Genomic DNA, 288,358 nt, shown 5'->3' with positions numbered 1-288,358 from the left:
CACTGAGTACCTGGGTAGATGCTGAGGGCTGTACTGGACTTTGCAACAATGAGACACAGTGTCCAAAACTGCAATGAAGAGCACTGTGGACTGGTTCCCAGGGGACCTGAATTCCAACTCCCTAACCCTGTCACCAACTCACTGTGGCACCTTGAAAAGACATTTCCATCCTCTGAACCTCAGTTTTCAAATCTGTGAAATAAGGCTGCACTCCTTCCTGATTGCAGGTCTAGGAGGTAAATTGGGATTCTTGATGACCACCTGACAAGAGCAGGATGTTGCATTCAGATTTAACTCAGGGGTCATCCTTAACTCAGGCTGGTGGCACATGATAGGGTGGGGCCAGGGACTGTTCCTTAAAATATCTGAGCAAGGGCCGGCCCAGTGGCTCAGGAGGTTAGAGCTCCATGCTCCTAACTCCGAAGGCTGCCGGTTCGATTCCCACATGGGCTCTCAACCAGAAGGTTGCCAGTTCTATTCCTCAAGCCCGCAAGGGATGGTGCAACTAAGATTGAACATGGCACCTTGAGCTGAGCTGCCTCTGAGCTCCTGGATGGCTCAGTTTGTTGGAGCGCGTCCTCTCAACCACAAAGTTGCCAGTTCAATTCTTCGACTCCCGCAAGGGATGGTGGGCTGCGCCCCCTGCAACTAGCAACGGCAAATGGACCTGGAGCTGAGCTGCGCCCTCCACAACTAAGACTAAAAGGACAACAACTTGAAGCTGAACGGCACCCTCCACAACTAAGATTGAAAGGACAACAACTTGACTTGGAAAAAAGTCCTGGAAGTACACACTGTTCCCCAATAAAGTCCTGTACCCCTTCCCCAATAAAAAATCTTTAAAAAAAGTAATTGTTAATAGATATGTAGTTATCGCCATTAAAAAAAAATATCTGAGCAATATATTAGGCAAAAACAGCAATGTCAGCTGGGAACCAATGCTGGCTAGCTATTCTGCTCTCCTGTCTTGTCTGTCTTGCCCTCTAGGATGCTGGGGGATAAGAACCCTTGGCCTTATCCTCAGTTACAATTTTTGTATTTGTTTAATGTTGCTTCATTATTAATTATCTCCCCTTTCAGCTGATGTTCTTGACTTTGTTATCCCTTTCTCCCCTGGTCACTCATCAATACCCACAGTTTCAACTATCACCTAGATGCTGAGAATTCTCGTACTGTTCTGCTGGTCCAGGGCAGAACCATATACTCTTTCCCTTGGATGTTGTCTCTGAGTGTCAGGCATATATTCAATGTCTCCTCCTGAGTGTCCTGCAGTCCTATCACATTCAACATCTCCTCCCCACCCCTGTTGCTTCTCTCCCAGTCTTTCCCATCTCAGTAATGATTCCACATTCAACCAGTTGACCAAGCAGAACCCTGGAACTCATCCTTGATGTCCCTCTTGTCCTGCCTATCTCCTTCCTTAACCCAGCTCATATCCTTTCTTTCCTATTTTCAACACTTTTGCTCTGGTTCCTGCCTTATCATCTCTCACTGAAACCACTGTATCAGCCTCATAACCTACCTTCTTGCCTCTTCCTTAGTGTCCCTCCTTCCAGTCTATCGTCCATATTGAAACTATGAGCAGTGGTTCTCATAATTGATGCAACTGGGGTCACCAGGGAAGTTTTAACCCACTGATGCCTGGGTTCAAGCCCTGAAGATGCTAATGTAATTGGTCTTGGAGAGTCTTAAATGTTCCTAAGCTGATTCCAATGTAAAGTCAAGCTTGAGGGTTACTGTGCTAAAGTAATCTTTCTGAAACTACTTACAGGATAAAATCTAAATCCTATACCTGACCATTCCCAATCAGGCCACAGATTCCTTCATCCATTACCTTAACTTCCCAGGTGATTCCCGTATGTGGGCAAGGATGAGAGCACTTCACTTAGCCATAGCTTGAAGGATGGATTGGATGGAGAGAAGTACAAAGACCATTTAAAGGTCTGATGCCATGTTCCAGGTGAGAGATGATGAGCAAAAATGGAATGGTGGGTTCCACTGAGCTTTTTGTCCTCCCTCAAGCCCGGAGGTATAATTAGTAAAAATGTTCTGGGATATAAAATCTGATATGCCTTTCCCCAATTTCATTTTTTGTACATCCTTCTAGCAAGGGAGTGAGTTTGGCTAAGCAAGCATAACACCAAAGCTATTCTCCCAGTAAAGCGAAGGTGGGAAGGGACAGATTGATACCAGACAGGCCGTTAGCCAACTATTGTGTACTCATACCATGTCCCAAAGAAGGTGTAAAACGGTTCTTTACGTTCCGTGCCCTTCTAAACCTATTGAAGCCAGGCATCGAGTTTGTCTCTCAGTTTGAGCCTCTTTTCTTTATATCAAATAAGACTCTTTGGTTTTTGTTTCTTTGTTTGTTTGTTTTTTAGCGTCTTTATTTCCCCCCAGGTTCTGCTCCTCCTTCTCTTGGCGCTGATTCATGCTCAGTCAATTGGGTGCATGTGGTTTTCCCTTGGCTGAGCTGGTGGAGGTGAGGTTTGGGGACTCTGGGAACCCAGGGCTGTATGTATGACTCCACAGTCCTTGTTCTTTTGGCCAAATCTTTTGTTTTTCTGATTTATCAAGGCTTTTCTGAGAGCAATCTAATCTGAATAGTATGAAGTCAGAAAGCAGATGTGACTGAGGAGTTAGAATTTCCAAAGCTTTGTTTTCTAGATCAGCGTCTTGCAATGAGGAGTCATTGTCATGCAGGATATCAGGCAGTGTCTCAGCTCCCGCTCCCCACATAAGAACGCAGGATATGGTGAGACCAAAAAGGAACACCCACGGAGCCATAGGTAGGGGAGTCATACCACTATAGTCTCGCTGGGGGCTGGGTTGGAAACACAGGAAGCAGAAGCCACACTATCCGCAACCTGCTGTCCACTTCTCTGCAATCCGCAACCCACACTCCACCGCTTGCCAGCCCAGCCACCATCTCCTTGCTAGCCCCCTTTGCTGCTAGGGTAGCCAAGGCAGTTATATTAGTGGCCAATGGCTCACTGGTTACAGCTGACGGCCAACTAGCCACAGCTGATGGCCATCCAATCACAGTTGTTGGCCATTTATTACCTGAGCCAGCCCCTTTCCACATGAGGCCGAGGGCCTGGAAACTGCACTCCTGGCTCTGTCCCTATAGTCATTCATTGCAAGTTCTCGAGGGATTTCTTAGAGGGACATTTTCTTAGAGGAGCATTCTTTAGAGGCAGCATGGGGAGGGAGGGAGTTGAAACTGCAGGGTTAGAAATCAGTAAAACTTCAAGAGTCCTGCATCACAGGCCAGGTCAGCTTGCGAAAGTCACACCCTCTTTGAGCCGCCTCTTTCTTGTCAATCACTTGGATAATATATTTGCTTTTGTTCAGTTTACTGTGGAGAGCCTATGAAAGAATGTCTGGGGAAGCGTTTCTTAAACTGTGCAGCCCTCTGAAGACAAAAGGTATTGCTAGTTTATGTGCAAATGTAAATAGTTGATGCCTGGAAATGAATGGCGAGATAGATGCATTCATCTGAAATGCCAAACTGACCAGTCACTGGATTCATCAAGTGGTTCTTATGAATTTCTAACAAGGGTTCATCATTTGTCTTGGGTCATTCAAAAACTATAAAACAATACTGCGCGAGATGTAACACACTGAGGATGAAGATGTATGGGCACGATACCCAGGTTTACAGCACACTGGCTGTTTTGCAATTTGGAAATCTAAAGCCAGATTTTGGAAAGAAACGTTTCTCTCCCAGCCAAGCAGCACAGCCAAAGACCGAATCCAAGGGAGAAGGTGCAGTGGGTGCCTGTAGCATCCAGCCTGGGTTGGCAAAGCCTGTTTGTCCACAAGATGAGGCAGGAGGGGTAAGCCCATCGCGGGGAGTGAGGTGGACGGGCCTTCTAAAGGACCATTAGCGGAGGTAACAGCTACCTAAGAGCCGCCCAGCGTGGCCACGTAGGAATCGTGCTGAGTGTACCAGATTTTCTGATTTTTCAGGAAAAGCTAGAAATATAGGTTTTTGTTTGTACGTGTATGTGAAATTTCCACTTTTAAATGTTGGCAGTGGAATAAATTTAAAACACGGAATGGGCCAAACCAAACAAACAATTGCACTGATTAGATTGGGCCCTAAGTCCACCCACCTATAATTTCTGCAAACTGCCCACCCATTAGAACTACCTGGGGGAGAGTTTAGAAATCTCAGTGCTCAGGCTGAACCAAGGAAATCAGAATTTCTGAGGGTGAGACTTGGACACATATATAAGTTAAAGCCGGCCATGTGATTCCAGTGTTTTGCCAAGTTTGAAAACCAGTGTTTAAGAGCCTTGCTACTACAAATCTAGTCCTCAACCTGAAAACTATATGACACTGATGAAAGCAAGTGAAGGGGACACAAATAAATAAAAAGATATCTCATGTTCCTGGGTCAGAATCATTAAGGTTAAGATGTCCATATTACCCAAATCTATAGATTCGATGCAATCACAATAAAAATTCCAATGACATTTTTCACAGAAATAGAATGAACCATCCTATAGGTTGGTGCAAACGTAATTGTGGTTTAAAAGGTTAAAAATAATTGCAAAAACCACAATTACGTTTGCACCAACCTAATAAAATCCATAGGGAAGCACAAAACACCCTGAGTAGCCAGAACAGTCTTGAGGAAAAAGTACAAAGCTGAAGGTATCCCACTTCCTGATTTCAAACTATACTACAAAGCTAAAGTAATGCAAATATGATAGCACTGGCATCAAATAGACATGTAGACCAATGGCACACAATTGAGAGCCCAGAAAAAACCCCACTCACATTCAGTCAATTAATCTTCAACAATGAAGCCAAGATGACTCATGGGGAAAAGACCGTCTCTTCCATAAATGATGTTGGGAGAACTGAATATCCACAAGCAAAAGAATGAAACTGCAGCCTGATCTTACACCATTCACAAAAATTACCTTAAAATGGGTTAAAGACTTAAATATAAGGCTTGAACCATAAAACTCCTAAGAGAAAACGTAGGGAAACACTTCTTGACATAGGTCTTGACAATGATTTTCCGGATGTGCCATGAAAAGCAGTGACTGAAGCCTGAGGATTGCTCCACCACCCAAGACCTGAGTAGGACTGAGAAGTCGGCATCCATCCTAAGCGCCCTTCACCAGCTCAGTGGCCTCAGAAACCTCCACAGGAGGTACAAGAACCCATCCATTTGCACAAGTGCCTTCCCAAACTTCAGGAGTTAGGAACCCAACATTCCCTGGGAGAAGGAAGACAGGAAAACATGAGTTCCAAGGAGCTTTAGTCACTACAGGCTCTGCAGTCCCCCTATAAGACTGAAAAAAGCAACAACACAGATCTCAAAGGCTGCTAATGTCGTAAAAAGAGACATCAGACAGGACGTGCCTCTGATAGTCTGAACAAATACTGCCGATAATCTTGCCAAAAGGATTAAACCTGATCCCATGTCTGGATCCAGCTGTGAATTTCCAGGAAATACAAAGGAAAAGGGAACATGAAGAACTACACCAAAGTGTACAATCAGCAAAATCCACTGTGGAAACTCTATGGGTCCAAAAGCCTGGCTTCATCGGCTGATGAGTTGTAATGAAACAAAAAAGATAAAGGAGAAACACATAGATTAATAAACATTTTAAAATATCAAACGTTTAAAGTGAGCTAGACTAAACTAAATCTTGGGATGTACATGTAGGTGGTAACACTATTTTAGAAAAATACTTGGCAGTGATATAAACAAAGCATGGGATTTTTATGGGCAGAGGAAGGGTGTTGTGACAACATTTTTCTTTTCTTGACGCAGGCAAGGTTTATCTTATTATAATTCATTAGACCATAATTTGATTTGTGTGCATTCCTGTATCTGTGTTTTGTGCTACCATAAAGATATTTTTGAAAAATAAAGAGTCAAAAAGCAGGGAGGGAACTCATTTTAGAGAGGGGACATGCTGCAGGTGAAAGAACAGTGCACCAGAGAGGGAGTCCTGGGTGGAGAGACCACCCATCACTGTCTCTGCAAACGCCCCACAGATGCCCTGATCCTCCATTCCTCAACTCTATAGTAATAGACCCACATGGCTGACTCCAAAAGCCCCTGTCACCCTTTCAATATTCTGTGGATTCTGTGGCCAGAAGCTTTTGACAGGTTGAGCCCATGGATTGCCTCAGTATTCAAGCGGATGTGACCCTGGACTAAAGTTCAAAAACTATTTTGTAAACAAATATGCTGCAAAGATGGCAGACACTGCTAGGAGCCTACCCAATATCCAGCTAGTCTCCCTGTGTCCTTCCCCACATACCACGCTACCTATTAGGGTAGCAATACGCCAGCTAAGACAAGCTCTATATCCCAGGTGCTTGTGTGCAAGGGCTGGCCAGTGAGGCCAGAGGGTGGGGCTTCCAAGGAATCTATTCTTTTTGTTTGTTTGTTTTCCTGATAAAAATAGCAGGCTTAACTGACTTCCAGCTGCTCCAGGGAGAGCTGTTGTTCACAATCTTAGCTGTAGTGGGCGCAGCTCACTGAGCCATGTGGGAATTGAACTGGCGACCTGGGCATTAGAGCATAGCGCTCCAACCGCCTGAGCCACTGGGCGGGCCCCAAGTGTGCATGTCTACAATACATCATCTATATATCGATCTTCATTTCCATATGCCAAGAGTTGGTGGGAGCTGAGTAGAGACTACCCCAGACACAGAGACATGGTGTTCTGCTGTCCACCATGCTCCCAGCTCTCCTAACTGTCTTACACACAATTGGCTCACCCCATTTATATTTAATAGCTGGCTTGCCACGTGTGCTCTGTTCAGCTGAGCCCTCCTTGTGTGCACACAGTTCATTTTTCAGCCAGGACCAAGGTAAACCACACCCCCAACAGGCAACTTGACTTTCTAGAAAATTCCGTCACCATTTTTGTATACCATCTCTGAACATTCGTCCTAAAGAAACACTTTCATATGTGTCCCACGTAGCATGATTAAATATTTCATTGCATCATTGCTTATAATAATGAATAGCTGAAAATAATTTAAATACCTATCTACTGGGGAGTGGCTAAGTCAACCACTGTATTTCCATGTCATAGAGCACTATGCAGCCATAAAATGAAACACCAGGAATAATAAGATAGCGCTAGATGTTCAGACTTTGAAAAATCTCTAACATGCATTAAGTGAAAATAGTAAGCTGAAAGATAATATAAAAATATGATGCAATTGATAACATATATGTTATATATGTTATAAAATATATAAAAGAACATGTTTGCAAATAGATATGTATGTAAATGAATAGAAAAAGCTCAAGAAGGCAACACACCAAACACAGCGGTAGTTACTGCTGAAATGGGACTATAATTGGAGACAATAGTCAAGGAAGGTTGGCTTTATTATTATTGTTTTATTTTTTATTTTTCAGTGAAAGTGTATTAATGTGTGGTTTGAGTTATTGGAATCAAGTTAAAAAGTTAAGCCCTGCTCTGTGCAGCTCTAAGATCAGGACTGTGAATGTGGAGAAATCAGTCTCCACCAACCCCGTCCTGTTGGTGAGTTTGGTTATTGTGCCGTGACTTTCTAGGGAGTCCATACCTTGGGGTTTTTCTGGTAGAGTTTCCAGTTTTAAGTGTCCTGTGTCCCCATAAATACATTCATCTTGCCAGACTTAGTCTTCTGATTTTAGGTTTGGAAACTGTAATCACCGTATACCTTATACACATCGCCGTTCCTAAGCAACTGCCTATTAAGGATTCATCGAATTTACCGAAAATATACCTGTGAAGCCTCCGTGTTCTCAAACAGGCCACCATGATGTAGCACTTCTGACCAATATAAATTCTGGTGGGCTCAGAGCACCAGAGAAATTCGTCCAAGCGTTCCACATCGGCTCCAAATGGCTTAATGACAGCCCAGCTGAAAACAGCCCTTGGAGGGCATGGCTTTGCAGGGCTGTGCTGCCTGCTGGTCCTCACGTTTCTTCAGAGGCTGAGAACTGAACCCTGGGCTGCTGCCAGCCCTCCTTCACCTTCAGTCAGATGCCTGGCTTCATGTGAGGCAGGCGCAGGGAGGGGCTGGCTGGGCTATCTCCACATTAGCAGGCGCCTTCAATCCAAGCTGTCCAAGAAAAGATTGGTATTTGGTCTCCTGTAGAGGAGGGAAGCATGGCTCATAAAAATCACAGACTCTCTGCCCCTAAGGCTCACCTGATGTCTAAAGGATGGCCTGGACCCCAAGATAAGCCCAGTGGGCATACTGCCCCACAGAAGGGGCTCAGCCAAAGCAGAGGAGCCAGATTTTGACTGGGCCAAGAGGAGTGACACAATTACAAATCAAAAACCCCAACAAGATACAATGTCACACCCATTAGGATAGCTATTATAAACAACAACAACGAAATAAAAACAGAACAAACAAAACCCCCAGAAAATAACAAGTGTTGACGAGGATGTGGAGAAATTAGAACCCTTTATGCATTGCTGGTGGGGATGTAAAATGGTGCAGCGTCTGTGGAAAAACAGTATGGTAGTTTCTCAAAAAAGTTAAACATAGAATTATCATATGACCCAGCAATTCCACTTCTAGGCATATTTCCAAAAGAATTGAAAGCAGAGATTTAAACAGATATCTGTATACCCATGTTCATAGCAATTGTCAAAGGGTGAAGCAGCACAAATATCCATTGACAGATGAGTGGATCAACAAAATTTGTTATGTACATATAATGGAATGCTAGAGAACCTTAAAAATGAATAAATTTGACACATGCTAAAACATGCATGAACCTCGCAGACATTATGCTAACTGAAAGAAGCCAGTGACAAAAGGACAAGTATCATATAATTCCACATATATGAGGTACCTTGAATTGTCAAATTTATAGAGACAGGAAGCAAAATAGTGAATATCAGAGATTGGACAGAGAGAGTAATGGGGAGTTATTTTTTAATGAGTACAAAATTTCACTTTGGGAAGATGAAAAATTTCTGGAGATAGACATTGTGATAGTTGCACAAAAATATGAATTGTATTAAATGCCACTGAACTGTACACTTACAAATGATTAAAAGAGTACATATAAAAATGATTAAAACAGCCCACTGTGCTGGCAAAGTGATGTGGCAGAGGAAGCTAGAATCACCCCAAAAGGCCCTGGGCTTTCATTGGCTGCCATCCAGGCTTCAGCCCCCTTTTAATGGACGGGCTCATGTGAACAGTTTTACAACAGGCGTTAAAGCTGGTACTGGGCCACTCCAGACCAAATGTCATTGTAAATCCAGACAGAGTGAAAGCTAATGATACCTTTAGTCAGATTGAGTGCAGCTCTTTGTTCTTGCTTTGGTGGCTGCCAAGAGGGTAGGAATTCACATTCAACTTGACAGGTGTGTGCTGTGCTTATTTTCCCTTAGAAGGTCACGCTTTTCTTCTTTGCTTTCTTTCCTCCTCCTTGGGGGACAGACATATGTTAACTCCACATGCCTATGTTAATGCAAAGGTGGAATCGAATATACCTGGCATGCCCACTACACAGGGATGGTTAAGGCCTGCTGGGTGGCAGGGATGTGAGAGCCAAGATGGGTGGCTTTGAGGGGTAGGGTGTGGGTGCAGAGGCCTGTAGTGTGTCTCTGTGAGACAAACATGCAAATGGAGACTGCTGTGTGGCTAGCAAGGATAAGCTGTGAGTGCCGAAGTGGTGGGGAGTTGGTGGTATATGCTTAAAGAGTGCTCATCCAGAAGTTCTCACACCAACTATGCAAGGTGGGCATGACGATCAACCATCCCAAAAAGTTGGATAAGAAAGTGAGGCTTGGAGAAAGGAAGGAAGTCATCCAAACTGCTGCAATGAGTTAGCAGTGGAGCTGGGGCCAGAAACATGTTTCTGTGTGGCCCAGGTCCAAGGTGCTAAGTACCTGTTCTCAAGTATATAAAAAGTGAGGGTCCTAAGCAGCTTATTGGTCTTCATTGACACATTACATTGTAAATGTGCAAGTATAGAAATTCTGACCCAGGCTGACCCAGGCTGGCCCCGTGGCTCAGGTGGTTGGAGCGCCATGCTCCTAACACCGAGGTCGCTGGTTTGATTCCCACATGGGCCAGTGAGCTGTGCCCTCTACAGCTAAGATTGTGAACAACGGCTCTCCCTGGAGCTGAGCTGCCATGATCAGCCATGGGCTGCTGTGCTGCCATGGGCTACTGTGTAGGCCAGCGTGAGTGGCCAGCTGCTGTGAGCTGCCTTCCGGTGACAGCCAGGGGTAGTGCAAGGCTCGTAATACCAGCATGGGCCAGGGAACTGTGTCCTACACAACTAGACTGAGAAACAATGGCTTGAACCAGAGTGGGGAGAAAAAAAAAGAAATTTTGACCAAAGGCAAAATTATCATTAATAAGATGAGTGTGGTTATAATTCTAAGATGGCCCCTCTGCTGTTCTGCCCAACATAATCCCCACCCCTTGAGTGTGTGCAGGACCTGTGATCTGCTTCCAACCAATGGAATATGGTAAAGATGGGATAGCACTCCTGTGATTACATTGTATTACATTGCAAGAGTGACAAGATTTTTGCAGATGTAATTAAGGTCCCTAATCATCTGGCTTTGAGTTCATCAAAAAGGGGAATGTTCTGGGTGGGCCTGACCTAACGATGAGCCCTTTAAAAGGGGCTCTTGACATCAGAGATGCAGAGTCAGCTTTCTCTCTCTCTCTCTCTCTCTCTCTCTCTCTCTCTCTCTCTCTCTCTCTCTCTCTCTCTCTCACTTTGAAGAAGCAAAGCTGCCATGAAGCCAACAGTCACTGACATGAATTCTGCTAACAACTTGAAGTTGCTTAGAATCAGAGCCTCTCTCAGTCCAGCCTTCAGACAAGAGCGCAACTCAGCCAACATCTTTTTTTTTCTTTTCTGTATTAGTTTCAGGTGTACAAAACAATGTGATACTTAGACATTTACACCCCTCACAAAGTGATAACCCCCTCCCCCAATCTACTACCCCTCTGACATCGTATATAGCTGTTACAATTCCATTGACTCTATTCCCTATGCTGTACTCCATATCCTGTGACTATATATGTATATGTATACGTATATATACACATATATATACATATATATTGAATTATAGTTGACATTCATTATTATTCAGCTTCAGTTTCAGGTGTACACTGCAGTAGTCAGGCATCTATGCTGTCCATGAAGTGGTCTCCCTAATAAGACATGTGCCCGTCTGACACCCTACAAAATGTTCACAACATTATTGATTATATTCTCCAAACTGTCTTTCATATCCCCATGGCAATACTGGGGTTACTAATTTGTACATCCTAATCCCTTTACTTTCTCCCCCTATCCCCACGTCCCTCCCATCAGCCAGCATCTTGATTTTAGCCTATGTTCTTCTCACAGCCATGAGCGAAAGGGAGCTCGTAGCAGGAGTTCCTGGCTGGGTGACAGAAAGCTTCTCAGAGGAAGTGGCTCCTGAGGTGTCTGTTGAGGAATCACAGGCAAGGTAGAGAGGGTGAGAGGTGGAGGGGGAAGAAAAAAGGCATTAAAAGCAGGAGAACTACAGGTGCAAAGGCCTGAATCTGGGGAAATTGAGCCTGTAGGAGTAGCGTGTTTCAGAGCAGCTACAGCAGAGGGTGTGAAGGGCAGGAATGGCTTTCAACCTTGGAGGCCACTGGCACTGTTATTTTCCGAGGCCTCACCCTCACATCATATCAGACATATTAAAATTCACCCACATTGCATATTAAATATGAGTTATATATAGCTTTATAACAGTTGAGGCCAGCTGCAAAGACAGTTGACACAATTTACTATAGACATTTAATTACACATGTATTAAACTTGGCAGCCTTCTTGTTTTATAATTTTTGGAGAATATACATGCACGTAGGAAGAGAGGCTCTGGAAAGAAATCTTTTTGTAGTTACATCAGCAATCACTATCTGATAAATCAGTCCTGGAGAATGGGTTGCTGGGCAAATGAGCCTAGAAATGCCCACGAGCTGCCATCCCACTGGGCTTTGGGTATCCTGGGGAGCTTGGCAGAGAAGCTTTGAAGGGTTTTTAGCAGGGACTGGGTGGCCAGCCTAGGAGGGAATTAGTGAGAGTCTGGAGTCAGGGAGCTCAGAGAGGAGGCACAAGCAAGGCCTGAGATATAAGAAAGAACAGTCTACCTCTGCTACCAGTAGGCATTTGCAGGCTTAACGCTTTTTTCTGTTTTCTTCAGTCCAGCCTGGGTCTAATCCCTGGGGCCCAAAATTGGAGGCTGAGCACCTGACTGCAGGGGGACATAAGCACTGTGTCCTCCAGAGGGCGTCACAGGACAGCTTTTCCCTGTGGGGGCTGGTGAACTTGTGGTTGCAGCAAACAGACACTTGGGTTGACAACAGCAGTTGGGCTGGGCTGGAAGCCAGCACATGGGAGGGTCCCTGGAAGGATCCAGTCCGGCCAGGAGAGGAGAACTAGGCCTTCCAGAGCCAGGCTGAGACTCAAGCTTGACAGAAAGCCCCAATGCATCTAGAGCCCAGCTGCTTCCAGCACCTGCTTGAAAATCGGAGACTAACTGGACCGCCTCATCTTCCTTAAGAGGAAACCTCGGCTAGGAAGTGGTGGCTGTCGCCCAACACCCCAGAGTAATTTAGAGGCAGGCCAGGATGGGAGGCCAGCTCTGTCCTGGCACTTGCCTTCCTTTAATTAAATGTGTGGCTCAGTGCATTGCAGTGGTCAGAGACATTGCAAAACCAATAATGAATATTGAGCACTTGCTTCGCACCAGACACTGTGTTAAGCACATTATTTGTGTTACCTACTTCATCCTCACAGCTTCCCTGGAAGCTGGGTAATATCACCCTCATTTCCCCCACAAGAAAGTGCATACACTGGAGGTTAAGGCCATGCCTTGTCTGAAGTCACACCGCTGTGCTTAACAGAGCCAAGGGTCCCAAACGGGTCTCTCTGACTTGGCCCCAGCACTCAGGTTTAATTTTGAGAGGAAAACAGCAATGCCACCTTACTACGTATACTTTCTAAGAATATGTAATTATGTTCAATGAAGTGACTTTCTAGAGCTGGAAAATGGATTCATATGCATTCTGTTTTCAATACGAATGTTCTAGTTAGTTGCCCCTTAGCCAGGAAGTTAAACTAACTAGGACACCTCTTGTCCCAAGCACTTTGGCTAGTTGGTTACTGGAGACTTTGTCATGCCAGCTAAGCGGCTTTGGAATACAAAGCAGGGGAAAGTGCCCTTAGTCCAAACACACAAAGCCTCACATCTGGGCAGGAAGGACCCTCAGAGAGCAGCACTTAGAGGACACGGAGAGGGACAGTGACTTGTCCAGAGTCACAGAACTGACTGGCAGAATCAAGAATAGAACCCCTTGTAGATAAAGCCTGAACTCTTCACCTTGAAGCTCAATTACAAACCAACAAAAGAAAGGGCTGTTACATAATGCAAATTCACATTTGCTTTTCCATTTCCCAGGACAAGTAAGCAGAAAAGGCAAAACAAAGGATCCCTGAGAATGTCTGTTGAAGGCACACAGACTAGAATTTTGGCTTTGGCCTTCTTGAAAGCAAACAAAGGCACTTGAAGGATCTCCCCCATCCCTAACCCCTACCCCCACCGTCAGAGGAACCTCTCAACAGTCATTCAACAAATATTTACTGTGGGCACCAAGGAGTCCACAGTGACCAGGAAGTTCAAGGTCTCAGCTCTCTAAGGATGACGAGAGACTGGGGCAGGATCGGGAAGGGGGGCAGCAAACATGATATGGAAAAGAGAGTGAAGTGCTACAAAGACTATAAAACTGATAATGGGATGAAAGGGGTGGAATGGACTGTTTAGTAGTCAGGTATGAGAAACTTGTATTGAAATCCAAATAACAAGACACAAGAAAGCCAGGCTGAAAGAAAAGCACTCTAGGCAGAGAGAAGAGCAGGTACATGGCCCTGAGGCCAGGAAGAAGCTTGGCTTGTTGGGCTAGCAATAGAAATACAACGTGAGCCTCGCGTATAATTTTAAATTTTCTAGTAGCCACATTTGTTTCTAAAAAATGAAAAGAAACAGTTAAAGTTAATTTTAATGTGTTCTATTAAACTCAATATACAAAAAAAAATTATTAAGATATTTACATCCTTTGTTTTCATACTAGGTTTTGAAATCTGGTATGGCTCAGGAACACACTTCAAGTGCTCGATAGCCGCAGGCACCTAGTGGCTAGTATTGGGCAGGACAGCCAGGGGTGATGGGAGTCCTGGGAAGGCTTTAAACCAGGGGTCTGAACTGAGGGGTTCTCATTGTTCTGAATACGCAGGACTAATCCTTAGAATCCCCGCCAAAGCCCCATGTGGGCTCTTTGGAGAAGCTGCCTCCTGGCGCAGGTCGGTGCACACAAAGGGGAAAGGCCCCAGTTTTCCTTTCCCGGGGAGTCTTCTTCCCTCCTCCTCTCTGGAGTCTGGTTTTGGGGAAGCCAATGCCTGCACACGTGGGAAAGCAGCGTCGCTGGCCTTAGGCCTGGAGCCACCTATGCCAGGGCCTCATTCCAGATGCCAGTATCTGCCCAAGTGAGGTGGGGCTTCTCCTCCAGCCACCCAACCACGCCCCTTGGACTTGGTTTTGGTTTTCGGGTGCAGACAGGTCTGCATTCCTCTGAAGAAGCCGGCTCCCGCCTCATCAAAGCTGGCGAAATCAACAATAACAGTAACTCAGGACCTTGGCCTGCAGTTCCTGCGAGCGCCACGAGGGGCGCAAGCAGACAAGGCTGGTGCTGGCTGCCACTCAGCCCCCTGTCAGCCTTCCTTTCCCCACTTCCCTAGGTAGAGGCCAGGCTGGCTAGCCCTCCTTAGCGCCCAGCTTAGCCCCCACCTCCACTATGATGTTCCAGCAGGATTATGTCCTCAGCGATTGCCTAGATTCCTTAATTTTCTAGGCTTTGGGCCTCTGCCAAGATGGCAGCTAGAGTGCCAGCTGTGAACAGGCCAAAGACACAGGAAGAAAGAGAGTAGATGTGCCTCAGGAGGCCCTTCTGCTTGGTTAGTGATAGGTAGAGACAAACAACGGTGAATCCAAAGTCTGCATTCCAAGCTGGAGCCAGGGACAAAAAAGATTCCACTGTTCAATGTTTTCACCCCTGAGGCTGAAATAACAGCAGAGGCCTGACTACTCACGTGACATCTGTGGCCAGAATAGGACCCACATAATAATGGCTTAGATCAGGGAAGAGCCTTTCCCATTCCATGGTGCAATATCGTCATAACAGCAACAACAGCACCCTACAAGCGGACGTAGTACACAATGGATGCCTGGCCTCCGCCCTCACCTCATTTCTGTGCACTGCGGTGTCATTCCTAAAACACGGTGTGGTAATCCCCTGACGAGTGGGAAGTGCTAGACCCTAGCAGGACCCAGACTTGATTGATCCCTAGAAGACTAAGAGGTTAGTCCAGCTGGTTCATCACTTATGGTTCACCCTCCCTCAGCCATTTGTCAGCAAGAAAAAGCCGTTTGGGGTGGGCTTTTTGGCGTGTGTGTGTGTGTGTGTGTGTGTGTGTGTGTGTGTGCACGGGGGGGATGTGCTCATCTTTCTAGAAAAACTTGGGTTGCATGTGACTGTGCTTTTGTAAGAAAGCATCAACTTTAGGGGTAGCTTGCCTCAAACAGCCCTAGTAAAATGGCAAAGTCCAGCTCACAGAGGAGCATATAATTTGACATTCCCAAGCTGGAGGATGAGATCCAATGACTGCATGTATCTTGAGAGAGTCCAGTTAGGAGGATGTGAAGAAAGCAAGTCTTGGTCTGGGAAGAGCACGTTGAGGAGGTGGGTTATGAACAAGAAAGTAAAAAAGGCAGTTTGGAAAGGGCCTGAGCAAAGTGTAGGATTTGGAAAGGGCCAGAGCCCAAAAGTACACGCACGTGCTTTGAGTGTGTGTAGTCCTCCTGTGGAACCCTCGGAGGCAGATACAAATCCAAAATCTCATTTTAAATTCCAGAAAGTTCTAAAAATGAAAACACTTTTGTAACTTATCTGGTCTTAAAACCTAATTTGAAATAACTCAAGTCTTTATCCCACTCAGTGTGAATACTTATACGTCTGTAGCAAAAATAGTAATATGTTTGATTTTGGGGGTGCTGTCAGACTCTGGTGGGGTGTTATACAATGCACAATGTGTGTGCTTGTTATCTTTCTAAAATCTGAAACATGCTGACCTCTAAGACACAGCTGTCCTGGAGGGTTTTAGGAGAGATTATAGCCCCGGGTTATTCCCATTTTCAGGTGAGAAAGCTGAGGCTCAACAAAAGAGGCAAATTGTCTCAGGCCACAGAGGTTCCAAATGGCAGATTGAGGACTCCAGCCTTAGTCCAGTGTCAAATGAGGGACTGTGATTCGTGAGACTGAGAAAAGGCTAAGCCTGGCTGACGGTGAAATAGCCTGATTGGAGAGAAGGTTGCCTAGGTCATTTATGGCCCACGGATGCAAAGACCAGCTATCTGAGAATGGATCTGGAAGGCAAAAGGGAGATCAGGGACCTGGGCTTTGGGCAGCCCCAGAGGCTTCAGCACAGCGGCTCTGAGATCTGAATCCAGACATGCACAGCTCCTTCGCAAGGTACTCTGTCTAGGCATTAGTTTCTTCTTCTGTAATACGAAAGTAGCAATAATACTCTGTGTCATAGAGTAGGTGTAAATATTAAATAGGGTAGGTTTGAGAGCACTTAGCATGGTGCCTTGAATCTAGTAAGCATTTAATAAATGTTAGCAGTGACCATTCTCAAAGTAGGGCACACGTACCTCTTGGAGAGTTCCAAATCTCAGTATGGAAGTGAGGAATATTTTTGGATTGCCAATTTTGCTTGTTTTCAAGTAATTGGAATCATTTTTCCTTGTTAAAACTAGCATAGAATGAATATACTTAGCACTACTAGTCTGTACACTTAAAAATGGTTATGATGGTAAATGTCATGTTATGTATATTTTACCACAATAAAAAGTTAAAATAAAAAACTAGCACAGCTATAGTAGAGAATAGAATGCATAAGTGCATGAGATTTCAAGGAATTTCTAGCATTTGAGGAGTGGGGGAAGGGAGGCTAGGAATTGAAAGTGGGAAAGGGAAAGAGGCAAAGTTCATGAATCACAGTTGATCTTCCAGGAGAAACTCTCCCAGAGGCCTTGTCAGCCCATGCTCCTGAACTTGGTCCAGGATTATAGAGTTGGAGATGCTTTGTAAACACAGGCAAATCTAAGTTCTACAAATCTTCAGGACATGAATATTCATTGGCACATTCGTCTCACATTTCAGGTCCTACCCTGGGCACTGGGGCAGACACAGACTAAGTGTGACAGGGTCCCTGACCTCAAGGCTCTCCTGGCTGATGGTGGAAACATAAATGTGAAGAAATAATGGTAGCGACCACTGAATATGAGGAGGGCCGTGAGGTGTGTTCAGAGTTCTCTGAACACTTTGAGGAGCTTTGAAGAAGGAAGTGCTCCCTCTGCCAGGGCGGCAGGCAGTTGGGAAGGACATTGTAAAAACGCCACACTTGAGTTTGGTTGAGCCCATTTTCTCTAGACAGTGGTTCTCCGACTTAAGCAGGCATCAAAATCTCTCGGAGGACTTATTAAAACTCAGATTGCTGGTTCTCATACCCAGTGTTTCTGATTCAGTTAGTCTGGGGTAAGACCCAAGGATTTGCCTTTCTAGCAAGCTCCGTGGTGGTGCAGCTGCTGTGGTCCAGGGACCGCACTTTGAGAACCATTGAAGTAGATCAAGAAGAGGAGGAAAGGCATGTCAGGAGGCAGGGGAAGTGTGTGCAAAGACCTGAGGGGTGAAAAAGCAACAGGTGTTGAGAGAGCGATGAGCAAATTCGGGAGGCTTGAACATGGTGGGTTGCCAGGTACAGATGATGACGGACTCGTGTGCCAAGCCTCAGAGTTTGGACTTGATCCTGGAAGTGAAGGGCAGCCAAAGGAGCTTCTTGTGGAGGGAAGAACATGAACAGATTGGCACTTGAGCAAGATCACCTTGGAGGGCAGGTGGAGTGGGGAGGAGAGAATGGAGGCAGAGAGACTAGTTAGGAGGCTGTCACACTAGTCTTTCAGATCCCACTAGCCTCAGTCTTTCTTATTGGTACCCAGAGTCCTGGCAGGCGGAAGTCATCAGGAACCCAGATGAGCAGCAGTTCATATGAAAACAGCAACACGACCAACCACCTGTCTGGCAGTGGCAGTAAGCACAGGAGCAAAGCCTCATCAAAGCCTCCCAACGGCCTGTGCGCAGATGCTGATATGGAAGCTCAGAGAAGTTCAGGAACCTGCCCAAGGTGAAGACAGAGCCAGATTCAAGCCCAGGGGTGGACCCATTCTCCACCCCTCCACATTTCCCCATACCAGTTCTGTAAGCAATTGGCTTGCTTTGTGGCTCTGCGTGTTGTGAGCGCTCAGTGTGTTCTGTGGCATGTGCTGGATGCTGTGACGTAGTTGTCCCCACCCCTCCTGTCCCACTAGTCACAGGGTGAAGGGTTTCCTTAGAAGTCTTCATGGGGATGGAGAGAGCGATGGAAAGAGGATTTTGTCAGGCACTCCGTTTTCCCGATGGGGCAATAAACCAAGGTCTGGGGGAGAAGTCTGTCATTCTGCCTGTCAGCTCCACGGACGTAACTTGGAATCATTCTCAGACACTCCCAGGTCAGTGGGAAAGAGCATAAAACCAGCCTTGCAGAAATCCCAGAGATGGCAAGAGCAGTGAGGAGAGTTCACTTCCCGGGTAGAAAGTGAGTTTTTTCATGCACTCAACTCAACCAGGCACAGAGAGAGATGCGGAAGAATGAAAGCAGAAAGGATGTCACAGAGGGAAGGATGCATTGACTTGGAGTCAGAAAAGCTGGCTTCAGACGTCCCAGCAGCCACTGGCCGGCTGTGTGACCCAGGGCAGGTCCCATTCCCTCTCTGGGTTTCAGTTTCTACAACCAGTAAAATCGCATTATCTCTAAGCTCCCTTCCTGCTTTGACATTTTACACTTTTCCTTTTCAATGTACCTGAGTGTGACTTTTCCAGGAAAATGTCAAACATTTCAAAGGGCAAGCCTCTATGTTTGCCAGACATCTTTTGTCACTCTTCAGCTGGTCTTGCCTGCATTCATGTCCAGGGGATTTTCTACAGTGTATGCATTTTCTAATTTTTCTAGCTATATTTCCTTGTTTGCCCTGGTAGACTGTTGCAGAAATAGGGCACTGTTTTTTTAAGCAAATACGCAGTTCCATGCCAACAGGAATATCCTGTTTACAAGAGCCTCCTTTTACAAGGTACCAGCTGTTTGAAAACATTTGTGTATTGCCACATCAGAATAATCTCCTGATAAGCAACTATTTTTTTTTCTAGTAACATTTTCTTTACTGTAATCATAGAGTGGGGTAGACGATCCTTAAAAAGTAAATATCCAATGTGATTATCATGATAACCTGGCATCTTCCTCTCCTTCTAAGTTAGTTTGTTAGAGTTGCTTGCTGTCAAAAAAAAAAAAAAAAAAAAAGAATACCACAAGCTAAGAGGCTTAACCAACAGAAATTTTTGTGTCATAGTTCTGAAGACTTGAAGTGCAAGATGAAAGCATCGGCAGGGTTGGTTCCTTCTGACGGCTGTGAGGGAGAATCTGTTCGTGTCTCTGAACTGGCTTCTGGTAGTTTGCTGGCAACCTCCGACATTCTTTGGCTTGTAGAAGCATCACTCATCTCTGCCTTCATCTTCACATGGCGTTTTCTCTGTATGCATCTCTGTATCTAAATCCCCCCTTTTTATAAGGACGTCGGTCCTATTGATTAGGGACCCACCCTACTCCAGTATGACCTCATTTAACTTAGACTTCCAACTACAGAGTCATCGACCGTAGTTGACCCAGAGCTGCTCTGAAATCCGTCACTGTGTTTGTACTGGCCACACTTCCCACGGGCTGTTCCCAGTCACTGACTGAGTGCAGCAGGCATCCCAGGGCAGCCCTGTTCCTGGGAGATACCAGACGCCTCTGAGAGGTGACATTGGTTCAAGGACTCCCCCACAACCTTGCTGAACCTCCCTTTGATTGCATGGCAATCTAGGATGCTTCTACTCAAGCGTCCTTCCTTGTCTCCTTCACTCGGGGTCAGACTTGCATCCACCCTCGTTTTGCCTCTTGAGAGAACTCTACAGACAACTCTGTCTTCTCTCCCACACCTGGAGCTCTCCCAGCCTTGCACAGCTCCCCCTGGTTTTCCCACACAAGTGCTTCTCCTAATAAAACCCCTCCATATCTAATTCCATTGTAGCACCCACTTCATGGAGGACCTGCACTAATACAAGAAGTGTATTGAGGAGTTAAATTATAAGAGTAGTCAAACTTATAAGACATGGTGTCTTCAAAACCACAGTGAGATACTGCTTCACACCCATCAGGATGGCCACTATAGAAAAACCAGAAAATGTTTTTGGCGAGAAGAGAGAAAGTACACTCTTAGTGGGAATGTAAATTGGTACAACCACCATGGGAAAGAGTATGATGTTTCTTAAAAAAAAAAAAATTAAACATAGACCTACCATAGAATTGATTTAGCAATTCCACTTCTGGATATATACCAAAAAGAATTGAAATCAGGGTATGAAACAGATATTTCTATAAATCATGTTCATAGCAGCATTATTCATGGTAGCCAAAAGATGGAAACCACCTAAATGTCAATCAGCGAATGAACAGATAAACATGTGGTATATACATGCAATAGAATATTATTCAACCTTTAAAAAGGAAGAAATTCTGACACATGGTACAACACAGATGCATTTATGGAATTATTCTAAGTGAAATAAGCCAGTCACAAAAAGACAAGTAGTGTGTGACTACACCTATATGAGGTGTCTAGAGAAGTCAAATTCATCGAGACAGGAAGTAGAGTGGTGGTTATGAGGGGCTAGGAGGAAAGGGGCATGGAAAGTTATGGTTTAATGGGGAGAGAGTTTCAGTACGAGGAGACGAGGAAGTTCTAGAGATGGACGGTGGTGATGGTTGCACAACAGTGAATGTACTTAGCACCAGCAAACTGTACATGTAAAAATGGTTAAGGTGGAAAATTTTGCATTACATGTATTTTGTCACAATTAAAAGTAAAATGTAATGAAATCCTTGCCTCTTAGAGAGTGCAAGGTTGGAAGAACACCCAATCCTGTTGACGGATGCGTGGGGTACCTGGATGAAAAAGCCAGGGAAGCATAGGGCAAGGGCTTCATTCTTCACAAGAGGTAATGGTGTGTAGGCTTCTGGTTACAAGTGTATCACTTTAAAACCCAAAGTCGAATCTTTTCCTGTTGAGATGGTCCTCATTCATACCTCATTTCAAGGAGCTTTATGATTCACCAGACGGCCGGTCGTGAATTGGAAAACAGGTTTATAGTGTTGGCTTATTACTTCATAAACTTCGTGTATTTTTTTGTTTGTTTTTTGTTTTTGTTCATTTTTGGCAAGAGAAACACAGAGAGAGGCAATGGCTCCTAGCAAGGAGATTCCCCCTAAATGAACTATTTTGATCATTTAAATGCATCCTGTTGCCCTGGTGATACCAGGAAGATACCAAATGCAAAAATGGCCAGGCTTTTCCATCTAAAAGTTTTTATTTTCAAAGAGAGAAAATGTAGATTCAGGCATAAGTCAAAGCGTTTAGCCAAATATCTAGCAGGCAGAAAAGGAGAAAATATGTGTACTTTCTGATGTTAATACTTTCTTTTTAGCTTCTTGTCTTCAAACTGATGTTATGGGCAGTGAATAGGGGTTTGGGCTTGTTAAGTTTCAAATCCTAATTCAACTACATACCTACGGCAAGGTATATAATTTCTCTGTGCCTCAGTTTTCTTATCTGTAAGTTGGGAATGGAAATAATGACTCCGTTTTCTGGGAGACGGGAGCAGAAAGGCAGTGAGTTGTTCATAATGGCAGCAGAGGAAATTAATAAAAACTACCCAACAGAAATTCATGAGTATTTATCAACATTTGAGAATTCTGTTGGTGCCGTAGATGAGATGGTGAAGACCATGATGTCTGTTTCTAGAAATGAGCTGTTGCAGAAGTTGGACCCACTTGAACAAGGAAAAGTGGAGTTAGTTTCTGCTTACACATTAAATTCAATGTTCTGGGTTTATTTGGCAACTCGGGGAGTTAATCCTAAGGAACATCCAGTAAAGCAGGAATTGGAAAGAATCAGAGTATACATGAACAGAGTCAAGGGAATCACAGACAAGAAAAAGGCTGGCAAGCTGGACAAAGATGCGGCTTCAAAATTTGTAAAAAATGCCCTCTGGGAACCAAAACTTAAATATGCATCCAAAGTTGCCAATAAAGGAAAAAGTAAAAATTAAAAAAAAGAAAAGAAAAGGAATAATGACTCCTTCATAAGAGTGTGCATATCAACAACAACTAGAAATTACTGCACACTTTCTATGTGCCAGGCATTGTGTTAAGTCTTTTATATACTTGACTCATTTAATCCTCCAGCACAGGATGATCTAATTCCAAAGTGAACGATCCTACCATGACGCAACACCACACTGTATTAATTGCAGAACGCATGTAAAAAATATAAGCCTGGCCTCAGTAAACTTTCAGTAGCTGTAGCATTGTCCCTGTTTTAGGGATGTGAGTCTGAGGTTCAGAGAGATGAAAGAACTCTCTAAAATCACAGCAGGAGGCTGTTGAGCAGGGGCTTGGTGTTGGTTATTTCCTCCTCAACCCCAGACAAAGTGTGCAGAGGTGCCAAGGAAACTGGTCATCCATCAGGGAGAGGGGGCTTTGAGCTGGACTTTGAGAGATGACAGATGGAAGAGGAGCAGGGAAGGACGTGTAGGATAAGTCAGCATTCTGGGAATGGCACACAGAGGGGTGGGCTTGGCGAGAGTCGTGGGAGCCAGTCTGCAGAGTATTATAGACCTGGTTACAGAGAGCTCTGAATTCCAGGCCAAGAACATACTTTACCAGCTCCGGAGAATTCACAAAGCTTGCAATCCAGCAATCCACTTCTTGGTATATACCCTAGATGAAGCCCTACTCGTGCGCACCAGAAAATACACACGGAATTCCACAGCAGCATTGCAAGTAATGGCAAACCACTGGAAACGAATGTAATGTCCATTGACAGGTGAATGGATACAAGGATGATGTGGTCACACAATGGAGCACTATACAGAGATGAGCATGAGTGAATCACAGGCACAAGCAATAATATGGAGTTAATGAGTAAAATTTAGTAGAGTATGACACCTTTTTATGAAGTGCAAAACAAAGTAAGCTAACAATGGATTGTTTTCTTATATACACATTTGGAGTGAAACCACTAAAAAGTAAAGAGAATAATGAACAGAAAATTCAGGGTAGTGGCATGAGGGGTGGCCTGGAGGGTCTGCAAGGGGATGAGTTAGGAAAAGCTCACCCTGATGGATGCAGCAGTGCTAGAAATGTTCTAGTTCCTCAGTTGGGTGGTGGTTTATGGGTATTCATTTTTTAACTATATTTCAACATTTTCATATGGAGTATACATCTCTTTTGTATGCGTCATATGTTGCCTCCTAACACTAGTAATAATTTTAACAAAAAATGCGGAGGGGTCTAATAGAAGTACTGCAATAAATTAAATGAGTGCGATCTAAGTGAGAGCCATGTGTAACTCTTGAGAACGCAAGGTTCCAGGGCCTGTGCTCTTCTCCCCTCACAGCTCTTCTATAAATATGGAATACTGTTTCAATCTTTCCTTCATTCAGCAACCATTCTCTGAGTCCCTGCCCCATGCCAGAGATTTGGAGACAAAGAAGAATTGGTTCTTGGTCTAGAGGAGCTCAAATTGTTGGGAGGATGTGAAAAGTAGGGACACACAAAGTCAAGGAATTGGGCCTTGGCTCTTCCAGGCCACAGATGGTGGCCCTGAAGATGTGCCTCAGAGGAGACCATAGTTGGCAGGAACAGAGCTGGTTTCATCACTGGCGTAGATGTCCTCCTCCGTGCATGTCCCCCCTGTTGCTCCCCACCCAGGCAGAGGCAGTCCTGGCATCAGGCGTCATCGCATTGTTTACCCCGTTTCAGTCTCACTTCCTGACCCTTAGCCAGCATGCCTCCTTCCATCCTCCTCCGACCCCAGGCCCTGCACAGGACTTGGCCAGGCAGCGCTGGCTAGTGGTCCGAGTGTGCTGATGTTGACCTTGCATTTATCAGACTCTTCGATCATTATGCAGAGCTCTGCTCAATACTAGGGTGATCTGGGAAGGACTAGACACAACCCCAGCCCTCACAAGGGCCCATGATGTAGCTGCACCTCTCAATGCCAAGTTATTGATCTCCCCAAACACTTACGCAATTTTAAAACACCTCTGGGAAATAAAGATATTATATTTTTCTTGTGAATCATGTATGAGATGATTAGTAAATTAGTATTTCATTTCTTTTATCTTAAAATGACTTCTTTCTCATCTGCCTTGCAGGGAGCTTTGGCTCCCCAGGATTGGGGGGTATATCTGGCAATACCTGTGGCATGAGTCCTACCCTCATTGCTTGGCATGGAGCAACTTAGTCACATGGAGGTCTCCCCTGCTAGAATAGATGCTTGTTGAGAGCAGAGACACAGCCTTTATCTCCATGTTGTCAGGGCTTGGCTCAGAGGAGCTGCTCAAGCAAGCGCTGTCGAATGTCTGAAGGGAAGAAACGGTTTCTGGATTCTGATTATGTATCTCTCCTCGCAGGCTCTGCCCTTCTAAGCGGGAGAGTCCTCACTGTCCTCGGAGCTGCCGGCATGCCCTGGCCCTCAGAGAGGCCTCAAAGCCACATTCTGCAATCAGGGTGTGTGCACCCATGTATGTAGAGATGCACGAACATGCAATCCGGTTATTCTAGTTACACAGCATCACACTGAACACCCCAGAGCACCAGGCTGTCCTCATTTATGAGCGTAGAAGTAACAACCCCCTCCATTCATTCAGAAGTGTTTTATGGTTTACAAAGTGCTTCCACAGCTGTTCACTCACATCAAAACTCAGAGACACGTTGGTGGGGGGGGGGGGGGAGGTGTTACTCGCCTCTCGCATTTTACAGCTGAGGAAACTGAAGCTCAGAGAGGGAAATCTGATTTGGCCCAATGCAAACAGAGGGAGGTCTCCCAGTCCTGAGTGCAGAGGCTTTCGGGCCCATAGCAACAGCTTGTGTAGACGAGATTGGGGTGCAGTGTCCCACGGTGCTTGGTGCCCATCAGTCAGCAGAGATGAAATGGAATTGCTCTGAAGCCCTGGCTGTGGCTGAGGTTCTGTTCTGGCCAGGAGCTCATTTCTCAGGATAGGCTCAACTGGAGATCGTGACCTCACAGTGAAAAGAGGTGCTTTGTGCCTGCTAGTCAACCATGAGCTCCCCAGGGCCCCCACTCCGTCTCCGCTGTGCTAGGCAGCTCTACTGCAGAGTTAACTTAGCCGTGTGCCCTGCCTCCTGGAATCCAGAGGAAACACTTGACGTGGCTGCGTTAGAAGTAGGGGTGGGAGTCAGAAAAGCTTCTGGAGGAATGAAAGCCTCAGCTGGGTCTTCAAGCATGAGTAGGCATTAGCTGGGCTAAGGGTGTGATGAGGAGACAGGGAGACCGGGCAGGGAAAAGGCATTAAGACAAGGAAAGAGCCACCTTTGAAATAAGCTGTAACCACCCTCGAGAGAGCACATAGTCTTGTTAACTGTCCTGTAATCCAATCGCCACCTTGCTTTCCCTCACCTCTATGTCTTCCTTACGTTCCCACCTTAATTTCACAGACATAAAAGAAGTTGAAAAACTCTTTACTCTGGAGCATTTGAGATCTTGCTCCCTGGCATATGTCAGTTTGGCTAAAATAAACTTAGGGGAAAAAAAAGACAGAGAAAGAACTTGAGAAAAGACATATATCAGGTCTATTCCTATACTTAAATGCATTCGTTTTAAAAGGACACACTAAAGCATGGGGGTCGCTTGCTAGTTTTTGTTTTTTTCCCCCCTGAATACACATTAAAACATGGGTGGTTGGTTAGCTCAGTTGGTTAGAGCGTGGTGCTAATAACACCAAGGTTGCCGGTTCGATCCCCGCATGGGCCACTGTGAGCTGTGCCCTCTTTAGGGAAATAAATAAATATATACCCAAGCATTCAAGTGAAAAACGCTCATCCTTTTACCCCCCTGAAATCATCAGGTACACTCAGTATCACATTTGGCACACAGTGAACAAGGCGTAGCTATGAGTAAGAACGTGGGGTGTGGAGGAAATGCTGAGAGAGCAAGCGTGAGGTGAGAGAGTTGTGATGTGAGGTTGGAGAACTGAATGGGGCCTGAACTTGAAAGGACTTGTGTGCCTGGTTAAGGAGCCAGGCTACAGCGTCTCAGAGTCGGGAATGGGGAACCACTGTGAGCAATTTATAAAACAGGGAAAAACCATCACCTCCTTCTTATGGCTCAAGTGGTCCTTTGAAGGTCTTATTTTAACGCATTACCATAAACCTCAGTTACTACGAAATCTTGAGGAGGCATATCTCTCACAGAGAATGAGCCTTAGAGTCACAAAACCATCTCCCTGACAGCTCAATGGCTTTGGGCGAGGTATATACTCTCTCATAGTCTCAAGTATTCTGTCTATAAAATGGGCACATGCTAAGGTGCCCGGGGCAGGACCAAGAGGTTGTAGGTCACAAGCCTCCTTGCCTGCTTCCCTCTAGATCAGGTTTCCTCAGCCTTGCCACTATGGACATTTTGGGCCCTATAATTCTTTGCTGTGAGGAGCTATCCTATGTGATATAGAACATTTAGCAGCATCCCTACTCCCTACCCATAGGAAGCCAGTAGCTTCTTCCTAGTTAGGACAACCAAAAAGTCTCCAGACATTACCAAATGCCCCCTGGAGGAGAATGCTGTCACCCAGACTTGTCTTTAGAGAGCTGGTGTATCAGACAGGCCCTGGTGGCCTCAGCGGTGTTGGCTAAAGATAGACCCAGAGGAACAGAAGGCCTCCTGCAGAAGAGCTCAGACCTCCCAAGTTCAGAATCCCAGATGGGGAAGGAATAGTGGATGAAAGAGTTTTTGTCATTGACTATCACTGAAAGGGTGACTCGTCGATTCTCTACGTGGTGTCCCCAGGGAAGAACACCCCAAAGAGGATCACATGCTTCCAGCGTTCAAAGATAGGACCCAGTGCCTCCCTGCTCGGACCTGTCCTCCACAATAAGTCAGACAGCAGAGAGAAAAGACCACTGTGCTTAGAGCAATTTATGGGAACAATTGGAATGACTATCCAACATGGTGTTGGACTCACACACACTTTTCAGGTCCTAGAACCTGACCAACCTGTTCTTTGATTCATGAAAATAATTATAGTAATAGCATCACTTGAGCATCTACTGTATACTATTGCACACACTTATCTAATCCTCACAATACATTATCCCTATTTGATACATAAGGAAACTGAAGCTCTGCGGGATTGGGGAATTTCCACACCATTACACGACCATGAAGTAGAAAGCGACAATAAAGTGTGGGCAGCAGGCTATCGTCTAGGTCTCTCTAATTCCAAATCCTGTGTTATTTCTCTTGTGTTGGGCCACCAGTTCTCTTTCCTGATGGTACATTGACAAGTGAAGACAGTGGCAAAATTGTGAGAGTTTTGAAGAACCGCAGCCATTGACTCCTTATCTGTTGCTTTGGGTTTCAGAACTTAAAGCCACGTGCACATAAAATTAGAGACTGCTGGCCAGCCTGGTGGCTCAGGCGGTTGGAGCTCCATGCTCCTAACTCCAAAGGCTGCCGGTTCGATTCCCACATGGGCCTGTGGGCTCTCAACCACAAGGTTGCCAGCAACGGCAACTGGACCTGGAGCTGAGCTGCGCCCTCCACAACTAAGACTGAAAGGACAACAACTTGAAGCTGAACGGCACCCTCCACAACTAAGATTGAAAAGGACAACAACTTGACTTGGAAAAAAGTCCTGGAAGTACACACTGTTCCCCAATAAAGTACTGTTCCCCTTCCCCAATAAAAACAAACAAACAAACAAACAAACAAACAAAAAACTGGAGACTGCTGCCTTTGATATTTTCAACCTTGGAAAATAAAGCTCAGGTACAAAAAAAACCACACAGGTATAGTTTAGCTATTATACATTATTATAATTAGTATAAGGCACACATCTTTTTTAACTCCCGTGTATACCTATCTATACTTATAAGCACATATGGGTTTGCAAATATAAATACAAATAAGGGTATATAATGGGGAGAATGCACTAACATTTTTCATTGGTTGGGGAGCAATGAGGAAAGGATGGAGATTTCTGCTTTGAGCCAATCACAATGTAGATCCTGTTTTCAGAAAGGTGCTTGTTACTTTTTCAGGCTGCTCATCTGAAAAGATCATGGGCAATGCAAGGTCCTGTAGGGGTTACTGCGTACAGGCCTACCTCTTTTTATTGCACTTTGCTTTACTGCCCTTTGCAGATATTGCATTTTTTACAAATTGAAGGTAAGACCCTTGACCAGCAGAAAGATTACAACTCACTAAAGGCTCAGATGATAGTTAACATTTTTCATCAAAAAAACAAACAATTTTTTAATTAAGGTATGTACATTGGTTTGTTTGTTTTTTAGACACAATGCTAATGCACACTTAATAGACTACAGTATAGTATAAACATAACTTTTATATGCACTTGGAAATCAACTACGTTGTGTGACTTGCTTTATTGCAGTGGTCTGGAACAGAACCTGCAGTATCTCTGCGGTCTGCCTGTAACAAAATGCAATGATAATGGGCCTGGAGGTGTGCAATATGGTGGCCTGCTGAGGTGGTTAACAATGTGCAAGAATATTGGAGTTGGCCAGTCTTGAGGTCAAGTTCGAGCTCTGTGGAAGACTAGCCATGAAACTCTGGGCAGACACTCGGTCTCCCTGACCCTCAGCTCTCTCATCTGTAAATGACAGCAATAACATCCCTAGCCTCCAAAAGTTGCTGGGATGGTTGAATGAGTTAACAGTAGCAAACAACACCCACACTCTTATAAAGTACCTGACACTAAAGTACTAAGTACTTTACACGGGTCACTCAACAATCCTGCTCAGGAGGTACTGTTATTATCCCCATTTTATAGACAGGAAGCCAAGGCAGAGGTAGGTTAAATGTTTTACTCCAGATCACAGTAAGTGGCCGAACACCAGGATTACAAACCAGGCTAATTCCAGAAGCCATATTCAGCCATGCTTGTCTATAGAATCTCCCGAATACTGTGTCAAATGCTCTGCACAGTGCCTGCCACAGAGTAAGTGTTCAAGAAATGGGTATCATTGCTAGTAGTATTACTCTCGTACCATGGCTACTATTGCCAATGCCTGCTATATTCCAGTGTGAGGTTTCTTTCATATACATTGCCTCATTGAGTCTTTGCAAAGAAACTGGCCCTGTGAACCCCATCTTACAGGTGAGGAAACTGAGGCTAAGAGAAAGCAATTTGCCCATAAGAACATACTTAGAAGCTTTTTTATTTCCTTTTGTTCCAGAGGTTTATTCTTATGAGACACCAGACACCAGCTATACTGTTTAAAAGCTTCTGGTTAAGGGACCTGAATGGACAGTGTCATTTCTCTTATGGTCTCTAGAAATCAGCTTCACCCTCACCTCAGCTGGATGGTCCTTTCTGAGCCAAACAGGAATAAGATGGCCCATCCATCATTTGTCAAGGGGTATTCTGAATTCCTAGGCAAGAGGAACTTGGACTCAATCTTCGGTTAACACTTCTACAAATCATCTAAAAATGCCCAGAGACATTGTTGGAAGCCTAGGAGCAGACAAAACAATTAGATGCAGCAATGTAATAGTGTTTGGGAAGATAAGATATAAAATGGTAAATGTGGTAATAAATGCCAGCATATTTCTTTCCTCATGTGTATATTGTTTTGAAACACATCGCTAATAAAACATCTTTTAATTGTAGATATAGTCCATGGAGTTCCTGCTAAAGGCTTACAAAGCCTGTTCTGTGGCTGAAATGGACTCCATTTTAATCCTTCTGTAATGATGCCATTACTTTTATAGCTCTTTCTACAACCCTGTACATGAGTTACAGGCAAAATCTGGTCTCTTTTTTATATAGGTATGTACTGTCCCCTGGAAATTGCAAATTCCCTCTTGCATGATAAAAACACTCAACAAACTAAGTATAGAAGGAATGTATCTCAACATAATAAAGGCCATACATGACAGGCCTACAGCCAGCATCATACTCAACACTGAAAAACTGAAAGGTTTTCCTCTAAGATCCGTAACAGGACAAGGCTCCCCAGTCTTCTCATTGCTATTCAGCATAGTACTGGAAGTCCTATCCAGAGCAATTAGGCAAGAAAAAGGGGTAAAAGGCATCCAAATCTGAAAAGAAGAAGTAAAATGCAGATGACATTATCTTAGAAATCCCTAAACACTCCACCAAAAAACTGTTAGAACAGCTAAACAAATTCAGGAAAGTTGCAGGTCAAAAATCAACATACAAAAATCAATTGTGTTCTGTGAAGTAACAATGAAAAAAAGTTAGGAAAACAATCCCATTTATAATAGTATCAAAAAGAAAAAAAATACTTAGAAATTAATTTAACCAAGAAGGTGAAAGACTTATACACTGAAAACTATACAACATTAATGAAAGAAATTAAAGAAGACAAAAAATGATACCCCATGTTCATGGATTGGAAAAATTAATGTTGTTAAAATGTCTTTTCTACCCAAAGTGATCTATAGATTCAATGCTATCCCCATCAAAAGCCCAATAGTATTTTCACAGAAATAGAAAAAACAATCCTAAAATTCATATGGAACTACAAAAGACCCAGAATAGTGAAAGTGATCTTGAGAAAGATGAACAAAGCTGGAGACATCATACTTCCTGTTTTCAAAATATATTACAAAGCTATAGTAATTAAAACGGTATGGTAATGGCATTACGGCAGACATATAGACCAATAGAATTGAATAGAAAGCCAAGAAATAAATCAATGCATATATGATCAACTGCTCTTTCACAAGGGTGCCAACAATACACAATGGGAAAAGGACAGTCTCCTTCAACAAATGGTGGTGGGAAAACTGCATATCCACATGTAAAAGAGTGATAACGGACCCCTATGTTACATTATACACAAAAATCAACTCAAAATGGATTAAAGACTTGAACATAAGACCTGAAACTGCAAACACCTAGAAGAAAACGTAGGGGAAAAACTTCTTGACATTGGTCTTGACAATGATTTCTCAGATATGACATCAAAAGCTCAGGCAACGGGAGGCTTGTTGGCTCAGTCGTTAGAACACAGTGCTCATAACACCAAGATCACCGGTTCAATTCCCACATGGGCCAGTGAGCTGTTCCCTCCACAATTAGATTGAAAACGATGACTTGACATGGAGCTGAGCTGTGCCCCCACAACTAGATTGGAAACAACTTGACATGGAGCTGATGGGTCCTGGAAAAACACACTGTTCCCCAATATTCACCAACAAAAATTAAAAAAAAAAAACTCAGGCAACAAAATAGACACATGGGGCTATATCATGACACATAATAAAAAATTTCTGCACAGTAAAGGGAACAATCAACAGAGTGAAAGTGGAGGAAATATTTGCAAACCATTGCAAGACAAGGGGTTAATATCCAAAATAGATAAGGAACTCATACAACTCAATAGCAAAAAACCCAAATTACCCAATTTTTAAAATGGGCAAAGGACTTGAATAAACATTTCTACAGAAAAAACACACAGTGGCTACTAGGTATATAGAAGCGCTCAACATTACTACTCATCAGATAAATACAAATCAAAAGCACAATGACATATCACCTCATACCTGTTAGCATGACTATTATCAGAACAAAACAAAACACAAAAGATAAGAAGTTTTGGTAAAGATGTGGAGAAATTGCAACCCTTGTATACTGTTGATGAAAACATAAAATGTAAAATGCTGCTACTAGGAAAACAGTAGAGAGGTTCTTCAACAACAACAAATTAAAACTAGAGCCACCACATGATTCAACAATCCCACTTCTTGGTATATATCCAAAATAATGGGAATCAGGCTCTTGAAGATACATCTTCTCTCCCATGTTCACTGCAGCATTATCCACAATAGCCAAGATATGGGAATAACCCAATGTCCACAAACAGATAAATGGATAAAGAAAATGGGTATACATACAATGGCATATTATTCAGTCTTTTAAAAAAAGAAGGAAATCCTACTATTTGTGACAACATGAATGGACCTGGAGAACATTATGCTAAATGAAATAAGCCAGACACTGGGGAAAATTGCGTGATTCTACTTGTATGAGGTGTCTAAAATAATCAAACTCATAGAAGCAGAAAATAAAATGGCAGTTGCCAGGGACCGGGGGAGAAGGAAATACAGAGTTGTTGCTAATGGGTATAAAATTTCAGTTATGCAAGATGAATAAGTTCTAGAAATCTGTTATACAACATAGTGCCTATAGTTAACAATATGATGTTGTGTGCTTCAGAGTTTGTTAAGAGGATAGATCTCATGTTAAATGTTCTTATCACAACAACAACAACGCACACACGTGGACATAAGGAAACTTTTAGAGGTGATAGATATGTTTATTACCTTTTTAATAAAAGATTATTATTAAAATTAGCTAACATACAATATTATATTAGTTTCAGGTGTACACCATAGCCATTCAACATTTATATACCCAAAGAAGTGACCACCATAAGTCCAGCAACCATCTGACATCATACGATGCTATCACAATATTAGTGACTAGACCATACAGTTCCTATACTATACATTACATCCCCATGACTTATTTTATACCTGGAAATTTGGACCTCTTATTCCCCTTCACCTTCCCCCCCTTTTTAATTTTTTCAATTACAGTTGACATTCAATAGTATTTTATATTAATTTCAGGTCTACAGCGTAGTGGTTAGACATTTATATAACTTAAGAAATGATCATCCTGGCAGGTCTAGTACTCACCTGGCACTATGCATAGTTATTACCATATTATTGACAGTGTTCCCTGTGCTTTATTTTACATCCCCATGACTATTTTGTAACTACGAGTTTATACTTCTTAATCCCTTCACCTTTTTCACCCTGCCCCCCAACCCTCCCATCTATCATCCCAACAAATCTAGTACCCATCTGACACCATACATAGTTGTAATGATATTATTGACTATATACCTTATGCTATATTCTACAGCCCCGTGATTACTGTGTAACAACCAATTTGTATTTCTTAATCCCTCCCACTTGTCACTCACTCCAATATCTTCCCATCTGGCCACCATCAATATGCTCTATGAGTTTGTTTCTTTTGTTCCTTAGGTTCCATATATATATGCAAAATCACATTGCATCTGTCTTTCTCTGTCTTACACGCCACTCAGCACAATACCCTCCAGGTCCATCCATGCCACTGCAGATAGCGAGAACCCATTCCCTTCCATGGCCGAGCAATATTCCATTGTATATTTGTACCACCTCCTCTTTATCCATTTTTCCATCAACAGAAGCCCAGGCTGCCTCCACATCGTGGCCATTGTAAACAGTGATGCAGTGAACATATGGATGCACATGTCCCATCTAAGTAGCACTTGGGTTTCTTTGAATAAATATACTGAAGTGGGACTACTGGGTCCTTCGTCTCTTGCCTTTGTTTTAAAGTCCATTTTGTCTGATATAAGTATTGCTATGCCTTTACTTTCTGTGTGTGTGTGTGTGTGTGTGTGTGTGTGTGTGTGTGTGTCTTTCAGTCTGAAGTGATTCTCCTGTAGGTAGCACAAGTAAGGATTTTTTTTTTCTTATCCATTTAGCCCTCCTATGTAGTTTGATTTGAGCATTTAATCCATTTACATTGAAATTAATTGTTAATAAACGTGTAGTTATTGCCATTTTATTATTCATAATTTTGATTTTTTTCCATCTTAAAGAAGTCCCTTTAACAATCTTTGTAATATGACACATACTGGTTTGATGGTGACAAACTCCTTTAGCTTTTTGTTGTCTGGGAAGCTCTTTATCTGTCCTTTAATTCTAAATGACAGCTTTACTGGGTAGAGTAATCTTGGTTGTATGTCCTTGCTTTTCATCACATTGAATATGTTGTGCCAATCCCTCTGGCCTGCAAAGTTTCTATTGAGAAATCAGCTGTCAATCTTATGGGCGCTCCCTTATAAGTTACTAGTTGCCTTTCTTGTGTTGCTTTTAGGATTCTCTCTTTGTCTTTAACCTTTGCCATTTTAATTATAATGTGTCTTGGTATGGGTCTGTTTGGGTTCATCTTGTTTGGGACTCTGCACTTTCTGGACTTGTATGTCAATTTCCTTCACCAGGTTAGGAAAGTTTTCAGTTATTATTCTTCAAATAAGTTCTCAATCCCTTGCTTTCTCTCTTCTCCTTGTGCTACCCCTATGATGCAAATGTTATGCTTGATGTCCCAGAGGTCTCTTAAACTATCCTCATTTTTTTGGATTTTTTTTTTTTTTTTTCCTGTTCCGATTGGGTGTTTTCCGCTACCTTGTTTTCCAAAGCATTGATTCGATCCTCTGCTTCATCTAGTCTGCTGGTAATTCCTTCTAGTGCATTCTTCATTTCAGTTATTGTATTCTTCACTTCTGACTGGTTCTTTTGTTATGGTTTCTATGTCCTTTTTTATGCTTGCTATCTCTTTGTTGAAGTCCTCACTAGGTTCCTTGAGCATCCTTATAACCATTATTTTGAACTCTGTATTTGATAGGTTGCTTACCTCCATTTTGTTTAGTTCTTTTTCTGGGGTTTTCTCCTGTTCTTTAATTTGAGATGTATTTCTTTGTTTCCTTATTTTTGGCTGCCTTTCTGCTTGTTTCTATACGTTAGGTAGATCTGCTATGGCTCCCAATCTTGGCTAGGTGGCCTTATGTAGTAGGTGCCCTGTGGGGCCCTGGCACAGTCTCCCTGGTCACCTTCTCCAGGTGTTCCAGGAGTATCCCTGTGTGGGTTGTGTGTGCCCTACAGTTATACTTGAACCTTGATTGCTATTGGCACATCAGTGGGTAGGATTTACCGTCAGGCTGATTGGCTGTGGGGTTTGGCCATGTCCACAGCTTACAGGCTGCTGTGCAGGGGGTTTACCACACTGAGTGGGATCCTGCTGCCTTTTGAGCTCACCTTTTGGGTGTGCCACTTGTGTAACTAATTGGGTGGTGCTCTACTGTGGTCTAAAGCCAGCCTCTAAGTATGTTGATTCTGGGGCCTCTTGTGAGGGACTCCAGTGCAAGCCCAGGTCACCACTGCCTGTGACTGGCCGGGGACTACCTGGTAGGACCTACTGTGTTTCCCCAAAAATAAGACCTAGCCAGACCATCAGCTCTAATGCATCTTTTGGAGCAAAAATTAACATAATATAAGGCTGGGTCTTATATTAATTTTTGTGCCAAAAGATGCATTAGAGCTGATGGTCTGGTTAGGTCTTATTTTTGGGGAAACATGGTATAAGACTGGGTATAATATAATATAATATAATATAATATAATATAATATAATACTGGGTCTTATATTAATTTTTGCTCCAAAAGATGCATTAGAGCTGATGGTCTGGCTAGGTCTTATTTCGGGGAACACGGTACAAAGCTATCCACAGTTGTTCGCTGCCTGTGCTAATCCTGGAGGCACGTGGGAAAGACCCCACTGCTAACCAAGGATGGCTGCCACCAATACTGGGCCTGGGACAGCTCCACAAAAAGCCAGGACACCCCAAGGCCTGCTGCCACCTGCCAACTCCCTTAAAGTTCAGTCCCTGATAAAGCCTCATGCAGTACACAAGTTGGGTGAGGCACGGTCTCAGGGAGTCACTAGAGTGGGAAGAGCTGTGGTCACCAGGTTAATATAGACTCTGGTTTGGTGCCAGTGCTGACCCTGGAGCTACTCAGCAAAAGTTTCAGAGCATACGAGCCCAGCTGCCACCTGCTGGGGTCCTGCTGACTCTGATAGTTTTTCAAGAAAGAGTGCCAGGTGGATGGGGCTGGCTACTCTCAGAGAAAGTGCCTCTGGAGTTGAGCGAGTTGGGTAGGGCGGGGTCTCAGGGAGTAAGCAGGGTGGAGCAACAGAGTTCACCAGGCCAATCAGATTCAGCTTTGGCCTGTGGGGGAGGGCTCAACACTGGAAAGATGGCACCTGACTGCTGGCTGCACAGGAGCAAGAACCCACACAGGGAAAATGGTAACCGTCCTCCAGCCCTTGATCTGACGCCCCCTGAGTTACTGTCCCTCGGCCAGAGCCCAAGGTAAATGCCTGCGAGTGAGTCTGTGCATGGGCTGTTTAAGAGGATGTCTGGGTTTCCTGCAGCTGTAAGTCCCACCTGTATGTTGGAATCCCCACTGTTTTTCACAGCTAGGTGTTGTGGGGGCTCTTCTTCCTGGCACCGGTACTCTGTGCTGGAGAGGGTGGTATGGGCCAGGGTTCTCTTGCTCCTCAGGGGGGAACCTCCATGACCGAGATATCCCTTCCATTTCTCAACCGCCACACGGAGGATTGGGGCTGACCCGTTTCCTGTCTCCACCCCTCCTACCAGTCTTGAAGTGGCTTCTTTATATCCTTTCTGTTCAGCTAGACTTCAGATAGTTCTCCAGGCTGATTGTCCTATAATTTAGTTGTAATTTTAATGTGTTCATGGAAGGAAGCAGGCACAGTGTTGATCTATTCCGCCATCTTGGATCTCAATATGTTTATTACCTTGATTGTGGTGATGGAATCACAGGTGTGTGGCATATGTCTGAACTCACCAAATCATATACACTAAACATGTGCAGAGTTTTTGGTGTACAATTATGCCTCAGTAAAGCTGAATAAGAAACAGATTTGTTTTATCCCCAAAGGACTTGAGATACCTGATGCATTTGTTTGCTAAATAAAATCAATTCTTTTAGGAGGGAGTGAGGGAAGCTTTTTATGTTAACTTCCAGAATAACACAGAAACTGGAAGTTATGCTTGTCTTCCAATAGAACTCTGTGGAAAACTGAAAGAGAGTAGAGGGCGGGGAATGCATTTGACATGGTCTACAAATCTAATAAGACAAAGAGCTAGCATACCCCAGGGCAACCTTTAAATCCCACTGTCCCCAGAGACCACTTAAAGAGAGGTGCTCTTCAAAGACTCTTCAATGAGTTGCCCGGACCTGGAAGAGGAAACACACAGTTGCTTTGAGTTGAACTTTTGAATTTGAATTTTGGCTATGCTGTGAACTAGCAAATCTTTTCTCCTTTCAGAGCCTCAGTTTCTTTGTCCAAACTTGGATTAATGCAACCCCTTTGTATGTGACAGCCTGCCTGGGGTTTCGCCCTTAGCAGCTGCTTCTCTGCCATTCTTTCATTGGCTTGGCCTCACAAGCCCCCATAATTATCCTCACTCTACAGATGAGGTGACTATTGGATACACTTAATATATGGATCTCCTACTAGACTGTGAAACACCAGACAACAGAAACCATATAATATCCCTTTGTGTGTTGCCAAGCACAGGAGGTGGCACACCATAATTATTCAGCAAATGCTTGAATAGATTTTTAAAAACATATATGACACACAGAAAATCTTAGATTTTGAACAGCCTGGCATTTACCAGTTTGAAAAGTGGAGCCAAGTGCCCTATCCTCAGGGATGACAAACCTTCTCATTTTTAGTTTGGCATCTAAGTATGACGATCACCTGATAGTAACTTATTTTTGCTTCCTATGAGTCAGAGAGCGAAAGGCACTGTCTCCAAGCCACTGGGACAATGTTTAAACAAATAGCCCCATAATGAATAGTTTTGGTAAAGTAGTAGCTGTTACATACCTTGTCATAATATGGGAAAACTCTCTAATTTGTTTAGTACTCTGTATTAATAAAGTTCATGTCCTATCATTTCTAACGAGTCTCTAAGAATGCTTGTTCAGATGGCCCATGAAAGGCCCCATGTTATAGCCTGGGAGAGCAGTGAGGAGATGAGGCAGAGTTGAAGAGGAAACTGTCATGGAAATGAGCACTATGGTAAGGTAGTCGCTCTGCCTCAATGAGGTTCATCAGGAAAATGGGCTGTGCTGAAGATTAAGTGGATATAACAGACACAAAAGTGCAACATGACTGCTAAGGCCCTGTATAAAGATTGGACACTGTTTTGTTTTTGTTTTTTTGTTTTTCCATTTGGAGTTTGTCATGTTTGAGAGCTAAAGAAGTTGGGACAGGACCCCGGAATTGCTGGCTTTTTATCACACATTCACAAAATGAATCACATTTGGATTGCAGGCAGAAAATATTGTTACGGAAATGCTCATATAACCCAGGATGACTTTTAAAGAACACTCTACCACCTGCCCCCATAGAAGTCACATTGGCCACCAAAAACAAAACAAAATAGATTTACATGTTGAATTTTACCTCAGTTAACTTTTGAAAGAAGTATCACAGAACAGGTTTGAAAGAAGCAATACTAGGCTTTGAAGTCTGGAAAGATCCATTACTCTTCCTATAGACAAAGTACCAACTGCTAGAAAGAAGGTGGGACTTGCACAGTGCATGGCATTTGACAAAGCCCAGGACAAGGACATGCCTGAAGGGAAGCTTCCCCATGTATAGAACACAGGAAAGAGGGAAGCTCAGTTCAGTCCAACAATATTCGCTGGGCACTTGCTTTGTGCTTGGAACAAATCATAATATATTAGTATTTACTGAACACCTGCTGTGTGCTTGGTGCCTTCATATATACATCTATTCATCCTCACAGTGGTCCATTCCAGAAGGTGTTATTGCCTCCGTTTTTAAAGATAAGGTTCAAAGAGCTTTGCAGGATAATGACAGTCAGGAACTAGCAGCACTGCCCTTGACAGCCAGGGACCCTGACTGTACATTCCATTATTCCAGGTCAGGAGTGTGTGTTTAGTATTTCTAACTCTACTAATTTCCAGAGAGAATTTGATGCATCTGTGAGAGGGAGGTTCCAGGGGAGAAGAGGGAGGGAGATTCCAGCAGTTAAAGCCTCCTGTAGCCCAAGCTTTTCTGGTCACAGGCAGGGAGGGATACAAGGGGCACCAGAGGTACATAGTAAGTACTCAATGAATGGTGTACGGATTGACTGCTGGGAGTGGGTGGGGCTGAGCACCTACTGTGTGTTATACAAAAAGGGAACCTGGGCCTGCTCACAGCCTGTGTATAGGGGAAGTGGTCTTGCACTGTACCTTCCACGTGCTACAAGTACAAGTGTTTTGGGACCTGCTGGCTGAGGAAAGAGGGAGGAGGAGGCGTGCCCTGAGCACCTACTATGTGCTAGCAGCTCTGCATTTTTTATCTTGCAGCAACTCTGTAAGTCAGGTACGATTGTTCTTATTTGGCAATGAGGGTATCAGGTTCAAAGATGGAAGCACTAAGTACACGGTTGCAGGTGGAGTTAGAGAAACAGCCTGGCTGTATCCCATCTGGGTGCTCAGGTTCACTTTAGAGATAAGACAGAAGCCATCCCTCGTTGTCCTCCCTTCAACCCTGCCATAGAAGAGCAGAGACTTCAGTGAGACCCCCATCCAAGGCCTGGCCAACTAGGAGGAGGAGGAGGAGGAGTAACAGTAATAATAAAACTAAAATAATAATAATAACAAGTAGTAGTAGTAATAGTAATAATAAAAATAAAATAATAATAATAATAATAAAACAACGCCCACCATTTATTACTTACTCTACACCAGGCATGCTCTCACTTTATTTCATTAACTTTGTAGGGGATATTATCCACATTAGCCAAAGGCAGGCAGCAGCCCAGAATTCCCGGGAGCAGGAAGCCAGGAAGTGACAGAGCCAGGATGCAAATCCCCTTCGAGCTGACTTTAAATTTCTTGACACCAACACAGGGTCAGCCTCCGCAGAGAGTAAGGGGGCGCGCGTCTCCCACGCAGAGGTGCGGAGCCCGGGACCTGCGGCCGGGAGCCGTCCTGTACCCGGCCGTCCGGTGGGGGGCACTGCAGACCGCGCGCACTGCGCTGCGCCTGCTTCCACCTCCAGGCGCCGGGGGGACGCCGCGCCTTGGTTCATCGCTCGCGTCCCGGCTCCGGCCGCCGCCACCCCCGGACTCCGAGCGCCGACTAGCCTCCGCGCGGGGAAGACGGATCCCGGCCCACGATTCCACGAGGCCTTCTGGGACAGCCGCAGGGTTGTAGGGACACGGACCCGGGTCAGCTCTCCATAAGGTGTCCCCCCCTTCCCCGAGTCCGCCCCTGCCCCCCGCCCTGCGCGCGCTTACATCTCTACTTAAACACCGAAGGGCTCCAGGGACCTGGTCTTCTGGGGTGGATGTGGCTGTACCAGTACTGGGCGCCTCTGGGAATCTGGGGACTTAGACTCGTCGGGCTCTGATCAGGGAGGAGGGCAAACCCAGCCCGAGAGCCAGGACTCCGGGAGGATCCCCGGCGCATGTGAATGTCGGTCCGCTGCTTCCTCCCACCCCACCCCCGGCCCCACGCTGTCACCTTCCTCTTCTTCTGCCCTGTGGACTCCACACCCCAGCCAGCCTGCTCACCGAATTCTGAATTTGAACCCAACCGTAGTCAGGCAAGGCGTGTTTGGGGCCTGGCCACAGCCAGCAGGCTCTCTGACCTACGCCAAAACAGCTGCAAGTGGGTATCGCTGTCCCCCGTCCTCAGGGAGGGGACCCCACCTCTGGCCAACCGAGGCGAGGTCACGCTTTCTAAAGTTGCTCCCAGGGGAAGTATGTGGTATCCACTGACCTTGACCCTTCCCCCACGGTCACCTGGGACACAGGCATTTAAGGTGGGTAGTTTAACGAGGTGATAACGAAGTGAAAATGGCCTAGTAGCCTCTTGAATTTGAATCTCCGACTGAAGCTTTTTTTAGAAAGAATTTTTATGAATAGGATACTCTCATGGATTTCTGTTACCAGTAATAACCCCTGAATGTTAATTGGTCATAATTACCTTGTTAAAAGTCTTGTAGGACCCCTCCAAGTTCTAAGAGTACAAGGGAAAGCATGTTTCAGAGATTTACAACTGGGCGGGAAACATCATATTATTTTCTGCATTAGGTTATACATTAGCATACTTGTTGAACTGAATTTTCCGCTTTGGAAAGATTTTAATCTTTCCAATTCCCAACTAGTCTCTGGAAATTTCAAAGGGGTGGTGGGAGGACTGGTGATGTGTATGCCACAGATGGAGATGGAAAAGCTGCCCAGAACATGTTGACATTCAAAAAAAAAAGTTAACATCCCCCCACACTTTAAAACTATGATATTAGGAACAGAGAATATGGCAAAAGTTACTCGTAGAACATCTGTTCCTTCCAATGGGAGGATTTCTTTCCTGCCAAGAATTTATGAATTTTATATAGGAGCTTGGTTCTGTTTGGGGAAAAAGGAAGGAAGCTCGCCAGAGCAGCCCCCTCCTCAGCATGGAATGCAGGAATACTTTTGCTCCTGACGTGTAGGTGGTTCTTGAAGCTGCGGACAGGGCCAGAGTCACCCTTCAGAAGGACCATGGCTGAGAACGAAAAACCTCAAACTGTTATCCTTGGTTTAAATTAAATAGAACAATACAAGGGAAGGTCAAGGCCATAGGACTTGAAGACAAGACTCCCATTCACAGAAGGCCTAATCCTTTTTTAGAGAATAAAGAAGAAAGTTTATTATTGGGATAAAACCTCACTAATTCGTATCTGTTCATTTCAAATGTTCCTTTCATTTTCACATTGGCCAGAGAGGCGGTCATTCATTCATCTCAAAAGCTTCAGTCAATCCCCTCATCTTCAGTCAATTATCTTTTGCTGTTGCTCAATTGAGCCTGATGACTGAAGGTTTATCTTTCTAAAACCACCGGGAGGGAGGGTGCTCAGAAAAGCAGCTGGGTGAATAGGACACTAAATGGATTAGCAGTTGAAACATTAATGAGTCTCTTTTGATTCAAAATAAGTTTATCTAAGTAGTTTTCCAATGGCCTCCTCCAAAGAACTTACAGCTCTTGAGAAGGTGTATGTCCAGCATGAAGGTCGAATTTTTGTTGACCATTTTAGGTTCTTGACCTCTAAGTGTATTTGTTTTTTTAACTCGGAGGACTTCGGATGCAACATGAAAAAAAAAAAAATCGAATTCATTTAAGTATCAAGAATTTAAATTGTTCCTGTTTGACAGCGAGAGAGAAATAAACAACCAACATTAAGAATTTGGTACATTCATTCAAGTCCACAAGTATTTATTGAGCACCTACTATTAATACGTATCAGGCACGTTTTTAGGGCGTTATCCTATCCCTCATTGTAGAGGGGAACTAGACAATAAATGGATCCAGTATGTGTTACATCTCAGGTAATGATAAGTACCATGAAAAATCAAGCCCATTAAAAAGATAAAGAATAATAAGGGTAGGGTGGGATGGCTCTTTTAGCATGGTCAGGGAAGGCTGCTCCAAGGAATTGACATTGAGTGGTCCTTCTAGAATTTTCCCAATGCAAATATACTCCCAAACACATAAACATAGATATATTTTACCAAGTTGGATCATACTATAAAGGCTTTGCCCCCTCCCGTTAACTTCCAAACATTCTTCTGTGTGTAAAGAGTATATAGCTCAAGAACCTGGGACTGGGGGAGTCAGGTTTCAATCCCATCTTCAGCACTCACTGGTTTTGTGATTCCTCATCATTAAAATGAGGATAATAATATTGCCTACCTCCTAGGGTTATTGTGGTGACAAAATGAGAAAAATGCATGTAAAATACTGAGTCTAAGGACAGCTGTAGTAAGCCTTATTAAATGTTAGCTCTTATTTATTATTGTTCACCAGATAATTTTAATAGAGGATGGCAGTCCATTCTAAGGACATACCAGGGCTTACTTAACAAATGTGCTACTATTGGATGGAAAGAATTAAATGTAAGCCTAACTCAAATTGGATATAAACCTAACCCCTGGGTCTTGCTTAGCAGATCAATCTATGGCCTCCTGTGCAGGCTGAGGATGAGGGTGTGGAAAAGTCTTAGGCTGGAATGAATTTCTGCAGTGGCATAACTGGGGGAGATTGGGGCCTCACAGCTTTCTCATTTGTGCAAAGGAACTTCCAGGTGACATGCTCTTTGGAAGTCCTTCCAGCTCTGTCATTCCTTTGTGCCTTGAGTCCTAACTGGTTCCTAGATTATGCTCCCATGTTCTGAAGAGCCTTCCCTGTTTCTGAGATCTGAGTCGTTGGCTCATGCCCGAAGGTACGTACCCAGAGCTATTTAAGGTTGAGATCCCCTTAAGGGGAAAAGGGATTCTCTTTAGATACTGGGAGCATTCGGGAGAATGATGGCAGAGCAGTTCGGAAGGTGGCAAAAAGGCAGCGTTTCCCATTGAAGGCTGAGAATGTGGGCTCAGAGCACCGCGTCTTTTGGCTAACTTTCTCTTCTGCTTCCTCCATTCAAGGGGGGGGCCTCGGATTGTGTGATCTTCAGCAAAAGATACATACTTTCTTAGGCTTCCTTCCAATTGGCCCAACTATCAAAAGGGCTGCTAGTCTTTATTCTAATTGAATACGTGTGTAAAGTGCTTTGGAATCAGTGAATGAAATACCAGGGAAGAAAAGCAATGGCTTATTTACTCTCGATGATTTTATAGAGGCTCTGGGGCTGCTATGATGCAGAAACGGATTGCCTTGAGTCATTGTGCAAACTGGGGCAGAGAGGAATGAGATGTATTTTTAATAGAATGACAGATAAGATTACTTGTTTCTATTAGAAAGAGGGTTGGTTTAGGTCACTCTTGTCCAATAGCTTCCTGTGCACCAAACAGATCTCCTGTTTAGACAAAAAAAAAATAAACACATTCCAAGGAGGTGAGGAGCAGATAATGTCCCAAATGAAGTTAGCTTTACTTTGTCTGGGAGACGATGTGATATAATAACAGAAAGACCCTGTGCTTTAGGAGTCAGGGAGATCTGGGTTCCAATCACAGCAGTGTGACCTTGGGCAAGTCACTTGACTCCTCCAGGTCTTAATCTTCTCCACTACCAAATGGGTATGATAACAAATTCCTAAACATATAGCAAAGTTGTTGGCATACCATAGGTTGCTCAGTGAATGTGAATACTTTCCATTTACCTCCAGCTTACTCAACCAACAAGTCCCAAGTTCAGGTTCCAAGTACATTCATCCTGACACACAAGAAATATTTTCCTGTGGTCAATGACAATAAAGGTGTGAGTAACTGAGGAGTTAAAAAGAAAACAAACAAACAAATAAATCACGTGTCCTAAACCCACAATCTAAAAAATTGTCTCTCCTCACGCAGTTTCTATCCCAGCTTTTATGTTGCCAATCTGGGAACGTTGTCAAAGCAAATGTTAGTTAAAAATTGTTTACCAAGGGACAGGTAATTAAATATCAGGTCCAGCTGAGAGTATTGTTATCACAAACCTGAAATAATTTTTCTCAAACCTTTTATTTATAAAGGAAGATGTTGGATAGAAGTGTTCAAGTATGCTTTGAGACAGGATTTTTTTTCTTTCGGTTCTTTTTGTAGATCCACTATCTGATCAGACCTCTGTAGTGCTTGATTTTTTTAAAAAAGTGCCAAGCATTCTAATTAAGGAAATAAATAAAACGTGTGTGTACCTATACCTATGTGTTATTTGTCAGTTGCTAAAAAGATTATTGACAGACTCAGTATTTCTGGAGCCTTAGTAGACTCCACCACTGATAGCAAAAACCAATCTATTACACTTCCTTAATCAGTGCAAACATTCGGCTAAGCAGTTCTATCAAATTTTTAACATATCCATTGTATATCAGAACAAGAAAGTGAAAATAAAGGAGAACTCTAAACCTGGAAGAGGTCATGTGTTTCCAAATGCAAATTGAGATCCAAACATTAAACAATAGCCATCTTCTAATCCTTTTACAAAGGCACAAATTGCAAATCAGACTCCCAGGCCAGACTGGCTTTGCCTAACAAAGTCTTTAATGCAAAGAATCCCTTAGGCAAAGCCTCCTCTGTTTCCAGAGCTTAGGCACCAAGACAGCCTTATGAAGTCAGTTATGCTCCCTAGCAATAAAGTTCGTTGTGCCTAAAACAAAGTCAGTTTGTTCCCCAGGTCTAGATATGCAGTCTCCAAATCATAGAAACCCAGGGTGTCTTCGTTTGCAGGTTAAGTTTCATTTAGCCAGAATCATTAATTCCAACAGAAGTTTGTAATATTTTGTTGAATAAGGCCGAAACCTTCATGCTAAACCTGAATAACGCGTTTTACATGCTTTAACATGTACCTGATAAACAAGTTAGATGTATCTAAAATAATAAGCAATCAAGAAAACTGTAGAGGGAAAAAAATGTGTATGTGGTTGTAGTTAATGTGGTTGAGTCTCTCTAAGAACTATGCCATCACTTTTCCAAAAGAGGTGAACAATTTATACTACAGTTAGGATGCTGATTTTCATTTAAGTTTTATACCCCTTGTGGAACAATTGTTCCAGGAAAAAATATCTGTAGACATGCATATCATATATATTTATTCATCTTTGGTCCCCACCCCCTTTGCACAGAGGCTGGTAAGGTAGGTCTTTGAGCAGATTATATGTTTGAATGGAATTTCATGAAAAGAGAAAGCAGAACAAAGCCAGAATTATATTTCAACATTTTTATAGAATGACTCCTATGTTCTTTTTGGAGGGCCATAGTGGTGAGTGAACAACAGTACGTGTCTTAGGTGGCTGGTTAACACATCACTACAGAAGCATTATAGAGAACAGTGAAATACGATTTTAGACACCAGAGCACAATGCTACATTGAATTTAGAATTTTTCTTTTTAAACTACCCTTTTTGCATGACATGTTTAAAATTTTTCATTCCCCTCCAAGCTTCCCTTGGGTTCTCAGGATATAGACATCAGCTATTGGCCTAAAGGCTGGTGTTCAGATCCTGACTTGATGTGACCTTGGGCCCATTTGATGTGACCGGTGGATGACCCTTCCTCATTTGGGCAGACTGGCCCACCCAGGATCCTAGGGTGGAAAGTGCGCTTTGTAAACTTTTAAAGTGTGATTTAAGGGGGGAAAAAAAAACCTTCATGGTTTGTCATATATTAACAATACACTTATATTTTTGCCTTTGAAAGAAGGCACATGGGTTATCCAAAGAGAAGGATAAATATTTCCTTTTTCCAAATTCTGGCTTCCTGAAGACCATGCCTAGTGGTTCCCTAACTGCTTCCTGAGGGTCACCTGACACCCATCTGCCTCCCCCAATATAAACACCCCCCCCCCCAAATGAACAAAATTCTTTCCAGAATCAATGCAGAGAATCATCAGGCAAGGGAGAGTCCTCTAAAAGGAGACACCAGGATTTGGGGCTAAATAAATTATTAATTTATTCCATTAAATCCAGTTACAATGGGAATCCAAAGGCAAATAAGGAAAGCTCCCAGAGCCCTCCAGGAGCTCATGTCTGTTGGAGGAGCCAGACCCATACAACCTTGTAATATACCTATAAGGATAAGAGTTTAATGAAAGATTCAGATCAAGTGGAAAGGAGGAGGCTTTTTAAGAGCTGGGCTTTGAAGGATGTAGATAGGAGCTTGTTAGGGGAATATGGGTCTTTCTAGAAGCAGCGGAGACCAACCTCTCTGCAAGCCAAAGCTCAAAGGCTGGGAGAGGCACGGTGTGTTCGGGGTCAGGAGTAGTGTAGCATGGCGCACACACTGCGGAATGACTGGATCCTTACGGAGAAGACACTGGACGAGCAGCTGGTGGGCCACACTGGAGGATTGGCCGTGCTAAATCTTTATCCACTAGGCACTGGGGACCATGGGAAGTATGGGAGGGGCTTGACCAAATCTTTCTGACCAGGAGAGCTGTGTGCTGGGCCGGAGGTGAGGGCAGAAACACGAGCTTTTTCTTCCTCATCACACTTAAAGTGCAGATCATGTTCGTGCCATAGTGACAGGATCAAGAAACATCTGAAGGAATCTCGCGCTTCCTCGTCAATCCACCTTGACAAAGGAAACAGCACACTGATTGGGAGACAGAAAGTCTGGGGCTTTTGACTCTTAAACAGGTTTACTGGAAGCACTTGGATGTTAGCAAATCCTCCTGAATTGGGGTGTATCCATTTTGCCTGTAGCTCTACCTGCCCAGCACACTGAAGACAACAGTATTAGAAAAGAAATGCTTTGAGTATGTCAACAAAGATGAGAAACAAAAACAAAACGCTAACCTGTAAAGGGAACCTCAGTTAGGTCATCTGTAAAATGGGGATGGGAGAGGGAAATCCCACCCCTACCTTTTGTTGTGAGGATTAATTGAGAGTGTAAACACTTCAGAGAACTCACAGAGGTGTGTAGAAGTAAGTGACCCAGATCTGACAAGAGACCTGCTTGTCATTGCTGAAAAAATCCCTTCCCTTTGTCATGTCTAAGAGATTCTGCTTCGTGGTTTGCAAGGTGTTTCACTTATCTCCCTGGTTTCCATCAGTGTATCTAGAGTTCTTTCAATTTCTCTGTAAAGTTATGTACCCATTTTAGCTGTTAAGTGGGTATGCAGGTATAGCATCGGAATACATTGGCTTGTGTCATGGCGATCTGGCAACTATTCAGTAATATGTTGATCCAGTGCCAGTTAGTACAGGGTCAAATAATATAGGTGAGCTAGATATTATAACCGGACTCAAACTCCAGGCCCCAGATACCCTAGACTGGACTATTTGATTGTTTGCCCTAATTGATTTTAGAAAATTGTCAAACCTCTACCTGGGGCTCCATCGGGAGATCTCTCTGTAAAGAGCTACTTCTCTTGACTCTTACTCTGTTTAGATGATAACATGTAACATAGACATGAAAAGAAACATAAAAGGATGGCAAACAATCCTCACCGTCTGAGGTATCATTATGATTATTCTGTTGTACCAGTGAAAAGTGTTCTGTTAAATACACATCAAAGGGATCCTGGAAATATGAATTTCCTTTTTGTAGTTGTTATTAGGTGAGATTTCTATTTATTTCCTCCTTTTCCTTTAAGAACAAGTGAAAAAGGACATTTGGGAGGACCAGTTGGAATATGCTGACTCATCTAAGGTGCTGAGAAGACCAAAGCAATTCGAAAAAGTAATTATATCAATAGCATTGTAGAAAACAATTAAAAAGATGGACTCCCAATGTGCATGATTCCAGAGAATCAATTTGATTGATGTTCCTACCCCATATGCCCTCTTTCCCTAAGATACGTGGCTATGGTACCCTAGATACCAGCCTGAAAGATTTTCTGTTTATGTATTTTAGCAGTTGGTTTCCTCTGTGTTTTGACTGTGACCAGGGCATTGAAGCTCTAGGTACTGCATAAGGATTTAAGAATTAGTTTTTCAGGAGATGGTGAGAAATTTACACTTATCTCCTGCTTAAGTTAAAAGCTTCCAAAGAGAGTTTGTTCTCAACTTTCATTTTAGTTTCACTTAATGTGAAGGAAAAAAAAAAAAAAAAAAGACTGCTTTCATCCAGCATTCTGATTGTAACAGTAGTTCCTTTGAGTTTTCACAGATAGACCATTCCATGATATATTCCATAGCACTTACCATGTAGAATTCTTGGTGGTGTTTTTTGTTTTTTGTTTTTTTAAGGAGGGTGCAGCTCAAAGTGGCCCATGCGGGGAACCAATCGGCAACCTTGCTGTTATGAGCACCACGCTCTAACCAACTGAGCTAACTGGCCACCCTCTTGGTGGTTTCATATGAAATATTATTGAATGACTCTGCACCTGAACAATGATAGTCTCATAAACAAACTTTCAGAAGCAGACATAGCTTCAGTTTAGCACTATAAAAACATATCACTATACAATAGCCTCTAGAAGGTGCTAAGAAAATATGAGGAAATAAAATAACTACATAAAATACATAATAAGATGATAATAGAATACATAAATAGAAAGGTTTGTGTAGATGGTGTGTATGTCTGCATAAAAGGAGGAGGGCGGAGGGAGTAGAAAGAACGTGGACTGCAAATTCACCTACGTATTGATGGTGTTGTGCTGACTGGAGCTTCAGAAGCCAAGAACACACGATAGAACAGGTGGCTGACATAGACTGCTAAATTTAGATCCTCCCATATACCAAAGTACAACAGGTATCATCACTACTTGTTTTAATATTTTTCCTGTGTACTTGCTTCCATAGCATAAGGACTGCCTCACCTGGGCTTTCTTATATGGAATAAAAATTGTAACAATTTTTGAAAGAAGAAGAATTGTTCCCCGGACCATCCTACTTGAGATGGTGATGGTTCCTGTTTTCACAAACCAGAACAGGACTTTAAGAGTCAAATAGGTTTTCAGGTAAAAAGAGTATTTTGTTGGAAAAGGCATTTTGCAGGAAAAGAGACTGAAAGTCTGTTGATATGTAGGGAACACCACTGTTAATCCTTTGTGTGCGCACAGAAGCTAAAATCTAGGACATATAAAATTAAATCTCATAAGGAAAATGTAATAAGCAGGCATCTCAATTATTAGGTACTCTTTATTATACAGTATAAATGGCTCTGTAATGCAGTAATGACAGCATACCTAAGGAGCTCAGAACTGGTAGGTACTAGACTAAATAGCTGTGTATGTTGAATAGTTCTGTCCTGTTACATTTTTAGAAAATCTTCATTCATTCATTCATTCATTCATTCATTCATTCATTCATTCAGATATTGAAGATTTCTTTTTCAGGTTAGTAAAAGTTAATGCAAATGATGTGTCCCTATATCAGAAAAACTTGAATAAATTAAAAATATCACAGTATTTTATGAATGCTCTCTTCCATTTGAGGTAAGAGGCAGTTAGCAAATATGAAGATGGCAACAACCGTCTAATAAACACTTTTTATACATCCACCGTGTTCCAGAAGGCTGTATAAGAGAAAGGTGGATTCCAAAAGCAACAATCACAATTGTATACAAAGAAAATTGTATTTGAATATAGGCTTCTTGTTTAAGTAGCTTTAATTGCTATTTTAAGAATAAAGCCTAAATATGTGGACTTCCATTATTAAAAAAATTAAAAGGTTCTCCATTTTAAATAGATACTTTAGAAAATTCAAAAACTGCAGGAAGTTTTTAAACTGAGGTTAAAACCAGTATTAATATTTTGGTGTTTCTGTCCAGACTTTTCCCTTAAACTTCTATTGCTTCTCTCTCTTTCAATGTACACACACATTTAAACTTATACAATTGGAATCATACTGTTTATAGTCTTGTATCCTGCTTTTTCCACTTAACATACCATGAGCATTTTTCCATGTCATTAAGTATGCTTTGAATATGTTCTTGGCCACATAAAATTCCATCCTATTGATGCACCTGTTTTCTTTTAAGCTAAGACACATGCTGTGTTTTCCAGTTATGCTGGGCTCTTAAAAGCCAAGGAAAATACTTTGTGTTGATCCACCATGAGCATCTTATGAATTTCTATTTCTTATTCCATTTATAAAATGCATCCATAGTGCAAACACTTCTGGACACATCTAGATATAAGGGATAGTTAATAAGCAGTCTAAAGAAAATAGCCAGCTTCCATCACTTGACAATGTTAATTAGTCACCCACATCACCATTACAAATATATAGTGTCAACAAGTGTCACAAATGCTTTTTCCATTTTGTTAGGGCCACAAATGAACTTCAGACTCGCAGGTACCCACCTGAAGTCTCAGTGCAGTTTTAAGCTTTAATTACCTCAGAAATATGCTACAAGCTTACAAAAAAAAAAATTCAAAATTTTACTTAAATTTACTTTACACTTCGTTTTGTGACCTTGAATCATTAATCCCTTGGTTTCCGTCTGTTGAAACGAGGCTAGCCATTGTTAGAGGATGGATGTTTTAAAACCTGCTACAAGCTTTGGTTCTGACCTCTTTAGGGCTCTAATATCTGTAACACCACTAAGCATGAGTCCTTCAATCCTCTGGAGGGCACTGTGGAACTATGTTCTTAGGGTTTTCCACTGTGGGACGTTCCTTTTGTTATTCAAATTGTTCTGAATGCAAGGCCAGGCCTCCGATTTTTATATTTTCATTCAATTTTAAAGAGAAACCATAAGGATTTTTTAAAATGTGAAACTGGAATGTGTATGGTTATTTTATGAGTACTTTCATATTAAACCGAGCAAATTGAATGATCGAGCTGTTTCTACCTGGAAATTCATATTCAGGTAAGGAAAATGCTTTCATGTATTTTTACGTACATTGGAAAGAGCAACCTGAATCAGGTAAACCTAATTCTGATCTACAGTCCTCAGAGCTCTCAGCCCTATCTCATCGATAGTACTCATAAAACTAAGTAGCCTTTCAAGTCTTCTTTTAATCTCTGTTGAAAGTTGGCTTTTTAAGTGTGCTTTTCACATGTCCTACCCACTGTGTTTAAACTGCCATTTCTGTTCCATATTTTTTCAGGGGGGAAAAAAACACACACACAAAACAAAAACAATGTTCAGATAAAATATTATAGGTTTATTTAAAACTTAATTCTCACCTTGAGTATGCAAAATACAAACTCCACAAAATGTTCATTTTTACTTTGTAGTTTACAAATATACAAAATAGAAGTTTGCTTAAATTTATATTACATATTTATTAAGGCAAGGAACTATATAGAAAAAAACATTTGTTCTGCTTAAGGCATACTTGGGAATAAACCATTGTACAAATTATTGCACATCTGAAACCACAGTGCATAACAGACTGTCTGCATAAAAATGTTAAAGTAAACCAGGTGTATTTACCTGACTTAGGTCAAACATGTAGATCGGAAGACAAAAATAGATTTTCCTTGTCAAAGTATGCAGCAGTTTGAGAACTTTGGCTTCCTCATTTGGTACCTTTAGAACCAAGACTCACCAAGCACCATCGTTTAGGCTATATTAAAACACATTTTCTGTACCTGAATTTCTTCCTCTTCTTCTAATATCATAATAATGGCTTTTGAAGGCAAAGAGACTACAAGGTGATCTTTATACTTATATTGCATCGAAACACAATTCAAGGGAATTCTGGTCTTCCCTCCCCCCAACTCGCGGATCTAATTTATACCCTGATATCCAGCTTCCAGTCACCCCATTGGCATTTGTAAGTCCAGGAATATTCAAGTTGGGTTTAGAATTGGAATGATAGAAGATCCAGTCACAGACCCCATCTGTTCTTTGATTTGTCTTTTGGCTTCCTTCTGTCTCCTGATTATCCATTCACAAGTTGACTTGTTGGGAACTTGACCATGATTGTAGTGCTTTCCAGTTGGGCTCCTCCCCTGACCGGGAAGACAGTGTGAAAGGTAAAAAATACTGAATTCTCTTCTGGCAGTGTGGGTCATATCCACTGTCTGGGGATTTAAAAGTGCCTCTTCATGTGTAAGGCGAGGTGGTCCGACCTGGAGAACGCTCGGTCGCACTTCTGGCACTGGAAGGGGCGGTGCCCGGTGTGTTTGCGGTAGTGCCTGGTCAGTTCATCTGAGCGGGCAAATTTCCACCCACAGCCATCCCAGTCACAGTGGTACGGTTTCTCACCTGTAACAGGAAAATAAAGCCATTGAAGCCATTGCTACAGAACGAAGAACTATTTTAAAAACTGGAGCCCAAATATTAAACCAACTCCCCAAGTACTCCACTTTGAAAGGATCCAGGAACGTCTTTATACCACTTAAGGCCATGTTAAATTTCAGATCATAAATAAGAATGCATTATGTGTACTATTTTTGCTATTTTTTGGGGGGAACATTAAATAGTTAAGCACTGAAAATACACAAATACCACCTAAACCTACACTTCTATAGGGCTAACATTTTCATTTGTTTGAGCCAGGATATCAGTGTGGACATGAATTTGGAAATTATGTCTGCTAGCGTATTTCCCCTTAGCCCAAATCAAGTAATAATATCCTATCTCACTACAATTGGGTCCAAAAGCCACAGGAGCCTACTTTTTCTGTACCTACATTTATTTTACTAAATGCTACCCCTACATGACCTTGTGTACCTACTTACGCTGATAGAAATTCTCTACAGTGACCATCTTAAACCAGAATCTCAGCAATCAGAACCATTAAATTCTTGAAATTTAAATAAAATCTCATTATTAAGACTATAAAAATAGAAAGGGTGAATCTAGGAAGGGTGCAGCCAATGAAAATATTCTAGAAAATTAAAAGGATAGAAAAAACCCCATTATGCTTTCCCACTGCAAAGTATTTCTTGATTACAAGGGCAGTGCTTTGCTTAAGCTAGGAGAGGCCCACATTCCGCCTGGAACCTCCCTGCCTTTCAAACGCCTAACAAAACTGCACATTCAAGAACTGATACCATCCATCAAGAAAAAGGCTCCTGGGCAAAAAGGTAGGCGCCGTTTGCTGTTCTTTCCTGTGATGCAGGAGATGGAGGAGATAGACTTCACCCCACATCCCAAGAGAGGCCCTGAGGAGTGTCCATAGTTAGCTGATGGGGCTGAACACCAAACCCACTCCTTTCCATGGCGTCTGATCTCCTACCTGTGTGGGTTCGCAGGTGTGCCTTGAGATGAGAACTCTTCGTGTAGGTTTTGCCACAACCCGCGTAATCACAAGTGTGAGTGGCTGTCCTTTTCCGGGGCCACGACCTTCTCCCCCTCTTAGGTTTGGGCTCCTCTGGCATGCAGGACCCGGGCGGCATGAGCTCTAGGGGTGAAGAAGGTGGGGTCAGCATCATCCCATGGGCCCCGGAGTGCCGGCAAACGCAGGGCTCCCCAGCCCTAACTATGAATCCCCAGGACTGACCTTGGTAATGGAGCGGTGCCACCTGCGGCTGCATCTGGTCGGGCAAGAAGGGTGGGTAGTTGGGCCCGGGATGGGGATGGAAGCCCGGGGGGAGCAGCAGGGCAGGATGACAGTCCCTGCTGCTCAGCAGTTCCTCTGCACCCAGGGTCGGGGTAGTCCTGCTGGGGAGCTGCCTCCCCAGGGGGAAATCATGCGCTGGCGGCCGGTGGCCATTGCTGAGAGGGGGTCCAGTGCCCAAGTGGGTCTCCAGGGGCCGACCAACCGTGCAGGAGGAGACAGCCTCCTGCTTGATCTTAGGGCACATGCGCGGCGGCCCGCTGCTGTAGGGCGCCACCACCACCGGGTGGCTGCCATCCGGGCTGCCTTTGCTAACACTGATGACCGACGGGCTGCCGTACTCGCTGCCAGGAGCATTCAGAGACGCCTTCAGCACAAACTTGCCAATCAGCCCGCCACTTGACGGCTGCGGCTGCTGCGGCGGAATGTACACTGGGTCCAATTCCGGCCGCAGGAGTTCGGCCACGAAGCCGCCCGAAGGGCTTACATCGTTGATGTCCGCCAGGTTGAAAGGAGCCGTGGAAGGAGGCGCAGACTCCCGGCCATAGAGGAGACCGCCACTCGTGCTGCCTGGGGCCACTCCCGGGTCACCCCCGGGCCGTATCGGATAGCTGAAGCTGCAGGTGGAGGGCGCACTGGCAGGACCGCTGCTCGACGGGGAGGACGAGGATGAGGCCGATGCCGACGAAGATACGGTGGCGGCCACTGACTCCTGATGGGACAGCGAGTTGGAGAGGATAAAGTCCAGGTCCAGGAGATCGTTGAACTCCTCCGTCTCTCTCCGGGGTAGGAGCGCCGGATTGCTGCTGCCGCAAGCCGCACCAACTCCACCACTCTCCAGGTCGGTGGCCACGGTCGCCGCCGCCAGGTCGTAGGGGCGGCCGGGAAGCAGAGGGGGAAGTCGCTTCATGTGGGAGATCTCCTCCCGCCAGCGCTGCGGGGACAGGGCAGGAGAGAGTCAGTGGTGGTCTCCTGCTGCCACCCGACATACTGGCTGGCCCGGCGCGCCTACACCGCCCAGACATGGGAACTGGGCAGGCAGACAGGCAGTGCCGGGGGACTCCAGTGCCGGCGCTGCAATCTCGGCCCACACCCGGGTCCGAAGAGAGGCGGTGCGTGGACATGGAGGATGTTATGTTGTGTCTGCCCGATTGCGTGTGAGCGAGCTCTGCAGCTCGCCAGCCTGTGTCCCTCCCCCGCCAGATCTCGGGGACGCTCCAGCCGTCCCCGGAATTGGGGCACAGAGGCTCTCCCGGTGTGCCCTCGCCACGGGGACGCCTACGCACGAAGCTCTCTCGGTCGGTGGACACAACCACCTCCCGCGCGCTCGCCTTGCCGCCTGCGTGCTAAGGGACGTGTGCGGAACCGGTGTGCGCCCCCGGAGGCTCCGCAGCGTCCAGACCACACGCACATACAGCAGAGCCAAGGGCGCGGAAGCCATCCCGGGAGGGCTGCGGAGCCCGTGCGGTGGCCACTCCTTCCCTAGTCCGGGTGGTTCTTGGTAACTCCGGGGCTCCGCCCGTTACCACCCTACCCACAGAAACCCACCGGACGCTTCCCATGGCGCGGGGCAACACTCACGTTATTTGGGGCACCTGCTGGACGCAGTGTCTTCTCCCTTCCCGCTGGGTTGGACGCGAACGTGGAGAAGGACGGGAGCAGTGCGTCGCTGACAGCCATGTCAGACTCGCCAGGTGGCTGCCTGTGGGCCAAGTGGTGCGCACACCGAGGCAGGAGTCAGGGGGCCACCCTTGACCACCACTCCGGCAAGTCCCACGGGCCCTCACCCCTCCCTGCGCCCTACGCTGCACCTACCTCATTAATGTGGGGGCCTAGAAGGTCCTCGGGAGTCCGAAGCAGTGGAGGTACCCGAACCCCAAAGTCAACGAAGAGAAAAAAAGACTTAGAACGAAGTCAAAACCAAAACCCCAAATTGCCCGAGATCCTTCTTCTTTGGATTAAATATAAATGAGAGATGCCTTTTTAAGAAAAGTTCCTTTGTATACAAAAGTTCTTAGAAAAGTTGTAAACTCTTATAAAAATAGACAATCAGCAAGGCGAGTAAATAGGTCCGGTGGCCGGGCTGCTCACTCTTCGACTCAGTGTCCCCCACCGCTGTCGCGGTCGCTGCGGCTGTCGCCGTGGGCGCTGGGGCTGTGGCCGGGGTGGCGGGCGGGCGGCGCCGCCAGGTGAGACTGGCCGCGGTGGCGCGGATCTGAGGACTGGGCGGCGGCACAGGGCGCGGAGTCCGGAGGGCTGCGTGAGGCGCGCGCGGCCATGGGCGCTGGCCACAGGCGGTGGGAGGGTGGGGGGCCGAGGGGCGGGGAGGGGCACTTGGCGGCTCCCGGTGCCGCCGCCGCCCGCCACCGCCTCTGCTCCCCGCGCGCCCACAGCGGCGCTCGTTCTCTCGGGCCGGGGAACTGCCGGCAGCCGCCGCGCACTCCTTACTTATAACTTTGGCTCCAGCCCTTCCCCCGCCTCCTACCCTCGGAGCGCTGCCGTCCGCCCCCAGGCCCCGCCCCTCCCTTTCTTCTCCCCTCCCTCCTGTGCCCCCCCGCGCGTTGCCATGGCAGCTAAATAAACAAACTCGGCGCACGTGGGGGCGGGGGAGGGAGGGACACCCGAGGGAGGGAGGGGCGCGGGCGGGGCCGGGCCAGGCAGTGACGCCAGCTCGGCAGCTGGCGGGCGGGAGCCGCGCTGACGCCGGCGGCGGTGGTGGCGGCGGCGGCCCTGGCGCGGGACTCGGGGTACCCGGCACAGGTCCGGTCGCCAGGCGGCCAGGGCGTCTGTATCGCCGTAGTCGGCTCCCTGGGTTCGAAGCTGACTGCTGAGAAGGCCGGTGGGGGCGGAGGGGGTGGGTAACGCCTTCGCCGCGTCTACGCACTACAGAAGAGCGCGGTTATCCGCGTGACTCATCTAGCCCTTCGTCTCTTCCGTATGAACGCGGGAGACGGGCTCTGGTTCTGGAGCTCTAGTGCGGGCGCTTGGCTTGGCCTCGCACGGTTCTTCGCGGGGTCTTCTGCCGGGTGGGGTGGGGGTCTAAAGGAGGCGGGTGCCCAGCACTGTAACAAGACCTGGGAGCCTGAGAAAACTGGAGGGTTCCTCGCCTTGGAAGGGCGGAATGAGGCCGGAACCGGGAAAGGAGTAATGGTTTTGACTTTTAAAGGAGCGAGGGAGTGAAAGATTTACTTTGGGGTGGGGTTCGGGCAGAGGGGCTGTGAGGCGCGGGGACACCTTTCAACCAGGGGGTCTCAAAGCACTTTACAAGCCACGCACTCTCCTTTCCACTTTATGGAAGAGAAAACAGTCATAAAGAGGTAACATGGCGAGGTAAAGGTCAAACGGCAACTCTGTCTTGGCCCAGGCCCTGAGCGCTCAACCCTACCGAAAGGGACTTAGCCAGGAGGTGGAGCGATGTGGGGAGACCCCAGTTGTCGAAAAGGGCACACGGAGCTCGGAGCAGCCGTCCCTGCCCACTGGGAAAAGAGGAAACGGCGATCGGTATTTGAAGTCTTACAATTTTGCCTCCCCACCCTCACTCCCCCCTTAGTTTGTGATCAGTAATTTTCCAGCCGGGAAATGTTTTCGCCCTCATCTTCCCTGCAAACAGTGCTTTAAAAAAAAAAAAAAAAAAACGTGAGTGGCGTTCGGTATCGCTTGCTAAACGTACGCCTGAGAGGTGTTTAGTTTGGATTCAGGCGCGCGGAGGGCTCCGCCGGCCCTCCTCCGATTGTCCTCACAAGTAAATGCTGCGGCTCACGCCGATGACAGTCTAGGAAACAAAAGAGAGAAGGGGGTCACGGAAAAGCTTCGAAGCCCCAGCACTGGGCAGAGTGTGCACTCACCTCCATAGAGCTCTAGCTGCTTAGCACTTTTAAGTTGTCACCTGTTTGCATCCTGCGATTCTGATACCTATTAGGTTTCCTCAGAATATGTGTTATCCCTGATTTTTCCACTCCTTGCTGACCACAGAAGCATTCTTGGAATGCATCTCGCACTGAACGAATCCACTCGGCCCTCTCTGCCAAAGCTAGGTCCGGAGAATTGGACGCCCTTGAAGATGACTTACATCCTCTAGATCGGCTTTGACCAAAGGTTGTGAGGGCCTGCAGCTGGGGGGAGGGGCGTGCTTTGGCTGGAAAACCTGACCCTCCCTCCTGTGGCCTAGAGGGGTTCAACCACACCCCACAAGAGCAGACCAGTTACTTTAACTGTGAAAATATTGTCCTTTTCAACAGGAGGAACCAAGAAAGTAAAACACCTGTTAAATCCTCCCCCGCCCTCCCCCACGCCTTTGTGATGGCAAAAATTTCTTGGGATGCTAGGACTTGAGGATTGCATGCTATAGTTATCCACTTTTCCATCAAGGCCAAGGTTCCTAAACCCCAGTGAACTTGGATGAGCCGGTGATTGGCAGCATGTAAGTCAGGAGTTGGTGTTTCCAACTTAGGTAGCCAGTACATGAAGTTTTTTTCTGCTTTGGTTTTATTTTTCTAAGGCAATAGCCCTTCCCCTTCAACAAAAGTAACCACGACAATGAAAATACAATATTACACAGATGAATTGGAAAGCCACTATTATTATGTCATACAATCAAGACAAGATTCTGAAACTCAATTTAAAAAGATGAACTTGTAGTTTCTCAATAATCTTCTAGAGGAAGAAAGCCAGTGCTGCTTTGCAGCAGGCAAGTATCTTGTTATTCCTCTGATTGCATCACAAAGGGAAATCTCTATATTCGCCCTGGATTTCTAAAAGAAGTAAGGAACTTCAAGTTCACAAATCATCTCCTTTCAAGGCAGGTGCCTGGTGTGACAACAGGGTTATGACCCTCCCTCTCTTCAGAACAGGTAGGTCCAGAAGAGTTAAATCCCTGCCCTATATAATTTATAAACATGAGGCTGAGTAAACCTTTGATGACTAAATTGCACTCTAAAATAATAATAATAGAAGACACCCTTTAAAGAAGAATTAAATACTTACTGGTGACTTTATTTCAGCAAACTGATATTACAAGTTTTGTGGTATAGAAGTTAATTATTAACGTCCTTGGAGTTATAAAATGGATTTTTTTCAGCACAAACTTCATTAGTTGGCAGAAGATGTGCTGGAAACCATTAGTGCCAGGGGATTAATGTGGAGCCATGGAGGGGTGTGATAGATTGAAGAGGCTGCATAAATGTTTCAGTGAGGGACTCTGCACCTAGAACTAGGCCCTGGATCTGGGGACCTGGCGCACCCTGGCCTGGGGTGCATGAGTGCCACCAGACTCAGAAAGAGCTGCTTTTTTAAGAAAAAGAAAGCACGAGATAATTTTCAGTATCTAAATCATTTTGAAATGAAATCCCTACTGCTAAATTACTGCAAGGGGGGCTTGCAACTTTCACAAGGTGGCAAAAGCTTCTCTCGGCCTCCACTTCCATTTTCTTATAATCTCCAGTCTCGTTTCAACCTCAGTCTTGTGTAGAGGGTGGATGTTAGCACTAGATTTCCTGGGTTTGTTTTCGGGCTTTGTTGCTTTCTAGCTTGGCAAGTTACTTGACCTCATTTTGCCTGTTTCTCCATCTATAAAATGGGGATATTCATAATATCTATTTCTTAAAGTGATGAGGATTGTAGATGGGATCTTCCAAGTATTTAGCACAGGACTCGATGATACACCATAGGTATTACTATCACCAGTATTCTCCAGTACTCACCATAAGCTTCATGAGGACAGGAGCTATTGTTTTGTTCACTGCCGTATCCCCAGGTCCTAGTACAGTGCCTCTCCAGCACATGTGTTTGTTGAATGAATAGTGTGCTTTTCCTTTTTGAATAGTCCATTAGCAGGAAGCCCGTCTTTCCTTTCAACTCTCATTAAGCCCCGTCCTTGTCAGGAACCTCAGTCCACCCAGGCCCTTCTCATAATTTTCTTCATGTTATTTCATCACTCACCCCCAGCTTCCCAAACTAGAAATCTAGATTTCCCTCAGTTCTTCCCTCATTTTCTTCGACCCGGGGGCACTCAGGTGTCCACAGAGTTCAACCATTTCCATTCCTAAATATATCTACTCTTTTTCCTACTACACGCTGGGCTGCCGAGTAGTTCAAGCTCTCCTTATTTATAGCTTTTAATTATTGCTGTAGCCTCCAAACTGTTGTGCTCCTCTTCCACCTCCCCCGTAGTCCCACTGGAATTTCCCTGCTAGATCTAATCCATTTTGCTCACAAATCACCAGGGTTTGCTTCTCACCTCCCCCCACCAGGTCTCCTTTGCCTGGAGGAGCAAGACCAAGCTCCTTCGCCTGATGTACCAGTCTCTTCCTACTCTGGCCCCAGACAAACCTAATGGGATCATCTCTAGAGACTGACCCCGCGCTCCCTAAACTTTAGCTGGATGTTCTCTCAAGTCTCTGAATACACGTGTGTTTTCGTTGGCTGTTTTTCCTATCGGAGATGCCTTTTCTCCCCTTGTGGGTCCTCATCATCCTCAAACTCCAGAGCTCCCTTCTGTACTGTCCTTTGGTCTGTTGGTTCTCATTCAAGTTGGTCCTTTTTCCTCTGAGCTCTAATAAAGCTGGATGGTGACTCTGCTATGCCATTTACCCAGTGGGCTGCTATTATATGGCAATTTGTCTGTGGCTTGCGTTCCACTGTGGCATCTTTAGGACAAATGCTCAGTGAGTATGTGTTGTAGAATAAAGGAAGTGAGCAAAACTGCCTGGGTATAACAATTCATCTGGGAGCCCTGCCCTTATCTTGTCCATAACGTTTCTTTCTGGTTGGGAGTTCACTGGCTCGGCTACTCTATTTTCCGTCCCTTCTCATCCTCCGCCCACTTTTTTTCCTTCTTTGAAAAGTTCTATGAACGAGACGGAGAATAAAGTTCTTTATAACTCTGATCTCTCAAAAACGGTTGGACAAAAAGTGAGAGAAGAGCCTGGCCAAGGCATTGTAATAAAACCAACTAGAAAACAAAAATAACCAAAAGTCAAACCAAAACCAAATGGAGAAAGAGTCAACTCTTTTCTGTAGCCAAACCCATTGCCTTTCAAAACCCAAACATTGGGTATTGAAGTTTTTAGAGCAGAAAATGAATCACAGACATTTAAAAATCAATCCTCAGAAACATAATAAAAGTCTCTTATGAACCTTTAGGTTTGATCACTTAAGTTGCATCATTAGCCTCCCAAATTTACACCTAATACATTCTTTAAGCTATTTAAAAAGAAATTCTAAATTGGATTATCTTAAAGACTTTTGAACTATTCTGACAGCAGCAGTATGTTAAATTCAACTTTTCAGTGTCCTCAGCTTGTTTTGTGATGTTAAGAAGATAAAAAAAAAGTCTTTTAGGTTATTTTTAAATGTCTGTTTAAGTACATAGTCATATCTTTTAAGAGTAAATATACAGTACTGATTTTCCTCTAACAAAGAAATTAGGGTCTAGCTTTTACCATCTTTATCTAGTCTGATTTTTTTTTAGTATGATTGTTTTAATATTCTCTAATACTATAAGCATTTGAAAATAAATATGACATTTAAAAGTAAATGAACTAGCAAAGAAGGCGAGTCAGCAGACAAAACCTGTTGCTGGAATTTTCTCCTTGACTTGGTCCACCAAATTTTCCTGGCCTAGTAAACTCTTTCCCCAGGAAAATTAGCATTGCAAGCAGAACTAAAACATTATACTCTCAAAGATTTACTCCCTTAATCTAAAGCCTCTGTCCCTCAGATTCTTAGACTATGCTCCCCTTCTGAAGAAATCACTATTCCTTTGTTTGAATGAGAATGGAGGTAAAATTTTTGCACTATGGAAAGTGTAGGGGTTTTGAGGGTTAGAAAAATGAATGCTTCACACCCTGAGAAACTCAAACAAGAAAAAAACAATTCTGTGTTTAATTTTCTTCTCAGTTTGTGGGCAGGACAAGAGGATAGGTTATTTTTGCCAATTTGACATTATATACACTGAGCCAAGGAAATGATTTTTAAAAAAATAACAATGAATTTGATTACCCTGCGGTTGACTCTTTTTTCACAAACGTTGTGTTTGTTAATCAATTTTAATGTACTGGCTTGTGGGGGAGAGTGCTGGAATTGATGGCCAGTGCCAATGTACAAAAAAAAAAAAAGGACAAAAAGCAGACCAAAATAAATTTCTGGCAGCCCTCAGATATCGCAGATTGTGCTTGATGGCTTTTCAAAGTTGATAACTCAAATCTAAATACACTCTCATATCAAGGGATGATCAGAAACTTCTTGAAAGAGGAAGCCCTAGAACAGTTACCTAATCTTAGAGGAATTCCAGCATTATAATAGAGATTCAGGAAGGTAATCTATTCAAAGAAGGCACTCAGGCTGTGTTGTCAGTTACTGATGAATTTTTCTGGTTGCTACTTTCACCCAGTGAAGCTCTCAGAGTGATGTGTTTATGGCAAACGTTAAACTGTTGAATTGTAGTGTTCTGGGTTTCATTCAGCAAACTCGGTTTTCCATTAAAATAGAAACTCATTTGGGCTTCTTTAAAGACAAGATAACTGTCTTGGGCTATCTAAGGTCATTATCTGAGTTTAATTCTTTGCACCCTCTTGCTGTAAGTCAGTGAAGGAGGAGGGGTCTTGGCAGAATTCACTGGGTTATGGGAGACGAAGGAATGGCTCGGAATGACAGTAGTACAGAGACTCTGGGCGAGATGGCCGGGACTGCCACCCCAAAGTTTGGACTCTAAGCCGCCTCTTACTAGCCAGGTGACCTTGGGCAAGTTACGTCATCCAGCTGCCCTCTACTTTCCTTGTCTATAAAATGGGACCTATGAATGTACCTACCTCCCAAAGCTTTTGTGAGGATTAAGTGAGCTAATGGATGTGAAAGCTACCATTGTTGGTTTCTCCCCTCTAGCAATGAAACCTGAGGTGGTTATCACAGTTTGATAAACTTGAACTCGGTTCTGCAGTCCCAAACATTGGGAGATGATACAATATCTTGATTTGAAGACTAAAATGCTCTTTCAGTGTTTTCTTTCCCCTCTAATACCCCAGCATCACTGCAGATACAACAACTAAGGACCAGGCTCACCTAAAACTTGGCAGAGACACTTTTAAGTAGGGCCAGCTATAAAACTGGGAATCACACCTTGTGGATTTGTGCCATGACTTGCAAAGGCCTTTTTTTTTGGCTGTGTCAGATCTAGAGAAACAGTGAGTGACCTTGACCTTTCATAAACCAGTCAAGAGTTATTGGACAGAGAGGGGCATTTCAAGTCAAGTTCACCACTGAAGAACTATATCCTGGTTGACAGTGTTGGCAACGTTCTGCTTGTCTTTCCTGGAAGAGGACGAGAAGGACCTGCTATGTGCTCCCTTCAGGAATCAGAGGAAGCATGGACATTTGAATTAATAATTAACTTCACCACTATCAGACACTGTACTGAGCACTGTGTTAAGCACTTTATATGAAGTGAGTCATTTCCCCACTGAGGTGGGTGCCGCCATTGGTGCACTAGAATACTGCCTGATTTACTCTTATTCCAGGACATAATGTGGTTTGCTGGTGTATGATAGGTAAGCAATACATATTTGTTTAATAAGTGAACCCCATGCTACAGTCAAAACCTACAGTGGAGAGCGGTTCAGCGACTAGCCCAGAGTTGTACAGCTAAGTAAGTGAGGCAGCCAGTGTTCTTGGAGCCCCCACGGGGCTGGCGGCATCACTACTGCTTATGTAGCCTGCCTTTTAGTTGTCCTTGTTTGCTCCTGTTCTCAGCTGTGCCAGGCTTCCCTGAGTCCAGAATTCTTAGATCAGGTTCCCCAGAGAGTAAACCTCTAATCTGCACCAGGCTGGGAGGAATCTTAGGGCCTAACTGCTTGGATGGATGGATGGATGCATTCAGACTGTTGTTAATTTTTCACTACTACAAAATTTTCCTGTGCACTCTGAGACATAGTCTCTATTGCCTTAGGCTCAATTTAGAGAAACTGATTTATTAGATCAGCATTATCAACCATTGGCAAGTTGTTCCTCAAAAAATTGACATTCCCATCAGCAAGGTATGAAGGTATTGGTTTCCCTACACGCTGGGCAGCACCGTATATTATGATCTTGTTCTTTGATATGGCTTTTAAATACTGGTATCTGCATATATCAGCTTTGGGGCAAATCAACCTTTTATGGCAATTAGGTTGGACCTCACCCAGCTCTGAAGATGTGAAAGTTGAACAATGTTAGAATGTAATTGGAGGCTTCCACTTTGCCCATATGGAAATAGAGGCCTCAGGAGCGGAGGTGACTTCCCCGTGCCACACACTAGCAGAGCTGGGATTATGGAATATGTGTCCTGTCCCAGCCAAGTCCAAGCCTTCCCTGCATCAAACTGCACTGACACAGGAACCCTACAACCTGCCCTTCCTGAACCCCTTTCCCTCCTGAAGCCAGAGGCGTGGACCTCTGGAGGGGAAGAGAACCCATATTTTCAGACCACCTTCTATGAGCTTCAACCTCGGTTCTTTGCATATATTATGCTCACAACAACCCTGTGAGGTAAGAATTATTAATTCAATTATTCAGAGGAGGCAATGGAAGAATGGAGATTCAATTAATCAAATTAGTAATCTGTGCTCAGTCTTGAGGAGATTTAGCATCAGGGACTAGATTAAATTTGTTTTAGAATGAATACTGTGGCAGTGTGTGAATTAGATTTAAAGGGAGGAAGAATGGTGTCAGCAAAATCCATCTGCCCTGTGTGGCTAAGGGAGATGTTTCCTGAAAAGACTGAAGACATTATGATACCTGCTCCCTGCTAATGTACTAATTCAAGCATAAGAGTGAAAACTAGCAGCACAAGCAACTTCTCAAGACAGTGTCTAGCTGTTTCAGGATCTGTGTTGCTCAGGGTTGAGCATAAGTCGAACACAATGCTTGCTGGCCGAGGCCCTGTTCTGGAATGAGTGAGCTGTCCAGCATGGCCAGTGTGTAAATGTCAAGTAAACACCAAATTCAAGTGCAATCTAACCATTGTGCTGGGACTGTTTGCTTTAGATATAATAGTCTGCAGGAAGGGAGAAGGAGAGGGAGGGGGAAAAATATATGTCACTTCTTAAGGCACATCGTGAACGTTGTGAGGCCTTCCCTGGGCCAGCTGGAATGTTGCAGAGACCAACGTCAAATAAATAAAGAGCCTGCACTCCATGTTGCAAAAATAAGCATGTCCATTTGCTTGAAAAAAAATTTTTCAGATGAGGGAACATTTTCCAGTCAATCACACTGCAGCAAAGTCATCCTGTTGAATTTGTGACTCACAGCCTCTCTGTGTCAATAGACAGAGAGTTAGCCCAGTGTTATGACTTCACTAGAAGATGGAAGCAGAAGTTGGGATGAGGCAGGGCCAGCTTTAAAACAGGGCTCTCAGCTCTGACAATAAATAGCAAAGGAACGTCTGACTGCTCACAGGCTGGGCAACTGCATTTGTTGTGCCCTTTTCTTTATTTCCTGCTTGTCTCCGAGAAAAGAACCAATTTAAACTTGGACTTACTTCATCCTTTCCTTGCATCAGCATTGATGGAGGACGTGGTCATTGTAAGGGTTCTGACGGATGGCTCATCTCGTGGGTCTGGTGCTCTGTGTGTGTTATTATCCCATCCGGTTCTATGTATAGCGATTCTATAAGGTGGTATTCGTGTTATTTTATAGGTGAGAATCTTGACGCTTGCAGAGGTTAGACCCCTTTGTAAGCTCCTGGCTAAGGATTCTAATACAGTTCTTTCTGGCTTTAATTTCAGATTCTGTGTAATTTTCGGACAGCCTCCCATTTGGCTGTCCTACTGTGAGCCAGACATGAGCCTTGGCACTAGGGCCCCACAGATAAACAAAAAGTGGTTCCTGCTTTCGAGAACCCCAGGGACCAGCCAATGACTCTTGTCTGGTATTCAAGATGACAGGGACATGATCAGGTTAGGTGGCCTGAAACCAGAAGATATTTAAGAAAAGATAGTACCCAGAGACTCCCTGCTTGTTTTCCAAGTTGGCACCATGTGTGGATGCCTCAGGAATGCCTGAGGGATAGAAAAACCACCGAGAGAGAATAGAGCATAGATGAGTTAAATGTGGCGCTAACGGGCTCATCTGAAGGCAAAGCTTACTGCCCATTGGCTTTGTTTGGTTGCTAGTTGGGGGGAGGTAGAGGCTTCCTGTTTGGTCTTGTGTAGCCACAGAGCAGGATGGCAGGGTCGTGAGCTCTTCCACGTAGCTGGAAGGCCTGGCCTCTAGTCTGGGCCCACCTGTACACACATGTGAGCTTGGGTTAGTCATTTACTCCATCTGTACATTGGGCTCTTCAGCCCTAACGTGAAGGAGGGAGTGGAGCAAGTATCTTGTGGCTCAGAAGTATCAGGATTAATCTGGATGGTTGGATCCATGCTTGACTTTGTGTGCATGGCCTCAGCCTCGATAGTCTCAACCTAAGAAATGAAAAAAGCAATGAACCTGCTAGCTCTCAAGGCTGAGACGTTTCTTTTTCATTTGCCCTGCAACTCTGCTAAAAATTGAGCTCATAAAGTAGGTTTGATCCTTTAAAAAAAGTCTGCTGTCTAGACAAAAACAGTTCTTAGAATGGCTTTGCTTGCGTTTTAATATAGCACCTATTCTTTCTTCTTTCTTTCTGTGATCTCAGTGTTCTCCCAGTTATGAGAACCTGTCAGCGTATGTAATATATTTCTTGATTGCCTTAGTCCTTTTAAAGTTCTAGTCCTTAACGTTTTTCTTCTTGATGGCTGGGAAAATTCTTGAAAGGACACGGTCAATACTCTTTTGCTGGAGTATACTTTTAAAAAATTTATTTTGGCTCTGTGTTGTTTGTCAAGCCCTCATCGAGCCCTGTTCGTGAGACTGCTCCTTTTACCATTTTGAATTTCTCTCCTTCTGGTTGGCAAGCATCATGTTTCCGCTGTAATCTGCCTGAAAAACAAACAGGAGAGTTTACACTGGTCTCTGTGTCAACCATCTGCCCACTCAATGATCTATATAACAATGTAAGTGCTAGAAGACCGTGTGTGTGTGTGTGTGTGTGTGTGTGTGTGTGTGTGTGTGTGTGTAGGGAGAAAAAGTCGTTCATTCATTCAGACAGCTAATATTTAGGGAGCACCAACTATGTGTCGGGCTCAGTGCTGGGCGTTGGGAACACCTATGGTGAACAAAGCCGGATGCCACCCACAGGGAGCTGACAGTCTGTTGGCATGCGAAAGATGTTAATCAAATAATCACACAAGCAATCACAAACTGCAAAAACTGCTGTGACACAGGATGCCCAGTATAGGAAAGCTTGTACATAACAGGTGAAGCTGGCCTTGTTGGGGTGTGCAAGGGGTGCAGTGGGGAGAAGAAAGTCATGTATTCTCTGTGACCGCTGATCTCCAGTAAATAATTAAGACAAGTATTCATTCCCTTGACTTTCTAAACCTACCACGGCCTCAATGATATTTTTAAAATTTTTTTTAAAGAGAGAATGACCAAATGTAATACATACTTGTGTATGGGAACCCTGTGACAATGTGAAAAACATCCAGACCCGTAGAGAATTTTTATAAGAGTTCATTTGAGCCCAAACTGATGACAGTTGCCAGGAGACAAGACCTCAAATGCTTCCCTCAACGATATTTTATTTTATTTTTGGGTTATAAACAATAAAAATTTATTTCTCACAGGTCTGGAGGCTGGGAAATCCAAGATCAAAGTGCCAGCAGATTCAGTGTCCGGTGAGGGCCCTCTTCCTGGTTCATAGATGGCCATCTTCTTTCTGTGTCTTCCTAGAGCAAAAGCAAATGACATTTTAGTTATTTAATTTTTTTAAAGTTATTTAATGCCCCATGCAAGGGACTCAGGGCACAGAGACAAACAAGGTATTGCCCAGGAGACATACCCCTAAAAACATTGTCATACAAGGTGCCAAGGGTCATAATAGCAAGTGGGGTGTACAAGGCGTCCAGAAGAGAGAGAGGTTGATTCTGCTTGAGGTGCACGTGGCAGGGAGGGAAGAGGAAGGCTGTGTAGGCAGAGCGAGTCATGGAGGTGGGTGAGTGCAGGGTTTGCAGGTGGACTGGTATGAAACCCTGTGGGACCAGAGTAGAGTGTATAGGTGGGATTGATGAATCTTTGGAAAAGTCATTTAGGGACCCAAATTAAGGGACCCAATGTCCTGACTCCCTTTAAGACGGAGAGTTGCTCAAGATCCATGTGTTAAAGTTGTATTTTCCACACTTGCAGTGATTCTAGAACTGTGCTTAATTTTTTGAAATCGATGCGTTCTACCAGTCCTAATATGATTGATAATTTTCTTTAAATCCACTCATTTTTAAAACACTTTAAAACACATTGAATAACATGTAATATCACAATTTGGATGTGCTAGCTCAATATTTTATAACACATAACACCATACATGCATCACAACGGAAAGAAGCCTACAGAATCACCTTGAGTCCCGCCACTGGCGCTTGCATTTCATCCTGATCAAAACCATTCTCCGGCAACTGTAGGGCAATGTAGATGTGAAAAACCAAACGTTTACTTATTTCTTCCATCATTAGTGTGTTATATTCAGAGATTGAGCAGAATCTCTTCTACCTAAACTGCTGATTTCTATGATAAGCAGGTAAGGTTTACTACATCCTTTGGAAGAAGCATTTGGACTTGGATTCTCTCTTCCTCCCTCCCTCCCTCCCTCCCTCCCTCCCTCCCTCCCTCCCTCCCTCCCTCCCTCCCTCTCTCTCTCTCACACACACACACACACACACACACACACATCTTATTTTCTCCCATTTCTGTGGTTCTGAAGAGCAAGTACTGTCCATCCAATGACAATCCACTCGCGTGTCTCCTCTTGGGCACCCCAGCAGTGCAGCTTCTCGTGGTCAGTTGCCTGTTTAAAATGTACAGTGTATTTGTTTCTGCCCATGAACACTCATAATTAAAAGGAAGGAAATGTGCCATATTAAGCATCTTACCACTGAGTTAATCCTCAAAACAACCCTAAAACAGTAGTGGTTAAAGCACCCTTTACAGGTTAAGAAATGGGGGCTCAAACAGATCCGAGTAACTGCCAGTCTCAGGGCTGTGTGGCAAGCCAGACCTGGGCTTTGAATCCAGGATTGTCTAGAGACCCAAAGCCTGGAACTTTCTCTCTGGCTTCTAAATTCACTTGGGTGAACGCTATTCCTCATCCATTTAACAGACATTTGCTGAATTCCAGTTATGTACAAAGTGCTCTGCTATATGAAGGGGGATTCAGAAGAATATCTACGATAGAAACTATGTTCCTGGAGTAGTCAGAATTGTAAAGAATTACATTTTTAACAATTGAATTTAATTAACTCATTTTTAAGTTTAAAAAATTGATTTTTGTATTAACTAATACATGCACGTAATAAAAGGTTCAATTTATGAAAAATCTAAGATAAAAGGCAAAACTTTTCCCTATTACTCCAAAACAGTAGATCTGTTGTACAGATGAAACTATCATGAATACCCAGCTTCTTATTTTTACGTTTTACTTTACTCTGCCATTCTACAAAGACTTTGCAGTGAGTGACAGTGAAGGCTGGGTTTGCTTTTGTAACGCTAATAATGTAGAAATAGAAAACCAAGTTTCTGGAAAAAAAATTGAAAAGGAAGCTAGCCTGCAATATAGTTGCTATGACTGAACATCAAACTGCTGCTTGGCTTCCCAGCAGCCAAGACAAAAGGGGAACACACTGAGTTCCATAGCTCTCATCATAGAGGAAGAAGCCTCATTGTTATTTTGGGTCCTCAAGCCTCAAGTTCACTTCTCACCTGGAAGCCCAACTAGGGACATTGATTGGCACAATAATTAATGTTTTGGGTATCAGTTTTACCACAAATGCCAATTTTTGTCTGTCATTTCTTGTGAAGGCTTTTAATTAAGGCCAAGAGCTTAACACGGAAGCAGATATCAGTGAGGGCTGGGCGAACCTGGCTCAACAACCAACTGGAACACAAAGCAGAATGGAATAAAGATGAATGAGGGCCACAGGTAAAGTATAGCAGGGACTCAGAGGATCGTGGGATTAAGAAGTCCCTCCTTATCTGTAGGGTGAGGGGGGTGAGGGGCAGAGGGGAATGCCTTCCAAGAACCCCAGGAGGTGCCCAAAACCACGGATTAGTACCAAGCCCTAATCAACTTCTTCACCTCTGTCGGAAATGTGGCATCAGCCTCTTCATCGGCCGACACAGCCTCTCCTGTAATTTTTATGTTTTTCAGTCCAAACCTATTGCTCAATCTATGTAACCATCACTTACTTGCAGTACATGGCTTGGTGTCACTTATTTCAGGGGACCCCTTGCTGAAGTCTCCGAATAGGCTCAATAGTTTCTGACGCAACAAGTTTCTGTCAATTGGAAGAAAATTTCTGTTCATGTCCTCCACCCACGAATTTAATGCCTTTTCCATCTTAATTAAGCCCTTATCACGCACTGTGGCTGTAACTTTTGCAGTTTGAGGTGTGACCGCAAAACTAGCATCGCTTTCTTTTTCTTTCTTCACAATTTCACAGGTAAAAGATTTGTTCTTACTGTAGCTCTTAGCAACCTCAGCATATGAATTCTTATTAAGTTGAGAACTGTCACCGTCACACTTGAAGGAAGCATTTTATGACTTCTCTTTGGCGTCTCCGAATTGCCAGCATCGCTACTCCTGTACCTTGGGTCATTATTAAATAAAATAAGGGTTGCATGAACATAAGCACTGTGATACCACAACCGTCAGTCTGATAACTCACCTGACAACTGTGATGGCTATTAGCTGCTGACTAATGGGTGGGGAGCACACGCAGTGTGGAGATGCTGGACAAAGGGAGGAATTATGTTCCCGGCAGGACAAAGCATGATATTGCGAGATCTCATCAACCTACTCAGAACGTGCACCATTTAAAACTTACGAATTATTTCTGGAATTTTCTGTTTAATATTTTTGGACAGAGGTTGACCACAGGTAACTGAAACAAACCGTGAGTAAAGGGGGATGACTGTATTTGCAAGTTAGGCCATGGAGAAAGCCTTCACAAAGGAGAAAAACTTCAGCCTGAACTTGGAAGAGCAGGAGTCAGTAGGCAGAGAAGAAAGTAAAAGGAAGGGGCACTCCAGGCTTTCTCTCACAAAGAAAATGAAAATGCTTGGCCTGTTTGGAGGTGGTCAAACTGTTGGGGGGTGAGAGAAAGAGATTCTAATAAGGCTTCCATTAAAGAGGCTGGATTTGCTGCTTGGACATTTTCTAGCTCTTCCGAGACAACTTTTTGTTGAGTTAAGCGAAAACGAATGAGAATCAGATGGACCACATTTCTCTTGAATACACATGGGCTTAAAAACGAAGGGGAACAAGAACTTGACAGAATGTGTGTTGGCTTTTGCCAAACCCAAAGTATTTGAAAAATCACACAAGACACATCTCGAACCCAAACACATGCCTGGACTCGCCCACCCCTAATTGCAGCTGCAGCCATTTAATGAAATGAATTGTGTACAAGAAAATGGGGTCTGAATGGAGGGGCCTCATTAAAGAGAATGACTGATGCAGGGCGGTTAGCCAGTGTGCCCCTGAGAATGTACACATCTCATTGCCCTGGTGGAGAAAGACAGAGGGCCCATGTACAGTCGCTAACCAAGCTATTGATCTAGCTCTCTTGCAGAACGATTAAAACCCCCTGTTGCTTAACTTGATTGTATCCCGTGTAGAAAGAATTAGGCATCTCTTATTTGTCTCCTCTGCCTCTCAGTTTTACACTGCAGAGTGTAAAATGGAACGGAAATATGTCTTGCGTCAGTCTCTGGTCACGTGAGTGGAGAGCAAATGAGAGATTGTGGAAAGAGAAGAACAAGATCATTAACATACTATTTGTTATGATTCTAAACTTCTGGTTTGAGGATCATGAACCTTTGAAAAGTGTAAGGAATCAGGCCTAGAGAAGTTCACTGACTTGTCCATGGTCCACAGTTGGTTAGTTGTGGAATTCAGACTCAAGCCTGGGCCTCCAATTTTCGTCTTTCATAGCAAAAACAATTTTGCCAGGCTCAGGAACTGAGAATAAAAATTAATTCTCTCATGTATTCCTTCTTTCCTTCCAAACAGATTTTTTTTTTTTCGACTGCTCAGTGATGGCTGTGGGATCCAAAGATAGTTAAAAACTCCAACTCAGTCTGGAGAAACTGCCATGTAACTGCTGTTACAGAGTTCAGAAATCAAAACAGCAGCAGCCACAGAAGTGAGGTGTAGGAGGGGTGGGGGCAGGAGAAGAGAGGAGGAAGGCTGCACGGAGGAGGAAGCATTGGGACGGGCCGTAAAGTCCAATTTTCTGGATGGACCTGTGAGGAAATGGAGGGAGGCATGAGAAGTATGGCAGGCGTGGATAGACAGGTGAGCCGTGGGGATCTGTGACACTGAGGCTCAGTGAGGCCGGGGCTCGATTTGGGAAGGGGGTGGTGGTGGTGTTGGCACTAGGTGAGGGAGAAGTGGGCAGGGGTCAACCTCCAAGTGTCTTGTATGCCATGTAAAGTGGGGTGGTTGGCTTATGGTGTAGCCATACCCAGGACTGCTCAAAGGCCATCCTCTTGAAATGAAAGTTCTTAAAGAGGAGTCTGACTTATATTTTCCTATGTTTTATTGCCATTATTGTTATTATTACATTATTATTTGTGTGTGTGTGTGTGTGTGTGTGTATTTTTAAGGTCTTTAATACAATCAAAATGGCACGGTTGTTGAACTGTACACTTAGGATTCATGTACTTTTCTGTCTGTAGGCTACACCTCAACAACAAAGGAAATAAGTGAAATGTTGGGCAGGATCCTTACCCACTTTTTAAACTACAAGGTGTTGGCTCATTAAAACAAAGGTCGGGGTAGAGTAATTGGAATCTATAGAATTAGCTTTTTTGTCCTGGGGCGCGGAGAGTGTGACCCAAACAAACCTTGGGTAAGTCAGTGGGACTATGAGAAAAACCTGCCGACTGAAGGTCTCCACTTGTGTGTTCTAGAGATTCTTCTAGCTTAACACATCCCTAAAATCTTCTGCCCAAACCTGCTCTTGTTTCGTGGTTCCTGATTTTGGTAACACTGTCATCTCTGGGTCACTCAACCCAGAAACCTGGGAGTTCCTTGTGACTATCCTTTCTCCCTTATCCCTCTATGTAGGTATTTCCCCGTCCTACTAACCTTACCTTCTAAGTATTTCTTTAGTATGTCACTTTCTCTCCAGCCCTAGGCTCACTGGTCTGGTTTGGGCCCTTTTTGTCTCTCACTCTTCTTCCACTGAAAACAAACAGAAAAAAAACGACAACACCTCATATTTTTAATTTATTCTACCAATTTATATTTTGCCACATTATAGTTACCTGGATTATTGCAGTAGCTCCCTGAAGTGGCCTCCTTGCCTCCAGTCTTTGCCCTGGAGAAGCATTCTCCACGGTGCTGCTGGAGTGATTATTTGTTTGTGAAAATCACTTGTCATTGCCCATCCTTCGCTGTCCTACATAGCAGTGCTCTGCTCGCACAAGACCGGCGGTGGGCTCCCATGAGCCCCATCTCTCGTTGCTTCCAGCCTTAAACTTGCCACTGACCACAACGATAGCTTGCAGCTTCCAGAACAAGGTAAGCTGCTTTTTGTTTGCGTGCTGGCTTGTGTTGTTTTGCTTACAGGCTTTTGCTTTCTCTTGTTTTTGCCTTTGCGCCTTTGCTCATACTGTTCTCTCCCCTGGGGATGGCCTACCTACCCATCCCTTATTACCCCAACGGGGACGCTTCGAAGAAGGGTTCCTTCTGAATCAGCCTTTTATCCTCAGCACCTGACATGAAAATTGGCACACAATCGTTGATGTTCAAGAAATATTTACTTGATGAGAGTTGTTTTTGTTTTGAATTTTTATGAGAGGTTTTTTTTTTTTGAGCCAAACTGACGACATATGCTGGGAGCAAGACCTCACTGTTCTCTGGATGAGAGTATTCTTAACTCATGAGCATAGTCTAAGATGCCCATTCACTCATTCACTTATCTGCATGATCTCGTTTAATCTTCGCAGAAAGCTCATAGGCAGGTGCCATTCATGTGATCTACACTGCTATGGTCACATTGATTTTGATTGTTCTCACATCCATAGCATGGTATTGTAGCAGTTGGTAAATAAGTGGCAACTGTTCTGAGTGCCCCCCCCCCACGCCTCCTGTGGTGTTCCCTATGATCCAGCAACTAATGAGTTAACTCCACGCACTGATGGGGGCCCCAGGAACCCATGTAGTTTCCCTGCCACGTGGGTTGTTAAATTGTGGTGCACTGTAACCCCTGCCCACAGGGGAGGTTTCACAGGCCCCAGGGTCACAGCAGGCAAGTGATGACTCTTCCTCTGAGTCCAGGGCTCTTCCCAGGACCCAGGCAAGCCTCTTGCTCCTGCCTCTTCTCGTCTGTGTGTTGTCACGTATCTGGGCTGGCTGAACCCACTTGCGTTTTGACAAACTCCTCCATGCACAGAGTGAGGCTCAGGGTAACCTAACGTCAGAGGCTTGAGAATGGCCTCCCAAATTTATCTAAGCTTAAAATATGACACCGAGCAATGGTGGTCTTTCCCCCCACGTAAAGATGGTGTGTCTCTGTGTGTGTGTGTGTGTTGTAAATTTAAGATCAGCCAAATTAAAATTAGTTCAACTCATTCAAACAAAATTACATTCACATGGAGACACAGTGGGGAGTCTCTGGCCTGAACGCGTAATTATTTTCCTTGACTTATAACTGTTTCCCTGTCTCTTGCTATCCAAAAATATAGAGTTCCTTTTTCAGCTCATACCTCCCTGAGGGAGAATGGGGCAACTGGAGACAGAGCACAGGGCACAAAATTCATTGCTGTTTCTGCACACGGGGCCCAACATTTACACATAAATAAAAACATCCTTCTAAGGGTGAAGGCTTTTTGCTCTGAAGCTCCTAGTCTCAGCCTGATTCTGCTGAACATCCTGGGATTTGAAGGACTTTCACATCTACCTCCCACCTGCCCTGCCACACCCCATCCCTGGTCCTTATGTCCACCCCGAAACCAGGACCAACTCCAATTCCCCTGCCTCCATCTCCTCCCTGAATGAGCTTCTACCGTGTTCCCCCCAAAATAAGAGCTAACTGGAAACTAAGCCCTAGCATGATTTTTCAGGATGACACCCCCTGAACATAAGCCCTAATGAACCTTTTGGAGCAAAACTTAATATAAGACCCGGTCTTATTTTTGGAGAAACATGGTACCACATGGCCTTGGTACCAGCCTGTCCACCTGGAAGCCTTGGACACATATGAGAAGTCAAGGGCAATGTAGAAATAGCTGGGCGCGTGTCACAGACCAATAGCAAGCATCTCCTGTGTGCTAGGCTCTAGTCTAGGAAAAAGGGATACTCTGTGTTTCCTCAAGTTTAGGACACTTTTTTCCCCTCCTATTTTAACATCTTTGAAACTGGGATAGGCGTTACAATCAATGGCTCTCATAACCGCTGTTGGACAGGTGCCAGTCATGACGTGTGAAGGCCGTAATCAGTTGATTCCATATATAAATGTATATAATATGCACAAGAGGGATAAATGTTGTCAAAAGCTGTTTCTAACTAAGTTCAGAAGAGCTCTTTCACTAAGTATAAAGTAGAAATTCCCAGCGATAAGAAGGCATATGTCGCAGTATAATTGGCAGCATTTTTTCTTTCTCAGTGGCTTATAAAATGTTGAAATATGGTATTTGGGTAGATGACCCCCTTTGTCCTTGAGGAGCTCGTGTTTTAGTAGGAACCCCCCCCCCCCATGTCATTAAAGACAGTGGAGCAATACGTGCTACGACAGAGGAAAGCTGGGGGTGCTGTGGACAGACAGGAGAGAGAACTGACCAGGCAGAAGGGGCTGGGGGAGGCTTTGAAAGGGAGGTGGAATTGGAGCTAGAACTTGAAGGATGCCTGGCAGTTCATCAGGCAGAGGAGAGGAAGGGCATTCTACTAACCAGGGGAGAGATGCAAAGGCGAAGATGAGCATCACATTGGGGAAAGGATGGATAGTCTGTGTCTGGGTCAGGGCTGGGGAGGGAGGGCTCCTAGACGCATGCTGGAGGAGTGTGGTTTTAATCGGGGAGGGGACACGCTCAGGCCTGTGTTTTAGAACAGTGCCTGCCTGCAGTGTGCCAGTGGCATGAGGATAATTGCTGGGAGGCTGTGGAGGTGCTGCTGGGAGGGTCCAACAAAGGAGGTGTGAGGCTCTGTGTCAGGGAAGGAAGGGCGAAATGGGAAGCCATGCTTGCCGGTTGTCAGACATTTTATCTCAGTTGGTTCCCACAGCCACCCTTGGAGGTGGGAAGTGTCATGCCTATTTTACAGTTGAGTAAACCGAGGCTGGGTGAGGCACAGTGATTTGTATCATAAGTTGAGTAGGGAAAGCAGAACAGTACCAAGGGAAGGTAGCTGACTGGCTGTTGAGCATCCTCACGCAGTGGCACAGCTGTGGAGCGGACACTGTGACCTTGGGGCCTAGTCCAGGGGCCTGGCAGGTTTAGAGACTGGGTTAGCCTGCCCACCCATGGCTGCTTCAGCTCTCGGGGCTGGAGTCACCTACACAAGTTCTGAGACATGGATGTTCATGTTATGTTATACTGGTCCATACCATTCCATGCCATATGATATTATATATTGATTTACAATGAAAAGTAGAAGTTTCACAGTGAGGGCAATACCCCTGTTTTCAGCATTCTCTCCCTCTAGATCTGTCTGTAGGAAGCCAGAATATGACCAGAAGGTTACTTTGTGGGCCTGGAAACTAAGCAAGAGGTCTTTTATGGGCCTTTACTCTTTAAAGGTATCAACTCCTGACAGGCTGGTGCACCCATCCTGCCACTGGGAGGGTACAGGCCCAAAGTCCACTGGTGAGGACCCCTGTCCCCCAATCAGTGCTGGGATCTACTTCTGTGTCTTACCAAGTCTTTGCCGTGATCTACTAGGCCCCAGACAGCCTCGCTCCCTGTTTCCTTCCTGACTCAACTCCGATTCCCCGCTTGCAGACTCCCTTCCAACACCTGACATCCTCCACCTCTGGCCCTTGGCATCTGTAATTTCCTCTTCCTCTTCTCCAGACACTCAGATGGCAGATTCTCACCATTTCAAGTTGTTGCTCAAGTACCAACTTTTCAGCATAACTGACCTTTACAATATTGTAATCCTCCCTTCCTAAACCCGGAAAGCTCCATTCCTTTAGCTGACTTTATTTTCTCTGTATCATGTATTTTTCTTAGTGATCTTTTGTTATCGCCTGACTTCCTTCCTAGAATATAAGCTACACAAGAGTAGTGCTCTGGTGTTTTGTTCATGCTACACCCTCATACCTAGAATAGTGCCTGGCACAGGGTAAAGGTTTAGTAACTATTTCTTGAGTGAATGAATGAATGAATGGATGGATGGATGCTTTTTCTGTACCTCCAGAGACTGACACTCCTTTTCTTCCTGCCTCTGGCCACTTCTGAAGGACACATTCCTTCTTTAGATACCTTGACCCTAAATTAAGTGTAGCTTTTGTTCTGGAAGAGCCGTCCTATCTTTTGTCAGATTTGCATATCTTTGCCCTAATGCTTGAGGGCATCTCACTGTCACCTCTAATTCTAGTCCCGTGACTAGCCTGGGTGAGTAGATAGCTGCCGCAGGACACTCAGGCCCTCTGACACCCCAGCAGTCCTCCCCGTCTAGAACCCTAGAAGTAGGTAAAGAAGGTCGAGGTGTCTTTAAGAGTTCTAGAGAGAAGGTAGGAGGAGGTTGGGTGAAAAGAGGAGAGCTGAGTAACAGGGAGCAGGGTCGTCTGAGTTAGAAATTCAGGAGTAGCAGTGGGTCATTTTGGGAGTGCTGCGTCCATGACATTCATTTCTGTTAAGGTCAAAGCTCACTTACCAGAAGTGAATTCCAATCGAGCAGCTGATAGCTAGCTGTGGTTTGGGAAGGCAAGTATGGTTGGACCCACAGGCCTATAAGCCTTATTTGAAGGGACTTCAAATAAGTGGGTCCCTTATTTTCAGGGTCTCACTGCGATGGCTGTGCTCAAGCTGCAGGCCTCTCCACATGGAAGAGTCTCAGTGTTTCCATAGAACCTTCTGCCCTCTGGGCTGGAGAAAGGCCAGTCTGAGACACCTGCAACTTCCAGTGTAATGAGATCTCTTAACACGTGACGTTTTAACTACTGGTTTATCTATCTGTGTCCTCAACTAGACAGGGAGATCTCTGGGGGCAGGAGAGCTTCTGTTTGCAAAGCTCCCTCCTTTTTTAAAGACTTTTTTTTTAATAGCAGTTTTAGGTTCACAGCAAAATTCAAAGGAAGGTACATGTGTTTCCCATGTAACTCCTGTCTCCACCCAGGCATGCATCCTGGGGTGGTACTGCTCAACATCCCCCCCAGAGCAGTACCTGTGTTAGCAACTGATGAACCCACATTGACACATCATTATCACCCAAAGTCCATAGTTTACCTTAGAGGTCACTCTTGGTGTTTTATACTATGTGGGTTTGGACAAATGTGTAATGACATGTCTCCATCATTATGGTATCATACAAAGTATTTTAACTGCCCTAAAAATCCTCTGTCCTCTGCCTGTTCATCCCTGTCCCCTGACTTCCAACCCCTGATCCTTTTACTGCCTCCATAGTTTTGCCTGTTCCACAGTGTCATACAGTTGGAATCATACAGTATGTAGCTTTCTCACTTTGGCTTCTTTCACTAGTAATATGCATTTAAGGCTTCCCTATGTCTTTTCATGGCTGGATAGCTTATTTCTTTTTTAGCACTGGATAATCTATTGTCTGGATGTATCAAAGTTTATTAATCCATTCACCTACTAAAGGACATAAAAATATTTCAAATTGTGATAAAATATGCATAACGTAAAACATACCATTTTAACCACTTTTAAGTGTACAGTTCAGTGGTGTTAAATATACCCACCTTGCTGTGCAACCATCACCACCATCCATCTCCAGAACTTTTTCATCTTCTCAAACTGAAACTCTGTACCCAATAAACCATTCTCCCCTCCCTCCACCCCTGGTAACCTCTATTCCATTTTCTGTCTCTGAGTTGACTACACTAAGTGCCCCATATCAGTGGAATCATATAATATTTGTCCTCTTGTGACAGGATTATTTCTCTTAGCATAATGTCTTTAAGGTTCATCCATGTTGTAGCATGTCAGAATTTTCTTCCTTTTAAAGGCTGAATACTATTCCATTATATCTATATCTGTATCTGTATATCTATATCTATATAGATATATAGATATATAGGTAGTATATATATCACATTTTGTTTATCCAGCATCCATCAATAGATACTTGGGTTGCTTTCCTATTTGCTTTTGAGTTATCTCATGTCCAGAATATTGGGTAGGTGTTATGTGAACGGTTAATGGATGAACGAAGCTTGAATGGCACCTTGAGAAGGTCTGGGGTGGAGGAGAGTTGAAGAAAGATTCCCCCTTGAAGTAGTGGGTTCTGTCTAGGGAAGGAGCAGCAGGATGCTGATGAGTGACGTTTATACAGCTTCTGAGACCTTCATCACTTCCCCTGTTGGTTTCTGTTGTCTCGTTTCTAGCAATGATTAGCAGTAGCATTGTCCACACTCAAAGGGCCTGTGGATCTGTTTTTAGGGAACACGGGAAGTGAGGACTGGGGTGAGTCCGTCCCATTCTTAGCCTACTCTAACAAGAAGAGGAGCCTCAAGGTCACGTGTAAGAATTTGACATTTATTAAACACCTGTGGGTGCCAGGCACTGTGCTGGTCCTCATCCATCTGGTATCACAGATGCCCCCTAACAAGCCTGTGAGGTCAGGATTCCCCGTCACCACACACACACACATACACACACACACACACACACACACACACACACACACACACACACAAGGTGCTCCCTGAAATCCAGCGAGGGTCAGAGCTGGTTCAAAGTCACACAGTTCTTAGAGCTAGACTTGGGCTATTGCTGCAGCCTGGGCTCTTACCTCCAAACCTCACTATCCCCAAGTGGGCTAAGCCATAGCTGTGGTTGGCGTCTGGAAAATACTTGCCAGGTTGTAGGACTGAAGTCCAAGGCCTAGCCCCACACAGCTCCTGGGACTGGTGTAAGATCAGTCAGGATGGGTTTTCCGACATTGTGGCCCCAGAGTGAGCCAGACAGCCTCTGTGGCCCTTTAGCCAGGGCCGCTTAGCTCAGTTCTTACAGTCTCTGGAAGGTCTCATAACTGGTCCAGAGGCCAGTGGGTCTGGGTCCTGACTCTTACTACCTGAGTATTCCTTGCCTACCAAGGAGGCCTCAGATGGCCAGGGAAGGGCCTGGGATCAACTGGAAGTTAACTTATCCTAGAAAAAGAGCCCATTTTCTTCTCCTCTATCCTACATCCTGGGCCCCTTTTGGATCCCTGGGTCCTCCCTCCCTCAGGTGTCAAAAACGCAGGAGTCACTCCAGCTGGCATTCTCATTCTGGAACCTGCCACTTTCCAGCTATATGTCCTTGGGCAACTCATTTATCCATTGTGTGTCTCAGTTTCCCCTGCTATGAAATGGGGATAATCATTACACCCACCTTAGAGTGCTGATGTGGGGTTTAAAGGAGTTAATATGTATAACGCATTTAGCATAGAATCCGCATGTTTATGGCTCAATAAATGTTAGCTTTCATTATTAGTAATCCCTTCTACATATGCCTTCTCAACCTCGAATGCCCTTCCTGTCATTTCTAGTGCAGACCCAGCTCTCCAGCAACCTCCTCCAAGAAGTCTTCCCTGATTCTAGCCAGGATAGAGCCCTCCAGACCCCACAGTACTTTCACCCTCTTACCCGTGGTGTTTGTTATTTATGGGCCTTAATCCTCTCTCTTCCTGATTTGCAAGCACCGTTGGCTGGGAAGATGATTTTTTCACTGTGCAGGCTGTGAAATCATGCAACACCAAGCATGATTCCCCCTCCATCTCTGGGCCTTAGCTCTTGAGGCCACATGGAGATTACAAGCCCTGAACAGGGGGAGGAGACCCAGGACTCAGTGCTTAGTCAGCTTGGGTCCATCTCGCTGTTCTGGGCTCCGGTTTCTCTCTCGAGGCTGGGTTAGATGACTTCTGAAGTCCTTCCAGTCTTGACCATTTTACAAATAAACAGAAGGCACTAAATCCTTTAGAAAGCAATCTCTCCCATCTGCTAAGTTGGACTTCCCAGCCTCCACAATTCCCACTCAGCATCCATTTGTTCATTGTTGCGTTTAGAGCTTGGATGCTGGAGACACAGAGACCCAAGGCTGAATCTTGGTCCTTGGTAATGGTGGCTTCATGCAAGGTACTTCCTCATTTCTGAGCGACTCTCTTTCCTCATCAGTACGTTGACGGTCATGTTAAGAGTGATTATAAAGGGTTTATTATATGAACTCATTTTTAAAGGGCTTAGCTCTGTGCCTATGATGGAGTCGATCAAGTGTAGCCATTATCTCACTTTCCAAAAAAATAGAAGAAGGAAACAAAGAAGGACATCTGTGGCTCCACTTTTGACCAAAGCTTTTCATAAACAAACAGTTATGTTTAAAAGCAAGGAATACAGGACATCATTAAGTAAAATGCTAATTTATTTTACTGATGGTAGTCCTTAGTTCTCAGGCTTTATTGCATACGTACACCTTAAAGAACAGAGGCCTCCTACATAAAGCATTTTCTAGACCAGTGCCTTCAACCATTTGACGTGGAATCCTTCCCCATCGCCTTGCCCTTTCCCCCTCCTCCTCTTACTGCTCTGTTTCAGGCTCAGACCTCCTCACCCATCCAAAGGTAGCACTGAAGTTGGTTCCACTGAGAAAAGCGATGGTCCAAACTTTCCTTATAAACCAACTGGTAACAATACTGACTAATTGAAATCAGTCTATGCCAGGTACCAGGATAAAAACCGCGTATGAATCCTTCAATTCTCCTTGCTGTGCTCTGCAATAGATGTTACTATGATTGCCACTTCACAGGTGGGAGAACTGAGGACCAAAAATATCAAGACATTTGCTTGAGATCACAAGGCTGGTGTATGTGGTGAAGTCAGGATTTAAATGCAGTGACCTGATTCCAGATTCTCCAAGATTAACTACTGGGCTTTATTCCCTCCCCTGACAGTATGTGAAGTTCACAGACTGGGGAAAGGCAGCTAGATGAGGTGATTGTAGGGAGCAAAGGGAGCGATGAGGATTGTCACTCCTTTCTCCTCACGTCCCCATGTGCCCGTGTAATTCAGGCATTTACCTTTTCTTCCATACCGTTGCAATAACTGAACCTCCTAGAGGTCCACACCACCACGCTGGCCACTCACGGTTAATCTGCCATCCCAGATGGCTGGGGAGATCTTTCTGATACCAAATCTCACTATTCAACTACATCATCTAAAAACACATAAGTGAGTAGGGGGCATATACACTCTTTAATAAGTGGTTATGGAACAACTGATAACCATTCAGGGAAAAAATTTACACATGTACACACACACACACACACACACACACAAAATCGGAGTCCTACCTTACACCTCATGCAAAGTGAACTCCAAGCAATTTAAATATTTAAAGATAACAAATGAAACCACGTTAGAAAAAACATGTATAACCATTTTTATAATTTTGAAATGGAAAGAGATTTCCTAAGTATTTTGCAAAAATACAGAAGTTTTAACAGATGCACAGACTTTACTATATATAAACATTAAAAATTCACATATGTAGGGGAAAAAAATCCACAAATTAAAGAGGAAATATCAAATATTGGAGACAATATTTGCAACGTCTTAACAATGAAAAGTTAATATGCTTGCCACATAGAGCCGTCTCTCAAAATTATGAGAAAACTTTAACGGCAACATGGACAAAATATGTGAATTGCCAGTTAGGGAAGAAGAAATAGAAATGACCAATAACACTTTTTAAAAGTTTAGTTTTACTAGTGATCAAAGAGATAAATAAAACAAGATACTATTTTTTTTTACCAACCATATTGACGAATGGGGCATGTGTATACCTTTGGTGGAAGTGTAAGTTGATCCAAACTTACAGGAGAATTTTATAAGTTGAACCTGAATTTTGCAACTTGAAGTCCTAGAAGTCAAGCCTAACCTTGAATTCTAGGAATTCTGTTTGGGGACATATTTAAGAATCGTGAGAAAGCTTTGGGTCTTTGGATAAGATAAGAATTACGTGGTATTTATAGCATGTGCCTGTTTGTTTCTCCGGGAGCTTGTGAGGCCAGCCTGGTCAGAAATGAGTCTTATTCCCAATGTTGGGCACAGGCTGTAGCAAAGGGACCAAGCAAATATGGCTCGGCGTGTGTTTGCTGCCTGGTGACTGAATAGCAAGAAGGAAAAGCATCAGTGGAGGTATGCGCGTGGCTGCTGTTAACAACCTAAGAACTTCCCAGTCACCGCCCTCCTAGGGCAGTCCATTCCCCTGGGATCTGGGGAGAGAAAAATTGAGGCAGTTCCTGTTTTTAAAAATCCAGTGGATGGACTAATAGTACCCCCAGCAGTGTATGAGAGCTTGGTTACTCTACATTCTTGCCAACACTGGGTATTACCTGACTTTTCCATTTTAGCCATTCTCTCGCGTGTCCAGGGTAGTTTCTAATTTGCATTTCCCTTATGCACCTTTTTATATGTTTATTGGCCATTTGGATATACTGTGTGGTGTGTGTGTGTGTGTGTGTGTGTGTGTGTGTGTGTGTGTGTGTGAAGTGCCCATTCAAGTTTCTCCTCCTCCGTCTTCTCCTGCTTCTGCACTTTTTTCTATGGGGTTTGTCTATCTTTTTGTAATTGATGTATAGGAGTTCTGTATACGTTCTATTTGTGAGTCCTTTGTTGGATATATTTTTGCAAATATCTTTTCTCAATCTGTGCTTTGTGTTTTCAGTCACTTAATGGTGACTTTTGAGGAGGAGTTCTTATGTTTAAAGTAGTCCAACTTACCAGATTTTTCCTTTACGATTACTGCTTTTTATGCACTTTTTATAAAAAAATTTTGCCTACCCTAAGCCATATATATATGTACATATATATATATATATACATATATATGTACATATATATATGTATTTACAAAGCCATGTTGTTTTACTTTTAACGTTTAGATCTATAATCCATCTGGAATTGATTGTAATGTGTGGTTAAATTTTTTTTTCATGTGTTTATCCAATTGCTCTGGCACTATTTATTGAAAACATCATTCTTTCCTCTCTGCATTGCCATTGTCACCTATATCATAAATCAAGTAACCTATATGAGTGAATCTGTTTCTGAATTCTTTCTTTCAATCTGTTGGTCTGTTTGTGCCCAAACCACACTGTCTTAATTACTATAGCTTTATAATATGTAGTGGTATAAGACCTCCAGCTTTGTTCTTCAAGATTGTCTTGAATATTTTTTTGCATTTTTTATATAAATTTTAGAATCCGCCTGTCAATTTCCACAACTGTTCTGGCAGTATACACTAGAGCGGAACAATTGCACTCCTAGGTAAATACTTAGCAGAAAGAAATATCCAAGAGTGTCCATAGCAACTCTATTTATAAGAGCCCCAAATTAGAAACCACCTAAATGTCCATCAACAGAATGGATAAATAAATAACTGCACAGTCAGAGTGGAATACTTTGCAGCAAATGGGAATAAAGCAACAAAGTGCTACATAAAACACCGTAGTTAAATCTCACAAGCATGATGTTTTATACAATAAACCAAAACCAAGAGGGTTCATACTGGGATTCCATTTATACAAAGCTCAAAAACCAAGTAAAGCTAACGTCTGGTGTCAGAAGTCAGAGAAGTCATGTCATGCGGTTTGGGGAGGAGGGGTCACTGTACAGGCCTCTTGCATTCAGTGAACATTCAAACACTTGTAATTGTGCACCTGTCTGTATGCATATTATAATTCAATTAAAAGCTTAGAATTAATTCAATGCAACAGCATATATCGAAGGCTTACTTGGAGGCAGGTAAGGGATGAAGGAACAAGCCTTTAAAATTTTGCAAAGCATAATGGGACCAAAAAGACCAGTCCGTTTGGCTTGCCTGGGGGTTGGGGAAGTTGTGTCAGTTACTGGGCGCTAAGTAGGATTTCAACTACTACAGTCTAGGAGCTATTAGTGCTTTTAAGGTCAGGAAATAGAAACACATGAATCTAATGCGACAAGTTGTACTTCTAATGTGAAACAAGGTTAAAGTTTAATTTAAGGCCTGACTAATTTCCTTGGAACTCCTGGGTAAATAGGTACGTTGTAATCTGGATGGGGATTATAAAAACTCTAAAATCTCTAATAGGAAGAAAATAGATACATGGATCCCTTTATCCTCTATCCTTGAGTACACTGAACAAGTTACTAACAAAGGTCGTTAGTTAGACGTGGCTTCACCAATGAAGTGAACTGTAGTTGTATTTGTTAAAGAAACAAAAACAAAAACCCCTAAATTTCTCAGGGTAGTAAGGAGTTGCCAAAGAGCCCAAGAAGGAACTATACTCATAGGTAAGGTCCAGGGGAAACCTTGGATACTATGAAGCAACCAGGGACAGGGAGATGGAATTTTCGGTCTAATCGTTGGCAATTTGGGGAAATCCCAAAGGACCAAATGTTCTGGAAGAAATTTTGTGTAGTAAGAATGTCCCCAAATTAGACCTCTCAGCTTAATTCAGGCCTTCTGGAACCGGCTGGCTTCATGAAGGGTAGTTTGATTGCTTCCTGAGAAATGTAAACCAACTCGATTCCACCAAGTGTGGGTGAAAGCCAGGCAGGGGGGGACTTGGTTACTTGTACAATGCGGACTGGTTCTGCACAGATGGAATGAACTGCTATTTCACAGCTACTTTGTTGCAAAGTATCTCAGCCCGGTGGAAAAAGTGTGTAATGGAAAGGACTCTGGAGGCAGACAGATAAGGATGCCAACCTTTCCTTGGCCATTTACAGGTTCTATGACCTTGCAATGCCACATCACGACTTCTCTGTGCCTCGGTTTCTGAAAAATGGGGATAATAACATACATCTCGAATCACATACACCTTGTGAGAATGAACTCAAATACAGAGTCTGGCACATACCAGGCCTTCACCCAATAATCATAATATTATTATTATTTTCGCAATGCTTTCTGGCTGACGTCATGCTGGACAATAACTGTGGCCTTGAGCATCTCCTTTTCTAGGTCAGCGTGTCCAAGTTAGAGTTCCTACTGTGATTTCATTTATACAAAGTTCAAAAAAACAAGCAAAGCTAATGTACGCTGTTAGAAGTCAGGAAAGTCGTGTCGTTTGGGGAGGAAGGGTCATAGTGCAGGTGTATGGTGCATTCTCTTTCACTTTGGATATATGTATGCCAAATCACGTGCTCACGGAGCCTGGCTCAGTCCTCAGGCAATGGGAACTTGGCAATGAAGCCGGGAGAAGTATGGAGCTATTGATTGGACTATCTGTTGCCATAAGTCTTGAAAACTCAACATAGGATGTTTTGAACTTTAAAAAACACACACAAAAAACAGTATCCCACAGTGAGAACTGCATTTTCTATTGATTTCAGTGCATATGTGTTTATAGATGAAATAATTGTATCACAAGGCAATACTTATCTATTCACTGTAATGTACCCAGATCTTTTATATGCTAAACTCTTCTATCTCTCTTAAACAAAAATGTCGGTTGCAATCCAGTATATTGATTTTAGTACCTATGAATGGATCAAAACTGGCAGTTTGAAAAACATTGCTCTCCTCCAGCTCCTCAGATTATAGACGAGGAAACTGAGGCACAGAGAATTGGAAAGGGAGTTGCTTAAGGAAAGTGGTAGGTAGCACAGGACTGAAGCCAGATGTGTGGATTTCAAAGCTCTGGCTGTTTGGCTGTTTCCACAAACCTCTGGAGGTGCACCCCAAGTGTGTAAACAGCATGACTCCTGACAGGCTGGAAGGGACTGTTTTTTGTTTTCTTTTTAATAAGAGGATCGACAAAGGCTGTTAGATACAACCTTTCAGGAACAGGCCCCTTGCTAAAAGGAGACACTAGAATACATATGTTCTTCTGGAGTTCACAGCTCCGCCTTCACCTGCAAAGTGTAAGCAGATACCTCACCTCCTTCTAGGTGGCCTCTAGGACTGCCCATGCTGTGGCCAGAAGAACTAGCTGTTCTGCTTAAGGAACTGAGTGGTTCTGATCTTGTCCTGCCTTCTGCAAACAGCCAGAAGCAGTTTGTTAATCTGCCCCCAGGCCCGCCACTGTTTGCAGAGCTAGAAAAAGGATGTCAGACCTTAAGGGGCAATGATAGTGGGGAAGGCTGGTAAGATTCTGTCCAGAGTGGTTTTTGTTGTGGATTTCTTTATGGGCGGCTCCTTCACCTCTGTAGGAATGGAATGCTGGGCCTTCACTGTAGATGGAGTTTCTGAATTCCTCCCCAGTGCTCCCGGGAAATTGAGTGCTACTCAGTACTCTTTCCTTATTCTGATTTGTCAGTTCTTCCCATTCTAGTCTCATCTACCTGAAGAGGTATGCACTCTGAGTCTTGCTCATCCTGCTACAGGACTTGGCCCTGTAAATGTGGTTTGAATCCCAGTGAGTTGTGCTATTTCCCAAGAATTTGTTTCCCTTGAGCGAGATTTTTTTTTTTTTAATTCAGGGAAGGACATGGACTTTTGGCCTTATATTCGTGGCTGCGCCAAAGCCCAGAAATCAGATCTAACTGGCTATGTCTAACCAGCAAGTTTCTGCTTGAAGACACACAAGGCTCATGTTGCTGAAGCCAAATTTACAGAAGCCTCTTCTGTCACACCTTGGCCTTGCCTGCCATCTGCTCTTTGGCTAAAATGCTTGAGATTCTGCCCAGGTGTGTGTGCAGAGCTGTAAGCTGGGAGGTGGGGCACTGCTGACCTGCCCCTTATTCATCCCCTCATCATTAGCAATTGGCATGTATTCATTGCTCCTTTATTGAATACTTACTGAGTACCTTGTCGAGGGCCTTTGCTGGAGATCTAATGGCCAAGTGAGACAGATAAGGTCCTTGGTCTGATGATGATTCTATTCCAGAGAGAGAAAGCCTCTGTCATAAACATGTAAACAAATGAGATAATGTTACATAGTGTATACGTGTTATGGAAAGAAAAAAAGGATAATGAAATAGAACGATTGGGGCTGGTCTCCGGAAGGAGATAACATTGATCAGAAATCTGACTTACAAGCATGCAAGCATCTGGCCCAGTGAAATGAGCTGGCGGGCGTGGTGAAGGGAGAGAGTCAGAATGATGGCTAAGCTGTGAGGCCGGAGGAGAGGTAAGGGGGTGGCGTGGGGGGAGAAAGGTGAGGCTGAGTCTTACCAGGTGTGCCCTCCATGTTCCAGGAGGTGTTGTTAGGTCCCAGGAAGGAATGTACATTTTATTCCAAATGCAACGGGGATGTTATCTCTTTCCTACCTTTCTGACCTTCCTCTCTGCAAGCTGCAAATTGTGACTTCTGGTCTTGCTCCACTTAAGACTTCTGGTCTTGAAGGTGTCCTCAAAGCTGATGGCTACTACCCTATAGGGTAAGGTTTGTTTTTCCTTTTTAAATTAAAAAAAAAAATTGTATATATGATATAAAAAAACTATCTTTGTGCAAACAATATTATGACAAGAGATAAAGACAGGAAAAGCAATCACTTCCCCATCTCCACCATAACTAGCAAGACAAATCTCATCGTCCATATCATGGTCCAATACTTGCCAATAGATACACTTTTTATATATTTCATCTGGTGAGAATGACCCATGGTATGGAGCAAAATATAAATCGTTTACTAGCTAAGACATTCCACTCCCTTCTGTCTTCCTTTCGGCAGCCCTACTTACTGAAACTAACATTGTTAACCAAAGCAGCCAGGCATTGTGCAAATTGTTTTAAGTGCATTATCTCCAATAATCAACATAACAACCCTGTGAGGTAAGTGCTATTATTATTCTCTTTTTACAGCGGAAAAACCGGAGGCCCAGAAAGATTACATAAATTGCTGAAGATTATGCAAATTGTCACCACTAGCAACAAAGTCAGAATTCAAATCTAAAATCCCCAAACTACTGTGCCCTTGAGCTGATCTAGGTACTGCCTCCCAGCTCCATCAGTTACAAGGAAACTTCACCAAACCAGGTTCTTTTAAAAGGAACTTCTGCTTCTGCCTAGCTGGCCTGAGAAAAGAACTGTTGTTGGGTTTTCTTCATATGTATCTCATGCTTCCTATAAATTATGCTGGTCATTAACATGCATGCAGCTTGGTAAACAGTTAAATGTTTATCAACGTCTTTCAAATATATGACCTCACTTGCTACTCACACAGTAAGGGCTCTTTCAGTATGCCCAGTTGACGGATGGGGAGAGAGGACAGTGACCAGCCCAAGGTCATCTAGACTTGCAGGAGATTTCTGTTGCCAGACCAGGAAGATGAGGATGGATGGGGAATGGTCGGGGGCTCATGTTATGGGTAGATACTGAAATTCTGTTTTCCTCGTCCGTGGATCTTCCTGTGCTGGATGTTACCGTGGGAGAGGAGGTGGGGATACATGTTCTCAATTTCCTTCTGCAGAAAGGGTTAATGCTCTTGAGTTGCCCCAACGCTTGGCCCAGATTCTTGACTTTTGGAAGCTATTTGCCATTTCACTCGTATATCACAATCTCCCAAGGAATCCTCTGAAGTAATGCAGGCATCCTGTGTCCAAAGTGATCCAGTTAGGTTAAAGCAAAGATGTCCCAGATTTTATTTTTAGCACAAAACATCCGTGTTACCGGCAAAAACAACTCTGCTGACCATTTAAGTAAGGGCTTTCACACCTACTAGCTCATCAATTCCCAGTGAGGCAGACAGGCTTGCTGTTATGTGTGCCCATTGTACAGATGAGGAAACTGAGTCCCAGTGAGTACCCAGGGCTAGTAAGTAGTATTGTCAGGACTACAGTCCAATTTGTCCAAAATGAATCCGAGTGTAGTTCATACTTTTCCCACACTATGCTTTTTTAGTTTTATTTTCTAAAAAATAGATATGAAACATTCAGCTGACCTAAAATGGTTTATTTACTGCAGTCCTGCCAACCTCCCACCCAGGATAATGCACCTTATAGATCTGTTCTCCAGGCAGCATCTGAGCATCTGGCAAATGGTAGGATCGCTCCCCACGGCAGCTGGGAACCAGTGAGTGAAACATTTACCAAGTTATTGACATAATGGCTCCTCGTGTTTGTGTAGGTATCAGGCAGTTATAGATTGCTTTTTAACACTCTGTTTAAAAATGAAAATAAATGTGACAATAAGCCCCAAATGGCCCTAATAGAATGTCAAGAATAATCAATACTGGAGTATGGTAAGTTTATAGTCCAGGGAGGGAACTCAGTGGGGGACCCATGCATGCTGCCTGATGGGGCTGAGGGTTTGCAGGATGGCAGGGAGTTCAGAGGGCTTTGAGAGCTGGAGGAGGGTGCTGGAGCAGGGGTGAGGAAGGAACAGTTCGTAGGTGATCTCATGCCAGTCCCAGGGTCCCTCTTGGTGACATCAAGAGCAATCGCATATCAATGTCGTAGCTGCATATAAATGAGGTTGCCTTCTAAAGGTGAACCATAAACTAGCAAAGCAGGGATACGACCAGAGATATGCAAATCAAAAGGAGATAGAACAGATGAGCAGAGCAAGGGTATCCAGAATTTTAACATATCTAAAGAAGGATTGTGCAGATCTGAAGGGGACCAGATCATTCCTGGAATCTTGGAAAAAAACAGGAACTGCAGAGACTGATATGGTCTGGGCACCAGACTTGGAGCCATTCTCTTTTAGGGTAAGTGGAGAGAGGTGAACGCTCCAGGACACGTTAGCTCAAACCTGCTACACTTGCAGGTTGCAGGACTGTATCTGGGACCCTCCAAGAGTCTACTGTGCCTTCCTATAGGCAGGTCCGTCTATAGAGAACATCTGCTGGTCATTCATGCCCAGAGGGCTGCTGAGGCAGGAACCTCTGGGAGCATTTGGGGGTTGGGGATGTAGTGTTAGGGATGACGATGAAGTGAGCAGTGGTTATGAGGGGAGGGGGAGAGGGAGGGGTGTTCAGACTAACAACTGGATTTGGCCAACAAAAGATCATGGTGACCTTGGTAAGAACTTTCAGTAGCAGAATGTGTCTGACGCCAGTTTGTGTGCCGTGCAGGACTGGGGAGGAAGACAGTTGAGCCGACTGCAGTGAGAGCTAAAGCAATCGCTGGAGGGGAACGCAATGAAGGGATTTCTACATTTGTTTACTTATTTTGTAGTGTGTGAGAGAGATGTAAGCATCTTTGAATGTGGAGGGGAAGAGCTGGTGGAGAGGAATGGATTACACATACTGCAGAGAGAGCAGGCGGCGACTGACAGCTTGGTGCCCCTGGGGAGATGGATGGGAGGGTCGTAGGCTCAGGGGCAAGAAGAGAGGCAGGACTGGAAGTCTTCTGTGCTGAGGCTGAGTGAGCCAGTTCAGGGTGGGCACAGCTCTTAGTGTGAGGAGTGGGTGGGTGTGGAACTTGCTGCCGAGAGAAGTGGTAGGTCATCCTCAGCAGGCGTCAAGGGAAAGGCTGCCTGACGGATCTTCAGACAGCAAGAGCCCTCGCCCCTAACCCCCAGGAACAAAACTGTGAGGGCCAGTCAGGGTAAAGGATACAGTCTCTTTCTGCCCTAGATGGATGGTGATACAACCAAAGAAAGAGTCACCAAGTCCAGCCCGTGTCCAGTGTAAAAATGAAAGTGATACGAGAAGTAGCGCCATTATGAAATCTAGACACATCATTCTTCTCCAATGTATCATCGAACACATGGCTTTGCCAGCCCTGTGTCTTTATTCCTCACCCACCCGCCCCCCACCAAGGCGGCAACTCACTGAGGACCCAAGGCCCCTCCTCAGCTCAGGCTGGGACCTCACATGTACACATTCGTTTGGGGAGGAAGCGGAAGCAGGGTGAGGATCTGAAGCCTCCATGCCAGACAGTAGGGAGCCCAGGGAGATGCCATTTCCAAGAACTCCCATCTTGGAAGTGGGAGCTGGTGGGTGCTTCTTTAAGCAAACTCGTCAGGTATAAGTGAGTTACTCTGGAGCCAGCTCTTCTCATTATAGAAGGAATCTTCCTTTACTTAATACCTGCCAGCAGATACCAAAGTTCCTAGTGCATTAAATTAGGACTTTAATGTCAGCAAGGACACTTGGGCCACACAGATGGGCCATTTCCCTCGGGTAGTGGCTTGAGATTAGATTGGGGTCCTACACCTGGAGGTATGGGGGAAGGAGTTTTTCTGAATTGGGATCTCCCTTCTCTAGCAGCTAGGGCTGTGCTCTTTCCTCCCCAGGTCTTGCTTTGGGTTTGGCTGGAAGGAGAACAGATGCTCAGATGGTCCCAGTTTATGAAAAAGAGATGAGCACAGTCCAGGAAAGAAGCCTACTGGTGGAAGCCAATTAGAAATAGCAGCTGGAGGGCGAGGCTGTTCTACCGTGTTCCCCCAAAAATAAGATCGGGTCTTATATTAATTTTTGCTCCAAAAGACGCGTCAGGGCTTATGGTCAGGGAATATCATCCTGAAAAATCATGCTAGGGCTTATTTTCTGGTTAGGTCTTATTTTCAGGGAAACATGGTAGTAAAAGTTGTACATGTTATCTAGACTGGACTTGGTGATGAACATGGCAACATGTGAAAAACTGTAAGCAGCGCAGACGTGCGAATGCCCCTCGAGGGTTGGCAGTGTGGTAGTGAGGGAAGGGCCCGAAGCCAGGACCCCAGTCCTGCCACTTCTCACGGTGTGACTTTGGGTCACTGTCACAGTTTCCTCAGCTGAGAATGAACATGACAATACCCAAATCTTAGGGCCCTTCTGAGGATCAGGGGAGGCAATATAGTTTGAAGTCCTGTGCAAATTAAGGTACCCATTACAAATGATTCTCATCAGTAGAGACTTCACACACCGGGTAGGTATACGCTTGCAAGAGCAGAGGTGTGTGCCACATTCATTTATTCAGCAAACTTCTGATGTTGCCCGCTGTGTGTGAGGCCCCATGCTAGGCACGTGGGATACAAAACAAACAAAAACAAAACAATCAGATGTAAATCTCAGACCTGAAAATTGGCCAGTGTGTTGCAGGAGCGGGGAAGCAGTGATTTCGGTAGAATCCTGCTAAGCGCTGTGAAGGAAGTGGGTGACATGTTCTAGTTTTGGGAAGGGATCCCACGTGAACTGAGTTGATTTTTGAGAGGGCACATTGCAGGCTGAGGAGGAAAGAAAGGCTTTCAAGGCAGAAGCAACAGCCTAGGGCATGGAGCAGCAGGCTGTTTGGAGAACTTGCAAGAAAAGCTTTGGCGCCAGGGCATTGAATGGCCTAAATCCTGACATGAACCTTCTGAAGGACGGCAGGAAGCTGTGAGTTCTTTTGGTTCCCTTTCCTTCTTGTCAAGGCTTTCTTGGGATGGGCATTAAGAGGAGATGGGGATACAAGGAATTTGAGGTGTTAAAGGGGAGACCTGGGAGCCTGGGAGGGAGAGAAGTGGGTCTATGTGTACATGCCGGATCCCCTACTCAATTGCTTAGGGTCAAAAATATGAGTGAGAGGAGAGTGGGCTCGGCCGTACTTGCTGTGAAAAAACTGTTTTAGTTCATTGAAAATTTAGATAAAAGGTTAATATCTTATAGATAAAAAAAAAAACAAAAAACCCTTTTGCTTGAATCCAAACACAATTGCTATTTAGGTTTAGGCCTCTTCTTCCCATGTATCTCCTTAAGATCAGTGTTCAGCCCTCATCAGCCAGCATATAAGGCCCAACTGCTTTTGGTTCATCTCTATTCTGAATTGTATCTAATCCCTCTACTTCTACCCAAAACATGTGTGTAGTTACGCTCCTTGGAATATGCATAAATACTCATTTCTCATGGTTAAAACTCCATCTCATTAGTTCTGATGGCAGCCGGCTGAGGGCGTGAGGAGGTCCCGGTCGTACAGTGAAAAAGGAACAGCGCATGTGCTCTGGGACCAGGGTGGCTTGAAGCCCTCCAGGCACCATCACTGGTGATGGTTGTATCATTTGATCACAGTAGGGCTAAGTTTCCTCACCTGGAAGGCAGAAATACTAGCACCTATCTTCTAGGCTTTTACAGTTCAATGTCATACAGGTGTGAAAAAAAATCCCTTGGTACACTTGAAGGGAGCAGGAATTTATGACTGAGGAGTTCAGTGCTTTATGCAACATATATATTCATATATACATATATAATGGTCACAAATCACATCCATATCTATCCCCCCTTCTATATTCCTCCTCCTCCTGTTATTTTGCAGTTGCAGATGGAGGAAGCTGGCTAAGGGATCAGCAGGGTGAAAAAAAAGTGTCATATTTAAATTTCCTGCCACACATTTTGTGTCCTGAATACATAACAGAGGGAGTTATAGAGTGAGTATCAAATATTAAAAAAAAACATTTGTAGAAGTACAGCATGGTGATGAAGAGCATGGATGGTAGCTTCAGACAAACCAGAGTGCAAATCCCAACACTTCCTACCTGTACCTAGCTGCTCTGAGCCTCAGCTTCTTAATCAGTGAAATGGGTATAATGATACAGGCTTCATCGATTACTAATATGCTGTTTTGCACAGTGCTTTGTACAGGGTTGGTGCCAGTAAGCCTGTGATAATTCACAGAAGCTACTAATCATCTTCATCATCATCATCTTTTTGAAAGATTTTTGTGTCAAATTTTCTATTAACTGAGGTAAAGGTTTCTATTAATTGACCTTAAAGGCTGATGTTTGTTCATGCCTTCATTTGTTCAGCAAATATTTACGGCATTCCTACTATATGTCTGGCGCGGTGCTAAGCTCTGTAAAGTTCTGAATGAGATAGTGTAGGCGATCATATCTCTAATGTGAGTAAATAACTTCTCTGGTATATCCCTTTGTCAAGTTTCAGGTGATTACGTTTAAGAAAAGGGTTGAGTACTGGTGTCTTTTATTGGTCACTAAATTATTGTGCTCTGCTTTTCTTTTTTTTTTTTTCAAAAGAGATTTGAGGCAGCATAAATAGAACTGACAAAATAAGGAAGACAGATCAAGAACCATCAAACGTAATGGGGAAGTTAGTTGATCCAGATGCGTAGCATAAGAACATTAATTGCAATCGTGCACTAAACTTAGAACTGAGCTTCCCAGTAGTCAAGGGGAAATGGAAAAGGATGAGTTAAAGGTCATCTGGGACAATAAATAAAAGCAAACCAGCTCATCAAATGTCACTTTCTTTTTCCTTCAGTGGGAAACTCGAAGAGAGGTTATGAGATAAAACTTTAAGACACATTGAAATGAAAAGTATCCCCCAAATCTGTTACCAAAGAAATAGCGTTCTTAGTGTGGCTGTCTCCTACACCAAGACATGACAGGTGCTGACACATTTAGACGATGAACGAAAGCATCACAGTCAAGTTATAAATAAGGCTTTCTGGTGCTGTGTATGATGTAGGAACTGCTCGGAGAGAGACTCCAGGGAAATAAAGTTGTTTGCATTGTCTTAGATTGTTTCCTTTCAAGTATCAATTGTTTCAGCTAGGCTTTTTGCAAGGGCTAGCAAGCAGAAAATTGTAATACAATTAGAGATCGGCTATCTTAATGTTGTTGAAATAGGCAAAAACATGGTAGAATAAAAACACACAGAACCCCCGCCCCCCCCACCAACAGACCACCAACCAATCTGTTGATTGAAGAATCTTTCATCTTCCCAATGTATGACTTTAATGGTATTAGATAGTAGCCAGAAAATTTAAAGACTTCTCTACAGCTTATTTTTATTATGTTTATTTTTATGCTTCATTGTGTGTAATGTGTCATTATTACTGTGGCTTTGTTCTGATACTAAAGCACAACTCTTAAAAATACCAAGTTGAAGCTCTAGGCACATAGTCTCCCAAAAGCTGTAAGAACTTGCACCTGGAAATCAGAGAACTGAAGAATTACGTATTATAGGAAGACTTGCGTGTGATGCTCCAGCCCCAAATTTACAGATTCTTTTCTTTTTTTTTAAATTAAAGTTTATTGGGGTGACAATTGTTAGTAAAGTTACATGGATTTCAAGTGTACAATTCTGTATTACATCATCTATAAATCTCAATGTGTGTTCACCACCCAGAGTCAGTTCTCCTTCCATCACCATATATCTGACCCGGTTTATCCTCTTCTACAAAATTTCTACCCCCGACATTTACAGATTCTAATAGGACTTTCATGAACTTGCCACATTCCAGGAATAATTAATTTAGTTAGGGAAACTTGGAAAATATTTTAAAAGATTAGGGTAAAAATTTTCCTAGAACCCTCTACTTGATCAGAAATGGTTTTCTGTAGTGAAATAATTTTCCCTTTTCCCACAAATATGCATTCAGCAAACATTACCGAGCACCAACCATCTACTATGTGCCTGGGCCAGCGTAGGGGGTGGTTGTAGTCATGGGTGCAAAGGTAAGTTAGTCTGGTGGGAGATGCAGGAGGGAAAGGAGTCATAGTTTGCTGAGAGCCGCAGTACAGAGTGGTACCAAGTGTAGTCGGAATCCAGAGGGAGAAGCTCTGTCTGACCGCATGAGCTGGAGAAGACATCCCAGAGGAAGAAGCTCAGGCTGAATCTTGAAATACGAGTAAGTGTCCCAGAAATGGATGAGAGAAAGGATATTCTGAGCCAAAGGAAAAGCATGCACCAACATGCTGCAATAGGAAAGAGGGTGAAGCAACTAGGAAACAACAAAGAGTCCACTGGTGTGAGCAGAGGGACCAGGGGTGGTGGGAAATGAGGCTGGAAGCTCCGTTTTCAAAATGCGTGGGTTTTGTGAGAGCTGTTGCTTCCACAGAGAATCAGAACTCTAGTGCAGATAGGAAGTTGGTAATGTCTCCGCTTACACCAGGGCCCCTCTTTCTAAGAATGGTGTCATCCTCGTAGGTCCAGACTCTGGCCCAATGTCTCTTGCTGGCTGTTGGACAAAGAACTTCAGTGCTGTGTATCCAGGAAAGTTGAACATACCTTGAAAGCCAGGTGAGAGGTTTGCATAATCGTCCTTTTGGAAGTCACCGGAGACAATTGTAGGAGTTTCACGACCAGAATTGCGTTTTAGAGTTATCACTCATGGCACAGAGTGGGCGAGGAGAAACTGAAGGCAACCTCTTGTGTGTGGTAAGAGGACGACGGCATGATTGGGGCAGTGATGGAGAAGAAGGAGTGAATTGGGAGAAGCTACCAGTCGGTTATGGGAGAGGAAGTAATGCATAGATTCAAAGATGACAATCATTTCTGGCTCGAACAAAGAGGTGCATAGTGGTCCAGTTCTTTGAGAGAGATGGCATATGAAGAACAAGTATGTGGGAAACATGATACATGAGTATGTTGATTTTGTGGCCCTCATAGGACCTATCCAAATGGTGGTTAGATATAAAGGGTTAGAGCTCAGGAGAGAAATATGGGCTGAAGATAAGGATTTGGAATTATGAGTGAGAGGATGGCCATGGGAGGACAGGCGGTCTCAGGGAGTGCAAAGAAAGAAGAGAGCTTAGGACAAAGTCCTGCGGAACTTGGACACTTGCTGGCCCAAGGAGTTCCTTGAAATGGCAGCCTCACCTGCTATGTGACGTTAGGTAAGGGCCCGAAATCCGTGACTTGGTTTCTTTATCTGTAAGGGAGATAATTGCAGTAACTCCTGAGTGTGATGTGGGAGATGAAACGAGTTAATACATACAAAGTGCTTACCAGAGTATTTGCTCATAGTAAGAGCTCAGTACATGTTAGTAACTGTTTTTCTCACGTCGCCATAACAGCCACAGCAGGAAGAACACTGGGAGCGATGGGTTTGAGAGTAAATGCAGGACCTGGTTTTGAATGTCACCTCCACAGGCTGTGAAACCTGGACCCAACTGATTTCCCTTCTCCCAAGTCTTGGCAACGTGGGGATAAGACCCAAAGTCCTTGTTCTTACCTGAGGTGACGTTAGAATTAACTGGGTCCTGGACCCCTTCCATCCCTAAGATTCTTACATAAGTGTCCTGGAGTCTGACCAGGGCATCAGGACTTCAAACAAACAAACAAAGCAACCCAACTCCCCAGGTAATTCTATTGTGCAGCCAAAGGAGAGAGAGAGCCTCCTTGGAGGATCTTGTGGAGATCAAAATGAAAACTGGGTGAAAGGGCTTGCTCACTGCTAACGTACTTCTGACACCTTCTCACTGTTTTCCTGTGCTAGCTCTGAATTCCCTCTCCCTTTAACTTTGAAAGAAAAGTAAGTCTGTACTTAAAAAAATAAAAAAAATCCCCTGTCCGCGTAGGCCATCATAGAAAGCAGTCTCTTGCTGCTGCTTCATCTTTGGCTCCAAAGTCAGCCCAGCCACACCCGACTAATAACACGCCAACAGGGCTTTTCCTGGGCTAAGCAACAAGGGTCTGGTCGTCAGAAGCTCTCTCCAGCCCTCTGGAAGCTCTGAAGGCACAGATTTGACAAGCCACTGAACACCCTCTACGGTGGGAGGAGGAAAGGGAGGACGTGGGCAGGGACAGTGATAGAAGCACAGGTTTCCGGGGAAGGAGCAGAGCCATGTGGACTTGACTGTCAGGACACTTTGGGGTTCAAGAACGCCCATTGTAAGGGGAGCGTGATGAGGGACCCGAGGAGGAGGCAGGCTGGGTTAGGACCTGTTGCTGTGTATGTGGAAATGACATGTCGAAGCTCTGACTCTAGGACAGGAATTTCCACCTTGTTTTAAGAGCATTTCGTACACCTCCTCCTCTCTTTCCATCTATTTCTTCCTTGTTGTCTTGTCACAGGAATCCCAGAGATGTGTTTGTCAGCTCCCATAAGCCTAAAGGTCACATTATTTTTATTATATATCTTGACCTAACTTCGATGGGCTTCCGCCAAGTTAAGTCCCGTCAGTCAGTCAGGCAACAGACCTTCATGGCTGGAACCATCCTCAGGGACTCCCCTGAGCAGCAGATTTGGATTTACTGAGGGCTTCATGCTAATGGTTATTCATCCACAAGCAGACCTCATGTCTGCTCGTGAGATTCCTGATGTTATTTTAATCCCAAGCTCTACAGTCCCAGTCTTACCAATTAGATTTCTGCTTTCTCACCGCCTTGAGACCGGGTCTCCAAATTCCTTTTGATCAAATTCATGCACGTCATTCCATTTATCCAACTATTCATTCCTGAATCCAGTGATCTATCCACCTACACTCACTCACCCATCCTCAATTCATCCATCCATCCCTCCACCCATCCACCCACTTACTCTTCAACCAAGTTTAAATCCTTCTCCAAAAGTAGTATTTGGTATTATCCCGTGGAGACAGAATATGCTCACCATATGCTAGCTATTTTATTATTATTAATCAATAATAATAATCAATTTTATTATCAATTGAATCATTCAAAAAAATTAGTCTTCTTTGGTGACTGTCATGTGCTAGTTACTACTGAGGTTACAGTAACTGCTGTGTTTCCCTGAAAATAAGACCTAGCTGGACAATCACCTTTAATGCGTCTTTTGGAGCAAAAATCAATATAAGACCCAGTATTATATTATATTATATTATATTATATTATATTATATTATATTATATTATATTATATTATATTATATTATATTATACCTGGTCGTATATTATAGTAAAATAAGACCGGGTCTTATATTAATGTTTGCTCCAAAAGATGCTTTAGAGCTGCTTGTCAGGCCAGGTCTTATTTTCAGGGAAACACGGTAACTAACTTGAGACTTGAATGTTGAGAAAGGCTTTTTCAGGGGAAGAAAGTGAAGTGAGGAGTGGGGAAAAGCCTTTCAGGAATAGAGAACAGCTAATGCAAAGTCTGGGAGATGAGGCAGGAAGTGCAGCTTATGGGGAACAATGGGGAGCAACTCGCGTCAGGGTAGCAGGGTGTGTGGGAGGCGCAGAGCCTGCCGCAGTCAAGCCTGGCCACGTAAGCTCGGGCCAGCAGATTGATGAAGGCTCTTGGGTGTCATGCTAAGACATTGGGAGCTGTTGAAGGGATTTCAGCTTTGTACTTGCATCTGAAATCGACTTGACTGTTTCTTCTAAAACCAGAAGCAGTTGCCCCTCCCATACTTTCCAAGTTCAGTCTCAGAGCCACAACTTAATAGACTGGACCTGGGAACAAGGTCACCTGACCCCAGGGCCACTGATTTCTGTCCACCACTTTACGCTGCCAGGCACCCCTTCTCCTCTGACTCATTTTCCTTCACCCCATATCTAATCTTTTTTATCTGTCAGTTTTCTAACACAAGTCTGAAAACCTAGTCAGAGCTCAATAAATGTTTGTTGAGTGAATCACTAATTCCTGTTGAAGGGGCGTGTGTGTGTGTCTCCATTCCAGGTCTACTTTAAGTTGCATTGGTAGAAAGGGACTGGATTAGCAATGAACGAATCAGGTTGCAGGCCTGGCTTTCTCAGTGATGAACTGTACCTCTTGGTCAGGTCTCCACATATTCTTGGGATTCTGCTGCCACGTCTATGAGATGGTAGCTCTGGCTTGCCTGATGTTTGTGAGCTGAGCAAGGGCTTTGCTAACTGTAGAGTGCAACACATTCATAGGGTAACGTTCCTGCTTCTCCCCTAGTTTAGGTTATCATCATATTACATCAGATAATGGACAATCACCTCCATGCCTGCTCTATCAGTCACGGTCCTTGCAGGACACAGATAGTACATTTGGGAGTATTTAATACAGCAACTTTTATAAAAGGGTATTGGGGTTTGGGGAAACCACAAAAGCATTTGGGTAGTACTTTGGGATTAGTAACACTGGCCATTTTGGCCACTCCCCCAGGCCTGAAGGGTCAAGGGGAGGCAGGCAGGGGCATCAATATACCAAGCTGTCTTCCATCTCCTCCCATCTCCTGCCAGTGCCTCCCATTGGCTGAACCCAACCGGAAGCCAGGGTCCAGGTTATCACTGATGTAGCCCGTAAAGGTCAGCTTCCTGGGGCACAGAGCAAAGTGAAGTAGGCAGAGTGGCTGTAGGGGTCACACGGGAGGTGTCGTGCATATCTATCCTACCCACATTTATTGTCTCTCCCCTGCAAAGCTGTTCCCATTGCTCTAAATGCCCAGCCCCCTCGCCCTATATCTGGCTCATTCCTATTTGTCATCTAGTCTTTTGTCCAGGCCTCATCTCCCCCAGTAAGCCTTCCTGAAACTCCTTTCTGTCACGATATGGGTCATATTGTAGGGATTGTTTGTTCTCTGGAGATAGGACCTCTGTCTTCTTTCCCTTTCCATTCTCCAACCCCAGCGCAGGGCCTGTGTGGAGCATACTCAGGAGGTGTTGCTTGCCCTGAGCTGAGTTCTGTAAACTGGAAGCACAGGGCTCCATGGGTTTCTTCTCGCCTACAAAAGCTTCAATGGCTTGCCATTTTCCGTGAGTCAGAGATATTCCAAACCTCTTTCTTTGCTCTCTGAACTGCTCCATCTGCTCTCATGCTCACCCATCTCACACCCAGCACCTACGCCAGCCGGCCTGCTAAGTTTGGGGATCCCTGACTTCTGTTGCCGTGCCTTGGGTTGTTTTGTGATTCATTCCAGTTGGGTTTGTTTTTGGAATTTGATTCTTGGTGTGCACATGAGTGTAGGATTGCTTGGGTAACTCTAGCAACCTCTAGAAAAGTTATGAGCGAGTCTGAATGTATCACACAGTAGTACTTACACACATTCTCTCTAACTCCCCATCCAAACACATTTATCTCTTCTATGTCTGGGCTGATAAGGTGCCTGTGGTACTGGGAAAGGTAGAGGAGGTCTGTGGATTTATTGGTTCCTTCTTTCATGAGCTGTGACCTTGAACGAGAACCTTTGTTTCCCATCTTTTCAAGAAGTGGGTCAGACTACTGTCTTCCTGGGCAATCCTGGAGACTCTGGAGGTTTTATATGTAAGCACTGTAAATGAAGACATCTTAAGGCAGTGTCAGCAGGTAGGATTCTGTGCTGTCCCCAAAGCAGCCCACTTGGCACTGCCATTAACTTTCTTGAAGGCGGTAGTTGTGTGTGAGTGGGTATATGTGCTGCATCTAGAAATCACAGATATTTTCATACCAAATAATAGTTGTTGCAAATTTCTCAAATATCATACTCATCACTGCTTGGAAATTAGACTCACCATCAGATCTTATTACTTAATGGATTAATAAAGAAGCCCCTATTATCATATCACAAATTTGCTTTTTAATATGTTAATAGTTGGGGTTTACACGTTTGCCTTTCTTTGTAATCACCTGTATTTTCGTGTACGTCTGTAAACACAGTATGTTGAGATGTCGAGATGGTGCCAAATAGGTCCCTAGGGCACACATGTGTACACACACATACACGCTCACACACACACACAAACTGCACAACCTCTAAAGAAGTCAGATTTGGATTCCAGGAAATACCCTCAGGGGAAACTGCCAGAACCCAGGGATACTGATTGCTGCCGTCTGCAGGTGCTCCAGGAAAACGGGTAGGGGCTTGGACACAGACAGCTAGGATGGGAGGGTTGGGAGACAGAGGGTGGGGTGTGTGGGGGGGATCAAGTGTGAAAAAACAAATTCAGAGAGGCAAGTAGAGCTTTGGGGCTTAAATCCCAGCTCTGCCATGCACTTGCTGTGTGATTTTGAACAAATTCCCTCTCTTTGCTGAATCTCAGTCTCTTCTACCTGTGAAATAGTGGTAATAGTACTGCAGGTCCTCTAATAACGTCATTTTGTTATAACATTGACGAGATACCCTAGGAACTTACCTCTTGTTTCTATCAGTGAGCCTGTGTGCTAAAATTATTTTCCTTCTACATGATTTCGCGTACAGTCACAGAACCTACCCATGACATTAAGTGAGGACTGATGTACTACCTTGCAGGGTGACAATGGTGATCTAAAAGAAATAAACCACGGGTGCCAAAAATGTATGCAGGTAGACACTTAGGTCAGCGTTGCTCAAGCAGTGGTTCGCCATAATCAGAAGTGTCTGGATGCTGATGGTAACCACTTTAAGCACCTCTTGTAATTGCAGAAGTCAAATGTGACTTGTATTCATCTTTTGTTATCGTATATATCGAGTATTACAATTTTAAGAGTTCTTTCCTTTCTTAAAAATGTGTATTCCTTTTTTGGCACCCTCTGTATATGTGGTGTGCCTTCCACTGAGCTTGACACACACAATAGGCCCCCAGCCATGGCCAGCACAAAACAAATGAAAAGAGGAAGGTCAGGGAGCAAACGTTGTGCCTTCTGAGGAGGGGTGGTGACCACCTGTCCTCATGTCCAGACAGTGCGCTGACAGTCTCCACAAGTCTGATGTAGTGCTGACCACCAGGAATCCTTAGGGCTGGCATTTGGGGTTTGGAGAACTGAGGAAATGTTGCTTGCTTGGGTGCCAAGCCTTAGATTCTTCAAAGGACCCTGGTTCCCTGGGGTGGTCACTTTGTGGGGCATGAGGTTAAAATCCGTCTGCCTCTTCCCCCTCTTAAGGGAAAACAGGCCGTTAATGGGGCTGCAGTGGTTGGGTCTGGAATTCTTAGGCTGTGAGGACACCTTGTCCTCAACTCACCTGGGCCTGCCTGTGGCTGAGGGCCCGGAGCTCGTCACATGGCAGGCTCCCGGGCTCTCATGAGGGCTGGTGTGGTGGGCCCGCGTGGCAGGCGTGGGACTCACAGAAGCACACATAGTAGGCCCAGGCGGCCTTGCTGGCGTGGTCAAGGCAGGACCAGCACTAGGTTGTGACGAGGTACCTGGGGCGTGGTTTTTAAGGAGGCCCTCTCTCCCAGGCGGCCGACCTTGGACTTATACAACCTTGAGAATGAGGACATCCTGACATTTTGCACCTGAGGACCTCTTTTACCTCACCCTGGTCTAGGTCCTGGGTCAAGGAGAGTGAGGTGAGCCTCACAGGCCAGGTGTTTTCAGATTGGGCTTCACACTGAAACCATCGGAAAAGCCTGTTAAAATGCTGAATTCCTCCCGAATCAGAATCTCTTGGGTGGGGCCTTGGTATCCTTGTGTATCACTATCCCTTCCGATCATGCTTATGGGGCCAACCCCAGGAGGGCCCCTCAGTAGTGTAGGGATGAATCCAGACCCCACAGATCTTTGTGCTTTACAAAGCACTTTTCCACACACGAAACTTATTTGATTTTCATAAAGATGGGGCCCATTTCAAAGAGGAAAATCACATCAGTGATTATGTGGCAGAGCCAGAAGCAACACTATTCATTTATTTCTTCATTTGTTTTCATTTGGCAAACATGGATTAAATATCTCCTGAGATACCCACAGGAAATTGCCACCTAGTAGGGTTTACACACACACACACACACACACACACACACCCCGCACACAGACTACTTCACATCCAAGGGCTGTGGGGATCAGAGGAAGGGGCAGTGGGGACGTGTGTGGGGAGGAGGAGTCCCGGAAGGCTTCCTGGAGGAGGTCTGGGCTTGGTTTTGAAGGTTGAGTGTGATTTCACCATTTATGGAAAGGCATTCTTGCAGAGGGAACGGCACATACAAAGTTGTGCTTTGCTGGGCTTGAGAAGGTTGAAAACGTGGTGATTCACTGAGAAGAGGCTGGGTAGGTGGACGGGGATGAGATTGCTGAGTTTGAATGGTTTCCGTGAGACCACACAGGGAGTCACCGAAAGTACTATGTCTGGGCAGGAGAGTGACATCAGCCATGTGGTTTCGCCCAGTGCTTCTCAAACATGCCACGCGTGTTGCCTGCACATCACCTGGGCATCTTGTTAAAATGCAGATTCTGACTCCATATGTCCAGGATGGGGCCTGGCCCTCTGCATTTCTGACAAGTTCCGGGGCGATGCTGATGTTGCTGGTCCCTGGAGCACACTTGAAGTGGCTGTATTTCTACTCACAGTGGACTAATGAAGAGAGAGACTGGAGGCAGGAAAATCACCAAAGCAGGCACCGGGGAGTGGAGAACGGGTTGTTCAAGAAGGCTGTTGCTTCTCCTGTGAGCTTTGGGAATGAGACTCCATCAGCCCTGGCTATGTCATCCTCTGTATTTCTCCCACGCAGAACAGGGCAGACGTAGGAAGGGTCAGCATTCGGCTTTGCTCATGTCTCTTGAGATGGTGAGTTTCGGCACCTGACATCACAGTGCTCTTGGGCGATCGTCATAACCTATCAATAGTCACTCCAGCACAGGACTTGGAACAGTTTCGCTAGCAGAAAATATGAGTGTCTTCCATCCTGGGGTAAAATAGTGTAACCACAAGTACAGGATCCATAGAATGTGCCCAGCTGTTTCAGTGGTTTCTGTTACTATTTGTGAAGTCTTCCTTCTTGTCATCTGCTAGCAGAAGAGTGGTGGCAGTTGCCAGAGGTTTGAGGAAAAAAAAAAAAAAAATCATGGGAGAATTTACATTTGAGAAAATTCCATTCATTGACTTAATTATTTCTGGGAATTCAGGAAAGACCACCATGATCCGTTAGCCGCGAAAACGCTTGGGTCGGCCTTGGAAATGCTAAAATTCTGCAGGACCAGCTTTTGGGAAATCCTGTACTGTGCAATTCTGTAGCCTGACTATTTTGCTTGTATTGAAACTTTCTGAAATATTAAATAGTGCTATAGCAACATAAGGTGAGCTTAACATAGGGAATGAAAATAATTAAATCTAGGAGGGGGCAGTGATAAATCTTGAAGTCATCACCCTGCCATTCTTATCCTTACATGTCAATGTTTCCTGTTTTTTTTTTCTAGGCTTCATCATTTTATGCAGACTTATTTTTTTCTTTAAGCAGTGGCAATTACATTCGATTTTGTTTTCTGCTTTTTCTACTTGACACTGCAGCATAACTATTTTTCCATGTTGTTATGCAAGTCTCATAACCAAGTTCATGGGCTGTATAATACACTGGTTAGATGTATGATAGTTTACTTCAACCTTGCTATTGGCCATTTAAGTCACATGGTGCTTTTAAAAATGGAATGAGCAACACTGTTAGTGGGAGTGTGAAATGGCACAACCCTTTTGGGAAAGCAATTTGGCAATATGTATCACAGGCCTGAAAAATATTCATTGCCTTAGAGCTAGTCATTCGACTTCTGGGAATCTCTCATAAGGAAATAATCTAAAGTGCAGAGCCGGATTTATGCATCTAGATAGAAACTTTATGTATAATAGAGAAAAATTTGAAACAACCTAAATGTTCACACATAGGGGAAGCATTATGTCAATGATTACATAGCTGCTCAATGGAGTATTATGCACCCATAAAAATGTTTATGAAGAGTTTATAAATGGAAAATGCTTACATTATGATTGAAATAAGCAGGATGTAAGATTGTATTTATACTATGCTCCAGCTGTGTAAAAATAGATGAACAAGTATGCATAGAAAAGGTTGGAGGGAAACACACCAAAATGTTAACAGTGGGTAGCAGGAATAGGAGGGATTTTATTTTTATTTCAACTTTTCATGTCTTAAAAAAAAGTTTATTTTGTTCTGATAAAAAATTAACCCACTTTTATTGAATAAAATTGCAAGCATTAAAGAAATATGCACTGTAGAAAGTTAACCCTTGTTCACTGTCCTCTTTGCATATATCTAAAATAAGTTTCCAAAATCAATTTAGTGTGAGACTGTCAGACCAAACTATTTTTGAAGTACTTGTACATATTTCTCTTTGGTGGAATTCTTTTGCTTTTTATTTTTTATTAAATACATGTATCCTAAGACAATTTAAGTTCTACATAATGCAATTTTTGGGGAGTCAGAATTGTAGTATCTGTGATTTTCTTTATAAGAAAGGAGGATGAGGTCAGCTGAGCACTAGTTACGCACATTATCAGACGGGCATTACTATCAAGTTCTGAATTGCTTGGATGCCTTGGACGTGGAGTAAAATCAGTTTGTTGACCTGGTCCTTGTGATTCTAGATAATCTATCCTGATGCAAAATTATTTTTATGAGAGAGTTAAACTAGAAAACCTCTACATTTCTGTATTTTCCAAGTGGTCTAGCTGACCAAATATTTATAATAATTAGAACAATCTTTAAAACCATACAGGCACATAATGAGTTCTTTAGGAAAGAATGGATTAAATAAATTATGGTAAGTACATTCAGTGGAATGCTATATAGTTGTTAAAGATAATAATATACCTCCATATTTATTGACGTTGAAAACATGTCTGCAACACGTTAGCTAAGTGATAAAACGTAAGTTCTAAAACATGTACACTGTGACTCTGGTTTGTAAATATTATGTTTAGTATAACATACATACACACACACTTACATAATATCCTAGAAAGGGATTCACCAAAGTATTAATGATAGTTATCTCTAAGGAGTACGAATGTGGGTGATTTTAATTTTCATTTTCTTTGATTGAATTTTCTAAATTTGCTAATGAAACATTCAATGTTTATTTGATTTAGAAAATAATTTTTCAAATATATGGTAATAGAAGGAGAACTGACTCTGGGTGGTAAACACACAGTGGGATTTATAGATGATGTAATACAGAATTGTACACCTGAAATCTATGTAACTTTACTAACAATTGTCACCCCAATAAACTTTAATTAAAAAAAAAAAAGAAAAGAATTTTTAAGAGTCCCCCAGCTTAAAGAAAAGAGGAAGGAAGAAGCAAGACTATCTTTTGCATGGGAGGTGAAGAATTGTTGAAAGAAATTTAACCCAATGTATTTCTACTGTGTGATTTTCCACACAGGCCCTTGGTGCTGACATGTGCTCCTGTGAAAATTAAGCTACTCACTGTTTCTCCCACCCATCCCCTTTCTCACCCCACCTGTATTTCTCTGAATCTAGGCTAAAGGCCTAGATGGAGCGTCACTTCCTCCAGGAAGTCTTCTCCCCCCCCACCAACAGAATTTTTACAGTCATGAATCTGATTCCTTGTCTCATCACTATTTGTTGCGTTAGGGATATACAAGACACTAAGATATTATTATTTAAGATATGAAGATATTATCGACACTAGAGAGTTTCGTAAATAAAGTTATAGGAGCTTTATATTTCTGCTTCTCCATATTGCAGAGTTTGGTAAGTAGTAGGTGCACAATAAAACTTTGCTATAGGACTGAGAGGTTGACACAAGGTCCTTTCTTCCCTGGGAGAAAGGGTGACTGAGAGATGATAGTCACAAATAAAAGTGCGCTAGCAAAATAAGACAGTGACATCAAAGAACCTTCTAGAATGACCCCGTGAATGCTAGGGATTGCAACAAGCACTTAATTTCCCTCAATCCTTTTAATAACCTGTGAAATAGGTATTACTAGCCCCAATTTACAAATGAAGAAACCGAGGCTGAAGTTTGCACAGCCAGTGAATGGGGCAGATAGGATTTTCACCTATCTGAATCTACAACTCCTGAGCTTTTCCATGGGGCAGGAGAGGCACCAGATGACTGGCTCGGGAGATAGGGTCGAAGGTTTCCCTCTTCCAACTCAAATATCCTTTCATGACAGGTAGCTAATAAAGGTTCCAGTTTCATTTATGATTGGATGGCTATCATATGCCAGTAAACTAGCAAATGGCATGGCATTTCTTTTCTTTTCTTTTTTTGATAGGACGTTTATACCTGTCTGCCCAATTAAGAGTTTTATTTCTAATTTCTATTTCTTAGCCCACATGCATGTGCCTGACCAACATAACCTCTCCTCTGAACAATATGCAACAAATGAGGATGTTTTCCTTCTAATGAGCATTGAGAAACGATTAGCTGCTTCTTTCCCTGTCTTTCCTGAGCATGGCTGCTGAACTGCACCGGGTTACTGTGTTTCCCCGAAAATAAGACCTAGCCAGACCATCAGCTCTAATGCGTCTTTTGGAGCAAAAATTAATATAAGACCTGGTCTTATTTTACTATAAGAGCATAATACCCTTATTTTACTATAAGACCAGGTATAATATAATATAATACAATATAATACAATATAATATAATATAATATAATATAATATAATATAATATAATATAATACCGGGTCTTATATTAATTTTTGCTCCAAAAGACGCATTAGAGCTGACGGTCCGGTTAGGTCTTATTGTCGGGGAAACACGGTATATGCTGGTGAGTGGCAATTCAAAAGACAGGAGAGGCACAAGCCAGAGAGGGTGATAGAAAGAGCATAAAAAGAGCAAGAAAAAAGCAGAACTTCTAATTGTATTTAAAAACATTTACAGTCAATTAAAAAAAAAATTTTTAGTACTGAGATGTAATTGATATATAACATCGTATTAGTTTAAGGTGTACAATATAATGATTTGATATATGTGTATATTGTAAAATGACCACCACAATAAGTTTGTTAACATCACCACACATAGTTACACACATATTCTTGTGATGAGAAGTTTTAAGATTTACCCTCTTAGCAACTTTCAAATATGCAATACAGTATTGTTAACTATAGTCATCTTGTTGTACATTACATCTTATACCTGGAAGTTTGTACCTTTGGCTACCTTTCCCCATCTTCCCCAACCCACAGCCCCACCTCTGGCAACCATCAATCTGTTTTGTTTTTATTAGTTCAGTTTTTTTAGATTTCACATATATGTGAGATCATGTGGTATTTTGTTTTTCTCTGTCTGACTTATTGCACTCAGCATAATACCCTCAAGGTCCATTCATGTTATTGCAAGTGTCAAGACTTCCTTCTTTTTTTGTGGCTGAATAATATTCCAGTGTGTGTGTGTGTGTGTGTGTGTGTGTGTGTGTGTGTATGTGTACCATATTTTCTTTATCTAGTTATCTGTTGATAGACACTTAGGTTGTTTCATATCTTGGCTTTTGTAAATAATGCTGCAATGAACGTGGGCGTGCAGATATCTTTTTGAGATAGTAATTCTGTTTCCTTCAGGTGAATACCCGGAAGTAGGATTCCTGGATCTGTTGATTTTCATTATTTGCTGCAGCTGTGGCCTGTAAAGTCACCGTGCAAATGGAATTAGTGTTCAGTGAGGAAACGCAGGGTTAGGTTCCTGTGAGCCTCCTGTCACATGTTTTCATCAACTGATCAACACATAACTTTGTTTTATGTATGTTTCTGTTTAGCGACACCTTATTTAATACATATTGTTGATTCATGAACATTGAACTGACAGCCAACAGCACCATAACTGAGGCCTGAAAGAAGCATCTCTAACATATTTTTCCGTAAGGCATATCACTGCCTACGTGCACTTCGGAATAATAGCACTTCAGCACTATGCTTGGGGGCCATGGTAAACAGTGAAATCACCAACAAAAAGCACAGACAAAAAATGAGAAAAACGTGGCATGAAATAAACCTGTGCGAAGGATACTGGTTTACAGTATGAGAGCTGAAACAGGAAGGCAGAGCATCGTCTTGTTCGACCTTAGCTGGGAATGTGTGGTGATAGTTTGCTGCATCTGTCATAACAAAACACTACCGACGATGTGGCTTAACAACAGAAATTCATTTTCTCACAGGTCTGGAGAGTGGAAGTCTGGGGTCAAGGGGTCAGCAGGTTTTGTTTCTCCTGAGGCCCTCTCCTTGGTTTGTAGATGGTCACCTTCTCTCTTTGTCCCCCATGGTCTTTCCTCCTGTCTAGCTCTGTCCTAACCTCCTCTTCTTGTAAGGACATCATCGATAGCCCCCCCCACCCCCCCGCAATGGTCTCATGTCACTTAATTACTCCTTTAAAGGCCCAATTTCCAAATAGAGCCACATGCTGAGGTACTGGGGTTTAAGACTTCAACATATGAATTTTTGGGGCAGGGGAAGTAACAGTGTATGTCTTGGGGACTCAAATTTTTTGCTGCTCTGCGCGTGTCTGTAAATGACCTCAAAAGCACTGTAAGTATTGATTTCCAGGTGACAAATTCTGGCTAGTAGGTGAATTCATAAATAAGGAGTAATGACTTGGGAATAATGAGGATTGGCTGTCACTGTGTCAATGACAACTGTGGAATTAGACATCTGGCAGGCTGCTGAATTGTTTGATCCTTGCAAGGCTGGTGTAAAATAAACTTCCAACTGCAAGAAGATAACTTTCTCTCCCGTTTCCGAGACATGGACTGAGATACATAGTCCGGGTAACTAAGAGGAAGGGAGCAGGAGCTTTCTTACTCCCCGTCACCTCCTCCCCTTCCCTCTTTCTCAAATTCTTCTCTTGGAGTGAAATCCTATGTAGTTTAAAGACAAGGAAAACAATAGTGCTTGTAAAGCTTCTGGCCTCACCCAAAATATTATAAAGTGAGCTATAAATCCCGGGAACACAATGTCTGCACACTCTGGAGCTTTCTAGAAACTCTAAGCCAAGCCAGTGGAGGGTCTGGGGCTGGGGAATGGAGAATTTCTCACACTCGTCCACTGCTCATGGTCTCTGCAACAGGCTCCTGTTTATTTTCTCCTTCAGCTCCCTGAACAATCTATGTGTGTGTGTGGGAAGGGGTGGTGGTGGTGGGGGTTGGGGGGGGCATGGCAGCAATTACTGGAGTTCAGAAGGAGATTGAGTTGCACGAAATCCTGTGGCTGAAAGGGGTCAGCATCAGAACCAAGGATTTCAGACCCCCCAGATTTATCCTCTTTTTGTGACTTTTGAGTTCGAACAAACTGAATCATGCCCAGTTGTTGATATCAGTGTATCTATATTTGGGAGGATCAATGAGTCTTTCTAGCCTTTGAGGTATTTGTGAATTCTTTTACTTTTTCATGCTTATTTCTTGAGTATCTACTACAGTTGACCCTTCAACAACATGAGGGTTAGAGGTGCCAACCCCCATGCAGTTGAAAATCCACCTATAAATTTTGACTCCCTCAAAACTTAATGGCAGTAGGCCGTTTGCATCCCTGTATTCAACCAACCGTGGATGAAAACGATTTTCTTTTCTTTCTTTCTTTTAAATTTTTATTGGGGAATTTTATTATTTTATTGGGGAATATTGGGAAACAGTGTGTTTCTCCAGGGCCCATCAGCTCCAAGTCTGTCCTTCAATCTAGTTGTGAAGGGCACAGCTCAGCTCCAAGTCCAGTCACCATTTTCAATCTTCAGTTGCAGGGGGCACAGCCCACCATCCCATGGGGGAATTGAAACCAGCAACCTTGTTCAGAGCTTGCACTCTAACCAACTGAGCCATCCGGCCACCCTGAAAACTGCTCTCTACATCTGTAGTTGGGAATCCTTGGTTGGGAAAACTGCGGTTGGGAATGTGAAAATACTGTTTTCAGTCCAAGGTTGGTTTGATCTGTGGGTGTGAAACCTAGAGATAGGAAGGGCCTACTATATTTATAGAACGCAAGCCACACAGACGGGGACCTGCGCAGTTAAAGCCCATGTTGTTAGGGGTCAGCTATATGTGCAACAGAGGGGATGGGCCTCGGGGTCCCAAGCTGTGTGAGTTCTGGCTGCCACCACGGTGGAATTCTGAGCAGATCAATAGAAGTATAATGTGAGCTACATATGCAATTTTAGTTTATCTAGTAGTCTCAACAGAAAACTGAAACGGGTCAAATTAATTTGACGACATTTTTGTTTAACCGCGTATATGCAAAGAACTATCCTGTCAACATGTCATCGATATGAAAATTGTTAATGAGGTATTTTTACACCCTTTTATTCGTACTACGTTGTTTTCAAAGTCCAATGTGAACTTTATACTCACTGCACATCTCAATTTGTACTAGCCCCATAGGTAGTGCTCAGTAGCCATATGTGGCTGTTGGCCACCATATTGGATGGCACATATCAATGGGAGATATTTCTAGATTAATTCATACACCACCTTGGGAGGCTGGCTATAATGAAAGCCTATACTGTGTACGCTGGGAGCACTGGGGAGGCCGCAGTTTACTTTGTCTGGGAATTGCTTCTGAAGGGTTTCCAGAGGAGGCGGCTTCTGAGTTGGGACTTGATTGCACCCAAAAGGAAAGGGCATCCTTGGCAAAAGCAGGAGCACGTATCTGGGGACTAGTGAAAGAAGGGGGCCTGATTCCCTGAGCTGGTGTGGTCCTGACATTCTTCATGTTGGCTTGAGTTTTGCAGTGGGATTGGAGTTACCAGAGGTGACAATAGATTTTCAGTCCTGATGAGTTTGCTCAGGGCTGTGTGTTTAGAACTGAGCAAGCCAATCCCTGCTTTCTACTGGCTCATCTCTGGACCAGTGCTTTTCAAACTCAAGCAGGCATCAAGAGTCCCTGGCGGGCTTGTGAAAGCACTGATTTCTTGGCCCTCCCCCAGAGTGTCTGATTTAGTAGTCCTGGGGTGGGGCCTGAGAACTTGCATTTCCAGCAAGCTCCAAGCTGCTACTGCTTGTAGAATCTGTCTTTGAGAACCACTGGCCTAGTAGATGAGTAAAGCTATCAGACAATCATTCAACAGACACTCCCAGCTTAGCACTTTGTGGTAGGCACTACTTCAGCACTGGGGATACAGTGGTGAGCAAGACAAGTGAAGTCCCCTTTTTCAGTGGAGCTTTGAGCATGGACTCAAATAATACATGGTGGGGACCTCAGGGATCTGGAATTGACCGGATAATAATATCCTACTTTTAGCCCTAAAATGCGGATGCTTACACAAATTACAATGTTTTTACATCGAAGATTATTTCTGCTCCCCAAGAGCACATCTGTCAGAAGGGATACACCATGTGATGAGAAATTATTGTGTGACATACTTGTGTCAGGGGCTTTACAAATATGATCGTGTTGCATTTTGAGAATGTGATAAGCATTGTTACCTGCTTTATGTAATGGAAGTGACTGAGTTTCAGAAAGGTTGGTGGAATAACAGAGCAGTGGTTTGTCTCTGGTCTGTCTATGGGCTCATGGTGTTCCCTCGGTGTGGTCCTCTTAGCAGCACTTCCCTCTCCTCCAGTTTTTCTAGTTCACTTTTCTTGCTCATCTTTCAGATCCCTGAGCAACTACCGATTCCTCAGAAAAGTTTTTCTTGACCTCTCTGATAAGTTTCCAATGGTGTATTTATTGATTGTTTAACTCACAGAGCCTGCTACATGATGGTGCTTAATAAAATGTGTTGAATGAATGAATGAGATGAATGAATTTAACGAAATCAGGGAAGGCTTCTTGGAGGAGGTGGACCTTGACTTAACTGGGCTGAAAAGAAGACATTTCAGGAGACTGGAGCAAGGAGAGGAGCAGCCTGGCAGATAAAACCGGACATAGCCTTGAACTTGGAGGGATGGAGGCCCCTGGGGGGAGGGGGAATCAAGCATTCTGCACAAACTTGGGACTTTGATAGATGGGTGGGGGTTATTTTGGGGAGAGATTGTAGAGGTAGATGTGGATTCCTGATAAATGAGTTCAGGAAATAGGGAGCCCTTGAATGTTTAGGGGTAGCTGAACCACATCTAACTTTTTTTCTGTTCTAGAGAAAAAAATTCACCTCCTCAGGGTCTTGTGATGGGCGCTTGAGGGGTTCCATAGGAAGAATCACACTTAAGATTCAAGCTCCAAAACTATACGATTAGGATCAAGTCCTAGTTCCAGCCCTTAATAGCATATGAGTGGGCAAGTCACTTAACCACTCTGAAACTCAGTTTTGTTCTCTGAAAAATAGGCACCTCTGCAAAAAAAATAAACTAACTAAATAAAATCACTGACTTCATTGTATTGTTGTGCAGACCAAATGAGATAATACAAGGTAAATGGTCTGGGATATTGTCTGGCGTGTGGCCATCACTGAAGACGTACTAGTTGTTACTAGGAAGACGATTTTTCTCTTGTCTTCCCTTTCATCCATCCCTTCTCTTTCTCTTCCTCCTCTTTTCATACTTTGCCCACAAAAAGATTTTTAAGGGTTCCTGAGTGGAACCCTAGAAACGGCTCTTGGTATCCAGGTAGGTGGGACCTCACTGAGGGGCTAAAAGGCAGGATCTGGGGGTAGCAGGGCAAAGCCCAAGGTGAAGCTTGGCCACAGCTGGTGGCATTTAATTCCCCACTTGATTCCCCGCCACTGACAAAAGGCAGATCATTCACCTTTCTGTCTCGGATTGGACACCTCCATCATGGGGACCATACTCTCAGCTGACCATTATTGCTTTTATTATTGTTTCACTGCCCTAAATTCCTAATCTCCTCCCAGGAAATGATTTGGCAACTACTGAGGCCTGTGAGTGGCTGGGGCCAAATCAGATGAATGCCACAGAACAGGCTAATCTGAAGGGAAGTCCCTGCCTGCAGTAAGACCACATTGCACTCACCTCTACAAAAAAAAACAGAAACAAATGACGCTTAACGAAGGAAAAACATACTTTCCAAGTTCACTTGGCTGCAGAGCCTTCTAGGAGGCTGAATTACAGTAAATCTAAAAATAAGGCCTGGGGTGGACCAGTGCGCTTTTCCCTTAAATGCACAAAAGATTTCTTTTCTACCTGACTAGGGAACAATATAATTCAACAGGCACGTTTTGCCTTATTTTTTTGCGTTGGACCCAGAAAAGCTCAGGGGAGAAAGAGTTCCTGAGATTGTAGCTTATTGCTTGAAGATCAAACCAGGGAAAGTTATTTTTATACCTAGTAGTTTTTTTCCCCCTTCGTTCTCCTTTCAACTGCCTGGTATTTATCCTCACAATTAGGGGGTTTGTCTTGTTAAACAAAGTATTTTTTTCTTTCTTTTCTTGATTATAAAAGAAATACATGTTCGTGGTAGAAAATTAGAAACTACTGAAAAAAAAAAAAGGGAAGGAAAAAAAGATCTGTCATTCAAAGATAACCACAGTTAACTCTTTGATACTTTTTTCTTCTTTCTTTTTTTCTATGCTTCTTTTAAATAGTTAAGTCTGTATGATACATATAGCTTTTATACCACAGTTGCCATGAAATATTTCCAACACATGGCAGAATGCACTGCATGTCCCTTTCCCATCACATTTTCCTTCTCTCCCAGAGGTAAGTTTGTTTATGATTCCATTGCTTTTCTTCATAGTTTTGCACATATTTAAGTGTCACTAAACAATAGATTGTGCAATTCTGCATGTTTTTGAACTTAGTATAGACAGCATAGTGTATGTTATAGCTCAGGAGTACCAAGGAATCTTATGGGAACTTGTGACCAGGTGACTCTAGGTTGATTACCCCAGATTCAAGTTGATCCTGGTGTGCTATGTAGACAGTAGCAGTAATAGCCTTTTCTGTGTGAGTCAAGACATAAAGGTTGGGCAGCCATTGCTTTTATTTTTGATTCCTCCTAAGTTTGTGATATTCAACTATGAGGATATGTTTATTTCTACTTCGTTCATTTTTACCATTGTGTAGTATTTCAGTATGTGAATATATCACAAGTTATAGTACTTATTCATTATCTGATAGACAGACATTTGGGTTGTTTTTGATGTTTGGCTATTTCAAACACTGCTTTTATGGGCATTCTTAGACATGTTTCTGGTTCTAATTTAGAACATACATTTATGCTGGGTTATAGGGTATGAGCGTCCTGAAATGTTCCAGAAAATGGCAAGTCGTGTTCCAAAATGATTGCACAAACAATTTAAACTCCTTTGGAAAGTGCATAAGGGTTCCTGTTGCTCCAGATCTTTGGTGATACTGGGTATTGTCAGACTTTTGCATTTTTGTCATTCTGGTGTATGAAAATGATATCACATTGTGATTTTAACTTGAATTTTCTTGATTGCGGATCAGGTTGACTGCCTTTTAATTTTTTTTCCTGAATTTTGCCATTCAAGTTTTTCTCCTTTTTTGAAAAGTCCATTAATATCTTTTGCTCATTTTCCTGTTTGTTTGTTTATTTATTTACTTATTTATTTGTAAGAGTTCTTTATATACTCTAAATACTATTCCTTGAACACTGTTATAACTATTTCCTCCCAACTTTTGCTTTTTTATGCGGTATTTTGATGAATAGAAATTGTTAAATTTATCAATTTGATAAAGGTTAACCTTTTTTTGGTGGGTCTTACTTAAGAAATCCATCCCTACCCTGAAGTCATCAATATATACCATATGTTTTCTTCAAAACATTTTAAAGTTTTACTTTTCTTTTCAATTACTAAAATATGTGGAACTGATTTTTTTGGGGGGTATGGATGAAGTAGGGGTCAAAATTTTTATTTTATCTTCCACGTGAATAGCTGATGGCTCCATAACTATTTATTGACTAGTCTATCTTTATCCACGGACATGTCACAGAAACCCTTTCCTATCTTAGGTATCTATAAATGCACCTGTTTCTGGCCTGAATTTTCTCCCAGTTGACATGTATGTCTCTACGTATTAACAGTATTCTATCTCAATTTTTATCATTTTATAATACGTTCTGATATTTGGAAGGGCAAGTTTTGCTATTTGTTTTTCTTCAGAATTATCTGAATTACTATTGGCTCTTTGCTTCATACATTTTAAATTAGATGCTCAAGTTCCCTGTATAACCCTGTTGGTATGTTTCTTTCAATTGTGTTAAATCTGCAGATCAATTTAGGGGCGATTGACCTCTGTATATTGAAACTTCCTATCCACGAATGTAGTCCCACTCTCTCTTTCCATTTCAAACTTTTAAAATGTCATCTAGCAAGTTTTATAGCTTTCTCCATAAAGGTCTTGCACATTTTATATTGCAACTATTTTTGTTACCATAATAAATCGTATTTTAAAAATTGCATTTTTAACTGACGACTGTTGGGTTATAAAAATGTAATTGAGTTATGTCTACTGATAACCATTTTGCTAGTTTTCTTATTCTTTCTTATAATTTGTAGTTGCTATTGGTATTTTCTGTAGACAATCAGATAATTTCAGAATAAAGATAATTTTTGTATCTTTCTTTTATTTGTATTGTCTAATTACATGAGGTAGGACCTCTAAAATAATACCAAATTTAAACAGCAGTTTCTTTGCTGACTGTAAAGGAAATTCTTCTAATAATTCACCATTAAGTATGATATTTACTTTGGATTTTTGTAAATACTCTTTTTTAAGTTGAGGAAATTTCTTTCTATTTCGTTTGCCAAGTTTTTTTTTTTTTTAAAGCATTTATTAGTGTTATTTTTTTAAATTCGTGTTAAATTTTTAAAAAGCTTTTTGGGGTGTCTACTCATATGCTCTTGTGATTTATCTCACTTTATATGTTACAACGATGAAGAGCAAAAATAAATATCTAATTTAAATTAATGGTGTTTCTTGGATAGACCCAATTTAATCATGTGTATTGTCTTTCTTTATAATTTCTGGATTTGATTTGCTAAAATTTTGTTTGGGAACTTTGCGTCTAGGTTCATATGGCCAGTGATTTTTATTGGCTGGTGATTTTCCTTCTTTATATTATATTTGCCTCCTTTTGATATCAAAGCTGTACTTTCCTCATCAAATGAGTGGGGAGGTCGTGCTCCTCCTTCACTTCTCGTCAAGAATTTGAGTTATCTGTTTTTGACATTTAGTTAGAACGTGCTTTTGTAACCACTGGGCCTGTGAATTCTTTATGGGCTGGTTTTATTATAAATTATAAACTTAATTTCTTTAATGGTTAAAGGAAAAACCAGGTTTTCTAATTCTTTTTAGTTAACTTTAGTAGATTATACTTATAAGAATCTTTCCGTTTTATCTAAATTTTAAAATGTGTTGGCATAGCATTGTTAATGGTATTTATCTTTGTAATCTCTGCCCTATCTGTAATTGTCGCTTTTATTATTCTTCATATTTATTTGAGCCTTCTGTCATTTCATTCTTGGTTATTCTCACCAAAAGTTTATCAATTTTATTAGACTTCATAAAGAACCAACTTTTGACTTTGTTCTCTCTCTTTTCATTTTCTGTTTTACTAATTTCTGCTCTCATTTTTATTTCTTTATATCTACTCTCCTCGGGTTTATTCTATGGTTATTTTCTAATTCCTCAAGTTGGATATTTTGCTCATGGTATTTCAGCCTTTCCTCTTTTCTAATCAAACCATGTAAGGCTACCTATCCCTCCTCAAGTGTTGATTTAGCTACATTCAATACATTGTGATATGTTGCATTTTCATTTCATCACAATTCTGTGTGTATGTTCTGATCTCTACTTTAATTCTTTCTTTGATCTTTGACTTATTTAAAAGTATGCTCATACATTTCCGAAGCCATAAGGTTTTCCTTGTTATCTTTTTGTGACTTATTCCCAACTGAATTGCTTTGCGGTTAGAGAATGCAGCATATATGCTATGCTTCTGAGTTTTGTTGGACTTACTTCGTGGTCTGGAAGAAAGATTCCATGTATTCAGGGGAAACCATATGGGAAGCATTTTATGTACATAGACTCCTCCCAACAAAGATTCCAAATACAAAATTTTTTTCAACAGATGAGGAAACTGAAACTCAGAAGTGTAAGTGGAGGAGGCAGGAATTAACTCAGGTTGGTTTAACTCAAAACAGTTTTTCTACTCAGATAATAGCACAGTTTCTTATTTGGAAAATAAGATATAATATCATTTAATGAAGAAAATAGGAATTTAAGGGCTATCTGGGTATTTCTCCTTTTTGTCTTAGCACTAGCTTGTCATTAATTTCCCTACCCATTCAGGATATCTTTTGAGACTGCCCTGGACCTATCTGTGGATCTGTGTCTTGTCCTTGAGAAGTCCAGGTTCTAGTTGGAAAGTCAAGAAAACTTAGTTACCTTCTTCTAATATGACTCTTAACACTTTGGATCATTTGTTCTTTTAGTGAAATACAAAAAAAAAAAAAAAATCTCTTAGAAAACACTCAGCAGAACATGTTGAATAAATAGAGTTGCTATTTCTGGGCAGTTTATTGTGGTGATGATTCTATAATCATTGTTGTGTATTTTAGGTCCCTGCTCTTTTCAAGTCTCTCCCCCTGCCTCCTGGTCCTAGACACACCTCTAGTTTCCATCCGCAGCTCTCTCCCTGGGAAGTTTCACCTAATCCCATCACTGGTTTCCTTGGGGGTGCTGGCTCCCCCAGATCTGTGTCTCCAGCCCCTACCGTGCTTCCATTTCCTACCTTCACTGACTGGTGCCTCTCTGCTGAGGACACCATTAGCCTTTGGCTTTAGGGAGTGAAAGCTGGGAAGGCCCCTGAGCGCAGGGTTGGAGGCAGAGGCTGCCTTCTCCTGCTCTTGCCACTTGAGATGCTTGCACACCTGCCTCTGTGCAGCCTCCTTCTCCCTCCCATCCCTTTGTTCCTCACATCCAAGGATGGGTGGTGGTTGGGCACTTCCTCCTACAGTGGGTATCTCATCTCATCTTCCCTAACCCCCTTGCAGGAAAGTCATTCCTGCCTTTACTTTGCAGATGAAGAAATTGGGAGCTTAGAGATGTGAAAATCTGCCCACGGTCTTGGCTGGGGATGCAAACTCAGGCCCACCTCCAAGTGGGTGTTCTTTCCCCCATTCTGTGGTCTTAGAAGACTTAAGATTCTATTTCTGCTGCTTCTAAGTAGTGACCTTGGGCAAGTCACTGGCCTTCTGTGGAACATAGTTTCTTCATCTTAAAACTGGACAGACTCATTCTATCTTCCGTTTTCATGGGGTTGTTGGATGTTTCAGAGCAACAGAAAGCTCTGTGGAGAAGACACATGAACTTGGAAAGGCTGGCTGCTAGTTAGCTGTCTGAGCCCCACACATGCTCTCTGCCCAAACTGGGGTACCTTCTGAGAGCCGAGCCCCTCTGGGTTTGCTGTCTGTGCATGCCTGGGGTCTGGGAGGCAATTCCTGGGAGGCAGAGAAAGCAGCCTGTGCACAGAGCTGAGGTGGAGGGAAAATGGAGCATTTGGGAAACGGCAAGGACTTTTATGGCTGGGCTAGGGAGGGTGGGGGAAGGGGTGAACATTGAGGCTGAGAGGCAAGCAGGGCCCAGGTTTCCTGGCTTTGGCTTTTAATTCAAGGACAAAAGGAAGACAGAGAAGGCATTTGAAGCAACAATGGTGATGATGACAGTAATAGTCATGCTGCTGCTAATAGCTAATGTTTACTAAGTGCTAAGCTTTCCTCCATTAACTTGTACTGCATACAACCACTGTAAGGGGAAGAGGCTATTATCATTTTTGTTTTACAGATGGGGAAATCAAGTTCAGAGATGTTAAGTAACTTACCCAAGGCCACACAGGTGGTCTGCTGTCCACCCAGAATTCGAACTCATACTGTCTGACTTGACCACCACTTGCTCCTCAGTGGTGAGAGCTGAAATGTTAACATTGCTCACTTTTTCAGGTGGACTTTTAAGAAGATATTTCTGTGTAGAGGAAGAGAGGAGGGGAGACTGGAGGCAGGGAGAATAGTGAGAGGCCCTGGTCTCGCTAAATGATGATGGTAGCCTTAACCCAAAGGGGTGACTATGGAAGTCGATACATTTGAAAGGCTTTAAGATGCTGGAGTGAATAGGACATGGATTCATTCATTCAACAGAGGTTGATTCAGTGTCTAAGATGTGTCAGGCCCAGAAATGGCTAGGCCTTGGTTGGGCTGTTGTCTGAAAGAGTCGGGGGTCTGTGAGTGAGAACTGAGAGTCGAGAGTGATTTCACCAGACACAGAGGGTTCTTCCTGAAAGTGAAAATGCAGCCCACACCACTGCCGGGGGCAGAGGAGGTGAGGGGAGATTACTAGAAGGTTCTAATAATCTCCCCTCAACTCCTGCTGAAGGGAGTTGTGGGCCACGTAGAAAAAGGCCTCCTGTGGTTCCCACCCTGATGGGACTGGCTCCCTTTTGGCTCAGGATGAGGTTGTCTTGGCTTTGATTTCTCGTTAATTACCCTCGAAGGTTAATTCTGTAAGTGCCAGTAATGACCAAGAGTTAATTTCCCTCTCTCTCCTGCCTGCCTCATGTCTTCATTTTTTTTTCTTTAATGGGCCATCCAAGCTTGTTGGAATGTTTACCAAAGCAGGATAGTTAGAGATGTAAATAAATGAATTTACCTTGTCAAAAGGATCTGGAGATAGAATTAAGGGGAGAGGAGTAATTTACAGGTGAATAATTACTTGGAAACCTCAGCAAGGAGACTGTTGGGGTTCTCTAATTATTTATCTTCTCCCAATTTTCTCTTCTTTGAACTGCTAGCATGCGGGCATATGGGGGTGGCATGGGGAGTGGGAGGTGTTATTTTGGATTTCCCCTCTCGATTGTGAAATACCTTTTGGGGGAGGGCCTCAGCCAGGATGCAGGGTTGGCCAATCAAGCCCTTTGCAATTTGCAGGACACTTTCACACTCATGACTTCATTAAGATATTTTTGTGTGCTCTCTGAGGTGGATGAGGTTGCTAGCCCCATTTATGGATGGGAAAACTGAGGTTCCTAGGGGTGAGGTCACTCCCCACAAGCCACATGATGAGTAAGTTGTGTATTGTGGGTCAGACCCAGGCTTCTCATTCTCCCTGGCCTTCCAGCTGCCTTCTACCTTCCCCAGAGGGTTCTTGTCCCCTCCGAAACGCCCCAGGCTGCCTGGGTTCCTCCACGAGACACCCAAATGCTCTGTTGGGAACAACCTGCTTCGTCTTCCCTGTAGGCTGGTGGCCGCGCCCCTTCCTTACGCAGCTCATTTTCCATTTTAAGATTTCCTGTTTGAACTAAAGGGCAAAGATCTCGGCAGTATCAGCCTGGAGCCGGGCTTCTGTGTGTATAAAGGGGAGCCTTGGCCCCTGCCCTCTGTTTGTCCACTGGTCTTATCGACGGAGCCCAAGTCCCAAGTTCAGAGGTTCCAGTTCCTTCCCGATTTGCTGGGTAAAGTCCGGCCCTTCCGTGCGGGCGGCCAGGGTGGGTGGCCAGCCTGGAGCCAGCAGTCATTTACAGCCAGGCAGTGCTTCCGTCCTGCCTGGTGAGTGAGCCACCGGCTGCAGCAGACAGAGAGATGGACAGATGCACGGACATGGGGATTCGGGGTGCCTTGTCTCTCTCCCTTCTTCCCCTTTGCCCTGCTGGCCTGAGCAGCCTTGTGTCCCTGTGAACAAGGCCAGCCAGGGAGGAGGTCTGTGCTCCCTGCAGCTTCCTTCAAAGTACAGATCTTCTTTTGGGGCCAGTCTGGCCCATCCAGGCCAGCACACACACTCACGCTCACACACAGATTTCTGCACAAGCACAGACTCCCAGCGAACACCAGGGCTCTCCATCACTGAGTCCTTTCCCGGAGCGAGGCACTTAACTGCTACCATTTTTATGGGGGATAATAAGAACGAGTGCTGGGAGAACAGCTTGTTGGTTCCAAGGTCCTTTCATGTCCTGGTCTCATCTGATCTGCAGGACAATCAGGAGTCGTCCAGATAGTTATCGCCTCCCTTTTACAGATGAGCAGTCGGAACTCAGAATCAATGGCTTCGTTCAATCAGCCCTTTATTCAACAAGAGTGTCTAGGGAGCTCCCATCTCCCAGGTGCTGGGGATTAGAGGAGAGGGCAATGCAGTCCCTCTTCAGGTTGCTCAGCAAGTCAGAGAATAAAATCAGTGATTGTAAGGCAGGGAACAGAATACCTGGAGAGGCACCTGGGAGTGCTGTGGGAGCAGGGGGTCAGGGTGTGGGTTGGAGGCTCAGGAAATGTTTTGTCAAGACGTCTGTGAAGCGAGCAGGCTGGGACACGGGCATGGCTCTCCATGGTACTGGCAGGACATTCCCCACCTACCCGTCTGGGCGCGAGGGCCCCTTTACATAGATTCCCACACGACTCTAGGTCTCTCCACGGAATGTCAGCCCCACGGGAGGAGAGGCTTCTTGTGAACTGCTTTATCTCCAGGGCCTACACGGGAGCCTGGCCCTAAGCACTCGATAAATATTTGCTGCTGAATGAATAGACACAGACGCACACAGCACTCTGTACCTCAGAACGATAGGATCCTCAAGCTGAAGGAAGTTTCTAGAATAGTACAGGTTGCTGACTCCAGAGCCAAAACCCTGGAGACCTGACTCTGAGTCTCGTGTGCTTCCCCCAAAGACTGTGGGACTAGGTGCTGGTGTGAGAGCACCCAAATTCTGGTCCCATTTACATCTCCCAACTTTGTGTGATATTTCCACCACTGCAAAATCATCCTGTTGGCTGACCTTTCCTGCTCTAATATTTGGCGAGTGCAGGAATTTCTGTGAGCTGAAGAGACTCCTCTTTCCAGTCTGAGAAGACAGTCTGATCTCCCTTTGCCAGCCCTTGTGGCCAGAAAAATGCCTGGTCTGTGGTCACAGCTGTCGATCCTCTGGGCTCCTACCTGCCTCGCCACCCCACCAGCCTGCCCTGCTGCCTCCTGGGGATGGATGGGGGCGCAGCCTGCCCACCCTCCCATGTGACTGCACCCCCTCTGAGCCCAGCCTCCCCATTCCCTTTTCCAGAATGAGAGGTCTGAGACCCAAGGAGCCTGGGGACGATGGGGTGTCTGTCACTGGGCTATGCTAGACTGTGGCCTGTGTAGGCTGCTGACCCACAGCTGCCCATGCTGGTCTGCTCTTCTTCCTTTCTCCCTCATGGATGCTGATGTGTGGTGTGGTCTGCAGCAGGATTGAGGCCCAGAGACGGCAGCATTACTGGGAAAGACCTGGAGCGTCCAACGTGCCCTCAGCTTTCAGCCAGCATCCTGTCTGGGAGGCAGCACCTAGAGACTTCATGGGGAGAAAAGATGCTCCATTGTCTGCCCCACCAGCCAGCCTCTCTCATCTGAGCCTTTTAGGGCTGCATCAGTTTCTCTTCCCTGTCATTTGTTGTCCCCTTCCCCACAATGCTGTATTTTTCTATCCTCTTCCTCTAGGAGGAAGTCTGGCATGGTGAAACTTGAAGTTAGAAAGAATAGGGAGCCTTTGAATTCCAGCCCTGCCTCAAACCAGCAGTGTATCTTGAGCCTCAGGTTTTTCATCTAGAAAATAATTATTTTTTCCCAGGCTTGTTGTGGAGAGTCTGTGAAATAATAAGGTATGCAGGCCTTTGGGCAGGTAATAGCAGTGAACAATACCGTAGCATTAGCTCTGTGCTATACACTATTCTGAGCACGCCACAGCCCTAGAAGGCTGGTACGATTTACTTTCATTTTACAGGTAGGTTAAGTTGTGACACAGGGTCAGAGCTGGGATCATGAATCCAGCAGTCTGGCTCTTAACCAGTAGCCCATTGCCTTGGAGACACGTGTACTTGCCGAGTACTGGTTGGGTTCAGTGGCTCCCGGCTAATTTGGGAGCCGCTAGTGTATGCCAGAATGAGACTCATCCTTGGTCATCTCGGGGCCTTCCCCTCCCCCCCTTCCCCCCCTCATCCCTCCTTGCTCTCCTTTCCCTTTCCTCCCACACGCCCTCCCACACGCCTCAGGCTGGGACTTGGCTCTGTTTTCTCGTTCTGCAGAGGAGTGGCGGCAGAGCACCTTAGGCCAAGGTTTTGTTAAGAGGCATAAACTGAAGTTGTATTTGTCTGTCTTTGGAGTCTGCTGTTTAAAAGGTTTCTGAGTGATTCAATTCAACAGATATAACAAGGTGGCTAGAGGCTGTCCCCCCACAGAGCTTAAAGCTCAGAGGCTTTACCAGCAGGATGTTCCCCCTGCACCCTCCCTGCCCCCAAGGCTGAACCTGCCAGAAGCAAAGGGGTCTCCACCTTAGCACCTGTAGGCCTCAGAGGCCAGGCTGGAAGGGACCTGGGAAACCAGGTTTAGAGATAGAGAAGGGCTGTGTCCATTTCAAAGAAAGGAAGGGCGAGGGTTGGGCTCCGAATCCAGCACTTGCGATTCCTGACTGGGTGCTTTCTTTGCCTCTTTTCCTTTTACATTTTACTTCTATTTCTAAAGCTTCGGGAGAGAGAAGGAGGCCCTCGATGGCCCATGATGGCTGTAAATCCCACTTTTGAGAGTGGGGACTCTTGAAGGAGGCCCATTGCTTATCCTGAAAAAGAGCGTGGGGCTGAGGGTTCAAGCAGCAGGAGAGGAGACCAAGTGACTTGCCAAGGGGCACACAGCACCCAGGAAGGCAGCGTCCCCTCTCTCGCCTCTCATGGGCCCTCTGAGGGGTCCTTCTGGGCAGAGAGTTTGAAAGAACAAACTGGAGGCAGCAGAGCGAGAGCCTTGGGTTTGTGGCCGAGCTCTACTGCGGAGGCACTGGGTGGTCTGCAGAGGGGTTCTGCCTGTCTGCTCTCACATGTCCCAGCCGCACAAAGACAGGCTCCCCCATGACCACACCTGTCCAGCCTAGGACAGGTGGATCCAGACTCAGTCAGCTATTCCCATGGCATTGCATTAGGGAGCAGAGTGTGGGGGGGTCATCCTAGGCTGGGGGAGAGAAGACCTCTGTTGTTGCTTTCCCCAAAACTCTGAATTCTTCCATGAGTCCCGTAAGAGAGTGTTGGCTACCTCTTATCTCCTAACAAGGGATGTACACTTTTCCTCTTCTGACTTGAAAAAGGAAAAGCAAGGCAGCGGTAGGGATGGGGGGCACCTTTACCTAGGACAGGGTTGAGATAAAAAGAAGCAGGGACCTCAGTTCCAAGACATTCTCAATTCAATACCAGTCTTTATGGGGTGAAAGAAAGACACATATTCAGTGGGCACATCCATGCTAAGTTGCCCCTGGGGGTCGTCAGAAATCCAAATATGAACAAAAAAAAAAGGTGTGTTTTAGGATGGGGAAATATGATGTTTACTTAGAAATGAAAATCGATTGCCTTTAACTTGTGATAAGATAATTATGCTCCTGTGAGTCAGCGCCATGCATTTGTGTTCATAAACCTCCCTCATTAAGCAGTAAGGCTACACATTTTATCTTAATTCATATTTTATAGGGCTGTGAATTCCTTCGTTTATCTCCCTTTGTTTTCCTGTGTAGACAGAAGGCTGCCTGGCCTCAGCAGAGGTGACTTAACTTATTATCTAGCAACTATTTCCCTGGAGCCCAGCCGAGGCCGAAGTGGGCTCTAATTTCTCTTCTTACTGCTTGACCATAACCTTGGATGATTCACTTCATCTCTGTGCCTCTGTCCTCTCACCGGCACAGTTAATTTAACATATTATGTCTCTCACGGACATGTTGCAAGGATTCAGTGAGATATTGCTACAGCTCCTCTATGAAGGAGGAGTTGGTATTGTCCAAAGTCCACACCTGGTCTTAGCCATTCCTGCACACTGTCCCAGTTACCATGAATGGCCCTGTAAACATGAGGTGGTGTTGGCTTGATAATGTCATCTCCTGAGGAGGGGAAGGTCTCTGGAGAATGGAACCAATATAGATGGAGGGTCTGAGATCTCACTGCCTGGATTCAGATCTCTTCTTGACAACCCACGAGCTGAATGAACCTTGAACATGGCAATCTTGTAACTCTTTAAGCCTCAGTTTCCTCATCTGTGAAGTGGGGCTAATGATACCTACCTCATAGAATGGTTGTGGAGATCCAGTGAGAATATCAAGTGTTATGTATATAGTTTGGCACAGTAAATAAGAGCTCTGATGACTAATATTTTAAAAGAAAAATATATGCCAGGCCTGGTACTAGATACGTGCCATAAATTAGCTGTGACGACCCTCTGTAAGGTCAGTGTTATTTGCTTCGTGTTGCAGGTGAAGGAACAGTCTTGGAAAGGTGAGGAGCTTAGGCTCCCTCTCCTTCCACCTGCTGCTTTCCTGACTCCTCAGGGGTAAAGGAGCTCTCTTCGTGATTGAGCATGGTGACCTCTCATTCGTTGCCATGCTGGGGTCTAAGGCTCCTTTGAAAGTTTCTCACTGAGAGAGAGTCTGGAGACCCTTGGGGTTGGCTTTGATAGCCATTGACATTCATGGGGCCACTCAGTTGGGCCCCCAGCCCCCCTCCTGGTCGCCCCACTCAGTCCTCCAGTTAGCCACTGAAGCCTCCAGCTCAGAGCTCTTGTCAGGTGCCAGCTCCCCTGCAGCTGACTCTGGTAGGTTCCCTTGAAAGCTTGCAATCAGCTGTCCTGGGTCTGTCTGTCCTGTGAGAGGACTCTGGGGACAAGATGGAAGCTTTAGTGACTGTTGGAGAGCTCCACAAGGTATTGTGTCTCTCACGGGGCACACTATACCTGGCAGTCTGAAAAAAATCCCTTCCAGCAGAACTCCCTCAAACGCCAGGGGTGTAGGGGCGGCAGGCTAGGCCCCATTCGTCGGACATTCTCTATGCTCTAAACGCCATTAGAGCACCATGTTCATTAGATCAGTCACTCATCATGAAAACCTCACTATGCAGGTGTTATTATTCCCTTTTATGGTTGAGGGATGTCGTGTGAAGAGTATGTAAAAGATCATAGGCTCTGGAGCCACACTTCTTGGGTTTAAATCTGGGCTCTTTCATCAACTAGCTGTATGGGCACTTAACTTCAGCTACCTGAGCCTTAGCTTAACCTTCTGTAAAATGGGAATATCTGTAGTAGCCAACTTCATGGGTGACGGTCAGGATTCAGTTAGGCATTGAATGGTACACCATAAATGGTAGCAGAAGGCTGATGTTGCTGGAGAAATATGATTGGAGAGGGGAAGTCCCACACCCCAGGGCACTTGGCCAGGAAGAAGTAGAAGTAAGTCTGTTTGGAAGCCAGATACGCTTGAGTCTAAAGCCTCTGCTGTTATCAACAGCATCACATTTTCTCCTTTCATTAAGCTTCCCGACTCAGACCAGTTCCAGACAGAGCCTAGAGCCAGCTGGAAAGTGGCTAAGGAGAAGAGAAGGCAACAGCAGCAGCCCCTGTGGAGACACTGGTCAACGAGAACTGAGGAGGCCCTAACAGCTTGTACTTGTTCAAGGAAAAACAGTTCCCAAACCATCACAGGCGTAGTCGTGTGGCCTCTGGAGAGCAGGTGTCCAGGGAAAATGTGTCTGGCTCCTACCATGACACAGAGAATTGTGTGGTACGTTTGCTGCTTTTGTAGCTTCTTTTAGGGCATGTCTGTCCTTCTAGAGGGACAGAAACAAAGAACATGCAATCCAGGCTGGACGACTAGGCCATAGCCAGCAGATGAGTTGGGGATGGAGAGGGAGGGAAGTCATATTTGGGTGCTCCTCTCTGCCCAGCACAGAGCAAGGTGTGCTCATGGATGAGCACATACTGTTGTCCCCATCACCCTGTACAATAGCTCAGAGAACTGACGGGACTTGTCGGAGGTCCACATGAAGACGTGGCAGCGTGAGTGCTCCAAGCCTCCTGGTCTTATTTCAGTTTCTTCAACACACCAACTCCTTTTTCTCCTCAGGCCCTTTGCACATGCCTGCCCCTCTGCCTGGAATTTCTCCCATTTCAGGCCTCCTTCTACAGTCTAAGGGATTCTTTCTTTAAGCTCCATTTTTGCTTCATGGTCTCAGCAATTAATTTCCTGGGCAGATTTCTTCAGTAAAACGTAAATGCCAAGAGAGCAGAGTATTGTTTTAGTCATGGTGGTAGACTCACCACCTAGAGCAGTTCTTGGCACTTAGTAGGTATTCAACATTTTCTCAATGAAAACATGAGAGCTAAGAGTCTGACCCAGAGTTCAGGCATAAGTGGCCACTCCGCATTGCTTTTTCTTTTTTTTTATGTAACAACTTTATTAAGCTATAGCTCACATACCACACAATTCATCTGTTGCAAGTGTACAGTTCAATGGTTTTTAGTACATTCACAAAGTTGCACATTTACATCACCATAAAAGGAAACTCTGTACTCATTAACAGTCACTCCCCATTTCTCTGTACCCCTGGCAACCCTAATCTACATTCTGTCTCTACGGATTTGCCTAATCTGGACATTTCATATAAATGAAATTCATATAAATGGAATCATTACATGTGGTCTTTTGTGACTGGCTTCTTGCACTTAGCATAATGTTTTCAAGGTTCATCCCTGTCTTAGATCAGTACTTCGTTCCTTTTTATTGCCCAATAACATTTCATTGTGTGAATATACCTCATTTTGTTTGTCCATTTACCAGCAGATGAGCATTGGAGTTGTTTCCACCTTTTGGCGCTTATGAATAACGCTGCTATGATCATTCGTGTACAGGTTTCTGTGTGGACATAGATTTTCATTTGCCTTGGGTGTAGACCTTCACCTTGCTTTCTGTTTTGCCAACCAGCTACAGCGGGCTCTCATTTGAATGGGTGGAGCCTGGCCTCCTGGGAGGAGCTAATCCACCTTCCCTCTTTTTCCACCTGCACCTACTCAGGCTTTGCCCTCCAAGAGCTCCGTGAATGCTGGGGGTTGGGGAAGGAGCCTTTCCATCCCCAGCCTTTCCATCCTGGTGACCAGGCAGCCATGCTGTCTTCTCCGCTTGCAGTCACTGCCTTTGTCAGCACCTCTCCTTTCATCTTTATGGAGGGAGAACAAAGATCGAAATGCCCTGTCCCCAGACAAAAACAGACACAGCATTTTAATGATTAACATCATAACATTATTATTGGCCTGCACAGGCCTCCTGCTGTAAATGTGCACAGCACCCCAGCTTCCAGCTCCCTCGTGCTCTAAGCCCCAGGGCGAAGGATAATTTCATAGAGATTCAGGGCTTCCCTGGGAAAGTCCTGTACACACTCTCTGCTGCTACTGGTACATTCTGGGCAATTCTAAAACTTTTCCCCATAACCCATGACCTCTTTTTTTTTTTTTTTTAATTTTATTGGGGAATATTAGGGAACAGTGTGTTTCTTCAGGGCCCATCAGCTCCAAGTCATTGTCCTTCAATCTAGTTGTGCAGGGCACAGCTCAGCTCCAAGTCCAGTTGTCATTTACAATCTTAGTAGTCGCAGGGGGCACAGCCCACCATCCCATGTAGGAACTGATCTGGCAACCTTGTCGTTAAGAGCTCGCGCTCTAACCAGCTGAGCCATCCGGCCACCCCTCCGGAAGCTCAGTGGCAGCTCGTTGCCTTCCATCTAGTTGTGGAGGGCGCAGCTCACTGGCCCATGTGGGAAACCAACTGGCAGTCCTGTTGTTCAGAGCTCACGCTCTAACCACCTGAGCCATCCGGCCGCCCCCAACCCATGGCCTCTTACCCACTCCCAGGTGGTCTGCTGGGCACTTGTCATCTGTTACCTCATTTTTACCTTCTCAGTCACCCAGCAAAGCAGCTGCTGTTACTCCGTTTTCCAGATGAGGAAGTTGAATCCAGGCTTTCATCTGTTATCCCCAATCTGCTATATCAAGAAATCTTAAAATACTGAAAGGAACACCTGGAAATAAAAGATGCTGCAGCGGAGCCATCCGTTCACCTACTTCTTTGTCTCTTTTTGGGGCTAATTTTCTTTTTTTTTTCTCTTCCTTATAGAATCATTCTAGCTCTTGAGTCTTCCTCCTTTCCCTTTCTCTCTCCCAACATCCTCCTTAGTTTGCTTCGAGTGGACACAGAGGGGCTTAAACGTGTCAAATTGAATAGTACAATTTGCTATTCAGCCTTTCATTCATGTGCCGTCTCAGTCATTCATTCGATCATTCACTCTGTGCTCATTTGTTGAGCTCCTTCTATGCCCAGGACCAGTCTCCATACCATTCCCTGTGGATACAAAGGTGGTTGTGGTATGATCCGAGGCTCCAAAGTCCTCATTGTCCAGCGGAGAAGGCAGAGACGCAAGCGAGCAGTTTCTAGTTAACGTGAAGAATATAACTGTAGAGGCTGCAGTTATAGCACGGCACTGCTACAACACACGGAATAAAAACCGACCCGGAGAAATCATGGAAGACCTTCCTGAGAAGGTGTCACCAGAGTTAGGAACTGAAGGATGAATAGGAGTTTATTTTTCTCATTTATTCCTGGACAGACCATGTTAGTAGTGTCAGGCTGTCTGCTTATACTCTGTCATTTAAGCAGACGTTCTCCATATCACATACCTGGTCTTTTCTGGCAATAGCTGTTGAAACCAAGGATTGACCTCAGACCCCAGGAAAGCTGATTCTTAGGTAGACCGGTAACCACTGATTAGTGTGGTCTGGCTTGCAAAGATAAGCTCAGGCAATCAGGTTCCTTTTTCAGGAAGTCAGACTTGGGAACTAACAGATGATCTAGTTGGCGTTGGTGCTGCATTTGCCAAGTTGCCAGGTAGAGTTGAGGTTGGAAGGTCACGATGACTGTGTGTGAGCGAAGGTATATTAGCAGTAAAGCAACGAGTAAACAGAGGAAACCTGGGAGAAAAAGGAGGTTGAGGACGAGAGGTAGAGAAAACCTGAGATGTCATGAGTGCGAGAGAGTCCAGTGGCTTCTGAGACAGTGAGCAACAGGTGCCTGGGGTGGCAACAGTTTTCCAGTCCCCAGGGTAATTCTCTACTTTCACTCCTGTCTTGGGATACCTGTGGGAGACCACTGAACAGCCCCACTGTACATTTCCCCTTTTAGCAGGAGCTCAAATGACTCCTGTGCCTTGAAACCCAGAGTCTTGATAGAACAATAATCGATTCCAAAAATGTTTTCAGGCAAAGCAGAGCTTTTCCAGCTGGGGAAGAGGAAGAGGTCATGGTAGAATGGGCTAGAAAGGGCCAAGCTCTGAGGAGGTGGGACGTTCAGTCCATTTGGGCCTAGAATCAGGGATGGGCCTGGTGCACCAGACTGAGGCGATTTAAAAGGAGTCCTTCACAATTTGGGGACGTGAAATTGCAGTAACAATTACTAAGTCATTCTTTCAACGAGGATGCAAAAGACTGGCCTTTGTCAGGAATGAGGCCATCCGTTTCCCTTTTATTCCTGGCCTCCCTTCATATATAGTTCTCATCTGAGGCACTTATCTCAGCTGAACTTTTGGCAATGGCAGAGCTAGAGGAAATGTTCTTTATTTTCTACAAGCCTCCACCTTTTACAGCCTCTCTTGCCAACACTCTTTCTGTTATCAGGAGCTGAGAGATTTCATAGTTCTCATTGTGTCATTGAACTGGAGTGTTTCCCTTTCCTGCCTCCTACCAGTGGTGTTGACCTTGGGCAAGTGACTCAATCTCTTTGAATCTCATTTTCTTCACCTCTAAAATGGGAGTAATTGTACCTACCCAGACAAACTTTCTGTGGGGAAGTACCAAGATTTAAAAAAAAAAAAAAAAAGATTAACATATCTTAATTTTTAATTTTCCAGTCCGTCAGAGACCAATACTAGAATGCAGCTTGTGACATTTTCAACCTGAGTTCAACAAGCTTCCAAGCTGGTCTTGACCCTGTTCCGTGAGGTGAGTCTGCTGATGACGTGCTTGTCACAGCGATGTCCAGGTGTGAGGAAGGTCTCTCACCACTCACTTTCATTTCTGTATTGATCGTGATGTGGAGACAGAGTTTGTGTACCAACATCAGTCCATGGATTGTTTTGAGTAGCGCTGGCTTAGGGGTCTTACAGAATCAACTCATGTCAACCCATGGATAGGACTTAGGGAGCTGAGAGTGCTTTATGTGTAATGCGTGTGTGTGTGTGTGTGTGTGTGTGTGTGAGAGAGAGAGAGAGAGAGAGAGAGAGAGAGAGAGAGAGAAAGAGAGAGAGATCTGCGTTGCGTTTATGGGGTCATAACGTGATGCTGATCTGTTTCCGGAATGCTTTCAATGTTTTCTTTAGCTTTTCCAATGACGTTCCTGTACTGACTTAATGTTTTCTGGTGTGTCCCTTTCTCAGTACTGTGGCTTTAGCCACAGTGTGTGGACACGGGAAGGTAACATGTATGCATGCAGAGGCTGCAGGTTTTAGAGTCAGGCAGCTCTGAGCTTGAGTCTTGGCCACTTTCTAGCTGTGGGATGTTGGGCAAGCTCTTTAATCACACCTCAGCTTCTTCTTTTATAACAGAGTGCCGGTGAGACTTAACTGGCAGTTCTTGTGAGAATTCAATGATCTGGTGTGTAAAAAATGCCTTGTGTCTGGCAGGTGCCCAATAAAGCGCCTCCCTTTGTCCCTGTTTCTGTCTGTTGTATCCTCTGAGATTTGGAAGCCTCAGGACGTGGCATAGGCAGGCAATAACCAAGGGTGGCAGCAGTGCCATAAATCACTGTGTCAGCACGTCCCCACCCACTTTGCTGAGGACGCAAGTGGAGCCAGAAACAAACAGCGTGGGTACCTCAGTGCTGAAGCCTGTTCCTTCCATAGCCTCTCTGCCTGAGGGCACCTCTGGATCGCAGGCAGCATAGGACCCCAAAAGTTCCCTGTGGATGGGGGGCCATTCTGTACAGGGGCTGTTAGTTGCCTGCCCATTGCCTCCTTGGCCTTTCTTCTCTGCTAGCACAACCTTGGTTTTGTCATGGAAGGTGTCTCTATCTCTAGTTCGGGTGAATTGTTATTAGTTTAACTAGTTATAGTAATCTTGTTTTCCCTTGTCAGCAATGGATATTAAGATGGATGTATCTATCATCTACTGAGAATGGACACAGAGGGACTTAAATGTGTCAAATTGAATAGCACAGTGTACCATTCAGCCTTTCATTCAGGTTCCATCTCAGTCATTCATTCGGTCTAAGGGATGTAAAGGAGGAGCTGATGGGAGGCATCTGGAAAAGGTTCCTCAACTCTTCAAAAGGGGAAACTAGAAGTCTCTTTTCTGCCCCTGCATGTTTTCATGTCCAGATGTGATGCCTGGAACTGTGGCAGCCCTCTTGTGACCATGAGGAAAGCCAGTCTGGGAACAAAGTTGATATATTGAGACATGGAAAAAGTCTGGGTCCTTGATGAAGTTGTCAAATCATTCCTTAAGTCACTTTACCTCCAACCTTTATGTTACTTGAATTGGGAGAAGCGGATTATACGAGCATTCTGTATCAAAATTCACAAATAAAATGTGCAGAAGTGGATTTTCTGGTACCTGTAATGTTGAAGGCAGAGTGATGTTTGGGGATTCCTGCACACAGGCTCTGCTTTCTTCCTGCAGGTAAGGACATGGACTCACTCGTGCTATGTTCAAACACTCCCTTAAACAGAACCCACACGTGTTAGGGTAAATTCTTCTAGCCTACTGACTTAAGCCATAAGTAAGAAAAGGGTAGTGACATAGCCCTTCGAGTACCATCAGAAGTTCAGGAGAAGCCTCACTGAGACACATGCTCTGATCTGTACCTGCCTTGTGTGGTCACTCTGAGTTCAATAAAATTCCCTCCCTCCCTCCCTCCCTCCTTCCCTCCCTCTTTCTTTTCTTTCTTTTCTTTTCTTTCTTTCTTTCTTTCTTTCTTTCTTTCTTTCTTTCTTTCTTTCTTTCTTTCTTTCTTTCTTTCTTTCTTCCTTCCTTCCTTCCTTCCTTCCTTCCTTCCTTCCTTCCTTCCTTCCTTCCTTCCTTCCTTTCTTTTCATTCATGCACACATTTGAACTTGTTGAGTGCTTCCCATATGGCAGCCACTGGGAGTACAATGGAGGAGGGGGACCGCCTTTGGAGAGGTCACGTGCTAATTGACAAACACTTTGGTTGCTCTACATGCCAGATTCCCTTATAGGATTCTCAATGTCTCAGCGACCATGTATGTGTCACTTTAATATTTTTAATTCATTTGAGATGTGTCAAGGAAGGGGAGATTTGTTTCTGCTGTCATTAGAAAACCTAGGTTCAGTATATGTGTCCGTTGGGTTGGCCAGCAAAAGCAGCACACTGGGAAATGTAATAGCCACATGTTTCTTTTACATAGTGAAAAAACTATAACTCATCACATTGAGGTATGAAATAGTTATTCATACATGATATATCTGGGTCTCAGATTGTCAGTGTTGAGTGGTTATTGGTCCTCAATGGGTATCTGTTCCCCTTATGATTCACCCTAGTAACTGGTGACAATCCTCAATTTTTCTGTTTATGTCCCGATGTACTTCCACTGGCTCTTGCATCCTTAGCTACAAAGCATTGTAGAAGAGAATAAATAAATACTCAGGACAATGTCTTTGCAGGTGATGGACAGAGATACCATATGAAGCGCCCAAGGTTTTGAGCTTGGGAAGCTTTGGGTTTATGCTCTCTTGGGGGGAAATGAAAATGTGAAATAAATTTGTTTTTATATAATGAACTACCGAGTTTCCCCGAAAATAAGACCTAGCTGGATCATCAGCTCTAATGCATCTTTTGGAGCAAAAATTAGTACAAGACCCGGTATTATATTATTTTATATTATATTATACCCGCTATATATTATATTATATTATATTATATTATATTATATTATATTATATTATATTATATTATACCTGGTCTTATATTATTTTAAAATAAAACTGGCTCTTATATTAATTTTTGCTCCAAAAGATGCATTAGAGCTGATGGTCTGGCTAGGTCTTATTTTCGGGGAAACATGGTAGCAACTAACATCACTGTGATAATTAAATTTGTGAACTCACCCTAGAAAAAGTGCTACATACCTCGTTGCTGAATGTCACTATAGTCACCTTCAAAGTACTCTTGGGAAGCTATGCACCCTCACCAGCACCTAGTCCACCCTTCCAAGCAATTTTGGAACTCTTTTCTGGAATGGCCATTAGAGCTGTTGTATTACCAATGATGTCCTGAATGTCATCAAAAGGTCTCCCTTTCATATTTCCTTTTCTTTGGGTAAAGAAAGAAATCATTGGGGGCCAGATCAGGTGAGAATGGAGGGTGTTTCAATACAGTTATCTGTTTACTGGCTATAAACTCCCTCACAGACAGTGCCGTGTGAGCTGGTGCATTGTCGTGATGCAAGAGCCATGAATTGTTGGTGAAAAGTTCAGGTCGACTAACTTTTTTATGCAGCCTTTTCAGCACTTCCGAATAGTAAACTTGGTTAACTGTTTGTCCAGTTGGTACAAATTCATAAGGAATAATCCCTCTGATATCAAAAAAGGTTAGCCACATCGTTGCAACAAGTTCATGAACTTAATTGTTAGACCTTGTGCTTCCCGGAACATGGGTCTTTGTTTCCACGTCTCTGGAACGTGTGTTTTTGCTTCCCAGAGGAGAACCTCAGTTAGGATCTGGTTCTTATTTCTCACTCCCCACCTCCTTATCCACATGTTGAGACTCAAAGAGTGGTTGAACCAGGAGGGAGAAAGAAGGGCTTTGGAGACATGGGAGATGGTAACTTTGGCAATGTGTAGACATGCTTTTCGTTCTGCTATCCTTCAAACTCAGGGAAAAAGAAAACCAGCTAGATAGAGAGATGGCGTGATGTGTGTTAGGGCTCACTGCAGGCGCTCCCACAGGGATGGAAAGCAGACTTGACTCTATCCTGCAGGTTAGAGCTAGGGTTGGTTGCAAAGAGCAAAGCTTCCTGGCAAGTGCAGTGCTCATGCTCTAGATTCCTTGACAATAGCTCACTCCTGTCTTTGTTCCTCTTACCAGTATTATGTCTACCATGTAATGAACAATTTATTGTATTTCCATTCAGTACAACACATGTATATTGAGCTGGGCTCAGAGAGAGGTACAAGGAATACTGAAATGAATTAGACGTGAGTCTGCATGGGACTCAAGAACTAGTGGGGGGGACTAACAAATTGACATACCTTGAAAGCTCAATAGTTAAGTGCCCACCTCGCAAGACTCACAGGGCTGAGGGAACCCAGAGATGGGGCCATGAGAGCTCATGATTTGTGGGAGCAGCTAGGAGTTCAGTGCGACTGGAGCAGAGTATCCAAGTGCTGAGAGTAGCAAGAAGGGAGGCTGGGGGACGGGCTCAGGTTGTGCCACGGAGAGCCGTGCCTGGATGTGTCTAGAGGATGGACTTCATCCCGTAAGTGAAAGGAATCTTATCGGCAGGTTTTATGCTGGATATACATTGTACATGGTCAAATTTCTTCCCTCCCTCCTGCCCTCCTTTCTTCCCTTCCTTTCTTCTGTTCTTTATTTTTTATAACTTCTAACTGGCCTCTGATATCCCCTCTGTAGTCTTTGTAATAATAATAATAGTAATAAATAATAATAATAATAATTGCTACCACTTTTTGAACCTGTACTATGCTCTAGGCCTTGTGCTAAGCACCATCCCCAAATCTCATTTAATTCTCATAATGGCCTCATTAGAAAACAGCCTGAGAGAGTTTAACTTTCCTAAAGTCATGCAGCTAGCAAAAGGTAGAGCTAGAATTTAAATACAGACACAGTTTGACTATAAACCCGTTCCCCTAATTAGGAGGGAACTGTCCAAGGCCGGCTCTAAAATACTTGGGGCGAGGGGATGAAAAGCAATAGACAGATATCAGTGACATGGAGAGGGAGGAATCATGGGAACACAGGATGCATGAGCTAGCCGTAGGATTCTCCGGTGCATGGCAGCCAGGTGCTGTGTATGACGTCCTCCTGCTCCTTCGATCGTTCCCGACTCTTCCTGTAACTTGAGAGACAGCTCCTCAGGGGTACAGACAAGCCTGCTGCTTCCTTTTATCCCAGAGCTGGAGAGCACAGCAGCCTTCAGAAGAGAATGAAGACGACTTAGGCTTCCCAGACAGGGCACCAGCAAGTAGCCAGTAAGTGGTTGCAAACCGTTTTGCAACCATTAAGCGCCCTTTTGATGTGACATAGGAATAAGAAAAAAAATTCCCCTCTCTTGAAGGATCCGGTGATTCATTTCTTTTTACACTTCTTTGCCCATTGAAGCCCTTTCCCTGCACTCAGTCACAACAATAAAGGGATAGTCAGCTTCAACCAGATCAAGGGACAGAATAATTTGAGGCCTGATTGAAGCTTTGTTCCTCACAACTCTTACTGCTTAATTATGACGATGACGAGGACGATGTCTTCTGAGTGTTTACTGTATTCAAGGAAGCTTCATAAGAACTATAGAAGGTAGGTACTCTCATTATTTCCTTTTACATATGGGGAAGCTGAGGTTTAGAGACATTAAATATTTTTTCCAAGATCACACGGGTAGTGGTGAAGCCCGTTCTCTTATCCTCAAAATATGATGTTTATCAGTACTGTGATTTTATTGTTGCTGTTGTTATCATTATTATTACATTTTATGGACCAAACTTTATGCCAGACCTGGGCTGGGCAGAGGCACTTCTAACTCAGGGTCCCATTGAAAACTTCACCACCGCTCTGTGCCTGGCATTGCTCCTACAGCCCAACGCTCTGCAGCATTTTCTTCTGAAGCTGTGCAACTGCCTGTTTACTGTAAAATCCATTTGTGAGGAAACAAAAAGCACAGTGAAAAAAGCAACCTAGGTCCACATGACCTGTTTATTCTTGCAGCCTCCCTTCCTGTACTTATCTGTGTGTGTTTAGATTTTGATTACAGGTATCTATTTGTTTTTTAAAAACCCATGCAATGTTTTATCCTTCCTTTATCACTTGACGTTATTTGGGGGCACTTTTCTAAATCTTCATGATCAGAATGTGCTCTGACTGCAGTAACCCCCTTGTTGATGTGCCATTATTTATTTCAAGACCTCTTTTTTTTTTTAGACAGTTTAGTTTGCAATTACTATCCGTATCGATGTTGTTTAAAAGATTTCTTTGGAGTTGCCTTTTTGGAATAGTTGTCAGGAGAGGGCTTATTGGGTCAAGGGCAGCCATCATGTATTTATTGAGCACCTGCTGTGTTTAGGAGCTGGAGACCCAGATGCGAATAGCACAGACACATCACTGCCCTCTTCAAGCTTAACACTCATCCCCTGGGGGACACAGAGACCAAAGTGATAAATAAATAAATAGTAAGACAGTTACGGATTGTGAGAGTGCTGTGAAGGGATAAGCAAAGTGCTGGGATAGCAAATAATTGGGGAGGGAGGGTCCATTTGGGTAGGTTTCCTGGAAGCCACTCTGCGAAAGGGTCATTTGAGCTGAGACCTGGAGAAGGAGAGTGAGCTGGCTAGAGGGAGGGAGCGCGGGCAAAGCGAGGTGACCCCCATATCAAGTGAGCTGGATGTGAGAGCCGCATACAGTGTACAGATGGCCACACACTTTGGTGTATCGCTTGCTTCAAAAATCTGGATCCTGTTTGAAGTGGTTCTTCAATCCCGCTCTCCCTACCCCTGTAGTAGCCGCTGGGGCCTGGGGCTCACACAGTAGCTGCAGGACTCATTCTCAGCTCTGCTTTACTTGTGTTCTGGGCTGGCTTCATTCTTAGGCAAGTTCTCCTCTTGTTGTGGTGAGATGGTCACCAGTAGCTCGTGCTTATGTCTTTACCAGTGGTTCTGGCTGAAGTCTTGTTTATTGGCTGAGTTAATGGTGGCCTGGTGGGAGTCGGGGAGGGTGGGTAGTTGGGTGAGTTGGTGGGGATAATGAGGTGGGGTGCAAGGCAGGGAATGATCATCCAAGCATGGATTATGTACCCCTTTCTGGTGCTGGGATGTGCGTCAATACCCCCTAGACCTCACGGGGTGATAATAGTGGATGGGTAATTATTCAAAGAAAATGACATTCTGCTGTCAGGAGGAGGTGGGCGGCTGGGCAGGCAAAACCAAAACGATCTACTTCTACATTTACCTCTCTCTCACTCGTTATACTCTGGCACTGGCCTCCTTCCTCATTCTGGAACCCCTGAACCCTTTACCGTCTCCATCACTTGGCACATGCTCCCTCCTTCTGCCCCAAATTCTCCCAGAAAGACCAGCTCATTCTCGTCCTTTAGCTCTTAGCTCAAATGACCCTTTCTCCAAAGCTTCTCTGGCTGCCCATCCAAGTAGACTCCCCAATTATTTTCTTTCTTTCTTTATTTATTTTTTAAATTTTATTTTATTAAATTTATTGGGGTGACAATTGTTAGTAAAGTTACATAGATTTCAGGTGTACAATTCTGTATTACATCATCTATAAATCCCATTGTGTGTTCATCACCCAGAGTCAGTTCTCCTTCCATCACCATATATTCTATCCCCCTTACCCTCATCTCCCACCCCTCATCCCCCACCCTCCCCAATTATTTTCTACTCCATCCATCACCTTGTTTCTCTCTTTTAGACACTTATCACAGTCTGTAATTACCTTGTTTATGTCTTTGTTTACCCCTTTGGTCTCTATCCCTCCTGCCAGTATGTCAGCTTGGGGAGGACAGGGAATCTGTCTGTCTGTCCTCCTTCCTGCTGTGTCTCTAGTTCCTCAAACACAGCCTGGCACGTAACAGGTGCCCATGACATATGTGTTGAGTTGAGTAAAGGAATGAATGGGTGGACGTTCGTAGTTTCTCCAGACTTCCTGGGTTAAAGCCAGAGTCACTGGCTTAAAATGTGTAGATTTAGACCAAGGGTCCCAAACCCAAAGCCACCAGCATTCAAGCTTTGACTTCAAAAGTTTCAATTCCTAGCTTTACTTCTTTCTATCTTGGATAAGCCAACAGGCTTTTCTGGGCCTCAGTTTCTTCTATAACACCAGCCAAAAGACCCTTACCTCTTGGGGTGGGGGGTGAGAATCAAAAGTGATGTGGGATGTGGAGGGGTTTTGTAACTTGAAAAGTGTTATGCAAATGTCAGGCCTTGTTATTGCCAATAGATCTCTGAGCTTTCTGGTACAGGATTCCAAGCCACATCTGCTTTGAACCCCTTCCTCTCTCTCTTCCTTGCGTGTCTGGTTTCTAGCTTGCATTTATGTCCTTATTTATGGATCAATTTATTTGCTAAATAGAGTAGCTGTATTGTCCCAGCCCCAGTGTTAGGTGCTGGGTTATGGTGGTGAACAAGCCTTACGTGAGGAGTCACAGGTGTGTGTGTGTGTGTGTGTGTGTGTGTGTGTGAGTGTGTGTCACTCATGTGCACATGTGATATGTGTACTGGAGGAACAGGGACAAGAATGAAGGACCCGCCTCCCCCTCCCCCATTTTAGGTCTTCTCAGAATTGTTCTGCCTGTTTATTTAAAAAAAAAGGTGGGGATCTCTGGCTCTCAGTGATAATTGTATGTATGAAGAACTGGCAGGTCATCAACTATAATTTTTTTTTCAATTAAAAAATGAAAATGATCTTCAAAGACACAGAATTAAAAACACCAGGAATGGAAATCACTAGGTTTCTAACTTGGTCTGGACACAAAGGCCTTCTTCCTCCTTATTTCTCCCCAGAGGCCCAGGGTATTGGGCAATCGCAGGCCAGCCCATTCGGCTCTTCCTCATTTGGCCAGGACGCTCGCCGAAATCCTTCTTCCAGGACGCTTCATGTGAACACACTGTACAGTCTCAATTTCATCACTGCCTTGGGGGCTCAGAACCCTCCACGTGTGCTTTTGAGCTGGGCCATCTTTATTCTTTTGTGCACGTCTGTCTGTTCTCAGAGGGTCTGAGCCTGAGAATGTGGTCCAAAACTCTAGAGGTTTTGTCACATGTCTCCTTAGCTTTCCGGTGAAGACACAAAGAATATATATGCCTTGTTGCTGAGGCTGCCACAGTCATTCTCATGGATAGCTTGGTAATTGCCTTTTGGGGAAGTGAACTCTGCTTTGGGGCCTCCCTGAAATCTGCATACACACGACACTGATGGGAAAAATAATACCTTCTCAAAGCAAGCTGAAGGGTGAAGAAAGAATATTTTTATTTACCCTAGACCTGTTCTTCTCAGCCCACTCAATTCACCCGTGTACCACTTGGCAGCTGCCACTGAAGGCATAGGTGTCCTGGTTCATGAATACTTTCCAGAACATTCTTCACTTTGCCTCTGTTCTAGATTTGTTCAGTATCAGGCCTTTGGCTGTGGTTTCCACATGTGATTGTTAATTTTATGTGTCAACTTGACTAGGCTAAGGGATGCCCAGAGAGCTGGTAAAACATTATTTCTGGGTGTGTCTGTGATGGTGTCTCTGAAAGAGATTAGCATTTGAATTGTTGGACTGAATAACGAAGATGGCCCTCCCCAGTGTCACTGGACATCATGCAATCCTCTGAGGACCTGAGTAGAACAAAAAGGTGGAGGGAGGGTGAATTTACTCCATCTGCTTGAGCGGGGCTATCCATCTTCTCTTGCCCTGGGACATCAGCACTCCTGATTATTGGGTGTTCAGACTCAGGCTGAATTACACCACTGACTTCCCTAATTCTCCAGCTTGCAGATGGGAAATCATGGGACTTCTTGCCTTCATAACTGTGAGCCAATTCGTATAATATATCTCCTTATATCTATCTGTCTGTCTGTCTGTCTGTCTGTCTGTCATATCTATCTATCTATCTATCTATCTATCTATCTATCTATCTATCTATCTATCATCTATCTATCTATCTATCTATCTATCTATCTATCTATCTATCTATCTATCTATCATCATCGCTCTGTCTCTCCATCTATACATCTTTGATCTTTTTCTTGCTCCTGACCCTCGCAATTATCAATTTATTTAGGTTCTCCTGCCTTGGTCCTTGGCTTTCCCGCACGACTTGTGTTGAATCCATCCCCTTGAACTCCAGTAAGCTTCTGCAGATCCTGTAGTGCCATCCGGGCCTCTGTCCTTAGCTTAGGCCTGTTTAATTGACTCATCCTGAACTTGGAAGCCTCCCATGAACCAAGCTCTAGCGAGGCACTCGTAGTCTGTGTTATCTGGTGGGCTTACACTGGGGGCACCTTGCTCTTCTGAGGGTTTTGTTTTTCTGAAATTCCAGAGGACCAGACCCCCCACCTCTCACCCCCAACAGGTGTTCAGTGTAACTGCTGCCTGAGCAGAGCAGTAAAACAATTCTTCAGTGCTATAAACTCAAGGGCTCGCCTGCTGAAGGTCAGTGTGTTCAGAGAGGTTTTTACAGCCCGTAAACATAGCAGCCACTTACAGTGGAGCACATTGGGTCGTAAATTATTTCACCAATAGCACTAGCCCCTTATTTACAGAGAAATGGGGGTGGGGGGAAATTATACATCCATCCACTCTGCATGGTGAGAAAATGCAGTTCTGGCTTTCCCCATGGACTTCCTATCATTCTACTGATAAATTATTTGTTTTTCCCCCTTTGCCTGTTATTTAACATTGGAGTTTTGGCCCTCAGGCCCAAACTACATTTACCCAGTCAGTCTTTTTTCTCTGCTAGAACTGCAGCCTTGGAGAGGCCCTGTTTGGTCCAGGTTGGCTGTGTGCAAGGTGGTTCCTAGACCCGAGACTACGTCAATGACAACTAGTGAAGTCTAGAACTTAGAGGTATTTCAGGATTGGTGAGGGTGGCTTCTGCAGCGTGTTCTGCGATGAAATGACTTCTGGGAGCCCTGGTCAGTTCTGCCACAGGCGAAGCCTGGGTGTCCTGCTCCCTGACCATGCAGAAGGAAAGGCCCCATTCACCTGCCGGCAACTCTATTCTGCTGCTTGGCACCTTGTGCTTTTTTCCATGTGCCCTTCAGTCTGGATCTAGGGCAACTCGGGTAGAGAAGGACTGAAAAGTTACATATCAGGGAGGTGGGTGTCTGACAGCCCCTGGGGTGTTTGAAAGGCCTCTGGATAAGAAGTCAGCCAGATAGATATTTAAAACCTGGATCTGCTCAGGCCCAGCTGAGTTCACTGGGCACTTTACATCATCCTGGCCCTTACTTTCTTCATCTGCAAAATGGGTTCAACTGGGTTCACCTCATGGGAGAGGTGACATGAGGATTCCTGTGAAAGAGCCCAGCATGTCGTATGCAGAGAACTGAGCTACGTAGGTCATGTTCAGCCTCTCAGCAAGCTGTCAAGGGTTGGTTCCTCGGTAGTTCCTCCTCCTCTCCCCATCATGAGAACTTCAGGGGCTGGAGAAGGTTCCAGACATTGCAACAGGGCCCCCATGCATGTGGGCCTGGGCTCAGTGTGAGCTGCCCTGGAACTTGGGAGGCCTCACACAATGTGAATCGGCAGCCGGCCGCTGCCCTGTGGAGCTGTGCTCTGGTGGTTTAACAAGACCTGTCATAAGCCTCCCTGCTGCTCCTCTGCTGTGAGAGCTCTTCCTAGTTATGGGCTTTCCCATGGTTTGGGTTAAATTGAGTTGGGGGTTTTGGAAGAATTGTTCTGGGCAAAGGATGTCTCTTCCTGTGCAGCTGACTTCTAACTATCTCCAGACAGACACCAGGCAGGGAGGGATGGAGCAGCACCAAGGTATCGAGAGGACAGCTGCTAGCCCTTCCGGCCCAATCAGCCTCAGAGTCCTGGTGGAAGGCGCCAGAGGCTTGTAAAATACCAGGATGTTTTCTATAGCAGTTGCAGTAAAGGGCTTTCCCTAGTCCTTGATTTCCATCCAAGACTGATTTGGGTCTATGGGTTTCTCACTTCCCCTTCTTCCTGAACAAATGAGCCAGATCCACTTGAACTCTGCCGAGCTGGATCCCGTGACACACACCGAGGAGGAGAGAAACTGTGACCTACCAGCTCCCACTGTATCGGCTGTGATATTTCACTGAATCCTGACAGCAGCTCCTATCTCTAGGATGGAGTAGATAATTCTGGATGCAAAGGGAACTGAGGCCCATGGAGGTGAACTGACTTGTGCGAGGTCATGAATCCAGGACTCTGGCCCCAAATCCCTGAACAACTTTGCCACTTCAGAGGCCAGAAGGGAAAAAGACCGAAACCTGGGGCTGGAAGAAGGCAGAGTAGAGGAGTGAGGAGGGTGGAGGAAGAGAAGAAAAGGGAAATACTTAAAGAAAAGCATGTAGTTATTGCCTCACTGAGGCAAATGAAGTTTGCTCATGCGATAGCAAATTTTGAAACTTGACTTTGAAGGCTTGATGTTCAGAACTCTGAGCTGTGAGGCCTGCGTGGTGAGAACTTTCCCAGCACACCCCACCCACCCCACCCCCAACCTCTAATTATAGATCTGGTTGTTGGATCATGCTTTCCCACGCAACTTGATCAGATTTATTGAAACAGCAATTTTTCTTATCCAACCACTTCTTATTGGCAGTTCCACAAGCTATATATGCCATCCAGCAACAGGGGGTATGGGGCTTAAGCAAAGGGGGATGCGCGTTTGGCCACCCCCATTACTCAAACGAGGAAGCAAGTACAGAGTTTATGACACTTGCCCAAGGTCAAATGGCTGACAATGGTGAAGCCAGACTTGGACCTCATCTCTGTCAGATTTTGGGACCCATTTTTCTATAGTCCTAGTCTGAGGGCTGCTTTGTACGAAAATGTTCACATGTGTTCTCCAATTCAGTTGTCACAATAACTAGAAAGTCAGGTGTGTGTTCTTATAGATCTTATCTTGTAGAAGGGAAATGGAGACTCAACGTTAAATGCTTTGACTAAGACCCCATGGATGTCTAATGCGTGGTAGAACTTGCACTTGAATTCTCTAGACTCTGACTTCCTGTTCTTTTTATTTTACTATGTTTAAGGACCAGAATTCCCCCATCTTTCCATCTTCCTTCCTTCCCTCCCTCCTTCCCTCCCTCCCTCCCTCCCTCCCTCCCTCCCTCCCTCCCTCCCTCCCTCTCTCCTTTCCTCCCTCCCCTCCTGCCTTCCTTCCATCCAGACGTCATCTTTTCAGTACCGACTTTTACCAGGTCCTGTGCTATAGTGATGAAAGCCTTCAGGAGCCTGTGGTCTGATAAAACCAATAATGAATTACATGATAAAAATGCATGGTAAGTGTGACCATAGAAACATGTGGGTGGAAGGAGATTAATCTGCCCAGTTGGTTGGGGAAGACAGTGATATTTTGCCCCTGCATGTTGAATACTTTGTTTTGAAAAGTGTGTTCTGTGTGTATTTTTCAAAATCTCCTAATTGAATGAGGCACCTGCCTCTGTGGCATCCTCGTGGGCAGTGGTTGAGCAGGAAGTCATCCTCCATGCGAATTAGGTTAATTTGATGAAAATGAAATGAAAAGCTCTGTAATCTGGGGTGATGGGAAAGGTCGGGGGGCATGAAGCTGTACTAGCTGCAGAAGTTGCTCATTGAGTTGTGACCTTGGGCTCTAGCTGGTTACATAAACCACCTCAGGTGAGAGTTAACCAGGGCTGGCCCAGCTGACAGGAGCTGGGTTGCCTCTTCTCATTAGGATCCTGAGTGCATTTCTGGAACTGTCCAGACATGTAGAGAGGGCTCCTTTTCTGGAGGTCACATTTCCTAGGAGGTCTCCAGGTGGACTTCTCTGAAGCCCTGAAATTGGATGTAAAAATGTGTGTATATGTACATGTGCAGTTCTCGGGAAGAAGGGCCATCACTTTAATCAGTTTCTCAAAATGGTCCCTGAGCAAACTCGTGCGAAGAACTAATGATGTAGTTTCTGGTTCCTACTCAAGCAGAGTTTTGACCCAGTAGGTCTGGGTTGAGGCCCAGGACTCTGTGTTTCGGTTAGTTTATTTATGCCAGGTGATTCTAATGCTCAGTCAGTCTTGGGAACCGTTGAACTAGAACTTTCCATCTCCAACTTCAACGCTCATGAAACCCTGGGGGACCTTGATAGCATGCAGATTCTGATTCCTTAGGGCTGGGATGGGGATACAGATTCCACTCCTAACCAGCTCTGAGGTGACGCTGCTGCTGCTGGAGGGTGGACCACACTTGAAGTAGGAAGGGTCTACAGGCACTTCTTTGCTTGGGTCAGTCGTGGGACACTGGTTAGATTCAAACCACGTCCAATTCCTCTGCTTGGGATTGAGGTGAATTACTCAAGCCACTTCCCTTTTAGAAGGACGGTAAGACATTTCTTAGGGAGTGTTGAGTACTTCACAGCCAAATATGCCATTTCCACTGGCGGTATGGAGCGTGTAAAGAATAAGTCCGGGGTTAGATAGACCTAGGAATAAATCCTGGCCCCAATATTGATCATTCCTCAGTATCATTAGGGATGATATCCACTATAAATAACAGAACAATCGACTAACAGTGGCTTAAATCAATGGTTTATTTTTCATACATAATGAGAAGTCCTGTGGTAGAGCTGGGAGCCTTGGATCCGCTGCCAGTCATGAAGGACCCAGGCTCACTCTGTTTCGTTGCTCAGCATCTCTCGTGTGTAGCTCTCACGGGGAAGAGAGCACATCTCCCAGCATCTGGCCAGCATTTGGAGCAGGACGAAGGGGACACTGGTTGGAATCATGTTGCCTAGCCATCCCTAGCTGCAAGGAATGTTGGAAAAGGATTATGAACATTTCCAACGTCTCTTCTTGAAAGCGGCAGGAGAGAAGAGCTTACAGAAATGCAGTTGGCTCAGCCCACAATAATGTCGGCCACATCAGTGATTCTAGGCAACGACTGACTCTCTCTGAGCTTCAGTTTGCTCATTTGTAAAACCGGAGAGTAAATGTGATGAGCCGTTCCCATACCAGCAGCAATATCGTCACCTGGAAACTTGCGTCCCACCCGTGACCTACTGAATCAGAAACTCTGAGGGTGGAGGCCAGCAATGTGTGTTTGAACAAGCCCTCCAGGGCATTCTGAGGCACACTCAAGTTTGAGAACCACTACCTTAACGATTTCTGGGAAGACGAAGCAAGGTTATTACTTAAAGCATTTGACACAGAGTGTTCATAGCTTGTAGCCTGGGAGTTCCACATGTTAGAACAAAACAAACTGATAGAATCCATTTCTTGGAATGCTGACTTTGAAGAAGAAGTTTAGAAAATATCCAGTCAGAAATTTCTAAGGTCGGTTCTGAGTAGTGATGTCAATCCTCTAAATCCTTAGGGTCCTTTTGAGAATGTTGACTTAGGGTACTAAGGAAAGGCTACTGAGCTGAAGGAGGTTGGCGAGAGTTAGCTACTCCTTTATTTCTCAGAAATGAGAGCTTTGTTGAAGTATAATTCAAATACCATGAGATTCGCCCTTCATACGTACACAGTTCGGTGACTTTCAGTATGTTCACTAAGTTTTGCAACCATCGCCACTATCAAATTTCGGAACATTTTTATCAGCCTCCAAAGAAACCACGTACCCATTAGCAATCGCTCCCCATTCTCTCCTGCCCCCAGCCTCTCTCACAACCACTAATCTACTTTCTGTTTTTAAGGATTTCCTTTATCAACCTATCTATCTATTTACCTACTTATCTTTTTGCTGATTTGTTTACTAGGAAAAATTCCAAGATTAATGCTGATATCCTTGGAGAAAATAATCCCAATTCTCAGACCGAAGTTCCAGCATGAATTCATCCTGTGATATCACCATAACAAATGTGATGATATTGTTTATTGTTTATTGTTGTTGACAAATTTGATTTTGTTGTTCTGTTGCGCATGAGAACATTTGGGTAAATTGTTACACGTCTGTGGTCTTCAGTCTCATCTATAAAGTGGGGGGAGCTGACCACCCCTGAAGGATCTCTAAGGACCTCTGGTTCTGAGAGTCTAAATTGCTGTTTTGTGCTCGTTAGAGACAACCAGAAACTCTGCCCACAGCTCTGGATCCTGCACTGTAAGTGGGACCAATTGGTGGAAGGCCACGGAAATGAAATAGATTACCAGGCTGGGGAGTGGCCGGAAGCCTTGGCAGACAAAACTGGGGAGTTATTTGGAGGAAGAAAGGGGCTGGAGGTCTAAGAGACTGGCCTTGAAGTCTTTATCCTGGGAAGAAGGACGTGGATGGATTCCACAGGGCTCAAGGGGCAGAAGCATGCCTAATGAAAGAAGTTTCAGATCAACACAAGGGAAACCCTACGATAGTCAGAGATAGCAAATATTTTATTGGGTAGTGAGTTCCCTGTCACTGGAGGTGTGCTTGTGGTTCAGTCATCCAAAGGGGGTTGGGCTAAAGGATCTTTCAGGTTTTGGGCAAAAATGTGATGTGAATTTCCGGAAGTCTGAGATCAAAGTCAAGTAAATGTGCATTAAAATCCTTACCTTTTACCTGCTTCCATGGACTACAACCTATGGCAAACAATGCAGGTTCTATGTGTAACTTGCCTGTCTCCTCTATAATTGGAGTCTTGCTTTGCATATTGGGGATTTCTCCACGGATGTGTGAAGAAAGCAATCTTCCTGTTGGCATTCTTTTTCATCACTGGGCCAGCCAGCACTTGTATTTAGTATTGGTCCCCATTTCAGTGTAATAGGAGAGAAGCATGCAAACAGAACACTGCTGTACAGGGGACAGGGGCCTTCATGGTGGCCCCAAGAGGGTGGGGGCTCCTCTGTTGGGGTAGCCAAGGGGGTCTTTGCAGCACAGAAGCTTGAGCTGAGCCCCGAAAGAAACAAGGAGTCCCCCTTGAAGGCGAGGGCTGAGCCACGTGGCTGGAACTCCTGCTAGCAAATTCCCTACCAGTTCCCTAGGAATCCAGGGAAGAAGGAGGATGATGGCGCAGTGTATCAAGCACCAAGTCTGGACAGCCCTGTTTAAGCACTAGTCTGTTTTATCTCACTGAATCCTCACATCAGCCCTATGAGAAAGGTATGATTATTTTCTCTAATTCCCACAGATGGGAACTGAGTCAACTGGCTAGTCACATAGGGACAAATAATGATGGGCAGAAGGAGGGACCAGGGGACTTCCAAAGGCCTCACTGAGGAGGTGACAGATGGACTGGCCTCGGGGGATGAAGAGATGTCGGTCAGGGGTAGAGCAGACGTTGCCAACAGAGGAAGGAGCATGTACCGTGTGACAACGTGGGGAGCCTGAGGAGTAGGAGGTGCTTGGCCTTTCCATGTGGCTGAGCACTGGCCTGAGCCGGTGATGAAGAGTGGGCGCAAAATGCCCAGCCATGGTCAGTCCTTGCAGGACTTGTGTGTCCTGCTCTAAGCAGCTTGCTTTTGCCTCCTAAGACAGGCAATGAGGACTCACTCACTTAGGTGAGTTCAAGAGTCTTTCTCCAGGAGGCTACTGGGAAGTGGACTTTCCCATGACCTGTCGTATCCCCCTGCTTCCCCCAGGGTCTGGCTCTCCGCCTTGCCCTTCTCTTAACAAGTGAATGTTTGTGACTCTAGCAGGGATGGGTAGTCACAAAGGAGGCGCGTCTCACCTGATCTGTCCCTAAGAAACTTCGCAGGCCAGACCTTTAAGATCTGGTGCCTATTGCTATGAGGTGCATCTCCTTACTGTGGTCCTCACACATGGAGATTGGACTCTCACTCTGTTTTCCTGACCACACTCAATGCTGAGACGACACTGTACGGGAGAGTGGTCTTCCTTTGGGGCTCAACAAAAAGTGTGGTGATTTAGGCTCCCGAAGCCACTTCCCAAAAAGTACCACTCCCAGCACTCAGTGTCTTGCTCTTTTGTATTGGCACGTAGCTGGTGGAACAGAAAGAGTTAAGGCTTTGGCACCAGAGGGACCAAAAGTTGGATGCTGGTGCAGTTCTGTCTAGCTGTGTGGCTTTGGAGGAGAAACCAGGACGAAAGCACTGGTTTTGCAAGGTTAGAGATCATAGAAAACAGACAGTTGGGAGCTGTTCAGACACTGGGTTTTTCATTCTGCATGTTGCATTATTATTCTTAGCAGAGTCATCAACAAGGTATCTTGGAGAAGCACCCCTTTTCAGAGGCCCCAGAGTGTGAGCAGGGTTTATGATGGTCCCCCTGGCAGTTGGGTCCACCCAGTTTCTTCTGCAGACAAATGTTTGGACTGAACTTCACCCTCTGCACAATGAGGAAACATGTTTTAAAGACCTCACTTGTCAAAAAAAGGCTTATAAAACGGACTTAACGAGACTTCTGGATACAGCGGGAGCCGTAGGATTGGCCGCTCTGGTGAGGGAGGCTGGAACGCAGCCTTTAAAGCGCTGGCCGCGTGCTCCAGGCCTGGTGTGTCCCATCCTGGCCGGGTCACGTGTTCCCTGCTCACGCCTCTTTTTACTTCCCTGATAAAATTCCTACCTGGATAATGCTCTGAGATGACTGACTGTTAAATGCCCTGCAAATACAAAACCATGCTGCAAGGTCCCACTTGAGAGAAGGCCGGAAGATCTCTAGTTCAACATGAAAGTTGGCTTCTTCTGGATAGAGCAAAACAACAGAATCCTTCTAGGCCAATGCCTTCACTTTTTAAATGATGAAGCTGAGGTCCAGAGAGGGGAAGGTATATTATCTTACTCATATTTTACAACAATAAAAAAATAAACACATAGGATAGGACTTGATGCTGGATGGGAGCTTCTAGACTCTTCCCCCCTCCCCCGCCCCATCCCCCTCCTGCTCCTTTATTTTTGCCACAGAGAGAGAGCACAGTTTGTCCTCCCAGGACCAAATGAGGTTGGTAGCATACTGTTCCCATTTTACAGAAACAGCAAACAAGTCCCCGGACATCACACAGGTTAGTTGGCTGTGTGGTGGCTGAGCCAGGATCTCAGGTGTGCCTGATGACAGAACGTTCTCTTAATTACAACACCACATTTAAGGTGAGCACGCCGGAGTGGAGGGCCTCGCTACCTTGGGAAGCGGCTGATCTGGGACTCAGATCACGATGGCCACACGGCTTACTGACTCTTCGCTACCTGTGGTCAGCTTCTGAGAAGTCAAGTTCCTTTGTTAAGCCCTGTACCCCCTTTCATTGTTAGGAATATTGGGACTTTAAAGGGAGGGAGTTTGGGGGCACATATGGCTCTGTGAATGGGTGAGGATGGATGTTTTCATGTTCAATTGGCAGCCCTAGGCTGAATTCCTGATTCCCCTTCCTTATCTGTTTGCCTCTTGGTCCTTTTCTTGGTGCATAGACAGTGCCCAATAAGTAGCCACAGAGTGAATGGGTGAACTGCATTCTGTGTGAAGGCGTTAGTTCCTCGTTTGGATGTTGGCTACTGATTCTCAGGGATGGGGCCTTCTCCTTCCCTCCGCCCTGCAGGGCTGGGCATGGTGCCTGGCTGGAGAAGGCATCCCATGGGCACCTACTGAACAAGTGCATACATGGGTTTCTTTTTAGGCTGCTGGTACTGAATCACCCAGCTGGACATGGGCCCTGATTTTGGAAACATTCTTGTCTTTGTGCATTTACAAACATGTTCCTATAGTTTGGATCTTGCAGCCATCTGACCCCTGCAGTAGAACCATTATCTGTGAAGGAACTCAGTGCCCTGAGGGCCTCCTCCAAGGTTATGACCTCGCTGAAGGAGAACTGGAAACAAGGGAGGGCCTGGGGGCGAGGGAGGCACTGCACTGCCAGGGTGGATGGTCCTCCGTCAGGAAGAAATGACACCCATGACCTGGGGTGTAGTGTTCGCCACACAAGGGCTCACGAGCCCTGAGAACATGGGGGTGCTCAACCCACCTGGAAGTGCTTTGCTGATATTAATGAAACTTGGTTACTAAGATTCAGTTGGAAGGATTTGAAACGCCACCTTTCCTCCAAAGCCTTAGGAAGCGTAACATTAGCAAGAGAGAGGTTTCTGGTGTTGGTTTTGTTTATTCATGGAGAAGTCAGAGTTAGTCCAGTTGAGGGTTGGCATGTGACACAGTGTCAGGGGTTCAGGCTCCTGTCTCGGTGCTGTTCTCACTCAAGATCACCTCCTGGCCCAAGATGCCAGCTGGAACTCCAGCCGTTGTATCTGCACTCAGAAAGCAGGAAGAAAGAAAGGCCGAGATAAGGACAAGCGCGTTTTAAGCACACTTCCTAGAAATTGCAGACACCTCTTCCAATTATATCCCGTTGATCAGAACTTCATCATGTATCCAAATATAGCAGCAGGAGAGGCTGTAATTTATTAGTCTGGGTGGCCACGTACTCGGCTAATAGCAAAGGGTTCTCTCACTGAGGGAGAAGGGGCGAGCTGACACTGGAGGGTGACTGGAGTCAGTGCCACAGGTGTGAATTTCCTCTATTCTTCCAAACCTCCGGGCCAGAGGGAGTAGCTATTATTGCCAAATGAGTTTTAAGGAACCAGAGACAGAAAAATGAATGAATGGCTTGCCCAGGTCACCGAGTTGGATACTAGAGGAGCTGGGATTTGAATCCAGACTGTCTGGAAAACCTGAGTTGTTTACTTGTCCTGCTTTTTGATTGAGATGATGTTTTCCTATGAGCAAGAAGGGTGTCGATGCCCAAAGAACATAGGAAAATGCCCATTCATCTATGGCTCATTCAGCCATTATTTACTTGTGTGCCCATTATGGGCCATTTGCCCTTCTCCAACTTGGCATCTGTTAGCTTCCTGACATCTCTTCTCTTACTCATCTCTGCATGTCCCGCATTCCTGCAGGGGCCAGCAGCTAGGGGATGCCCCACACGTTTTTGTTGAGTGAATTCATTAGTTACCAAATGAAGCTCTATCACAGGGCGTTTTATTACCCTGGCTTTCTCAGGGCTCTTGTCTATGTGTCCTGAAGGGCCAGCCCATTCTGCACTCATCAGGCACACAGAGGCCTCAAAACCCATCTCTCGCGTGCTTTTCAGAATCTCATACAGCCTGGCTGTGCCAGGTGCCCTGCCAGACCCTGGGAACCTAAGAGGGGAAAGGTGCTAATACCGTAGTTCTGAGAGCAACGATGAACTTTCCACTTTGCTGAGTGCTTCACGTAATTACTGCCGTTCTGCTTAACCCTCAAAACAATGTTCTCAGGATGGGAATGTGACTTTCCAAAGGTCACACGGCTAATAAGTGGTGGAGCTAGGAAGCCGACCCTGGTTTGTTGGATTCCAGATCTTGTATCTGTGCACCATTCATATTATTTATTTATTCTTCTGTAAAGATTTGACAAGTCAGACATTGAAATAGGTGCTTAGCATTACCCATGGCAGCAGAGACCCAGAAGCTGGATAAATGACTTAGAAAACCTAGTTTGCTCTGGTCACACATTACCTAGGCACACCCCTCTTTGGCCCCTGCCCCCCAATGCCAACAGACTCTCTCTGTCTCTCTCTGTCTCTCTCTACCTCTGTCTCTGTTTCTGTTTATCTTCCTGGCTTTCTGCTCAGATTTTTCCAGCAAATTCAGTTACTCTGCAGTGAAGTCACCGGGCCTTTCACCCAAGGCCTCCAAGCTCCTCCGTCCACCAGCCACCTTTCCTTTTGTCAAACCTTCCCTGTCGGTCAAGGGCTGTGTGATAGGGAGGCACCCCTGGCTTGTGGGTGTGTGTGAGGCCACACACTGAGTCAGCCTGGCTGGGAAGGGAGGCTTCTCTGGCCAGAGCGGCCCTGAGGCTGGATCTCAGGGGTCTCGGGTAATCGGGGGTCATGAACCTCTCAGCGCACTTCAGCACACACGTCAGGGGCAGCCGTCAAGACACGGGGCTGCCCTGCGTGGTTGCAAAGGGCTTTTCCGTCATGTCTTTATTGCTTCTGGCCCACAGCAGTCCCAGAAGGGCGGCTCATAGTAAGAACTCATTTTACAGCCCGGGGAGAGGAGCTCCTGCCAGTTTAAAGGGAGGATCTGAATCCAGAAAGCCAATACATGTCAGACGGGGGTTTCAGGTCTCCTCCAGGCCCTGCTTAGCTTGTCCGTTCACACATTTTCAGGAAGTCCTTCCGGCCAGACTCTATCCTACCTATGTGCTCTCATCCTTGCCCACTGAGCCCTGAGTGTGCTGGTGTGTTTTTTGGTCCCTCGCGATCGCCCTGCTTGTGATGCCCTAGGGCCTTTGCTGCAGCTGGTCCTCCTGCCCAGAAGGCTCTTGTTCCCTATCACCCTGTGACTGGCACCTCACCTCTCAGATCTCAGCTTAATGACCTTTGTTCCAAGGCCTTCCCTGGGGACTCAGTATAGCGCTACCTCGGCCCTCTCTACCATCGCATGTGCCTTTTTAATGTTTTGTTTTGTTTTGTTGTTTTGTTGTCCTCCCCTCTCCCACTCCCGTTTCCCCAGTATAGTATTATGAAAGCAATGATCTCTCAGGAAAGCAGGATGCTTTAGAATAGTGACTCAGAGCAGGGGCTGGCAAACTTGTCCTATGAAAGGGCTAGACTGTAAATATTTTAGGCTTTGAGGGGCCATACAGTCTCTGCTGCAACCGCTCAACTCTGCCCTTATTGTGTGAAAGCCACCACAGACGATGTGAACGGATGGGCATGGCTGTGCTCCAATAAAACTTTATTTCTAAAAACTGGTGGTGGACAGATTTGGTTCACAGGCTATAGTTAACAGTCCCCCAGTTCAGAATGTTGATCGCTTTGAATCAGCTGAGCCATGTTTGAATCGTACCTCTGCCTCTCCTTGTCTTGGGATCTTGTGCAAGTTCCTCCCTTGCTTGGTGCCTCAGTTTCCCTATCCATCTGTGTATTGGAGATAATGACAGAACTGATCTTATGTATTGTTGTGAGCCTGTTATACAAATCTGGCTTGTTTGTTGCTCAGTCTCCAGCCTCTCAGGAGGTCCTGCACAAAGGAGGGCCTCAACATATATACTTGTTTGAACAAATGAATGGCTGGGCACCTACTGGGTGCCAGGCTTTGTGCTGAGCTCTGCAGAGATGTTGATGAACTCAAATGGGTTGGGCTCACTGCTCTCACTGTGCTCAGAGTTTCGGGGCTGTGACAAACGGTTTTTACCCGCTGGGGCAGCGAATGCCACGTCCCCTGGCAGGTGATATTGATGAGGGAAGGAGGGAGTGGTGGGAACAGTGGAAAACTGAAGCATATGCGTTCCCCTCTAAGTTGTAGCTATGGGCTGTGCAGGCCCAAGTTGTAAACCTTCTGATTATTCAAAAATGTTGGAATAGGTTGTACGTCTAGGTGTAGTGTTTCGATTGTTGCAGGTAACAATGGATCTGAGAGAACAACAAGAAACCAAACCCAAACAACTCCAGGTGAGCCAAATGGACACAATTGCAGGTTGGGTTCAGTCATCCTCTTCTCACAAGCCCATGTTATGGGTAAAGAAACTGAGGGTCAGGGAGGTCAAGCGGCTTGACCACAGGCACACAGCTGGCATGGAGAGGCTCTGGGGTTTAAACCCAGGTTCCGCTGACTCCCAAACTGGGTTCTGTGCCAGTTGCTCCAGTTGCCACTGAATGAAGAGGCAAGGGGTGGCTTGGGAGGTTTGTTGTGGTCACTGGGAGCTCAGCAGCCCTCGGAATTTCACCTTTACCCCTTGTCCCCGCCTTGAGGGTTGGCTGCAGGACAGCCCCCCTGCAGAAGGCTGACCTCAAAAGCCAGGCAGAGGAATGCGCATCCCAACAGGACCCGGCTCCTTGACCCCCCAGGGCACCCCTTCACATGTCCCTCCAGCACAGTCTTCTGCCCATTTGTGCAATTTCTGCAACCTTGCTTTCATGTCCAGTCCCCTTCGGCAGAGGAACCTGGCCTCAAGGCCCCTTTTGCCCATTACCCTAGATGACCCAGGAGAGGGAGGGTGGAGGGAGACCTGCATATATCACTTCCTTCCTCTGCGGGGTTTGGTGGAGAGGACATAGTTTTTGGAGCTTGACAGACCTGGATTGGAATCCTAGCTCTGCAGTCAGTCACCTGCTGGGTGACCTTGGACCAGTTCCTTCACCTCTCTGAGCCTCAGTTTCCTTGTCTTTGAAGCAGGTGCAGGAGTCTGTTCTTTGTAGAATTATGCTGAGATAATATGTGCACCCTGGTGGCACATGGGCTGGAGTGCTGTGGTCACGTACAAGTCGCAGGGCCTTCTCCCCGCCTTCTCCTGTCCTCTTCTGTTCCCAACCCCAGCTGGCCCCTGCTGCGGCTCTCTTGCCTAGATGCTGAGAGAAGTTTGTGGAACCTGGGTGGATCTCTGCCCCTGTATCCCCTCTCCCCAGTGCCAGGGCTGCAAGGGAAGGGTTTGGGCATAAATTACGCCCATCTGTTCCCTCCCTGCTGAGGGAGGGGAGGAGGGGAAACACATGGGCCTTGGTGGATGTTGTACTTTCCATGTGCAGCTGTCAGGAACAATGGAAGGGAAAAATGCGAGCTCAGTGAGGAGTCCACCCCACCCTGCCTCCCTGCCCCTAATGGAGATCGCAGGAACTGAGTTCTCTGACGTCGGTGCTTCTGGAGAAGAGAGACCCCTCCTTGTACCAGTCCAGACTGTTCTCATGGCTACCCCTGTGTGCCTTCCAATTCATCATTATTCATTCATTCATTCATTCATTCATTCATTCATTCATTCATTCCATAAATGTTTCCTGAGCACACACATATTTGGGCCAGCCAAAGCTGCAGGCTAAGAACTGAGACCAGTGTCTTACCTTTGCTGAGCTCCCCATTTGGTAGGAGAGACAACATAGTAACTGGCCAGCTTTGAGTGCAGTGGTGGAGGTGTGTGCACCAGGCTGCACAAACATAGAGGAAGAAAGGTTTCGTAGGATCATCCTTTGATCCCAGGAGGAGTTACTGTGAACGAGGGGAAAGTACTCAGCAGCCTGAGAATGGGGAGTGCTTGGAGAAGCAGCAGGAGGTGGGCTGCGGGGAGTGGGAACGAGTCCTCTTTTCTGTCTTTCAATTCTTCCTCTTTACTGGATCCTCCCCATCAGCATATAACCATGTCTGTTCTCTCATCTTAGAGAAAACTCTCCCTCTACCTGATGTCTTTCTCTAGCTCCTGCCCATCAGTTTCCTTTCTAGTCAGATTCCCCAAGTCAATTTTATATGATGTGCATACTGTCTCCATTTACTTCTCTCCTATTCATTTTCTCCACAACGTACCTCTACTCTCATTGCTTCATTCAGACTCTTCTGAGAAGGTCATTGTGACCTCTACTGCATCAGGACTGCCTGAGTCAGTAGGCTTTCCCAGTCATTTTATTTGATTTTTCAGCAGCATTGCATGTGCTGGACCATTACATCCTGTGAGGTACAAAGCGCTTCTCGTGCTTTGAGCCAACACAAACTCTTGGTTTTCTCTCTACGTCCTTGGCTGCTCTTCTTCCTCCTCCTTTGTTGAGTTTCACTCCTGTCTACCAGATTTTTAAATATTGGAATTCCTCAAGGTTGGGAGGTAGGTCTTCCTGTCAGATTTGTTTTTCTTTATCTCTAGGTTGCTTAATCCATTCCCATAATTCAATTACCATTTCTATGGCGATAGCCCCAAACCTACATCTTTCTGCGAAAACCTCTAGCTTCAGACCATAGACCCAAGAGCCTATCTAGCATCTGCACTTGGCTATTGCTCTGTCTTCCCAAACGTAACAACTGAACTTGACACCCTCCCTCCCATCCTGATCCCTTTCAGGTACTGGCGCCATCACACATCCAGCGGGGCAGGTCAGAGACTTGGGTGCCATCCATGGTCACTCCTCTTCTTTACCCTCCCCGCCCCCATCTTGGCACTGTAAGTCCTGCGTCCTGGGAAACCCCTCAGTCCTGGGGACACGAATGGTCGATCACTTTACTAACATGCAAAGGTAAAACCCCAAATCTCTACCATTACTGAAAAGGCCCTGCGTAATCTGACCCCGACAAACGTCATCTTGCCCTCCTTTCTCCTCGCTCTTGGGGTTCCAGACTGTACTCCATCATCCCTCAGAGCATTTGTGCATTCCATGGCTCTCCGTATCTAGAACATTCCCCCCTTTTGCTTAATCCCTTTTCACCCTTCAAATATCAGATTAAACATCCCATCCTTTGCTCAGAGAAGCCATTCTGGACACCCCCCAGATCTGACTAAGCCGTTCCCCATGATACATTCTCCAGTACCTCTCTCTTAGCTGTGTCCCAGTAGTAATGACATGATTAGTCAATGTCTGTCTTTTCATCAAGAATGTCAGTTGCACATCCTGAGGGGCTGTGGTCAGGGTGAGATGAGTGTGCTGCCTGGGCGCATTGGGACTCAGAGGCAGGGGCCTGTTTGTGGGGCTTTGGCTGAAGGGAGACAGGCAGGTGTGTGTTCTAGAGAGAATATTTTGGTGGCTCTGTAGAGGATAGATTGGAGAACATATGTCCATTTAGGGAGACTGGTTAGGAGGCGCTTGGGGCATGTTAGGTGGCATGAACTTATAAGTGTGTAGGACTGAGGGGGCTTATGAGGTTGACTCTTCATGGCTTAGAGGCAGTGATGAAGCTGGAAGACTTGAAGCTGTTTCCCAGGTTTGGGGGTTGGCGCTTTGGGTGCTGGGTGACGGCTACATGGTTAGGCACCATCAATTCTGTTGTGATCCTGATAAACACTAGGAATCCGTTCACTGTGGCTGCTGTCACTTCTTGAATGTCTAGTCCCCATATTTCTGTTGAAACTAATTTCCTTGCACCTCCCTCGGATCCGTTTTATCCGCCACCCAATCACAAAGCTCCGGGTAGACAAGAACAGGAGTCATGGTAAGTCAGGAGAATGGAACATTTTTAGGACTCACGGAGGGCTGTGGCCAGACAAGGGGACAGAGCTCTGGGCTGGCGGTTAGCACGTGTGGCTTCCAGTCTCGTTATAGTGCCTCACCAGCTCTGGGACCTTGGGCAAGTCCCTGTCCCTCTCTGGCTCCCCCACCCTCACTTCTCCAGGGGGTTGATTTAATTCAGTGGCTCTCAACCTTGGCTGCATATGAGAATTATATGGAGAGGTTTAAAAAATACAAACGACCAGGTCCCAGCTTCTAGAGATTGAGATTTAATTGGACTGGGGTGGGACAGACACGTTGGCATTTTTCTAAAGCTCAGCAGGTACTTCTTACAGCAGCCAGATTGAGAACTACTCGATCAGATGGTCTCGGAGACTTTTCAGCTCTGGAAGTCTAATATAAGAATGGCTCACTTTGGACCCCCGGGGTCCCTGGTTTAACCTGCCTCCCATCTTTGTACCCTAACTCACCTGTCCCTTGTGGTCCTGGCCTTGAACTTGGGCTCTAGGGTAGCAGTAGGGACAGTTTTCGGCTGAGGCTGGGAAGTAGAAAATGCAGTCTGTGGAGAGAGGGGGATGGGGTGCGAGTTCTGTGAGGAGGAACAGATTGAAGCGATTAACATTTAATCAGTTTGGTATTGTTCTTCTGGAGACCACAGCTTATGAGGCTGCTTAATAAATGTCTGGTCGGGGTCCAATCCAGAGTCACCAAATGGGTGTTGCTATGGTTTCTGAGGAGGTTGTTTCCCACACAAGTTACTGCTTCCCAACCCAAACTGAAAAACCAGCATCTTCCCTCTGCTCCTTAACTCTGTCCCTTCCCAGATGAGCCTGTGTTGGCTCGTCTGCCTGGGTCTGGGGCCATGCACTGGCTATGGTGGGACCAGCCATCGGTGGCGTCATGTGTGCCAACCTCTGAGAACAGCCCCACGCGTCCTCACTCTCCCCTCTTCCATGGGGTCCCATTGCTCAGCTGGTGTCATCAGCATGCCGAGGTTTCAGGGTCCCTGTGTGTGTGACCCCGTTGCCCTTGATCTGGGGAGAGGAGTGGTGGCAAGGCTGGACTGGCAGGCAGTGTACGTGTGTGTGTAAAAGTGTGTGTACACATGAGCGAATGGGTGGTTCTTGTGACTGAACATGTGTAGGTGAGTGTGCAAAAGTTTATGTGTAGTGGGTGCGTTGGTGCTTGAGTGTACTTGTCAGTGGGTAATGTGTCCTGGGTGTGACTTTGTGTGTGTGTGTATGTGTGTGTGTGTGTGTGTGTTTAAAGATCTGTGTGGGAATGGCAAGAACTGGAAGTAAGCACCTAGGCAATGCTGCCAAATATTCAATTTAAGACAAATGAACACTTACAAAGTCCAACATAAAAGCACTCATGTGAATATCACCCAGCTTAAGAGGTAAAACTTGACCAAGCAGTTGAAGCTTTCTGGACACTCTTTTCTGATTGTATCCCCTCCACCCCGCAGAGTGGTGGATTTGGGGTTCATCCTTCCCATAATGAGGCTCTCCCCTTGTCTGTTTCAATAGATAGGCTTCTTCCACTCTTGCATCTTTTTGTAAGACATAATTAAGTGTATGTGCGTGTGTGTGCACACAAGCACATGTGTTACATTGGGGGTTATAAGGAGAAGATGTGAGGTGGTGAGGGAGACTGGGGAAACCTTGTGACTCAGAGATGCTCTGAAAATGCCCAGTGACACCTTCTAGGCGTGTGACTGAAGGCAAGCTTCCTACCCTCTGCAAGCCTGTCTCCCAACCTCTCTCCCTTCCTTCTTCTTTTCCCCTCAAATTCCTGTAGTGTTTTCCTCTTTGGGGAAATTTGAATAGGAGCAGTTTTGCCCCAACAAGGACTTTAGTTGAAGGACTCCTGCCTGCTCACTGCTAAGTGAAACTACATGTATAAAAGCTCACTTGAGATGTGGTCCATTTTGACTACATAACCAAAGTGAGTGAGCATTGAGAACAAATCCTGGCTGTCAGGCAACATCTAAACTAAAACAAAACGACTTGAAAACTGAAGCCAAGATCCTGTAAGGAAATAGGTCTTTTACTGGTTTGTTCATCCATTCAGTCACTTACCCAGCTACATCCTTGGTTTAAAAGGTGAATGAGATCCTTCTAGTAGGAGAGAAAGACGAGGAAATAGGTAAAGACAAGACATTTGCTGATGTCACTGGAAATACACAGCGACAATGGAAATGCATGGCCAGGACTCCATTGCTTCCTCTCTGCATGTCTGTGTTAAACAATTACCATGCACCTCAGGTTGTACTAGACACCAGGAAGAACTGAGAACTAGAAGACATGAGCTGCCAGCTAGGTAGTTTAAAGGCCGTATAAATGTGAATAATCGGCTGATGGAGGAGGGGCTGACACTGCCATTTATGGAGCACTTATTTTGTACCAGGCACTGCAGGGGGCAATTGGCCTAAAGTGATCCTTACAATAGCCACTGAGTAAGTATTATCCCCAGTTTACAGGTGAACAAACTGAGTCTTAGGTTAAGGTATCTGTTTGGTAAATATCAGAGAAGAGAGTCAAACCCAGGTCTTTTGGACTTTCCAGCCCAGCACTGCTTTCTGAAAATAATTCTGTGGCAAGAACTATAATATGACTTAGTGTAAGTAGTTTCCAGTGAATAAGAAAACAAGAATTGGATGTGAATATTGAGAACATCCAGTGTAAGATAAAACATTTGGTTAGCATTTGTCTGAGAAAGCTTTGGAAAACCAGTTGTATGTTGTACATTTGGCTTTGAAGGAGCGGTCCTCTCATTCCAGGAACCTCACCTTTTTTATTTTCTGAACCCCGATAATTTAAAGCATATATTCTTGATACAATGTTGAAGGAAGATTCTTGAGACAAAAGAAAGAGGGAAATAATATCAATTGTCATGGCATAGGAGCTGAAATCCAAGTTTGATAATCCCTTCTAAATAGCTCTGAGCTTTTATGATTTGCTAGAATCACAGAAAGACTTAATGTAGCCCAAGAGTGGGGAAAATGCCTCGATTGCTAAGGCTGCACAGAGATTTTTTCAATTACTTCATAGTTGTTTTTGTTTTTTTTTAATTAAAAAAAAAAATTTGTTTGAGCCCCAAATGATCTCCACAGTTTCCTTAGATGGGATTAGACATGAGTTTTAAGTTTTCAAAGTTAGGGACAAAGTTCCTGTGTCCCAAAAATGTCTTTAATTAAAAGCAAGAAAAAAAATGTATTTTTTTTTTTATCCTCATCAAACTAAAAAATGGCTGAAGGGATTTTATTCAAACTTTCCCCCAAAATTCACCTTTTGCCAAGACCCAGCATGGAAAATTTCAGCCCAAAAGGATCACTCTTTGGCAAGTTACCCGAGCTAATGAAAACAGAGGGGCATAAAGGGAGTCTGTGTGTAGCTCCAACTGTAGTGGTCACTGGAGCCCACATTGTATGAGAAGAAGGGCCTCATTCAATAACCCCCCTTTTAAGTCCTTCTTATCATCAATATGGATGAGACTTGGATTTGAAGTGGTCACCACACAAAAAGCACTTACTTTACGAATACAATTTGGGTAGTGACATTATTTCAAGTGGCTTTGCTCAACTATGATTCATTTTGGAATAAAGTTATTGTAAATGGAAAGGTAAGAATTGTTCCAAGGAGTAACAATTCATTCATTCACTCATTCATTCACTCATTTATTTTATAAGTGTTCATTGAGTTCCTGCCATGTGTGTGGCACTTCAATAGATGATGGAAATACTACGGTTGGGAAATAGATGTGGTTCCTGCACTTATGGGTTTATGGGGGGTGGGGAAGGAAAAAGTTTAAATCACAATCTGTGCCAGATTCTGCAACAGAATGGGGTGCTGAGATGGAGAAGGTCAGGAGTGGGTGGTGACAGGGGGCTCTATCTGTAGGGAGGCTGGTGGAGGTCTAATCCATTTTCATTTAGCGTTTAGCAAATATTTGGTGAGTGGCCTCCATGCCTGGGTTGGGAGTGGTCCTTAGTGGGAAAACAGAGCTGAATCACACCTTGATTCTGCCCTCAGGGTGCTCTCAGACCAGTGGGAGAGCAGGCAGGTAAGCAAGGAGCTCTGATACTGTGTGACAGATGCTTTAATGCAGCCATGTGCAGTGTTTACTAGAGAGACGGGGAGGAGAGCTGAATAGGCTGGGCGGGCAGTGGCCAAAGAAGGCGTCTCTCAGGAGAGACAATTGAACAGGCGTTTGTGAGAGTCAATATTGGGAATACAGAGCTGAATGAGAACCAGGGCTGCCTTCAAGGAGCTTCCAGTCCAAGCTTACTTCCTGACTCACTTGTCTGAGGGGCTGGAGCGTGTTGCCTGACCCACCTCTCCAGTAGCAAGCCTGGAACTTGTATCAGAGAGAGTGCTTAGTAAATGGTGGGTTCCTTTCTCTGACATCTCGTGGGGTACCTCTTTGGATTTTGCCTAGGGTTTCAGGACTTGCCTTTTGGAGTCAGACTGCCTGGGTTCAAACTCTAGCACTAGGGCTTCCTAAGCTGTGTTGCTTTAGGCAAGTTACTCTCTGTGCTACAGTGTCCCTATACACAAGGCAGGGATAATAACAATACTTACGTCCTAGGACTGTTATAAGGACTAGTGGTGATAGTGCTTTACAGTCACTAAAGGCGTGGCTGACTCTGATCATCCTCGTGTCACTAAGTGCTGCGTCTCACTTTCCCACAACCCACTCTGCATTCAGTCTAATGATGTGCGTGGAGTACTTAAATGTCGGGCATTGTGATAGGGAGTTAGCAATGACCATGCCGGACCCTGGGGTCTCCATCTTATAGGTGGTTAACTTCCTGAATGTCTCTAAATGAAAATTCTTTGCCTCATCTACCCAGTTAAATACCTATTGGTTATCTCTGTAACTCCAAAACCATTAGTGGGGGAGTGCCTGTTCATTTTTCATCAGCACATCTGGCTTTTAGGTGAAAAACTCTTGCCAGAAATTTTGAAATATCTTGTTACTTTAAACATCAGAAGACTAGGAGATTTCTTATTGTTAATTGGAAGTAAAAATTTCTTCGTGGCCCAGAGCAAGAGCAAAACTGTGATTTCACAGGTCAGTGGAAAGCTTACCATGGTTGTTTTTGCTTGGAATTAATTTTATTTAGGGAGTAGGAGGAACAGAAGGAAGGTGGTTTCCAAAATGATAAATCAATGTGGCTGTGCAAGTGCAGTTGAAGGAGGCTACTGAAGTGGGGAAGCATTGCCCACATGTGGACTTGGGTCCTCATTTCATCTCTGAGCCTCAGTTTCCCTTTGTGTAAAACTAGGGTAACAGAACCTCCTGTGTGGGGCGGGCTGAGGTTTAAACGAGCGTATGCAATGGAAACACAGCAGTCCGATACAGGATAAAGTATTATTCGCTATGGTTTTTGCTCCAGAGATGTGGACTTACTAGGGGACAGCGACATTTCCTCCTTTTCTATTTTCTGGGTCTCTGGATAGGTCAGAGGTGGTGGCAGGCGTGAGGGGCTCTGAGGAAACCTGTTGGGGCGTTTGGTAGGTGGTTGGGTAACACACTCCTGGGAAGTCTGTATTCTCCTCTGTTGCCCGATCTTTGAGAGAATTCCCCCCCTTTTCTTTAGTGAGCTTGTTTCTGTTTGTTTTTACATGTTTGCAAATCTTTGCGATGTGCAGTTGCAATGGATATAGGAGATACAGAAGGATAGGTGGGGACTTGATTTGAATGTGTGTGTGCACTGCAGTGGTGTGTATGCCTGGGGGCCTGGCCAGGGGCAGGCTTTTTTAGTGGCACCTTGGTGTGCGCCTTCCTACCTCCCCTCCCCAGCATCAGGCTTCCAACCACCCTCCCTCTGCCACCGCATTCTTCTTGTCATCCCTAGGGAGGCTGGACACAGAACCCAGGCCCTGCCCAGCACGCTACAGCCAGGCTGCGGTCCGCAAGCCTTGCCGGGTCTCAGTGAGGCTCGGCGGGGCTTGGGCGGTGCGCCTGGGTCCCGAGGTCGCCGGTGCTGGCACTCGCGACAGCCCCTGTGCGCGCAGCGGGCCTGCCGCCCGCCGGCCCGGGGAACTGACCAGGCCGCGTGTGAGCGCCGGGATTCCTGCTCCTGCCTTAAATATGCCGGTTATTTTTATCTCCCTACGTCAGGCAGTGAAGGCCATCCCACCAGTGGCCTCGGCCGCTACACAATGTTTCCCTTTAGTCGGGAGGGGAAATGGAGGGAGGCCAGACTTCCTGATCACATGGTGCTGAAGTCAATGAAAAAAAAAAATTAAGGGGGACCCCTCCCTTTTTCTTCCATGCCTGATCCAGAACCCCCACCCCGCTCCCCCCACCCAGCCCCCTCGGACTCTGTGCGTCGAAGAGAGAGGCACAGGCTCCAGGCGGAGGGCCAGCCAGGCAGGAGAGAGAAAACATAAACACGAGATTGTTGCAGTAATTGGTGGCTCTGAAAACACTGAGGAAATGAGAGGCTTGTACGAAACATCAGCCGACAAGAAACGGGGTGATGTCAGACAGCCTTCCAGGATTAGAAACCCTTAAAAGCTCGGAGCCCGCGGCTGCGGCGTAAAGTGCTGGGCTCTCCCGGGTAGGAAGCCGGGATTTCGCCCGACTCCCGGGCACTCGCCATCGTCTGGCTTCCTTTCTGTCCTTCCCTTTTCTCCTTCTTTAACTTTCTGTTCTTTTTTTCTGTTCATTCTTTCCGTTCTTTCTGTTCTTTCTGTTTTCTTTCTTTCTTTCTTTCTTTCTTTCTTTCTTTCTTTCTTTCTTTCTTTCTTTCTTTCTTTCTTTCTTTCTTTCTTTCTTTCTTTCTTTCTTTTTCTCTGTCTCTGTCTCTCTCTTTCTTTCTTGCTCTTTCCCTCTCTCTGCTTTCTTTCTTTTCTTTCTCTCTCTCTCTCTGTATCTCTCTCTTTCTCTCCTTCCTTCCTTCCTTCCTTCCTTCCTTCCTTCCTTCCTTCCTTCCTTCCTTCCTTCCTTCCTTCCTTCCTTCCTCTCTCTATTTCGCCTTTCTTTTCTTCTCCCTTCCCCCTTCTCTTTTCACTTTTATTTCCTGTCGCTTCTTTATTAAAAGTAAAAGGAGAGACCACATCAAATAACTTCCATTTCTAATACACCTGGTATTTTTATATCTTTTCCTTACTTTGAAACACCTAACCAGAATAAATCCCGAAACAAACCCAAAAGGGGCAAATTATGCTTAAGTGTCTGTTGCTTGACTTTACTCTTCTCAGTCCTCATCCCCACCCCCTTTTCGGGTTAGAACTCACTTCTCAATAATGTGCAAACATGTGGAAGGGCTAGAAATAAACAAGAAGCATTTATCAAGGACAAGGTCACCAAGAAAGTGGGATTAAATTCTTGCAAAAATCTGGCCGTTTCAGAGGAGAATATAGATTTCCTAGTTACAAGTCACCTGGCCACCCAGCTAATTACTCCAGCTGCTGCTGCCTCATTTTAGGAGATAATTAAGAAAAGTAAAAGTGCACGCGCACACACACACTCACTCACTCACTCACTCACTCCTGGCTCTCCCTGCCTTCCCCCAGCCCACAGGGCAGTGTAGCTAACAACCAGTGAGCAGGGGCTTGTGCCAGGTCCACCTGGAAACTGCTGCATCTTTAAGTTGGAGGCCAGGTCTCATCTGTTCAGTGACACAAAAGCCTGTCGGGGCTCTCTCTTGGTGTTTGTCAGGACTAATGAGGCGATGTTTGGAAAGGGCTTGAGCCCTTCCAACCAAAGGCAACCACGACACCTTTTCAAAGAATGATTTATGTCCAGCTTTACCCAAATAGGAACCAAAAGAGGGTTTTCTGTTTTCTCATCTTTAGAGCAGATGAATTCAGCACCTGGATCCTTGCTTTGGGGCATTTCAGAAGCTTTAGAATCTGCCTTATTAATTGCTCTGTCACCCTCTACTGTGAGGGCAGTGTTTCCCCTCTCTTTCTGAGACTCAGAAAAAGGTTACATCAAGGTCGAATCTGTGCACCCTTGGAGGAATTGGACCAGTTCCAAAGACTTGGGTTCCCTTCACCATTGCTCATGGTGAGAACAATGCCCCTCGGCCTGAACCCCTTCCCCACACACTTATAAATCTTGTGGTGATTTAGCGCCCCTAATGCTTGATGCTCCTAAGCTGCGGTAATTTGAGCCAAGTATACTTTTTAGTCTGATCCAATATACCTGTGGTTATGCCACCCACCAAGAGGTAGATAACAGCCCTGTTTTCCACTTCTCATGGGCACATTTTCCATCTTTGATGTTCCCCTTATGTTCTGCATATCCCAAAGGGAAACCTCATTTCCCCAGTCTTCTCCTGATGTTCCTATGTGAAATACTGTGTTTCCCCGAAAATAAGACCTAGCCAGACCATCAGCTCTAATGTGTCTTTTGGAGCAAAAATTAATATAAGATCCGGTCTTATTTTACCATAATATAAGACTGGGTCTATAATATAATAATATAATATAACATAACATAACATAATATAATATAATACCAGGTCTTATATTAATTTTTGCTCCAAAAGACGCCTTAAAGCTGATGGTCTGGCTAGGTCTTATTTTCAGGGAAACAAGGTAATGGGGTCTCCACTCCCTCAATTTCTCAACCTAGGAAGCTTGGGCTCTTCCTTGTCTGTTCCTGCTTGCTCCCCATACATATCAAGGTCAACAGATCCTGCTGTTATCCCCAGAAGATCTCAGGTCCTCTGATGCTTCTGTCTATCTCTTGGAGTAAAAAACTGCAACAGCTCCTGAGGCTGACCGCTTTCTCTGGGTGCCTGGGCCTGGGAGTCTCACAGTTTGAGTTTAAGCCCCAGATTTGCTACTTAGGAACTTCACAACCTCAGGTTAGTTACTTTGAGGCTGGGAGCCTCACTTTGCTCATCTATAAAATGGAGATAATGACAGACCCACTGCATAGGCTTGTTGTGAGGATAAAATCGGATAAGGCATGTGAAGGAGTTGGCCCAGTACCTGCCACAGAGTAGGTGCTCCATAAACAGCAGCCATTAGTTATTATGCTCTCCACGAGTGCTTCTCAGATGCCCGCTTGCTGCACAGCTGCCTGGAGGGCTTGGAGGAATACAGGTTCCAGGTGCCACCCCGTAGCTCCTGATTCAGCAGGTGCAGGGCAGGGCCTGAGGATCTGTATTCGTAACGAGCTCCTGGTGAGGCTGATGCTGCAGCCCCATGGACCACCCTGGGCTGTGGACAAAGTCACGTCTGCCTGTGTCTCTGGCTCCTTCTGTCCGCATAGCTTGGCAAGGCCCATGTGGTCCTGTTTTTCTCCTGGACCCACGCACCTCTCTAGCCTACTCACACCAGACTGCTCCCCATCTAAGCAGTTGACACCCCACAGCCCTCCAGGCTTCCTTGCAGTTCGAACTGCCTCACTGCTGGAAAAGTTCCCTCCTTCTCTTCACTGCCTTGTGAGCATCTCCCCCTCGAGGCTCAGATGCAGGGCTTCCTCTTCTCTGAAGCCTTTCTGGCTTTTCCTCTCAGCGCCAGTCCCCTCCCTCCCCCACGCTCTGCTTCCCACTCAGACTTCCTCGTGGTGTTCACTGGGCTCCGAGCAATGATCTGTATGGACGTGCCTGTCTCCCCCACTGATCAGTGTTCTCCTCCGGGCAGGGCCCAGTTCTTGTTTGTCTCTTTGTCCCCAGGGTACACATAGCTCCTAACTCATGGAGAGGGTCAGTACTGTTTGTTGAATGAATAAGAGAAGGAATGAACCAGCAGCCTATCTTCTAGGAAAATCACAGCCTATTGGGTAGGATTGTGGGGTGCTCTGGGGCCACAGACATGCTCCACAGCCCCCAGCTTCCAGGAGTCCATTCCTGGCATTTAAGGAAAGAATGCCTTATTCCTACAACTCTAAACTCCCTCTCCCTTTACATCACTGAATTGTCCTAACATTATTTTCTCCACTCACAAGTGGGTGATTAAGACTAGAGGAGAAGAAGTGACTAGCAAAGGTTTTGTGGCTCAGAAGTGAGAGTCCAGCTCAGGTCAGCTTGGATACAAAGATCGCCCCAACCCCACCAAACATGCATGTGTGTGCACAAGCACTCACGTACACACATACACACACACACACACACACACACACACAGATACACACACACACACCTCTAGCAATTATTTCTTTATGGAGGTTAAGGCTGGCAGTCAGTTCTAGAAGGGTCTTGCCAGAGTGTTCCCTAATGGCAGTTGAGTTGGTTTGGTTACTTGTCCAGGGTTACCCTCACCAGGCTTCAACTCTGGGCTTGGAGCTTCCAACATCTTCCTGGCCCCAGCAGCAACCCAGGAGGCCCAGAAAGGCAGCAGGAGGGCAACTTCTGGGCCAGCTCTGGAGAAAGAGACAGGAGATCAAAGGGACAGGAACAACCTGCAGAAAGACCTGGTGACTGAACTACACTTTAGCTGCAGTCCGTGAGGAATAAACCCCAGAGCTACGATGACAGTGGTAATGATGACAGTGTTTGGGTGCTTTTCATGTACCTGACACTGTATCCTGGACTTTGCATATATTTAACCCTCACAGTAATCCGGTAATATAGGGATTGCTATTATTCCTGTGTAGATGAGGAAACTGAGGCTCAGCAAATTTAGATCACTTGCTCAAGATCACACCGCTAAGCAGGAAAAGCTATGTGGAAAAGACATATCCTTATTGCCATCTTATTGCCATGGCAAGTGATGAGACCCAGTGTTAGGAAGCAGAAGAAACGAAAAGACTTAGATTTCAGTGACAGCTTTATTCCATCTCTATTGACCATTTCACACAAGCCTGAGGGCACAGAGACTCTAGAGTCCAGGATTCTAGACTGGCTGAGATGGAAAGGCTGGGCCATCATCTTAATCAAACCTACTTTGCACACATGTGGCCAGGTTGAGACACAGAGAGGGCTTGGTATGGGCCTAATATCACACACAGCTTATGAGGGAGCATCTGAGTTGGGCCTATAATCCAGCAGAGCTTTCTCCATCCCTTCCTCATACAAAAGTGTACTGGGGCACCTATCTAGGCCAGGCACTCATGATTTTGAGATTATTTCCCATTGGCCCCTTTCACCCTGACAAGGCTTTGAAATAAGAAGTTCAACGATGAAGTTCGTTCAGACATCAGTGGAGCGGTGAGGTGGGCAGGCACCCTGACATAAGCCCAGGGATTGCTGCATTGTCTACACTTATCGTCTGGCTAGTAACAGGGGTAGAAGCATATTTTGACCTTTGGCAAGAATGACTTTTCTTGGGTGGCTGTTTCCCTGCATTCTTGACACCTCCAGATGACCCATAGCAAGGAATCACGACCAGGGTCATGCTCTGCTCACACATAAAATCTCGGGGAAATCTGATAGCCTCATTTGATATGCCAGGTATTAGCTGAATGGGACTGGCAAGTGATGGAACCTCTCTGAGCCTCCATGTACCCGTCTTTAAAATGGAGATAAATGAAGTACCTGCCATGCCTACTTCACCAGGCTGTTAATGTGAGTCAGAGGGGTTGGTATATGTAAGGAGGGCTTCATGGAGCCAGGGTCACATACAGGTTGTTAACGTGACCATTACTGCCCTTGGGCCGCTGGAAGCAGCCAGTTCAGGAACCCATATTTCTAAGACAGGGCACGATAGGGCAGGGTGGATGTGGAGGCAGAGGAGAGGAAACCACACCTATACACTCGTTGGGCCTGTGCCTGACACTCCATCAGGCACCTTCTATTCATGCTCTCATTTGAGCAGCACTGTGACCCTATGGGTATTTGTAGTGCACTCTATGGTGGCCCCCCAAAGATATATCCATGTCCCAACCCTGGGAACCTGTCAATTTTACCTTATTTGGAAAAAGGGTCTTTGACATGCAATTCAGTTAAGGATATTGAGATGAGATCATCTTGAATCATCCAGGTGGGTCCTAAATCCAATGACAAGTGTCCTTATAAGAGACACGAAGAGGAGAGACTCACGGGGAGAAGAGAAAAAGGCTGTGTGAAGACAGGGGCAGAGATTGGAGTGACACAGCCGAGGATCACGAAGCTCACTAGTGATCTAAGCCAAGGGACCCCTGGAACCACCAGAGCTGGCAGAGATGGGAAGAGTCCCCCTTAGGGCCTTCAGAGGGAGTGCAACTCTGCCAACACCTAGATTTTGGATGTTTGGCCTCGAGAACTGTGAGATAATACATTTCTGGGCATTAAGCCACCCAATTTGTGTTCACTTGTTATGGCAGCCCTAGGAAACTAATACAGTGTTATGTTTACCCCCTTAACAAATGAAAAAAACTGGATCAGAGAGGTTAAATGCCTTCTTCAAAGCCATCCAGCTAACAACGAGCTACAGTTGAAGGTCAGGCTCACCGGACTCTAAAGCTGGGACTCAGCCCCCCTTCAAGTAGTGGGAGTATTTGAGGGATGTAGAGGCAGGTCTCCTAAGATGAGGAACTAGACTTCCTAAGCTGAGGAAAGATGGGAAGTGGCCCTTTCAGTTCTGAGGCAGATCTTTCAAGCCAGAGAATTCCCTAGGAGAAACGACTCCACCGCAAATCCCACACAGGTGGTGAAGGGAGGAATTTAAAGGTAGTTTTGGTGGTTGGATGTTCAGAGATGGTATCAAGAGCCATGGTTTTGGGGCACACTGGTTAAGCAGCTTTTGGGGACAGAGTCCCAGAGAGCAGATTCCGGGCTCTCGACCTCACATGGAAAGGTGCTGGCTCGGGTAGTAGATGGCCATCAGCTGTAACTAGTTGGCCATCAGTTGTAACCAGTAAGCCATTGGCCACTAATATAACTGCTGTGGCTAAGCTAGCAAGCATGGATTGCAGCTAGCAAGGTGGGTTGATTGGCAGAGAAGCAGATGGCGGATTGCGGATGACACGGTTAGCAAGCATGGTTAGCAAATGTGGATTGCGGATGACACGGTTAGCAAGCATGGTTAGCAAATGTGGATTGCGGCTAGCAAGTGTGGTTAGCAAGCGGACTGTGGATTGCGGATCATGTGGATCCTACTTCCTGTGTCTCGCCCGGCCGCCAGTGAGACTGGGGTGCAGGAAGACCCCCTGTTGGGGTACTGGCGGATGTTTGCTTTTATGTCTCGACCAGCCACCATCGAGAATATAGTGGTATGACTCCCCTATCTATGGCTCCGTGGATGTTCCTTTTTGGCCTCACCATATCCTGTGTTCTTGTGCCAGGAGCGGGACCAGAGACCTTGCATGACACAGCTCATCCACAGGGGGACCTGGGCAACAATCCGCCAGCCAGTCTGAGCTTGGAAAAACACGATTTCTCCTTCCACCTTTTTTTTCTTTTTTAACACAAGCCAGGCTGGAAGGGGCCTCAATAAGGAAGGAAAGCAATAGGAAATGCCTTTAGAAAATGAGATTTTTCAGAAAGCATATCATGGCATTCTTGTTGCAAGGGCTTGGGCCCTGCAATTTGAAATAGGAAATCGGAGAAACCAAAGGCAGCCAATGAGAGGACAGTGTAGAGGCCCTCTCCGTTCAGAAGCCAGCTGTGGTGATAAGGCTGGCAGCTGTGGATATGGAGCCAAGTCACATGGAGGCCAGTTGAGCGAACAGTGGGTGTTGACCCAGAGCAGAGCAGTCTTGGACAGAACATGAGAGTTTTCCTCACACAACTGAAGGTCTGTCATGAGGCAGGGGGAACAGGTGCATTCTGAGGGGGCCCAAAGGGACACACTACAACCATTGGGCTGGATACATCATAGGTGGCAGTAGAATGAAAGGTTAAAAGCTCCCAAGCAGGGGAAATCCCAGTTTCACCTCTTACTAACTAGGGAAAGTGATTTAAGCTCTCTGTCCTCTGTTTTATCATCTGTACAATGGGAGTAATAGTCATAACTTCCCTGTAGAGTTATTGAGAGGATTACATTTTATTAAATATCAAGTTCCCGGAAGAGTATCCGGCATATAGTAATCACCCTGTAGATCCTAGCTATTTTTATCTTTACTTAGAGAGGTCAAGGAAAGCTTTCTAGTGGACACTGAGCTGCGATTGAAAAGATGGGGGTAAGCATTTGAGACATGGAGGCAAGTGGGTGAGGTCACAATAGGCAGAGGGACAGCAAGCACAGAGACAAGCAGAGACGCACGTGAGTGTGTTTGTTCCAGGGGGTGTAGAGTTCCAAAAGGAAAGCAATGAGAGATGGGGCTGGAGGGGTTGGTCGGGCCAGTGCATGGAGGGCTGGGGTGTCTGAGTTAGGAGTTTGGACATCGTCCTGTAGGTCAGTGCTTCTCAAACTTGAGTCTGCATCAAAATCACCTGAGGGCTCATAAGAACACGTGGCTGGGCCCTACCCCAGAAATTCTGATCCAGCGGATCTGGGGTGGGGCCTGAATTTGCATCTCTAACAAGTTCCCAGGTGACACTGGTGCTGGTTGGTCCAGGGACTACACTTTGAGAACCATTGCCACAGGTGGCAAGGGCAACTGGAGGATTGAAGGCAGATTCAAGGTGAGGTTCAGGGGCGGCTTTCAGGGGAAAATGCACTCAGTTTTGTTGCTCTTGAAGCCACACTGGTAGCCACCTGAGACCAGAGTGGGAGATTGTTGGAAACGGAGTTGCAGGAGCTGACATCTTCTGTTCTCTGATGATGGCAGTAGCATACAGGTTGGCAGGACCCAGGGAAGAAGCGTCCAGCAGGCTGTCTCAGAGGGCAGTGGTCTGGCTGGGTGCCACTCCAGGCAGTTTCACACTTTATTTTCCTCTTTCATGAAGGGTAGGTGACCTTCTTCCTGGGAATCCCAGGATATAGAGCAGAATCCAGAGAGCAAAGGAAAACCTCACAACTGCAGCTCCTTCCAAACCCACGGCTGCCACCCACCTGGGGCTCTGTCAGTAACTGCTGGGGCAGCACGTGGTTTCCTGGGGTCGCTGAGGAAGGGAGGACAATTATCAAGGCCGCATCCCACCCCTTCTCTGTCAGTGCTGGGGGAAAAACAATATTTAGTTAGTTAAACACCCGGCTATGGTTTCGTTTGAAAAGCTGGCTTTGATTAGGAGACTGCAGGGGTTGATTTATGAGGACAGATGAAAAAAAAGAACAAGCATAAATGTGTAGAACTCACCCAAATGATGACTAAGGGGACATAGAATAGACAGAGTCCTTGCAAACAGAGACGGAAATGACTTATTAAGCTTTTAGGTCCCATCTTGTGTTCATGTAGTCACAGTTCCTGATGATATTCTTTCAAGATTTTTGTCTAGACTGGTTTTGAAATCAGGGCTGCATCAATTGGATTGAGGTGCATATTTTTTTCAAGATGATTCTCACCTCTGCAAACAAGTTTTTTCCCGTGTGTATGTGTGTGTGTGTGTGTGCATATATAAAATATATGCAATATATAAGCTATATATATGAGTGTGTGTATATATATATATATATATATATATATATATATATATATGCAATATAGTTTTCTTTGCTTCCTGGTGACAGGCGCTTGTGAAGGGATGTTTATTAGAGCATTGCTTGAAAATGAAAAACTAAAAACAGTCTACAGTGTCCATCCATCAATGGGGGTTTGATTAGATAACCCATCACTCCCCCAGACTATGGAATTATATGGGAAGGTTTACAAGAACATGGTCTTTCTGCCATGTGTGTACGTGCAGCCATCTCAGGTGCAAATAGTAAGATTCAGGGTAGTGTATCTGGTTGATTGCTTGAGTGCAAAACCACACACACACACACACACACACACACACACACACAGTTGCCTATTTCCCCTATGAACATATACGGATATAAACTCGTAGACAAAGGCTTGGAAGGATGCACATCAACATGAGCCTCTGGGGAGTCCTGTTTATCATGTTTGTATTGTTTGCATTGAGAATGTATTGACGCAGTACTCGTGTAATTAAGACAGCATTAGAAACAGAACCAAATCCTTACTCTGAGCTCCTATGATAAGAATGACAAGAACTGCAACCCTCGCCCTCCGTACCTTTTTCCCAGGACCTCGGCAGTGTCCTCTGACTCTTTAGCCCCTTGGTATCTGCCTCTTGTCTTGGGCCCCTGATGATGCTCACCTATGAGCTTGCCCCCTGTGAAGTGCTCGTCATGACTTCACCTGGCCTTGGCCTGATCCTCACAGCTCACCTCAACTGACCCCAAGCAGAGTTGTCCCCAGAGCTCGGTGTCTGAGAGAGCCTGTGTTACAGCTCTTCTTGTAGACTGGCTGTTTCAGTTTTGCACAGCCCCATTTCTCCTTGCCTCCTTCTTTGCCTCCCCTTCTTTCTCTCTTCTGCGGGGTTGGGGTGAGACAGTATGAGCCACACCACCATACCAGGTAACACTCCAAAGGTCCCACCGTACCAGGTCTCTGCAGAGCACTGGCCCACCTTGTTCTCTCTTCCTTTAAGATGCAGCCCTCCTCTCCCTGGCCCACTGCCTAGAAAGTTCTGGGCAGTTGTTCCTTCTGCACTGATTCCAGAATCTCATTTCTGGGAGGTCTGGCCTGGTGGTGCCCACAAGTCCATGGTGGGCACCCAGGAGAGATCTCCTTCCGGGACACTCACAGGATCATGTTTTTCCACTGCCCTCAGTCATCTAGCCAAGGAATACGCTAGCTAAAAGCACCTTGGTTTTCTCATTTGTAAGTTGAGAAGATTGGTTTCGATGGTTTCTGAGCTTGCTCCCAGCTCTGACGTCCAATGTTTCACTTCATGCCTTTGTTGGTGCTCACCTCTCCAGGGTGGCCCTTGGACCACGTTATTCCATTCCCACGACAACTCTGTGGAGTTGACAGGGTAGCTCATATTTCTCCCATTTTACAGCCTAGGAAAATAAGGCTTTGAGATGGCCAGACACCCAAGGTCGTTTAGCTGGCATTGGGACCTCGGCAGGTGTTTGCACATACAACATCTGGAAAGAAACTCAAGAGGAATAAGAGCTTCTCTGGTAGATACAGGGGAAAGCATCTTCCCAGCAGAGGGCAGAGGGCAGAGCAGCACACAGAGTTGAAGTGGGGTGTGCCCTGATTAGCTCAATGAGGCTGGAACAAGGGGTGTGGGAAGGAAGTGGAAGGAGAGGAGGCTGGGCACCTTTTCCGTCTCCTTATACCTGGTGTTAGGTTAAGGTTTGCTCCAAAAGACGCATTAGGGCTTATGTTCAGGGGATGTCATCCTGAAAAATCATGCTAGGGCTTATTTTCCGGTTAGGTCTTATTTTTGGGGAAACACGGTAAATAAGTTTGCCTCAAATACTTCTGCCTCTGGGAAGCCCTCTGGGCAGTGATGTTCTGGTAAATGTTTAACAATAGTTCCCCCCACCAAAAAAAAACAACACACAACCTTTATTTACAGTTATTTACATAACTGATTACCAGCTATTCCCACCGTGGTGGATTTCAAGTTAGCAATGTGGTCACTGAATACTTAGTTAAGAAGAGTTGGCTCCCGGAAGCCAGTAAAAGCCACCTCACTGAGTCGCTAATTCTTTTCTCTTCAACAGAGGGTTGCCCCGCTGACTTAGCAACTATCACGTTGCTGAAACCGTCTGTAAATAAGTCTTTTATACTGGAATGTGTCAGTTTGTCAAAGGCAGTATCCGTTTGATTAAGTGATTTAATGATGATTAAGTGAATTAAATCTGCTATTAAAATGTGTAAAAGCACATAAAGTACTTTGGAATAGTTCTGACACTAGGAAGTGCTACGTAAGTGAAAGCCGTGCCTGAGGTACTAGCTCTCTTCCAGTCTTGCAGGGAGCACTGATAGCGCTCAAGGTCATGCCTATTGAAGGGATGATGAACTCTAACCCAAAAGGGCACACAGGCTTTACTTTTCTTATTCTGCTGCTTTTCACGGACCACCCCTTAATCCAAACTAATTTAAAATTCTATGCAGCTTTTTGGTTTCATGGGGGGAAAACCCTCCCACTCAATGCCTATGGACAACAAAGGGCCTCCAAATCTATTCTCTTGATAATGGACAGGACTAAGTCCATTGCACAGGACTAAGTCATTGGGGAGGTGGATTTGGATTCTAATGGGGGCTCCACCATTTTTTTGGCTGGGTTTCTGAATGAATTGCTGCACCACCCTGAGCCAAATCCCCTCATCTGATAAAGGAAGATGATGACACGTCCTTTCTTAGGGTTAATGAGACTAATACATGAGTTTGGGAACCTGGGCTGTTCTGTTTGCTTCCTATCCCGCGATCTGCGTACCGTCATCATCTGCCCTGCTCCGTTGGCACCCAGGAGGCTGGCCGATACAGCACTCCTTGCCCTAAGCCGTCCCTTGCCAAGCCTAATGCCTAGGCACGTAAGAGAGGCTTGTTAATAATATTAGCAGCCACCGTTTATTAAGGGCTGAAGTTGAACTAAACCCTGTGCCAAATGTTTTTTTTTCTCAAGTGCATTATATCATTTAATCCTCACAACAGCTCTGTGTGGAAGGTGCTAATTATGATACCCATTTTGCAGATGAGAAAAGGAGAGCTCAGAGTTGTTAGTGATTTGGTAAGTCATCAAGCTGGCAAGCAGGGAGTCATGATTCAAATTAATTAATGCTAATCACACCATTATTTGGTGAGCAGGGACCAAGTCTTAGACTCAGAGCCGCACTGCAGAGTTGTGTACCGGGAAGTGCTGGGCAAACTCTTGCTTGTGGGTGAAGGCTGTCAGTTCAGAGCCCTAGGTTTCTGCATCATTGTTCCTGGAAGTTCTCCTTCTGGCGTCAGGGCCACCCTTGCCTCCACAGACCCTGGCCTCTTGTTTAGCGTGTCTGGGCTGCTATCTGTTCCCAAACAAACCCCAGTGGACGGAGTTTCCTCTCATTACCTCTTGCCCATATTTCTAGCCGCTTGGAGCTGCTGGAACAGCCGCATTGTCGCTCCTCCACCCTCCTGGTCACCCACACCCACTGGTGTTTACAACATGTCTCTAGCATCTGCGAACTTCATTAGAGCCGGAGCTACACCCTCTTCCTGCTCATTGGTGCAGACTGTGTATGCGGCCAGATCGCACATGGCTCCCCAGGGTGCCTGCCAGACACTTCCACCAGCCAGGCCAGATCTCCTTCTCTGGGGACCCCTGGCCAAGCCATAATCCAGAGCTTGTGTCTCTGTAGGAGAAACATTCCTGGTACCAAGGCCACACTCCGTTCTAGTTTGTGGCTCTGGTTGGCACGATTTGGACAGTGGCTTAGAAGAAGTATTAATTTTGGAGTCAGGAACACCTGCCACTTATTATCTCTGTGATGTTGGTCCAGTTGCCTAGCTTCTCTGGGCCTCCGGTTCCTGATGTGTAGAACTGAAGATAAATAGGGCTGAGGGTGGAAGTTATTACAGAGAAAGCTCCTGGCACATCTTAGGTGTAAAATTCTCTCTCTCTCTCTCTCTCTCTCTCTCTCTCTCTCTCTCTCTCCCCTCCTCTCCCTCTCCTCTCTCCTTCTCCCTCCCTCTCTCTCTCTCTCATTTCTAAAGACCACTTTGAGGCTATCAAAGATCAAATAGTGTAGAGTATATTGTGATTTATTTGTTTATTTGGGGAGTGCTATCTACTAGATGTTGATGTTATCAGAGATTAGAAGGATAATTACCTTTATTTTATAGATGAATATTCTAAGGTTCAGAGACTTTAAATTAATTGTTTTCACGGTCGTCCAAATAACAGATTGGGTTTGCAAGCAACTCGAATTTAAACTGACTCTTTATTTTCAATTTCTCTTGTCATTTTTAAAGAATGAAAATAAGCAAGCAAGTGTTATAAGCCAAATGAAATCATCTTTATTCTTGTAAAAAGACAGCTGCCTTTGCTCTTTGCACTGATTCTTCTATAGCCATAGACTCTCTTGCTAATATCATTGTCATTTGTGACTTCATCACACCACTATCCAATTCTCTCTGCTCCTTGGGTGAAATGAGCTTTCTAAACCCATTTTGAGATATCACCTATCAAGGATGGGATTCCGGAAGCTGCACTGACATTGGGCTGATACCGGAAAGCTTCTTGCATAGGAAACAAGTCAGGACTTAAGTCTAAATATGGGGATGCCTTGGATAACAAAATAGGTCTGAAGGTCATTGTCATTATTGTTCATTTTCTTCTTCTTAAGCTCAGAAGGTGACAAGTGTTTAAAAGTGTTTTCCTCCTACACCATCCTTTTATTGAGAATAAAGAGCATGGAAGCTTTGGGCTGTGAGCTTGCACCCACCACCATGTTGTGAGTTCCTTGCTGGCACACTGGGCCTTACTGATCTCTACACACCTTTGTGGCCCCTTCCCATAGTGCTTTGCACACAACTGCAGGCAAACACGAATGAGCAAACATTTACTGAGCAGTCTGTTTGTTCTCTGTATTATGTTGGGTACTTTCACATGAGAAAAATAAAAGTGACTTGTCCCAGGCCACACCAATAGTGGTAGAGGCTGACTCTGAACCCAGCTGAACCTTCTGACTCCATATTTAGTGCTCTTTCCTTTATATCTCAGCTGCCGCTCAGTATCTCCATTAATGATGATTATTGAGCAAGATTTAAATGTCTTTTCTTTCAAAGGTTGCCAGCAGTGTTGTATATGCTGTTGGGGGAAGGAGGGTGAATGAAGAAGGCATGATCCCTTTTCACAGAAAGGATTATAATGAGCTTCAGCTGTCTGGGTGGTTCACTCACCATGTGAGAGTAAAGAGGATCAAAGAGAGCAATGTGTCACCATGGGAACTGTCCCAGTTTTATAATCTTCATTTTTCAAAGGCCTGAATATGAACACATGGAAAGCAGGAAAAATTCGGTGAATGGGAAGTGATGCAGGCTAATGATTTAAATACAAGTTTTGAAGAGGGAAATCAGAGAGTGGAGAAATATTTTGAGCAGATTTATAAATTGCTGCTCAACTCACTTTTCAAGGATGAGTAACAGTTGGCTGCAGGTGAGAAGGAGAATTATGGTCCATATTTGGAAAAGATGCATTGAGATCATGCTTCTTGCCCAAAAGATATAGCAATGGCCTTGCTCAAGGAGAAATGGAAGAAGCTTCTGTAGGACAGCCACTTACCTGAGTGGGAGATGCCTGGAATTGCTTCTGAAAGGAGATAGGAGCAGAGATGACATTGTGGAGGGAGCTTGTCAGATTGCAAAAAATGGCCACAAATTATTCCCCACCCACTATGTATATCTCTTTGCCTGTGACTGCAATTCCTGTCATCAGGAGGTGGGATTTCCAGTCCTGGAATAAGGACTTGGACATGTGACTTGTTTGGTCAGTGAGATGCTAGCAAATGTGACAGAGGCAGAGGCTTGAAAAATGCTTCAGATTAGGGACAGCCCTATGCTGCTGCTTTTGGTTACACTGAGACCACCACCATATGAATAAGCCTAGGCCACCTGCTGGGTGATGAGAGATACATGGCCTGGTTACTTCCATCACCCCGTCTGACAGCTAGACAGACATGTGTGAGGCTGTTGATGGCCAACTGACCTCAAATGAGTGGGCCCCGTTGATCCCAGATAGAGCCAAGTTGAGTTGTCCCAGCTATCTCAGCCCAAACTTCTGACTCGTAGAGTCATAAGTGAATAGATGGTTGCTTTAAGCTGCTAAGTTTTGGGATGATTTGTTATACACTAAAAACTGACGGATACATGGCGCAAACACCAAATGGGAAAAGAAAACTGCACTCATGAGGTAGGTGTAGAACAGATATTGGCAACAAGCTTACAAAGCTTCAAGTATTTACTGGCTCGCTACAGAAACAAATTGATGTAGGATATAAACAATGGGGCTTCAATGACAAACCTTCGTTCAAATAGAAGCACATAATTTAAGAATCCTGAAATGAATATTGTTGATTTTCTAGTTATTAAAAAATGACATGTGCTCACTATAAAAAAATGCAAAACTTTAGACACTATGGAAAAGCATAAAAGAGTACGTGTACATTCAGAGATAACCTCTTGCAACTTTGAAACATGTCCTCCCAAACATTTCTCTTTTCCTATGTATGTTTTTTCTTAAAAAGAAATTGAACTAATCATACTTTTTCACTTAATATGTCATTAATATACAGTAATAATTATGGTACTACATCATCATTTTCAATGTCTACATTGGATTTAGTTGTATAAAGACTATCATATATTGATTACCCGATCCCTCATTGTTTTAATGTTTAGCTTGCTTCCAATTTTTCACCACCTCGATCACTGCTATGACGAATGATGAACATATACATATACATACATATGACACTTGTAGGAAATCATCCTCGAAGTCAAATTGTGGAAGACAGTGCATAATGAAACAATAGATAGAAGTGAAATTTTGGTGTCAAAGGTTATCCACATTTGCTGTTTATATAGCTATCCCCCAGTTGCTTTCTAGAAACTCTGTATCAACTTACATCCCTACCAATAATGCTTAGAAAAAACTATGTGCTTTTGACCTGCAAAGTAGACCAGAGCATAGAGGAAACAGAGAGAGGAATTCATCTACGTTTGTTCTACAAATGCAAGTGGGGTAACCTTGGGAGAAAATGACCATGTCATTTCAGAGTTTTCAGCTGCTCAGGGGGACAGTGAAGATGATGATTGGATGACTCAGGTTCTGTAAAGCTCTTCACGGGTAGAAAAGATGAGCCCAGTTGAGGGTGATGCAATGTCAAATAGAGATAGATGTCAAGTCCTGAATCTGGCACTGAGTAAGCAACAGTATCATATCACTACATGGTGGGGACCCAGTGGCTTAACAACCAGCCATGTGTGAAAAAGACCAGGGAGCCCAATGTGTGTCACCAGGAACATGTGGTGCCATCAAAGCTAATGACACCATTGGCTGCACGGCATCTGGAGAGGAGTGTCCTGTTCTACTCTAGGCTGGAGGAACCATATCCACATCACTGAGTTCCATCCTGGCTATGGTACTGTAAGGGTGATCTAGGTAACCTGGGGTAGGGGCTTCTGAACAGAGAAGGAGGGACTCCAGTTCTTTTCGTTTAAGCAATATTGAAAGAGTTGGGAAGGCTTAGCTTAGAAAACAAACAAGAGAGTCAGGAGAGACATTAAAAATTTTTTCAGCATTGGGGTTTTCAAAATAAAAATATCTTTATTATTTTTTAAAATTAGAGGTAATCAGCACAAAAAAGGAGAACACAAGCCAAAAGGGGTAAAAAGAAAAGAGAATCACCCTGAATTGTATTCCAAGAGGAATGCCATTAACATCTTGAAGAACATACTTTCAGACAGCACTTTGCAAATTCATACACACAAAATATGCATGCATTTTACATCAATGATATACTAATTTTTTTCTCACTCAATAGTATGTAATGAACATATTTCTGTGTCAACTAGGTCATCCTATTTAATGGCTGTTTAGAATTTCATTGTATGGTTTTATCATAACCAATTTCTTATTGGTAGAAATTTGGTTAAGTATTTCTGCTGGTATAAATACACAGTTTAATAATATCTTTGACTTATTGTACAATTGGTTAATTACCTTCTTAGGATAAATTCCTAGAAGTAAAACTTCTGGATCAGAATATTTGCACAGTTAAAATTTTGATATTATGCTGTCCTCCAGAAAGATTGACCAATTTACACTCCAGTTATCTTGGTTTCATTTATGTTTCTTAGGTTACTTTGGTGTCTTTGAATACATTTTTTAATATGTTTAGTACCATTGCATTTCTTAATTTATAAATTGCCAGTTAATATCCTTTACTCATTTTTGTTTTGAATAAATTTGTATGAGTTTTTTGTAGGTGTTATAACACTTTATTTCATATATATATATATATATATATATATATATATATATATATATATATATATATATATATATAATCACATATATTCCCCCTCCCCGCCGTGTGCGAATTAAACTTCTTTATGTGGTTTGTTTATTTGTTTTTGCTAACTAAATTTTTCAATTTTCAGTAGCCAATTCTATTCATTACTTTCATCCTTCAATATTTTTAATGGTTGTCATGTGTAATAGGATTAGACATTTACTCAGTTTATGAAGAAGACAGAACCAGTCCAATGGGAGAAAAGTTGCAGCGTGTCAGACTGCAAACCACACATAATAAACAACTTTCTTCCAATTAGAACTGTCAAATGTGGAATGCATTGGCCTGGAAGGTAGTGAGATTTCCCATAATTAGGGACTATCAAGCACGAATTGCACGACCACCTGACAGTGAAGCTGTACTGGGTGAGGCCAGACGGGTTCTGGCATCCTTAATTATTTACAAGGCAGATTTTTCAAATGGGATGACAATCATTTGATTCTACTCATTTTTCCCAGAGAACTTGTTTCAAAACTGTAACACCATCTGCAGTGTGGGCTTTCCAAGAGCAACTGGACAAAAGCTGATGTGGCAGAGCTAGCAGCTCTAAATTAAAATAGTTCTGAACCGCTGATTATTATTAAAAAGCATACCAGAAGGAAGCTAAGGGTCATGTGGTTGTCATTCATGAGTTTTACTTTCATCACCATACATCACCTTGCAGCCACAGAAATTTCCATGAAACCATATGAAACCCATAGTAGCTGATCTCCCACAGCTAGGGATGAAAATGGGTTTAGGCAGAGCTGACTTCTTAGCACAGGTCAAGCATGGACCTGGCCAAGTCCTAGGATAGCACCAGAGCAAGGTGGTGCTGGGCAAGATGATAGAAGCAATCTGCTATGATGCTGCTAGTGTACATCTGGCAAAACTGAGTTACAGAGAGGGGAGCGGATATCCCGGTAAACACATCTCGGAACAGTTAGGAGGCGCTGCACTTCTTGATCAGTCTGACCATATCGGTCTTCCAGTTTTGATCTTGGGTTATTGCTTTTTGTTAGCTAAGATTGATGGGGAACAGTTATGGCTAAACTTAGACTTGGGGGCGGCCAAATGGCTCATTTGGTTAGAGCACGAGCTCTGAACAACAGGGTTGCCAGTTCGATTCCCACGTGGGCCTGTTACGCCCTCCACGACTAGATTGAAGACCATGAGCTGCTGCTGAGCTTCTGGAGGGGCAGCCAGATGGCTCAGTTGGTTAGAGCGCGAGCTTTCACCAATAAGGTTGCTAGTTCAATTCCCACATTGGATGGTGGGCTGCGCCCCCTGCAACTAAAGATTGAAAACAGTGACTGGACTTGGAGCTGAGCTGCAGCCTCCATGACTAGATTGAAGGACAGCGACTTGGAGCTGATGGGCCCTGGAGAAATACACTGTTCCCCAGTATTCCCCAATAAAATCATTTGAAAAAAACCCTCAAAAACAAAAAAAACTTAGATTTGGAAGAATGCTCTTACTTTCCACCCATCCATTCATTCAACGGTATATAATGAAGCGCTACCATGTGCAAGGCATTGGGAATTTAGCAACGAACAGGAAAGATAGCAGCCCACAGCCTAGAGGGGAAGACAACTTGAAACCACCCTATGACAACATAGGATAGTGAAAGGTCTGAGGTATAGGATGCGTTGGTCGTTCATGTCCATGACATCAAAACTTGTCCAGAGGATCAGGAAAGGCCTTCTGGGAAGACTAAACTTAAGGAGAGATTCAAAGAAGGAGGAGGAGGAATTGGCCATGAGGATGAGAGAAGAGAAAGAAGACGATGGCCAAGTAAATATTTTGGTGAAAGGAGAAGCATGTGCAAGGGATCCAAGCCAGAGAGAAATTTAGATTTCCACATCTCTGGAGTTGTATAGGGCTGCTTCTCATGTGATGTAGTGGAAAGAGCCAGAATTTAAAATACGGCATCAGGTGTTTGGCTTTTAGCCCTGCCAGTTCCTGGCTGCATGACCTTGGCAAATAACATAATCTGTCTTAACCTCAATTTTCTCATTTGACAAATGGTGATAGTAATACCTACTTCACAGGATTATTCTGAGAATGGGATGAGCTAATGGATATAAAATTGGCCAACATGGGGTTAGGTTTTAAATATCTTAAAGCCTTCATTTTGAAGTTGTCAATGACCAAAATCTATTTCTTTCACCTGGCCCAGATCTTCTTTGCTGTCTGTGGACACATGTCACCTGGATCAGTTCAGGAGGTTGTTACTTTCTCAGTTCCTGCTTCGGGTCATTGTGGAGTCAGGCACTGTGAGAATGTGCAAGAAGTATGATGCAAGGATCTAAAGTTGCAGTTTAACTGAGAAGAGAAGGTTAGTCTAAAGTGGTGTCTGTCTTCTACAATGTCTGCTGTCTCCACCTCCATTTAGGCCACGAGCCCCTGCGAGGCAGGTCAAATAGGATCTATAAAATAGGTCCTCTCCTCATTCCCAATGACAAGACTCCCAAGAGCCTTGCAGAGTTGGTTCTCAGCAAAACATAGTTAGATAGACCCGAAAGAAGTTTGAGAACTTACAGCAGAGTTTAAAGGGTAGTCAACACAGGGTATAGATCAGAGGGATTATGGAAATAAAAATATGTGTAGATCAGAGAAGATTTGTAGAGGGGAGGTTGGAATGTTTCACTTTCGTAGACGCTGCCAAAGAACTTTCAGGGCACTTTATGCTCCTACCAGTGATGTATGAGAAATCCAGTTACTCACATCCTTAGTTGATGTCAGTCTTTTTAATTTTAGCCATTCTGGTGAGGAGACAGTGCTATTTTATTGTGGTTTTGTTTTACATTTTCCTAATGACTAATGATTTTCAGCATCTTTTCATACGATTATTAGAAATTTAAATATCCTTTTGGTGAAGTGCCTGTTCAAATCTTTTGCTCATTTTAAAAAGTGTTGACTGTCTTTTATTGATTTGGAGGAGGTCTTTATTTTTTATCTTTTTAAAAAATTCTATTTTGGTTTTTCAATTACAGTTGACATTCAATATTATATTAGTTTCAAGTGTATAGTCTAGTGGTTAGACATTTATATAACTTATGAAGTGATCCCCCTGATAAATCTAGTACCCACCTGGCACCATACATAGTTATTACAATATTATTGATTCTGTTTGGGAGAATTTTTAATGTTATGGATACAAGTCCTTTGTTGTATATGTCTACTGCAAATCTCTTTTCCTGTCTGTGACTTACCTTTTACTCTTCATAGTTTCTTTTGGTAAAAGAAATTCTTAATTTTAATGAAAAACAGTATGCCAAGTTTTTCCTTTTAAAATGAGTTCTTTTGTGTACTGTTTAAGAAGTCTTTACCTACTCCAAGGTGATGAAGCTATTCTCTTATTTGTTTTTTTCTAGAAGCCTTTTGTAAAGTTTTTACTTTGAAAACATTTCAAACCTAGAGACAAGTTGAAAGACTAGTACCATGAATTCATGTATGCCCTTCACCTAGATTCATCAATTAAAAATTTTTAATAAACTATTTTTTTCTACAAAAAAGAAATGTTTGCATATGGTTAAAAATATCCACTCTGATGGACGATGACAAGTAAATGACAAGTAAACCTAATTGCTCTGACCGGGTCCTCCTCCCCAAAGGCAACCGATATTGTCGCTTTTTTATACATACTTTTACAGATATTTTCCATAGGTATACCTCAATATAGTTATGAATATTCCTTTTACTTATTTACCAAATTGAACATATTAATAAGGTGGTTGCAAACATTGCTGTTTTTATTTAACAATGTATCTCAGTGCCCTTCCCGTAGCTGCCCTTTTGGAAAAGACTGTATTCTTTTTAAGGGCTGCAAATAAGTGCTTTGTATCAAAGCTTTATAATTTAAAGCCACCGATCCCTCCTGAAGGGATCAGTTAGGTTGTGTTTAGTCTTTGCTTGACACAAACAGAGCTGCAGTAAACATCCTTGTACACGGGCCTTCGTGGGAGTGAGCAAGGCAATGGCTTGTTCCAAGGGTATGCGTGTTTACAATTCTGTCAGTTCTGGCCAAATTGCCAAAAAGGTTATTTTGGTTTTAAACCCCCAGCAGCAGCACGTGATGGGGCGTTTCCTCTCTCTGGAGGAGTAGGAGTTAAGGAAGCGGAGAAGAGGAAGGAGAGCACTTATAATGGAAGGAGCCGTATAAACAAAGGCTGAGAGAGCAGTCTCCTAACCTCGGCACTGTTGACATTTTTGGCTGGATGATTCTTTTGTTGTGGGGCTGGCCTTGGACTGCGGGATGATGAGCGGCATCCCTGGCCTCCCTCCCTCTCCCCAGGAGATGCCAGTAAAAAGCCACCCTCTCCCCACCTGAGGCGTGACAACCTAACATGTCTCCAGATATTGGCAAATGTTTCCTGGGGGGAAAAATTCCCGACGTTGAGAACCAAGACTTGGGAGAAAGGATGTTCAAGGATCAGGCAATGGAGTGTGTGTGTGTGTGTGTGTGTGTGTGTGTGTGTGTGTGTGTATTTTTATTTGGTGAAGTGAGATCACAAAATAATCCCAATGCTTTATTACTAATGAGCAGCTCAGGGCTGGTGCTCTAAGTGCACACGGTTGTTCATGACCTTAAATCTTATTTGAATCTTGCAACAGCGTGTAAGGGTCTTGATACCTGCTCTACAGATAAGGAAATCAAGGCTCAGGGAGAGACGTAGAAGCCAGTGGCCTCCCCTGGCCCTCAGGTGACAGCACTTGCCATTGCTCTGCTTTGAGAGCCAGCATCACTACTGCAATTTCTGAAAACACAGTGTGGAGCCATTTACATGTATGTTAGTCATTATTTCCATCATCCGTTGAACCTCAGAATAGGCTCTAAGTCATCGTTCTCTCTCTCTCTCTCCTCACGTTTTGGTTTATTTTTGGAAGTGAGATCAATGGATTGCCCTTTGCTTTCTTTCAGGAAACTCTCTGCTGCGTTTCTAACCACACCCAGGAGTAGAGCGCATGGTTGGACCTTCATAGAACACATGACAGCCTTTCTCCAGCTCAGTTTCCTGATCGACGAAGTGATACCTCTGCTCCCACACTCTACAGGTCTTGTTGTGTATTACGTTTACTCTTTGGCAGACCATTACTATAATTTCTAACTCATAGGAATAAGTAACAATGACTATAGAAGTTCAGCTTCTAATGAAGTGCTGGTGCATAGTAGGCACTCAGTAAATGTTTGTTGAATGACAAAGTGTATAATCACATGATTACCTAAGAACAGTACTAATCTAGGCAATAGGGAATCTGCCTCTGAGGTCCCTGAACTTTGGAATGCCACTCCAACATTTTCTAAGCCCCTCCAAGCATCAAGATTTGCCAGAGCCAGCAATGCTATCCAGACAGGGTGTTGGACCCCGCTTGGACCAGGCCCAACTTGGACCCCACTTTGGCTTTGGTCCCCATCTCTCCCCTTTGGCATCCTTTCCAATCCTCTACCTAGTGCATGGGGTTGACCAGATGCCCCAGAAGAGCCCCACACTTGGCATCTAAGACATGGTCTTAGAGACACATGAACGGGCTCTGCTTCCAGGAAAGCTGCCTCGTGAAAGGATCTTTTCTGCTGGTCAGAGAGTATTTATTTTGCAGGATCCAGCACATGAATTTGGGCTGTCAGAATAGTGCTGAAACATGGATTTTGGTGACTGAAATTGTTTATATATACAGAGAACTCACAAAAATATTTGCATGGGCCTCCATATGCCCTCAGGCTAATCCTGTCTAGTGGGTTATCATTCATTCGTTCAGGCTGTCCTTCAGGAGAGTGCATGTCTTCACGTGACCTGCAATGAGGTAGGGTACTTGCTGTGATAAGTGCTATGCTATTTTATTGTTATTATTATTGGTAGTATGACCTCATGCATGGGACCCCAGACAAAGAAATAATTAATCCAGCTCGCACACGGTGTATGATTTCAACAGAAGGGAGGTTACCTTTACGGAAGCCGTAGCATTGGAGCTTAGGTCTTAAAGAATACCCAGAATTTCTTCAGGAGGGGCATGCCATTTTCAGGGCACAGAAAATAATTCTAGGAGGCTAAAGGATATGTGGGGGCTGAAGAGAGATGGGAGATAAACTGGAAGGAAGGTGGACCCATAACACAAAGGATCCTGTCACCAGGTTTCTCAACCTCTTTTCTAAAGAAAAGGCCGAGTCACCAAATGCTTTTTAGCCAAGAAATAGATGATCTGTCAGCTACATTGTTTAGAAAGTTCATCCCAGTGGCTGGGTGGAGGTTAGATGGGAGAAAGCAAGATAGGATTCAAGGAAACCCTTCTAGAAGCTCTGGGTAAGAGGGAACCAGCACCTGACTGAAGGTGGCAGCTATGGAGAAGGGAGGCGGTAAGGCCACAGCTGGTGGGACCGCAGTACCGAGAGACCAGGAGACTCAGAGTTGCCATGTCCTCTCCATCAGGGTGGCCTTTTAGCCTTCCTCCCTTTCCTACTCTTCTCGCTTCCGTCTACTCTGCTCAGTTGAGGAAATGGGACAGGCTGAAACAAGATTCTCTCCTGGGCGTGAAGGGAGCTGAGATGAGCAGAACATTGGCAGCCCACCCTCAGGAAGACCTTCCCAGAGATGCTCGTAGAGTATTGTTTTCAGCCTGAATAGAGAAAGGCCTCCCCAAAGCCTTCTGGATTTATCCTGAGGGGCTTCAGGCAGGCTGGTCAGGTGCCTCCAGAGTGGCCCATGGAAGGGTCCCAGCACGCTGCCAAGCTCTCCTGTGGAGTCTTCCTTCCCCGGCATGTGTATGAGTCCCCATGAGGACCTGTTGCATCTCTGGAAATGACCTCAGTCTTTAGAATATTTGTTCTTTTTGGCTTTTCAAACAATGTCCTCGTTTTGCCAGAGGAAAAGGGAAAGAGACTCTCTAAACGAGCAGGCCGCCCTTTGTTCTGGGCCCATAAATCTGGCGTGAGCACATGTCCGGCCTTCCCGCCCCTCCTGCATCATTGTCTCGTTGCTGATTAATAGGTCAGAGCTAACTTTAAACTGGCATTTCCTGACCAGCCCATCTCCCAGCCCCCCACCCTGCCTGGCTGTTCTTAAAAACCCTCCGTCCGTATTTTAGAACATGACTTCACAGTACCCCATGGGCTCTTCTCCGGGTGGGCTCCCAGGCGACTGCTCTAACTTTGGCCAAAGCTGCCTGCACAGTTCAGGAGTTGGCCCGAGGAAGGGCTCCGGCTGAGAAGTGGGTGTGCGGCTGGATGGGTGCCCTCTCAGGGTGTTTGTGCCCCCCCTGGCCTGGCTCGTCTTGGAAGATCCTCCCTGCGCCCATTGGAGGGGCTGTATATAGAGAGAGTGTGACAATAAATAGGACAGGGTGTTTTGTTTTGTCTATGTCTTTCTTTAATGCTCTGTGAGTTACTGAATTAAATCTCAACCATGCCAACTGATGTTCTAGAAGAGAAGGTTCAACATGGAAAGTGCTGCTGATGTCGACTAAGTAAAGCGGGATACACAAGTTGCGCGTGTTTGTTACCCAGCCATATAGTTCTCACAGTTACTATGCTTCACTTGGGTAACCAGGAGGTGGAAGGGATATATACCTCAAACCTGGCTTCAGTTCTGTGAGTTGTCCTTTCACGCAGGGATAAGCGGTAGCATCTCCACCTATGACTCTAACCTCCGGCTTGTCAACGACCTAGTTGATAAGAATTCCAATAGCATCCCCAGTCTTAGCCAGGTAGGCTGTAATCCGGCTCATTGAAAAACAGCTTCTATGTGTTGAAAACCCACGGCCATCAGGCTGCAGCTGGGGAAAGCTAAAGCATCTTATGGAGGTCATCTCGGGTAGTGAGCTCAACAAGCCAGGATCATCTCCATGTTGCAGGGAAGACATGAAAGTCAGAAGATAGGAAGTTGGTTTATAGTCACACAGCTAGTAAATGAGAGTGGAGTGTGAATCCGGGGGTTTCTGAGCCCAGTGGCTGTGTTCTTTCGATTATTCTGCTTTCCTAATGGCCAATTGAGAGTTCAGAAAACATGGGGACCGTGTAAAACTCTCAGTGAGTTTAGCAAGAGACCTTCTGCAAGCCCACATCTGGTGTTAACAGAGCCTGATTGAAAGGTCTGGTGGGAAAATCAACCATGCAGCCTGAGGGGGTCTCTCTTACACTCAGTGAATCCACCTTCTTCACTTCGTCTTGGGATCTGAGACAGCTGAGCACCTCTGGACCTCAAAGCCTTTCACCGTAGTGACATCGAGGAGAATAATACACAGAGCTAATGGTTGATTTCTCTGATTTCCCCACCTTATCAGCTGATCAGGAAAACAGACTTTCCATAAATAAACAAGCCCTGGGAGCATCCAACAAAAATAAACAATGAGTGACCGTTGAGCAAGTCCAATTTAAATTACCTAAAATTCTGGCTTTGGAAAGCCCTGGTTCCTTCCGCATTTCAATCATTAGACTCTTTTGGAATAAAGAGTGTTCCAGATAGGTGGTGATGAAAGACTGAGATACACGTAAGTCATTCACAGGGCATTAAAAAAAAAAAAAAGGCAAAATAAAACATCCTGTTCTACTTATTTTCATATACACTCTCTCCATGCAGTCCCTTTGATTGTATTCAGGTATTATCTTTCAAGGCCAGGGAGGTGATAGTTACTATGAAAATTTTAGAAAAAAGTAGATATACAAAAATAATAACATGAAGGCAACTCTTAATCTCATCATAGAGACATAACCACTGTTGACATTTTGGTGTATTTTTCTTTAAGGTGTGTGTGTGTGTGTGTGTGTGTGTGTGTGTGTGTGTGTACATACCTGTCTATATGACTAGATAATAGACATACTTATATAGAATTATATGGAATATTCTCTTTTATAGCCTGCCATACTCATTCAACCTCAAGAATATCTTTTCATGTTAGTCGCTGCTCTTCTACAATATCACCTTACACGGCTGAGCAGTATTCCGCTATAGGGAAGTACCATAAACATCTTAACCCATTTCCTATTTTGCCCACTGCTTCTGGTGTTAGTTTATGTTAGAGGTTTATTATTTATTGCGTACTTTTCATGGGCTGCATTCTTTACAAATATGTCATAGTGGGAGGCAGTGCCCAGTGATGGAGAGACCTTCGTTCAAAGCCCATCTCTGTTCCTTACTAAATCTTCGACTTTGTGTAACTTACTTAATATCTCTGAGCCTTAATTAATTTCTGTGGAGAATATGGGGAATGATACTCTCCTTAAAGGGCTATTGTGAAATTGAGGTGACAGGAGATCCACAGGGAGTCAGGCACAGAGCCGGTCCACAGCTAACGGTAGCTGCCATTGTCGAGGAGTGTGCCCTGTGCAACCTGAAGGAAAGAGACCAGGGAGGTGTTTGTGTCGGTCTGAGGAGCCTGGGGGAGCCCTGAAGGGAGAGTTGGGGTAAGCAGGCAAAGCAGGGAGACTTGCAAACATTCCTCTGGGCCTCTGCTTTAGTTTTGCAATATGGACCCAGGGCTCTGAGAGAGGACACATTTTCTGCTGGGAGATTAGATATAGGTAAAGGGCCTGATAAAAATCTTGACTATAGTAGGTACTAAATATATTTGTCCCTTCTCTCTCTTCCCTTTACAATTGATTGACAAGTATAAAAATGTGAGCCTTTTGCTTTCTTGTTCTCTTAAAAAATATTTCTATCCATCCTACTCTTTGATTGTTCTAGGCTAATAATGGTGGTTCCTGACATCTCCATAGTAATAGTCCCAGCATTTTACATACATTGTCTTCTTCCCACAACAAACCTGTAAGCTGCAAGGTAGGGGTGGTCTTCAGTTTTGTAAAGAAGAAAACTGAAGTCAGAGAGGTTGAATAGCTTGCCCAGTCCGACAACAACTCTAGACAGCTTGAAATTCAGGCCTGTCTAGCTACCCAAACTTCTCCCTGCTTTGAATGGATGAGAGTTTCTTCTGGAGCCTTCAACCTCAAGGTCACTGGCTCTCCCTTTCTCTTATTATCTTTGCTTTCATAGGTGACTATTCTACAGGCAATGTTCAAATATCCAGTAAACTTAGGGAGACCAGGGACCCTTGTGATTGGAGCCAACTGCATGGGGAGCCAGCCGAGTTGTACTTTCAGCAATTATTTAAGCAGAGAAGAAATAACGCTGCTTGTATGAGCGCCAAACCCTCCCCATCGCTTGTGCCCCATCCACCTCTGATAAGGGGGATGTTTTGGGATTCGTATTCTTTCTTGACTCTGGAAATGAAACTTGTTTAGCTGTCATGTTTAGTTTTGGACACATTTGCCGAAGCAGCTGTTCACGTTGCACAATTTATGCTTCTCACCAGCTATCTCTAGCCTTACCATAGGCAGAGGACATGATCGTTTTTCTTGTTCAAGGATGAGCTGCAGTGATGAAAATAGACTTCCTCCCACCCCACCCCAAACCAACGAAGAGAACAGAAGTGGTTCCATCATGTCTGTGGGAAGGATGGGGTGGGATGTGAGTGACAGAATGGACCCTGGCTTCACGGTCAGAGAGATGTGGGTTTCAATTTCAGCTCTCTCTCTGACCTTGCTGACCTTCTGCTGTCTCATTGGTAAAGTGGAAACAAGAGTATGACTTATCTCATGGTGAGGATTAGGTCGGCAAGATTTATACCAGGGCCTGCTAATCATAGGCACTGTTCTAGGGACTTTATTTACAAACTCACTTCATCCTTACCGCAAACCCCATGAGCAGATATTAATTATCATTATCTCCATTTTGCAGAAGAGGAAACTGGAGCAGAAGGAGATTATATAACTGGCCTAAGGTCACATAGTAAGTGGGATTCAGTCGGGGGTGTCTGGGCTCTTCATTACGACTCCGTACTGCCTCTCATTATAGCACATCGTGAGCTAGTGCATGGGAATTCCCTCCACTCCCTTTGGGCAAGTGACTTTTCTTTTCTTTTTTTTTAACCAGAAGAGGATCTGTTCTATAATAGTTGAGACGTGAAATTCAAATACAATAAACCAGAGTGGAAATTCATAAAGTCACTTTAAAAAGAGTCCCCCAGAACAGGAGGACTTGTCAATGACAGCATTGAGGTATTTATGGATTTGAAGATGGAGGAGAACATTTTGAAGAGGGTTTCATCATCCATGCAAATGAGAATTAAGGGAAGTCACAGCAGTATCTGGGTAGAAATCAATCTGGCATCATCCAAGCCAGAGTCTCGGCCAATGCATTTTGAGAATTACATCTCCATGGACACACAATCCCCACTGAGGTCATCTGCCCAAGGGATGAGGATGTTTGATGAGGGTGACTTGAGTTTCTGGTCTACCTGATGGTTATCGCTCCTTGTAAATGAATGCACTGACACTCTGGTTTATTCGTATACATCCATCTCATTATTCTTGGTTGATATGAATCTTCTGTGAGAGATTAACCTTCCTGTTGTGATCAAATCAGGTGTCTGAAATGGAAAAGAGTCCTGGCATCCTGACATAGGGGATTTCACAAAAATAATAAAATCAGTGTAGGCTGTTGTAGCTCCTTGGTGATAGCCAGGTAGATTTCTTCAGTCAGCTCTGTTCATGTTACCATGGACACTGCACTGTGTCTCCCTTAGCTTCTACAGATGTCAGTGGCTCTGTCCTGGCTGCTGCTTCCCCTGGAAGCTCTGGGCAGATGTGAAGGTTAGAAAGGTCTCTCTTGCTTAGCTTGAAAACCTGCTTTCGTGGTGCTCTAAACATTTGCTCCTATTCTACACATAGCCCTCAACTCCATCCTTGGGACCGCCCTTTGAGATTTTTGATGACAACCCTCATTACTCCCAGGCTGTTTTTGTGTTTTGTTTTTTTTTCCTTTCTCCAGACCCTAGACAAGTGGCATTCATTCCTTTCTCACATGGTGTCCAGAACCTTCTTGGGCCCAGTTACTGACTCCTTTTTTATGTGAGGTTGGAGAATTTCAGTAGGGTTATCAAAGGGCAGAAGAGAGTGGACAGGGATCCTCCACGAGGTTTGGGGCATAGCTTAAAGCTGCTGGGCGCAAGCAAGACATTTCATGAGTGATTCATGCTTTATCTTAGTGATGATGATGCAGACTTTGCCTTTCATTCTAAATTTAATCTATGGTTGTGAAATAAAAATATATGATTTTTCATTCCTCCATCATCTTCTGCTGCATAGCTGTAGTGATAGTTACACCCCAATGGCAAAGTACTAATGAGGAGCGTGGGTACTAGTCTGTAAGACTTGAGTCTTTCAGTGTGGCTTATAATTGTATCAGAAAGGTGGCTCACGCTGCTACAGTTGTTATCAAAGAGGGGAGTGTGTTGAGGGGCGGGCAGGGAGCAGAGTTGGGTAGAGTTCTGGGTGTCTGTCAACATGTCAAATGTCCTAGCAATCCTACATATGGGATCTAATGGATGGCAATAGTGTGTAGAGTGGTCATTGTAGCGTCACTTCAAAGAGCAGTAGTCTCAAGTTATGGTCAAGTAAATTGTGTACATGTTGGGAACACACAGAGGTAAGCTGTTTCAAAGACTGGGAAGAATGGAGTGCGTCTCTGTACTGGCGTGGAGGGGTCCAAGGTATTTTTTAAAGGGAAAAAAAATCAGGCTTAAGAACATTCTGGATAGTGTGATTCCACTTTTGGTTTAAAGAAAATTACACACGTTGTAAAGTCATGCAGAAACACCTGGAAGAAGATAAACACTTAATTGTTATGAGTGGTAATCTTACTGGGCAGAGAGAGGGTGGGAGACAGATTTTTCAAAAATTTTATGAGGTATACATTTTCTGTTTTTTTCTTTGTATTATCTGTATATATCTCCTTTTTTTCTTTATCTATTTCTGCCTTATTTGAATGAAGGCATATTGCTTTTGTAAATAAAAGCATTGCTTTCTAAAAAGGAACACAAGGCACTATACTTATGTTTATTTTTTCTCTTAATGCTTTTAAAATTAAAAAATTAATGCATCATGGTAAAAATTGAAAAAGTATAAAAATATAGAATGAATAGGAGGTCTGCTCACCATCCTACTCCCCAGAACTTCTGTGCAGACACAACCCTGTATATAACAAAATTTCCCTTTAAAACCACCCATATACACATGTGAGCCTACAGTGTTCTACACTTTGCTTTTCTTTTTAACTTAATAATACCTCACGTAGTTTTTGCTGTGATGACATATGCAGATTATCATATGGTTGGTCCATGATTGACTTACCAGACATTTAGGTTATTTTTTCCTATTATAAACAATGCTGAAATGATATATGTGATATGGGCCTCCTTTAGTGTCAGTTCTGGCCAAGTCGCCAAATCCCTAGGAATGATACAGTCAGTAGTGAATATCTCCCTCCCCAATCCTAAACAAGGTGCTGGACCACCTAGACAGGCCCTGCTGAGACTGTAGCCTGTTCTGCCAGCGTGGACCATCAGCTGACTCCAGCCTCCCAAAGGCAGCAGAGGTTGGACAGGCTGGGAAGGAGACCTTCTCTGGGGAGTGTTGTTAGTGTGTCTCTGCCCCTCTCCACTCTCATCTCCCATGAGAAGGTAGGTTGGATGAAGCCCGCTGAGGAAGGCTTAGAGGGAACTCTCCAAGAGCATGGCATCAGTTTCTGGGACCCGAGTTTGAGAGTATAAGGCTTATGAGGAGAAGCTAGGGTGGCCTGAGGGGATAGAGAAAGAGCTGAGAGCACCTTGCTGGGAGCAAAGGAGAGCAAAAGAGCCTGTTATCTGTGCATCTACAAAAAGGCCAGCAAGAGAGAGGGCCCCTAGAGCCTCCTTGAAACAGACTCTTCCCAACAGGGCTCTCAGAGAGAAGCAATGGGGAGTGTGGGAAGCCCAAGTCCTAAGGCAGAGTTGCAAGTAGCTGCCAGAGGACGCCTCACCAGCATCTGGGAATTGCTAACTAGGAAATCCCCACCAGCAGCCCAGCCCATAGGGCAACAGCTGGGCTCCCAGAAGTACCAGCCTTGTGACACTCTATCTCCTTTCCCCATTTCCTCTTTATCTGGTCAGTTCTGGGGAGGTAGCCAGGTGAGGGGGAAGAGGCGAGGTGGAAGAGAGAAGATACTCGCTTCCCAACTGGCATCCGAGCTTGAAGCAGACCTGAGCTGAGGAAAGGAGAAACTTTCAGATGGAATTTGTTCAGAGTTCTGGTCCATACACTGGATTGTGCTTTGAAGTCACAGACTTTTTGTGAATTAAAGGACCAGGTGAATAAATTCACAGGGTGAGAAAAAACACAGTTGTATTATAATTGCCCCTTATTGAGTCCAGCTCATTCTATGTTCTTTGTGAACATATGTGATTTTATATGTAGCATACATTTCTCAAAGTGGAATTTTAGTGCAGCAAGAGTATATTTAAAATTTTGATAAATGTGGTCAAATTGCCCTTCAAATAATGTGTTCTTATTTACATTCATTGACAGATGAAAATGGCATTTTCCTGGCCTACGCTTTCTGTGTTATGATTATCAACCATTTTAGTCTTTGCTACTCTACCAGGTTAAAAAAAAAATGATATTCCATATATATAGATATTTTTGCTATGAGAGAAATTAAGATATTTATATTTATTTTTAAAAGATGTTTATTATTTTTTTTCTGTGAACACCATTTCAAATTTCGCTTGCCCATTTATTTTCCTATTGGGTTGTTGGTCTTTTTCTTATTAATTAGTACGAACTCTTTATATATTAAAGCATCAGTCCTTGGCCCATCACATAAGTTACAGATATATGTTCATGTGTGTTATTTGCCTTTTGATGTAGATTATTGTGCACTAATGGATTTTCAAGTGTGTGGCTGCTATTGTATAGAGTGAATACAAACTTACTCTGGAGTGCTCCTGAATTAACAGCAGTTTTTTTTTTTCCCCCTTTTATATTTTCTCCATCAATAGGCAGCACAAGCCTAAGTAAAACCACAGCCGGCAAAGGATGACCCTTGAGGTCAAGAGGTTGGGAACCACCACTCTAGGCTATACTGATCGCTCCTGAACTGTGTCACCCAGAGCTGCACCCAGGCTTCTTTGGTTGAAGTTCATTACTTAAGTCTCTTGTGAAGCCAGAAATCATTAGATTGCTAATTCCTTATAAAACACAAGCAAACGGCATTTCGAGGTGGGGCCCCCAAAAAAGGAACTGGAATGTCTCTCTTCCTCTCTCCCTTCTCCCTTTGCATCTCCTGCTCTTCCTCCTTTGCTTTTCTCTCTTCTCTAGCTTCCTAAAGGAGAAAGGGAGAAAAACAGAGAGGACAACAGTGGGAGGGCAAGGTGACAGAAAGGGAAGGCTCTCCATTGTTTCAGATGAAGCCTAGATTCTTTACCATGGCACTCAGGGTCCTTGACATCTGGCCCGGCCTGTCCTTCTCTCTGTCCCCCACACCCTGCCACTCAGCCACACCAGTCTACTCGCTCTGCTCTCTGCCTAGGGCAGCCCTCTGGCCTTGCCACCATCTGGTTTCTCTACCAAGAGCTTGCTTCCCCTTCCCCACCTGGTGTGTTTGTGCTTTGCAAATGTTACTTCCTCTAGGAAGCTTTCCATGGCCCAGGCTGAGTTAGTCTTCCCTCCCTTGGCCCTCAGTTTTCTTACAGGATTTACAACATTATTCCACAAGTCTCTGGTCTCTCCCATCAGCCTGTGAGGCCCCTGACAGTCAGAAACTGCCCGACTCACCTCTGGGACTGACCCAGTTCTTGGTACATGGAAGTGGCTTCGCCAGTGTCCATTGAACAAAACATTGTTTAAAGAGCAAACGTGTGTGTTAGGGAAGGTGTCATGATGCAAATGGAAGAGTGTCCTTCCCAGTGGTGATGGAGACCCCCCCCACCCCCGAGATCTTCACCCCATGCCAACTTCTTCCTCCTCAAGTCCTAAGCCTGACACTGGCAACCTGCACTGAGCCTTGTGGATTCACATATGGGCAATGCCCCTAGTGGGCAGAGGTCAACCACTGACCTCCACTGGGAGCTCCATTCCCTTTATCATACCAGAGAAGAACCTGGGAAAATGCAGAGCCCCTGGCTATTGAGTTACATCCCTGAGAAAAATCTGCTTTGAATAGCGATCCTCAAACTCTGGTCAATGTCAAAACACCAAGGCCCAAGCCCTATCCAGCTTCCCAGGGCCTGGGCCTCTGTGTTCTTCAGTCGCTCTCCAGGTGATTCTGCTACACACCAAACTCTGAGAACCACTGGCCTAGAAGAAGTGGACTAGAGCTCCCCCCTGTTATCCCAACAGCATTCTTCCTTAGCTGACAACAGCTACTAGTAGTCCAATCCTTTCCAAGTCTGCTATCTGCTTGCATTTCTTCCTGTACGTTCAATCCTAAATGGTTGTGGGCTGTTGCCCTTTCTTCTCATATTCTTCCTACCAGATCTCAGTTCCTAGAAAACTCCTCACTATCCACAGCAGCACGTATTTGGTCCCCACCACATATGCGTGGAATGAATACATATACAAACAACCAAGAAAGTTTAATTAGGAAGCACTTACAGGTCTCTACTTGCAGCAGTAGTTCAGGCACTAGGAGAAGCAGAAGACGCTCGGGGAGATTGCGTTCTTGTTGAGGACAGGACGAGCCATGAGCTGGGAGTCACGGTCAGTCCTGCTGTTGACTGCATGTCACTCTGAGCTCCAATTTCTTCAGCTCTTGAATGGGAACAATGACAATAACACTAATACCCATCTTTATGGTTTAGTGTGAGGACTATGTAGAATAATGAGAGTGAAAGTGTTTTCTAAACAAACCCATGAGCATAAGATACTGTCACAAAGGAAAAACAACCTGGTGAATAATGACAAATTAAAACACATTTTCTCCAGCTCTCCCGACCCTACATTTTTGCAATTCTTCCCTCATAGCTATCAATTTTCAATGAGAGGTGACACATGGTAAGACGTTGAGCTGGTCTTCCTCTTCTTAGTTTCCAGGCTCTTGCACGGATGTGGCAAGCCATTGGTGGCTTCCTTAGGAATCTATTGAGAGAAGACTTGCTACAGAACTCTTCTCTCCTTGCATCATGGTCAGCTCGATTTGCCTTCTGCCCATTCAGAGCCATCACAGAGGCTGGTGGGCTCTCCTTTGTCTCTGAGTGGCATTGGGAAGACCACACTCAAATTTTTGGGTGTGTTGGCCATTAGCAAAGCATCACTTCCCTTTTAGGAGAAGAAGTTATTCACTATCGGGGAAAAAATTGCTAACGCTTTGGATGGTTTGCATAAAAAAAATAAAAAAACAGATCACATTTTTTCTTCTTCTCAGCAATATGGAGAAATAAATGCCAGGTACAGTTCTTGGTTTGTAAAATAATAATACTAACCCCCAACATTTATGAGTGCTTTTGAGTTTACTGAGAAGCTAGTTTCACATCCATTTTCTCATCAGTTTTTCACAATCACCTTTTAAAGTCGCTTGTGCCATTACCTCGATTTTTACCGATAAGGAAAGTGATCCCCAACAGGGAGGTCAGGCTCTCACAAGCGCTCACAGCTAAAATATTCGAGTCATCGTCCCCACTGAGCAAAAGAAACTTGCAGATGCTTGAGGAACCCAACATGCTCACACAACAACAGCTAGGATGTTTCAAGAATGAGTCTCACCTGTTTGTGAGCTCTGCAGTTGTCACTCCCTGAGGATTGCTGAGAACACCTGTCACATCTGTCAGCGAGGCTCCCATTACAGCTCCGAAGGAAGGGCCTGTTACGGGGCTGTTAGTCATGCACGTGTTGCTCTTGGTCATCAGCTCAGTATGAAACTCAGCCAAGAACCCAGTTTTCCCCACCAGGCTTCTAACTGTTGTAAAACGTGGAGGGCATTTTTCCTTCGTTGGGTTCCCTGTTTGCAATAACACCTCCTTGACTTCTGAGTTTGCACCGTTTCCTTCTAGAAGGCTGATACCTTGGCATTCAGATCACCTGATGATCTGATTCTACTTTTAGTTCGCATTCTCATCAGTTCCTTTCTATTTGTGTCTGGGCTTCTTTTCCTACAAAATGAGAGCTCCTGTTTTTACAAAATTAGAGGTCGTTTCCTAAAGCTCTATTGAGCCGTTCTCCACCTCCACATTCAGTCTTAGTCCAAATCCTCACCATCAGTCCCCTAGGCGAGGACAAGGACGAGGACGAGGGCGGCCGCCTTGGAAGTATCTCCCAGCTCCAGTCTCTCACCCACTATTAGTTCCCTTGTCTGACCGTGTCGTTCCCCTGTAGTAGGTCTCCACTGGCCCCATGATGAAAGCTATACTCATTAGAGGGCTCAATGAGACCTTTATCATTTGACCTCATGCCCACCTTCTTGTCTAGCACTATATTGACCCTGTTTAACTCCAGCCAGATCAATGCAGTCATCATTCCCCAAACCTGTCACATTCTTTCATTCCTTTTTACCTTTGCTCAGACTATCTCTCTCTTGGAGTGCCTTCCCCTCTTCTGTTTAGTAGGCACACTTCTAGTATTTTCTCTAGGTTCAATTCTTATGCCATCTTCTCTATGTAGCCTTCTCTGATTTCCCTAATAAGAATGAATCCTCTCTTCTTTGTGCCTGAATGATATTTTATATCCATTATTCATTCATTTGTTTGTATATTTATTGCTTTGTCAATCAGTATTTGAGCAGGAAATATGTATATCAAACAGTGATGATTTCAGGGGAGGGAGTATAGATGTCAGGGAATTGAGTGATATATACAAACATACCTGAGACATTATCCTTACTCTTAAGGAACTTATGGGACACTGTACACATACATCAATAATATTAGTACAATGTACTATGTACATTAATGAAGACGTGAACAAAGGGTTATGGGATTATGGAGAAGGCAGCAGACTAATTTTGCTTGAAAAAAATCAAGGCAGGCTTCACAGAAGGGTAGATATTTGAGCTGGGCCTTTATTCATTCATATTTGTTAAGGACTTGCTAGCTGCCAGGGACATTCATTAGGGAGTTTGATGAGGGTGATGCGTGATGACCAAGAGAGAACTTGGCAGCTGGAGAAGGATGCGGGGAAAGCAATTCCAGCAGAGGAAGAAGCATGGGCACATTCACAGACTTGTGAAAGATCCTGGAAAGGGAGATATTTTGTGCAGCTGGAGCTCGTGGGACCCTGCGAAAGTGAGGAGAAATTCGGCTGGAAGAGCAGGCACCAGACTATGAATGTTTGTGTACAATTATGACAAAGGGGGTTCTGTATCCCTGTAAAACTTATTTTGTCATTTCAGTGAGTCTCACCGATAGTGAGCATCTTGTGAGCAGAGGCCATAGCTTCTAAATCTTCAGGACCCAGCACATTGTGTGGCATTTAACAGGTGCACAGTTAATCTTTGTTGAATTAGTAACTATATCTCCATAACTCTATTGAGTAGGAGGTTGGTGTCATGTGTTTTGAGATTTATTTCTATTTTGGCTACTATTCCTGATGGGCTGTTATGCTGAATGGGACCTGTCCTAATTTGTAGGACCAAGTTTCAGGGGGTAACTGCACCCAGAACACATGTCACCTAAGGCAGCCTGAAACAGCCAAGAGAGCCTGCATGGTGTTGGGAGGTCAATGAAGCATTGTAAACATAGGGATGACAGGGGCCCTTAGTCTTGTTAGAAAGGCCACTTTGGAAACAATGTAGAACAAGGGTGGGCAAACTATGGCTCATGAGTGAAATCTACCCAGCTCCTGATTTTCTAAATTAAATTTTATTGAAACACATCCACACACATTCATTTGTGTATTGCCTGTCACTGCTTTAGCACTATAGTGGCAAAGTTGCCGAGTTGTGACAAAGGTCCTATGGCCTCAAAGTGAAAAATACTTGCTCTCTGCTCCTTTACAGAAAAAGTTTGTCAACTTCTGATGCAGAGGATGGATTAAAGGAGGGCAAAAGCCGGTGAGAAGGAGTTTTGTTAGGAAGCCATAGCAAATGATAAAAGCCATGGCATTGCCCTGAACTAGGCAGGGGCATTTGAGCTGGAGAGAAGGAGAAGGTGCCAAAAGAGGTGAAATCAACCAGACTTGGGGACTAATTAGGTGGAATGGCCAGAGGATTCTAGAACAACTCCCTTTCTAGCTTGGGAGGGTGGTAGTACCAATTGCTGAGGTTGGGATGCCAGGAAGAAGAGCAGGTTTGGGGATGCAAAGCATGATTCCAAGTTGGACAGGTAGCCTTGGGACATCCAAGTGGAGGTGGTAGATGGAAAAGTGGGTCAGGAGCTCGAAAGAGATCTGCTCTGGATATAGACTCAGGAGTTGTCAGGGTTTGGCTGTGCAGATTACCAAGGAAAGTGTGTGGAGTGGGAAGAGAGATGACCAGCGATGGAACCCACAGAAACACCAGTGGTTAAGGATGGACAGAGGACGAGGAACCTGGAATGGAAATGGTGAATGAGGTCCCAGGGCGGATGAAGAAAACTAAGAGAGTATTTTCTGGGCAAATTTAGCTAGACAAAGTGCACCTACCCACTGATGTTTCAGAAAGAGAATGAGGTGGGGGTCGTAGATAGGGGCACGAGGGAGAAAGGGTGAAAGTACGAGGGATGTAGTGCAGCCAGAGATAAGTGAGGACAGGAAGAAGCAGCCTCCATTCATTGAACATTTCTTATGGGCCTGTTAACATCCTAAGTGCTTTACTTATGTGAGTTTATTTCATCTGCACATCAGCCTTTCAAGGAAGGAATAGTAACCCCCCTTTTACACCTGGGAAAACTGAGGTGTACATACTCAGCCACTCACTGGAGGTTATACTACTGGCACGTGGCGGGTTGGGGCTTCTAACTCTCAAACCAATGCCCTTAAACCCTATGGCAGGTGACAGACACATGGCTATTCTACTCCCCCACCCACCAAATCCTTACAAATATCAACGGTCACCAAAGACCAGCTCCAATGTTGTCTTCTGGAATGGCTTCCCCTCACCTGTCCCCATTCTGTGCTCTGTCCTGAGGCAGAATTGTATTAGGTCAAAAGCACAGACGTGGGAGCCTGACCGCCCGGGTTCAGATCCCAGCCCCAGCACTTATAAGCTGTGTGAGCTTATCGCCCAGCCTCCTCGTGCCCCGATAAAATAAGGTTGATGAGAGTCCCTGTCATGTAAGTTGCTGGCTCATGTAAAACACTTAGAGCAGGACTTAGTGCATAGTGAACATTTAATAATGGCAACTCTCAAATGACATTCACGACATGCCAGGTGCATATATATTAGTTAGCATTTACTCCTCACAACAAACTTCCAAGGAATGAATTGTTTTTTCCATTTTACGGACAAGGAACTGAAGCATAAAGAGGTGAAGTCACTTGCTGACGGTCACACAGCTCCAACAAATATTTGGTAGGGTTGACGGTCTTGCTATCCCACTCCCGGTCCCATCAGAGTTAGTGTTTCTTTCTCCTGTGCATCCCTCAGTCCTAGCACTCCTCACGTCGCACTGTGGTTCATTGTGTTTGCTTGTCCGTTCCACAGCACTGGACAAGATTGTGCCTTATTCCCTTTTGTATTCCCAGCAACAAGGAATGGTGCTTTACACTTTGTAGAGTCTCAACAAATATTTCCTGAATAAATTACTGATGGAACAAACTCATATTGAGATTACGAACTGAATCCAGTTGGTCTTCACAACTGCCCTGTACAGTGGGAACATTGAAACTTCCCCTGGGACACTCCACTCGGCTCTCAGAACATCCCCTCAGCTGGCCATCTGGCGTTAATAAGTTTGGTTTTGCCCTAATGGGAGTACCACTGTTTAGCCCAGGGCAAGAAAACCACTTGGAAGGGCTAGTATTGGGAGATAGTTCTCAGGTCCCCAGATGGCTGGCCTTACTGATTCTGAGAACCTCTCGGAAGCTTCCAGAATGCATTTACAAGCACACAAGAAGCCAGACCTGCTGCTTTTCAGGCATAGTTCCTTTGGGCCAAACATTCTATCCCTAGCTCCCCACTCACCTGGTCTTCACTCCCAAATGGCTTCTAGCTCTCTTGAAGGCCATCCTGCTTCCTTCCTGTGGGTGACAACTTGCTTAGAGCCCCTCATGGCCTTTCACGGGAGGAGGAAAACATGCTCTAGAGCTGACTTTGCCTTTGTGACCCCCCCATGGGAAGACTTGGCCTCTCTCGTGAGTTGATTTGGGTGAGGAAGTTCTGCTCTGGTGGTGAAAGCAAAGTCATGGGACCCTGAAGCCAGGTTGCTTGTTCTCAGCCTCTTCACCTCCTGGTGGTGGGGTTTCTAAGTTTACTTTGCTCTGGCAGAGTGACGTTTTAATTTTAGCTGGAAGGCGCCTGGGTGAGGTGGAAAGACTCCTATTGAGGGGACATGTGGCAGGGTGGGGAAGGAAGACACACTGGAATTCATCCCACGGGCTCTAAAGCTGAACGGTACCTGTAGAATCTCTTAGTCCAGTCCTTCCATGAAAAGCATTGGACTGTTAGGCCACACCTGGTTGTGTGACCTTGTGCAAATCCCTTAAACCTCTCTGAGAATTTACCATCATTAAAATGGCCTTCTTAGTGGGGATGGTGCCATGAGCAGATGTATTTGCAAATGTGTATGGTTAAGGAATTTTTTTAACTCTAGGGCTCCAACTGTATACATGCCAGTTACTGTGAATATTTGCATGTATGTACGGGGGTCTGACAGTTAAGTTCGCGAACTCATTCTAGAAAAAGTGTTACCTACCTCATTGCTGAATATCACTATGGTCACCTTTGAAGTACTCCCCTTGGGAAGCTATGCACTAATGCCATCACCTAGTCCACTCTTCAAAGCAATGTTGGAACCTTTTTTCTGGAATGGCCATCAGAGCTGTCGTCTTATTACCCTTGAGGCCTGAATGTCATCAAAATGTCTTCCTTTCAATATTTCCTTAATCTTTAGGTAAAGAAAGAAGTCATTGGGGGCCAGATCAGGTGAGAAGGGAGGGTGTTCCAATACAGTTATCTGTTTACTGGCTAAAAACTCCCTCACAGACAGTGCAGTGTGAGCTGGTGCATTGTCGTGATGCAAGAGCCATGAATTGGCAAAAAGTTCAGGTTGTTTTCGTTTAATTTTTTCATGCAGCCTTTTCAGCACTTCCAAATAGTAAACTTGGTTAACTGTTTGTCCAGTTGGTATAAATTCATAATGAATAAATGCCTCTGATATCAAAAAAGGTTAGCGACATCATTGCAACAAGTTCGCAAACTTAATTATCTGACCTCGTATGTATATGTGCGTGTGTATAATGCATTTGTTGAATGAATGAACATTCCTGTGCCTGTTTCTTTTTTTATGAAATGATATGGTGCCAGTACCGACCACATAATATTGCTGTGGGTTTTAAATGTGTTAGTACCTGTACAAATTTTAGAAAAATTCCTCAGCAGGCAGGAAGTGCGGGCATATAATAATAATAATAACAATTATTATTATTATTGAATAATTATTATTGGTGGCCGGGAATTTGCTGTCTTTTATTTATATTGCTTATCCTCAATGCTTACACCTGGCACAGAATGGCTGCCTGATCAGTATGTGTGTAATGCATGAGAGAGAGTTGACAAACAGCAACAATAAAAGGTACCTCTTTATTGCCCGCTTTTTCACTATCAGAGCCGAGACTTGGGTCCCAGTGCCAATCAGGAAGTGATAGGTGAGCTTTCAGGGAACAGCTATCTGGGCACATTCCTTGTGGTCCTGGGTGCCCCAAACATTCTCCTTCCCACGGCGTGAGGAGCCTCACCCTCTGGACCTGGAGAATGCAGACTTACATTTAGGGGCGCAGCTCCCAGCTGAACCGGCGGTACAAAGAACTTGGTAAGTGCTAATGGGAGCTTCCCTGCAGCAGGGGCTGCTGCCCAGGTAAAAGCCGCCTGTCACGACTGGGCTCTTTCTGACCCTCCAGATGGCCTGGGCAACCCCTCCAAGTTGAGGAGCTGTAAGGGAGGTGGTGGAGCCTCCACAGTTCTCTGTCTGTAGCTCCACGTCTCCCGTCTCAGCAGGCAGGAAGTGCAGGCTGTGGCTTTGGTGACCCATCTCTCTTGGTTCATTATAAGAACATCGAGGGGTAACCCCTGCGGTCCTTGCCTCGCTGGATGGTGAGTCATCTCCGCTGCAAGCAGCCATTCGGAAAAAGTGGTTCTGCTCAAGGGCAGATTCCTTAGGCCAATAATCACAGGCAGCAGCTTCTGGATTCCAGCGAGAAGAGCAATTGGTTCTCACCCAGACAGTCAGAAAGCAGCAGGGGCTGTTCCCCAGGCTCCTATTGACAGTGTCAAGAGCATGGCCTTCGGAATCATACTGACCTGGTTTGAATTCCACCACCGACTAGCTGTGGCTGTGTACAAATCGAGTACTTCTTTAAATCTTGGTTTTCTCCATCTGCAAGATGAGGACAGTAATATTTTCCTGGTGGCTCTATGTAAATTCGAAAGGTAACACACGTAAGGATTCCTAGCATAGAGCCTGGCATACAGGTGATGCATGGTAAATGGCAGCTGCTATGATTCATGCAAGCAAGGAAACAGATTTAGTGTAGTCTCTCGAGCAAGGTCAGCAAACTTGCTCGAGAGACTAAGGTCTGTAAAAGCCAGGTATTAACTATTTTAGGTTCTGTGGGGCCAGACAGTCTCTGCTGCAACTACTCAAGTTTGCCACACAAAAGTAGCCACAGACCATACTTACATCAATGGCATGGCTAGGTTTCAATAAAACTTTATTTACAAAATAGGCTCCTGGTAGGATTTGGCCCCTGGATTGTAATTTCCTCACACAAGGAAACTGAGCCCTATAATATCCACATATTCTAATCACTAATAATATTTTATCTGTTTTATTTTTTATGGCAGTTATTTAATTCTTCTTTGCACAATAGAGAATCTCAGCTTGGAAGTCTAAATTGTGTTTGTCTCTGGACTCAGGCATGACTGGGCATATCTTCAGCGTCCATTTTGCATATGGAACCATCTCAAGGGGAGGAAGAAATGCAAGTGCATTAACTTGGTTCAAGGATAATGGTGTAATTGTAGGAGGAAGAAGTACTTTTGAGTATGTTTGCTTCTGGAAGTCAGGGGCTATACCTGACTCATCTCTAGGGACTGGCATAGTCAGTCTTTTGTGAATGAATTTAATAAATGGATCCTATCTAATTCCCTTCAGTCCTCCTAGCACAGTTGTATGTCTCTGAGGGTAGATGGCTCTGGCTAATTAGATGTAATATTCCTATGTGCAATTCAGAACACAAATTGCCATGATGAAGATTGGGATGCATTTTGGGTTATTTGTGTAACGTGCTCCCAATGCCTCATGAGATTAAGGCCAGTGCCCACACAATAGCAGAGGGCGGTGTTCCTTGAAGATCGTGACAGGTATTTTCCAACTATGGCCACACCAATGGATATACCATCCCACATGTTCTTATTACAGTGGATACAAACACTCTTCCATCAATAAGTGGGCTCTATGTTTCCTCCCTTTGGACCTGGATGGACCTTTGTAACCATCAGAATGTGGCAGAAGTGATGCCGCATGACTCCCAAAGCTAGGTCATAAAAGGTAATGTGGTTTCTACTTTTTGTTTTCTTCTTACTCTCAGGACATTTGTCCTTGAAATCCATCCACTCTGTTGTGAGGAAATGCAGGTCACATGGAGAAGGCACTTGGAGTGCTTTGGATGACAGTCTTAGTTAAACCCCAGCTGACAGTCAATGTCAATACGTGAATAAAGGAGCCTTCAGATAATTCCAACCCCCAGGCTTCGAGTCGTCCAGTTGAGGCCTTAGACATCATGAGGAAGGGATAAGTGTCTTGTCCAAATTCCCTATTCGCAGAGAGATTATACATGAGGATTGTTTTCTTAAGTTACTCAATTTGAGATAATTTGTTATGCAGCCTTAGAGAGCTAATGCAAAGATATTGCAATCCTTTACGACCTTTCTAGCCTTATGATGTCCCAGAGGACTTGAAAGGGCAATAATGCTGGGAAAAGGCAGCAGGCACCCTGAGTTTATCATTCATTCATTCATTCATTCATTCATTCATTGTTCATTTATTTCCTACTCTGTACCAGGCTCTGTGTTAGAATCTGCAGAAACAGATGTATATGCTGTTTTAGCTTCTAGTCTCAAAGAGGTCATAATATACAGGGGGAGACAGATACTACCCAAATAATTAAATTTGCAAACTAATAAGGGCTTAAAGAAGCCAGCAGGAAAACAGTGAAGGGAACAATTATTTTTACCTGGAGGCATTTGGAAAGGCTCTACACAGAAGGTGACACTGAGTTGAGTTCTGCAGGAAGTATATAGATGTTCACTACACAGCCAGGAGGGGAGCAGGAATTTTAGGCAGAGGCAACTGTGCACAGAAAAGTTTGTAGGTGGGAAGGAATGTGGAGGCTGGGGCAATATGGCTGGAAAGAATTTGAAGGGGACTGGCAGGAAAGGGAGCAGGGAAGGTAGGATGGAGTCCTATCGCGATGAGCCTCCCATGGTTGGTCTGAGAACATGCAAGTGTATTCTGTAAGCAAAGGAGCCACGGGAGTATTTTAAGTATGGAATGAATTAACTGCTCAGACCTGGATTTTAGCGGGGCCATTTTGCAGCACTGTGGAAGAGGGGCAGGAAGGAGAACTGAAGCCACGGAGCCCAGTTAGGAGGCTGTTACCGCCTAAGAGACCGTGGAGGAAGGGCGCGTGCCGAGGCAATGTCCGTGGTGAAGGAGATGAGATGGATATGTGAGAAGTTGTACAGCTGACCCTTGCATGGGAAGAGCAAGGGGAAGGGGGACATCCCCCTGTTCCTGGTCTGGGTGTTGGGGCGGACGCTGGCGCCGTATGAGTAATATGGTGAGCTCACCTTCAGACCTGTTAGGTTTGACACTTGCAAGTGGAAACATTTCATAGTCAGTCTATTCGTGGATCAGAAGATCCCTGGAGAGATCTGGGATGGAGATAGAGCACTGGGAATTGTCATCCTATATGTATAATCAAAGCCATGGGAGTGGGTGAGGTTATTGAGAACAGAGTTTCTCAACCTTGATAAACACGGCACATATACTGTTTTGGTAAACATACCTCCCCGGGCCCCCCCTACACACATACATGCACAAAACCCAAACAAACAGACCTAGGAAAATAAACTGATAGAACTCTGCTGTCTTGGATACAGCTAAGAATCATTGCACCATGCATGTGTTTTCATAATCAAGGAGATTTTGCTGAGCTTCACCTGCAAGGATTTGTATTCAAAGAACACACATCTCTTTCCTTTATTAAATATTACGTTACATATTGTTGAATATGTTTTTTAAAATTTATTTACCCAGTCTTAGAGATTCTGATAGGAATTTTATGCTGTCTCCCTGAGGCCTAAGTGACACCAACTTTTAAAGAAAGGGCTGAGAAAGAGGCACCTGGGAAAAAGATAAAACAGAGAGAGCCCAGAGCCAGAGAGGCAAGGGGTGGGGGTTGGAGTTTGTGGGGTGGAGGGAACAGGGGAGTCAGGGACCAGAGGGCTTCTAGGGAGAAGCCACCCGTGGCAGGTACTGCTGCAATGAGGCCCGAGGCAAGGCCTTTTGGTCCCGGGACAGGCAGGCAATGGTTGCATACTGCACACAGATGGACCAAACACGGGAGGATGGGAGCGTGGAGGTCACCCCTCCTCAAGGGGAGCTTGATTGCATGATTTGATGCTGTCACACAACAGTTATTTCACAATTCACATAGTTGATTTCACGCATGTCTGAAAGTTCTGCTGTGGTTCTGGCAGTTAAAAGTGTTGTCTCTGGGCAGTTGGGGAGGTGGGTGCCCCCAATATGGTGCCACTTGTCCAGAGCAGTTTCGGAGAAATGGGCGAGGCAGAAGTCAGATTGCAGGGATCAGAGAGCCCCAGGGGAGATGCAAGAGCTGTGAGGGTTGTTGACTATTCTCCTGGCTGGCTGAGGGCACAGCCACAGTCAGCTCTGCTCTGACAAACAGAAACTGAGCACTGGAGCCACTTCTGTGCTTGTAAGGTCTCTATTAGTGACCAAGGACCATCAACTCACACAAAGGGCATGGGCAGCACAGCCGGATTTTATTTGCATTTCACCTCCCTGCAAATTTCTCCAAGAAAGAAAAAACAAACACAAAAACATAAAACAAAAAATCCTGTCTATTTGCATGTGTGTGCAGTGGTAATTTTTTCAGAGAGGATGTTAAATCAAGGCCAAAAGAGTCATTAAAATCAAACACACCTTCTGTACCCTCTCAATATCCGGGAACAATAAAGCTTAAGCAAACAAAATTGCCAATAGCCTAAAAATGGAAAATAAACCCTCTACCTTGCCTAAGTGGGGTCTGAAGAGAAACCCCTGGAACTCTGGATATTCCGGAACCAACCCTTTTGTGCTCCGGAGACTTTAAGGAACAGGTCTCCACATTTTGTTTGCCTGGATTATTTTATTTTATTTTATTTTTTAACTCTACATATGACCAGTTGCAACTGTTGCCAAAATTGTCCTGGGTAGTCAATAAGTACATTCGTTTTCTGAGAGGGATGTATTTTGAAGAAGAGCAGAAAGTACAATGTGGAAAATGTCAGGAGGAATTAAATCAAAGAGTGACATAATTCCCAGGGGGAGGCAGACGTCAGCTGCATTCCCTGTCTCTTGCTCTCCTTTGGAACTCTTTCAGAACTCATTGGAAAATAAATATGTATGTGATGGAGAAGTGGGTGGATCCAATAGCTACAATAAGACAGAGGGAATGAAATGCAAACACACCCTTGGTTGGATTATTAAACTGATTTAAATTCATAATTCACAGCTGTATGTAAAGCATTGTTTTCCATTGTATCTTCCTCTCTGTACGAAATAAAAAAGGTAACTTGGGGTTTATTCATTTTGACTTGGAACATAGTACTCTGTATAGTAGACTCGCAGTAAGTATCTGTCAAATATTAAGCGCATAAATAAGTGAGAAGGAGTAAGTAAATGGCAAATGTGTCCATCTATAAGCAGCAGAAATTAGGTCAGGGTCAAAGGAGCTTGTTGGGTTGTATAAGATTAAATTGTTGTGCAATTCAAAACAAAAGAAAAACCCTTGTGCTTCTATGCCAGTCGTTATGTAGGCAGGTTCACACCCATTATTGTATTTAATTCTTCCAACAATACCGTGAAGTAAATATTATTATCTCCATTTTATAGTTAAGGAAAGGCTTAGGGAGGGTAGCAATTGCCCAAGTAGCATATTTAGGAAGTGATGAAAATGCCATTCTTCTTACTCTTAACCAAGTCTTCTTTTCTTACTCTGAACCAAATTTTCTTTCATACGTTATGATAAACACTGGATAGTTAAGAGGTGTGTATATATCCATTGTGGCCTCCAGGAATATTGCAAGTTTCAGAAAACCCAACAATAGAGTTTCATTTTATATTTCCCAGATCCAATGTGAAGGAAAACAAAACAAAACAAAAACTCTCATCTGTTTGGATAGTTTAAATGGAGTTCTTTTGAAGATGTAAGATAAGTGAGGTTTTGGCTATTAATTTCATAAACTTGGGTCTCCCCAGAATTTGGGTACTTTATCATTTTCAAAAAATAAATTTTATTCTGAAATAGTCACAGACTTGCACAACAGTGGCAAGTACAATGCAAAGAACTCTTTTTCCTTCTGAATTATTTCAAAATAGGTTACCAATCTGATGTCTTATGAGCCCTGAATACTTATGTGAGTATTTCCTACAAAGATATTCTCCTTTATAACCACAAGGCAACCATCCGAGTCAGGAAATTGACATCTCTACAGTACTATTATCTAATCCTCAGACCCCATTCCAGTGTCACCAATTGTTCCAATGATTTCCTGTTAGTACTCTAAAAGACTCCACTTTCGAATCGTTGTTCTTAGTTGTCATGTCTCTTTAGCCTCCTTTAGCATGGAGCAGTGGACCTGTTCTTGGTCAAATGTTCACTTTTTAAGTTGTTTATCAGTATGAAGTCATGGTTTCGTATTTTATTCAATGAGTTCTAATCCTTTGCTTTCATCATCATTTATGTTGATCTTTGAAGTGTCCCACATTTGGCCAGCGGGGGTCCTATCAATCTGGTTTCTGTGTCCTTTTGACACATCAGCATCATTCTTTGAGTCTTGCCTTACTTTCTGCACAACAAGATATTCCAGGTCTTTATTTTCATGACCTTGACACTTTTGAAGATTACAGGCCAGTTATTTTGTAGAACGTCCCTCAGTTTGATGGAGTTTGCCTCATGTTTCCTCATGATATTATCCCAGTTGTGCATCTCTGGCAGGAATATCACGGAAGCGATACTGTTCTCACTGCATCCATCATGTTGGGTGGGATTCCAGTGTGTCCCATCATTGCCGATGCTCAATGTGATGGCTTCCTACGGTGGCATTTGCCAGGACTCTTCACTATAAAGTTATACTGCTTTTTCCCTTTGTAATTTTCCCTTTGTAGGTACTTTGAAAGTAAGAAAATACCCTGTTCTTGGTCAAATGTTCACTTTTTAAGGTGTTTATCAGTATGAAATCATGGTTTCTTATCTCATTCAATGAGTTCTAATCCTTTGCTCTCAATATTTATGTTGATGTTCGAAGTGTCCCAGATTGGGCCAGTGGGGGTCCTTTCAGTCTGGCTTCTAATGTCCTTTTGATATATCACCATCATTCTTTGAGCCTTTCCTTACTTTTTGGCACAACAAGATAGTCCAGGCTCATCTTGTACTTTCCCTGTGTCAGCCCTGGAATCAGCCGTTTCTCCAGGGAACCCTGGTTCCTTTTAGAGTCGAATGTTATTTGAAAGCCAAGATTTGAGTGCTAGTTGTGCTCATTCCTATAGGGGTGTCACTGTTTCCAGGTCCTTTGTATGGACAGAGCCAGGAAACACACACACACACACACACACACACACACACACACACACACTTTACATCTATCTCTACCTATTATGTATGTATGTATGTATGTATGTATGTATGTATGTATGTATCTATCCTTTATCTATCTACATAAGTACTGAAAATAATGATTTAACTCATGGTTTTAACTCCAGATGAACACCATAAGATTCATTCTAGTTTTCTCCTTTTTCATACTGTGACTCCCTTCTCCCACGGCGAATAACCTGGTTCCCATTAGCCCTAACATATTTACTGATTACTTAGTCAGTAAATGTGTAACCTCTCTTCCAGTTCTGCTGCTTTCCCGTCCCTTGTGTGGGTGTCTTCTCACCCCAGCTCAGGGGGACACCCTGCACTGGACTGTGGATGCTCTCATCCTTCTTGGGCTTTAATTCTCCCTTTTGGGCTATTCCCCCATATGGACGCTCTTCTACCCAGGCTCTGGCACCCCACACTGGGCTGTGTCCCCATAGGGACTCCCTCCTGACCCTGTTCAGGAGCTGACATCTCATGCCAGGCTGTCCCTCTACAGGCTGAGGCTCTGACACCCTACTCTTAACTGCCATGGCTTTCCCATCCCCAGCTGGACCTGCTTTGTCCCAACTAATGGGTTTAGGATTGAATAGTTCAGAAAGGAAGAGAAAAAAGGAGAAGGGGAAAGAGAAGGGGGAAAAGCAAGTGTTTCTATTTTAGTTAAAAAACAGGCTACTAAAAATAATCTTTTCATTTTTAGGAAATTTTATCCAGGCTAGAAGTAGGTGGTTTTTTGGTTTGTTCGTTTGTTTGCTTGTTTTTTCTTTTTTTTTTAAAGAACATGCTTCATGTATTAAGCAGGCAATCGTTCAAATCATCCTTGGCTGCGTTGGATATCTTTAGTTAGCACCAGGCATCCATTCCCACTCCCTTCTTAAAGCTCTTTCTTTACCACTGGAGATAGAAGGCTAAAAACTACATTTCCCTTACTCCCTTGCAGTTGGGATTCTGGGAGCAAATTACGTTCCACCAATGAGATGAAATTCCAGGAGACTTGGAAGTTAGAAGTGAGTTGGATGCCACAGTCCTGTTGTCATTGTTGCCGGCAACTGAAGTCATAGACACACGCGTGTCTGGGGACTGACTCAGATTTATGGCAAGTAATGAAGTCTTTTTGAGGATGAGAGATGTTGGCCGTTTAAGTCCGAAGCAGCAGCAGTGCACTGAACTCTGATTCTCAGCTTTGGGAGGAGCCAGTATTCTCGTAGCATGCCTCCTCCAGCTTGCCAAGGATTATATAAGCACCTCATTCCCTGTATTAAATACCTTTCTGTTTAAAATACCTTGAGGGACTTCTTTTTTCCTTATTAATTCCTAACTGGCACACTGACTTTGGATATTAAGGGGGGATAAGATAGTAGGCAATAGATATTAACTTTTGGAAGAGAATCATTGCTTTTTATTTACTCTGTAACTTGTTTCGTACTTATTATGGGTAATGTGCTAAGCTAGACTCACAGATATGAATAAAGGTAATGAATGCACACATCCTGGTCTCAAGAAATTACGGACTGGAAGAAGGAAGTACAGGGGAAAAAAACATGATAAGCAACCATGTCTAAAATGAGACAGAAGGTGATGTGTTATAAAAGAGATACAAGGAAAACAAAACAAAACAAAAAGCTACAAGCATAGCGTTCCTCACAGGTCCTGGCCTGGCTTACTTAGTCTTCAGCACCACTTGCTGTCACTAACCCCTTGGCTTTATGCACCTAAGGGCCACCGTATTGAACTCTTTACCGTACTTTAAATACCATTCTCCCTTTCAGAATGTTCTTCCTCCACCTTTCCTTCCTAGATAACGCGTGCACATTCTTCAGAACTAAACCTCAGTGGCACTCACCTCCTCTGCAAAGGAATCATATCATTTATCTCTTCCTGCTGGACTTCTGATTAACTGGGGAAACCAAATGCCTGTTGAAGGCATCTCTCCCTCCTTTCTTTAAAGTCTCTGCTTACTGGTCATTTTAGAGAAAGTGGCCTCTAGAAGGAGAAATTATACTATTAAAAGGCACTCCCCATTCCCCCCAAGGAAATTGCTTTATGGTTGCAAAGTACTTAAAGCAAAACTTCCAAAGACAAATTCTTTATAAGAAGACACACACTCTTACATATGCATGCATTTGCATATAAGTGTTTCTAATTCCTGACTGTCTCTGCCTACCCTTGGGAATTTTTCCTCAGGGTCTAACATATCTATGATCTGCCAGAATAATTGTAAAGCTGATCTCTGGGCAAACATAGGAAGGATTGTTCAATTGCTTTTGTCTCTGTGACGATAGATCCTTTGTTGACTTCTGAATTAATTCATATGCTTCGCTCCCCTGCTACTTGTTTGGGGTCTGGGTGTTGTTCAGCATTACCATTGTTATTATGGGACATTCATGGAATGCTGCATGTTTGGAAAATAGCTACCATGGTTTGTTAACCAGCACAAGCTGAGAACATTTCAGCAATGGTTGATTCACTTTGTAAAGCCCTGGCAACAATACACAATATTTATGGGATTGCAAAATCTTATTAAATGAATAAAGTTCCATTTTCCCTACATGGATTCCACCAACATTTATTGAGTGTCGACTAAGTGCTATGCGCTGTGCTACGATTCCACTGAATGAATGAACATTCATTAAGCAACTCCTATGCCAGTTATTGGGTAAATATTCCACTGAGTGAATAAACATTTATTAAGTGCCTTCTAGAGACCCAGGTATAATACTAGGATTGAACTAAATGGATAGAATCTTATTATGTATGTTCAATATGCCAGATACCACATGAACCTTCCATCAAATGGATAAATATTTATTAAGTATTTTCATGTGCTAAGCACCAAGCTAGGCACTTTAACATTCCACTTAACCCTCATCATTATAGTGGAGAAGAACAAATATTATTCAACCCATTTTATGCATGAAGAAACAGAGGCAAAAGGCTAAGGTTCATGACAAGACTTCGTGGGACCTGAGATTTGAACCCATGTGTCCTAATGCTGTGTCCAGTGCTCTTTCCATTATACCATCATGGATTTCTATGTTTATTAAACTCAACCTAGTTCAATAATATAAGAACAAATGAGAACTGATGGTATATTGACTATCACTCAGTGGAATTTTATTTCTGTAATATTCTCAGGGCAAGAAGAGAATTTGGCCTTACTTGTTTAAGCATAGTCATCACCATTAGATTGGAGCAGTTAAAATTCTTATGTTCTTGAGTCCCAGCCTCTCTTACTTGAAAATGTTGTAGACAATGAGTTAAGTTAGTTCTCAGGGCTATGGAGACAATTCCCACTGGAGTCACTAAAACTCATGTAAGACTATTGATCCCTATAAAATGCCACAAGAACGGCACTGCCTAAAGACCAGAGAACTGTACTCCGGGATTACACTGCTGATTTTTCATACCACATCTTATCATTTCTTCAGTGAATTAGTCTGCAAATGTTCATTGAGTGCCTAGTACATAGCAGACATCGTGTAAGTGAACAATATTCCATGTAAGGGAAAGACCCAGTCAATTATTAGCTTTGTAATTGTTAGCTGTGTGCCATTAGGCTAGTTATCTAATATCTCTGAGTCTTAAGTTCCCTCATCCAGAAAGAGGATAGGTGTTTATGAGGATATCATTCATTACTGTTCCTTTTCCTAAACTCTTAATATTCAATTTCTCAAGTTACAAAATAAGCATATTATTACATGCTGCTATCATCTGTCTATTATCTATCAATCATCTATCTATCTCTATCATCTATCTCATCTAATAAACATTTTTAAGAATAGAATAATGTTTTATTTCTTTGTAACTGCATAGCAACTAAACTTAAATATTTTCTTTTATTTTTTAATTACAGTTGACATTCAATATTATTTTATATTTATTTCAGGTGTATAGCATAGTGGTTAGACATTTATATTATTTAGAGATGTGATGCCCCGACTAGTCTAATACCCACCTGAAACTGTACATAGTTATTACCACATCATTGACTATATTTTATGCTTTACTTTACACCCCCATGACTATTTTGTAACTACCATTTGTACTTCTTAATCCCTTCACCTTTTTCACCCTGCCCCCCAACTCCCTCTCATCTATCACCCCAACAAATCTAGTACCCATCTGACACCATACATAGTTATTACAATATTATTGACTATATTCCTTATGCTATGCACTACATCTCCATAACTACTTTGTAACAACCAATTCGTACTTCTTAATCCCGTCCCCTTTTTTCTCCCACACCCCTAATCTCCCTCCCATCTGGCAACCATCAAAATGTTTTCTGTATCTATGTGTGTGTTTCTGTTTTGTTTGTTTACTTTGTTCTTTAGATTCCACATATGAGTGAAATCAAATTGCATCTGTCTTTTCTGTCTTACACTCCACTCAGCACAATACCCTCCAGGTCCATCCATGCCTCTGCAGTGGAAAGAACCCATTCCCTTCCATGGCCGAGCAATATTCCATTGTATATATGTACCACCTCCTCTTTATCCATTCTTCCATCAACAGAAGCCCAGGCTGCCTCCACATCTTGGCCATTGTAAACAGTGATGCAGTGAACATATGGATGCACATGTCCCATCGAAGTAGCACTTGGGTTTCTTTGGATAAATATTCAGAAGTGGGATTACTGGGTCTTTCTTTGCCTCTTGTTATAGCCTTGTTTTAAAGTCTATTTTGTCTGGTATAAGTATTGCTACCCCAGCTTTTGTTTGTTTGTTTCTTTCTATTTTCATAAAATATCTTTTTCCATCACTTACTTTCTGTCTGTGTGTCCTTCAATCTGAAGTGAGTCTTTTGTAGGCAGCATATGTAAGGGTTTTGTTTTCTTATCCATTCAGCCCTCCTATGTCTTTTGATTGGAGCATTTAATCCATTTACATTGAAAGTAATTGTTGTTAAATATATAGCTATTGTCATTTTATTATTCATAATTTTGATCTTTTATTTCTTCCATCTTAAAAAGTCCCTCTAACATTCCTTGTACCACTGATTTGGTAGTGATGAACTCCTTTAGCTTTTCTTGTCTGGGAAGCTCTTTATCTGTCCTTTGATTCTAAATGATAGCTTTGTTAGATAGAGTGATCTTGGTTGTAAGTCCTTGCTTTTCATCACATTGAATATTTTGTGCCAATCCCTTCTGGTCTGCAAAGTTTCTGTTGAAAAAATCAGCTGACAATCTTATGGGAGCTCCTTTATAAGTTACTAGCTGCCTTTCTTTTGCTGTTTTTAGGATTCTCTCTTTGTCTTTAACCTTTGTCATTTTAATTATAGTGTGTCTTGGTGTGGTCCTGTTTGGGTTCATCTTGTTTGGAACTCTCTGAGCTTCCTGGATTTGTGTATCTGGTTGTTTTTTTTTTGTTTTTTTTTTACCAGGTTAGGGAAGTTTTCAGTCATTATTTCTTCAAATTGGTTCTCAATTCCTTGCTTTCTCTCTTCTCCTTCTGGTACCCCTATGATGCCAGTGTTGTTATGCTTGATGTTGTCCCAGATGTCTCTTAAACTCTCCTCAGTTTTTTGGATTCTTTTTTCTTTTTGCTGTTCGATTGGGTATTTTCTGATACCCTGTCCTCCAAATCACTGACTGGTTCAATTCTCTGCTTCATGCAGTCTGCTGGTGATTCCTTCTAGTGCATTTTCGTTTCAGTTATTGTATTCTTCACTTCTGATTGGCTCCTCTTTTTTCTTTTTTTTTATGATTTCTATGTCCTTTTTTATGCTTGCTATCTCTTTGTTGAAGTTCTCACTAAGTTCATTGATCATCCTTATAACCATTGTTTTAAACTCGGTATCTGGTAGGTTGCCTGCTTCCATTTTGCTTAGTTGTTTTTCTAGGGTTTTCTCCTGTTTTTTCGTTTGGGATGTATTTCTTTGTTTCCTCATCTTGACTGCCTTTCTGTTTGTTTCTATGTATTAGGTAGATCTGCTATGTCTCCCAGTCTTGGCTGGGTGGCCTTATGTAGTAGGTGCCCTGTGGGACCCTGGCACAGTTTCCCTGGTCACCTGCTCTGGGTGCTCCAGGAGTGTCCCTTGTATGGGTTGAGTGTGCCCTCCTGTATAGTTGAACCTTAATTGCTATTTGCATGTCAGTGGGTCGGATTGACCCTCAGGCTGATGGCTGTGGGGTTTGGCCATGTCCACAGCTTACAGGCTACTTTGCTGCTTACTCCGCTGAGTGGGATTTGCCCCAGTGGGCTCTGCTACCTGTTGAGACTGCCCTTTGTGTGTGTAGCTTGTGGGGCTAATTGGGCGGTGCTCTGCTGTGATCTGAAGCCAACTTCTAAGTACGTTGGTTCTAGGGCCTCTTGGGAGGGGCTCTGGTGCAGGCCCAGGTCACCCACTGCTTGTGACCAGCTGGGGGCTATCTGGTAGGAGCAACAAAATGATCTGTGTTTGTTCGCTGTCTGTGCTAAACCTGGAGGCCATGCTACAAACTGAGGACTTCTGCCATCAGTCCTGGGTCTTGGGTAGCTCCACAAAATGCTAGGGCACCCTGATGCCCGCTGACACCTGCTGGATCCCTTAAGGTTCAGCTACTGATAGAGCCTCATGTAGTATGCAAGTTGGGTGAGGCAGGGTCTCAGTGAGTCACTAGAATGATAAGAGTTGTGGTCACCAGTTTAATGTAAATTCTGGTTTGGTGTCAGTGCTGAACCTGGAGGTATTCAGCAAAAGTCTCGGAGCACACTGAGGCCAGTCGCCACCAGTCTGGGGCCTGCCCGACTCCAATAGTTTTCCAAGAAAGAGTGCAATGCGGGTGGGGCTGGCTGCTCAGGAGAAAGTGCCTCTGGGGTTGAGGAAGTTGGGTGGGACAGGGTCCCAGCTGAGCTCACCAGACTAATTCAGATTCAGATTTGGCTTGTGGGGGTGGGATCAACACAGGAAAGATAGCGCCCACCTACTGACTGTACGGGGAAGGACTCCACACAGAGAAAATGGCAACTGCCCTCCAGCCCTTGGCCTGCAGACACACACCTTAGTCTGCCCCCTGTATGCCTCTGATGCCCCCAAGTCACTGTCCCTCTGCTGGAGCCCAGGGTGAGTGCCTGCAATGAGTGAGTCTGTGCAGGGGCCCTTTCAAAGAACTTCTGGGTTTACCACAGACTTCTATCCCACCTGGATAATCAGAATCCATAGTGTTTTTCACAACCAGATGTTGTGGGGTTCCTCTTCCTGGCACCAGTTACTCTGGGCTGGAGAGCCTGGTGTGGGGCTGGGGTCCCCCGCTTCTTTGCGGGGGGGAAACTTCACAGCTGAGATATCCTTCTGATTCTCAACTGCCACACAGAGGGTTCGGGTCAGCCCATTTCGCCTCTCTGCCCCTCCTCCCAGTCTCGAAGTGACTTTTAAATATCCTTAGTTATAAAACTTCTGTTCAGCTGGACTTCAGCTGGCTCTCCAGGTTGATTGTTCTATAATTTAGTTATAATTTTAATGTGTTCATGGAAGGAAGCCGGCACAGTATTTATCTACTCTGCCATTTTGGATCTGCCGCATATAAACATTTTGCAAATGCTTTTTTTAGCCCATTATTTCCCTTAATCTCACAGGCCTAAAAAAGTAGGCATTGTTAACCCAGACAAGAAAATCAAGGCCCAGGGAGACTAAGCAACCTGCTTAAGGTCACACAGCTGATAAATGGCAGAATTGGGATTTAACCTCAGGTCTGTCTGATTTCAGAGCCTTGCTTTCTTCTTCATACCGTGTTGGGCCTATAAAGACACTGATCAAAAAATACTCATGAGGAAGGTGATTCTAGCAATAAAATAGCAGAGTGAGTCCAGGGCAGGATTGAACCATCCAGTTAGTTTACTCTCAATTTGTTCTAGAAGTGGCCTTTAGATGTTGATTTGAAACAAAGAAATGAAAAATCAATCTCCTCCAGTAATCACTAAAGAAAAGCTTTACAGGCTGGCAAAAAGGCTGATATCCTTATAAATATTCCTCATGTCCTGAGGTGGAGGACTGATGTAGACCTTAGGGCGCATAGAAAGAGCAGGCCTGGCTTCCAGTAGGCACCATCAGTTCTTTCTGCATCAATGTAGGCACCTTTCATCTATAAAGTAAGACAGAGGATGATTTGTTAAATGATTGCCATGGAAGTTCAATGGGAATTGTAGGTGAATGCATTTGGTAGAGACATGTTTAAGTGAAGTTTATTTAAACAAACATTTATTGAATGAGTCTATATAGTGCACCATCTCTGAGCACTAGGATACAATGGCAAGTAATGTGCAGCTTGTGCCATTGGGATGGTCTTTCTGAGAAATGGGTGTGATAATGGTAGCTTTAATGGAGTACAGAGGAGGGAGTAACTACTTAGTGGTTGGCAGGGATGTTATTTGAAGGTAAGGGGAGAGAGCAGAGGGGAGAGGGTAGAAGCCGTTCTTCTGCTCGGACAGAGTGGAGATGTTATTGCATTGCTCTAACCCTGATGCTGCAGCCATCCAGAGACCCTTGCCTCTGACCTTGTCCTTGGCAGAAAGCACTGCGGTTAAGTGGTACTGTGGAAAATATCTTTGTGGCTAATGAATCATCTAATAAAAAATATACTTAGAACAATGAGAAAAACCCTTAGCTGGTTTGTTCCCATAAAGAAGGGGCACTACAGGTCACTTCATAACAGCTTTCAACCCAGTGACCCAGGTTTCTTCCTCATGACCGGAATCGTGGTCTTTGCATTCTTCCAGATGTTCTTGGGACTTGGTGTGCCTTATAGATATACTATTTGCTGTTGTTAGGGTGATGAATCATGCCAGATGTAGATCCCCCAAACTTCCCAATTACCAAGGGAGTGCTGTGATGGAACCTTGATAGAATCCTAGGGCTATCACATAACTGTGGGGTTTGGAGCATGTTTTTTAATAACTCACATAGGAAGTATACACGTATAGGAATATATAGGGAGATAGTACCTACCTTGCAGGAGTTCTATGAGGAATCAATGAGATAATGTACAGAAGTTTGGCACAGAGTAGATGGTAAGTAAGTGTTACTTTCCCCCTTCTACATCAGGGGTCAACAAACTATGTCCCATAGGCCAAATCTGGCACTCCATCAGTTTTTGTGAATAAAGTTTTATTGGAACACAGCAACCGCCATTCATTTATGTATCGTCAATGGCATCTTTTGTATTCAGTGGCAGAGTGTGTAGCTGTGACAGGTATCAGATGTGCTGTAGGTGCGCAAAGCAGGAAATATTTACTGTCTGGCCCTTGACCGAAATTGTTCTCTGATCCCCATGGTACATAACGGCCTTTGTGAAAAATGATCTTATCTCCCTGTTCCCTTCCTTCCAAAAGTGCCCTTTATCAGACCAAATGCTATTTGTGGCTTAAACACTACTCTCAGGTCAGCTAGTTGGGGTCCTTCGGCTCTCCTCTGAATGCAATCCTGTTTATTAAAAGTCCTCTGAGTGTGACTCTTAGCACATACCCCAACCCACCCCGCCCCTGGATTTGGGCCATCCAGCTTAGAGAAGAGAAAGAGTGTCACCTGCCTTACTCTGGACGACAGCTTTCAGACTAGGGTGGCGTAAGCTTATATCTGTTACAGACGTTGCTTCGCTGTCTTTAGGGCCACGTACTCTTCTCCTAAGCTCTTCCACCCTGTCCTCTGCACCAACACTTATAAATTTCAGTGTCTGACTTTACATCCATCCTTGTTAAATTCCTTCTTGAGATAATTTGTTCATTTTTTTCCCCGTCTTCCTGCCATCTCTTTGGATTTTGAGTCTGCTATCCAGTGTATATACTAAGCCTCCTGGCTTCATGTCTTTTGAGAATTGGCTCAGCTGGTTTCCAAGTCTCTGCAAGAAACTGTTGGAGCAGCCAGAGCTGAGGATTGCGTCCTCCAGGATGCAGTTTGTACACACTCTCCAGCTTGGCCTTGACCTTTGGAGACTGTGGCTGAACTGACTAGGAAGTCAACCAACTGCGTTGCTGTCCGGTTCACAATCTCTTTATCTTAGCTAAACTTTATCATGAGAGTTTGGGTCAAAGGCCTTTCAGACATAATATAGCAACATATAGTGCTTTTCAATCTATTAGTCTCTGATCCTAACACAAAAACAAATAGGGTTACTTGCTAGAACTTATTCTTGGGGATTGCTTAATGGATCCTAGAGCTCATTGTCTATTTGGGAATGATTATAACATTTTTGAGTGAGTTAGAATTTGTCATATAGTCTGTCAGGATTACTAGAATTTACCGAAGGCCTTCTGAATCTAGGGTTCATGCACTTGCATGAGAATAAATTACATCTTTATTTTCATTAATCTCTAACTGAAATTTAGCATGTTCCCCAATTGTGAATGTAAGCAACAAACCACAATCACATTAGCATGGCCTGTGACTGTCACCAGTATAAATCATGGATTCGTTTATATCACATTGGAGTTGTCAACATCTTAAAATATCTCTTAAGTTCAAAATTACTTTAACATTATGGTACTTGTTGTTTAATGCATTAATAAAGAAGCATATATATTATTATATTGCAGATTTAAAAAAATATTTTGATAGTTTTAATGTAATTGGTTTCCTTTTTAATTTGACACCTTTCATATTATGCATTTGAAAATATTACTCTGAGAAGGGGTCTGTAGGTGTCACCAGATTGCCAAAAGGGTTCGCGCACAGAAATGCATATTTGTCATTATGATAGCAGCTCCTTCTCAAAAGCCTCAGGGGCTGGAGTTCTGCAAAGGACTTCCTTTTACCCAGACAAATCCCCAAAGGGTCAGAAGAATCCTTATCTCACTTTTTCTAGGTTCTTGTCTTCATTCAGACTACGGAAACACTCGAAAAACTTTTCTGTCTGTTGACAATTTGAATAGGAAATGTTGCCTCCTAATATTTTTTCTCACAGGTCAAGCAGACCTGGATTTTAATTATAGCTCTCCCATAGACTTCTCTGGTCCTCAAGCTTCTAATTTGCAAAATAGGGATATTGCCATCTACACTGAAAGGTGGTAGCACTGTTAAACAAGGTAACATATGTTTTTCCATTGGATCCTCTGGAAAGTAGCCCATGAGAGGGAATTGGAAGCATAAGCAGTTCATTGGGATGGGGGAGGGTAACTGCATGTGGCAGGGGGAGGAATCAGAATTGGGCAGAGAAAGTCTTCAGACCCTGATGCAAATTTGACATTTATGATGAAAGGCAAGAAGGAGAAGCAAGACAGGGAGAGCTGCAGACTGTGATTCATATCTCACTAAGTCTCTGCCAACTGAATTGTTTGCTTTGGTGCAAAAAACACCTGTTAAAGAAGTCCCCTGTTGGGCAGAAATAGCCAGGTTCAGTCACCTTCCCACACCCAGTCATGGTCTACAGGGTGGTCAGGAAGAACGTGGCCTTGGCTTGAAAGCTGAGGTACAACCTGAAAGTGTTATGGCTGGAGGCTATTAGCTGCCTATTCTCCTGGAAGCTGAATGCAAACTCTTTCTTGAAGAGAGAGCTGAGCAGTCAGCCTTCATATCTGCCCCAAGTTGAAATGGCGGAGCACAGTCTTGCCGTAACATGCAACACACCTAGAGAGAAATAAGCGTGGTTATGGCCCATGTCTCTAAGAGAATTGCTTACCTGATTTTATTCATACTGGGCACCAGAATCTTGATTATAATCATCAGGTAAGCTAGGGGTCTTTTCATACCAGTACCTAGAACAGTTCTTTGACTTGGACTTTGTCGAAGTGACAGAAAATATGTTGAGAGTGACTTTGTGACTGAGTCCATGCTCTGTAATAATAATAATGATAATAATAATAATGATGATGATGGTGGTGATGTAATGTCTCTATATGGATATAGGGTCAACTAATCATGAGGCCTACATATTGGGCACTAATGTTAGCTTCTCTTTTTTGTGTCCTCCAGGAACAGAGCTTACTCCGCCCATGTAGGTGAGGAATGTTGATTCTTCTCCCAGCTGAGCTCTGGTGTGTTCCACACCATCTTCTCCCAGGCAGTGGATACGGAAATGCCTGCTTCTTCCTTCGAAGTCTTTATCTTAGATGGTTTTTAGTCTTTGCTTAAGGACTTCCTCCAGGGGTATTCTGAAGGGCTTCCTCTTTATCATTTCATTACTATGGAAGCTACATTTTCCCTCTGATGCGCTCTTTAAAATGCTGTCTGTGTCCTTTGTTATCTGACAATAGATGTGAGGGGCTCCTTCTTTCCCAATTTAAACACTCTGGTCTATACTCTCTGGAAAAAGGTCCTGCTTCAGGGTAACTATTCTCTGTTGTGACCCTAGGAAGAGCATTTGAGCCCCATCTGGCAGGAAGAATCACTTCCTTCTGAGGTACAAGCAGAATACCTTGTAGCCCCATTACACTTCCTGTGTAACATAGTTAACATTCCCCGACTTCAGGACTTACAAGTGAATTTAGAGCTAATGCTGTTTAGTCAATCCATCCCTGCCCAAGATGACGTGGGCTACAATGACATTGATGTCTATTAATTTCCATTGCCTGCTTTTCCTTGCTGGCTTGAGTCCATTTGCCATGGACTTGGGAGATAGTTGTTTCTGTCCCTCATTGAAGTGATATGATTGTAACCTCAGACTTCTAAATGGGTTTGTGCAAATAGTTCCTTCCCAGGATTGCCCTCCAATCCTCCAACCTCAGATCCCTTGGCAAGCTCCCTGGCAGTGATAAAACTGTCATCCAGGAGATGGGCAGTCATCCTCATAGCTGAATGGTGAGCCAAATGGACAAAGGGAGGCAGAAGCTGATGCCAAGAAGACCAGCCACTTGCCAGCTCCTCTTTGGCTGAGCCACTGCGTGCCCTGGAATGATGTATAGCCACGTGGCTGGGAGAAAGCTTGGCTCACTGAGGTCCTCAGTGCCTCACTCTCCACCCCTTTTAAAATCTGGGCTGAAAACAGGACGTGACCTCCAGCAATAATAACACCTATATCTCTCTTTGAGAATGTCTTATTTTCCATGCTTTGTGTGAGGTAACATCACTCTGAAGCAAGGATGATTATTTCTGTGTTATAGATGGGGAAACTAAGGCTCAGAAGTCACTTGCCACTTGTGGAACAGTCATAAGTAGCAGACTTGGGATGTGAACACAGGTGTGCCTGACGCCAGTGCCTGCACTGCATTCTCTCCTCTACATGCCGTGAACCAGGACATAATGGAGTCAATTGCACCCAGTCTGAGGGAAGAGCATCTGCGGAACAGATGTCTGACGCACTGGCTGCGTGCCACGAGGATATGGCTTATTCTTGGCGATAATGGCAATCTTGAGAAAGTGCTTCATGGCAGAAGTGCTTTTGCCATGAGTCACTGTTCTCTTTGTGAGAGTTTATAGCTCATCTACCTATGGCTCCCACCTTTTTATGCCCTAGCAATCCAGAAGAGCAATTCTATTAAGCAATGTCCTACCAGTAACATATGGAGTTTGTGGGAAGTCATGTGACTCACGTTAATCAGCACCCAGGTAAAATGCAGCTGTTTATGGGATTACGTAACTTACTAACATCTCCAGATAACCTGTGTCCGTTTTTTTTTTTTTTTTTTTTTAAATCTAAGCGTTACTGATTCCTCCTCCTCACTGGTTTTCAAGTTAGAAATCCAAGCTCCTGATCAAAGTTCCCCCAGGTTGTCCATGATCTGGCCTTGCCTGTCTTTCTCTCAATGACGTCTCTGGAATCTTATTCTTGGCAATATGTGCTCCAGCCATACCAACATGCTGGTGGTTCCAGAAGCAGCTGTGCTGACCCAGGCCTTTGCACTTTCTTTCCTTAAAAACACTTTCTCACCTTGTGTCCTCGCCTTGTCTTTGTGCATCTTGCAAGTCTCAGCTCTCAGACTCCCTCCCCTGATGTCTTCAGCCACACTTAGGCTCTCCTTCCTCCTCTTATCCTCCCACAGTCTCTTGTGACACCTCCATATCCAGTTTTGGGAATCCTCTGTGCTCTTTTCCCCCTTCTGCCTGAACCTGTGTGAGCCTCAAGGGAGGGAAATGTGTCTTATTGTTCTCTGAACAGCTAGCAGTTGTTAGATAGCCTGACTCATAATCAGTATTTGGGAAACCTTTGGAAGTTTAACGTCAGGGTATTTTGGAATCTCAGTCATGGGCTGTGGGTAAGAAGAGACGGGATCAGGTAGAATTGGAGGGAGACAACTCACCAGCCTTTATTATTTGGCCTCACTGTGGGATATAGTGCTTCCCAGAATCAGTGTCACACTGAGTAAAATTAAAACTGGTAAATGAAAGCTTGATTCAAGCTTTCTAAGAAGGATGTGTTGACCAAATTCAAGGGTGTTAGGTTTTGTTGTATAGGTGAGGAGTCAGGTCCATACTCTGGGTGTGGGACTGCAGACTATGTTGAAAGGAAGAAGATCTTTTGTTCCTGGAGGAGAAATATGTCAGGGCTTTGCAGGATAGCAGGCCTTGGCTAACCATGATGGATTCTGCACCAAGATTTCGACTGCAAAGCAGGAAGCCTGAGGCAGATGTCCCTTGAAATGGTTGTGAACACTTGGCAATGGTTAGGAAAAGAGCCAGGAGTGGCCAGGAGCCACTAATTGTTCAGCAGATACCAATCCCCAATTTTCCACCTAACTCAATATACCTCTCCAACTCTCTCTCTCTCTCTCTCTCTCGCTCTCGCTCTCGCTCTCGCTCTCGCTCTCGCTCTCGCTCTCGCTCTCACTCTTACACACACACACACACACACACACACACACACACACGAGCATGGCTGCTGGTGGAATGTGCTTCATCTTTATGAGAAATGCTCTACCAGGGTAAGGTGGAGCCTGAAGGTATATTCCTCAGTCAGGGCTGTGGGTTGGGCCAGCAGGGACTGACAGCTACAATAAATCACTTTTAGTGATAAAACACCAAGCAGCCAATAGAAGCTGTAATAAATATTTAGGAGCAGGGACTCACATTTAATACTTTTTATATTCCAGGCTGTGAGCGGAGTGCTTCAATGCACAGACCACCCTCCCTTTAATTAATTTAATTTAATATTTAATTGAAATTTTTGAGATAATTGTAGGTTCACATGTAGCTGTAAAAAAATAGAGAGATGCTGTGTACTTAGTTTCCCCCAGTGGCGTCATCTTGCAAACCTATAGTATGCGATCTCAACTGGGACATCGCCATTGATACCATCTACAGATTGTATGCCATTTTCTCTAGCTTTACTTGTACTCATTTGTGTGCTTGTATATTTAGTTCCATGTACTTCTTTTTAAATTAAAATTTATTAGGGTGACAATGGTTAGTAAAGTTATATAAGTTTCAAGTGTAATATTCTGTAATGCATCATCTATATATTACATTATGCATTCACCACCCAGAGTCAGTTCTCTTTCCATCACCATATATTTGACCCCATTTACCCTCATCTACGACCCTCCTCTCCCCTTATGTCACATGTGTAGTTGGTGTATCTGCCACTGTTTTCAAGATACGCAATAGTTCCAACACCACAATGATCCCTCACATGGTCCCTTTAAAACTACACTCTCCCTTTAGTACCGTTTCTTAATCCTCAAAATACACATGTGAGGCAACTAAGTCTTAGAGAATTCTGTCATTTGTCAAGTGTCGTCCTGTCAGTATGGAGTGAAGTTTAGATTCAGAAGTTTGCCCAAAAACTCACATCACATTCATGTTCTTAATTTCTCATTTGTTCATTCATCCAACCAAATATTTACTGAGTGCCTACTGTGTTCTAAACGATTTTCTAGGGGCTGGGATTTCAGCAGTAAAAAGAGGACCGTGTCACTGCTTCTTATAGAGTTGCCATTCAAGTGTGAGAGTCAGGCCATGCCTGTAAGAATCCAATGTATAATAGAAGTTCAGGTGAGGACAGTTGCTCTGAAGAAAAATAGAGGAAGGGGATAGAGGAATGGGGGCATGCTGTTTTAGATAGGGTGACCAAGAAAGTCTGCTATAATGAAGTGAAATTTGAGAAGAATCTTGATTAATGAGGAGTAGGAAACCCTGGGTTTCTGGGGGAAGAACATTGCAGGCAGAGAGGTGAGCAATCACAAAGGTGCAAGTTGGGAACGATTGGGGCATGTTTTGGGTGTCAGGGAGGCCACTGTGTCTGGAGGAGAATGAAGGAGGGATGAGAGCAGGGGGCATGAGGTTAGAGAGGGGGCCAGAGCTGGATTGTGAGGGCCTCGCAGCCATGGGAAAGAGTTTGGGTCTCATTCTAAGTGGGAGTGGAAGCCACTGGAAGGTGTTTGTTTGTTTTGTTTTTTTAAGTTTCAGGTATACGAAACAATGTAATAGTTAGACATTTACACCCGTCCTCACAAAGTGATACCCCCCTATCTACTACCCCTTTGATAGCATACATAGCTGTTACAATTCCATTGAGGCTTTGAGCAGGAGTTACCATCATCCCGATGGTAACTGCTTTTCAGTTTGTAAAAAACCACCTTCTGGCTGCTGGGTGGAGCATGAGCTGGAGGAGGGCAAAGTTGAGAGCAGGGAGAACAATTTGGTGGCAGCAGTCATAACCCACATGAAAGACAGGGGTAGCCTGGACCAGTGTGACAGTGCTGGAAACAGTGAGAAGTATTTGGATTCAAGATGTATTTTATCAGCGGACCCCACCAGTGGACTTGCTGAAAGATTGGATATGCGGTGGGTGTGAGAGCAGATCAGAAAAGGGAAAGGGAGTCATTTTAGACAGTGCTAAGATTGTGTCACTTCTGCTCGTTAACCAGGACATCACAGTTTAGTGCCAGAGATGAGGAATCTTATTCCAAGTGAAAGGAATACTGTATCCAAAGCACTTTGCTGGCTTGTCCCCCTTCTCTCGCTCTCAATGGACAGCCTGTAGGTTCAGAGAGAGAATATCCTTGATCTCAGTCCACCATAAGAAAAAGACCATTGGCTCAATCATCTAGCAGATTCACAAGGTGGAGCCCAGTGCCCAGCCCTGTGCTGATACTGGGAAACCAGAGCTGATTGGACCCAGTCCCTGCCCCTGAGGGCTCCTAGTGTGGTGGGGAGATAGGCAAATGAAGAAACAATTACAGCCTTAAACGCCAGAGTGGAGCGACCTGTGCTTGTGTGTGTGTGTGATGCGGGAGGCGGCTGAGCATCCAGGGAAATGGGTGTGAGTTTTGTTGAGTTGAAACAATGGCCGTTGGGTGGCATGTTATGGATAGTGTCATGGGATGAGGAGATGCCCGAGCATCCGTCTTGCGGCTTGAGGAGGTGTTCTGCAGTTGCAGAAGGAAGACAATGAATTGCCGAGGCGGGAACAGCAACAGCAAAAAGACTGATCACTGTGCAGCATGGAGTGCTTTGGGGTGGGTGGGCTGTTTGTCCTGATGGAAACGCGTGAGCAGTGGAGGGAGAGGAGGCTGAGGCCGGCTCCCTACGTCTGGCGAAGCTGCTTAGATATCATCCCGATGGTAACTAGAGTGGGTGGGAGCCCTCAAAGATTGTAAGGAAAGGAGCTGCTTGGCTAGCTGTGGATTTTTCTTTTTTTTAAAAAAGATTTTATTGGGGAAGGGGAACAGGACTTTATTGGGGAACAGTGTGTACTTCCAGGACTTTTTCCAAGTCAAGTTGTTGTCCTTTCAATCTTAGTTGTGGAGGGTGCTGTTCAGCTTCAAGTTGTTGACATTTCAGTCTTAGTTGTGGAGGGCGCAGCTCAGCTCCAGGTCCAGTTGCCATTGCTAGTTGCAGGGGGCGCAGCCCACCATCCCTTGTGGGAGTCGAACCGGCAACCCTGTGGTTGAGAGGACGCGCCCCAACCAACTGAGCCATCCGGGAGCTCAGCAGCAGCTCAAGGTGCCGTGTTCAATCTTAGTTGCAGGAGGCGGAGCCCACCATCCCTTGTGGGACTCGAGGAGTTGAACTGGCAACCTTGTGGTTGAGAGCCCACTGGCCCATGTGGGAATCAAACCGGCAGCCTTTGGAGTTAGGAGCACGGAGCTCTAACCGCCTGAGCCACCGGCCTGGCCCTAGCTTTGGATTTTGAAAGCTCACTTTTACCAAATTAGTAGCTTCATGTACGAAGGTCTACATCTTAGAGAACAAAGGAGCTACTCCTACCCTCAGCTCGGCAACCTTCCTGGGCATTCTAGTCTAAGCTTCAGTCTTACCTGACACAAGTCTACAGATTACAACCTGAACTGTCAAAGAAGGGCCCCCAGTTGCCTCTCTGAAGCAGTGTCCACACCTCTCAGCGTGGTGAGTAAAAAGGCCTATTTGCTTGTCTCTCAGGCTGTGGGGTCTGTGGCAGAAGGGGCCTGAGCGGGGGTACAGCTGAGCTTGTGAGAAAGCCCTTCAGTTTGGGACTCCAGGGCCCTTCCTGGAAGCTGTGGGTTTTGCTTCCTGTGTGGTCTCAGATTCATCCCCTCATCTCAGTTTCTCCATCTGGAAAAATGGGAGAACAATATGTAACTTCTTGGGGTGCCGCAAGAATTATTGTGTGTGGAGGATTTGTACAAGGCAGATGAAAGCCTTTCTCAAATGTGCATCTGTCTACACACACACTAACAGATAAGACTAACTGGAAAGAAAGAGTGAAAATACATGTGTGTTGTAGATAAGCTCAGTCCTTGCTCTTCCTCCTCCTTCCTCGGGGTCATGGCAGAGGTCTTTGCCAAGGAAACAACTTCTATCACCTGGCTGGTAAGTTTTCTCCCCTGTGAAATGGAGCTATATGGTCCATCTCTCCTAGGGCGATTTGAGAGTAGTACTTGGCACATAATAAGTGCTCAATAAATGTTTAATACACAAAAAGAAAAAGGTGTAAGCATCTGAGGCTTTTCAGATGCATTGAGTTCATCAAATTCTCCAGAAGCTTCAAGGAAAGAATCTAGAACATAAGATTTAGAGGTAAGTTAGCGTGGTTCCAAATTGTGTATCCACAAGTTACTGGTGATGAGACCTTAGGCAAGTCTCTCACTGAGCTATGGTTTTCTCCTCTGGCACAAGGGGATATGGCCCTCTTTCTTATTGGATTGCTTTTCTTCTTGTGTAAAATAAGATTATGTGCATAAAGTGATCAGTGCATAGTACGGGCTTTAGTGCCCAATAGTTGAGTGTTTTTTGCTTTTGCATCTGTTGTATGTATTTGCACACCAATCACAACTCCATTCTGGAGAAGAGGTGACTTCCCCGGCCATGCCAGGGGTTGCAAGGCTCCGAGTCCACATGACATAGGTACAAAGTCTCAGCTTTGTGGTCTCTCTGGGATGGTCACACAGCTGTTTGAAGGGACAATCAAAGGTTTGTAGCTGCTGTGTTGGGGCACAGACAGACAGCAGCAGTAGCGTGGTGGTGGGGGGGACAACTGCCTTTGGGCACTAGTGTGTCATGCTTTGGGGGACTGTCTTCTGATGTCTAAAGGCCATGTCTGACTTTTAGAAAAAAGCCCACCCTTCTCTCTAACTACACAGAAACTAGATACCATGTTTTCGAATACAATCCTTTTTGAACCCCCTCTTTCCTTTATAGATTATTTGTGCATGGACACAAATAATGGAAATTTGTCTTCCCAGGAAATGATGAGAGTCCCCCGGAGGCAATAGTCTTTGGAGGCGAGGTCGCACAGCCAGCAATTGGAAGATCAGAGTCTTAAATATCTGTCAACTTGATGTGTAAAACCATCCTCCAATGCCTAACCAGCTAGAGCGCCTGGCCTCCATACTCTCCTGACCCTGTGCTTGCCAAGCCCCCGGGTCTCCCCCGGCCTGTAACTTAGCTCCTGTAACTTTGCCTATGTCTCCCAGGTGTTCTGCAAAGTGTCTTTTGTTCCCACAGCAGTTTACCTGCTCTCAGAAGGCTCTGCTCCCCGATCATGCCTGCCCGTGTGCCACTGTGTCAAAGCCCGCTGAATTCTCCTGTTCCAGTGCAGTGTTTCATCGCTCGGATACCTGTGTGATGCCCCATATCTGTGTCACCTAAGACATGCTGCACCTTCTCCTCTGCCCCCCCACCAGGCTCTCCTACTGCTCCTCCAGCTGCTGAATTTCACATACTTCGAAATCCCTGCCTGTGTTTCTCGTTTGCTAAGGCAGTGCAGCTCCACAGAAGCTCTAAGGAGTCCCTGGAACTGAATGCTATGTTAGCTTAGTATCGAGGGTCTGCCCTGCTTGGTTCTGCCCGTGGTGGCTTTGGCACTTCAGAGTGTGGCGAAGAATATAGGAGGGCATGGTGAAGGAGAGCCCCAGGTACATGACAGGGGCCTTGCAGAGGGGAACACTCCAGAGACAGTGGCTGTCCTGAGGACAGTATGAGGCCCAGGACCGGTGGGAGGGCACAGCCATTGTGCTGAGCCAGTGCGAGTTCCTTTTCAGCTCGCACGGGGTCCTTCAAGACCATACTTTGGGCACTCCAGCCAGTGGCCCCTCACAGCATACCTCTCCCAACCTCGTAATACTTGGTTCTCCCCATTTCTTTTTCAAGACACTTTTTCTGAGGCCTCCATTAAATGACATTATTCCTGAGGTTATTCCGGAAAGATTTCAGAATAGAGTTCATCGTAAGGGACTCTAGCGCATGCAGTGTTGGTAAACCAGGTCTCTTTCCAGGTAAACCAGCTCTCTTTCCACAATTCAGCTAATATTTGCAGAATGCCATGCGTGCCTCAGGCACAGTGCTGAGGACTGGGGACGGAGACATGAATAGGCATAGTCTCTTCTCTTACAGAGTTTATAGTCTACACAGGAGGTGAAAGCATCAACATGTGTAAGATAGATGTCGTGTACCATGGTGATGGTTGGTGATGGTATGAATGATGGTGGCAAGGGCAGAGGAAGAGGCAAAAGTCTGTTTAAGATGTGGGTTGGTGCTGCGACCCTCTAGAGAAGGATGTATAGGAGTCCTTGTACTGAAAATGGCATTGCCCTGGGTCGGGGTGGGGAAATATAAGGAAGAGGCCATGTGGTACAGTGCTTGGATATTGGAGCAGCATAAAGCGAAGCCGTTTGGCCGTGCCACACTACTTGATATGTGTGGCAGGGACAATGTGTGTGTTCACCAACCTCCTTTTCCTTTCTACTTAGACGCATAGCTAGACTGCCCTTCCCAGCCGCCCTTGCAATTAGGCAGGGCCATGTGACTAAGTTCCAGTCAGTGAATTCTGTGCATTCTCCATACTTTTGAATTTTCCATTCCTCTGGTTTAGTGAAGAGAACACCAAGGACTAAGGGGATGATAGAACCATAAGTTGGAAGGAGCAGTCCCTGAACAGGTGTGGGGAGCAAGGACCCGGTCGACCACCCATTGAACTCTAACATGAGCTAGAGAAAAATCTATTGGTTAGGTTACTGAGATTTTTGGGGGTGTTTGTTTCTGCAGTTGTTCTCTCTGGATTAATCAATGCAGCTACAGAATAAGGTCCAGGGAGGGAGGAGAAATTGGAGAGGAGACCTGGGGCCAGGCTATGAAGGGCTGTGAGTACAAGTATGCGCATGGACAGCCGTGGAAGATTTGCAAACTTGTTTACAGTATGGGGTGATGAGAGGTGGCAATGAGGGGGGTAGTAATGAGAAGGCAGTTAGATTTGGCTATACGAGTATTTCCCAGAGGATTAACTCTTTTTGAGTTAATATTATGGACACTCTGGCTAAGGCCATCTTATAGCTGGAAGACTAAAACCAGACACTACCAGCACCATGGTATATACCACTGAAGTCCTCATATCAAGTCAGAGCCAACCAAATCGACAACATTCTCGAGGATCTGCTTTGGTTTGAAATTTTTGTCATGCTCGTCCGATGGTGTCCTTGACACTGAAATCCCCACAAGAAATTCTACCTTTCCCATTAACACCCTTCCCATGACAGCAAACGGGAGGCATTCTAGAAATCCCTTGAAGAGTATTCCTTCTCATCTTGGCCAGTGGAGGGGAATCATGCGGAGCCCTGAACTGATTTGGTTGACTTACAGAAGTCTGAGGTAATTGGAGAACTGTTTCTAGCACCTCTAGATATATGCATACAAGCCTAGGAGTCTTGGACAGTGCAGTGTAAGTCTGAGGAATGTCTGGATCCTGTTGACTCCTCAGTTCTGAGATGACCCTTGAGTTTGGAAGAAATCCTTCTCTTTGCTACACAGCACCAGGAAAGAGCTAGAATGCCTTGGCGTTAAGTGTTTTCTGTGGTTGTACATATAGCAACAAATAAGTGAGGTCAAGGCAGATATTACTCACTGAGAGAAACCAGATAAGAGTCAAGAGAAGGGCGGTGAGCAAGCTGGTATGTGTGTCCAGGGCCGGAATTGTTCTCTGAAAGAGTGTTCATAGGCCCGTGAGCATTTCACTATTGCCTGCAAAGCAGATCACAACTTGTGCAAAAGAAATGCCTCTTAAGAGGTGTTTATTTGGTTCAGGATTGTATTTCAAGTGTTTTTCTGATGCAAAAGCTGATGTAACTGATGTAACACCACTAGAGAGTAAGAGGCGAGGTGCATGTGGAACTGGTGTTTATTGTGTCCTATAAGGTGCCAAGCTCCATGCTAGGTGTCTTGCAACATTGTCTTGTTTAATTCTTACTAGAATTCTTTGGAGTAACGTGGCGTTGGGCCCATTTTATAGGTGTAAGTTGTGCAATGAGAGGTGGAATGAGAATATCCAACTTGTTACAGGCGAGGCCAGGGAGTGAATCCAGTTTCTGTTCTCAGAATCCCTATTTCTCTCCTCTCTCCACTGATGGCAGAGATGTGTTTTTCCTGCTAATTCTCCCCTTCTCCTACACATTCAGTGTCTTCAGGAGGCATGTGTCTTCGGTCTCCAGAAGAGCACTGGGTCGCCTTTGTCTTCTTCCACTCTGTGCTTGAGCACATCCTGGACCCCAAAGCCTGCCGAGGTTTTCCCACTGGAAGGCTGGCATTCCACCAGTGCCGAGGATTAGCCATGGCAGAGCCCTAATGGGGCTGAGCCTGATTCTTCAGGCTGGGGAGCTCTGGAGGCCCCCGTAAAGATGAGCGTCATGGACAGATGGCATCTTCTGATTCATAGCATCTGTTGGCGCTAGCCGTCAGGGAGACCACAGCCAATCAATTCTCGGAGTCTCCTGGCTGAACAAGGCCCGGACCACTGCTGTAAACCAGACCGGAGCTGTTGGCAGAGCCAGACATTCTTCAAGGAAACACAAGAAATTTAAGATAATCCGGGGGCAGGATTTTCATCCTGGGCTTCCCGATTTCCCTGAGAGCTGTGTGCTATTGCTAAATGATAGTGGAGAAAGCAGTTTAAGATTTCCTTTGAGAAATGGATGCCTCATGCTGGAAGTTGGAGGGATCCCATGGCTCCAACATGAGGAAGACAGACACTGTGATTCAAAAGCAAGAGCCTGGGCTTTGAAGTCAGCAAAACTGGGTTCAATTCCCATCCTTAACTCTTACTAGCTGTGTGGCTTGGGGTAAATGTCTTGGCCTCTCTGAGACTCAGGATCCCTAGCTATAAAACGGAGATACTACTACCTACCTTGACTGTATGTGAAGGACTTAGCACAGTATCTGGGTACCATGGGATTCTAATCAGCAACCTTTCCCTTTCTGTTATGTTTGGGTCTCTGCTTGCTGAAAGTTTGGGTTCTAAAAACAAGGCTAAGAGGCTACTTTTACGGGCTGTGCTTATGCAAGTTTCTCCATGGCCCATTTTCACGGGTAATTAACACTAAGTTACCACATCAATATACTTGTCAGTCTGACACAGTACAAGTTGATCTCTAGATCCATGGATCCCTAGCAAAAAGAGTGCGAGCTCACTCTGGGGTCCTCAGATCTCAGCACGGCCACATATCTTCATGATGAAGGCAGACTGGTTATATGCTTAGACTGTTGTTTCTCTGCTTGGGTCTTTCTGATAAGTAGATGGTTGTTCAAGGAAATTACCTCAGGCCAGCATGGCTGCCTCCCAACAGGCCTCTGGCTGATAATTCAGAGTTATCATCGTCAATTCACCCTCCCTTATTGATTGACTGATTGATTGATTCATTCATTCCTTCACTCATCCATTCTGAGTGACAAACATGTGCTAGTACTGGGGTACGATGATGTACAAGACTGCCTTCAAGGAGACCCCAATTCGAGGAGAAGACAAGGGGCTGATGAGTGCACCTGGATGCCGTAAACGCTAGAAGGTAATAGGCTAAGGGTGAGAAGAGGCATCTGGGAAGGTGCCTTGTGACAGGTGATGTCTGAGCCGAGCCAAAATTGACAAGTAGGAATCAAGTTGACCTCTATTCTTTTCCCTTTTGCCCCCCCCCCCCAAAGGGACTGTCAACCCCTGAGCAGACATTCAGCTCTTCCATTATCTGGCTCCTGCCTCAATTCCTATATGGCTCGTGACAAGTACAGTGGTCCAAGCATCCTGAAGACGTGCTCTCTGCTTAGGTTTTGAGGCTATCTTATATCTCTGAGCTTGGATTCTGACCTCTTTCCTTGTACATACGGCTTTCTCTCTCTCATTATTGATATCCTTCTTCTCTTCAAGCCTAAACTCAGTGCTGCCCTCCATGAAGCCTTTTCAGATTCCTCAACTCAGAATTCACTGCTCTTCCGTGTGCTTTCTGTGGACCCTCCTATTTAGAATGTGGTGGCTGTGCCTTGTCTCATCATTCTGTCGATGTTTATCTCCTTAACTAGATAGCCTATGAGTCCTATTACAGCAGGAATCATGTCTTATTCAAGTGGCTGTCCCTTCGTGCTAATGTTAAAAGAATGTAGGGATGAATCGATCAGTGAATTAATAAGGAGATGAAATAAGTACAGTGTGATTATGGGTGTCGTCTCCATAGTTAAGAAATATCCTTATGGGGGCGGCTGGTTGGCTCAGTTGGTTAGAGTGCAGTGCTTGTAACACCAGGGTTACTGGTTCGATTCCCACATGGGCCAGTGAGCTGCGCCCTCCACAACTAGATTGAAGACAACAACTTGACTTGGAGCTGATGGGTTCTGGAAAAACACATTGTTCCCCAATAAAATTAAAAAAACAAAACAAAAAAAAAACAGAAAAGAAAATAAATATTCTTATGGTGATTACTACTATAGAAAGGGTTCACATACATAGTTCTTAGTAAACTTTTGCTGGTGCCAATTTCGGCAAAGCAGAATTTTTCCTCCCTATTGATTTTGGTGAGCTAAAACCTACAACAACAAAGCAACAGAAATGATAGCTGCCATCTATTGAGAACCTGCTGTGCTAATTCCTTGTCATATTTATTGTATTTAACCCTTATCCTGTCCTTACAATATAGGTACAGTTATTATCATGCCCATTGTATAGGTGGGGCAACTGAGGCACAGAAAGGTTAAGTCACTTGTCCCAAGTGTCATAACAAGTAAGTTTTAGAGCTGACGTTTGAACTGATACAGTCTGGCTCCTGAGTCAGAGCTCTTGACGGAAGCAGTGGATTGTCTCACTTTCTGCACCCTGTCAAGGGTTACCTAACTTTTCCCTTGCACCAAAGGAAGAACTGGCAGATTCCTGGCATAGTTTATACCTATCGCATCCATTGCAGCCTTGGCAAAGATTCCCATACCATTTTATGGAGAGAGCTCTCCTAAAAGAAAGCCATTTTCAACAGAGACATGCATGGAAAGGGCCAGTTTATTTGGGTTGAATCAAGGAATTTCCAGGCCTTATTGACAACGGAATTGCAGCTTGTTGAGCCCCACCTCCGCTTAGGGAAAAGCCTGTGATCTGATGGTCTTTCTCTTCTTTGCCAGCATTTTGCAATATCGGTAGGGCCAGGCGTTATGATGGAAATTCCAGTTGTTGTTTTCGTGCATGTTTCTGAATACGTACAGTCCTGACATCTGCAGTCCTGCAGTGGAGGTTCATACCCAGCGTGGTAATCTGTTTCAACACTGCCAAATAGTTCATTTGAAAACGTATTGGCTGCTAACCCATTTTCTGCTGTTGTGTTTTGAACAAGTGTTTCCCAAAACTATTTCCTAACAGCACTGAGGAGTCAGGAGAAGAGAGAAACTAAAACAGAACAGGATTGTAGAATTTATTGGGGAGGAAAAACACCAAATAAACCACCACCACCGCCGCCACCACCACTCACCTCCTGACCCCTAAAAAGCCTGGGCAGTAGCTCTGATTTGAAACTAGAGCTTCCGAGCTGGTGGTCTTTCCTTGATAAAGGCGATTTTAGTCTTTCTTTAGATTGGGGGAGTCTCTTCACCCCTTTGAAAGCTTTCAGTCAGCAGTTGTGACTTCCAGGAGATGAAGTTGGACATAGTGGATGTTTTGGAAATATCCAGTCATAGAAGAAGCAAGTGTGAAGATGTGGAGGACCGCTGGGTCCCGGGACAGAGCTCCCTGGTCTGCATGGTGATGGGCACCCTCCCCACATGTCTAGCTCGGCCCCGATGACGGAGCTCGCTTCTCAGATGATCTTGAGTTGAACAGACAGGCTCAGAAGCTACCGGAAGTGCAGTTCCTAAAATTCCAATAGCTATCTTCTGACCCATGCATTGAGATTACAGCAGGGTCAGGTTTACACTTTGGTCAATGTTGCTCAAGCAGTAGTTTACCATTATCAGAAGTGTCTGGATGCTGATGGTAACCACTTTGAGCACCTCTTGTAATTGCAGAAGTCAAACGTGACTTGTACTCATCTTTTGTTATAGGCATATATTATTACAATTTTAATAGTTTTTTCCTTTCTTAAAATGTGTATATATATTTTTTGGCACCTCTGTATTTTTTAAAATATATATTTAGAACATACATACATTTAAAATGCATATTTTTAGAATATGTCTATTTAAAACATATATGAAACATTCAAGCTTTGCATTATTTGTATATAATATATACATATGTATATATATACATTTATATGTGTATACATACACATATGTATGTATACGAACCATTTTCTGTTTATATAGCTATAAGAATATATATATATAGATAGATATAGATATAGATATCTCTTTCCAAGTAACTGTTTGAGAAAGAACCAGTCTATATTTAAAATTTAAGTTAGAATTTAAATAAATTAAAATTTAAATACATTAAATTTTAATGTTATGTATAGAATGGTTCTTTAAATCATCATTTATGTGTGTACTTGTATATACATATATACATATATCCCTTCTTTTCTAAGTAGTTACTTACGCACACACACACACACACACACACACACACACACACACTCACACACCATGAGAGGCAGAAGAAATTCATAGCCCTTTGTAAAATCTCTCACTTACTTGGCACTTGGGTGATGTGGAAAGTGTTCTCTCTCTACCAGCTCCCCACTTTCCATACCCTTTGACCCCCACATAATTACCACCTTGTTTTTCTTCTTTTCAGTTTTTCAACAGAGCCTTATTTTTTTATTAAATGAAAAATTTGATGTGTAGTTCAAGAGAAATTCAGTCCGTATGTTTCAGATTCATTTACAGTTAAATCATCAGAAGTCATTTTGCAATCACAGTCTGGCAGCCAGGGGACTTTGGCAGCTTTTTTCGGTCCTTTGACTTGGAGTCAAGATGTGCTGGGCTATCTGGCACAGAGTGCTCTGGACTCCCCAGCAGGCAAGCGACAATTCACTGCAGCAACTGGTAGGTGGGGCAGGGCTTTGGGCCTGGGGCCTGTTAACTTCTTTACCAGTGGCTCAGGAGCCTGCTTTCCTAATATGGACTCTATCTTGTCATCCTATACTCAGTTTCTCCATCTATAAATTAGGATGTTATCTACCCCTAGTAATTCCTTTGTGCTTCATTCCTCTTATCTTAAAATAGGGATACTAATAGTACCTACTTCCTGTGGCTGAGAAGAACGCGTAAATCATCTAGGGAAAGTGCTTAGCGTTGGGTCTAATAGGAGTTCAGTACCGCAGTGAATGCTCTTATGGGTCGCATGATTGCCAGTGGGTAGAAAGCTGCCACTATGGAGGATAACTTCCAGGTGCCAGGTGTTGTGCTGGCCACTTCTTAGTCCTCATGCTGATGTCACTCCCATCTCCTAGCTCTGTCTGACTGCTGCGCCCTCTCTCTTTTCACACAAATTTCTCTTCTCTTGACTTTCCCTTCCAGTTAAGGTCTGGGGCTCTGCTCCAGGCCTCCTCTTTTCTTTCCCTACTCTCTCTGGCGGATGCATCTTTTCCTGTGGATTTAACAATTTCTAGGCTGGGTTTCCAGCCTCCACGTCTGCTCTGAGGTCGAGGCCCTTCTGTCTGTATTCACTTGGACATTCCCCAGGCACCTCTCACTCAGTAGACTCACGCCCATGTCCATTAGCTCCCGGTGTCCTCACCTCCCCGGGCTCCCACAGACCTCCTGCTTTGGTCTTCGTGTTGGTTGTTAATGGCACACACCTAAGCCGGGTCACCCATCTTGGTTACCACCCAATCTAATAAGTTGCCAAGTCCTGCTGATGTGATTGATTTCATGCTTTTCCAATTGGCGTCTTCCTTCCAGTTTCCACAGTCGTCCTACACTGGTCCAGGACCTCAGCCTCTCTCCTTTCTGCAGCTGCAGCCCCTCTCCTGTCTCCTGACTTCCAGCTCTGCCCCTTTGGCGTCTCCCCCATTCACGGCAGGGGTGAGATTTCTGAGACCAGGTTAGAATCATGCCACTCTTCTGGCTGCCAACTGTCTAAAGAATGACAACCAAACTTCTGAATTTGTCATTCAATACCTATACCATCTGTCCCTAAGTTATTTACTCACCCTCGTTTTTCTACCATCTACCATTGAATACAAGTTTCTGGGTTTTCTACTCCATAACAGCCTGGCAATTCCTGCATAGGGCTTGGAGCCACCTTCTGAGTGATTATACTGAGGCCACATACCACATATGTTTGCTGTTGAATGAACTCAGGGCTTTGGAAACCTGAAGGAGCAGGGGTACCCCTCTGTGCACTCCGCAGCATGCCAGCTGTATGTCTGCTGAGCAGAGCACTCCAGCTCTGTCAACCCAGCCTCCATAAGGAACCTCTTACTTAGGTGATCACCAGCCATGCAAGTTCAGGGAGACATGGGGCACTCTACTGGTGTGTGTGTGTGTGAGGGGGGTGACATTTAAGGACTTCACTAAAGGACAAGCAGTTAGCTCTGGGCACCTGAGGTAGGCCTTTGACCTGCTCTTCCCCCACCTCCCACCCCCAGGTCAGACCAGAAGAGTTCCTGGCCTCAGCTGGTTTCAGGTGGCCTATCGGGCAGGTAAGGATTTATGGCTGGAGGCTGACTTGCCGAGGTGGGCACCAGCTTTCTGTTCTCTGTGTTACCCTGGATCAGGCACCCCACTTTGGCCCCTCCACCTTTTTATACCAAGAGGAAAGGGATGAACTGGTGTCAAGTGCCTTCAATGCAGTTAGCTCCATGACAGTGGCACCCACCTATAACCAGACCCAGATTGTTGTCATAGGAAGCGTTAGCCCACGTCACCTGCTTCAGAATTTAGAACAAAATAGATTGAGGGTCGTTGAGGGTCACAAAGCTTCTCTGCAAGTTTATGTAGTAGAAGATGAACCTATGAAAGTCATACATGTTAGTGGACCAAGGGAAACTATGCTGGGTAGAAAGGAAGGTCCTGGAGGAAAATAACTTGAATGTTTTCATGTCTCAGCTGGCCATCTCTGGTTGCTGACTCAGCTTTCCCACTGGACTCCTATTATACAAATATCTCTAAGAGAGTGTAAACCAAGTTCAACTGATGTTTGTATAAGCTGCTGAGGGATCTCGGAGAGGGAGGGATGAACGTGGTCTGGGTCGAGGCAGGAGATAGGACAAGGAAGGGATATTTACATTGGGTTTCAGAGTGTGAATAGGAGTTTTCCGGGAAGTTAAGAGGGAAAAGCATTCACTGTAAAGACAATAACATGTACAAAGTCATGTTTAAAAGCTAGTAAATAGGTTTAGTCTGGGGCTTAGGGAGGGGTGGGGGAGATGAAGTTTTATTCTGATGTATCCACTTGGAAGGTGATGGAAGATGTTCCTTCTCAGACAGTGAAGAGCTAAAAGTTATGGAGGCGGAGAAGCTTGGATACCGTCCTCACAGTACAGAGGGGCCTGAGAAGGGTGGAGTCACTTTTCCTGCAGCAGGTTCAAGTGGACTTGAACCCTGCCCTTTTCACCCCTGGCCCGGTGCCTTTTCATTTTCTGTCTTCTGTCTCCCTCCCCATGACTCTAAGCAGGACTCATGCGGGTGAGCGAACATCTCCAATGCAGAAACTCTTTGAAAAAACAAAAAACAAAACCCCAAGCAACACAGAAATCTGGGGATTTCACTACTCCAAGCATGGAGGGGAGAGGCATGCCTGGGCAAGAACTCAGCGCTAGATGGGCTGGGTGGGACCGGAGGACTGACCAGAGACGCGTGGGCTCACCCTGAGGACACCAGCCCCAGGGCTCTCCCTCTGCGATGCTCCTCCTTTTCGGCGGGGGGGGGGAAAGGGGGAAGGAATTTCAGAGCGAATATTTGTCACGAAAGGAAATCTTGGCTGGCCTCAGAAATCACAGATAATTAAGAGATATGATTTATCACTGATGATGTTTCCCAGGCACAGCCAGAGTGTGAGTAAGTGTTTTTCAGGCTGCTTGGGAAGGCTCTACTCTGCTCACACGTCAGAGGCCTCACGCCGTCGTTGCTGGGACACCGGCAGAGCCTGGGCAGAGGCCGCTGGGTCTTCCCAGTAACCATCCCCTGGGCCTCCAGTCCTGCCCTGCCAGGGGAGAAGGCGACCTGGTGGGATGGAGAGAATGCTGGCCTTGACACAAGACAGACTGGGGTGAGTTCCAGCTTCTGATAAAGCACCAGGCAACATACCTAGCTTTTCTGGGCCTCGGTTTCCTTATTTGTAGAATTAGCACGCAGGTTCTCAAATGGGGCAGTGTTATCCCCCAGAGGACACTGAACAATGTCTGGAGACATTTTCAGTTGTCACAAAAGGGGGGTGGGTACTACTGTCCCCTGGTAGGGAGAGGCCAGGGGCCTTGCTAGCCATCCTGCGATGCGCGGGACAGCCCCAGCATCAAAGGATTGTCTGGCCCCAAATGCCGGTGGTGCTGAGGCTGAGAAAACCTGAGTTGAAGCAATGACACGGACCTCAGAGTTACTGAGAAGATGAACGGGATCACATGTCTGTACTGCCTGATGTGAGCAGGCCCTGCTGGTTAAATGGCAGTTTAAAAAAGGGGTAGCTCAAAACATTTCTCTTGCAAGGCCGTGAGGCCACCAGTCTGAGGTCGTTCCGAAGGAGAGACGCCAGCTGGGAAGGGAGGGAGGCTGACCAGTGTCTACCCTCTAAAAACACTTGCTCCCTTCTTCCCTTTGTTTCTCCCTCCCTTCCTCCACTTCCTCTGTTCCTCAAACATTTACTGAGCTAGGAACTTGGGAAATAGTAGTGAACCGAACAAAAAGCTCCCTGTCCTCATAAAACTTTCATTCTAGTGAGTTTCCCGCAAATGAATACATCATGTTAAATCAAAGGGTTAAAAAGTTCCCACAGAGAAAAAAGAAAGCCTGGTAAGGGACCTGGACGGGGGTGAGCTGTGTGTATAACTGCAGGAGGCGAGGACAGGTCTCCCTGATAAGGTGGCGTTTGAGCAGAAAGCTGGACAAAACGAGGGCCCGAGTCCAGCAGAGTTAGCATCCTCCTCTGACCTGGACCTCCTCACCTTGTCCCGAGAGCCCTGATGGCCTTTCGCGAATGACCTAGCTGACGTTGGCAGGGATGAGGGTCCTAGGCCAGCTCCCTAGGTGTGGGGCCAGGCAGGAGGTCAGGAAGATCAGCTCCGCCTGCTGGCCCGCCCTGCGGCTGGCCGCTGGGGTGTTTGCAGAAGGAAGGGTGGGGGTTTTTACTTGATTAGGGTCTATGTGCTCAGGCCCTGGCTTGAAGGGAAACTGGCTGGGTGCCCAGGGGGTGAGCCGTTGGCTCTTGGTCTCCTTGAAGGGGGGATGGGGCTCTTTGTACTCCACCCCAGGCCCTGGCAGCCAACTCAGGGCTGCGTGCCACAGCAGAGGCAAGGCCAGCTTCCAGATTCAGGAGGAGTGTGTCTGGAAGTGGGCCTTTGCCACGGTTGGTGCTGCGGGAGTGAGAACATTGGTGGGGGGAGGGGGAAGACACCACCTTTGACTACTCTCTTTACAGGTTCCCAAAGCTTTTTTTTTCAACAGTGCGTTTTCTAATTCCTGGGAGAGATATTAAGGAAGAATTAGCAGGGCTGGGTATTTGTGGAGGAGGTAAAGAGGCTGGGAGAGAGAGATGGGGGCGGTCAAAGCTATCTCCATTTCAGCAACATTTGTTTCCATTTATAAGTCTTCGCTGTGTGTCTCCTGCATGGCCAGGACTGGACTAGACAATAGTGTGGTCTCAAAGGAACTACTCTGTTTCCCCGAAAAATAAGACCTAGCCGGACCATCAGCTCTAATGCATCTTTTGGAGCAAAAATTAATGTAAGACCTGGTCTTATTTTACTGTAAGACTGGGTATAATATAATATGATATATAATATAATATAATATAATATAATATAATATAATATATAATATAATATGATGTAATATATTATATTATATTATATTATATTATATTATATTATATTATACTAATTTTTGCTCCAAAAGACACATTAGAGCTGATGGTCCGGCTAGGCCTTATTTTTGGGGAAACACAGTATGAGTACAGAAGGGACCACATCTGTCTTATTTGTAGCGGTAGCCTCAATGTCAAGCAGAGAGCTCTACCTGCAACAGGGGTGCAATTAACACTCGGGGGTTTATGGACTAGGCGGGGAGAAAAGACAAATGACAGGTAGTCGTCCTCTCTGGTCCTCTAGGTTGTGTAGTTAAGATTCCGATTACTGTGAGAGTTTGGAGAAGTGGCCAGGAGAGGAGGAGACTCTGGTCCTGGAGGGTCTGGAGGCAGGTCCAGGAAGCACTGAGGGTGGCCTGTCCTAGAGCCACTGCGATGGTTAGTTAGGTAGGAGATTTAGGGAGAAGCTACGTCTGAATGCCAAGGTAAGAGGACAGTGGGAGCCATTGAAGATTTTGGAGTTGGGAGTGAGTGAAGATGAAAGGATCTTCCTGGCTCCACAGCTTTGCACCTAACGTTCTCCTTGCGTGATACCCACCCATTCCCACTGGTCAGGCTTGGACTCTTAAAGACCCACCCTCAGCAACTTCCTCTCTGATTGCTTCTTTGCCACACCTCAGGTCAGCTGTATGCTTGAGTACCTCTGGTGACGGGATGCTCTCTACCACCCACGCTGCAGTACAGAGATTGCAAAATGGTGACCTGCAGGCCATGTCTGCCTTTCCTACAGGCTTTGTTTAGACTGACAGCTGTTTACACATTTTTCACATGAGTCCCCAACACTGAAATATCAGATTTTGCACCCAGAAGTAGAACTTCTATCTGGCTTACCTTGACATGAGAAGACTTGGCCATGCTGGGCGTACACTTTCAAACGGCAAGAAGTGGCTGAAGCCTAGAAGCAGCTGCCCCTTTAGATGGAGCATGAGCTCTCCAGCTTTCTCCAGCCCCCACCTCTTCCTATGACGCCCACCATGCTTCCCTCATTTGTGTAACCTGCCTGGCACCTGTTGCCTTTGAGGCTTATGAAATAAAACAGGCATTGGAATCAATTAGACATGGGTGCAAATTCTGACTGTTCCACTTACCAGTTGTGTGGTTAGTTACCTGATTTGAGCCTGGTTTTCCTCTGTAAAATGGGAATCATAGCGCTCACCTTTGGAGTTGTGAGGACTAAATAAAATTATGTATGTACTGTGCCCAGCTGAGTATCTGGACAGTGCAGGCAATTTATAAATGGCAGGTCTCATTTTTATTGGCATTGCTTTACTTCCTGGATCTGGATTTCAGAGGTTTCTCCTGGATGGAGTCTTCCTGGCCTTCACTGAGATAAGGGGAATTAGTGCCTTGTATTTGTACGGCTCTGCATATTCAAAGCCCTTTTGTGCTGACTCACTGACAACATTCATGGGATGCCCTCTGCCCCCCTCAGTCCCCACCCCCAGTTCATCATCAGTGCCGTTTCCTTTATCCTTGTTCTGCGTTTTCTTCCTGATCAGAAGGCGGGGCCTTGGACGTCATTGATCCAGGCTCAGTCTCCCTCCCTAGGCTGCAGTGGTCGGGCAGCACTCTTTAGACAAAGTCTGGAAGCTGAAGGCTTGTCAACTTGGCGATCCCCAACCCCCTTTCCTGAGAGGCAGGGGCTCAGTGGGAGAGCTTTGGAGTCAGACAGGCCGGGTCCCAGTCCCAGCACTGTCATTTTCTACCCTTGGAATCTCGGTTAACTTACATGGCCTTTCTGAACTTCAGTTCTACCAAGTGTCTGCAAAGAGGGGCTAAGAAGACCTACTCTGCAGGGCTAGCATGAGAATTAGATGGGATAATATAGCATCGACTTGCTCAGGAATATGATAAGTTGCTTAATTGTTTATTATTTTGGGAATGTCTACTGAGTGCTAGGGACTGTATCACTGGCTCCCAATGCATAGTAGTGAATCGGAGCAGGTCCTGCCCACAGGGAGCCCCAATGCAGAGTTTAGCATCCTCTTTCTCTGTACTGTGAGGATTGGGTGCCCTTTCCCAGCGCACAAGAAGGGACTTTTAATTCATACAATCACAAGGGAAATGTGAAGTCTCAGCTCTGCCCAGGTGGGAGAGCAGAACAGGGTCAGGAGACACAGAAATAATAGGTTCTCTGGTTTATCAGGAGGAGCAGCAGGAGGCCAGGGTGGTGGGAGAGCCTTGCATCTCCTCTTCTGGAGGTAAATAAAGCTTCCTGAGAACTTTGGACACAGCCCAAAGCCTGCTCCACCTTCCCTGCAGGCCAGTGAGGCAGGGAAGATGAGCATGGTTTGGCCTTGGGTGCGACTGTACCTGGCAGGACCTCCCCTGCCCTTTTCTGGGAGCCTGGCTGGGGGTACCAGCAATGTCTGCCGGGAAATATCCTGGTGCTAGGCATGGCCAGGAGTGCTGTGGAAAGGCCCTCGGACTTTTAGGAAGTCCCTGGACAAAAACTGGTGTGTTCCGGCAAGTGTTTTGCATTTTTAATCTTTCGCTTTGATAGGAAAACTTATCAAAACCATACAGTTGAATATTTCTCTGGCAGTAATTTCCTTCTCAAAATGCACACTGTAACTCTAGGAGGGGGTGCTGCACTGGCGTGGAATTGGAGTTTGGCTTGAGATCTTTGGAAGTATGAGGCAAGAACATGGAATAAGTTTGCAATTCTGATAGAGTCCCAAGTGTCAGGCAGTTACCCTATTGACATTAATATATAAAAATGATAATAATAATAATATCACGTAATGTGTACTTACTATGTACAAGCACTGTGGTAATATTTTAGGTGCATTATCCCTTTTAATTCATACAACCACAAGGGAAATGTGATTGTGCCCATTTTAAAGGTGGGAAAACTGAGGAACCAAGAGGTTAAATGGCCCCCAAATAAGAGAGTTGGCATATCCTCTGGGTCTGACCCCTGAGCCTGCACCTTAACCACGGAACTTTAACTGCTTTGAAGTATGGCTCAGCCATTTGGCGAGGAGGGCCCATTTTGAAGTGCTGAGAAATAAAAGGATTTGCCCAAGTCATCCAGGGAATGCTTGGTAGGACCGGGACACCAGTGCCTTTGACGCTAGCCACTGGGGGAGCTGCAGCAGGGAAGGCAAACTGCATTGGACTCGCAGCAGGAACCACTTAGATGACTCTTCAGTCAGTTCTTTGCTTTGAGGCTTTCAATGGCTCCTGTTTGCCTGGGGCAAAGAATAACCATTTGGCTTGGTCTTCTAGCTCTCTCCAACCCATGACTTTGCTGCACTCATCCCTGTCATCAGCACTTCACGCCCACACTCCAGCCTCACACAAAGCATGATTCTGTCTTTGGAGTCCCCATGGTAGGCTTAGAAAGCACATCACACGCCGTGGTGACCTGCTTTCATGCCCACTCCCTACACCTATGCACACACACCACAGAGAGGTCAACAGAGAGCTCAGCTCCTCTAGGGCAGAGACCAACTGACTCATGGTGATCCCTTTACCGTGCTTCCATCGCAGAGCCTGGCACAGAACTCACACCGCATACACATTTAGAGAAGAGATAAACAGATGAGTGACTCAATGAGTGAGTGCGTGCGTGTGTGTGTGTGTGTGTGTGTGTGTGTGTGTGAGTGGAGGAATGATTGAATGAGTACAGAGTTGAATGGATGAGTACAAATCAGCTCCCCTCTTCCAACACCATCTCCAATACCAAACCTGGCCAGGGCCTTTTGCCCTCTGCAGGTTCAGACTCTGGGAAGGTGAGTGAGTGCTGAATTCTTGACTGGAGACCTTTGTTTCCTCTTAGAAAGATAGCAATGAAAATTTGCATCTTGATTTACAGTTCACGAATCATACTAGCAGACACCACCTCATTTCCCTTCATAAAGGAGAAAGAAGGTGAGGTAAGGTATGTCAGCACCAAGTGGGTGCTGGACAAACGTGAGGTTCCTTTTCCTTCCGGCTCAGGACACCCATGTGATGTGGGAGAGACAGTCCTAGGTTCCAGAAGCAGCCAGGGCTGGAACCCATTTGGCTGGTAGAGACCCTGCCCCACCTCACCTTCCTAGAATGGCCAAGAGAACTCGAGGGGAGTTGGAGAGAAGGGAGAAGATGACCAGAACTCGACTCAAGGGTCTACCAGGTGCCAGCCTCCAGGTCAGGTGTTTCAGGTACAATAGCTCATGAATCCTCAAAACTGTCTCTGAAGAAAGGCTTATGATCTTTTGATAGCACCCACTCACACCCTCATGAAGGGTTAAAGTAGCTTGCCCAAGGTCACTCTATTTGAACATGTAAAAGTAGGGGTTAAATTAAGATCTGTCTGACTCCAGACTGCCCGTTCTTTCTTCTACATGACTCCCCGGAGCTCCCTCTGGCTGGGATGGATTAATTCCTTAGTTTGACTCATTATTTTGTGATTCTACTGTTTGGAATACAAAGATTAAGGAGACACATTAGCAGCTCACACTGTTTGTGTGCTGGGAGGGGGAAAGTGGAGCATAGATAGATATATAAATTATCTCTATGAAGTGCTTTAAGCCCAAAGGGATCTGGGAGTGCTAGGTGAGGAGAGGAAGCAACTTTGCTAGGGGTATTGGGGAAGGCTTCCTGGAGGAGGTGACTGATTTAGCTCTTTTCAAGACACTTCGTGATGAGCCAAGCACCTATGCAGGGCAAAGTGTTCTCCCAGGCCAGTGAGAAAAACAAAGGTTGCATGAGACTAAGTGGTTAGGGGATGAAGGTGGCATTGAGGATGAGTCAGGTACAGACCCAGCCTTCGTGTTAAGTGGGTTTTAGTCTGTGCTCTGGGAGACACCCAGTGTTTCACGATGTTGAGAGAAAGAAAAGGACATATGCCATTGAGGGACCGTTGCCCACCCAGAAGAATGAGTATAAGAGAGGCTAAGAACATTGAGAGCAGCACGCATATCCAGTGTAAACTTCAGTTTATCCTCGTCTTTTTTATGGGGATATCTCTTCCTTTTTCTGCCTGGTAAAATGCTATCATCCAGTGAGCAGAATAGCAGTGTGTTCAGCCACAGAAGGAGGACAAACTGCACTCCATCCATAGGGGACAGTATGCTCCCTAGAGCACAGGCACACAGAGAGCACATACATTTGTGAATTTGTATCAGTCAGCTTTTGCTGTATAACAAACCAGTCCAAAGCGCAGTGACTTAAAACAAACAATATTCATCATTTATTATACAAAAATGATTTTGTGGGTTGGCTGAGTTATTCTTCTGCTCAGAGCCAGCTTAGCTGTAGCTGGATGGTGTTACTCACATGTCTGGGGCCTCTTCTGGGATCTCTTTCCATGGGCTTTCTCCTCAAGAGGCTAGCTGGGGCTTGTAAACGTGGTGGCAGAAGGGTTCAGCAGGAAGAAAGGGCAAGCACAGTGCTTTTATAGCCTTTGCTTGCTTCACATTTGCTAATGTCCCAAAGATAGTCACATGGCCAACTGAGATCCAAGGGATAGAGAAATCAGCTCCACTTCCTAATGGAAGGAGCTGCAAGTGACACTGAAGGAATGGGGAGAATCTGTGGGTGGGAAATCCAGTGATCTTGGTGCCCAGGGCAGGTGATGGAGGAGACTGAAGAGACAGAGACATACCGTGATGGGCCTTGAGTGCTGAGTAAAGGGGTTTCAATTCTATTGTGTTTGTGATAGGAGTCCATGAAAGGATTTAAACAGGGGAGTGAGTACAGGACCAATTTAGCATTTTAGAAGGCACATTTTGGTGATATATTGGAAAGAGGTAGATCCAAAGCAAAGAATCCAGTAGGACATACGCAGTTTAGGAACAGGGAGCCAAGGCCTGAACTGAGACCCTGGGACTGAACTCCTGGAAGACAAGGCCGTTACTTGCTGATGCTTTTAGCCTCAGGGTCCAGCACACGACCTGGTTTAGACAAGGTGACCCATGAATATTCAAATGAATGTTGGAGGAGAACAAAGTATGGGCTGGCAGATCCTTTAGAGGTGGCATTCTCCAGGGTTTTCCTGAAAGGCAGAAAGACATAGGGAGAAAAATAGGACCCGTGTGAATGATCAGAGATGGGCTCATGTCAGCCAAGGAAGGGAAAGCTGGGTGCAGAGTCAGAAACCAGTCGCAAGAAAATAGGATGCAGGTCTGTCTGTCCATCTTCTATCCTCTCCTTCATGCCAGGGAGGCCTTATGAGTCCACCTTGGGTAACTTGCTTTATTTACCAGGACCTCACTTTCCAAATTCTGGGAAATGGAGATGGCACCAGGCAATGCCAAGAATGTGTTTTGAGGAGAAACTATGAAACAATGCCACATGAAGGCATTTTTGTTTTTTTATTTTACCAATGCCTGTTCATCATGGTTGAGTGCCACTGGACAAACCTACCCATGTCAAGGGCAGGCTGGGTGTGATGGAGCAGGTACTTTTCCTTAATGGAGAAGCTTTCCATTGGGAACTTCCCAGCACTGATACTCAGTGCTATTGCCAGTCTACCTTTCTAAAGAATGTTAGTGTCCCTAATGAGATCATCTACTTAATGTCCTGGTGATGTCGAGTGCTATTATGCCCATTTCCCAGATAATGGATGTCTCCCACTGAAGGTGGTAATAGACCGTCAGGGAAAGCCTTGGCAGAGGCTAGGACAGAACACAGAAGTCTGAACTCTGACCTCAAGGTTATGGCCCTTCTCCAGGGTAAGCTTCGACACAGACTTCTCAGGTTTACTCAACTCCAGTGCTAACCAGCTTCTCGGAGTCCTTTGTCTCCAGTAGCCATCGTTATGTAAAGAGCTGAAAAGCATATGTGCCAATTAATGAAAAAGATGTTCCCTAAAAGGGATTTTTATGAGATCAAAAGGGTTTATAACTGGGACAGGTCTGCAAGCGTTGAATGCTGTGTTTTTCTGGCATGTGCTATAATTAATACATGTTGAATATTATACATAATGTGCATATTAGTGACCCAATGCACAATTCATATGTTAATGCTATTAATTGCATATTACCTAGGCTGCTTAATGAACATTACATAGGTTTTTAATGAGTGTAGTTATTATAATTGAATTCAATTATATTTCTGTTATGCATATGAAGTCAATAGAATAGCTGTACCATATAGGCCAAAGGAAACAGGTGTTTGTAGTCAGGGCAACTTGTAAGCTGGAGGAAGGGGAAAGGAGAAGCCAAGGGCCTGACATGACGTGCTTGGCTGGGCCCTTTGTGGGACCCGGATGGCAGTGCATAAAGCAGGGTAAACAGCAGGCAGTGTATACACAAAGACAGGCTCTCCAGGCTCTCCTGCTGCCCCTTTGCTGTGCGTTTGGGACAGGGTGCAGCCCTGGAGCCCTGAAGCCAGCCACGCCCATGCTGTAACAGGACACTTTCCTCCTGGCTGACCCAAAGCCGGAGGGTGGTTGCATCACTTCCTCTGGCACCGCAGAGACCACGTGACTCAGGCATCTGGGCTGGCCAGGGATGCTGGCACAGGAGTCCCCGGACCCTGCATTGCTTCTTTCCTCTAGAATCTGTGTCTGGAATGGAGAGGCAAAGCTGATGCAGCAGCTGCTGCTGTCACTGCTGCTCACACAGACTCTTACACTATCCAGAAGGGGCAGCCCCGTGTGTGCAGAAAACCAGGGAATGAAAAAGGCACTGACATTCCGGACACTTAACTTCCTGGGGAAAGGAAGAGAAAGGTGACTCAGATACGATGGGCACCTGGGGCCTAGGCACTGCTGATGTTGCTGTCTTTAATCTTCACAGGCAAGAGGCAGGATGTTCCTATTGGTTGAAGTGACACTAAGCCTCAAGGGAGGTTAGAAATTTGCCTAAGGTTTTTTTTTTTTTTTTCCCCTCGCTCTCTCAGGAACACACACAGCTAGCTAGCTAGTTGAAGGTAGGATTAGGATTTGAACACAGACCTGTCTTATTCCAAAGTTTACAGCATCCAATTAGCCCAGGCTGCCTCCATGCAACTTTGTGGTCCTATTTTTGACTTTTGAAAATCTTTAATATGTAATAATTAAAAAATTTTAAATTGAGGTATGATTGACATATAACATTAGTTTCAGATGTACACCATAATGATTCAATACTTGTATAAATTGCAAAATGGTCACCAGAATAAGTCTAGTTAATACCGTCATTATACATAGTTATAAAATATTTTTTTCTTGTGACGAGAACTTTTAAGATTTACTCTCTTAGCATCTTTCAAATATGCAATACGGTCTTGTTAACTATAACATGGTGTGCATTACATCCCTAGGACTTATATATTTTTTAACTGGAAGTTTGTTCCTTTTGACCCCCTTTCACCCATTTTGCCCAGCCCCCACGTTTACTTCTGGCAACAGACAATCTGTTCTCTGTATCTAGGAGCTTGTTTTTTTGATTTCCGTTTTTTTTTTTTCAGAGTTCTCATATAAGTGAGATCATACAGTGTTTGTCTTTCTCTGTCTGACTTATTTCACTTAGTGTAATGTCTTCAGGCTCCATCCATGTTGTTGCAAATGGCAGGATATCCTTCCTTTTCATAATTGAATAATATTCCATTATATTCACACACTATATATATGTGTGTATATATACACACTACAAATGTGTATATACAGTATCTATCTCTCTATCTATCTATACATTTAGATAGACACATTTTCTTTATCCATTCATTCATCAATGTTGTGCTCCTATTTTCAAAGGCCACTCTAGAAGTTTGTGTTAAGATAATGATGGAAGGAAAAGCTTGGTGGAGACAGCAGGATAGAGAGAAAAGGAAAGAAGAAAAGAATAATTAAAAAACAAAAATCACAGAGCGAGAACTTCATTTTTCCAGTAAAACTTCTTGCAAAGTATAGATTTGCAAGTCTCCTCTTCTGCCTCTCTCTTTCCACTCTCATTGACCACCAATTTGCTATGTTAGGCTGGCCAGGAATATACTTTCTATTTAGAAAGTGAACACAGCCAGATTTGGGCCCCGGCCTGGGGCCTGACTCACTTTTGCTGGGATGACACATTCACTGCACATGTTTCACAATTTTCAGAAACACCAGATTTATTTCTGTCAATACTCGGAGCCTCACATTGCTGCCCACCTAGGCCACACACTGAGGTGTCGCTATTTTTTTTCTCCTGGGGTTTAAATGGATGGGAAGACATCCCATGCCTGAAATATCACCCTCGTTTGTAAGGAGAAACAGTCTGGCCAAGAATCGCAGTGTTTTTAACCAGAATTTGGCTGGCTTTCAGTGGCCACCATGCCAAGGCCGTACCAGCCAGAGGGATGGCTGTGAATGCCGAGGGGGTTTGAGACTTGAAAACAAGGAAAAAAAATGCAGACGGCAGAGAGGGGAGGAGAGAATTGAAAGTTGATTAAGTTTGGAGTGGAAGGAAGGAAGAGGAAGAGAGGGAATTTAAAAAGAGAAAGGCAGAAACGGAAATAATGAAGGAAGGATGAGGAGAGAGAAGGGAGGGGTGAATTCATTTTAACTAATAGACTATTATGTGACTGTCAAGCAGTGTTTGGGGTGCTTGTACACACCACCTCATTTAATTCTTTTAGACACTTTGTGGGTAAGCATTACTAATCCTCATTATGATTAATCAGAAAGTAGGGGGGTCAGGAAGTTGGAATACCATGCCCTAATTTATACTGATAGTACAAGTCAGAGTGAGGATTTGAACCCCTGGCTCTCTAACTCCTCAAAGGCTGGAGGACTCCACTGGCAAGAGCATGATGGGAGGCCCCGTGATCTGGATGGCCTGGGACCGTCTCCTCTAAGGGGGTTGTTTACACACTTAGACATTAAGTGCTTAAGCCTCAAAGGGCCTGCCACATACACAAAGCTCAGGGCTCAGAGCTATCTGGAAACTTTCTTCAGGGTAAACAAAAACAACCACTTCAACTATTTTGCCAACAAATCTCTCTCCAAAAAGAAAAGGAAAGGGAAAGTGATGCTATTTTTTCCCCCTCCAAAGTAAAGGTTACAACAACATTTTCTTTGAACTGATGTGAGAGCAGCCAGCAGACATTTCTTTGGTAACCATCTCCATGTGTCCGTGTGGAAAGTACCTTGCAGTGACTAAGCATGAGTCGAGGTGATTCACTTGTCACTCTGCTTGAGGACTTTGGTCGTGTTCTGGCAGCGCAGAATGTTTTCATGGGCTTCAGACCCAGGCTCTCCCCCTTGCCCCCTGCTCACCCCCTCGTAGGGCACAGATACCTGAGAATGTACACCTTTCTTGGCTCGTAAGGTGAGGACCATGGGGGAGGGGTGGAAAGCTCTCTCTGGACTCCTGTCAGGCCTTCTAGGAAAGTCTTAGCTGCTGACTTCCTTGGCTGCTTGCTGAGCAGTCGGGGGTCCAAGGCAGCATCTGAAATGAAATGAAGTTAATTTACCAAGAATCCAGGATGTGTTGGGAGTTTTCTCTTAGATTGTCTCAGTCTCCCTCCCAGTAGTCCAGGGACGCACTTGTTACCTTCCTTCTTCATCGCAACTGAGGACCTCACAGGGAAAGGAGCCTGACAGTTCACACAGACGTGGCCTGAGAACACAGGGTTAATGGCCATGCGACGCCAGTGAAGCAGGAGGATGTGTCATGGTACAGGAGCGTCCAAACGGGACTAGTCTGTGCCCAGGTTTATTCTGCTTGATAATTCTTTTTACAATTAAATTTTTAAAAATTTAATCATATTATTTTAGTCCTTTCAGGTTGCTGTAACAGAATACCATAGACTGTGTGGCTTATGAACAACAGAAATTTCTTTCCCACAGTTCTGGAGGCCGGAAGTCCAAGGTCAAGGTGCCAACAAATCCAGTGTCTGGTGAGAGGGGCTTATGTTCTGGTTCATAGATGGTCGTCTTCTCACTGCGTCCTCACATGGAAGACAAGGTGAGAGAATTCTCTCAGATCTCTTTTATAACAGTACTAATCCTAGTCACCTCTGAAAGATCTCACCCAAATTTCACCACACTGGGGATGAGGTTTCAACATGTGAAGTTTGAGCGGGGGGTGGGGGGCACACACACTAAATGTTTATTTGGTCTGTAGCACATATATTTATAGAAAATGGCATATATCATGAGTATATAGCTTGGTAAGTTTTCACAAACTGAATATAGCCTGTAAACAGCACCCAAATCAAGAAACAAAACATTACCTGTGGTAGCTCATCTCCAAGATGGCTGCCTTCAAGTCCTTCCCTCTGTGTGCGTTGTACCTCTTTCCCATGGAAGTGGAATCTCTTCCTCTCCTCTCTTGAATTCAGACTGCCTTAGTGACTTCTTTGACCAATAGAATGACATGGAAATGACACTAAGACTAGGTCATAAGAAGCCTTGCAGTATTCACCTGGGTCTCTTAGAAACTCTTGGAACTCTGAACCACCATGTAAGAAGTCCAACTACCTTGAGACTGCCAGGTTGGAGAGGCCACGTATAGGCACCCCTGTCAACAGTTTAAGGGGAGCCCAGGTTCCCAGTGACCCCCGCTGAAGCACAGAACGTGTTAGGACAGCTTTTCTGGACCCTGCAGACCAGTCCTTCTACCAGCTGAAGAACACTGAGTGACCTCCATCAAAACCTCATGGAGCCAAGAATCCCCCAGGTGAGTGCACCCGGCCATAATTCCTGACCCACAAAGTCATGTGATATGAAGAAATGGTTGTTGTTTTAAGCCCATACATTTTGGGATAGTTTATTAGGAAGCAATAGATAATCAAACATTATCAATCACTACAGAAGCTCTCTGGTGACCCTTTCCTGTCACCATGTTCCCTCCAATAGTAACTATTCTCCTGATTCCTCTGTTATAGGTTAGTTCCTTTTTTTTTTTTATACTTCCTATCAATGGAATCATATGATATGTCCTTCTGGTGTCTGGTCTCTGGCTCAATATTATGTTTATGACATTCTTCCCTGATGTTGCTTATTGCTACAGGTTGTCATTTTCCGCCGCATGCTACTGTGTGAATATATTTATTTACCCATTCCACTGTTTATAGACATTTGTGTTATTTCCGTCTTTGGGTTGTTATGAATAACATTGCTATGGAGATTCCAGTGCATGCATTTCTGTTGGATGTATACCCAGGAGAGGGACTGCTAGGGACTAAGGTGTTTTTAGCTTTTGGAGCCATTGCCACATAGGTCTTCTAAGTGGTTGTATCAATTTTGACTCTTATCTGCAGTGTTTGATGGTTGCTCCGCAGTCTCCTTAGAACTTGTTCATTACTGTCTTTTTCATTTTGTGTTTGAGAATTGTATGCAATTTGCTGGCTCACTAGAAATAGCTGGGCTGTGCACCTGCCAAGGTGGCATCTGAGGCGTTCAGGCTAAATGCAGAAAAACTGAACTCCCTTGACCCAGATTGGAAAGAATGTTGCAACTGTCCATTCACTTCCAGAAAGAAGGTTGCTGGGCTCAGCTTCCGCTTTCCTCATTCATCTGGAGACTTTTTTCTTTGTAAGTCGGGCTCGCTGAAGAAGTGATGCAGGATGTGATTGGGAATCTGACAATTTTCTTCACTCTTGGGCTCTGAGTCATCTCCAGGTCATGGGGTATTTGGAAGAATGTGAAGTAGTGTGTGGCAATTTGGTGCATTTTAGGGCAATCATGGGTGGGTGGCTAGGTCATAAAAACCTGTCCAGGGGATTTGAAAATTCCTCCTGCCAGACCCTCCGTACCTCACAGGTTTGTCTTCCTAATTGATGGGATACGCTATCTGGGCACACTGAACTTGAAATTACAAACAAACAAACAGACAGACACAAACCCCAAGAGTGCGACTTATTTGGATGGATGGATTGAGCTTATGGCAACTGGAAAAAGTATGGGTCTCTTGTAACTAACGTGCCCCAAGTCCAGGGGAATCACAGATTTCGAAAAACGCAGACATTTGGTGTGATGGTTAGTTTTTTTTGTGTGTTAATGTGGCTAGGCTGTAGTTATTGAATCACACACTAATCTAGGTGTTACTGTGAAGGTATTTTGTAGACATGGTTTACATCTATAGTCAGTTGATTTTAAGTAATGGAGATTGCCCTTGGTAATGTGGGTGGGCCTCATCTAATCAGACGAAGGCCTTAAGAGCAAAAACTAAGGTTTCCTAGAGAAAAAGAAGTTGTGACTCAGACTGCAGCATCTTGCCTGAATTTCTACTCGGCCCTATGGCTATCAGGCCAACTAGCCAGTATATTTACATATACACATATACTTGTATGTATCTGTACACACAGATAGATAGATAGATAGATAGATAGATAGATAGATAGATAGATAGATAGATAGATAGATAGATGCGATTGGCTTTGTTTTTCTGACTGACATATGGCCTAAATGAAATTAACCAATCTGGAAGAAACTCATAGATTTGGATCAGAGGCCAGCCTATCCTAAATTCCTGTGATGCTTTTGGAGCGCGCCTGATTATCAGACACCTGCCCTGCTCAGTCTGACTCAATTATAAGAGGAATGAAGCTGCAAACCACACTATGGATACTCAGGAAAAGTTCTCAGTGACAGTATGACATGTCTGGTGAATCCTGTAGCCAAACCCGGGACTGTGGTTCATCCCACTGCTTCTGTGAAAATCCATCGCCTCTCATGACTGGACTAAAGCTACAGCTGAAAGCAACTCGCTGTGAGGTAAATTGGAGTCAGAATTGAGGGGTCCTTCCTTATTACCTCCCTCCTTCTAACTCACACAATCTGAAAATACCGGCGCTCTCAGTGACTCAGACTGAGCAGGGGACCAGGGCTAGACTTACAGTGATGGACTTATGTTTTGCTTTTTTAGAAATAAAATTAGTAATTCTTAAAAACAACTTTTACATTAATGATTTGAAAACAATATTCGTTCTGTATAATTAACTGCTTATTTTTGCTACGAAATAGTCAATGTGGCTTCATACGTGGATTTCTGCTTCTGATGTAGCTCCTGATGGCAAAACAAACAAAACACAAACCTACTAACCTCGGATGTTTCTGCACAAGACCTCAGAGCCTCGGGTTTCTGATAACCCTGCAGTGCAACCTTGGGTGGGTCACTTAGTTCCTCTACCCCTGAGTTTTATAGATGCCAGAGCAGGGAGGAGCGAATGAGGTCATCTCATGTTGACATTGACAAAATGAGGTAACTGTCTCACGGCACATTTCCTCACAGAAATAGAAAGCATTAAAAATCGTTAAGACATCTATATACCAGACCCTGTGCATGTGGGCGTTAGGTCATGGATTCCAATGCTTCTAGCTCTCTGTAGAAAAAGTGACAATTGTTATCTGTAATTTTAATAGTAAACTCTGGTTGAGCTCGGTTGTACTGTTGTCTGCCTTCCTTGGAGAGGTTTTATACCCAAATCAATATGCAACTGCCTTAAATACCCTGTGGTATGCATAGGACTATGTATGCACACAAACACACAGAAATAAGACACATCTGTTGACATCAGGGGACATTCCTGCTGCAGACCCGGGACCAAAAGCACCTACCTTTCAGAGAGACTGGCAGGCTCAGTCTACTGCAAAAGCATCTTGCTCAGTCCTGAGGTCCTAGATGTTCTCCTGTTGACACATTCCTCTCCTGTGGGCAGGGCACTCTTACAAACCCTCACAGATGACTGCATCACTCCCCTCTGAGAAACCTACAGAGGCTCCCATTTCCTATGGGAAAAACCCAAACTCCTTGGTCCTCCATGACATGGCACATGGCATGCTTCTCTTTCCGTCCTCATCTTATGTGCAATTGTCCAGCAACACACAGAATGAAGCTCTCCCTTCCCTGAACACGCCAGGCTTGTTCTAACCCCCATGTTCTCATTCGTGCTACTGCTCTTGTCTCTCCCTTCTCATCCCTACTACTCAGCGAAATCTATCTTTTAAGAGGCAGCTCACATATCACTTCCTTGTTAAATCCTTCCTGGCTTTCCTGGGAAGATTTTTTTTCCTCCTTCACTTGCTTCTACAGCAGCTTTCATGGATTTCAATGATGCCCCTTATTATGCTGCACTGAATTAGTTTTTCTTTGTACATCGACTTCCGCCTTAGAGGGGGAGCTCAGTGAGGGTAGAGGCCGAGTCTCGTTTCCAGTCGTGTCTCCTTCACTCATTCCAGGGCCTGGCATAGATGAGATGCTCATCACACTAGCTGAGGAATCAATGAAGGGTAACTGTATCTATTCTCTTGTTTGTTTACACAACAGATGTTTATTGTGTGTCTCTTCTGAAACAGGCAGACAGCAATGGGAAAAAAGGAAGCAGCTGACAGTCTAAGGAGGTGACCCGCCATACAGTTAACACACACGTCCACGTCCGGGTACAGTGTGTCATTGCTGAGTGAGACCCTGGTGCATGTTCTTCCTCGGCCGTGCTCATGTGGAAGCACATGCGGATGTGGGGTCACCATTTTGAGACATCACAGGGACAGCAGCTACCCTGGGGAGTCTTCAGAACCCATAACACCGGGACTGTGAGCCGCAAACCTTTGTGACTATAAACCACAGAGATTTGAGAGGTTATTTGTTACTGTAGCATCACCCAGTCTATCCTAACTACTACTCAACCTCTGGTGCAAATGTTAAAGACAGGGAAAGGCTCTCGGCCTGAATGTGGGCTTGGGCTCTGGGAAAACAAGTCCTGTTTTGCGGTTCCCAGCCATCCTTCTGTTTCTTAACGAGACAGCCAGGATCTGAATCTAGGAGCCAGAGCTTCTGTCCATTTTGGCCCAGGAGAGGACTCATTGGAAGTGCCACTTTCATTGCCGTAGCATATTCTTACCTGTATAGGGAGATAAGATCTGGCTGAGGTCTGTGTGATGGCTCTGACCTTGGCCAGGGGTCAAGGCATGCTGTGTTCTTGGGAGGGAAGCTCAGGGGCCTCCTGTAGTCCGGTCTCCCTGCTGAACTGACTACTCCCTGGAGTTAGGACCTGTGTTTAGAAGACGCTGAGATCAGATATGAAGGTCAATGGCGCCGAGTGGTGGTGATGGGCAATCTTGCTTTGACCTGGAGTGTCAGTGCAAATGGCTCACTCTCCATTTCTCTCTAACTGTGGTAACACACCCCACTGTAGTGTGTGTCTGTGTCTGTGTGTTTCCTTAAAACAATTCTCTGGAACTCATCGTTCTGTTTTACAAATTGGAAACTGAGGTGCAGAGAGGCTGAGCGGCTCAAACCAATGTCATGGGCTATTTTGTTGAACAGCTAGAATCCAAAAAGTGGTCTTTTAGATTTGAAGGCTTTGGTTCTTTCCCCTCCCACATAATTGTAAAAGTGCGTTTCAACAAATACTTCTTGAGGACCTCTCTGTGAGCACCAGGCAGGAAGAGGAGCAAAGCTTGCTCACCGCCTTCACGGAGCTCTCATTTTGTTGGGAGACCCAGGACCATAAATGAATGGTTATAGCAGAGAGTGATAAGTGCCACGTTTAGAGAGCACTGGGGAGGGGTTGGGAGAGAGGGCTTTCTGGAGGAGGGGCCATGGGGCTGAGACTGGAAATATGAGGGGACATTTTCTGGGCAGCTGCGGAGAGTAGGGGAGGGAATCCTAGGCAGAGATTCAAGCATGTGCAAAGGTACCGAGGTATGAGACCTCAGGCCTTGATGGGGAACTGAAAATTTAGTTGGTGTGATAGCGAGCAGCAGGGAATTTAGAATTTGCAAGCGACCTGTAGTTCTCTGAATTCTGTGGGGGCCTTAAATGATTTAGATAATTACAACACGTCTTCCTTTGGCAGCACATCAGTCACCCCGTCTCAGCAACTCTCCAAGTTGCTGAGGACGCTGGCTCAGTGCCACTTCTACCACCCCCCCAGCTGGACTGGCGGCAGGCCTGCCTGCGTGAGCCTCTGATGGCAGCGCCCTGAAGGTACTAAACGCATTCCAGCCAGGGCAGCTCAGGAGAGTCTGACAACCTTCTGTGCGGCCCTCCATCAAAGGGAATAACAGCAATTTTAAAGGGCAGGGTAATTGGCTTTATTTGGAGAGACTTCTACACATTACATGCTGTGCTAGTCACTTTAAATATTAGCTCACTTTATTCCCTCAGTCATCCCAAGTGGAGGACCTTATCGTTCTCAGTTTTAGGGGAAACTTGGCCTCACAGGGTTTTAATGGCTTGTCCTGGTTTTACGTGGCTTGTCCCTCTCACGTGGTCTTACTTCTGTTGATTTCAATTAGATTCAAAACTGAGAGCAGTCATCTATAAAATGGGTATATTTCGTGTCCCTTAAGTTTCCTGAGAAATTGAAACCCATCCCCAAGTCCATTGGTGGGCCTTGGTTTTCCCTGACCACCTTTCTCAGGGACCTGGCTGGCACAGGCTCTTTGCTTGGTGAGGGCATGCTACCTTTGCAGCCTCTTCCTGGCTAAGGAAGTGGGGTGACAGAAATGGTAACTCCTTCCTATTTTTAATCCTGGCCTTTAACCCACAAAAGTCACAACTGGCCTTTGGGTCAGGCTTCCCCAGAATAAAGGGAGGAGGGACATAAAGAATTCAAATGGGGAACTGGTTCAACAAGGAGGAGAGTGGGGAGGAGCGGGGCTTCTAGGAGCAGGCAGAGGTCGCAGGGAGCCCAGCTGGAGGAGGATGGAGGATGGAGGGGCAGGAGGAGACGGGACAGTGTACAGGGCCTGTGCACAGCAAGTGGGTGTGCCTTCCGGCGTAAGGGAGTACAGAGCGGATGGAGGGGCAGGAGGCCGGGATCGGAGCCCGGGAGCGGGAAGTCAGAGAGGAGCAGTGGCCGGTGGTATGTTTTGGTTCTGCTTTCAGAAGTGCAGCCGTGGTTTGACTGCAACATTCAAAGACCTGAAAATATGGAAGCAGGCTTTGGGGGAGAGGAGCACTGAGAATAGCAGTGGTGAATACGGGAAGTGCTGAGCTGAGGGCTCTTCACTGGAGCCATGGCTTCTTTCTGGAGCCTATCAGTCTACAAGAAGAGGATCCCCAGGGCTGAACTGCTCTGGGCCTGCTTGAGTCCCCCAGCGGGTTCTGTCTTTTGCCCTGTATCTGCATTCCAGACCTGCCCACATCAGCTTAATATACTTCGTGAACCTTAAGGGGCCATATAAAAAAAGTTGCTGTGAATCATAGTGATTATGTATTCATTCAGCCTGATTTATCGAGACCTAATCTGTGCCAAGTCCTGGAACTGGGAGATGAGCTAGAACTCACTGACTGATGAAACTGTATGATGCAGTGTGACCAGCAGTATGCAGAGGCACACGTATAGAGCTTTGGAGCCCAGAGAAGGGAGAGGCTGAGTGAGCCCTGGCAGAGTCAAGATGGTCTTCTTGATGGATTTGCAAAGATGTGCCCAGGAACTTGACTGAGGGGAAAGCTAAGTGCAGGCCAGGCACAAGGGCTGCAACGGGCTGAAAGGAGATGGAGAGCCGAGTACGATCGGGGAACAGCCAGGAGTGGGCAAAGGTGAAACCAGGAGATAGGGGCATACATGTCAGGTGTGGCAACTTGGATTTTATTCCACAGGCATTGGGAACTATGGGAGGCTTTTGCAAAAGGTAAAGGGGATCTTAGTACTATATTTCAGAATCCTGAATTTATAATAATTATAATAAATAATAATATTAATTACACATGATGATGGTAACGCAAGTAACGAATCTATCCATCATATGTCAAAGGTGATGGGATGTCACTCCCATGATTACGTCCCGTTATATATGACTCCATCTCCGTGGGCTGTGGGGAGAGACTTTCCTGCTGGCCTCGAGGATGCAAACTGCAACCTGGTGAAGTACCTCTTGAGAGGGCCATGTGACAGGGAGCTGTCGTGGCTCCTAGGAGTTGGCCTTTAGCTCATCAGCCATTGAAAGCTGGGATCCTCAGTCATTCATCTGCAAAGAAATGGATTCTGCCAAAAACCTGAATGCGCTTGCAAACAGTCTTCCCCATTCGATCTTCCAGATGAGAACACAACCCAATGGCAACTTGACTGGAGCCTGTGAGACTAAGTCGTGCAGGGACTCCTGACTCGTGGAAACTGTGAGATAAATGTTTGTGTTTGTTTAAAGCTGCCAGTTTTGTCGTAATTTGTTACAGAGCAATGGATAACTAATACAAGTTCATCTGGCAAGTAAGCAGCACAGGAATCTGCTTCTAAGTGAATCTAGTTTGTGTTAAGGAGTACAGAGCCGTAGTATGTCTATTTTATAAGCTGATGGCATCTGCAGGTGCCCACAGAGTAGAATTTGAAAGATAGTGCTGCCCCACCATGTGCTCCAACCCCTAAGAGCTCTCCATTGCATGTCAGTCATCAGAGAGTAAATCTAACCTTTTCAGAGTCTTCCAGGCAGGACAGGGAAGGGGAAGAGCAAAGCTCAGAGTGAGGTAGGCCTGGACCAAATCATGATGCTACCCTGCAACATCACCTATTCTGACTTTTCTGAGACTCATCTGTAACAATCTACTTAGACACACTAAGAGGAGTACACGAAATGTCTGTCAGTCTTATCAAGACTGGAACATGGCAGATCTGCAGAAAAATGTTTCTTTCTTTCTAACCATCTGCTAAGAACACAGTTTTGGAGTACCTGCTATGTGGCATGGCACACGGCCATCACCTACTGTTTGTCACTGTCTAGAGGTACATTCTTTATCTTGATCTCCCTTGTTCTAGGTCTCCCATGTCCTTCATATTAGTCCTTGCTCTCCTAGAGGTGACACTGTGTTGAGGAAGACACAACAATACATGTTGCTCTGTGTGGAACTGAGTTACCACCTTTACCACCTACCTTCCATGTTCTAGGCACGTTGTTCACTTGAGTGGAAAGCTGTTATCTGAGTGGGAGGAGATCCCAGGAAACACTGATGGGGACGAGTTCTGAGACAGGAGGGGAAGGAAAAAGTATCAAGCCAGATACCATCTTGGGTGACTGGGGCTCCCTCAGTCCTCCTGGGTGACAGTGTGGACCATGACTGGGGGTGATCCCAACCGAGTGGCGACGAAGTGACTATTTACCCACAATACCCCACTGTCTATGTCTGAGCATGGCTCCAGGGGCATTAACTCTGCCCATCTGTCTTGTTCTGCCGTCGGGCCAAGTGTGCTCCAGTGCCTAGAAAAAAAGAAAGGCACATGTGTTTCCATCACCTTGGGCAGCCTTTGGTGTGCAGAGATTAATGCTGACGGTACATGGGTAAGGCTTCCGTCAGGATAATTCCAGGGAAAGTCCTCTGGACCTCTCAGGGTTGTGAGAGTTAATGGTGTAATGCCTGGCATGTGGGGGGTGCTCGACAAATACTAGTTTTCTCTCTCTCTCTCTCTCTCTCTCTCTCTCTCTCTCTCTCTCTCTCTCTCTCTCTCTTTCCCTCCCTCCCTCCCTCCCTCCCTCCCTCCCTCCCTCCCTCCCTCCCTCCCTCCCTCCCTTCTTTGCTTTTCTTTCTTTGTTTTTTTTTTTTTTTTTTAACTATATTTTCGCCAAAGAAAGGTTTATGAGAAACTTACTGAATGAGGTCTTAGGAGCCCAGGCTACTTTGCAGCAGGTGGGGAACTGGTAAGAACCAAGAATGCAAACGTTGCCCTGGGCCTCCACACCTTCATATGCTCTCGTGCCCAGCAGACCTCAGTTCCCCACAGCGTGAGGATCAGGCTGTATGCCAGCCGTCTGGTCCTGCTCACACACTCTGTTCCTGTGGTTTGAGAGTCGCCCTGGTCCACTGGGAAGTGGACACCCTCGCGGTGGCCCAGTGTGGGGAGAAGGATGCAGGCACTGGAGGCACACAGCTGTGATCCCAGCTCCGCCACTTTAGAGCAGGGGGATCTTAGGGATCTTAGCAAGTCCATTTTCCTTTGCGTTCATCTTCACATCTGTAAAAACGGGATAGTAATACTTATCTCCTCTGTGCTTATTTGCGGGACTATGTACGATACCAAATACAGTCGACAGTCCCGTTTTGCGGTAGTTGTCTTCTCTAAAGTCACCCAAAGCAGTGAGCGAATGCTAAGCCATTGCTCCCAGGGGAGATACAGGGTTAGATTACTGTGAGCTGCTGATCACATTTTCACGAAACGATCATGTGTGTTTCAGTTTAGAGTCACCTCACTTAATACACATGGTTCATCCATTACTGTTGAACTCACGGCCAACAGCACTATAACTTATGCTTGAATAGAGTTTCTCTAATGCACGTATTTCCTCTGTGAGGCACATCACAGCCTTCTTGGGTTTACGGGCGCTGGACAGCCCTTCAGCACTACACTTGGTGGCCATTTTAAACAGCAAAATTATCAGCAAAAAGTCCCCCAAAGTGAAAAACATGGCATTACGTAGACCACAAGATGGATACTTATTTACAGCATGACAGCTGGAAGCAGAAGGCAGCGCGTCACTTCGTAATACGTCAGCTGGGAACGTGTGTGCCGCGGACTCAAATATTTTTGCTGCTCTGTGCGTGTCTGTGAATGACTGTGAAAGAGAGAGAGAGAGAGGCCGCAGTATTGACTGGGGTTACAAATGAATTTTAGCAGTTAAGTGAATTTGCAAATACAGAATCCAGGAATTAGGAGGATTGATTGTACTTCACGTTAGGCCTGGCACGCAGGAGGTGCTCAGTTAAATGGCAGCTTATTATATTATCATCAGGAATAGCGTGGAGTCTGGCACAGATCTCCTAGAGGACACCGGGAATCCAAACACCAGCTCACTCCCAGAGTAAGCAGGAGGGAGCACGTGAGTGTGAAGTCCCTCAAACCAGTGCTCCAGGAACACCACGGCCTCCTGTCTCTCTGCCAGGTCTCCCAGGACTCCCACATTCCGCAGGCTTCACACCTGGGCCTCCCTGGGAGCCAGAAAGTGAAAATTCCAGGGCTGCACCAGGCGTCCCCTCATTTGATATTGAGGCTGCTGGCCCTCTGTGTGCCAGAGACAAGCCCTGGGTCCAGCCCAGCCTGGCCCAGACGCCTGCATGCCATTGCTGGTGAGCACAGGCCTGTATCCTGCCATTGTTCTGCGAAGGGCCGCCGTGGGCTGAACTGCGGCAGAGAGGGAATCTGTTTCCAAATTGCTGGATCACAGAGGGGAAAGAAGTTGACCTGCTCTCTACCACAACACCCCCTTCCTGCTCTCCACCCGCTCTCCCTCCGGTCAGGTGGCCAGAGAAGCTGCAGGAGGTCCTTAACCTCGCTTTCTGCACTTTCCCAGGGGGAGGCAGGAAAAGAAAGGGAACTCCCATTTCTCGAGGCTTCCTCTGTGCCAAGCCCAGGGCTGGCCATTGTCCACCACTGCGTCATGAAAGTCTCCCTCTGCAGTGTCCAGTGACACTGGGTTACAGATGAGGAAACTGAGGCTCAGATGGTTCCCTGAGCAGCAGTGATTTCAACCCCAGCCTGGATATTTGGCAACATTAACTTGATTTGGGTTCAACGCAGGATTATGTCAGAGACTTTTCAAACAGCATGAGAGGAGTTCCACACAGGGGCCCTATAGCAATCCTTACCATAAAATGATAATAATAACAACAGCAACAATCCAACCTCTAACGGAGTGCTTTCCAAGTACAGGGCACCATACTCAGGGCTTTACATAATTTTCTCATTCAATTTAATCATCTCAGTGTTTTGAGGTGGGGATTATCATTATACCCATTTTAGAGATGGGGCATCTGAGGCTCAAGAGATGTGAGCTGACTTACCTGAGGTTATAGAGACTGTAAGTTAGAAAACAGGAGAGCAAGGACTGAAGTCCAGGCTGTCTGACTCCAGAGCCTTCCCTCTTACCTGCTGCTTGGCCTAGGGCTAAACTGCCATCTGCTTCCTCATTTTCAACCCCCTCTCCTGTCAACTGTGACTCCTCCATCTCACTGAGTGCAACAGGCAACAAAGGTCACCAGGAGCCAGGGCCACTTCTGGGGGAAGAGGCCAAAAGCCTTCGAAGCTCTGATGTACAGAGTGAGATGCTGTGGTCCTCATCATGACTGCCTTGTCATTATCATCACGTCACCGTCTTCTCCATTCCCATCATCGTCATGGCTACATGGCTCAAAGGACTCCTGCTCACCCTAAACTTTTGGTTCAATTTTCCCATCCTTAGTGCTTCCTTTGGGCTTCATGACTTCTCTCTTATTAGGCCTAGTTTCCAGAGAAGAGAGCTACCATTTATTGAGTTCCTACTGTATACTGAGGGCTGTGTTAAGCCCATCACACCCTGTGAGGTGTATCGTTAATACCCTTTCCAGAAGAGGTCACCTGAGAAAGGTCAAGTCACTTCCTGAAGATAACAGTGGTGATTTCCGTGGAGCTGGGAAAAAAATTACTGAGGGATTTTTAGTTTTAAAAGAATATCATCTGGTTCCTTTCCTTTCTCCATTCTCTTTCCACCAGCTTGTTCACCCATTAGTTATTTGGATTATTTTCTTAGAGTGCCTCTAAATTTGGAGTTTTCATCTGCTGGCCCCCCAATATTTTCAACTGTAGTGATGCACTTTTCATACTCAGGAGGTGTCCAAATGGCATGAACTTGGGGTTTAAAAGTGTATCTCAACCATCTCTTCCTGTAGAGCCAACATAGAAGCCTGGACAGAATTCCAGCATCTTCTTTCCTGCCCTGAGCCTGGGGTGGGTGAGTGTAACAGTTGAATTGTGGGAGTCAAAGGGACAGGAGGTGCTGGGCTCCCAGCTTGCCTTCATCCTGTGGAAACCGCCCCTCATCCCACCCTGGCTAAAGCAGTTTTCTTCCCATGTGAATTGTGTCGACCACACAGCATCACATCCATGGAAAGATGAAATGGAGCCCACGGGCAGCCAGATCCCACAATCCCTCAGGGTACCTGGAAGGGACAAGAGGCTGAGGAACGTTTTACTTGGCACTGTGAATGGTAGGCTTAGGCTCTGGAGTTCTGCAGTCAGTGCTACAATTTACTCCCTGGGTGACCTTAACTAAATCACTTAACCTCTCTGAACCCAGCTCCCTCACCTATAAAATGGGGGCAAATAATACAGATCTTGTATGGCTAGGAATTTAGCAAAATTATGTGTGTTGTAGTAAAGTAGGTGCTCAATAGATGTTACTCTCCCTCCTTCTCTTCCCTGTCAAGCAGGGTTATGGTGAGAGCTAAGAGAAGCACCCAAATCCAGTTTTTCATCGGCCTGTCCCTCCTCTTCTAGGACAGAGTTAATTGCTGGCTAGAATGATCAGCAGACCAAATATTGGCCAAGTACAAGTTTGGTGCAAATGCATATGAGCAGTGATTTAGTGAAGCACCCACACCCAGCTCTACCAGATTGTCCCTGCTCCAAAGGTGGAACTAGGAATGTGTCGACGTCTACCCTAATGTGAGTTTGGATGCGCTTGGGGCGTGGGTGTGGGGATGACGAGGACTGGACCTTCCACAACTACCAGAGCGTGAGGACCGGCAAAGCTGAAAACAATACAGTCGACATTCAGGAAGGCACGGCAGCTGTGAGGACCGGTGCAGGAGAGCAGCGGATGGGGCCACGAGTTCAGAAAGAGGGAGAGCAGGTGGAGATCACCTAGAGGTTGGGGGTACGCCACGAGCTTCCAAGTCAGCTCTGTTTGCAGCTCACTCTCATTGTCCATCTTGAGTGCGATGTGTGGGTGGGTAGTCCAGCTGAAAGGATGGGACATAAAGAGAGGCCAAGGTTAAAATGTACGACTCCTCCTTTTTCTGGAAGACATGTGAAATAAAACATGTTATCCGAGCCTCCCCAGTGCATTAAGATATGCGTTTCCAATACTTTCCTCATTACCATCTAGGCTTACTTATTCATTTTCAAGCAATGATCAGTTTGGAGGAATTTCAACGTCCTGCATTTTCAACTGAACAAAATTCATCTTAACCCCACACCCATCCAGTATAAAATAAGAATTTTTTTTCTAATTTAATAATCATCATTAAAGGAAGTCTATAATAAGAAATTAATCCTTCCAATTACTTTTTTGGTAAAGGCAGATATGAAGTTTCTCTTAAGGCTTGGCAGTTCTCTTCTTCTAAGGGGGGGATATGTTCCTTTGTAAACATATCAGGAACATCACCTCCGGTTGTCATGGAGATGGTAAAAGTACCATGGCAAGTCCACCTTCTTACTACATGTCTGTTTTCCAAGGATAGGCGTGCCTTTGTGGTTTTCAGGGATACAAGGAGAGGGAGTCATAATTAAAAATGAAGGGAACAAGAACAAAATCATTTCTGAAATTATAATTTTGTTTAACACGGATGCAAAAGATGGTCACCACCTCCATAAATGATCGTAGGTGGGGTGTCCCTGTGGGAAAGCAGAGTTACAGTGCTCGTTCTGGCAAGGGTGGCCCGGCACATTTGGCAGCCTGGACCATCTTCACTGGGATAAGTGGGGTGGGGCTGGTGAGGCGGAGACTCCAGTCTAGAAAGTGTGCCCAGGCTCTCAGCGACGTTGATGCTGCGTCTGTCCTGGATAAGACTAGAGTTGAGGGGATCTTGAGAGCATTTCCTCCAAAACCCATTTCACAATTAGGGAAACTGCCTCAGAGAGTTTCTGGGAAATTTTCCTTTATCCTGAATCCTGAATGTATAAAATATTGAAAAAGTCAACAATGAACTCGAGCATAAAATTTCCAGATATAAGTCTGGTCCATGAGCATACGGGAGGATGTTTAACTTCACTAATCAAAGACATGCTAACTGAAACACTGGAGTGCGATTTCCTATTTTGAGAAATTTAAATAAAATATTCAGAATGCGGGGAAGCATTAGAAAAGGGGCGCTCTCGTTCACACTGAGGCCAAATGATTTGATTGGTGCAACGTTTCTGAAGGGCATTTTTGCAATACCTGTCAATATCTGTGAAGAGGCTTAAAGATGTACATATAGTTTTTGACACAGCAGTTAAAAGTTTAGAAAGTTATAAACAGGTAGATGTACACAAAGGTCAAATGAAGGGACTATTTACATAGCACATTCATAGAATGTGATATTTATAATCACAAAAATATCTGGGTTCATCTTCCTGATTTATTTCCAAACCTTCTTTATCATCATTGACAGTTGAAAGAACATGAACTTTGGTGACAAAAGATGCAGATTTAAAGTCCTCATTTTGTCTCCTAGCTGTGTGACTTCTTAAGTCATTTCATCTTCTGAGTTATTGCTGCCTCACTTGTCAAATGAAGTCAGAAATAGTACCAAAATTGGAAGTGCGGGGTAAGGATTCCTGAGTTCATATGCGAGGAAGCACCTTGTAAAGGCTTACACCACCCAGAACTCATGATTGTGGTAATTTCTTCTGAACACAGCTAAAACCACAGCCAGAACCCTCCTCTTGCTGTCTGCAGGATTATTCCTGGAGGAGGGGGACCTGCTGTCTTCCGCCTGTGGCAGAAAAATTCCCAAGCAGATTGGACCTCTACCCGCGACCCAGAGTCTGTTCAGCACGACTTCAGCACCCAGGGGGCATGGACAATTGAGGGATGGAGGACAGTTAAGAACATCCCATGACTGGGCCATTCACAGCCACCAAGTGGGGGCTGTGACTAGACAAGTGAGGGCAGTGACCTCAGATGTCAGCACACAGAGTTCCCTAACTTGGGTGACATGGTCATGATCGGTTGCCATAGCTGTGTGCTTCCTGTAACATCTGTTACTATTTTTTTTTTTTTTTAATAACTCACTTTGAAAAACTAAAATGAATTTATTTACCAAGGAAACTTTATATCACTATGGTAAAGGAAAACAAAAATAGACTTACTTGCTAAAGTACAGGTTAACCAAGGCACACACACAGTGACAACAAAATACTGAAATTAAATTCTAGCTATTCTTGCCCGCTGAAGCCTAGTCTTAAAATATGTTCTCACTTACAGAGGAAAGAAAGTAGAAAGTGTAGAGAGCTGTTGACACACATGCACCGACATGGGAATTTCTCTTTGACACGTAATCTGAAGCACGAAAGGAGAATTGAAAAGTGATCACCCATCTTATTACATTCTTTTCTCTTAAGCGTATGATTCCTGAAATCATCCCCCACGGGTGACCTGCGTGGTTTTGTATCAACCCTTGGAGAAGTATTGATAGAGCCAAAGTCTCCCACTGTCTCCCCACCCATTTCATCAATGTGAAAACCGTGGCCCAAATAAGAGAAGAAGCTTGTTCCAAAGCCCACAGTGCATCAATGGATGAAGAGGCCTGTTTCCTTGCTTGATGTGCCTTCCACCAAATGCTCCAGTGGACCTGGTAAGATGGTTTGGTTTTAAAGGATAAACAAGATGAACAAAGACAAGCTCTGAATCACCGAGACTTTTTGTCTTGAAGAAATTACAGCTGCTCTTTTGCATTTGTGGCTCAGCGTTTAGAAAAAGGACAAAAAACAAAACAAAACAAAACAAAACACACACACACAAACCAGCATGCATCCTTCAAAGACTATTTTGAATTATAGACTTTCTTTGAAATGGCCTATATTTAAGCATGGAGTTCAACATGCAACATTCTTTTTGCTCGCTGAGTTGCTGCCTCTCTCCGTAGCCACCAATGTCTGCCACTACTTGTGTACCTTGGGAGCAACTGGGTTGGTACCACATGCTGGGAGGGAAGGGTTTCTGAGCTGAACTTGCTAGGAGTCTAGGGGCGGGCGAGAATTTTTGGAATGAAAAGTTTTTAACTGGGTGGTTGGGGGAGCAGGAGAGGGAAGAGCAGAGGTTATGACGGAGTCCAAACCCTCATTAGGTGACCGCCAACAATTCCTTCTTGCAAAGTAGAGTTACAGTTTTCCAAGTCCCCAGGAAAACCTTTCCTGACCCCTAAAACTCCATTGTGTCTCTGATTTATGGTCCTGTTGTGTCACATTTTTAATTTCCAATAGTAGTCATAATTTAAAATGACCGATAGAAGGATTTTTGGCTTAACGCCTGTCTCCTCCACTGGACTGGGAGCTTCACAAGGGCAGGGTGTGTTTGTGAATCGCTGGTGTACCCCAGTGCCTAGCATGGTGCCTCGCAGATAGTTGGTGCTCAGTAAATATTTGCTCCCGGCATCAATACCATGTGAGAAAGGGAGGCACCTCCTTAGGCACGTGTCCTAGCGAGGTAATGGAGGGGTGTGGCGCACGAGTTTTCAAAGTGTGGTCTGGGGACCCCTGGGAGTCCCTGATAGCCTCTCAGGGGGTCCACGAAATTACAACTATTTTCGTAATAATACTAAGATGTCATTTGCTTTTCTCACTGCCATTCTGTCATGGGCATAAGGTGGAGTTTCCTGGAGGCTACTCAATGTGTGATAACGCCGTTGCTCTGATGACGAACGGAATGTGTGCTGTGTATTCTTGGGCTTCAAAAATTTCTGTTTTAACTTCTCATACGGTGATTGATATAACCCACAGAAACAAAAGCTCTTTGGGAGCCTCCATAATTTTGAAGACCGTAAAGGTGTCCTGAGACCACAGTGTTTGAGGATTGCTGACCTAGTGGTAAACATGAGCCGCCCTGGAGCCTGAGGGTCTGGGTTCAAATTCTAGATGTGTCTGGTCTTAGGTGAACTGTATAACCTCTTGGTGGCTTGGTTTCCTCATCTGTAAAATAGGGTAACAATACAACTGATCACATATAGGTAAGGCTGTTGAGTGGTTTAAATATGAGATGATTGCTACAAAAAGTAACTAGAACACTGCCTAGCACAGAGTGAGTGTTTTATAAATATTAGCTATTATGGAGGGCCAAAGAAGTTGAGAGACCTGTTCAAGGTCACAGAGGAGTGAGTGACAGAGCCTCCCCTGAACCACTGGTGGGACTGAGTGTACGCATAGCTCTTCCCATGCCTAGGAGATGCAGAAGCTAGCAGGCAGGGTTCCTCTCCCCCAAGTGGCCCAGGGACCAGGAATCCAGGAAGAAGAATGTTGGACCAGTCGCATCGCCAATGAGTAATCTCTGAGGGAGGTGCTGGTAGGAAGAGGCCCCAAGGACAGTCACTTGGCCAGCTCTCCTGGGAAGCCCTTGTGGGCACTGGGCTCTGGCACCTGCAAGTGAGAAGGCGGCAGTGCTGGCCTGGGCCAGGGAGAAGCTCCGATTCCTGGAAGTGTGTATCAGCACATTCATTACTGTCTTATCAGCAGAGTGCAAAGGAGGTCAGGGAGCAAAGGACAGATCCTCTTACTTGTGACAAAACGCTCTTCTGGTCAAGTATGAAAAATGTTTCAGGAATGAGTTCTCAGCCCTGGTGTGAAAACAGATGTTGGATTATTTATTATTTATTTGTTTGTTTGTTTATTTATTTCCCTCCTCTGACATAATTCAGGAAGATAGGGCAGGAATCAAATATTTGAAGCCCAGCTGCTCACGTGTATAAAAGGCCCTGGAATGATGTCAGAAGAGAGGCTTCCAAGTCAAGGCCTCAGGGACTGGGGGAGCCTCCACCCACTCCCTTGTTCTACTTAAGGGGAAACTGAGGCCCACTTGAGCAGGAAAAGCGATGTTCAAGGTCATAGAGTTCAGCCAGGGTTCTCCGAGCCTTTTGCTAATGCCTAAAACAAGATTGGCAACAGTCACAAAATTAGGGCTGACAATCTTGAATGGGCCCATTAAAAAAAGGAACTTGGGAAAAATTAAGTGTTTATGACGAGGGCAAAAGTCTTCCCTAATAATTTTATTTTTTCTTCTTTTAAGTGATTAAGTAAAATAATTAAAATAGCCTTTCTCTCAAAAACAATCTATGTTTCTAAGGGACTAGAAGCAACTGTTGAGGCTTTTGGCCACAACATCTATGGAGGTGAAGGATTGACTAGTTGAAAGAGGTCAGGGTTTGGTGTCAAGCACACCTAGTGAAAAATCCTGGGTCTGTCATTCAATCGCTGTGTGATTTTGAGCAAGTCTCTGAGCCTCAGTATTTCCTTGACAAAATGTGGATAATGATGCTTTCTTGAAAGGGTGGTTGTGAAGAAAGTAGAATTACTATTCATGGCTAACTTCTTTGAACACTGGGCCATGAGCTTGCATGGGTTAAATGCATTTTATCCTCCTAATAACTCAAGGTCCTAATTATATTAAGAGTCCCATTCTATAGATAAGGAAATGAGGACTCAGAGCTCAAGTACCTGCTCACTTAAAGTCACTGAGCCAGAATCAGAGGTGGGATTTGAACCCGTGCTGTCTGACTCCACAGCCCACATACCTAGGATATAGCGGCACATATAAGAGGCGCAGCATAAATGGCAGCCAGTATTGGTGTTATTAAAATAATCATATTTCATTTCACTTGGCGTATGTAGCACCATAAAGGCCACACTATTCTCAGATCATTATTGAAAAGAAGTTAGGAAGTAAGAAATCTCTGAAGAAAAAACCCCAAAGTCTTTTCAATATATGGGATGAGGAACTAACAGAGTGGCCCTGACCTAGGGTTGCCATCCTGAGAGGTTTAAGAAAAAGAAGTAAGGACTCCTGAGTGAATTTTTATTTCATAAAATTAATAATGGAAATCCTAACGTGAGCCCCTGCTATGGATCTTCCCCGGAGAACGAAACTATTATATTACTCTGCTCTGCGTGGGAATTACATAACCCATTGGAGAGATATTGGTTATCTCATGTTAGTCACAAGGTCAGGTTGGCAGCTCTATATAAATGTCTTGATGAAAACAAATGGATCATTAGACAATACATATCTTTTTTAAAAAACAATTGTATCCTCTTTCATTACGTGGGGCTCATGGGAGAAAATTAATGACAGGGTCTCTTCTTGATAAGAAAGTTGGGAGCCACTCAGCTGAGATCTGCAGCCATTTCAGAGTTGTTTTATGAGCAGAGGCTGTCCAGGGTTGGCAAGGAAGTTCAGAAAATGCTGGATAACCCATTGATCTCTGATGCCTATAAAACCTCTGATCACTGGAAAGAGCTAGAAGCACATTTGCTCCACTGCATGATTTTAAAGCAGTAAATGGAGCTGAGATGGTGGACAGGATTTGTTCAGGATCACAGGGAAATAAGTGCAGGTCTTCCGAGTCATTGCTCTTTCTTCAATGGTTTTCAGACGTCTTAGGTATGTTACAAAAGGGTGTTCTGAGCTCTTTGGACGTGAAGCTCTTGTTATTCAGTAATCTGGGAGGCTTGCCAGAGAAGGTGACTTAAAGTATAACATAAAGAAAAGTATATGCAAGTGTACAGCTTCATGAATTTTCATGGACTCATGCAACCAGTACCCAGCTGGTAACAGGACATTACTAGCAACACGGAACCGCCACCCCCCATCTAATGCTGCCTTGTAGTAACCAGCATTCCCCTAACGGGTAACTACTATCCTGAATTTGGATATCATAGATTGATTTTGCCTGTTTTTGAACTTCTTATCAATGGACTCTTATGGAATATACTCTTGTGGTTGGTTTCTTTAACTCAATATTATATTTGTGATATTCTTTCATATTTTTGCACATAATTGTAGATTGTACTGTGTTTTCCCCCAAAATAAGACATACCCTGAAAATAAACCCCAGTTAAGATCTCAGCCAGACGGGCACATTTAGTACATTATGACGATGTTCCAGAAGATGACATCACTGTAATTGAATAAACGTAGATTGTTGTACATGAAAAAAATAAGACATCCCCTGAAAATAAGCCCTAATGGAGCAAAAAATTAATATAAGACCTGGTCTTATTTTTAGGTAAACACAGTACATCTTCATTGCTGTACAATATTCTATTCTGTGGCTATATCATAATTCACTGATCCATGCTCTGTTGCTACGCATTTGGTTACTACACATAATGCTGTTGTGAGCCTTTTTTAGTTGTTGTTGTTGTTGTGAGCTTTCTGATGTGTATCTTTTGGTGACTGTGTGCTCACCTTTCTCTTGGGTACATCCGAAAGTGGAATTGCTTGGAGAGGATGAGGATGAGATAATTTCCCAAAAAGGGTGGTGGGCAGAACTCTTCCAGCAGAGGCAGGGTCTACGCACAGGCATAAGGTGCAAAAGAGCAAGAGACAATGGGGCAACTGAGTGACCCAGGGGGTTGAGCATATGGCGCCCATGAGGCCTGAGCAATGGGTGCTCCCTCTCCTACGACATCCCTCCTCTCCCTCCTTACCTCCATCTGGCTAGCTCCTTGTTCTTCAATCATTTGTATCTCAACTTTGAGCTCACAGTTATCTGGGAGGCTTCCCGACTGCCTTTGCCTGGGTAGTTATCTCCTCTGAGCTCCAATAGCCTCCCTCGATTCTCCTGAACACAGTTCTGTCCCCACTGCACTGGCACTGTCTGTTGACCTTGCCTTTCTCCTCACTAAACTGTGAGTTCTTTGAAGGACAGGGTGGTGGTGGGTGTCTCCTGTTTGCACCTCGGATCCTCTCTGCCCTTGCTTTGCCCTGTTCTCTATTCAGGAAGCTGACCTCGATGGACTGCATCAAGAGGCCTCCGTGCCCTTCGTGTCTGGCTCTGGCCAATGGAGGAGTCAGCTCAGAAGACTGGAGGTAGAGAGGATTGTGAGAGCAGGTGATCTTCCCCGTAGCTCTTGCTCTGTAGGAGGATCCTGGGCTGGCTGCATTCCCCGCAGAAGTTCATAGCTTCTCCCCAGGTGAATAATAGTCCTGAAGTTTCCAGGCTCAGGGTATTATTGCACCATCCACGTGTTTCCCCTACTATTCAACCTATTCTGCTTCAATTGCCCTAGTTTGTGTTATATCTGCTGGAACCCTGACTGGTACATGCTTTTTATTCATCTCTGTACCCACCTAGCACACAATGTGGTACATACTAGCGATCAATAAAGTTTTATTGACTAAATAAATGGCTAAAGAACTGGGAAAGGATGAAGGTAGAGGAGCTGGCCAGAGCCAATAGTAAAGGACCTTGGATACCTTTCTGCGAAGTTTAGACTCTAATCCTCAAGACCAGGTGTTGCAACTTTAAGTGTCTCCCGGGGCTGGCCAGGTACAGGTGGGGATTGTGGCAAACCCAGAAGTGAATGCTATCTGTCTATATTACGTCTGCACAACTCAGTATTAGTCCATTAATGCTGTGCAGGAATTTGGACCCAACATGACCAGATCTTCTGATTTTTCAAGAGAAATTGGAATCCTGATTTCTGATTTTTTTTCTGTGAAATTTCTGATTTTTAATGCGAAATGTCGAGGTTTACGTATTGTCAACAGTCCAGATTTTAAAACACTTTGTGCTGGCAAATAAAGTGTGGCTGCCAGTTTGTAAGCTCTCTGCAACCGGTGGGAAGCCATGGGGTGGTGTGAAGGCAGGAAGTGAGGTACTCAGATATTGCACAATGCCGTTAAAAAAGATATTCCCAATAAATGAGCTGCAGAGACAGTGGGCCCTTTGATCTGGGTCCCTAAAACTGTTCAATTGTGCACAGAGGCTCTCACACTAAGAACACCAATCTTTCTCCATGATGGGTTTTTGTTTTTTTTTTAAATCAGTTTTTAGTTCTAAAAATAGTGTTTGGTGGATTTCTCCACTTTAGTCAGGTTCCCAGCCACTTTCTCTATTTCTGCTTCAAGCTGGGAGCTCTGAGTTCTTTTGGGTTTTATCAAATTATACACTGTGCAAAGGCATCCATTTCACCAACAGATGGACTTAATGTGCATGAAAATACATGCCTTTTAAAGAAACTAAATTAGTAGTTTCACTTCTTTCCCCTTTTATTAAAGACAGAGTTCCAGGAGAGCTCTCTGCTATAAAGCCAGACTTTACAGACATCAGCAAAATGAGATTTATTTGGATGGAATCGGACGGAACATCAGACAAGTCCTTCACAACAGTGAACCTGCAGGTTTCAAGTAGAGATTCGGCGTGCTCTGGCCCCCAGTCCCAGCGGTGCTTTACAAACAGAAGGAGAAGACAGTTTTTGAAACGTTCAACTCTTTAAGAGTTGGAGATTCTCTTGAAAGAATGAGTTCATAGCTTCCTTTGATCATGGGCAAGATGGCATGAAGACTAGGAAGCTACATGAAGCAGGGGGTACAGTCCCTGAAGCCCTGGAACTGAAGTCAAGAGACCTAGATTCTAGTCCTCTCTTGGTCACTAACCCATCCTGTCACCTCAGACAAGTTCCTTTTCCACTCAGACTCTCTGGTTTCTTACTTAGAATGTTGAGGCAATAATCCTACCCTGTCCACCCCACGAGGTTCTTCTTAGAGGATGAAAAAAAAAGGAAAATATCGCGGAAGAAAGCACTTTCTTTTCCATACGTTTATTTATGTACTTATTTGTGATGATGATACAAACAATAACATGAATGTATTCTAACAGTGAAATCTCAGTCAACACATTGTCAGAGCAAAAGCTCTCTTTCGCTCGCCTTTTTCCTTGTGTGTAGGTGTCCTTGGGGGTTTTTTTTTTTTTTTTGAATGAAATTATAGACATATAGACATATAATATAGACATTATGGTGCTTTTTTGGGTCTCATAAGTAGAGTCATGCTATGTATACTCCACAGTTTGCTTGTTTTACTGAATAATTCTATGTCAGAATATACAACTCAGCCACAGTTTTTTTGGCAGGTTTCAGACATGTCAGTTTGGAGGCACAGAGTCCTTTTAACCATTCCCTTCTAATGGGAAGTACGGTGTTTCCAATGTTTCCTTGCTACCAGAAAATGCAGTGTATGCCTCTTTATACCCATGTGAAAGTATTTCCCTGGGGTAGGTATCAAGAATTAAAATCGCGTGATCAAAGAGAATGCACATTTAAAGTTTTTATAGATACTGTGAAATTGCCCTCGAAACAGTCCACTGACGTCTGTTCCTGCAAGCTGTATTTAAGAGCACGCCTTTCCCCCTCCCTCACTGACACTAGATATTATTAGTCTTTAATTTTTGCTAATCCGATGAATGAAAAATGAAATCTTACTGTCATTTTAATTAGTACCCCCAGATAACTAGTAAGGTTGAGCAACTTGTCAAATCTTTGCTGGCCATTTCTAAAGATGAGGTCCTTGCTATATGTTAGGAGAGCTGAAAATGGTTACAGCAGGAAGAATGGCAGCTGTGGGAGAGACGCTGGCTCAGGCCCGACTCTTGCCTTACACGTTTGGCAATTGGGCAAGTTACTTCACTTTTCCAAGGCTCTGTATTCTCATATATAAAGTGGGAGACATACTGTTATTGAATGAATGTCTGTTCCCCCCAAATTCATACGGTGAAGCCCTGATCCTCAAGGTAATGGTATTTGGAGATGGTGACTTTGGGAGGTAATTAGGGTTGGATGAGGTCATGAGAGTGGGGGTTAGTGCCCTTATGAGAGGAAACCCCAGAGACCTTGCTCGTGCTCTCTCTCCACCATGTGAAGATACAGCAAGAAGGCAGGGAGCCAAGAAGAAAACTCTCACCAAGAACCAAATTGGCTGGCACCTTGATCTAGGATTTCCCAGCTTCCAGAACCATGAAAATAACTTTTTGTTGTTTAAACCACCTTGTCTGTGGTTTGGTATGCCAGCCTGAGCAGTCATATTAATTAATATACATATAATTAAAATTGTATGTTAACTTTAATATATAAAGTTAGGAATTGTCATATGCAGTTCCTAGAGCTGCAGTCGGTGAAGTGCCAGTCTGAGTCTGAAGGTCTGAGAACCAGAAGGGCTAACGGTGTAAATTGCAGACCAAGTCTGAGTCCAAAGGCAAGAGGAGACCAGCATTCCACATTGAAGACAGGCAGGCAGGCAGACAGAGAGGGTGAATTCTAGTCTATTCAGAGCCTGGTACTGTTCAGGCCTTCAGCTGATTGAACGAGGCCCACCACATTGGGGAGGGCAATCTGCTTTACTCAGTCTACCAAATCAAATGCTAACCTCATCCAGAAACACCCTCGTAGACACACCCAGAATAATGTTTAACCAGATATATGGGCACCTCATGGCATGGTCCAGTTGACATAAAATGAACTATCATAGATAGTCAGACAAACTTAGGGATTTTGGGGGTAAATCTAATCTTCTGGGGAAAGAGCAATTGCTAACCCTGATCCCCTCCTAAATCCCTATTTACTGTGTGTTGACATTCAATGGCTGAGTAGCTGTTTTTTTTTTTGTTTGTTTTTTGTTTTTTTTAAAGTACATTTCTAATAAGAAATCGAATCAAACATTTTCAGTCTTGTCTTTATTAGTGGAGATTATTATTTTGTATGGAGAAGGTTTAAGATAGATGTAGATAATGTCTGTAGATTTGGGTGTCCACAAGAAGTACTCAGGCCTGTTGAGTCAGCTGTATCAAAAACCTCCTGGGAAGAGAGCTTTGGGCACCTGTGCCCCTCAAGCTGGAGTGAAATCAAACAGCCTCCTAGGTTGGCACTTGGATCTGTTCTTACAGACAGCCCCTGTCTTTGGGGCTGGGTGGCTGGGTTGGACTGGGCACACCACACCCTGGGCAGCCTCACCTCTCCTTCTATCTGATTAATGGAATCTCTCTGAGCACCCAAAGGTGCTGGCATGTCTGAACACCTGGCTGCTCTTCACTGAGCCTGGTGCCCCAGTCCATGAAGTGGGAGTTTGGATGCCATGACCTTGAAGGGCTCTTGCAGCCTGGAAAGTCTGGGGTAGAAGAACCTCTTCAGTTCTCTTTCTTGCTCTGACTCCCTGAGTTGAGGCTCTCACTTCTGAAAAGCCCGGTGCTTTCCAGAATCAAGTTAAGACGGCCTGAAGGAGGGTGTGCTTGGCTATCCTTTCCCTGAGGGAGTCAGTGTGCACCTTGGCTGTTTAAAAGGGGAGGAGTGGAATGGAAGGGAAATGCTAAAGTGGACTATGGCCCTTTCTTTGGACCAGGCATTGTCCTACAGGCGTCCCATATGTTCCCTCAGCTCTCATAGCAACCTGATGAGGTAGATAGATACCATTATTATTCCTGTCTTATAGATGATAAAGGCACTGCAAGGCGAAACAACTCACCCTATTCACTAATAAGGCTTAGGATTTAAATGCTGTGCCTCTCTTATATTGCTCTTCTTTTCAGGTGGGGCTGTGGATGCATTGTCAAAGTTGGCCAGACATCCCAAATGTGTCTACAATAGCCTGGCACATAGTAGGCATTCAATAAATGGCACCTACTATTACTACTCTAGGTGGGCTCTGGGATGCAGAGGGGGCTGATTTGTGAGCCACGGAGCAGATGCTAAATTCTGTGTATCCTGCCTGAAGAGTCAGATTAGCTGACAATGGTAACATTTGAGGTTCTCTGGACTATCAGGGTAGAACAGTATACGGGTGAGATTTTCTAAAGTAAGGCTTCTTTCATAAGCACATCAGTGAACAATCTCTTAGCACAACTTTCTACCTCATCCCCACTTCCTCTGGCCTACTTTAGGTCTTCACTAGCCTCCTGCTGGACCCTTCCTTCCCAAACCACCTCCAAGTTTATTCTCTAACCAAAGCATCATTTGCATCTGCCATATTCATTTCCTGATGAACAGCAGCTCAGGTGATGGAACTGCCCAACTCAAGAATATTCCAGGCCTGCATGCTCTGGCTCAGACATAGCTTTCCAACCATTTTTAGTTTTGGTCCTTTAAGCATCTTATGTACAAATCAGGACATTCTTTTATTCTTCAAGCATTTGTTGAGGACTCCTTACTCTGTGCCAGCATTTTGTTGGTTATGTGGATATAAAGTCAAACAAGACTTTGTCCCTGTCCTAGGAGACTACTGCTTTGTAGCCTCCTCCCCCCCTCCCACTCACCACCACCACTGATGTACCATCAGCACAGTGTCCTGGACGTCCCATCCCAGAGGTAACATGTATGTATTAATAATACAACATTCCACTGGCTCTTGGTTATATCTCTGTTCCAGATACTCTCCTAACACTTTCCCTTCTCTCATACTAGCTTGCTGACTTTCTCACATGTCCTCCATTCTGTAAGCTCCCGAGGCTAGGGCGTTATCTCACGCATCTTTCCTTTTCCCAAAGGGCCTAGTATGAAGCCTGTCACACATCTTTCCTTTTTCCAAAGGGCCTAGTATAATCTGGAGCCCCTGCTGTCACATTATTTGCTGAATCCTTCTGATGAAGGCTGATGTTAGGACTGAGCTGGCTGTGTGGATTTCCTCCTCTGAATTTACACAACTGAGATTGTGGAGAAATGGCTCTGAGCAGTTCCAAAATTGGGGCCGCATATAGAATCACCTCTGGAAAACTTTTAAAACTCTCAGTACCCAGCACAAACCCCAGACCAATTGAATCAGAATCGTGGAGGGTGAGACCCAGGCATTCCCTATGTTGTAAAGCTCCTTCTAATGTGCAGCCATCTTTGAAAATGACTGCCTGACAAGTTAGGTTTGTTTTTTCCAGGCTATAGGTTATCAGCCCAAGGGGATTTTGCACACTGGCAATAACATATAAAATGACTTTCCTATAATTATGTCCTTAGAAGGAAAATTTGGTAATTTTACAAAGAAGAGTGAACTCATAAGATCAGGGGTGATTTTACTACAGTCCAAAGTTCAAAAGTTGTGTTTCAGAAATGAGGCCTTAACCTAAAGGAGAGCAATATTTGGCAGAACAGGGCTGTAAAAATTTACCAGCAGGCAAGTAAATAAAGAAGCTAAGCATTGCAGAGCTCGTGGCAATAAAGAAATATTAGCCCAGTTGCCTATTACCAAATACTAGCCCCCAAACCAACATTGCTATTAATCTGAAGACATTGGCCAGGGTGCCTGTCACTGATTAGACTGTGCAAAAAGCCATCAGCCGGCTGTTGAGACAGAAGGTAGTTAGGGAAGGGTGTGGAAGAGGAAGAATGAAGAGCACTGCTAGTAAAATCCTGCTCTGACTCCCTCAAAGTGATTGCATTCATAATTATTACTTCAGTCCCACTGATAAACTCCTATGTGGAATCACCAAAATTACGTTCTGTATTTGTGTTACCTTCGAAATTTGTACTTTACAGTTTATATACCCACATGCCTTTCATTCTTACCAGAACAGTGTAAAACATTCACAAAACTAACTCGACTGTTTTTAATTCACTTTTTGATATATGCACATTCTACCAACACTCTCTACCTTTGGCTCACTGGTGAGTAAGGAAGCTGAACTAAATGGTTAGCAAAAACATATGACAGGGCTGGTTGGTTGTTCGAAGCAAGTTCTGGTTCCAATAAAAGCATGGCCTCTTAGCAGGGTCAGCACCCCATGCCCCTAGCTTACTCAGACATAGACGTCATATATTTACCTTGAACTTGCTTTGATCCTCGCTGAACTCCCACACATTGTGGGTCCACTGGAATTCTGTACTCACAAGGTGTGGCTGACACTATATGTGAATGGTGCCAAGGAATGGCGGACACATATATTGTCTCTTTCTTTGGCACTTACCCGTTCCCCTGTTCCATCAGACCTTATAAAACACATGTCCAAAGACAAAATTATTAAAAATTTCAAGATGGTGCCAATTCAACATTAAAGCAAACATAGAGCTCTTCTGAGTGCAAGACTTTGCAATGGCCCGGATCGCATGCCGATGAACATGGCCCCAGGTACAGTGAGGGAAGGTGATCTCATCCTTGTAAAGATAAACTGCCTTATAGAGCTTAGCCTTCAGTATTACTTTCAAGGCAGTACATTCTCTTTCAAAGTTCTCTTAACTGAATGAAAGTCTTTTCATACATGGGTTGGTGTGTGTGTGTGGAATTGTCTTTGTATCTTTCTGTCCGAGACCCTACTTTGGAGGAGCTGTCAACATAATCTATTTGCTTTGAATAAAATTTGCTTGGAAATATAATGACAAATTTCTACCTTGGATTTCTTTGTGAGTCTAGGAAGAGACATGTACACAAATAATTTCAATGCAATTTAAAAATAATGATAATGGTCATATTAAAATTAATAATAATGATTATAATTAACATTTTTTGAACATTACTCTGTGTTATGAACTCTGCTAAGTGTTTATGTATTTCTCATTTAAGCCTCATTATTATCCTATAAGATGGGCATTATTACTTGAATTTTAAAGATGATGAAACTGCAGACCGAAGAGGTGAAATAACTTGCCCGAGGGCATACGATCAGAACTAGAAGTTAAATCCAAGTCTGTCTGATTCTAATGTTCTCCTCTCCTCTTTCTGTTGGTCCATAGGAAACTAGTGGGTTTGCAGTCACAAATTGTCAGACATAGCTCAGCCTGAAGTCTCTAGTCTGAAAGGTGCCTTAAAGCAGTAATTTTCAAATTCTTGACAGCAATCCATAGTGACAAATTGATCTTACATCATGACTCAATGCACAGACACACACACATAACTGTATGTGTGCGGGTGTGTATCTGTCATGAAACGATACTCATCTTTACTCTGATGGGTCTTTTCTCTTCCTTTCCTTTCCTTTCCTTTCCTTTCCTTTCCTTTCCTTTCCTTTCCTTTCCTTTCCTTTCCTTTCCTTTCCTTTCCTTTCCTTTCCTTTCCTTCTTTTCTTTTCTTTTTAATACCTATGGTGACCCTGTTGATATGATTACAGCATTTGCTAATGGGTCTGACTTATAGTTTGAAAACCCCACCTTCAGGGATATTGAGACCAGGCTTCTCTTTATAGATGTGAAGACAATGACCGGATTGGGAAAGCAATCTGAGAAGGATCTCATTGGTAAACAGCAAGAAAAGTGGTTCACAATTCAGGGTACTGAGCTGCTCGTCTAGATTTATCCCCCCCCCCCCCCCCCCCCGTTAATAGAATCACCATTCTATACTGGTGCTTCTAATAGCAGAAAGGGCAATCATTTTGTGGTCTGACAGCCCTAGATTCAAATCTGAATTCCACCTCATCTAGCTATGTGACTTGAAGTGTGACTTCGTCTTTCTGAGTCTGTTTGCCCCTCTGGAAAAGAGGGGCAATACCTACCCATTAGGAATATTGTGAGGAGAAATTAATATTAAGGCCCAGTGCTTGGTGCACATTATGTGCTCAAGACAGGTGAGACACCCCAGGTAACTGCAGGAGACTTTAAGTGGGGGATGATGAAGGTTGAGAGTCATTGTAAGCTGGGCCTGAATGTAACCTTATGTAGTCCCAGAATCCAGTGCAAGCTAAAAACTTAGATTCAGAGATAACATCTGTATGTGTTAGTGGGGAATAGTGGGGAAAATGTTGGCTTTGGAGTGACACAGACATGGCTGTGAATCCCAGTTCTAGAACCTTCTAATCTCAATGAGCTTCAGTTTATTCATCTGTAAACTAGGATTTTAAAACTTCCTTCAAAGACATACTGTGGGGATTCGCTGAGGTATCTTTGTGGTATTTTCTTGTTTCCTTCCCAACCTGACTTAGGCAGTTTACGTATCTTCAGATTTTATTTTACCTTTTATCGTGAAAAATATCAAACATATACACAAGGGAAAACCATAGTAAAATGACTCCCTATGTGCCCATCCCCAAATTTCCAGCCTTCAGATGATACCACAGCCCCGACCGATAGTTTGACAGCAACATCATGAAAGGCCTAGGGTCTGTGGCATCCACAAGCCACACCCACATTCCTGACCCACAGAAACAGTGAGACAATCAATACTGTTGTTTAAGGTTGCCGAGTTTTGCTTCTGGTTTGTTATTCAGCAACAGAACACTAATACAAGAATCAAAGAAAATGACGTGGATTAAAGCGTCTAGCTAAGTGCTTACTTAATACACATAGTAAGTGCTCAATAAATATTAACTCGTTGGTATATGTGGCAGCAGCCACTCTGACAGGATATCTTGATACACTGTGGATAAATG

At 44.6% G+C, this 288,358-nt stretch overlaps 1 protein-coding gene, 2 long non-coding RNA genes and 1 pseudogene across 4 annotated transcripts; 3 read left to right on the top strand and 1 right to left on the bottom strand.

Annotated features, from left to right (window-relative positions):
• The first annotated feature begins 21,914 nt into the window (after nt 1-21,914).
• Nucleotides 21,915-22,356, top strand: LOC109448628 (nuclear nucleic acid-binding protein C1D pseudogene; annotated as a pseudogene).
• Nucleotides 22,357-51,484: 29,128 nt separating this feature from the next.
• KLF4 (KLF transcription factor 4) lies at nt 51,485-56,273 on the bottom strand. Of its 2 annotated transcripts, XM_019734216.3 has the most exons (5): nt 55,667-56,273; nt 55,433-55,553; nt 53,795-54,785; nt 53,531-53,695; nt 51,485-52,554 (listed from the first exon to the last, which is right to left on the bottom strand). In XM_019734216.3, exons 1-5 carry the CDS (start codon nt 55,669-55,671, stop codon nt 52,379-52,381), a joined length of 1,458 nt encoding a protein of 485 aa, XP_019589775.1. In that variant the 5' UTR covers nt 55,672-56,273; the 3' UTR covers nt 51,485-52,378. The 2 variants fall into 2 exon arrangements, with proteins under 2 accessions (XP_019589775.1, XP_019589774.1); XM_019734215.3 differs by having other exon boundaries at nt 53,531-54,785.
• Nucleotides 56,274-185,596: 129,323 nt separating this feature from the next.
• On the top strand, nt 185,597-257,856 carry LOC141571357 (uncharacterized). The gene is made up of 3 exons (XR_016019295.1): nt 185,597-185,710; nt 188,297-188,430; nt 257,491-257,856. It is a non-coding gene; the product is annotated as an uncharacterized LOC141571357 (long non-coding RNA).
• Nucleotides 257,857-258,206: 350 nt separating this feature from the next.
• Nucleotides 258,207-286,351, top strand: LOC148754977 (uncharacterized). The gene is made up of 3 exons (XR_016019296.1): nt 258,207-258,322; nt 279,028-279,221; nt 280,309-286,351. It is a non-coding gene; the product is annotated as an uncharacterized LOC148754977 (long non-coding RNA).
• Nucleotides 286,352-288,358: the final 2,007 nt, after the last annotated feature.

Source organism: Rhinolophus sinicus, chromosome 16 (assembly GCF_057876585.1).
Source record: "Rhinolophus sinicus isolate RSI-liver-muscle chromosome 16, RSI-T2T, whole genome shotgun sequence".
In the NCBI taxonomy this organism is placed as follows: domain Eukaryota; kingdom Metazoa; phylum Chordata; class Mammalia; order Chiroptera; family Rhinolophidae; genus Rhinolophus; species Rhinolophus sinicus.
This window is presented reverse-complemented; position numbering and strand designations above follow the sequence as displayed.

Bases quoted from the DNA above. Each gene is read 5' to 3' on its own strand.
- KLF4 (XM_019734215.3), bottom strand. The intron at 54,786-55,432 runs GTGAGTGTTGCC...CTGTCCCCGCAG, and splicing joins CAGCAGGTGCCCCAAATAAC to CGCTGGCGGGAGGAGATCTC. The intron at 52,555-53,530 runs GTAGGAGATCAG...TTCCTGTTACAG, and splicing joins ACACCTGCGAACCCACACAG to GTGAGAAACCGTACCACTGT.